The 213,863-nt window shown below is 47.3% G+C and overlaps 16 protein-coding genes and 1 long non-coding RNA gene across 34 annotated transcripts; 11 read left to right on the top strand and 6 right to left on the bottom strand.

The window, feature by feature from the left end:
* Nucleotides 1-4,337: 4,337 nt before the first annotated feature.
* Nucleotides 4,338-6,814, bottom strand: lmo4a (LIM domain only 4a). 2 transcript variants are annotated; one of them, XM_052051991.1, is made up of 5 exons: nt 6,601-6,814; nt 6,020-6,257; nt 5,652-5,748; nt 5,330-5,488; nt 4,338-4,664 (listed from the first exon to the last, which is right to left on the bottom strand). In XM_052051991.1, exons 2-5 carry the CDS (start codon nt 6,250-6,252, stop codon nt 4,656-4,658), a joined length of 498 nt encoding a protein of 165 aa, XP_051907951.1. In that variant the 5' UTR covers nt 6,253-6,257; nt 6,601-6,814; the 3' UTR covers nt 4,338-4,655. The 2 variants fall into 2 exon arrangements, with proteins under 2 accessions (XP_051907951.1, XP_051907950.1); XM_052051990.1 differs by having other exon boundaries at nt 6,604-6,813.
* A 1,184-nt stretch (nt 6,815-7,998) lies between these two features.
* On the top strand, nt 7,999-15,872 carry lrsam1 (leucine rich repeat and sterile alpha motif containing 1). The gene is made up of 25 exons (XM_052051989.1): nt 7,999-8,310; nt 9,020-9,229; nt 9,352-9,408; nt 9,501-9,545; nt 9,647-9,724; nt 9,994-10,062; nt 10,152-10,236; nt 10,309-10,430; nt 10,520-10,610; nt 10,676-10,785; nt 10,904-10,933; nt 11,230-11,352; nt 11,474-11,613; nt 11,707-11,751; nt 11,905-11,975; nt 12,060-12,159; nt 12,260-12,347; nt 12,461-12,535; nt 13,034-13,114; nt 13,397-13,492; nt 14,015-14,113; nt 14,200-14,331; nt 14,476-14,542; nt 14,736-14,935; nt 15,038-15,872. The coding sequence occupies exons 2-25, from the start codon at nt 9,158-9,160 to the stop codon at nt 15,158-15,160; spliced, it is 2,199 nt and encodes a 732-aa protein (XP_051907949.1). The 5' UTR covers nt 7,999-8,310; nt 9,020-9,157; the 3' UTR covers nt 15,161-15,872.
* Nucleotides 15,873-16,120: 248 nt separating this feature from the next.
* On the top strand, nt 16,121-20,160 carry ndor1 (NADPH dependent diflavin oxidoreductase 1). Its single transcript, XM_052051322.1, has 15 exons — nt 16,121-16,257; nt 16,797-16,936; nt 17,163-17,240; nt 17,386-17,483; nt 17,577-17,675; nt 17,744-17,845; nt 17,944-18,147; nt 18,248-18,375; nt 18,457-18,668; nt 18,765-18,872; nt 18,993-19,107; nt 19,212-19,355; nt 19,444-19,562; nt 19,658-19,752; nt 19,822-20,160. The coding sequence occupies exons 2-15, from the start codon at nt 16,802-16,804 to the stop codon at nt 19,964-19,966; spliced, it is 1,782 nt and encodes a 593-aa protein (XP_051907282.1). The 5' UTR covers nt 16,121-16,257; nt 16,797-16,801; the 3' UTR covers nt 19,967-20,160.
* A 61-nt stretch (nt 20,161-20,221) lies between these two features.
* On the bottom strand, nt 20,222-30,798 carry ntmt1 (N-terminal Xaa-Pro-Lys N-methyltransferase 1). 2 transcript variants are annotated; one of them, XM_052051335.1, is made up of 4 exons: nt 30,691-30,798; nt 22,220-22,376; nt 20,716-20,968; nt 20,222-20,617 (listed from the first exon to the last, which is right to left on the bottom strand). In XM_052051335.1, exons 2-4 carry the CDS (start codon nt 22,373-22,375, stop codon nt 20,361-20,363), a joined length of 666 nt encoding a protein of 221 aa, XP_051907295.1. In that variant the 5' UTR covers nt 22,376; nt 30,691-30,798; the 3' UTR covers nt 20,222-20,360. The 2 variants fall into 2 exon arrangements, with proteins under 2 accessions (XP_051907295.1, XP_051907293.1); XM_052051333.1 differs by lacking the exon at nt 30,691-30,798 and adding an exon at nt 22,977-23,167.
* A 1,557-nt stretch (nt 30,799-32,355) lies between these two features.
* On the top strand, nt 32,356-34,705 carry ier5l (immediate early response 5-like). The gene has a single exon (XM_052051327.1). The coding sequence runs from the start codon at nt 32,580-32,582 to the stop codon at nt 33,435-33,437; it is 858 nt and encodes a 285-aa protein (XP_051907287.1). The 5' UTR covers nt 32,356-32,579; the 3' UTR covers nt 33,438-34,705.
* Nucleotides 34,706-38,869: 4,164 nt separating this feature from the next.
* On the bottom strand, nt 38,870-50,463 carry ptpa (protein phosphatase 2 phosphatase activator). Its single transcript, XM_052051325.1, has 10 exons — nt 50,351-50,463; nt 49,486-49,589; nt 48,944-49,030; nt 48,619-48,744; nt 48,425-48,542; nt 47,612-47,711; nt 46,728-46,852; nt 46,361-46,461; nt 43,265-43,372; nt 38,870-39,929 (listed from the first exon to the last, which is right to left on the bottom strand). Exons 1-10 carry the CDS (start codon nt 50,373-50,375, stop codon nt 39,855-39,857), a joined length of 969 nt encoding a protein of 322 aa, XP_051907285.1. The 5' UTR covers nt 50,376-50,463; the 3' UTR covers nt 38,870-39,854.
* A 115-nt stretch (nt 50,464-50,578) lies between these two features.
* On the top strand, nt 50,579-58,367 carry crata (carnitine O-acetyltransferase a). Of its 2 annotated transcripts, none has more exons than XM_052051320.1 (14): nt 50,579-50,939; nt 52,045-52,341; nt 52,521-52,639; nt 52,843-52,896; nt 53,176-53,341; nt 53,791-53,965; nt 54,128-54,306; nt 54,428-54,528; nt 55,400-55,519; nt 55,598-55,720; nt 56,524-56,659; nt 57,296-57,358; nt 57,529-57,666; nt 57,857-58,367. In XM_052051320.1, the coding sequence occupies exons 1-14, from the start codon at nt 50,916-50,918 to the stop codon at nt 58,070-58,072; spliced, it is 1,911 nt and encodes a 636-aa protein (XP_051907280.1). In that variant the 5' UTR covers nt 50,579-50,915; the 3' UTR covers nt 58,073-58,367. The 2 variants fall into 2 exon arrangements, with proteins under 2 accessions (XP_051907280.1, XP_051907281.1); XM_052051321.1 differs by lacking the exon at nt 50,579-50,939 and adding an exon at nt 51,626-51,791.
* Nucleotides 58,368-59,646: 1,279 nt separating this feature from the next.
* On the top strand, nt 59,647-65,175 carry LOC127591328 (leukemia inhibitory factor receptor-like). The gene is made up of 18 exons (XM_052051336.1): nt 59,647-59,920; nt 59,990-60,141; nt 60,441-60,592; nt 60,674-60,827; nt 60,911-61,183; nt 61,287-61,413; nt 61,909-62,045; nt 62,152-62,297; nt 62,384-62,537; nt 62,605-62,666; nt 62,756-62,972; nt 63,119-63,301; nt 63,379-63,480; nt 63,575-63,736; nt 63,945-64,073; nt 64,176-64,269; nt 64,356-64,422; nt 64,586-65,175. The coding sequence occupies exons 2-18, from the start codon at nt 60,087-60,089 to the stop codon at nt 64,988-64,990; spliced, it is 2,619 nt and encodes an 872-aa protein (XP_051907296.1). The 5' UTR covers nt 59,647-59,920; nt 59,990-60,086; the 3' UTR covers nt 64,991-65,175.
* Nucleotides 65,176-66,141: 966 nt separating this feature from the next.
* Nucleotides 66,142-69,411, top strand: tdgf1 (teratocarcinoma-derived growth factor 1). Its single transcript, XM_052051332.1, has 6 exons — nt 66,142-66,513; nt 66,599-66,654; nt 67,050-67,238; nt 67,806-67,920; nt 68,218-68,327; nt 68,574-69,411. Exons 1-6 carry the CDS (start codon nt 66,356-66,358, stop codon nt 68,675-68,677), a joined length of 732 nt encoding a protein of 243 aa, XP_051907292.1. The 5' UTR covers nt 66,142-66,355; the 3' UTR covers nt 68,678-69,411.
* A 3,647-nt stretch (nt 69,412-73,058) lies between these two features.
* Nucleotides 73,059-77,756, top strand: LOC127591329 (uncharacterized). Its single transcript, XR_007959850.1, has 3 exons — nt 73,059-73,184; nt 75,141-75,313; nt 77,309-77,756. It is a non-coding gene; the product is annotated as an uncharacterized LOC127591329 (long non-coding RNA).
* A 4,441-nt stretch (nt 77,757-82,197) lies between these two features.
* Nucleotides 82,198-170,363, bottom strand: dcc (DCC netrin 1 receptor). Of its 9 annotated transcripts, none has more exons than XM_052051306.1 (30): nt 169,861-170,357; nt 135,512-135,862; nt 133,919-134,206; nt 131,990-132,140; nt 131,688-131,824; nt 126,956-127,110; nt 126,331-126,451; nt 119,938-120,223; nt 118,037-118,191; nt 117,585-117,733; nt 117,346-117,484; nt 114,126-114,175; nt 107,883-108,024; nt 106,426-106,536; nt 105,281-105,475; nt 103,537-103,632; nt 101,532-101,770; nt 100,809-100,947; nt 98,889-98,996; nt 97,854-98,048; nt 97,712-97,744; nt 96,995-97,060; nt 94,943-95,105; nt 94,611-94,834; nt 94,406-94,522; nt 91,745-91,894; nt 91,310-91,627; nt 88,486-88,634; nt 84,785-87,478; nt 82,198-84,420 (listed from the first exon to the last, which is right to left on the bottom strand). In XM_052051306.1, the coding sequence occupies exons 1-29, from the start codon at nt 170,030-170,032 to the stop codon at nt 87,389-87,391; spliced, it is 4,689 nt and encodes a 1,562-aa protein (XP_051907266.1). In that variant the 5' UTR covers nt 170,033-170,357; the 3' UTR covers nt 82,198-84,420; nt 84,785-87,388. The 9 variants fall into 9 exon arrangements, with proteins under 9 accessions (XP_051907266.1, XP_051907271.1, XP_051907274.1 ...); XM_052051311.1 differs by having other exon boundaries at nt 119,938-120,097; nt 169,861-170,354; XM_052051314.1 differs by lacking the exon at nt 169,861-170,357 and adding an exon at nt 161,915-162,556 and having other exon boundaries at nt 119,938-120,097.
* Nucleotides 170,364-170,589: 226 nt separating this feature from the next.
* mbd2 (methyl-CpG binding domain protein 2) lies at nt 170,590-180,309 on the bottom strand. The gene is made up of 7 exons (XM_052051331.1): nt 179,839-180,309; nt 178,126-178,285; nt 177,369-177,509; nt 176,630-176,720; nt 176,380-176,557; nt 174,533-174,676; nt 170,590-171,173 (listed from the first exon to the last, which is right to left on the bottom strand). Exons 1-6 carry the CDS (start codon nt 179,946-179,948, stop codon nt 174,559-174,561), a joined length of 798 nt encoding a protein of 265 aa, XP_051907291.1. The 5' UTR covers nt 179,949-180,309; the 3' UTR covers nt 170,590-171,173; nt 174,533-174,558.
* Nucleotides 179,615-189,222, top strand: c18h18orf54 (chromosome 18 C18orf54 homolog). Its single transcript, XM_052051324.1, has 16 exons — nt 179,615-179,633; nt 182,311-182,446; nt 182,595-182,745; nt 182,918-183,085; nt 183,193-183,304; nt 183,385-183,448; nt 183,539-183,725; nt 183,966-184,051; nt 184,201-184,309; nt 184,385-184,477; nt 184,560-184,617; nt 184,715-184,772; nt 184,941-185,093; nt 185,308-185,360; nt 185,980-186,340; nt 189,212-189,222. Exons 2-15 carry the CDS (start codon nt 182,312-182,314, stop codon nt 186,146-186,148), a joined length of 1,596 nt encoding a protein of 531 aa, XP_051907284.1. The 5' UTR covers nt 179,615-179,633; nt 182,311; the 3' UTR covers nt 186,149-186,340; nt 189,212-189,222.
* On the bottom strand, nt 186,357-189,708 carry LOC127591320 (sperm-associated antigen 16 protein-like). Its single transcript, XM_052051323.1, has 3 exons — nt 188,304-189,708; nt 187,923-188,027; nt 186,357-187,155 (listed from the first exon to the last, which is right to left on the bottom strand). The coding sequence occupies exons 1-3, from the start codon at nt 189,231-189,233 to the stop codon at nt 186,508-186,510; spliced, it is 1,683 nt and encodes a 560-aa protein (XP_051907283.1). The 5' UTR covers nt 189,234-189,708; the 3' UTR covers nt 186,357-186,507.
* Nucleotides 189,709-190,517: 809 nt separating this feature from the next.
* Nucleotides 190,518-196,975, top strand: wdr91 (WD repeat domain 91). Of its 5 annotated transcripts, none has more exons than XM_052051318.1 (17): nt 190,518-190,681; nt 190,958-191,137; nt 191,221-191,428; nt 191,605-191,687; nt 191,807-191,916; nt 193,218-193,392; nt 193,519-193,695; nt 193,814-194,013; nt 194,109-194,163; nt 194,256-194,351; nt 194,501-194,595; nt 194,697-194,850; nt 195,242-195,350; nt 195,691-195,803; nt 195,921-196,028; nt 196,315-196,404; nt 196,615-196,975. In XM_052051318.1, the coding sequence occupies exons 1-17, from the start codon at nt 190,559-190,561 to the stop codon at nt 196,777-196,779; spliced, it is 2,241 nt and encodes a 746-aa protein (XP_051907278.1). In that variant the 5' UTR covers nt 190,518-190,558; the 3' UTR covers nt 196,780-196,975. The 5 variants fall into 5 exon arrangements, with proteins under 5 accessions (XP_051907278.1, XP_051907277.1, XP_051907276.1 ...); XM_052051317.1 differs by having other exon boundaries at nt 193,787-194,013; XM_052051316.1 differs by having other exon boundaries at nt 193,218-193,437.
* Nucleotides 196,976-197,222: 247 nt separating this feature from the next.
* LOC127591324 (uncharacterized protein DDB_G0283697-like) lies at nt 197,223-198,692 on the top strand. 3 transcript variants are annotated; one of them, XM_052051328.1, is made up of 2 exons: nt 197,223-198,180; nt 198,500-198,692. In XM_052051328.1, the coding sequence occupies exons 1-2, from the start codon at nt 197,531-197,533 to the stop codon at nt 198,663-198,665; spliced, it is 816 nt and encodes a 271-aa protein (XP_051907288.1). In that variant the 5' UTR covers nt 197,223-197,530; the 3' UTR covers nt 198,666-198,692. The 3 variants fall into 3 exon arrangements, with proteins under 3 accessions (XP_051907288.1, XP_051907290.1, XP_051907289.1); XM_052051330.1 differs by having other exon boundaries at nt 197,224-198,130; nt 198,506-198,692; XM_052051329.1 differs by having other exon boundaries at nt 197,225-198,130.
* Nucleotides 198,693-200,268: 1,576 nt separating this feature from the next.
* thap1 (THAP domain containing, apoptosis associated protein 1) lies at nt 200,269-202,901 on the top strand. Its single transcript, XM_052050214.1, has 3 exons — nt 200,269-200,469; nt 201,291-201,492; nt 201,944-202,901. Exons 1-3 carry the CDS (start codon nt 200,399-200,401, stop codon nt 202,340-202,342), a joined length of 672 nt encoding a protein of 223 aa, XP_051906174.1. The 5' UTR covers nt 200,269-200,398; the 3' UTR covers nt 202,343-202,901.
* The last annotated feature ends 10,962 nt before the right edge of the window (nt 202,902-213,863 follow it).

Here is a 213,863-nt window from a genome sequence, read left to right as displayed (position 1 = left end):
TATTATTTTATGAAGAGGAGATGATTTTCAACTCAACATCATCAGATTCATCAATGGTATTTTTCCCCCCGTTTCAAATCCAGATACAGTGACTTTGATGGCAGTTATGGAAATCAGCGTGAGTCTAAAATTCCCAATTCCCCTTCCATTTTATCCCCCCACCTTGTCTGTCTCCTGGAGTCATGCCGAGCGTCAGAGAGATGACTGATGAAATCATCCGAGAGGGAGTTAGCAGTGGGACCACTCCGGCTAATGTTTTGTTTTGGTATTAACATGCGCGAGGCGTTTGAACTCCCACTGACTTGGATGCGGAAACATTTGCAAGAAGGTTCATCAATCAAAGGGCACGCACCCAGGGGCTGTCAAAATCCCGGGGAGTTCTTCTCTTCTTACATTGCTCAAAGGCAGACAGGCATTATGAAGAACCGATGCTAGACTTTAGACCAGTGGTCACCAACATGGTGCCCGCGGGCACCAGGTAGCCCGTGAAGACCACTTGAGTAGCCCGCCAGTGCCTGGACATTGTGATTTGCTAGTAGAAATTATGATTTAAAAATGCAAACATTGGCAGTACTGTGAGACATTTCGAAACACGATCAAAGTCTGACAATTTAAATCATCAAGTATTAAAAATAACACATCCTCATATTATTGAAGGTATTTTGGACAAATATGTTATTTCAGACGTGTATCAATTTGGTAGCCCTTCACACAATCGGTACACATGAAGTTGCTCTCACCCTCAAAAATGTTGGTGACACCTGCTTTAGACTTTAAATGTTGCATGTATCCATATGTGAGAAGAGGCATAAAGTAATACTGTGTGTGTACGTGTATACATGTATATATATATATGGATGTTAAATAAAAGGGTCGGATTCAAGTTTGGCGAGATGAAAGTCATGACAATTTATTAATAACGAACGTGAAATATTTTCAGAACAGAAGCAATAATAAGGAGAACAGGTTTTTGGTCATGCTACTAATTTACCAGCAGAGGGCAGCACGGAGTCATCTCGAATACTCTTACAATACAATTTTATTTCTATTCTGATCGCGAGGCAATATTTGGTGGACAAAATGTCACTAGCGATGACACAGAAATGAATATGGGCGCGGAACAATTAAGGGAACTGCTTCAGCGCCACCACACAGCAATAAGAGAAAAATGAATGGAGTCACTGTATCGTTTTAAAATGCGTTTGCAACCTCTTGACTTTTTACAAAAGTCAATTTTTTACATCGCATTAAGACACGAATGTTTGAATGACACTCGGACGTCAATAAAATGTAGAACTCGCAGTTCTATCGTGCTTGTTTACAATTTCAAAACATTTGTGACCTTTTTTTCCTGGCTGCGTGGTTTGTGTTCAGAGCGACCGTTTCACTCTTTCTGCTCCTGTACTACCGCATTGTCGCAGCTTTATTGGGAAACGTTGGATTCGAAACACCTTTTCATGTCTTATTTTATGTGGCTCCCCGAGTGACATGACCCAGGAGAGGTGGCCTCGGTAAATTTAAAAAAAAAAAGAGCAATTTCACCGGGCCTTTGAAATGCTTAACTGTAATGTCGGTCCAGAGCTCTTTCAGACAGAAAGGAGAGGAAAATGTCAGCGCAGATTTCTATCAGCCAAGCTAGTTAAAAGTGCCCTCGCGGTGGCCAGCCGGGTTGTGCCGACGGGACAACTGCCCTTTTATTCCCGGCGTTTTCAGCTTTGAGCCGGGATTTAGACAGCTTTGGGTCAAAACGGTGAACTGACGAAAGACGGCAAAATCGATCGGTCATCGCGCACTGCGCGACGTTGACTCCAGACAATCGTCGTTTCAAAGAAAGAAAGCAAAAGGTGGACCAAGTAGGAGCAATTGACCCACTGAGACATTGTGAAAGCTTCGAATACGACTGCTAATGACGTCGGCCATCTTCCAGAAAGCGGGAAAGACTCGATGAACATACGCATGGATCCGAACGCTAATTGAAAAGGGTCATTTGGCGCTTTGGTGAAAACAATCAATGCCTTTTCTGTTTCGCAGTGGCAGTTTCGCAATTCACTCGGAGTCTGGATGCACAGGAGCGAACATGACTGCCGCCGGGACGGAGTCTCATCGTCTCCGGTCAAGGTAAGGAACGACGGCAGACTTGCAGCAAGCTGCTTTTCCCAAAAATAAAAAGAAAATAAAATCAAGTCAAGTCGACAGTATTTCTCGAGCACTTTCAAACAGTCACGGCTGCATACAAAGTGCTGTACATGGAGCGATTTAACATACACAAAAAAAACAGTAAGACGAATCGGTAATAAAGGCGGTAGAAAGCACCGAGCAGTAAAATCAAGAACAAATCTAAGTCATGCTGAGTCGAACGCCAAAGAATACAATTTAATAAATTTATTTAATAAAATAATAATCAAATGTATTCAATTTAAAGAAACCCCTCAGAAAATGGGAGCCCACATGAAAATGGTGGCAATGACGACAGACGGGCGGACTGAGGAGACGCAAAGAGAATATGGCTGAAATTTCACACCCCGATGATCGGCAAAGACGCGGTTAGAAATGGAAGGCGCTTCCCACGCCGCAGACTCATCTGGCCAACCTTCTGTTTGCTCTTCAAATGCTTCAATAGCTTTTAATGCTCGCAAGCAATTTGCCAGAGATGACAATGGCGTCGGGTGAAACCAAGCGGCATTCTCTCCCGCATGCGATGAAAACGCTTAATTACTTAACAGATGGTTGCTTTATCCTTTGCGAATGTGAATCGAGTCTCTTCCGGATCATCCGCGGTTGCTCGTTTTATTCCGAAATGGATCCTTCGTCCTCGGGTCCGGTTCCAAGCCGAAGGTTAAACGAGAAGCGATTTGTTGCTTCGTCAAAACAACATTGGAGACACACGCGGAGCAATATTTTGAATTCCCGGTTTGCCGCTGCCTTCAAAGCGTGTCCCTGACACACTTCTGAAATCTCCGAATGCCTTTTAAAGCTTTGCGACCAAAAGGTTGGATGGCAAACGAAGGCGGGGACCTAATTCATTTACAGATAGAATTAGATGGATGGAGCCCTCGCCGATATTAAAGCGGGGAGGCCCTCGAATGTTGCCAGCACAACAGGACTTTTTAATTACAACTCGGCCCCCCCCCCCCCCACTTGCTGATGTCTGGGGAACCAGTTAATTAAAATGCTCATTATTTTACTTTTAATGAGTTCCCCTCTCTTTTTGTTTCCCTGCACCATATGGCAGTGATCCGTAGTCAAATCAACTTAATTAGCTTAATTAAGTTGATCAGTTTAATTATTCCAAGTAGTCGGATTGGATGAAATATCTACCGCACCTTCTCAACCAGCAAAGTCCCGCTTTCTTAAGGACTCATATTAACTGATTGTTATCTCACGCCGCCCAGATAACGTACGCCGGTTTGGGACGGAGCGTGTTTCAGAAGGCGGGGCTTCACCTTGAACCGGTCGCCGGTCGGTCGCCGGGCGCACGCGGAGACGAGCGAGCGTTCATGGCGGCACTGTAGAGGGAATTGGATCCCGCGCTGCTCGCGCACGAGTCGGCCCAGGGCGCCGCCGTCAGCGACCCCAATTTAACTATGTGGAGAAAAATAATGACCGCCGCCGAGGTTTGACATCTCGTTTATTTTCTTCATGTCAACAACAGTACAATACAAGATAGGCCAGAATAAAAATACAATGTCACAAAGTGTCAAGTATGCGCTTCACTCGTTAGGTACAAGAGTTTCCATCCATCCATTTCTTTATCCTCACGAGGGTCGCGGAAGATGCCGGAGCCCATCCCGGCTGTTTTCGGGCTACCGGGCGGGGTGCACCCTGAACCGCTTGCCAGCCGATCGCAGGTCACGCAAAGGCAAACGATCATTCGCACTCACAATCGCACCTTGGGACAATTTGGAGTGACCAATCAATCTGCCATGCGCGTTTTGGAAGATGGGGGGGGGGGGGGGGGTGGAGTGCTCAGAGAAAAGCCATCGCTCATAATTTGGCCGACCGTGAAAGCTGGTGGTCCCGTAAACAACCGGATTGGTTAAAATCTGAACAATCTCTCGGTTCATGGAACCAAAATCAACCCAAGCAACTTGACCAATCGTTCCGATGACTTTTTTTTTTTGTTTTTGTTTTTGTGAACCAATCTGCGGAAATCAACAAAGACGCGGAGGAAAGCGCCCAAAACAAGATACCAGTCGGACACACCTGCACGTCCATACAATATAGAACCCGAAAAAAAAAGACGACATAAAAAGCGTTGGAGCCTATTCTGTAAGTAGTATAACCACGGCGATAAGAAAAAACAAAACACCACCACTTTCCGCGCTAATTGTAGAATTGTGCCTTTTTACTGTTTAACAGGCAAACAACAGCGTTACCTGCAGGGTTAGTATCCACTGTTCGGGTAGGGCGGGCAAAGGACAGCCGGCCGGCTTGCTGCTGGAATCGGCGCCATGAAATGCCAAAGTCCGTTTCCTTCCTTTTTGCCGTGCCCGAGCTCCAGAACATTGTGACGCTTGGTCTGCTGTTTCAAAAGCGTCCTTGGTGTCAAATGAAGCAACAATCGGGCCTCGTCTCATCACGGAAAGAGTGACGAGCCGCTTTACAAAAAGGAGTTCAGAGAGAAGACGCTCGCTCGGGGTTTCCCGTCCGCTTTCTCAGCAGACCTGCCAATCGCGGAAAAAGACGCTCAGCACCTACTTGACACGGAGAAATACAAATTGCGATCACGCCGACGATTAATTACTTTGACGATTAATCGGTGAGCAAACATTTTATTTTCCATTTCCTTTATTTGTTGTCCAAAGGTCCCGGTACAAAAAACACAAATTGATTATTATTCATTATTGGTCTGTCACGTGTAAGGCGCAAAATTGATTGATTGACGCCAAAGCATTCTTCTCGTCGTCTTATTCATGAAAATAGGGTCAAGGTTTCCTTTTTTTTGTCCAGATAAGAAAAGAGCCAAAACTATGTAAGAGGTTTTCTTTTCACACACACAAAAAAAGAAGACCACTGTCTGAAAAAAAGGAAACCGATTGATCATTCAAATTGAGATCATCAGTCTGCTTTCATTGAAGACGACAGAAATCGGAGACGTATTGGGACCAAAATTCGGCTTGGGAATATTCGTCTCGGTGGAGTGGCGGCGCGCAGAGATGCGATGAAAGGCAAACGTCTGATTATCGATTGCCGTTTTGATCATTTTGAAATGATTTGAAATTAATCATTTTGAAATGATTAATCGATGCTCAAAAATAATGCCGTGCGATTAATTGCAATCCATGACATGAAACACGCTAATCAACACTGGCACAGAAATGCTTCTCACCTTCTGATCGGACATCACGCCATTCGCTTGCATCTGTGTCGGGCGCCCGCCGACGAGTCCGCCTCCTGGACGATCGTGTTCGCAGAAGATCGCTCCGTCGATGTAGTGAAAGCGATCGCCGGGGACCAGGCGGTTCCGACACGTTGCACAAATGAAACACTGACGCATAAAAGACATCCGCCATCAACTCAACCGTATTTATGGTGAGTACCGGCCGAGAGGCGAGGAGCAGCGGCATTTTGGACCAACTGGAGATGCTCAATGGAGGATTGGCGGACTCCAAAGTCAAGCGCATGACAAAATGTTACGTCATCAAAGTCACCTTCAGGTGGTACACGTTTCCTTGCGCCCGCATCACCAGCTCACTAGCAGGGATCACCTGTCCACATGCGCTGCAAGCGCCGCTGTGTCCAAACAGCCTACGGAAATGCAAACAAAGCAAACATCAAAAAAATGACATCGGCGTGTATGCGAGAGAAGATGAGAGTTGATGGAACAACAGAGCGCCCCGGAACAACGCCAGATGTGCGCCAGTCACCGGAGGCTCCAATTTTGCGGCTCAAACGCAGCCGTAAGAGTGATGTGCATAAATCGAAAACCAGAGAGTCTCTTTTATCGAAATGCAAGGCTGCAGTCTTTGAATTTCCAACAGTGCGCCCACGCTGAAAGTAAAGCGTGAGCCGCGCTCACCTGATGTAGTCGTTTTTGCAGAGGATCATCCCGCCTTTGCTGTAGCAGGTGCTGCTGTACTCGCCCAGCTGAGCGTGGCAGCAGGAGCACTTGAGGCAGCGCGTGTGCCAGTACTGCTCCATGGAGAAAAGCAGGAAGCGCTCTGCGATTCGACCTCCGCATCCCGCGCACGACCGACCTGACGAACCCCCCACGACGGCCACCGTGGGCACCTCCAGCCTGCTGTTCACCATGACAACTAGAGAGGGACACCAAAAAAAGGTGAGTGGTGGAATCTTCAAGAGTGGATTGTTATTCGCGCTTCACCTCGAATATTTAGTTCATCACACACTTGGGATGTTGCCATCAAGGTTTTCGATTACCGATTATCCGTGAGTGCGATCGACTGACACCGATATTTTAATTGGTCATTTTTCTTCAGCTGGAAAGCGTATTAAACATCATCCGCTCAAAACGGAAAGCAAATCCTTGACAATTAATTCAAGTTAAACCTTACAGATCATCACAGATGAAACCAGTTGTTTCAGTGGTTGAAAAAAAAAAAGCAAAACCAGGCAAGAGATCCAAGTTATTGAACTTACTACACCAGTAGCCCCAGGAAGATGCTGTGTGGGGGAAAAAAAAGATCAAATTGTCGAATTTGAAGTCCGAGAATTGCCGACGGTTTTCAGTCCATTCCCGACGAGAGCCATCAAAGACCCCGGCAACGGCTGCCTTGTGATCGGCAGCACGCAGGCCAGCTGACAGGCGGGGGACTTTCACTTTCTTGTTGTCTGTTGACAAGCTGCTCTTTGGCTAAAAAGGCGCGTGCTCGCCTTGTTAAAACACGTCATCGCTACCCGCCAGCCAACCGCGTGCAAGGGGCGTGGCTTTTGGACGCAAGCGAAATGAACTCGTATATTAGATAAGATAAGATATAGATTAGTTCAATCAGACTTTTTTTTAAAAACATAGTCTACACGAAAATATGTGTTTGTATTGTTTCCTTGTTGATCCACAACAATGCTGTGCTTATACATCGTAATATCAACGTTTTGGGAGTTTCCTCCAAAGAAAACTGTTATTTTACTCCAAAAAACAGTTAGTGTAGTGTACTGTATTCTTGAGCAAAAAATAAATCTTACCATTAGCTGTGATTTGCAACTTTGTTAACTGTGAGTAGAGTCATACTCGTACTATGATAAATACCTCCAAATGTCTATTGATGATAGCTGAGCCGCACTACTCCCCATTTTTTTTTGATGGTTTGGTAACAGCTGCAAAATAAATTGTGCGTTTTTCTAACATGTCGGTGCCAAAATTGTCCTCCACCCATGATAAGCATTCAGATGTAGCGGAAGGAAAAAAAACCCCAGCGGATTGTGTTGCAATCCAAGTAAAGGGAGACCTCCAGCGGACAAACTACGATGCGCGCAAAAGAGACAGATGTCTGCAGATATTAAAGTCTTGCCAAAAGTAAACAAATCAATCGGTGCTTGCGTTTGCAAGTAGGGTCGCGGGCGTGCTGGGGTCGATCTTAGCCGTCTTCGGGCAGGAGGCGGGTACACCTTGAACTGGTTGCCAGCCACTCGCAGTATAGAAATATAAAGCTTATTTTAATTTTTCTATACAGTTCAAAATTAGCCCATTTGGCGATTAAGCGGAGGGCAATAAAATCGGACACCTTAGTCACCAAGTCAACGATTTCAAACACGTCTGAAAGATGATCAAAATCGTCTGAGTCGTCTGCAATCAGTTTGGGAATTTTTAAATATTCCAACCGGGAATTGGTAGTGTAATATCTGTTTCTTGTATTCAGTGTGACGTCATATGGAGGGGTGGAGCCAGGTTGGGAGAATACTAAAAATGTATTTTTATTATTATTATTACTGGCTCCGGTAGTTAGTCTGAGTGATGAGCGTCCTGACGCGCTTATTTTTATCTGTTCGAAGTGTGCATAAAAACGACTGACCAGTAGTGGGCAGCAATATGGCGTTGTAAAGTATGATGTACCAAAATTCAAAACAAAGAAGTACAAGGTCCGTGTCCGTGTGTTTGGACACTAACATCTTTGTTGCGGTCAGGACCACGAGCGATTTACCAAAGGATTATTGATGACTTGTTATCCATAACTCAAATGGATATATTGGACCTTGGCAAGTAGGCGAGTGTTACCTTAGAACGTGTCAGTGATCGATCGACTTTGTCCGTTCCGTTGTTCAAATGATGGTTGATGCAAAGTGTTAGTAAGGACAACGATCTCTATTTAAATTCAAGAAACGTACACAAGGAAACGTGAGAACTTACTTAACGTGAGTATAAACATAACTTCCGTGTTTGTTGTTCGTAAACGTTTGGGGTTAGCAGCGTTTGCTAACGAACAATATCATAATAAGCCTTTATTTCCAGTGTGGCCGCTAAGTAACCGAGTCTATTGGAGAAAAAATATACTAGTTTTCACGCATTTGCTTTAAGGGTGACTAAGTTAGTGTAGTTTATTTGTTATTTATGTATGTCTAGCCCTTACGGGAATTTGCATTGCTAGCTTCGGAACTGACCCGCCCACTTCACATCGTCGATTGACGCCTGACCTTCAACTACGTGTCTCTTGGCTTGCCTCTTTCAAATAAATGTATCCAAAATGATTACATATCCATTTCAGTTCATGCGTTTTAAACCAAGTCTCTAGATAGTAGTCAAACATAGCGAACGCCTGATGCTGTTTGTTGAGGCTACAAGTGAATACGCGCTCCTCTCCAGTGTCGACACGCCCTTCTGTTGTCAAATTAGTGCAATAGGAATAATATTAGCCAAGGGAAAAGTGTTGAAAATAATATGTCTATAGTATTGCAGTAAATTGGAGTATGATGTCAAGATGCTAATTAATTTAAAGACAGGCAAAATGGTACTTATTTTTAATGATAAATTGGATTTGCTTGTCCTTATGTCAGGACGACTGGGGGTCAGCCATCTTTTTTGCTCTGCAGTACAGAACCTATGTACGTTGTCTCTTCATTTTAGAGTACGGGGGCGAGGGAGGTGTCTTGAGTGCTTCCAACTGGTCCATCAGCCGTTTCAAGTGAGTAGCTCTAATTGAAGTGGACTCGCTGAAGTGAAACCCGGAAGACCCGACTCACAGCAGTACAAGAAGGATACAGGATGCCTCTGTTCTTCAGAAAGAAGAAACCCAGCGATGACTCCCAGAAGAGACTTGAATATCAGCTGTGTCGGGTATAAAAAAAGTGCTAATGAGTGGATACTACAGTGTTTGTTATTTTGTACAGTGACAAAACGTCTTGCAATGAGGAATATTAAAGAAATGCATGCCAAACCAACTAACTTCTTTCCTCCAGTCAAAGGAAGCAGGTGCTGATGACATCCTGGACATCTCATCTTGCGAGCTTTTAGAGGTGAGAATGTTGTGTCCCGTTTCACTGTGAAAAATAATATTATTTCCAAAGTTTAGAAGTTCATAAGTTTGAACTGAATATTTTTTTCACAGGTCCCTTTGAGTGCCTTTTCGATTTGCAAATTTCTCCAGAAAAAGGTACGGGCATAATAAAAAGCTAAAAAAGAACGGAATACATGCAACTGTAGGCACGATGTCATATCATTTGAAGAGACATTTCTTGTCGGGATTTTCCACAGGTCCTCATCTTACACAGCAATGAGCTCAAGTCGTTGCTTCCCAAAGGAAGCGACATCGCCTCGTTTGCCACTCTGAAGGTAAAGTCACTGCGCTCTTCAAACTTCAAATCAGGCAGTCCGCCCATTTAAAGGGTGACGAGTAGGAAGTATGGTTAGTGCAATACTCTGCTGTTTGGTAACGCGGAATGTGGCACAATGATTAGAAAGTGGCTTCTTTATCAAAATAGAACCACGCTGACACGTTTAATTCAAACAAATGTCACAAAATGGGGCAATGAACGTCTCTATCCTCTTTGAAGCTTCCTGACCAAGCAAAAATATTTCTCCCCGTCTCTCATCTAATCAAGGTTTTGGATTTGCACGACAACAAGCTTAGTTCACTCCCACAAGACATTGGCAAGCTGACGTGTCTGCAGGTAGAGCCGCCTCGGAACCCTTGAAGATAACCGGCAGTTGAGAATGCGCGTCACTTCACCTCCTCTGTTGCCGTTTTTTGTTTTGTTAGATTTTGAACGTGGAGAAGAATCGTTTAAAGAGCCTGCCGGAATCCATCGAGGATCTAAAGTTCCTGCAGACTCTCAATTTGAAAGGTTGAATTCTTACGCCTGAGCGTCAGATTTAATGTTCATGTCCTTTGGAATTGACCCTTGGTATTTTTTTAGGCAACTGTCTCAGTGAGTTGCCATCGGGCATGAGCTCGCTATGCAGTTTACGCACTCTGGACGTGAGTGACAACCTCATCATCCAGATTCCCAAAACGTTTGCTTACCTGCGCACGCTCGAGGTACACGGTTCCCCTTTGGAACTCGGTTCAGACTGGCATTCCAAAACCGCTCTCAACTCTGTTGCGTGTGTCTTCACTTGCTGCGACAGAACCTCATAGTGGATGCGGCCACAATGACTTATCCTCCCGCGTCCGTATGTGCGGAAGGTACAGCGAGCATCCAACACTTCCTGTGCTCCGGTGAGGACGTATTTAAGTCATAATCACAAAAGATATCATTATTAGACATACGATTCCCCCCCCAGAGCTAGGAGAGGAGTACTGTCCTCCATCCCAGTATCTCCTGCCCGTGCTGGAAAATGAGAGCGGCAAACAAAGCTGCGACTGTGTGGATGCCTCGGATGCCGCCTGGCAGGTAGACGACTCCCCCCCCCCCCTCCGTTGCAGTCGATCGCACTCCATTTGTATTGTCACCTTTTCCAAGTACGTCCTGTTCAGTTGGCCGACGAAACGTTTCCTCCCTGTCGTTGCAGAATAAATTCAGTGACTACGAGAAGAGGAAGGTATGCGTCTTCAACTTCCAAAACCAGCTGTCCTTTAAGGTTTCGCGCTCGCCAAACTGAAATAAAGCCGCGGCTCGAATTGGAGATTCGCTTTCCGAGCAGAGCAGAGGCCGTACTGCCGTCATGTTGTCCTCAATGTTTGACCAACACTTTGGTTCTTCCGACATATTGTGGTTGCATCACTTTTCAGCACAGCAGCAATTTCAAATTGAAAAAAAAAAACCCTAAATGAAGCTCAAATGTTAAAAAAATAAAAACGTCGTCAAAAGCAAAATTGCCTGTCCTTTTTCTGTCAGATTCAGAAGCAGGAGGAAAAACTGGCCTTTGAGCGACACCGAGAGGAAAAACAAAACGAGCACACTCAGCTTCTGCTCATGAACACCTCCCGGAAAGTCAACATCCTCAACTCGGTTCGTCAGGTACGCCGTTCTCCATTTTTTTTTTTTTGGTTTCCTCGTAGGCGCAGTCATTGCTTGTTGTTATTATTATTCTGCTGACTTTTTTTTTTTCTCTCGCAAACCTTTTTGCACCGACGCGTAGGAGCAGGAGCGCCTGGAGCACGGCGTCAGCCAGCAGCGGCGGGCGCAGGAGTGCGAGAGGTTATTGTTGTTAGAAAAAGTGCGACACGCCGAAGACGACATCAGCAGCCGCATCAGCAACATGCTGTCGGACGACAACAGGTAGCACGCGAAGGCCAGCCCGTGGACGTGCTGCTCGCTCCATCAACCGCTTGGTTTTTTTTTTTTTTTTTTTTTTTTTTTGCACCCGTGCAGGCAGAAAAAGAGCGCCGAGTTTCTTCAAGCCATGGAGGAAGATCGGTGAGTGGAAGATCATCACTCACTTGGCAACAAAAAAGAAAAACAAAAACAATTTGGTCCAATTTTAGCATCGTCGAGCATTCGTTTTCCTCACGGCATGAATCAAGTGCGCCGTCTTTACGTTCATGAATCCTGCGACCGTTTTTCTGACAGCATCCGTTTGGAACAGCTGACTGCCATCACCCAGGAAGAAGCCAACTCTCTGAGGAAGCGAGAGGTGGCCGGTACGGACGCCCTTTGCTCAACGGCGCACTTGAAACTGTCGAAACGGAAGCCATTCTTCTTTCTTTCCTGCGTATGCTTTGTAGCGGCCATGCAGAAGATGCTGTCGGACAGCTGCGCCGTCGGCCTCCTGCAAGAGGCCAGCGACTATCGGAGAAGGAGCTTGGTGTCCCAGGCCTACCGAAGGTTTCCGATGCACACACTGACACGGAAAGAACAGCGCCCCCTGTTCTCTTTCACCGAAAGTCTGATGACGTTTGGTCTTTCCCACGTGTTGTGTAACCAGCATGGAGAATTTGGAGAAAAAGTTTGACAAGATGCTCTCCATCCAAGTTTTGGACAAATCTAAAGCCATTGCCCAAATTCTACAGGAGGTACAGTAATGTCCTCGCTCGCCCAAATCGCAGCTCTTTTGTCTTTTTATCATTCACTCGAGACGGATGAACGGGATTTGAACGCTCACCGCTTGCCTTTCAACCCCCCGCAGGAGGAGATGCAGAAAGCCGCCTTTCAAGCGCTGCAGTTGCAGAAAGATGCCGTGCACGGTTACATCCGCAACCAGGTCCGTTGGGACGAATGCAGGCGGGGTCAAAGCCGTCCTCGCTCTCTTTTCAGATGCCGAGTTGATGGGCGGGGCTTATCCAAACTGCTGAAGACATGTTTTGACTTTTAAAGTTATTCTTGATTCGGTCCGTTACATTGCACATGTGGCCAGACCGTCCATCCATCCATCCATTAAAAAAAAATTTTTTTTTAATCGGCTTCTCCTCATGAGGGTCGCGGGCGTGCCGGCGCCTCTCCCGGCCGCCTATGGGCACCCTGAACTGGTTGCCAGACAATCGCAGGGCACGCGGAGACGAACAAGCGGGCGGCAGCCGGAATCGAACCCTGCACCTCAAGTAGTCTCCACAAGATATTTAACATCTCCACCGCCTGCGGCTAAAAGCGCATTTCATGACGTCACCCAAGTTGTTCATCCTAACCTTTGCAGTCCGCAGCATGCCGCTTACACCCCCCCCTTCCCCCCGGCTAGTTTCATGTTGCTTTCTCACTGTTCCAGATCAAGCTTATTGAGGGCGAATTAATGCAGCTGACAAAACTCGAAGTTAAAAGACGCAATCTGGATGCCGAGAGCCTGCAGGTGGGTGTCCACCCCCCCCCACTCATTTTTCATTTGCCCGCACTCATCCACTCTTGGTTTTCTTTTCCACGACGATATACTTTGGTTGTAATGGCACGCTTTGCTACCTTGGTCCCAGCTCAACATAGCATGGATGAATCGAAGCCATCGTCATATCAGCGGCGGAGAAATGCGCGGCGTTGTTTTTGCTTCATATGGCTTCTTGTGCTGCCGCACCAGTTGTCGGGGTGGCCTCCCCAATAAATGAAAATCAATTCTTGTATTGTGTGCGCGCGCATACAGGAAGTGCTCGTGGACCAGCGCACGGCTCTCGGCGATTTGTTGCAGCAACTGCTGAAACAGAAGCACCAGAGAGAGCAAGAACTACTGCAAGTTCTGGTAAGCAAACTCGACTCGTTCTTATGACGCCGTCATTGCTCTGCTTTCTTCCCAACGACCGGCAGTACTACAGCGCGGTGAAAAAGTCTTTGCCCCCCCCCCCCTCCTGATTTCTGTTGTTTTAGGGGTTTTTTTTGTACATCTAGCACGCACAATAGTTTCAAATCATCAAACCAGAGACAGCCCACGGAAATACAAGATGCAGTTTTCAAATGACAGTTCAATTTATTAAGCCCCGCCCCCATTTTTTTTTTAATCCAAACCTCTGGCGTAAAAATGGCACAGCATTTGATAAGGCTGAAGGCTGGAAAAATCATGAAATATCTCCGTATTTATGTCACAAATCTCAGGAATGAGATTTACTTTTAATCCTTGATTTTTACGATTTTGTGAAAAAGACATTATTTGTAGTGTTTGCTTTTGTTGGCTCAGTTTGCGCTAATCTGAATTGGAGCCCCCCCCCCCCCAGTTCCTTGTGACTCAAGTGGTTTCATGAGAGCGCTGATCGCGTTTGGATTTCAGGCGGAAATGGAGCTGAAGTCGGAGTCCACCCAGCAGAACTACTGGATGATTCAGTACCAGAGACTGCTGGATGCCAAGCCCCTGTCGCTGCGCATGCAGGTACCGCGTCACACATCTCCACGCGTCGGATTTGCCCGAGCGTCTGCAAACATTTTTTTTTCTTTTCCCACGTGTGTCTATCGCAGGAAGCCGGCGTGGAAAAAGACTTAGTTCATCTCCTGTGCAAGCTGTCCGCACAGCATTACTTGCCCATCATGGCCCACCATCGTGTGACCGCAGAGGCCCTTCGCCACATGAACTCAGCTGACCTTAAGAAGGTCCGAAGGCAACCCCGTTTCCAAGTCATCCAGTCATCATTCATTATTTCAGTCATAATTCGTTTGCTTTGTATTCAAAGAGGAAAATCTCTCCGTGCGTTTGTGGTCTCTTGGCTCATCATTTCATATCTTGTGTTTTTGTAGGTTGGCATTGTTGAAGTTGGCATCCAAAAGGCTCTTCTGAACTGGGCTCGAGAACGCCAACCTGAAGGTAGAACACGCACGCGCACTCACACACACACGTTGACACCTACCGCACGTCGCGCGCGCAATCAAATTCATCTTGATGATCGTTAAAGGAGAAGATGCTCTTCAACACACTTCCGAATATAATTACACAACGCGCCGGTGATGCTGTTGCGGTACATTGGCCTTACTGCATTGACGTTTGCATTTTCTCGTAGGCGCCTGTAAGTCGGCGCAGCCGAGCGAAGAAATTCCCCCGGCAGAGCCGTCCTCTTCCTTTTTTCCATCGATTCCCAACACGTCCGGCAGCTCGACACCGAGCCCGCCGCTCACTCCCGGGACCCCAATCACGCCCTCGGCCCCGAGCCCAGTGGAGGGGCCGGGAGGCTCCGAGTGTGTGGTCTGCATGGAGACGGGGGTAAAAGCAAAAAATCTTTCTCGCGTACAAAAGCTGAATGAGCCTTCTTACTTGGTGCCAAATGACAAATGGTTTGGTTTTTACTCCCCCCCCCCCCCCCAGGCCCAAGTCATCTTTCTGCCCTGTGGCCACGTTTGCTGTTGTCAGGTTTGTAGCGACGCCCTGCAGAACTGCCCTCTGTGTCGTGGCGCCGTATCACAGCGCGTACGCCTTTACCGCAGTTAAAGGCGACCGCGACTTTTTTCGGGAAACGCGCATGACGACAACGCTGCTGCTGAGTTCACATGTAGGCGCGCTTTGAGTAGGTGTTAGAAAAATGCCGAGTCACTTTTCCCGTACTAACCAAAAACTCGATGCCGCATTATTATGCAAGACATTTGGACTATTTTCATTCGATGTCAAATTCATTTCAATGGACTTGTTTTGAGCTTTCTACGCAAGGGATAAGGTGCCGTTTTCTGAAAATAGATTCTTTGGGTCCAAACGATACCTTTTTATTTCTGTACGCCATCATGACATACCCAAAGCAACCAACTAGCAGGTAAAATTGATGTTGTCTACAGTACCCTATAGGGGGAAGGACTTACAGTAAGTCCTGCCGGCACGGCCCCCCGGCCTTATCCATATGTTTTGGACAACCTTCACTTTTATTATGATTGTATGTGATGCACTATATATGTGAACTAAGAAATCCTGTTTGCAGCCATCACTAACTCTTATATTCTCCAAGTGCTCTTACTGTGCACATATGTCAAAATATGATGTAATATAAAATATATGCCACTTTCTCTTACTCTCTTGTGTACTCACTGTATATATTGATATCGCTGTTGCTGTGAAACAATATTGACATAAGATAACCTTTATTTGTCCAAATATGGAAATGCATTTGAAAATTAATTGATGAGTATTATCACAAATAAAAGGTGAGAAGATGGCTTCTTGTTTTCTTATAAACTATTCAGGTGGGTGGAGTAATAACTTAAAGTTACGATATCCCACCAAGTGTGTGAAAATAAATGGTGGGGAAAGCGATCACCGATAAGACACATTAGCATCATCAAATTATGTATATATTTTTTTTACTGTGCTTCATGTTAAAAATTGCGGTGGGGCGCTGACAAAATGCAATTTTGTTTGATAATTCCGACACTTTTCATGAACATTGAACGTCGCGTCAGTTGACCGACCAACCACAGCGCGACTTGTTCTTTGCCGTAAAGTGTGCCGGTCATGTCAAGAATGATGAACTCTGAGCTTCTGTCCGAGACGGACTTTTCTTGACTTTTTAGCGATTCTCGTCATTGACGTTGTCGGGAACCGTAAGTGTCTGGCTTTTGGATGCTTTCAATTAATGTATAAGCTGGGAAGAAACACACACACGATGTCACATTATTTTGCTATCCTGCTAGTTGCTAACAAATGTCGTGAATTCACATAAGACTGCTCCGCACAGTTGAGTGACGTAAAAGTATGTTCCAATTACTGGTTTTATAATTTAGACAACTTTAGGTCGGTATTGAGAACGATCGACCTGACCATCACGCAGGGCCTGAGGTGGGTAGTGTAGCTAATATAATTATGCTAAAGAGTACGGTTTGTCGGGGTGGCAAACTCATTGATCTCGTTTTTATGGTTTCCTTCGGAGGGCCCTTATGAGTGAACACATGAAAATGCACAATGTCCATATATATTTACAAACTACACACGACATATTGATGGAGAAATCGGAAGTCAGTATAAGAAAACATGTTCAACTGTTACACAATTAGGGTTGCACAATATAATGAAACTATCGCATATACATATCGCAAAGACACGCAATAAATTTCATATGGAATTATCTGAATTTGACTTTCAGTCACAATGTCAGTCCCTGCGTTGCTCGTCCTGTACGGGAGCCAGACCGGGACTGCCCAGGACACAGCCCAGAGGATTGCGAGGCAGGCCGTCAGAAGGCGCCTGAGAGTGCATTTGTCAACACTAGATGACTACAACGTTGTAAGTTGTGTTTTATTTCGGTTACGACTTGTAGGACGGCGGCCAGCGGTACGCTTTACTCAGTTTGGGCTCTCTGTGTCACCTGAGACTTAAACTTGAAGTCGTGTCATTTTGAAGGCTTTGCTTTGACAACGAATGGCTCACAATTGCACACATTTACTCTCATTTTACACGTGCTGTCTAAATAATGTAAGGTGCAGTCTGAATTGCAGCTCTCTTCTAACAGGCCAACTTGATCTCAGAGTCACTGGTTGTTTTTGTCTGCTCAACCACTGGCCAAGGAGACCCGCCTGACAACATGAAGGTAATCCATCAAATCCAGTTTGTGAGAATTTGTTGGGATTGATATTCCCCACTTAGAAAAAGTTTGGGGTATTCCGCCACCGTGTGAAATTTGAGGACGAACTTCCAAAGTCCCTAACGGTGCCCATTTCCGTTTCTCTCCAAAGAGCTTCTGGAGGTTTCTCTTCAGAAAGTCTTTGCCGGCCGGATCTCTGCGCCGGCTGGAATGCGCCGTGCTGGGTCTGGGGGACTCGTCCTACCCAAAGTAAGTCTCGTTCACGATCCGAGCGCTCGTTCGGAATGACTCGTCAACATTGGCGATTACAACTTGCATTTTTTTTGTTTTGTTGGTTTGTAGGTTCAATTTTGTGGCCAAGAAGCTGCACAAGCGTCTGGCGCAGTTGGGCGCTACTCTGCTGCTGCCCGTCGGCCTCGCCGATGACCAACACGAGCTCGGGTAACGACGCTCGGATGCGCCGTTGCAGTCATTCGTATGCGATGTGTCAAAACGTGTTTCTCAAACAGGCCCGATGCAGTGACTGATGCGTGGCTCTCGTCATTTTGGGGAAAAGTGTTAGCGCTGTACCCAAGTCTTGCACAGATGATCCCGTTGAGGGAAGAGGAGCCGTGAGTACTCTCTTCTTTCGATGCACCCAATCCAATTTCCTTTCATTCTTTTTTTTTTTTCTAGCACACAGTCTGAATTTGGTCCGGTTTCTCTCCAGGCTTCCTCCGTCGTACACGTTTAACTTTCTGGATGATGTCAAAGAGAAGACAGACGAGCGTCTCGTCATCTCCGCGCAAGCTAGCGGCCTCTCCCACTCGCATCCCTTCGCCGCCAAACTGCTGGCCAACGAGAGAGTCACTCACCCCAAACATTTTCAAGATGTGAGGCTCATCGAGTTTGACATCGCGGGCTCCGACATCCAGTAAGGCTGACCTTGGCGTGACGTTTGAATTTGTCCGAGAGCTCCTCTTGATTGCATCAATTCAATTGATTCGACCTTTGCGGTCCATTGCTCGGTGTAGTTTTACTGCAGGCGACGTTGTTGTGATGCGTTCTTGCAATGCGGCTGAAGACGTTGAAGAATTCTGTCAACTGCTGCGATTGGACCCCGAGGCCACATTCTCGCTGACGGCGACGGATGGCTCTGCAGGTGTGTGTGTGTGTGTATTCAATGTATGCCAGCACACACAGTCTGTGTGTGTGTGTGTTTATTTTATTTTTTTGCGCTCAGTTCCGGCGAGGCTTCAAGAGCCGCGCACGTTGCGTTACCTGGTGGAGAGCTACCTGGACATTGCAGCCGTGCCTCGCCGCTCCTTCTTTGAGCTGCTCGCCACCTTCTCCAATGATGAGTTGGAGCGGGAAAAACTGGCCGAGTTCAGCTCGGTCCAAGGCCAGGAGGAGCTGCACGGCTACTGCAACCGGCCCCGCCGCACCGCACTGGAGGTGCTGACAAGAAGTTGCGTTATACGTTGAACTCTCTGGTCTTTTTTTTCAGCCCCCCGCCCCCCCAAAAAAACTGAATGTCCTTTTGTGCTTCAGGTCTTGGCAGACTTCCCCCGCACGACGGCGCAACTTAAGCTTGACTACCTGCTGGACCTTTTCCCCGCGATCCAGCCCCGTTCGTTTTCCATCGCTTCCTCTCTGCGGGTACGCTCAACCTGCTGCCTCTTCTCAAGAGATTCGAACATCCAAGGGGAGACCGGGGGGGGTGGTCTCTGTATTGTCCCAGCGCAGCGAGTGACTGGGATTTTCCCTTCTACCATGCAGGCGCACCCGCACAGGCTCCAGATTGTGGTGGCCGTGGTCAAATACAAAACCAAGATGTATAAACCGCGCCGTGGTCACTGCTCCACCTGGTTGGCCTCCCTTGACCCCGCAAAAGGTCCTCACATTTATCTCTTGATCTCAATCCGATCCGCAATTGCGTTGCTGCGTCAGTTCACGCAGTCCTCATGCTCCCCCCCACCCCCCCGCATCGTCTCGCAGATGTTTACGTGCCTCTCTGGGTAAAAAAGGGAACGCTGCGGTTTCCCGCGGACCCAAAGACCCCGGTCATCATGGTCGGACCGGGAACGGGAGTGGCCCCCTTTCGCTCCGCTTTACAGGAGCGGACCGCTGAGGGGAAAAACGGTGAGTACTTCCCCTTTTGCGGGGGGGGGGCTCGTGAGTGCGTTTCACTTGAGCGGTGACGTCATTGCGATGTTTTTACACGGCGCAGCCAACGTGCTGTTCTTCGGCTGTCGATCGGAGTCCAAAGACTTCTACTTCAGGTCCGAGTGGAAGGAGATGACCAAAGCCGGACAGTTGACCCTCTTCACCGCCTTCTCTCGTGATCAGGTCACACGCTCCCCCCCCCCCCCCCCCCCTCCACATTTGAACTTGATTCACAGCCGGCCGCTGTCGTGTGAAACCCGATTTGTTTATCAATACAGGAGGAAAAGGTTTATGTGCAGCAGCGCGTGCGAGAGAACGCCGCTCTCATTTGGGACCTGATCGCGAACGATGGCGCCTACTTCTACATCGCCGGGTGAGGTCTTCGGACTCGCCTTGTTCCACGCGTCCGTGAACGCTCCCTAACGGCGTTTTATCCGTACAGAAATGCCAAAGACATGCCCAACGGTGTGCGCGACGCATTGAAGGCGGGCTTCCGACAGCGGGGAGGCCTCACCCACGAGGATGCCGACACGATGCTGGCGGCCATGGAGAAGTCCGGCAGATTCCAGAGCGAGACCTGGTCCTGAGACCACAATGCTTTTTAATGTCGCTAACACCTTGCTAACGCGTGATATTCAAGCCATGACTGCTCCGAGGAAGTCAATTAGAAAAATGTTCTCATCTTTCCGATACAAGTCGTTGGTCAGTGAGAAAAAGTTTCGGACCCGCAGTCCTCTTGGAAAAGGGGGTCGCGATGGACCGCCGTCCGCTTCAAGTTAAAAAGGATCTGACTGGATTATTGAGCCTGGAACAAACGTGTTGAAAAAAAATAAATAAAGACCTGCAGCAAAGACGCGTTCGGACAAGATGAATCAAAGCTCAAAAGGTAGTAAAACAAGATCACATCGTTTCAGGGCGCGGACGAGAACCGTCTTCTTAAAAAAAAAAAAAAGTGTCGCTTTTCAAATATGGCAGCACTTCTTATCGGAGCGCCAGACTGTGGACTTGGTAGATCTCCTTTGGGAAGTTGCCTTGCTGCTCCTCGTAGATGACGCGTAGACCCGCCGTGCCCACCAGATTGCGGACAATTTGCAGGTCTCGACACACGCTGCTGTCCACGTCATCCGGGACCACGCCTTCGTAGGAAACGTTGTCCTTGATGACGATGAGGCCGTTGGGCCGCAAGGCTTTCTGACAGCGCCGCAGGAACTCCACCAGGTGGTGGTCGGTCAGGTGGCCTGCGGAGGAGCGTTGGAGTCCCGCCGTCATGAATTAAAAAGAAATCACCGCAATCTATCGCTACGATAATCGTAATAACGGTGTGGAGCAGAATCACCTATGACCCACTGGATCCAGATGACATCATAGCGTCCGCTCTCCGGTACAAAGTCCTGCAGGCCGCTACAGAAGTAGTTGCCCACCCTCTTGCCGTCCTCCCCCAGGTACGTCTTTGCTTTGTCCAGGAACTCCCGCGTCACGTCCACCAGGTCCACCGTCTTGAAGAGAGGCAGCAGCAGACGCTTGGAGATCCTGCCGATGCCTGCGCCGCAGTCCAGAGCGCAGCCGGCGCTCGTCTTGCCTTCTCCTTCCTGCAGCGGTGACGAGCAGCCGCGGGGGGGTCAAGAATGCATTGAGGGCGTGATGCAAGATTCAGCTTCAATCCGGTGTCTAGTAGTAGACTGGCATGTAATAAAAATAAAAATAGCAGCTGACTCGAGCCAGATGTGCTCACGGTGCATTTCTTAGTTGCATAGCTGTTGGATTTGCATATCTGTGCCTTTAAGATGGGGCGGGGCCACAGCTGACAGGTGACCATTCACCTGACGTATTAAAAAAAAGAAAAAAAATGGTTTCCCGGTTTGGTTCATTCAGAAATCACTCCCTCCGTCGCCCGCATCAGCCAACGGTAAGCTGCGCTTGTTATGTTCGCTTTCCTTTGTCTTTTGGATTCAATCATGCTTGTTTGCTTGCTTGCTTTGTTTGTCTGCTTTGCGTTTTGCCCGTGGCGATTTGTTTGTTGCTACTCCGCTTTACGTTAACTTTTTGTTCGCAATCGGCAGTGCAAACACTCGCTGGAGTGGCGTTTCAACAACGTGTGGCAAAAGTTTTAAAGTTAAGGCTTGCGATTGCAGTGGTGTCCACGTTTGGTTGTGTTTTGTTGGAGTGTTGCCGCACCACGGTTGTCCGGCTGCATTGGAAAGTTTGAAAAGCTCATTTTGCGTCACGGCTCCATTTGGTCGTGCCGGCGTTTTGCTTCCGGGTTTGACTGCTGGGATTTGTAGTCCTTTTTGTTCGGTTCCACGTGGATGCTTTCTAGGTGTGTTTAGACTCTGAATCTTGATGACATTGTAGATAATTGTGGTTATGACAATGATAATGCGTTGTGATAAAATCATGGTTGATAAAATTATTAAGATGAAGGAATTAACAGCTGTTGTGAAAGCGCTATACTGTTGAAAGAAAAATGTATTATTTTGTAACAAATTCACGTCTATTTTTTACATTATTTACATTGTGATGTGTGAAGATAGGCACTGTATTTTTTGTTGCACTCATGCTTACTTTTATTTATTACCTGCTGTGTGCTTTAGTAAATTAATCAGAGTACTGTACAAATTATATTTAACTTGATGATACTTTTTTTGCACTCTCATTGTTATTTTGTCAACAAAAATATATATATATATATTCCAATTTTAGTTTTCGTTATTTGGTGAACTATTATAACTTTAGTAAGACAGCAGTGCCTTTTTGAAAACAATCCGGACAAACTATTGTACGTAACTGCACTTGGGATGTCTTGTGTGTTGCAATGAGAATAGTTTCAAAAGAGTTTTTACTCCGAGGAACTTGCGAAGGAAAGCCTTGGATCCATTGATATCGATGCTGGATATCTTCCCGTAGCCTCCCAGCATGCCGTCCACTGTGGGCGGAACCTCCTTCCAGTAGCCCTCAGCATTAGAGTAGAACTTTGTCTCTCCCGCTGTGTCACCCATCCTTGCGAGAAGCACAACAAATAAGAAAATATAGGGGACGTAAAATTCCTACCAATCGGGCAATTTTTCCCAACACTGCGTTCAACTTTTCCCTCCGTGTCCTTTGAATATGTGCCTGTTATTTTCCATGAAAACGTGGAATTGTTTGTGTCATCTCCAATTTTATAACCGGCAATACTGCTAATAAATAGAAATACTCGGTTTTGTCTATTCAACCCCAAGCACACAAATTCATCGAAACCAAAATCGAGCGCGACTCAAAAGTGGAGATGGAACCTTTCACGGAGTATTTCTGTTTTCCACACACACGTGGTAAGAACGACACAACAACCACTGGATGTACATTAACTTTTAAAACGCAGGCGTTTGATCGAGTTAAATGTACAGTCTCAAAGCACATTTACTAGTCACAGACTGACTTGAATGAATGAATGAATGAATGAATGAATGAATGAATGAAAAATAGAACTTTACTGTACTTCCAAATTGCAGTGCCTAACTGTACCTTTGCTTTTAGCATCTAGCTCGCTAACCGAAAGCAAATTGCTTCAGTAGGGAAAAAAACACAGACAAAAAACACATGAACGGGATCAAGATTTACCTCGTTCTCTGTTAGCTCCACGGACCAGCTAGCCCTCGAACCCACATCAACCCGTACGGGGTCAGGTCTTGAGTTTTCTATTTGCAACCATCGCCGTGACGCTAGACGTCATTTCCTTATTTGGGTCCGACAGAAAAGGGGACGTCACGGGCGCCCTCTGTTGGCCGGATTTAGCAAAGCCTAAATTTGCCTTCACCCGTGTCCTTTACCAAAAATGAGTCTTGAGGTTTGACTTTGACTTTGTGTATGTGTGTGTGTGTGTGGGGGGGGGGGTCTTGCTCAAGGATACGTTGACAGTTCTTACAAAGCAAGTCGGCATCTCTTCAGAAAGTGCTCACAACCGCTTGTTCTTCCCAAATTAGTCCTCATATTTATACGTATGCAGTATTTCAAACTTGTATTCGCTCAATTTCCGGAACAACACGTCGTCGACTCATTTTACAAGTTTGTGGCCGTCCCAGGAGGTGAAAGGTCATTCTCACCTTCAACGACGCGTCGACGACCCCTCTCATATCCACTGGAGGGCAGTAAAGAGCCACATAAGATCGTGAAACGGACTCGTTGCTCTCGTTCACCTGCTCGAACGTAACCTTCAACTTGCTAAGTTGAAATCATAATTACCAAATAATACCAATACCAAAAGTATCGCCTGAAGTTAAATATTTAAAAGCGACTATTTTGGGGGAGCAACAGCATTAACACACCGGTCGACAGTAAAAGCGGAACAACACTTTCCAACATGGTGACCTAAGATGTCGTCATACATTTGATCAGAGTTGTTTATGCACAATTCTCAAGCACACAGTCGTCACCGTTTGGGGAAAATTATAACAAATGATTCGGATTCGGTTTTATTTCTATTTTGCCGTGTTTCCATGACAACTAACTCACCTCTATTGGCCGATGAGCCTGAGACGAGAGTTAAAAGCTACAAGAAATGATGGAGCGCATGGCGTGAGACGACATTTGTCTTAAAATGTTATAATTGGTCTTTTTGACTGTCTGTGTGATTTGCCACTCTCTAAATTGTTTCGAGGTCCCTAAAAACAATCAAGCAAACAAACAAACACAAAAAAAAGGGTGTGGAAGCGGGGAGGTTGGTGCAGTCAGGCTTCCTTCTAACCAGCCACACTACGAAGGCCTCCCAGCCCACTTCTGCAGAGGTACCATCAACCAAAACCTGAATCAGCATTTTGGTCGATTGAAGAATCTTTACACTGGCTTTCATGCCAAGAAGCCCGGCCAGTTGGCATGGCAACTGGACAGCACACACACACACACACACACACACACAGTAGTCTGCGAACTGTCAGCTAGCAGTCACCAGTGAGGGGCGCTCCAGAGCGGGAAGCCAATTCCAGGAAACAGAGCTCAGTTTGAGAATTTGGTGTTCCCGAGCTGCTGTTTCCTGAATTTCATACAGTGAACCCCCCTCTTACCCCCCCACTCCATCACGGGGGTTACCTTCCAGACCTTAGATTCAACCTAGGCAGGTCTTATAGCATTTACGGCACTTGTATTTTTGTCTCCAAGACGCGCTGAACAATGGCGGACCGTCAACGCCACTCATCTGTCGCCGGCTCAAAATAGTCAAGCGGCAGCGCGTCTGACAGGAGCCTTATGAGGACGCGAGAACGGTACACAATGTTCCCATAGTTGCCCAGAAACACTCTTCTCAAAGTAGTTCGGCTAACCGTTAGCATGTCCGGGGGGCTTGCGTAAAGCTCAAATTTGTCCCGACTATGTGTGCGCGCGTGCCGCTTTGGATCATCGACGCGCGCTCCGCAGTTTGGAGGCTTCAACCGGAAGGGAAAATGCCGGAAGAAATTAGCGGGCGCAGTGCAGTCCTCCGCACCACCGTGTGGCGCAAACGAACCAAAAACCGTCGCTTGCTTCGAGTCTAGTATACGTCCGTACGGTAGGCTCGGTCAAGAAGAAAATATTCTGATGCGTTTCTTGCATTGGCTGGAGCCAGGAGACGGCCGTGCGGGGGGGGGGGGGGGGGGGGGGGGGGGGCAGGTGCGGGGGCACGGCGGAACAAAAGGTTGAGACAGACATTTCAACTTTTGCCGTTCCGTCACAGTCTTATTGGAAAAGCGTCCACGGTGAGCCCGGCACTGAAATTAGATATTGATCCTTCCACCCACGCTCACCAGTTTTGAGACTCCACCCCCAGCACACCCCCCCTAACCCCCCCTTGTGGAGATTCCCTCGAGTTCATTTCGTCCTTCTTACTCGTCACTCCAGGGAAATCTTCCCTATCAGGACTCTTTTTTTTTTCTCCTTCGTGTTGCCTCATTTCCGGCTGGTAAAAAAAAAAAAAAAAATTCCACCTTCTGCTGTGTTAACCTTTGCTAGCCAAAGTTCATCTCGGCTTCAATGACGAGCGCCTTGTGATTGTTTGATCGGCGAAGTCTTTGCACGGATATTGAACAATTTGCGGCAGTTCGACAAGAAGAAAACAGCAACCGGGCTTCTCACCCCCGCATTTTTTCTTCTTCTTTTCCTCTCCTCCAATCTCCCCCTGCTCACCTTCACTCATCACCTCATCTATTTCTCCCGCTCTGTTGCCAGGCAACAGACAGGAAGGGCATCTCTTGCCGGCAAGAAAACCACAGGAAGGGCTCGCCAAAAAAAAAAAAGAAAAAAGAAAAAAGAAAAAAAAAACTCGTCTCCCAGATGTTCTGCCGCGAAAGATACTTCTGAAGGTCCTTCTGAAGCGGCGGCCCCTTTTTTTTTTTCTCAGTTTGTCATCCCCGCTTCAGCTTGATGAAGTTTCAGCTGCATTAACATGTAAAATTGCTCCAATATTCGAATGATCGCCAGAAACAATATTTCCGAGATGAACCAAATTCCTCCAAAAACCTCGGCAAGGCTCGCGGCGGCGTCAAATTTAGGATCCTCCGATTTTCGTGCATCGGCGCCGACCGCCAACCTCAAGCGGGAATTTTGTACCCAAGTCTACGAATTGAACAACAATCAACAATGACGAGCTACAAGATGTGTTGGCGAAAAAAGTTTGCCCCCCCCACCCCCCATCCTAGAGCCCGATGTTTCTCCCCCCCCCCCCTTGACTTTCAAACCGATCGTGCCGTGATCACGCCAAGTCAGTCGCCTCATAGTCGGCGCCTAAAAGACATTCGGCTTGACTTTAGCGGTTCGACGTGAGGCGCCGGCCGGTGGCGCGCTTTGAAAAGAATCTCGTGTGCTGTGCCGACGAACACCCGCAGACGCGTCACCCGAATTTGGGATTGTAAAGAATGTCCCCAAAAAATCAGTATGGGTTCCCAGCCGCCCGATGGAGCGGGTGCCACTTTGAAGTGTACCTCGTGTTTCATTCCGATATGCCAACCCGCATTTTGGTGAGTCGTGTGTGCGGGTGTGTGTGCGGGTGCGCTTCGATTGAGAGAATGTTTGCATGCGGCTTCTTCTTTCCGTCCCTTATGTGACTGCGGCTCCTTTGGATTCTTTTTCTTCCTCGTGGTAAAGCAGCAGCAGCAGCAGCAGCAACGTTTCCTTCTCCTCTGTGTCACCTCCACCCTCGCCGCCCCCCCCTCCCATCTCATGCCGTTTCCATCCTCCCTCCCCTTTGCTGTGTGTTTGCTGATGAAACGGGCAGCCTGCCAGTTTTTCCTATTTCTCGGCAGTAAAGTGGCTAGCCAACTTCCAAGGGATGGGGAGCGGGAGGGGTGGGGGCCGTAAGGAGGGGGGGGTTGCTTGCAAAAGGTTACATTTGCACAATGTGTGTGTGTGTGTGTGTGTGTGTGTGGAAAAAAAAGAGTAGGGGAGCAAAAGCAGAAAGGGAGGGAAAGCTGGTCTGGAACAGCGAAACGACTTCATCGTTCTGGGTTGAAGGGGGGGGGGGCACCGGCGAGGGGGGGGTATTCAGTATGCAAGAGTATCGAGTTGCATGCCATTACAATGATGTCTGTCCCTCTCCGTTTCTCTTTTTGTCTGCCTACTCTGGAATGTCGCGCCCCCCCCCCCCTTTAAAACACAAACACACACCCCCAAGCTCACCTTCCCTCCCCTTTCTCTTTCCTGCCCAGTGTAAAGGTCCTCTGACGACTGATAGCTTTGGGATGCGGGGAGCTTCAGCAGGCTGCTGGCTTCATATCGTGGGACGAGTGCATAGAATGACCCCCCCCCACCCAAAAAAAAAGCTCTTAGGACCACTTAAATGTGCACAGACGGCGCTTCTCGTACTTTCCATCCAGAAGAACGGAATCTGGCTGCTATGTGAAAATTGTCCCTCGGTGTGATTGGAAGCGCGAATGGCCGTTCATCTCCGCGTGCCCCCGCGATTGGTCGGCGACCAGTTCGGGCTGCCCCGCAACCCTCCCGATGAGAAGCGCATGAAAAAAAATGGATGTTTGGATGGCGACTGAACGACGGTGCTCCAAGTGGCTTGGGAGGTTATTTGGATTGGTTTGCTGTGTTCGCTGTTATCGGATGTCGCGCCACCCAAGAGTGGTGCTTTTCCTTTTCGCCCATCCCAACGCCCGCTTTAATTCAAAAGAAGCCACGCGACACGTCTCAGCCGTGCCTTCAAAACAACAGCCTCCTCTGCTGGATAATTAAATTGCTTCCCTCTGTTTCCCCGGCACTTGCGCACACACACACACACACACATAGAGACATGCCCCTCCCCCCCTGCACCCCCTCCTGCCTCTTTTCCTCTTTGCTGTGCTGCTTCTATAATTCAAATTCTGTCATGCTTGTTCCAGACGCCTGGCTCCAGCCTCGCTATCTCTCTCTCCTCTCTTGGAAAAAGAAAAAGAAGGAGGGGGGGGCGTCTCTTTGTGGGGCAAAGCTGACAGAACCGTGCACAAACATGCCAGTGTGAGCAGCAAATGTGGAAAAAAAGTTTTTTTTGTGTGTGTGTGGAGACACTGAACAAAGTATTTTGGAATGGGGCTGCTCCTCGGGAGGGTGGCGGGCGCGCTGGGGCCTCTCTCGGCCGTCTCGGGGCGCAGCCTGACTTGGTTGTCAGACGATCGCAGGGCGCACCGAGACCAACGACTTTTTGGGGGTGTTCACTTTACCTGCCGTGCGTGTTTGGGCAACGTGGGAGGAAAGCGGATGCCTTGCTTTTCATGGGCTATGAATTTTTTTTTCTCCTTTCTGTTTGCCATTTCTTCTCAATCTACTCGAGCGGTAGCGGTGCTGCAGCACCCCCTAGTGTTGAACTGTGACCCCAACCTACAAACGGCGGCTTCGGTTGATCAAAAGGACAGTCGAGCGAAAAGCTCGCCGAGGCTTCAGCGGCAAATAATTCAAATGCATTTTGTTTGTACAAAAAGCCAACAGAACCGTTCAAGAAACCCGTTTTTTTTGGGGGGGGGGAACCGTCGTTCCAACGGCGCTTCTCATTCGGAGACGAGAAGGCGAGCCAAAATTGGAGACAAAGCTGGAGGGCTGCGAGCAGAATGTTTGCCGGCTTTCTTTCCGTTGCATCGCGCGCCCCTCCCTCATTGCCTCCACCCGAGTTATCTGGAGACGTACAGAAAAAAAATGGAGGCAAAAGCGGGAGACACAAAAGCAGCGTTTGCTCTCTCCGTCGCCAGCTTACTAATCGGCGTCTTTGCTGTGCTCAATGCGTGCCTGTCGTCTGTTACTCAGCAGCATCGCCATGGCGACCGGGGTCTGAGTAATCATTTGTGCAATGACCCCTATTCTCCAGAGGGAGGATGGAGGGAGGGGGGGGGCGGGGGGTGGAATGAAAGCGGAGCCAGCCAAAGTACAGGAAGGGAGGGAGGGAGGCAGGGAGGGAAGGATTGCGGGCTTCTGCAGCAGGCCCGTCCATGCCGTTCAGGTTTGCCTGCTCTCTATACCTTCAAGTCTGGCAACCTTAATTGTGTACCAACCTTCGGCGGACCGGATTAAAAAGACCAACGGGCCGGATTTGGCCCGCGGGCCGTAGTTTGCTCACCTTTAATAACCTCGGCGCTGTGGTTTCGGTATTTGCCAAATCCTCTGCAACTGAAGGTGGAATTTGCCGTTTTCAAGCTGCTAGCAAAATCCCAACGTAGCCTCACTTTGTACTTTTATTTATTCCGGAAAACGACCCGCGCAAATATTTCTAGACGACCGCAATCTAAAGTTAGCAATTCCGACTTGTTTTACTCTCCCTATCCTTTCATCCACTCGCTGTTGGCGTCGACTCCGCGACCTCGCCGAATGTGCGTCCTTTAAATTTGCGTCATTAGTCTTGTGCTGCTGAAGGCAGCCGTGCAGTAAACGCCGGCGCCGCCATCAGACCGCGGCGCGAGTACGAGCCAGGCCGGTGGAAGGAGGATTCAAGTGCAGTAATTGGCTGTTGAGTCGTGGAATACTTGAAATTCTGAAATCAATGAGGGAGGAAGAAGAAGAAAAAAAGAGGCGCTCGTTGTGTGGCGATAGCGAACCAAAAACGGCAATTGGGCCTTCGTAATCAACCTGTGCTTTGCTGACACCTGCGAATGCCCCCCCCCCAACACTGAGACACATAAGAGAGATAAACATGCTTAGGGAGAGACAGAGGGCTGAAAATAAGAGCAGGGTGGGGGTGGGGGGGGGGGGGAGAGTGGTGAACAATTGAGCAGTGAGGCTGAAGCGATGAGGGGAGAACACAAATGGGCGAGGTGGGTGAGGGGGGAGAGGAGGGCGGCGCAGATGCAACACGGCAAGACTGAAAATAGAAAAAGAGCGTGGCTGTAGGAGGAGAAGGAAAACGTGGCCGGGCGAGAACAAAAACGATCGGCGCGCATATTTCAGTGACGGAAAATGGGACTCTGTGATATCGTACGCCGTTATCGGGCAAATGGGAAGCTCCTTCTGGCGTGCCGGCCTCCACCTCCTTAGGGCGGATGCGCTGTTCAACCGGGACTTTTCAACTCCTCTTTTATCTCATCGGTGCAGCGCTAATTGTAGTCCTTATATGTAGAGGACACGGAGCAGCCGGATCCTATTGCTAGGCGAGCTAACCAACTGGGGAGACGCTCTCTCTCCCGGGCTGAAGTCTGCTCGCGGCCGTGCTTGACGAAGTGAGAGAGAGAGAAACTGGCAGAAAACCAACGACGGAGGTGTTGGTGTCGAGATGGGCTTCGATGATCGCAGAGCGGAACGGTTGATTTCAAGCTCATTAGCTAGCTATCCAACTAATCGCACGGCTAGGAGCTGGCCCGCCGCCAAGCATTGACGTTGCCCCCGTCACATATCTCGGCTTCCGCGTTCAAGTGACAAACACGCTCAACAAAAGTAATGTGAAGAAGCACTCGGGTGCTACTTGTTCAAATTATTCAACAAGGTTCTCGTCTGGCCTTGTTTCTGGCCCCATAGCGCACACGACAGCTTCCTCGTCCCGCGTCGCGCCAGGGGAGGAACTTCTCTTGTCACAACAGCTTCATCTTCGGAAGTCTCGGCTGCCCGTCGGCTCTACGTTGAGTTGTGTACGTTTGGTTCCCATTATTTTCCGTTCACTACTTCCGCTTTTATTTTTTGGTGGATTTCAACTCGCTAAACAACGTTTCGAAGTGGCAACTCGGATTGGCTGGAGTCGCGCACATTTCTGATGGAGTCCGTTCGCTCGCGGCTCGCAGGTTACTTATTGGCCCTTGTTCGAGCCTCCATCTCGTGAGGGGAGATCGTCATGAAAAGTAAACGAAAAGCCAGTTCACCCGGCAAGTTACAAACTCATACCGCCCCCCCTCCAAAAAAAAACTGCAGTCCCAACCTGCATCAGATCTTCGTCGTGCAGTGACAACACGAGTGTCAGGTGGCTCGCAGTCAAAGTTGCTCATGGAGCTGGCACGCTTCATCCTGTCTGAAAATAAATGTTGGGGCGGGCTGCGCAGGGTATGAAGTCACTTTCTCCTCAAGGGGAGAATTTAGGAAGCGTCACAAAATACTAATCACACGCCAGGAAAACTAGAGCTGTACTGGCCTCTACAGGTTCAACGCGGGTTATTGCACTCATTTGGCAAAACATTTCAACCTATGATTGATCTGTAGAGGCCACTGCAATGCCGCTTGAGCGGATTGCCCCGTCGAGTGCGGCGTCTCTTCTGCGCTCCGATTTCGCGCCTTGACGCGTGTTTCTCATCGAGTGTGGTGATCAATGATTGCACCCCTGACGCCATTTTATCAGTCAAATCTGTTGAGTGACGTGGTAAGCAATTTGCATGGGTTAACTGGTAAGAATGGAAAGTCGCTTCGTTTTTCAATCTGGTCCTGAGAGTCAACGATATGACAAATGTGTTGTGTTTCAAAAGAATACAAACGATTAAAAAAAAAGAGGAATAAGAATGACAAGTTAGGGGAGTTATTAGGTCGCCGGTATGAGCGTCTGGCATGCGTGCGAGAGGGCCTTGTTTCTGTTCAGTCATGTGGGGTTATTGTGTAGCGATGACAATGGCGGTCATCGCACTGTAAAACAAAACCACAGATTAGAAGGATTCCAACAGGGTCTCTATTTTATAAGATCCACAATCGTCACCGATTCTGTAAAAGATGTCGACATTCATTATTCAAGAGATTTTCAGCCAATAAAATACACCTTGCGTTTAGATGATGACATGACGGCGCTAAACCCGATTGCCGGAATAAAAGTATTCGCCCTGAACGCGGCATCAAGCACCAAAAAGGCGAAATCTTGACTGGAGCTCTGCAGTACGGTCTCCCTTTGATGACGTGCTAAGTGAGCAACATAAACGGTGGATTGCTGCGGTGAACTAAACTGCTTAATAAGGGGCGGGGTGCAAATATCGTATTGAGCTGCACGAGGGAGCCAAAAGATGTTTCATTCTGCATGACTGTAGTTGCTATTTTGTCTTCGTGCCAGTTTGTGAGCAGAGGCCGGAGGGTGTCACGGGAAGTAAATAAAACACAGTTTGGAGTGATTTAAAAAAGAAATACTTTGACACAAATTCAAATAGTCTCCCAAGTGAATATGTGTACACATGAACGTAATTAATGACTGAAAATACGACGACCGAAGCCGTCCGAGTTTTTCGCTTGCGTCGATGTTTTCGAATTTTGCTCACCTCCACGTCGGTGGCAAGGTCGACTTGAAGCGTCGCTTTCGCTTAGCTTGACATTCACTTGCGTCGCGGTCGGATTTGACTGCAACATGTCGACCCGGAAGAGCCGGTTCATACGTTTCCAACGACGAGGAAGTGGGTCGCTTCTTGGAAGTTTCAGTTACGGGGCTGCTGAAATGAGGACATTCCTGTTCGACAGCCTGAGTGGAATTTGAATGGCACACAGGAACCGCCAGAAGCCGATTGGTCGGGAGCGACATAGTTCCAGCGTTGAGTCACGTCACTCAACAAATTCCCGGCCCCTGATTGGCTCGTCGAGCGGTAGGGGCGGGGAGGAAGCCTGCCTCTCGCTCTCTCTCTCTCTCTCTCTCTTTCTCTCCCCCTCTCCCTCTCCTTCGCGATATATTTATATATATCGTGTGGTTTCACAGCATCTGCAAATGATTGCTAAGCTTGCGCTCAGAGGAGGATCCTCGCTCCCGATGTTTCTTCACAGAGCTGACTCGAAGCGTTCTCCTCAGTCGAAAAGAACCTTCCCGAGATAGTTGGAAGTCGGAGTTGGCCGAAAGGAAAGCCGCCAAACATGATCAACACGGTGGAGCGCGACGTTGACGCGCAGAGCTTGATCTCCATTTCCCTCATGAAGATCCACAACTCCAGGACTCAGCGAGGCGGCATCAAGCTGCACAAAAACCTGCTGGTCTCCTACGTGCTGAGAAACGCCAGGCAGCTTTACATCAAGGAGAAATACGCCGAGATTTACCGGATGCAGCAGTACGAGGAGGTGATGGCGGTCTGCGACGAGATCCAGGAGCTCAACCCGCTGGACGCGGAGGACTCGGAGGACGCCGAGAACGAGGAACGGGCGCGGGCCGCGTGCTGCGGCGAGGAAGCCGCTCTCCCCGGCCGCCCGGCGAGCGCGCTCTCCGGCCGCGCCTCTCCGGCGGACGCCTGCAAGGAGCCCCCCGAGCCCTGCTACTACAGAAGCTGCTGCGCGGAGGTCTCCGACGCGTCCCGCTGCGAGCCGCTGCCCGCAAACGGCAACGCGCACTGCAACAAAACCACCGTGCTGGACTTGGACACGCATGTGGTGACCACGGTGGAAAACGGCTACCTCCACCAGGACTGCTGCTGCGACGCGCTCCAAGCGGCTCAGGGCGCGCAGCCCCCCGGCAAGAAACGAAAGGTTGACTTTGGATGCTGCTTGTGCGACGTGGACGAGCTGTCGGATTTTGCCCTCTCGCGCAAACGGCCCAAACGCGAGGAGTACGCCAACTGTAACCCGGACTACGCGGACACTTCCAACATCTCCAACCTGATCTCCATCTTCGGCTCGGGCTTTACGGGGCTGCTCAGCAGGCAGGCGGACTTGGAGCAGATCTGTAGCAAACAGGCGCTGGCCAGTCTGGGAGCGTGGACTCGAACCATCGTGGCGTTTTGAATTCAAAACTTTATTTAAGGCGCGGTGAATGGGGGGGGGGGGTGATCTTGGCTCAACCGCATCGCGTTCCCCGCGCGTCACCGATTGGGGGGGAAAATACTGCTATCGCTTATTTATTTGAGCACATTGAAAGGTCTCGAATGTGAGCCGGGGTGATGTGGTGGCGCAGGGTGGTTCTCCAAATGTTCTGTAGATGGAGACATTTGAAAAAGGACAACGTGACTGACATCGCCATGGCAAAAGTCACCTGAACCCTTCAACAGGTCAATCGGCAGGAAAGCGTCCGCGTAACGTAACGCGTCGGGCCGAGTGGCCTCGCTTGCGCGTACTTGTGAGTCGGTGGCCCGAGGATGTGCTTCTCGCGAGGCGTGACGCGCGCGCGGCCACAGAACACGTGCACCGCGCCGCGCGTTAGTCAACAGGAGGTGCACGGTTGTTGTCAAAGGGGGGGCCGGCTCCGAACGCGGAACCCTCCGAACGACGGCTACGAACGAGCGCAAGAGCCGCACACAGTGTGTTCAACATGAAGGGATGAAGATTGATACCTCATTTTCCTCATTAGTCCCTACTCAATGACGTCACTCGCGTTTTTTTTCCTGATCGGCAGCAATTGAACCCACTTTCCCCTACGGAAAAGGATTTTTTAAAAAAAGAAGAATTTTGCAGGAAAAGACACTGAGAAAATGTTTCTGAGTCATGTCACAATCGGCAGGCAGGCGTTCGTGAGCTTGATGGTGGATTGACTTTTGTTGCCTTAAAAAAAAACAAAAACAAACGCACACTCTTGCTAGCTATTGTCAAAAATAAAACGGCAAGTTTAAGGAAAGTGACCGAATGTCAACTGTTCTCTCTTTTCGCTCACACTTTTTTGTTGTTGTTGAAAGACATCAACACATCCAAATCCTGACAGCCAACAGTTTCACCAGGAGTTTGACGCGCATCTTCCGCCATTTGAAGCATCCAAGGTCAAATCTTCAAAAGGATTCCAAATTGTCCTGGTTTTGTGAGTTCTACTCTGTTTTTGTCAAGGAATAATGTTTGTCCTTTTGTTTTAAAAAAGGCAAAGCCATTATTTAGCCATACCCTGAAAATCCATGCGTTAGCTTTATGAGCACCATGTGTACCAAAATAAAGGAGAATATTCCGCCGTTCTCTGCATATTTTGTTGCTATTCTTGTATTTTTGTGCTTGAAAAATTGTATATTGCCGGGTCAAACTGTTGCAGAAAGTATTTGTAAAAAAAAAAGTATAATCTAATAATAAAAAATAAATCCATTGTGATTGTGAGGCCTGTTTTGTTACACATAGACATCAGCAGCGTCATAAAAATTCCGAAAATGATGACGATTGTTTTCAGGTTTATGACGTGTTGAAAGGGGCGAGTTAGTTTGCATGCTCTCGGATGGAAGGAGGAACTTTAAACTTCTTCAACTTTTTGAAACGTGCTCAAGCTGGTCAAGAAAGGATCGATATGCTCTTTGTATTGTCGACAACCCAAAAAAGATAAAAAACTGTTTCTTGAAACCTTCTCTTACAGAGAAAAAAATGACAGTATATAAACAAATGTATTTGTTTATATACTGTTGTATTTGTTTATAAGCTGTTTTTCTGACACCTTCCCTGCTCATTCTGCCCACCTTCATCTTTTTTAACGAATCTTGTAGCTCACGTCCAATGTCATTTTTAGGATATGTATATTTTTTTGTCATGTTGCAGGCCACTGACGGGCCACAAATGGCCCCCGGGCCATAATTTGGACACACCGGGCGCAGAGTCAATCATGAAAACAAGCTTCTTGTTACTGATTATGTACTAAAAAAAATGACATCATCTCAAACAAACGAATGTGTTAATATCACAAAAGTGGAAGGTGCCTTTGAGATTGTCCCATTGCCCCCCACCACCAAAGATTTTGATTTTTCATCGACCTCCGTTGGATTCTGGAGATGCCGCTAACATTGCTTAGTGGTCAACTTCCCGCAGTTTTCTTTTTTTTTTTTTTTTTTAAATGCAAACAACTAAAATGCAAACGTGTTCGTGTTAGCGTTGAACGAGCACGCGGTTGACCTCCGCTTTAGCGACGCGAGTCGGTCAGCAAGTTGTTTCCGTTCACATCAAGAAAAAGAAATTCACAATGTCACCGAAAACGTCGGAGGATTTCTTAAAGGCGCAGCAACCGCATCATGACGGGCTAAAAAGCGATTCCAGCCTCATGCGCAAAATGTTCAACAGGAACCGCGTAGATCGAATACGCGCCATCCAAATGAGTCCTTTCATGAACTAACTTTTCAACGGCAACAACTGAAAACATGTTCAAAAAAAAACCCAAAGTGGATATCATTGAAGCACTTATGACACAGCGTAGCTAGCAAAGCTAGCTGTGACCTTTAAAAAAAAGTCGTCCTCCGCAATGGATTACAAACACTTTGTTGATTTCTGCACACTTGGGTCACATGATGATCATCATAAAAGCTCGGAGCGGGGGGGGGGGGGGGTTGACACTCATAGATGGGAGATAGGAGCAAACACTGTGAACACAGTTGGGAAATGTTTTCTTCCTTAAAAAAAAGAAAAACAAAATGTCGCATTCACGTTTTAGTCAATGCGGAAGCTAATTGCCTGATTGTTGACTTTTCGTGCCTTCTACCCTGAAAGACTTTTTTGTTCATCACTCAACAACAACAACAGTTTTGCACGGCGTGTGGAAAGGACTCCCAAAACGTCTCTCGAAAAATGTTGGAGCCCTGTTATCTCTGCAGTGTGCCACTTGGTGGTGTTCTTTAAAATCAATGAATGCTGATCACGAGGGCTCCCGTATGCAGAGAGAGCAGGCACCTCTGGCGGGGGCCCTCCCTCCGATCCCCCCCACCCCCTCCTTCATCCGCCCCTCTTTCGACTCTCCTCCTCCTCCTCCTCCCTCCTCTTGGCCGGCTCCTTCCGCTTCTCAAACGGGAACGGCGCGCTCTACCGCAACGCATGGCGTCGCCCGCGATGGGCTTTTGGTTTAAATGGTAGCTTTTGGCAGGGGTGCCCAAACTACGGCCCGGCTGCAATTTGCGGCCCGTCGTCCATTTTTCAGTGGCCTGCAACATGACACAAAAAACCCCCCTAAAAAATTGACATGGGCCGCAAGCTTAGTTAAAGGTGACGGTGGGCAGAGAAGCCAGGGCGTACAGTAGAGCTTTTCTCTCTATTTGAAGATACAAATAAATGAGCGATGAACGAGACAAAACAAAACCATACAGAAGAGAAGTGCTCTTTTGACTGACTTTAGCGTGTTTCAAAAAGTTGAAGAATTTAAAAGTGGCGCTTTCGTCCTTCCATTTTTCTTTACGCGGCCCTCCAACGAAGACGGCAGCACACAATTGACTAGTTCATGCAGCCCAGATTGTTTATATTTACCTCATAATAGTGACTGCTGCAATATTTTGATTATAGATTATGCATTAGAAAACAAATCTGATCATAAAATCCAAGTGTGTGTGTGTGTGTGTGTATGTATTTATATATATATATATATATGTATATATATATCTCCTCTGATGACAAAAGGACAATACCAGGTGGCACAGTGTGTGTGTGTGTGTGTGTGTGTGTGTGTGTGTTGTGTGGAGCAGGAGGTCCTGGGAGGAGGGGGAAGGCAAGAGAACAGTGAGAGTCAGGAGGGGTGGTGTGGGGGTGGGGCACGGCAAGAGGAGACGAGGAGGGGGGCGGGACGCTTTGTTAGGATAAGGGGGTAGATGTGTTGGGGGTTGCAGAGACCACATGTGACAGCAGAAGGAGGGTGTGTGTGTGTATGTGTGTGTGTGTGTGTGTGGAGGGGGAAGTGGGGAAGCGGGAGGGGCTGCATGGAATAGGTGCACTAGGAGGGGGGAGTCAGACTGTGGCAGCAGAGATCGCCCAGGTCATCGGTCTGAGATGTGATGCACACCAGAGTCTGTCGAATCAAAAGAAAATTGCTCCATCCGAGAGTTGCGGTGTCTCGTGGAACATGTGCCGGAAGAGTATCAAATAAATAAATTAATCAAATAAACCCCCCCCCCCACACACACACAATCTAGCCATAATGCAACCGTCGGAAATAGTGATCAATAATGTGAATTTCCAGTTCCATAGGTGGTAGTAAAGAGAATTACTAGGAAGGGTGAAATCCAAATTGTCAAAAACAACAACCCATAAAACGTTGAGATATCGCAAGCATCGTTTAGTTACCAATCCCCCCCCCGCCCTGTTAAAATTGATGGAATTCGGATTCCTCAGGCCTCCGATTCCAAAATCACTTCTTGGTCAATGCATCTACTCATGAAAGAAATGATGATGTAGGCTCGCAACCCAAAAAGTTGGACCCCCGGCGGCCTCCAGCCCGTAGCGGCCAACCACTGGGGGCTGTTGCGGCGATGACAAACGGCACCTTGCAACACTTTGGGCAAAAGTGAAGGCCTGGAAGAGAGCTGCACTTTGCTAGCAGTTTGCGCTGCTCTTCTATTTCACGAGCCTCCTCCGCCTTCGTCGCCGTTTCAAGACCGGACACGTTGCGACGGGTAAACGCGGCTCCCCCATTCCCGACATTCTTCCCAACAAGACTCAGATATTCATTCCGGACACACCCCCCCCCCCCCCCCCCCGGAAATCACCCTGGCTTTCAAACAATTTGCGCTCGGTCACGGCGATTCCGTTGTTGGCCAAATCGGCGGTGTCCAAACCACGGCCCGGGGGCCATTTATGGCTCGCCATCCATTTTTTTTGTCTTCCAGACGGCGGCAAGATGGATGCGTCTTTCAGAAAGAGATATTACGTGCGTTCTTTTGAATTTTGGGGATGGGCAGCATCGATTTGAAGAGTTGAAAGCAAGCGAAAGCTTAATTTCTGCCTTTTGGAAGTTCAAGGGCTCGACTCAACAAATGGTCCACTGCTTTTTTTTTTTGAGTGTGCGTGTGTGTGTGTTACATCAATGATTCGTCTGTCAAACGTCTCCAATTGTCGAAAGAGGCAACGTTTCAAGATTTCAACATCCAGAAATCTGGACCAAGCGGTTGAACGTTTGAAAAGTCCTTCCGTCATGTTTGGGCGGCTTGGCGCTCACGGCCGTCTAACTTCCTCCATGCGTGGGGATTTCCACCTCCATCCTTTGCTTGAGAGGGCTCATTGTATGAAGAGGGGGAGGGAAAGAAAAAGAAAAAAAACAATCTTTTGCAGCGGAATTGTGGATTTGAATCGCAATATTTTGTGACGGAAGTCATTTACTTTAAAAACAACAAATTCTGGGCAGGAAGCAAAACCCAGAAATGGAATCGCCGCTTCTTGGTTTCCACCAGACGGCACTTGGCAATTTGACACACACAAAATCACGTTTCCTCCGAGCAAGTTATCATCCGAGACTATTTCTTCACAAATTCTCAATGAACTAAAAAAGCAAATGTCGAATGACGTGGGAAGGTGCAGCCAGCAACATTTATTACATCACCACAAGTGAATGCAAAAATAAACACACACACGGTGTTGCGCGTTCACTCTTGAAAGAAATTACAGAGACAAGATGGCGTCGTTTAAAAACGTTGGAATTTGGACAACAATCATCGTTTTTATCAAACCTGAGTACCCCCCCCCCTCAAAAAAAGCAGCCCATGTTTACGGCACAATAATTTACCCGTCATTAAATTAAATGAGAGATCAAAAAATGATTTCTTCATTGACTTTTTGTGCCTTATATGTTAAGACGAATGAGACAACAAAAAAAAAAATTACACCGGGAAAGATATGAAAACATTTGACTTTCAAATCAATACAGTGAGAATACCCCAAATCTGGCAAAAAAAAAAAAATCACATAACCGTATATTCAATCTCATGACTGAATGAGTATTTTTCTCAGTCACTACAGGATGCAAATCTGAAAGCACTCATAAAAAAACAAAAAAACCAGACAAATAACATTTCATTGCCCCTAAATCGGAGTCGGATCCAAAGTTGATGCAGGACGCAAATACAATGAGAGGAATAGAGAGATGATAAAGAAAACGACCACTCCACAAACGATGGACGGTTTTCAACCTGGTCGCGCCACCACGCAGAACGAACGCACGCACAAGCACATTGCTGCCGATTCCGACATTTGGGAGCGCGCCGGTCTAGGACCCGATTTGGAACCCGACGGCAATGAAAAAGTGCGTTTTTAATTTGACAAAGGTGCGTTGTGACATGCAGTGCGGAAGGTGCCGATCGATGCGGGTGAATGTCGTGGTTGTCTGCGTTGCGCGCACAACGCTCCAGTTGCTTTTCGCTGCCGGCTCCAACGAGCGCGCTTGTCCGGATCGGAGGTTTGTTACCGATCCACGACGAGATGTTGGAAGAAAGGGAAACGGTGGAGTGCTGGCAATTGCGGTCTTTTTCATTCGTTCCTTGAATGCGTGCGTCGGCGTCACGGCTGCGACGGCTGGATGGACAGCAGGCTCCCAAATTTGAAGTGCTGGATGACCGGGAACTTCTCCAGACACTGAGAATTGGTGCAGATAGGCAAAAGTTCAACATTAACACCAAAGAAAAACAAAATGTCTTTTATGGTCATTCTAAAGAGTGTCCTCAACAGCTCATTTTCCAGTTCTTTTGAAGGGTCTTTCCAAATTTCGCACCTTAGCTCTCGGAGCACCTGGACTGTGGCTCAGGTCCACGGACCAGACACTATTAGAGGGACCGAGAACCTAGACAGACGGAGCCTTTCCCATTGCCGCTCCCTCTCTTCGGAATGGATGTTCGGCCGGCCCATCTTGAAAACGCGTCTTAAAACTCCTTTTTAGTCGTTGGCTTTTGACTCGGCCTGAGATCGGAGATTTAGCCGGATGGTTTTTGTGCTTTCGACGGTCTTTGTTATTGCTTATTGAATTGTTCGTTGTTGTCCTCTGTTTTGGCAGCATTTTTGTGTTTGAAGGCAACAATAATTGTGGGGCTTTTCCAAAACATTTTGGGGACAGGTTTGGAAAAGTTGGCGCTCCTCCTCCTCCCCCCCCCCCTCCTCCAAAGACAGCCGTTGAGTAAGCATGGGATCAAAACAGCACAATTTGTTCCGTATTGTGTAAGCCGGGCCCGAGTTTGATAACACTTCAGACAACGGCGGCAGTGTGTTTTTATTTACGACCGGCAGAGACGCTTCACCTGCTTTTGGGGGAACAAGCAATTGGTCTTTCCCGACAAAGTGAGCAGGCCAAACCTCTGGCGAGGCATTCTGACTGCGGTTGCGCTCTTCCAAAATCCTGTCTGAGCACGCCCGCTACTAGAAGAACGCGTTTGGATAGGGCCTCTTCAATTTTGTCACTTCACTCACCCCGTAATTCCTTTTTTTTTTTTGGTTCATGTACGGTATGAGCAAAAAGAGCTTCTGTTTGTTGCAGAATGAATGACAAGCAAGTTTGTAGCACTCGTGTGGTTGTTGTTCAATTCACAAGATCTGAATCTCAAGATTATTTTGCCGCAATTATGATCTCATAAAACGGAGGAGATAAAATGAGTCCTTTTTTTCCACACAATTATGGGTCATCTGAAAATTACGTGATTGGATCAGGACAAAAGACACCATTAAAAAAAAAAAAAAGAAAAAGTTCCAAACTTTCCCCATCCAAATGTGTCAGTTTGTGCCTTTGGAAACATTGCCCCCCCCCCCCTTTTAGAGAGAAAAGGCGCAGGATCCTGCTTTTCCCCGGGCCAAGTACAACTCTGCCCCAAACCTTGTGTGGGGCCAGCAAGAGGGAGTGAGGAATGCGAGTCTGCTGATGGTTGCTCCAGGCTTGGAGGAAGGTCGGCAGAGAGGGAGGGAGGGAGGGAGGGGTGGATTTAATGAAGGCAATGGCGGTGGAGAAGGACGAGGGGGAGGGGGAGGGGGGGGAGGCAGACAGTTTGGCCCCTCAGCTCTTTGGGAAGACTCGCAGGCTGCACTGGAAAACACAGGATGTGGGCATGCAGGCGGGAGAAGGCTTGGACAACCCCCCACCCCCACCCCCCTCCACACACACACACACACACACCGACCCCATTCCCCACCCCCTACCACCCACACACATGCACACAATTCCATTCTCGCTGGTCCTCTGTTAACCCTTTCCTGCCTCTTCCCTCGCTTGCAGACGGTTCAAGTCTTGGGTTTCTCCGATGTCGTGATTTGCATAAAGTCACGAGAAAATAGCGCTTCCCCGACGGGACGCAATTAAATCGATACATGTTCCTCAATGGAATGTTCAACAAGAATTTAAAAAATACTGCTCGCAGCCCGAGGCGATGCAATATCCCCCGAATCGCACAATGCGAATTTACAGTAAAAAACGTGAATCCAAATTTTAATGATTTAATTTTAGTGATTCCCCCATCTGCAACCCCTTCTCAAGGTTTCTCATTTTTCCCCAGATGTTTTTTTTTTTTAAAATAGTTTTTTACTTGCCCTTCTGGGGCTTCAAGTCAGGGGCGGTCATGAATATTATTGTCAACTGTGGGCACGTGAAGCCCTTTGAGACCGTTTGGGATTAAATAAATCAACGTGACTTGACGTTACTACTAACTTGGAGACATTCCAGACAAAGAAGTCTCTCCCTCTGACAGCAAATCAATTAATCCCAATTAAGAGTCGTTGCTTTGACACCGCATAGCCGGATAATTAGCGCATTAAAGGCTCTAAGAGTAGTGTCGAGATGTACTCGCCCCGTTGACGGCAATCGCGGCTCGTGCCATTAAAATAATTACGTGCGTGGCGACGTCAGCGAGACGGCGACACAAAGGGACGTTGGCAGTGAGTCTTGGCTGTTAAACTTCACACTCTGCTCGCGACAGTCAGTCGTTGGCCTGTTGCTACGTCAGAAGCCGGCAAAATCCCGCTTCAAACCTCCTCGGTGCTGACACACAGAGGACAGAGAACCGGGAAGGCGCTTTGATTTTCATATTTATGGCCAAAGATGGGTCCACGTAGCCGAATTCCACCCACTTGACCGGTTCGGTTTATTTTGCGACATTGTGGTTGAGATCTGTAGATTCTGGTCAACGTTGGACTCCCACCACTGGGTGTAAAGTAAAGGGGGGAGGGGCCTAGGGGGGTGGAGCTAACTCCGTTAAGTATTAAAAGTAGTGTGACTTCGTAGTCGCAGGTCAAGGAAAGACCCAATAAGGATCTGTGCAGTGCTGACCAATCGACGGAGCGTGTCCAGCGCAATCCTCAATGGCAAACGGCAACAACCTGGGGGGGGCAGTACAGGCTGAATAGTCGGCAATAGAAAGCGGGTAAATTCCTTGTTAGGTGTATCTACTCAAAACATCTCCGGTATATATCCACGTGGCTGAAGAGTGTTGAAGCAGAAGGGTGGCTCCTTTAAGAAAGTGAGGCATGAATGCTGTGGGTAAAAGCAAGTGGGAGGGGGCTTGGGGGGGGGGGGGGCAGACACGAGAGCAGAGTGGAGCGGGGAGTAGACGGCTCGCAGAACAGCAAGTCAAAGTGAGCAGTGAATGTGAGCACAGGCCGGTCTGGAAAATCCGCCATTTGAAGTTAAAGTGACCTGGAAGTTGGTAGAAGTGCCTGTTCAGAGACGCAGGCGCATGTGCCAACTGGTCTTCCGTTGAGGTCATCTCAAGGAACCTAACTAGTGCTGTGAAATAGTATTTGACCGCTTCCAGTTTTGGGGAAAGCCGAGTTCCATTTCAGGTGCCAGAAACAAAGTCTGGGTCAGCCCTAGGCCATGTTTCCACCAGGTTGGGGGGGCGCTTCCATTCTGTTCTCACTGCTGTGACTCGGATCGGTAAATTCGCATAACTTCAGATGAAATTTCAATGACGCGCGATCGGATTCATTCAACTCACCTCTGCTTTGTACATTCTAATCAGACCTTGGTTGACTTTAGACCAGGAAGGGACAGCGCTGATGTTCCACAGCTGGTTGGAGTGCTCGGCAAAGGGACCCGTCTTCATCTAGAAAAGACGGAAGACAAAACATAAAATAGCGCGGGTATTTCCCATGATTCTTAGAGGCAGAAACAGGAAGTCGTCGTCGTGGTCCCTGTATGACAAAAACATACAGTATCGACGCCTGCTTGAGATTGGACGCGGATGAGAACGACAACCGAACATAACCGGCAGGAATTTGAATGAAAGACGACCAACTGAAAAGCCGACATCCATCCAAACATGCGATTGTTCCGCGACTGACGCTTTAGCCGTCCACGATTTCTTAAAAATTTGAATTGTTTAACAACTACGCTCGTACTGTATCCGCGTATGTACCTGTCATCTCTTCTTTGCGTGATTTGAAAGTTCAATTTGAGTCTTTGGACTGGCTAAAACGATTCACATTGTACTCGAAGATAAGCAACACGATAATATGCAATTTGTGATTTTTATTTAGAAATTAAGTAGGAAGCCTTCGAGCAGGATTGCAGGCTCAGCTCCGACAGTTACCAACAAAGGAACTCGACTTTCCAGCACAGACAAGTACAGACTAGCCGCTTACATCTACAGTATGTGTACTTCAGTTGGAGGCCCTCGACGATGACGTCACACGCACATACGCTTTATATGTGAACCTAGTAATCGTCCCACTAAACTGCAGCTTTTTAAAATAGCCCAAGAGGCTGGGTTCCGGGAGCACTTCAAAAAAACCAACGAGAAAGGTAACTTCAGTCCAAATGGAAATCTCAATGAACATTCAGAAGTCCATTTTTTGAATAAAGTTCGATGCTGTTTTCCCCAAATATACCCCCCCACCCCCCAGAGCAAAGGAACCCAAACCCAGACCCTGGGGCATCAATCTAACAGCCCCCTCCTTTTTCCATTCCACCCCCACCGCTCCAGAGACTTTCCATGGCCTCGCATGAGAACACAAGGGGGGAGGGGCATGGAAGAGGGAGGAAAGGGGTTGGGGGGGAGGAGACGGCCCATATTCCCTGGAGGAAGGAGTGATTCACAGCAGCATGTGGGGAAGGAAGTGACTCATGTTTAGGCTGATGCATGCACGCACACATAAAAATCCTTATGTGTGTGATTTTAAATTGGAATTTGCGTCGAGTTGAAGTGCCCGTGTGTGTGAAAAGCGGGAACGTCCGCTAGACATGCGCAGTTTGTATGCTAACAGTCAACAAAATGTAATGCAAATTTTCAATGGGAGACGGGTCTGGACTGCAGGCAGGCCTGTTGAGAACTGTACTCGCACTCTTTTAATACGAAGCCACGCTGTTAGCACCCGCAGAAATGTGGTTTGCCATGATGTCTGTGCTCATCCCAGTACAGAATATTCCAAATATAGCACGACAACAAGACACGCAACCAAGGTCAAAAACTATTTTGAAGTAGATTTTCCGGGCAATTTGGTCGCGCTCTCCAAATCTGTCTGCGATGTACGGAGGTAAGCGTACAGAGTAGCGTGCGCAGACTCCTTTGACAACCGCGAGGAGGGCGGAAGAGGTCAAACGGGGAAAGGAGGAGATCGAGGGAAGGAGGCAGCGTGTCTGAGTGGGAAGGAGGAAAAGGATGTCGCATGCTCTAGCAATGCCCCTCCCCTTGACTTCCCTCCCCTCCTTTTTCCTCCCCAAAACAAAAACAAAGCGTACAGTTCCTGCTCTGGCACATGACCAACAGACTCCATCTGCTTTTCCCGGAATAAATCCCCGTCTTCCTTTTTCCTGAAGACCCTATTCAGCTATTGCCCTGCGATCCATTTGCAACAGCTCTCGGCTCCAGATTATCCACTTAAATTGTTATTCTCAAAGACACAATAAGTCAATTGGGTGAATGAAAACAAAGCAGATACACGTCAACAAAGCTAAGTGAGCCACACAATCGGCGCTAAATAATCAGAGCCTCCATGCGCTACGATCGCCATTTAAAAGACAGTGGGCCTTACTCACCAAAAGTGCTTGAGAAAAATTAAAAAAGGCCCCCGGCTAGGTTTGCAGTGACGCATTTGCGGGGCCAAGCAGATTGGATTTGATACCCGCTAATGTCAGTCAAGCGAGCAATTTCGATGTACGGTGTTTGTCATTGGCTTTCTGTTGAAGGTGTTGAGGAAATTAGTTGAGGGTTCTTCCAAGTTTTTGTGATGGCAAACAGCCGTCTATCTCATAGAGTAGATCCAGCTCTGCGCTTGACTGCGGCCGAATCCCATCAAACAGCTTCTTGAGGCTCATTCGTGTGATGCCTTCATCAATCGGCACAAAGTGCGAGAAACTATTTTTGCCTTGAAAATGGAATTATCTTGCTTCACTTGTGTTTTGAAAATCAATGGTGTTTTTCTTTTAATCATGTATTTGTATCTTCAAGTATAGATAATCCTCACTCTGCCCACCTCACCTTTTTTGACTCATCTCCCATGTCAAATGTCATTTTTTGTTTGTTTGTTTTTTTAGTCATGTCACGGGCCGCTGAAAAATGGATGACGGCCCACAAATGGGCCCAGTGGGCGACTGGTTAGCTCATCGGCCTCACAGTGCAGAGATGCAAGGTTCCATTCCGGCTCTGGCCTTCCTCTGTGGAATTTGCATGTTCTCCCCCGTGCCTGAGTGGGTTTTCACCGGGTACATTCCAAAAACATGCGTGACAGGTTAGTGGAACATTCTAAATTGTCCCTAGGTGTGAGTGTGAGCGTGGATGGTTTTCGATCGGCTGGCAACCGGTTCAGGGTGTAGCCCACCCTCTGCCCGAAGTCAGCTGAAATCGGCTTGTGAGGATAAGCGGATCAGAAAATGGGTGGGTGGATGGATGGGTAGTCCACAAATGGCCCCCGGGCTGTATTTTGGGCACCACAGATTCAAAGAATTTAAAATCCTTTTTTTTTGTTAACATTAGTTTTAAGCCAGTTTTAACATGACCAATGCGTATTTGATGTTGCATTCCTGCAACTAAATCCTGCTTTGCAATCATTGTTGTTTTTTTGGGGGTCAAATGTCAAGAGTTTCATTGTCCCACCTCGTTAATGAACTTGATGCACTCCAGAAACATGTAGTCTTGCTGATGTTCGTTGACCACCCTCTCATCAACAAAGTGCCGGGGTTCGAGGGTTGGGTGATCTATGGGAGACAGTGCTGCAATTGTATATCTTGGCCATCAGGTGTCGCTAGTTAACTTGTCATGTTCTCTTTTCAACGCTCTCACACTGGTGGAGGTCAGGCGGGAGAGCAACAATGCACTTAAGAAAGCACAAGCATTGCAACCAGCACTTGTTGGTATGTTCATTAGATACACACAAAAAAAAACAAACGATTGTTTGTTGATGCTGGGAAAATGCAATATGAACCTTTTTTTTTTGTAAATTCTTATTTGAAAATCTTCGTACCAACAAACTGTGAGCTACCCCATATGAAAGGTAGGAACTGGAAGTCATCAAGGCCCCAGACACCTTGGCTTCCAGCTGGTTCCATTCTGTAGGTCCTCTGAAGTTTCCGCATCACTAAGAGATACCTAAAAAAAAAAGTATTTAAACTGGTCATGATTTGATGTAACTCAACTCGAGTGTATTTCTAGAGCACAACCACCACTGTATACAAAGTGCTGTACGTGGGGGCAAAAATATGTACTACAACAACAAACAATGAGTTTTGAGATGGGTTTGAAAGACAGGCAGCGAGTGAGCTTGCAGAACGTTCAGTGGTAAGTCGTTCAAAAGAGAGGGTCCGGCAACCCGTCTGAGCCTCCACTTAGTTCTCGGTACCTCTAATAGTGTCTGGTCCGCAGACCCAAGGCACCGGGCAGGTGCGGAGGAGCTCAGAGAGGTAAGGTGGGGCAAGGCCATTTCAAGATTTGAAAACAAATAATAGAAGAACTCTTAAAATGTATCGGGCGGCCAGTGAAGAGGCGAGCAGCAGCATTTTGGACCAACTGGAGATGCTGAATGGAGAATCGGCTGACTCCAAAGTAAAGCGTATTACAGTAATCCAGCCGAGACGTGACGAGGGCAAGAAAGACCGTTTCAAAGTGCTCCCGAGAAAGGAGAGGCTTGACTGTAGCCAGCTGCCTCAGATGAAAGACGGCAGATTTAACAGAAGCACCAATTTACAGTGATAAGTGATGGACTGGGAGATATGAAAGGCAGTAACAAAAAAGCTGTGGAATGCCATGGTTTTGACGAAAACAGAATTGGAAGTCATGGATTTGTTTTATTTTCTGTTGAATGGGAAGAACAAACCCAATAACACCGTGTCCACAGTAGCAACTACTTACTTGTTAAAAACTTTGAAAACAATAGCGAGCTGGTCATCCGCTTTAAGAGCGCCAACCTTACAGAGGCAGCAAAGGAATGTAGCAAACGCAGCTTCATGACCTGAAAAGAAAAACATGACATGTGAAATGTGCAATTGAACTCTGTGAGACAAATGAGAAATGGGGCGCTTAAAGAACTTGATAATGCAGGGATGATAGTTATTTTTTCGATAAATTAAACTCGTCAGTAATTACCAATGCAGTATGTCACTTCTTTATTTATGTACAGTAAATTTGTTTAATGGTCGGTTCACAAATGAAGGCACTTGTATGGAATCCCCTTGGTGAACAATGAAAAATCAGTTTAACCAACAACATTGGAAAGTTGAATTCAATTTGTTCACGTTTTGAGTGTCTTTTTTTTTTTAATAATGTGCCTCCAACTATTCAGGCTTTCTACACATGAACTCCCCCACTGACTGGTATTTTTTCGGGAGGAATCTATCCTGTTACTTGCCTTTCCATTTTTGTGTGGTTTTTTTTTTTTTGCTATTTCTGAAAGACCCAAAAGTGCCACAAGATGGCACTAAAGATTTTTCTGAAAGAAACGTGGTACTTTGGCGCTATCTTGTGGCCAAGGAAATATGTTCACATGAACAGAGGAGCTTCATTCGGACATGCCAAAGGCCTTTCTAATAGAAAAGTGGCATATGTAGAGAATTAGGAAGCTTGAGCTTCAGGATCGTCACATACCAGCATAGTTTCTGCAAATCAGTGCCTTTTGTTTTTGCACAATAAAAAAAAAATAAAAACTAAACAAAACAATAATAAGACCTGTTCCGTAGTCAATCCGGGTCGAGTTCCCTACAGACTCTTTCAGGTAGACGGCTATCTCTGGAGCTGCGGCTTGCTTGTCAGCGGGTAGCACAGCTGACACCAAGACTTCTGCTTCCTGCCAACAACAACGTTGCTACATATAACAAGCCGCGCAATGTGGGGCAGTGTTTTGTGTATGTGTGCTAACTAACCTTGTCTAATTGAGCAAACCAGGTTCTGAAGGCTTTATTACCAAAACGGGATGGCTGGTCAACAGGAGGGGTCTCATTTATCCATCGCTCCAGAGTCCCCAAAAGATCCAGTAACTTCTCCACCGTCTGTCATACAAAAGGACAACAATCGGAATCAGACACGAGACCACCAATCAACACCACCACCACTTCTTCGTTACTCATTCATTTTGGATGTTAGTCTTGTAAAACATGAAGAATGCATTCAATCCAGAATCCCCAAAACAGAATATGCTATGAGACGTCAGAAAACCATTTCACTCGTTTAAAAAAAAAACCATCATACCTCAGACACTTTATAATTACAGGTTAGCTTCTTTCCCTTCACACTTTCATTAAGAGACAGAATGAATCCCATGTAGTCAGCGTAAGCCTGTGATAAGGAAAAAAACTTGCAGTCAGGCAAATGTCTGCAACAGATGACAATCGTTCACGCTGACCAACTCAGCAAGCATTTTCAATGTGTTTCTCCGGATCACTGATTGAGAGGTTTTTAAGTCAGTTTTCTGTTTGTGATTATATTGACTTCTTTTATTTTCTACTTCTACGTGTACTTAGTTCGTTTATGTATACAATGGACTGTTATTGTTATACAAATTGTGCTGGGACAGATCACCCTGGAAAAGAGACCTCGGTCTCAACGTATTGTCATTTTCTCGCTGACGAAAGGTTTTGATTAATTGAATTATATCAAGGAAATGACCTGCATCGGTTGTGAGAATGTGCACTTGGCTTGTGAAATGTTTGTAAAAGGCAACGTTGAATAATTCCAAGCTCTACCGTTATGCATTTGGACGTGCCGATTCGACTGACAGGGCGTTCATTCACCTGAGACCGCTTCCACTTGCCCATGTCGGGCACCATGCTAATTTCTTTCTTGGGGACCATGAAGGGCGTTGTGACCTCAAGTGGTTCATTCTCAGAAATGGCTCCTACAAAAGATGAAGTCACATGAAAATGTGCAGAAATTTAAAGTTGTCTGCTAGCAAAATAACATGAGCACAATAGATATTTTAAAAAAAACATCTACTGTGAATATACTCAATATTGTTGCTAGTTCTTTTATGCCACGCGGTTCAGATGATGGATGGGTGGGTGATGGATGGATGGATGGATGGATGGATGTGGGACAAGGATCCATGATGGTGATCATGCTGTATCTGATAACAATTTTGATTGCGGCAAGCACGTCAGCCTCACTGAGCTTCAGGGTTTGAAATCGGTACAGTACTGACATTCTTATGCGGAGAATGCATGTTCTCCCAGTGTAAGTTAACAATGACTATTTTTCAGACACTCAAAAGCAGGCATCGCAGCATAATTAAAGACTCTTATTTATGATTAAAAGTATTGAACTGTATAAATACAAGTCAAAGGTGATTACTCAGTAAAACTGACAGACTCGGGGTTTATGGCAGATTGTAGCTAGTAACTAAACGAAAAAAATCTATGTTTGGTATTAATGACTGACATAAACGTTTATTTAAACGTGTATAACGAGGGAAATAAAGCTTTTTTTGATGGACTCCCCAAGACTTGCGGTTGTGATAATTATACAATGACTAGACGGTTACATGTTGATGTGCAATGTGAACGTGCGGCATACATTCAAATCTTCCTAAATTCGAGATTCATGAGCAGAAGCAAAACAAAATTCATAGATGCTGACAACAAACATCCAACTGAGTTTTACCGGACTGCTGGTCTGATTCCGCCATTTTGAAGCTGTCAGTCTTCTTCGTGGATTACAGAGGTAGAAAACACTGGAACTGTGGCTCACTACCGCCACCGTTGTTGGCTAATTATACAAAACATTTCGAAAATGCGATTTAATATAAGTGGCTTACATATACATACTCATGCTAATTTTAAATTTATTGTCGTGTTATTCATAAAATTATAAACTCGTGAAATAAGTAACAGTTGTACTATATTTGCTTCCCCGACCAATGCATAACGGAAGTGCTTGGAAAGTGCAATTTACATGACTTTTGTACTTGGATCCTTTTTTAAAAATTAGTTTTTGCCTGAATTCTCAATGGTCACAATATCCGCATTAAAAACATTTACGACTTCCGAGTCGTATTCTGCATGCGGCTCGGCACCCGCACCGTGCAGCTGCGGTGGCGTGTTTAAGTTTGCCGTCTATTGATGGGTCCAACGTAAAGATAATCAGAATTGACTGAATCGAATCTTTCTGATGGACTTCGGGCAGTGACCTTTGATGATTTGTGAAGTGGGCGTTTCCAAGATTCAGAATGTGGGGCATTTGCAGCAGAATGGTAAGAAATTGACCTTGATAGTTGAGCTCTATCACGTTGTACATTTTCCAATAACCGGTTGATCGTTTGTGTCACGAACAACATAATGTCTGACATTCGACTGATGTGTTTGGTCTCAGTTGGTGGCAGTTCACAGCAACATTTGCGCAGACTCGCTGTTTGTACGTTGGCTAGCACGCACGCTAACTGGGTAAAAGGTTATTTGTGGCTTTATTTGTTTGCAATTTGAAACTTCAGCCTAGCTAGCATACAAATTGAAACAATAAATGGCAACACTTTCCTCGTGTTTTGGGGTCTCTTAGGAGCGTTTTGTGTATACTATCTCGGCGAGATATGCAAACACAAGATTTAAAACGCTATCAAACGGTACCGAATACACCAAGGAGTGTGAAATCTGTGTTACATCATTAAAAGTAACAGAAGCTTTTATCCTCATTTTGTCTGGCGGTACAACGCTGTTTGTTTTCCAGAACAGTCGGCGCTTGTAGTTCAGTCCTTAGAATTGTCAAAACAGTTTAAAGAGGTTAATATTTATATCCGACCAAGGGGACAAAACGTTGCGTTCTTTTTATTTGTGTAATACGGCAACACGTCTTTTCGTCACCGTTCTTTGATTATAAGTGCAGCTTTTGCCCTGTACAGGTGAAAATACTACAGTAAAGTACTGTACTTCAAAGAAATCAGATTGACCCAAAAGCAATCATTGCACTTGTCGTTATTAACTTGCAAAATTAGTAATAAAACATTATGGGCGTATCTGTGGTGCCCCATTATTTGTTGACCGTACTAAAAAATATATATAAAATAAGGCATCTTAGATCTTTGTTTATTCGACTATTTGGATGGGGAAAGGTGAGTTTTGCAGTGGAATACGTTCAGATTTTTTTTAAGTCATTCGTACCAGCTGACATTTGGCAAGAAGACACAACCAATACTAAGATACCCCCCCCCCCCCCCAGGCAGTCACAGGGCAACTCCAGACAGGCATCCATTCACACTCATATTCACACTGATGGGTAATTTGGTGTAAAGAGGGAAGAAACCATCGTACCCAAAGGAATTGTATCAGAATTTAAATGTTAAATGGTAGTCTTTCATCTTCCAGGTCAAGGCGGGCGTTGCGAAACCCGGTGGCTTGGTCAAACCTTGCCACTTGGTGAAGCCAGTTTCAGCAACCCGGATCGCTGGGAGATACTTGACCCACCAGAAGGGGTTGCCGACTTTGCCCGTTCCCCCTCTGCAGCAGACCTTTGAGCGCTACATCACAGCTCTGGAGCCCATCGTGGAGGTGGACGAGTTGATGCACACAAAGGAACTTGTGAATGACTTTCAGAAACCTGGGGGTGTTGGTGAAAAACTGCAGCGAGGCCTGGAGAGGAGAGCGCAAAATGCAGAGAATTGGGTGAGCTTGTGGCAAAATCAATAAATAGAAAATCGACCAGCTTTTGGACAGTACTTGTTGCCATAACATTGATTTTTGTCCCATTAGTTGTACAAAATTATTGAGATAGTTCATGATTTTTTTTAGAATGGGATATACCTGGTGCATAGAATTTCAGGTGGTTCACTGTGTCTTTGTAGTTGTCAGAATGGTGGGTGCAGGTCGCTTACCTTGACTACCGTTTGCCGGTGGTGATCCATTCGAGTCCCGGCTTGGTTTTACCTCGAATGAACTTCAGTGATAAGCAGGGACAAATCAGGTGATCACACGATGCATCCAGCATTGAAAGAGACTCATTCTATCCGTTGTTTTATGAGAGAACTACCTCGTGTCCGCTTAATCTATTCACATCGCTATGTTATGAAGTATTGAATCTTTTCTCCCCACCCCTATGGCACGTGGCCACTGAATAAAAGTCGAGATCTACACTATAATTGATAATTCGTCACTTTCGGTCTACAGGTTTGCTGCCAAACTGATTTCAGGTGTTTTGGAATTCAAGACAATGATTGACAAGTAAGCACACGTGTTGAAGTATCTTTTGTTTTAAGACCGACCACATTTTTGTCGAATAGAATCAATTGTAGAATTAGGACGTGCCCCGTCTTAATTTTAGGATAAAATGCAATACATCTTATATTTCTATAGCGCTTTCACAAGAGCTGCTGTTGTCACAAAGCGCTCTATGAAACATTCAAGATAAAATAACTCATACGGCAGTACGCATAACTTGAACACCCAGAGATGAATGCCGTGTCCCTGGTGGAATCAACATGAGCTGTTGTACTACTGCAGCGAGACCATCCCGGTGGAGTACCTGGGAGGGAAGCCGCTGTGTATGAATCAGTACTATGAAGTGCTCTCGTCCTGCCGCATCCCTGGTCTGAAGAGGGACGCTGTGGTGAATCACGCAAAAAGCTCCAGGCCCCCGAAACATATCACCGTTGTCCACAATTTTCAGGTGAGGAGCACAAATACGATTCACTCTCATCTGACTTTGGTCTACCTGACAGAATGGGCTCTCGACTAATATTGGTGACGTTTGACACACCACCAAGATGATATCTTGCTAAACCGACATGAAACCAGCTGTGGGGTTTTTTTTCTACAATGTTTGGAAAATGTGTCAGTTTGAGTCAAAGCTAAAATCAAATCCATTATTCATTTGAATATTTGTTTCTGTTCCAATTAAGTCTGCCGGTGGCCGAATCATGCCCGCTTCAAATTCAACTGCACTAATAAACTAACCACCCGAGGGCGCTGCAACTGCATAAATGAAAGACAATTTGGCGCTTTGAGGTGCCGCTTTTAATATAGTGATAGGATGACGATATGGCGGCCATTTTAATAGAGCGACATTGCCGTTACCTTCATAACTTTTTCTTTTCTTTGTCTCATTTGGAATTTTAGTTCTTCAAGCTGGATGTTTACAACAGTGATGGAACACCGCTGACCACCGAACAGCTCGGTGTTCAGCTGGAGCGGATCTGCGATGCCTCCATAACGCCCAACGCGGAGCCCGTGGGCATCCTCACCACCCAACATCGTGACACCTGGGGCAAGACTTACGCTGACCTCATCAAGGGTAAAATGTCAAACGTGTGGGGTACATTCTGCTTACTCGAGCGGTCTTTAACTGTTCAATACCGATCACGAGCATTGAACATAAAACGATTAAAGTCAACCGCATCGTGTCAAGTCTTCCCCCCGGATTCCTTTTGACGTCATCATTTATTTGTTCATTTAGACCGGACCAACAAAGAGTCGGTGCTGGCTATTCAAAGGAGTATCTTCACGCTGTGTTTGGATGGGCCGATGCCTCGAGTGCCGGAGGACGCTTATCGCAGCTGCGCGGCAGTGCAGATGTTGCACGGAGGCGGCAGTTTGTGGAACAGCGCCAACCGCTGGTTTGACAAAACACTGCAGGTGACGTGCCAACTCTCAAGCTGGGCCTCCATTTGAGAAAAGCTTCCTGGAAGGAAGTTTGTTTAGCATCATGCGCTCGGAAATGATTGTTTGTTGTCAAGAAATACATTCTTTGTTTCAGTTCATTGTCGGGGAAGACGGGACATGCGGGGCCAACTATGAGCATGCGCCGGCAGAGGGCCCTCCCATTGTCGCTCTGATTGACCATGTTGTGGAATACACGTAAGTATCGGAAGTTGTCCATCATGACATCGGTATTGTATTTTTATTGAACTTGAGCCATAATTTTGAGGGCTTGTTTTGCAAAAAAAGCAGCCGCAAATTCAGCAAGTGTGATTTTAGAGCCAATGAGCAGCTAGTCACAAAGTCTCCTTTGATAATCAAGTCGGCATTTCCTCGCGTCTGGGTCAAAATTTTAAACGCACGACGGACAGGAAATTCCTATTTCCATGCTTTTGGGGCAAGTAAACTCAAAGAAAACGTCTTTTATGCAATGACCTGTTGCTGAACGTTCGCTGGCTGCCCATCCTTCAAACACTTGTTGAAACAATCTTTTATTCTTTGGTTTTGGACTCGGCGTGAGACTTAATTTTAAGGTGACTGTTTTTGTGCTTTCTATTTTATGAATTCATTGTTTGTGATATGAATTGTTTTTATTCCATGTACATCGCGTTGAAAAGAGCGGCGGTTGTTTTAAAGGGCTGTAGAAATACTCTTTTGAGTTTAGAGCTGAGGATAATATTCAACAGTATAATATGCAGTACTCTGCATATGATTCAAATGTCATTGGACGCTGACGGCGCCCCCCCCCCCCCCCCGTATTTTTTCCCGGTGAAAGTCATCAGCACTGCCGAAAGCACGAAACCCTCTTTCAAATTCTACCGTCCTTACCACTTGGACACCAATTGCCAACAACGTATGCCATCCGTTCAAGTGATTGAACACGCAATTTATTGCCCGCCTTTTCGGATCTCAGTCGAAGATTGCAGTGCTGATGGACAATTTGTGGCGTCAACGCGTAAACTTGGAGCCCGCTTATCTGAGATGGCGGTGAATCGGGGGCCCTATGATTTGTATCCCGTGTGAAAAACAGGAGGAAGCCAGAGATGGTTCACTCTCCTACTGTGCCTTTGGCTATGCCCCGAAAGCTCCACTTCAACATCACCCCCGAGATCAAGAAGGATATCGAAGAGGCCAAACAGAAAATGAATGAGTGAGCGCCGCCTTTTGCACTTTAGGATCAATCATGAGAGTCACTTTAAGTAATCACGTGGCATTGCTTTCCCCGCAGACTGGCTAATGACCTGGATATGAGGGTTATCGTGTTCTCTCACTTTGGAAAAAACATTGCAAAAGCCCACAAAATGAGCCCCGACGCATTCATACAGGTGGCACTGCAACTGGCTTACTACAGGTGAGCTGCTTGAAAACCTCGACCGCTGGGATTTGAAGACGTTGAGTCACAGGTCCAAGAGTGTGTGTTTTTTTTTTTTTTTGTATCATATAAAAATGCATATTGTTTTGTTTTGGCAATTTCTTTGTTACCCCCAGATTATTGTGTTGCTTTGTATTCATTCATTCATTCATTCATCTTCCGAGCCGCTTGATCCTCACTAGGGTCGCGGGGGGTGCTGGAGCCTATCCCAGCCGTCTTCGGGCAGTAGGCGGGGGACACCCTGAATCAGTTGCCAGCCAATCGCAGGGCACACAGAAACGAAAAACCATTCGCACTCACACTCACACCTAGGGACAATTTAGAGCGTCCAATCAGCCTGCCACGCATGTTTTTGGAATGTGGGAGGAAACCGGAGTACCCGGAGAAAACCCACGCAGGCCCGGGGAGAACATGCAAAAACTCCACACAGGGAGGCCGGAGCTTGAAATCGAACCCGGTACCTCTGCACTGTGAAGCCCACGTGCTAACCACTGGGCTACCGGGCCGCCCGTGTTGCTTTGTAGCCCTTAAAAAATATTTTCAAAGCGGTTAGGAAGATGAATGAATGAATTTTTTTTTTTAACCCGATCTTTTCTCCCCTCCAATTCCGATCACGTGATTGGGCCCATTTTCCGACGATGCGATCAGGATCAAGACATCCCTCTCTGGCCAATGAAGCACTAATCCAAAACTTGCCGTATGGCTGATGATGACTGAAGTCACATCATATCATCTATGATCTGTTTTCATTGACCACCGGTTCCGTTTTTCTCTCTCTGCAGAATGTATCAGCATTGTTGCGCCACCTATGAAAGCGCCTCCCTGCGCATGTTTCGACTCGGTCGCACCGATACGATCAGATCAGCCTCGAGTGCCTCTGCTGCTTTTGTGAAGTCCTTCGATGATCCAAACAAGCAGGTGCGCTGACCTTTTACTTTGAAACCCGATGTGTTCCGAGCACTCCTCCGGGAGCCGTCACTTGATTCCGGCCGGAGGAGTTTGTGTGTCCAAGTGTCGCTAAGAGACAAATTGTCATGGGCTTTATGGCCCTCGTAGGCTCACCCGGCGGGTAAAAAGAAGTCTTGTGAGTGACCAGCGATGACTCAAATGCCCGCTTAGGAAACTGAAGAACGTCCACAGCTCACCTGTTGTCCGGGTTTGGTCATGCGTCATGCGCCAGCTGAGGCCTTCGACAATGTGATGTCATTTTCAGTCAACGGCAAATCAAAATGGCAGCCCCCTGAGATTTTTTTTTTCTCAGCAATCTTACTGTATTTTTCTGACAATAAATCACACTCATAACTCAGCTGCAACTTAAAATGAAATCCCCAAAATCCCCATTCCTTCACCATATTGACTTTTAGAGTGGCTTTTATGTATTTTAAAATGGATTGATCTATTTTTACCAACCACATCTTCCCCTCCTAGTCCCAGTTGGCTCTGCTGGGTTTTCCAAATCTTTTTTTTTGGGAGGGGGGGGTCTGTGTGCAAAATTGAATGACGTATTGAGGCGTTCTCTTGTTGAACAGTGAGTGATCTTTCTCGTTGCTGCAGAACACCGAGAAGGTGGACCTCTTGGAGAAAGCCGTCGTAGCACACCGGTCATATACCAACCTGGTGAGTGATTGGGTTGCCTTCTCGGGTTCCCGTCGAAAAGGATTTATTTTCCGCATTTATGAATTGGTTTGCTGGTGTTGAATTGGCACGCAACGTTGCTGCAATACGGAATTTTGGGCGCGCCCAACCTATTTTGATCGAAAATGTTCAACTTTTGTCTGCCTTGTCAGGCAATCAGCGGTCAAGCCATTGACCGACATCTACTTGGGCTGAAGATGCAGGCTGCCGAAGAAAAGATCTCCATTCCCGATGTCTTCAAAGATCCCTCCTATGCCAAAGCCTTACACTACCGTTTATCTACAAGTCAGGTCTGGCGTCTGAACTTTTTTGTTTTCGTTTGAGGGCCGCATAGAGAAAAAAAAATGACACCCCTGATATAAAGTATTGTGTTGGATCGCTTTCATTTGTGGCTAGCGAAGCGCCTATAGGAGGGGTGTCCTGAGCTTTGCATATATGGGCTTCAAAAACCTTTTGGTTCTTTTTTTTTCCCCCCAAAAGGTGCCGTCCAAGACCGACTGCGTCATGTGTTTTGGCCCCGTCGTACCGAACGGCTATGGCGTCTGCTACAATCCCATGAACGACCACATCAACTTTGCCATATCGTCTTTCAATGGGTGCCAAGAAACGAACGCGGCCGATTTGGCTCGCGCTATGGAGCGCGCGCTCGTCGACATGAGGACACTGCTGGAACAAACTCCCAGAGCCAAACTGTGATGCTCGCTCTCGATCGCAAATCAGGTTTAATTGGTGAGCGCCAGGGAACAAAAAATTTGAAGGAGGCGGCCTCGTTTCACAGGTGATAAAAGTCCACACTTTTTAGAGATGATTTTTTTGCACATCGTGAATCTTGTCCAATGATCGCTACTGTTAAAAAAAAAAATCCTAATTGAACACGAATAAGTAACGTACTTGTAGTTTGTCTGTGAACAGACGCTTGAAGCACAGTCAACCATAAAAGTCAAATTGGTGACGTTTAAAATGCCTGAAAATATCGCATGTCACAGAAACGCTTAGATAAATTATGGGCTAGTGGTCAAATATTATGATTTTTTCCCCTTATCCCGACTTAAAAATATTTAATTTTGCGACTTGCCAGTTTTAAAAGACTCACTTATGCCTTCACTGAAGTCGTCACTTGACACGGTCCGTGCAACATTCATATTTACTTTGAATGGCCAGTTATCTTGATTTATTTTTTTTTGGGTGACACGGCAGGATGTATTTTTGTGTGTTTAATGAAATTGTGTAAACGACACGTCATGTCATATGATCAAGAGTTGACCATTACTGTATGATCATTTGCAACATTTTATTATAAAGGAACATGCTCAGATGTGTTGGTAGTGCAGATACAGTGCCCTGCAAAAGTATTGGAACAGCAAGGTCGCCGCCAGGCTTCCCGTTGTGTCTCCCCCTGTTGGTCATTGTTTTGCCTTTGTTCCTCTGGAACCGGTTGTTAACTGGGCAACTCGATTTCTTTTATTTGTTTGTCAACATACTTGGCCAATAATTTTGATTCTTTTCTTTGCACACGCTTTTCAAGTTTGCAATTATGTTTTGTCATTGTGCAAGTCAAGAATTAAAGAAGTGCAAAACTGAACCGCATGGAAATGCGACCTCCCGTTCTTGGAGGTCGGATGCAAACGATGAGAGGAAGGAAACTTTCTCTTTAACCGACAGGCTGTACTTCACAGAAAGTGAAATACCCTTGAGAAGATTAAACAATAGCTTTCCGTTATGATTAAAAAGAAGAAAAAATGGACATCGGGGTCACGGTGCTTTGGAAAATATCCAAAGAAGGCCCACGCAACATGCAAAGCACAACAGGAAGGCCGGTGTCAAAATCAAAATTCCAAACTCTGAGTGGGTCACATGCGCAAACCACAACTTCAAAATAATGAGAGGAATCTATGTGGAGGTGGTGGGGGCTGTGTGTGTTCAGGAGAAGCAAAACAATTTCTTTCCATCCGTAGCGAGATTCAAACCATCGCATGACACTTGTCTCAACGACTGATTGGAAGAGACTCATATTCCACCAACCGTTTTTAGACTAATAGGGCTGCATAGAACATATTGTTGTAAAGAATTAGGGCGGGGGATGTGTGGGGGGGTTGGCTTCCCCTTTCAATCTTCAGTGCCTTGCTCGGAGGGACCGCGACAGTATGAAAACTAGCATCTCCCCAACCACAATTTCCTCCTACCCCAAATCCCTTGAACTCCTCCTGTAGAAAATATTCCCCCCCTCCCCCCTCCCTGAGGCCCACTCCACTGCAAACGGAGTTCTTTCATTTCCGAGCATTGAGAGTTCACGTCTTTATCTGACCACTATGACTAATGGTTACGAGAAGGCAGCCTCTCCGTTTCCTGCATTCCTAAGGCCGTGGATTTCACAATCATTACAACAAGGTTAGCCAGCAAATGGACTCCAGCGTGTCCACCGCAGGCTGGCTTCGGACCGAGCGGTGCTACAGGGACAAACTGGATTCAGAAAAAAAAAATATATACACAGGATATTTTTTGCCCTTATGATTTATTCTCATTCTTCTGGAACCGTTTTCTCAGGTGAGAGCGTTTGATTGACTTCATCTTTAATGATAATGAGTGACACTAACCAAAAATGGATTTCCACAGCTAAGCAGCTTCGGGGAAAAGACAAATAATTGCACTGACTCTGTGGAGATGTACTGAAACTTTCCTCCGCGGATCTTGGCCACATCGTCTCGGCATCATGATCGCGTGGCTTTTACTTGTCTCACTGTCCCGCAGCAGCGCGCAAGACGCCGGTGAGCAACCCCAACTTGTCTTTTCGATGAGAAACCACGACATGCTTTTAACAGGCTCCGTTGCGTGGCTTCGATTTCACATTTTATCGTGATAGCATCAAACAAATGTTGTCAAGCGTAAATACAGAGAAATGTAAAGTTTTTTTTTTTTTTGGACTGGCAGTATCCTCCCAGGAGGTTCGGGGAGGGGCGGGTCAAGAAACATGACCTCTTTTCATACGCGGAAACATTCCGGACACCCGTCGTTAAATTAAACCTGCGATTTGAATGGACGTGATCATCCGTTGATATCCCGTTAGGTGTTTTCCCCTGCGGACCGCGGAATGTAACCGTTAGCGCTTCCGACCAGCTCATCCTGTTAACATGGGAGGATGACCCATCGTGTACGTCACGGCGCCATACGCTGACGTATGAGCTGGAGGTGCTCATCGCTGACCAGCCGGCACATCATGTAAGTTTGCCGTCATCGTATCTACTACAGAGAAGTGGAAACGTGAACATTTGCGTCCTTGCGGTTTTCCGTTTATTTTAGGAGGAAGTGGCTGTGAGTCCAGACCAGATGGGATCTCCTCATTCCTGGAGCTGGTCACCCCATTTAGCACTGGAGTGTGCTCCCTTCACACTGAAGCTGAGGTCTCGATCCCATGGCCGGACAAGTCCGTGGCAACTGGAGCGGATCGGTCCCGGTTCGTAATGCTTCCGCTTCTCGTGGGCGCAGGGTCGGTGGACGTGGGATGTTCACGGTCGTTCTTGCGTTGTCTAACGGCAGGCCACGCTCACTCCCTTTCGCCGGAGGTTTATCCACGAGACAAAGTGTTTCGAGTGGGCACGCAAGCCACCTTCTGCTGCGTTTTACCGACGGGCCAAGCTTTGATAACGCTGAATGTCAGCGGAGACAGCAGCAGCAACTGGGTCAGGCGCAAGATCGGCAATCGTACGCATTCCCTGACGGTCGACCTGGTCAAAGGGTCGGTGGAAAGCGGCGCCAATGTGATTTGCGAAACGCAAACGGAGCACAACGGCGCTTGTGCTTACATCGGATGTAAGTGCCTCCTTCAAATTGGGATGTGGATGAATGAGGGGGGGCTGAGAATTGCGTCGGCGGCGAATCCTTTGATTTTTCACATCTCTTAATGATTGACCAGACCCACCCGCCGATCACGATCTCACCTGTGAAACTCGGGATTTCCAATCGGTTGAGTGCCTGTGGACCGTGGGCCGAAACACACACTTGGCTCTCAAGAGTCCAACGACCTATCGACTACTCGGAAGGTATTGAAAACCCATTTTTTCCTCTGTGAAAGGTCGCACCCGAGCAAGTCGTTCAGTTGAAGAGGGGCCATATGCACTTTTTCCGATCGATCGCAATGGACCAATTGGGACACCCCCTGATCTAGAGTATAGTCGTAAAGTATAACCGCTGATGCTGCTGCAGTGGACGGCCGACATCTTGATTCCGCAGAAGGGCTCAAATGGTGCTGACGGTGTGTCATCGTCAGCGGTCAGATTGTCCTTTTCAACTTCCGCATTTTTAAGTTTGCAACATTTTCCCCCCCCCCCCATTCAACATTTAACTGAAAGTAAAAGTCGTCAAAATGAGTTGGTTTGTTGTTTGAATTATTCTTGCTCTGTGCACACGGCCGTGGTTGTGCTTTCTCTGTCAATGGAGTTGAGTTGAAGAAGGAATGAAACAAAATGTGAATCAATGTACTTGACACGCATCCGATTAAAAAAAAATAAATCCTCTTGGCGTTTTGTGTTTTCCAGTACGTGCGCCAAGGGGTCCGCTGGGAGATGCTCTCATAAAGTGCGAGTGGATTTTGAAGAGAGGGATTGGATTTTAACGGCACAAAACCAACTTGGTACAGTCAATCTCACGGATAGAGCAGACCTTATGAGAAGAGGTACAAAAAAGTACTTAAAAAGTCTAAAGAATAATAAATGATCGTGGAAAGGGGTCTGCATTAGATCATCCTCAAATTCATCAAGTTCTTATTGGTGTCATTCCAGTGCACATGTTTGCCCCCCAAGAAGTTAAGGTCTCATCAGTGAACGCCCGTAGTGTCAGATTAGAGTGGAATTGGGCGATACAAATGTATGACGAGCTCAACGTACGATGCCAACTAAAGATTAGTGATAATCAAACATCCGCGGTGGTAAGTTTACAAAGCAAGCGTCAGAAAGGCATCGATTGATCACAACCACCAAATAAAACCTTTATTTGTCCTGACTGTGATCGTAGCGGGAATGCCTTGGAGTGGCTCTTCGTTTCGCAGTCTTGGATGACTTGATTCCCAACTGGCCGTACGAGGTGACGATGCGATGTGGAACAGCTCAACATTTCTGGAAGTGGAGCGAGTGGAGCTCAAGTGTCGAGTTCCTCACAATGGGCGATGGTTGGTATTGCATCAAACAAGCGCTTGCTGATTGTGCCCAAGTTGATTGCGCCTAAATGTCCCACAGTTCCCGACGCGCTCGATGTATGGATGCAGGGAAACGACAGCCAAACCATAATCACTTGGAAAGTAAGTGCGCGCGTGCGTGTTAGCTTGTGCGCGTGCGCGCGGGGGCTTCTGCTCTGCTTCACAGAATGGCTAATAATCACTTTTGGTAGGTACTACCAGCTAACCAAAGCCACGGCAACATCATCGATTATGAAGTTACTTGGGAAGCGACCTCTGAGAGACGCAACAAATCCAGAGTGTTGCACCCAAAGCGCAGTTTAGCGCTCAGTCTGGATGCCACGCGAGAACATGTGGTCAGTGTCACCGCCAGGAATAAATATGGAAACTCTTCCCCTTCGACGATCACCATCCCCGTCCTCAATAGAGGTGTGCCACGAATTATAAATCATTGTAAATACTCTGTCCATCTTGCTAGCTAGCGATCCATCCAGCTTGCTAGCTAGCTAGCTCTTTAGCTACCCCATTGTGGTTGGTCTCTGTAACTAATGTAACTAACTAATGTTGTCTGACAGGAAGTGGTCGAGTTAAATCTTCAAAGACCCAAGGCAGTCACGGTGGTTTCAACCTGTCTTGGTCCGCCGCCAGTCCGATGGCTAGCTGTGGCTATATTGTGGACTGGTGCCCAAGCAGAGGGCCGTGCACAATCGACTGGTTGAGGGTCCCGCCTAGTCAAACTAACGTCTGTATATTTTCAAGTAAGTTCAGGTTCCCGCAGATATCTTCAGTTGCATTGACGGAATGACATACCGCCGCGCGTTAACGTCTCCACCAGAAAATTTCCGCGAAGGCGTCAGATACATGCTGTCGATCTACGGCTGCACACGCGGAGCTCCCGTGTTGCTTGAGAGACGAGAAGGATATGTCAAGGAAAAAAGTAAGACCTGCCCGTGGCATCTGTGAACGATGTAAGGGTTAGCAAATGTTGACTTTGTTTGTGAAGGGTTTCCCCGATTCCTCTGCTTTTCCAGTCATACCAGACGGTCTTTTTAGAACACTGAATTGGAAACAGAGGGATATGGATGTTGAGGTATCATGGGATCCTGTCGCCCTACAAGAGCAGTCTGCTTTCATCCAAGGCTACATCTTATACTACGGGCAAAACAACAGCAGCGTCATGAATATCAGCACCGGTAATGCGGAACTCAATTGTGTTTCCGAGACGGACGCAGCAAACTCAAATGCGCAAACGTACGTGATCAATATGAAAACGTTTCCTAAAATGGACAGCAGGCGGAGCCGTGTTACTCGGCACTGCGGAAGGCTGTCCGCATTTGGCCGGCGTTCCGATCAAGCCCTGCTTCCAAGTGTGAATGTAGAATGTCAAACTCTCTCTTTCAGACGATCCTCGAGACACCAGCTTGACAGCCAGAAATCTCCAAATCAACTCGTACACATTCACGGTGAAGGCAAATACAACCGTCGGACAATGCGGCGCGACGTCCATCACCGTCACCCTGAATTCACTGAGTATGTCGCCGGCTAGAAACTAGCTTAGAAGCGCACGGAAAATATTGATGAAAAGAACCCATCGATCTGAACACTCCTCCCCGGTTCCTCATCTTCCACCAGCTGATAACTTGATCAAGGCCGTCGGCATCACCATCGCGACTATTTTTGTCCTCCTCTGCTTGATTGTTATCCTTTGCTACAGAAACTGGGAATGGTGAGGAGCACGGCACGGTTTCGCATCATGTGACACTCATCTCGCGCCTTCAAATATCGCTTGTCTTCCATTGTTACCTTTTGTAGTATCAAACTGAAGGTCTGTCCTCCGATCCCGATGCCGGTATTGAAGGACAAGTGGATGACATCACTGGTAAGCATTCTTTTACGGGGCTAACAAATGTCAAATAACCTGATTGGGCGATGGGGAACCAAACCAGTATAGTCGTGGACATTGACAAACGTCTCAGGAAAGTGTTTCACATTGATTCACACGAATTTCACAAGGACACTTTGTCACCCCCCTGCCCCCCCAGACTAAAAAAAGTTGCCGTCCTGTTTTTGTGGAAATGAGTCATCACACCGAGGCAGAATTGATGGCGATTCCCGAGCTGCACTGCAAATCCGAAGCCCCGGCTTTGGATTGCTCTTACCGGGCAAACGGATGCTTCGGCGAACCAGTTGAAAACCTCAGCGCACGGTGCGCCGCTGCTCCGTGTCTCTTACCACTACTCCCCCCACCCCCAACACCACCACCACCATTGTCTTCATCGCTCCCGAAGGATGGACGTCTCAACCCTTCATACAACCTGAGCTCGACGGACTCCTTAGTGGAAGGCTCCCATGGCTATCAGCCTCAGAAGCAAAAGGGACAGCTGGAAGAAGCTTCAGATACTCCATTGCCTTGTGTCTTCACTTACATTCCGTTGCCTTCCGAATAGTTTCCGCGCACTCCTTTTCGTGGTAGCAATGACGACGTACTGTTCAGTATGGAAATAGTCACGACACTCACTAGCACTTTAGTAGTTTACAGACCGGCTCAAGCACTTTACCGCATCCAGTGTTTCGCTGAAATCGCATGTCACGTTACTTAACAAACTCCTGTTACATTAAAAGTCCATGTCGATTATTTTGTTTGTTTGTTTTTTTTTATTTCTACCAGAGAAAGAAAAAAAAAAGTTACGCGCACCCCCTTGACTCGCATAAGTCACACAACTGTACGCACAGCGGCGACCCCGCCGGCCCCACGGTGCGTTTCTTTTTGTCTTCACGTCCCCTCTCGCGTTTCATTTCTTGCTCTCCTGGCTTAGCTTTTGGGATGGAGATTTCCGGGAGGTTTCAGATGAGCTTTGCCTTCATGCTGCCGGCGCTCCTGCTGTGCTTTAGCATGAGATCAGACTACATTGTGATGCCGCGCAGATTACAAAACACCCATTTCCACCTCTTGATTGTCCTCCCCCTCAATGGTCACTTAGGCTGTGGGGGGGTTGGTGTAGTCGAAGAAAGAATCAAAAGAAGGACATAAGCGTTATATTCGGATGATCATCATTTGGAAAAACGTGATCAAGCACCAGTGCGGCGTTCACAAACAACCACAATGTGGCAACTTTCAAATCTAAACTTGAAATATTTGTCCCTGTTCTCCTTTTAAGAAGGTCGAGACACTTAAAAAAAAAGATTTCTATGCTGCAGAATGGGTTTCCTGGTGGTGGGCATCCTACTTAACGTGTGAATAGCCGAATGGGCGAGTAAGGCTATTTCCATATGTATAACGGGGGAGGGGGGGGGGCAGTCAAAATTTCAAGCTTTTGACAAAAAACACCAAGTGAACTTTGGTAAGAAATATATGAAAGATACATTTGAATCGAAATGACGTCGATTGCTTGTCACTTGGATGGTAACCCGAATCGTGCGTCTTCGTATTGTTTTACGCGCAATGTCGGTGGGGGGGGGGGGGCTGATGAAAGTGGAAAACGGATCCAGGTCACTTTCGGTCCCGCACTTTGACGAGTTTCTCGCGGTGTTGTTGTTGTTGATTGGGCCGAAGCAGCGAGAGAGAGCGAGACGGGCGGTGGGCGTGACTTCCGGGCGAGGGGGCGGGGGGGGGGGACACTCCACCTGGATGAGAGTCACCTGCGGTGAGCCTCACACTCTCGGAAGACGCCTCGCCGAGAGGAGCCTCAGGGGGGAGGACTTCATTTCGTTTTTTTTTTCCTCATTCCGCCCCGCCGGAGGCGATTTTCATTCCAACCCAAATCCAGGATTCGATCAAAGACGATTGCATTTGTCTCTCGAGCGGACGGCAAATGCAACATGATGCTCCTTTCTGCTGTGCTGAATCGTGTCTTGTAGTATTTTATTCCCAGCCGAGCCAGAGCGAGATAGCGCGAGGATTTGATTTTTTTTTTTTCCATTCCCCACGCATTTTTTTTTCTACTCAAAGTACAACGATGCTTCTCAGCAGGTGAGTCTGAAATAAGTTGTTGCGAGTGTTGGTCATTAATTATTCCGTTATTTGTATTTTTTTAATTGTTTGTTTTTTTTTTTAGGATTTTGTTTTTCGCTCTGATCTGTCTCGGTTCTTCTGCTGCTTTCCGTAATTCAGGTGAGTGTTATAATTCGGCACCATGTCTGTGGCATTATTATTATTTTTTTTTTGTCTTCAATTCGCCGTCCAGTATTTATTTTGTAGTGACCACCAGCTCGCCACACAACTTGTGGAATCGTCTTTTGGTGTGTGTGTGTGGTTGGCCTTGTGCTTTACTCGGCAATGGTACTTTTCCATCGCGTCACGGCTTCAAATACAGACCTTGTTATTTTAACTCGTATTATTGTTATAATTTTTGGCTATGCTTACGAAATCTTGCAAGAGTTGTCAACGAACGCGCTCAATAATTGGCAAAAGGATTAGGACCCACAAAGAAAAGGTTAAGGATAAGTAAGAGGTTAGTAAAATAATAATAATTCTGGTTGACATGCTTTTTTCCCCCCTTTTTTTAGGTTGTATGGGAGAGGAGTGCCACAAAGGCCCGACTCCTCCATTCCCTCTGTTGCCCCCCGCTGAGGTCAAATCCCAGGAGCCCTCTCAAGACTTCCTTGATCAATTTGCCCAAGGTAACTCGCCAAACAACGGGGACCGTAAACACCGCGATGCCAACGCCGTCATGCCCTTCGTCGGCCTCACCAACAGTAAGTTTGTCCAATTAGTCGCCGTGTGCACAGACGCCGGCGGCGGCCCCCGCCCGTTGGCAACATTTGTCACACGGGCTCGACTTCTCGTGACCCGCGCTTTTCTGTTGCCGTGTTAATCGATTAAAAACTGGCAATTATTTTTTTCCCCCCCAACTTTTAAATCAACATTGTGAAATAAAGATATTGCATAAGACTTTTTACACAGTTCAAAGCAGGCGTGTGTCCACCCGCAATATAGGCTGACACACAGTCACGGGAGTTTTAGTGTATTTTTGTTATTTTCAGATGTTTGTTCAGACTCTTTGTGTTTGTCTGCTGACGTAAAACAGATGCACCCCAAGAATGTGTGTGTGTGTGTGTATGTGTGTGGTTAATGGATTACGTCACACACACACACACAGAGGGCCCAATCTCAGATCTGGGACCCCCCCCCCCAAAAAAAAACTCAGAAAACACAAAATAAACTCAGATTTCCCTAAATCTTGGTTCTTTTGATGGTTTTGTGAAACGACGTCCAAGAAAAATCCTGCCGAAGTGTAGTTTTACTTTCATTTTGTTTTCTAGGTGCCGAGCAGAGTCGAAGCTGCTGTAAGAATGGAGGAACCTGCATTCTGGGCAGTTTCTGTGCTTGTCCTCCTTTCTTTACTGGTCGCAGCTGCGAGTACAACCAGCGCATCAGGTAATGTAAAAAAAAGGAAAAAAAACACCCACACTCAGCCGAATTACTGCTCTCAACACATTTTCCATTCACCTTCTAATGAGGCCGACACCCTTGCAGAGATACTTGAGGCCACATGTCACTTTCACATAATTGGGTCACACCGAAATACGCTGTATCATATTTTGAAAAGTCCATTTTTTTTCACATTCATTTTTTTTCACATTCATAGAAAAGCCAGAGGATGGTCAAAATGCTTCTTGCGTGTAATTGAAATCATGCTATCAATGATGCCTCGTCTCCTCTTTTGGTCTTCAGGCGCTGTGGTCCGGTTCCACATGGCGAATGGGTGCGCAAGGGCTGCTCATACTGTCGTTGCGGGTACGGTTTGCTGCACTGCTTTCCCCGCGTCTTCCACAAAGACTGCGGTATGGACGCCACACATTAGTATTAGTATTATCATTATTATTATGATTATTTGGGCCGCAGCGTGTCAGGCGGACATTGTTGTTTTCTCAACTGACGCTAGCTCACGCTAGTTCCGGGCCAGTGCCCAAGCTAGCGCTAGTTCTTTTTTTTTTTTTTTTTTTTCCACCGCTAAAGTTAGTCGTATCACACTGCAGTTGATTATTGCTTAATGTACGTTTCAAATTGCGTGTTTGTGTCGTTTCCAGATGACTCCGAGGAGGTGCAGTGGTACCATTCGTCTGCTGTCGGGGTACTTGAGTACAGCCGCGTGCTGAGTCTGACGCCGCTTCTACTGCGTCTCCTCTTATGATGGGAGACGGATCGATCGATACGATGGATGTCCGCATCAAATCTGTTTTTAAAAATATTTATTTGATTCAAAGTGTCATTCACAGAAGAATGAAAAGCAGCTCTGGAAAACTGGAAGCCAGACGTTGTTCCTGATGAGTGAACTCTTTCAAACTGCCTGATGAGTAGCCATAAAGTTCGGCGACCGCTATGTTTTATGGCCCGCCGAGCTGCCGGATGACGCTGACGGACATTTTGGGCAGGCAAGGCCGGGCGATTAATATTAGGAAGTGCTTCTCAATCACGGGCTTTCTAAATTTCATTTGTGAACGGAAATGAACACGCAATGTTTTATTCCCGGACAATTTTTTTTTTGGGGCGGGGGGGGGATGTCATTGCCAGCCCAAAAAAAATACCCATTCACTAACACAAAGTAGTGTAAGAACTACTTACTGGTAGTTATGACTTTTTTTGTTTTGTTTACACACTTAATAGTATTTCAAAGAGTAAGCATTTGGCAAATTCCGAGCTCTTTCCCCATGCAGGCGTCCCTTCCTCCTCCTCTTATCTAATTTTCAGTGACAAGTCTCTTATCTCCAGTTTGGTGATGGCGCTTGAATTGAATCTCTGTTGCCTTCTTATCTTAAACACGCGCATCAGTTGTTGCTCTGCTTGTTGGCACGCTCGGTCTTATCTTTACTTCAATAATGACGAATAAATGCAAAAGGTCACACGTGTGGCCCACAATCGTGTGAATTACAGATGCAGCCTTTATTTTGGCGGGACACTCTGGACAGGTTGCCAGCCAATCGGAAGGGCAAAGGGCGACAGATGCGCATTCACACCGAGGCAAAATTGAGGGTCTTTAATTAACTACCATGTTTGGGGGGGGGGCGAGGGCGGGCGGGGGTTTGGAGTACCAGGAGACAGCCCACACAAGCACAGGGAGAACACTTAAAACAAGACGAGTCCAATCCGGAATCTCAGAACTGAGGAGCCAAATGACAAATGGCGTCCGTGACACCCAGTGGGGTGTCCAAGCTACGGCTTGCCATCCATTTGTCAGCGGCCCATGAACTGACCCCCAAAAAAAAAACCCCAACAAAAAAATGACATTTGACTTGGGCCACAAAGTTCCTTAAAAAAGGTGAAAGTGGGCAGAGAGGGTGGAGCACTTTTCAGTTGTTTTGAACGTCATAAATCTCCCGCTAATATGAGTGTAATCCTCCTTTTGTTAAGCACCCTTTCGGGGCGAGCGAGCCCAGCGTCACCAAGAATGAAGTGGTGACTTAAACCCACAGATCCTATTAAGAACTCCCGACAAGGTTTTCATCATTCATGCTTCAGCGAAAATCTCCATTGAAAGCTTCTCACCAGGGTTGGATTTCCTAAGATGGGGGGAAAAAGCAAGAATTCCGCGAGCAACGTGACATTTCTGGAAGCTCCCCAATCTCTTTGGTGGCGGAATGTCCTAATGGTCTTCTGATTGGTTTGGGGGCGGGATTGGAGATTATTTGATAAACTTCACGTAGCATTGGAGGGAGTGGTTGCGATGTTATGAACAGCAATGCATCTTTAAAAACATTTTTTTTGAGTGATCTGAAGGATTAATGAAAGAAGGGGCCGGGGTACTTTGGCAAGGCGCTGTATCTTTACCAAAAAAAAATCTATCTGGAGGGTAAAAACCAGAGGCTATGAAATGAATGTCTCAAAGCCTTCACAGACATGAATGAGATTAATGCAACATTAGGCAGTTTGGAAGGGGGCGGGGCCGACAACAAAAGATGTATAAATGACAGGCGTGGCAGCGAATGACAAGTGAGAGACAATGACAGAGAAGGTGGGGGAGGAGTTAAAAGACAGGAATAGAGAGGCTGACGGTGGGAGGAAAAAAAAAGAACAGAAAAGGATGAGGGAAGAAGATGAATCGCAAGAATAGTGAGAAGTGAGACACGGCAGCGCGCGGAGGAAGGAAGACTCCCAATTCCTTGGAAAGTAGCAGTAAGTCATTCAACCAGTCGGTCGAAGATCGCAAAGAAATCGACTCAAAACAAAGCGGGCGTAAATTCATCTTGCGTTGACAGGCTGCCGCCCAAAGATGAACGTGGCTCGCATCCACGACAAACAGAACCTGACGTTCTTCTGGGAGCGGAGGATCGACCGGCACATGCGACAGATGGTCGAGGAGGAAAGCCGCAGGAAGAGCAGCGCCCTGACAAGGTCGGCACCCAACCACACACGTCGAAAAGGCTTTTTGGCGTTTGACGATCGGCACCAATTTGGTCAGGATGGATCGTGAGAAAGAAGCCAATATTTGTTAGTGTAAATTGAGGGGTTCGTTGTTTTTAGTTGATAGCTCTACTTTACGACCGGCAAAAGGAGAGATGGAATCCTTTAAATGCAACATTATTTTTAAAAAAGGGGGTGCTTGAAGACGTCCGCACACTCGTAACTCAAATCACATCCGGCTTCTCTTACTTCAACAGCCAATCAGAAACTATCAACATAAAAAAAACATGGCGACGCAATTATTAAACCACAGAATAACATTTAGGGATTCTAAACGTGAAATAATATGATGCTCAAAACATAAAATGATAATGATGAATAACATAACATAAGTTTACGCTTGAATAACAAACAGAAATATTGGAAGCAGCTCTCATTTGTCACGCAGCTTCATCCGAAATATAGGACGCAACTCAAATAATTGACGGCTTTATGGTCACTCTTTAAAATGGTGCCGGGACGGAAAGAAGCAGCTGGCGAGTGTTCCGGCGCTATTCCAATATTTCTTTGGCGAGGTGATCTTTTCTTTTATAAGCTTTGTACGTTGTGTTCGTTGTAGCAAGAGCCAACTTTCATTCCAAATCGTCCCGCTGATGTTTACAGCTCGCCTGTCTGTCAACACGGAGTAGCCTGGGAATGTTGATTAGGGCCGCCTGGCCATCCATTTCAATCCCCCAGATCAGTGGGAATATCCGAGGATAGAGGAGTAGAATGATTCACATCAAGTGAGATGTGACGGTGAGCGATGACAGATTTTCACTGACATCGCAACGCGGGTCGAGACACCGCCACCGTACTGATGTGTGCCCTTTTTTTATGATTTTAATTATGCCTGGCAGCAGTCACCTCAGCTCAAGTTGCATTAGATGCCTGCCCCATTAATCCCGGCCCAAAGCCGAGATGGACGGTACCGGGGGAAATGCTGGCTTTAGTCTTGCCGCCGTTCCTCTCCTCAAGTCCGAACCCGAGCGAGCGGCGATTGCTCGCGATTGTTCGGCGATTGCTTGCGATTGTTCGGCGATTGCTTGTGCGCGCGGACCGAATGTTGGGACCAGTTTGCACCACGTTTAAGTGAGTAAATTTGCTCACGGGTCCGTCTCTCCCCAAATGGGCTCAGGCCCGGTACCGGTGGTTGTGGGGGGGGGGGGGGGGGGCTAAGTTCCGATCGCAGGTTAAGTGTTAGCCAGCCGTATTGATCGTGTCCTACTGGCAACGATTGTGGCGTGGGCGTGTACAACAGGCCTCTCTTCCGCTCTCTCCAGGCTGAGGATGCAGTGGTTAGTCAAGTTGGATCAGAGGAACGAGCATCAACGAGGATTTTTGGAGGAGAGGATCAAGCGATCTCAGAATGCCCGGCAGCGGCTCGCAGAACTTCATTCTGCTTCACCGTGACCGCAACGCACGAAAGAGAAAACATCCAATGTGCTCCAATGAATCCATCCAATGAATCTCTCTTCGCCGTTTAATGTCTTGGGAAGTGCAAATTGTTTGTCACGGCCGGACTTTGCACATTTGTAGTGTTGCAAACCATGTTGATGCTAACGATGAAATCAAACTTCCAAGAGTTTGTACCATGCTTTTAATCCTATATTTTGTTCACATGTTATAGTCATAACTGTATGACGTTCGACTTATAACTGTACGGGACAAATGAAGTAACAATCAGCAAAGCTGCGATCCCGCTTTGCTCGGCATTTCATGAGAGATTGTATCAGTAGTAGTACAAGTACATACAGAAATCATTGTTTATGTACTCATTTTTGGATGCAAATGTCAGCTGCATGCTGATGACAAAACGTGCATGGAAATAAATGTAAATACAACGATGAAGAAAAATCGAGTGGATTTTAAAGTCATCAAGTAGCATGGATCATTTTATCGTGAGTGACCGACCCCACCACCCCCAAAATATATTTTGAATGCCGTACATGAAATCATCACCGGCAGTTTACAAACCTCCACTGGAGGTCAGCATTGCATTAAATTGGTCTTTGATTGCCACATGAACGTTGCACGAGTCTGCTCAAAACTGCTCAAAGAATTTATTTTTTTAAGAAGGTGGAAGAGTCACCTATTTTTCCACGACATAATGTTTGAAATCATAATGATCAAATCCGCACGCACCCAACCCTGTTACCACTTTTTTTTAGCATAGTAGAAGAAGAGGAAAGCAACGAATCTCGTGACACGCCGAACTTGACCTCATCTGACAGCGTTCCAAAAGAATGGATAGAGCAAAGGTATGTCCTGTTTTCAATTTGTCACATTTTAAACCAACACTTGCATATAATACAGTAGTTAGCCTTGATTGAACGGTTTACTGTTATGCATATGATCAGGATCAAACAATTCTTTTCACATTTTTTCTTCTTAAAAGCCAGCTTGCTACTCCTGAGAGAAAGCCAACATACTTCCGGGTTTGCACTCCTGTGACAGGCAGTGCTGTTACTGTGATAACTGTGACGGGTATTGTAAATATGGGCCAAAGACAGTTAGCATCACTGCTACTTGCAAACGTGACTGCTCAAAGACGCCAGGCTTGTTGCCGCGTTTATCCGGTGGCTGCCGGCTCGTCATTAGCGACTAAACTGCTCATGTTTCGGTTTTTCACGCTTCCCACTTGATCACCTGGATGCTACTTGTTGGAATGATTCAACCGGTTTCTTGTCTGTTTTTGACGTCATGGCACACACACGACATTTCCGACGCTAGGGGGGAACTCTCTTGTCCAAAACGCTTCGTCTTCGGAAATCTCGGCTGCCCAGCACTTCCGCGTTTCGCTGCACATTTGCTCAATTTGGTAGCGTTACTTTTTGCGAATTCTGTTGACTTCAACTTGCAAAGCACTCTGCCAACGTGTTGTGTGACTTAGGCCGTTAATTTTAGAAGGTGACGAAATATTGAAGTAGTCCAATGCCATTTCAACATCATGGCATCATGTCAACCTTTGGGCCCCCTCAGGGGAGATTCCTTAAGTAGTATGCAAGATTGCTCATCTCATTGTCCCCAGCCCACCTCATTCGAAACGGGGGTCGGTTACAGCAAGGGTATCATACTGGTTTGCTGACGTCATGGTATTTTAATGTACGTCTAAAATTAGAGGGCTGACATTAATACATCCAGAAAGCTCAAATAAAGGCATCGCTTGATGCCATGCTGTATATAAATTCTGCCGTGAGCAAATCCGGCCAGGTATTTACAACATATCTTATTCCACTGCTTCCAGTTATAGTCACCGTGTACATGCGATGTTAAGTGCTCCCGTTGACTTTTAATACTTTGACACAGTGTGGCTATCTTGTTTTCATGAGCTGCCAGCAAATTGTGCCAAACCGTTTCCCGGTCACTTGCTGATGAGTTGCCTTCATACCATCGAATTATTGCACTTGAAGGACATGGCTTTTACATTTTCTGGGTCCAAAAGAGCATCGAAATACATGATCGCATTGAAAGACTCAACCTGAGTACTCTCGCTATGGCAAATTCAAACGCTGACTAGAATTGCAGGACTCCCACAACGACTGCAAAATCGGTACAATTCTGCCCAATTTAAAAATGGCAGATGTCAGTTAGGTCTGCTCTCATTATGCCGTTTCCATGGCAACTTGCTCTTCCACACAACAGAAACGGGGAAATTGGCCAGGAACACAATAGACATTGTTCGCCTCTACACACACACACACGCACACACGCTTAAGGAAATGATTCTGAAAACATTTGCCCTTTTGCTTATTTTGCTAAACTTTCTGGGATTTTACAATTCAATCAATTTTCACAGAGAAGCAGCAAATTTCGCAGCCTACGCAAAGTTGACAATGACAATTACCCAGACACTGGGCTCTCTAAACAAAGAAATATGTTGTTTATTTTATTACAGCACTGATTGAATGCATTCTGAGAGCTTAAGCCAAGGGGACGTCCAGCACAGAAGCAAAATGATGCAAGAGAGAGGGAGAGAGAGGTTTGGTGGCGACTGCAAAAGATCTTTTTAGTATTTCCTTGTTTTAACTACGTGCTAGCGAGCAGCAACGCACATTTCAACCCGCTAGGGGTCAAATGTCAGCAAGTCATTTCTGTGGTTAATTACGTGCAATGTTCCTTCCCCATAATTTAGTTTGCCGTTGAAAGCCTTTGCCACAACCTTTCATGAAACTGAAGTGCAATGCGGGTTATTTACTTATTTTTTTTCTCTCCAGGCTTTCACTTCGTCCAACACGCCGACGACTTTGCGGTTCACGAAGTTCCCTCTGGATCGGGTCATTCGCACAAAGCCACGACCTCCCCTCACCCGGACCCACGTGATCAGCTCGCATCAGCGTCGGACCTCCTTTTTGCTTTTGTGGCAGAATGGGAACATCCCCGCAGCAAGGTAAAGTGCTGTTACAGCAGACCAAAATAATACACCCAAAAAACAATAATAAAAATGAGAACAATCATTAAATATGATATAAATATTTATATTGTGTGTATATAATAAAATATTATAAAAATATATTATATAAATAATATTAAGAAAAAATCAGTACACCTTGTGAGTCTTTGAAGAGAAGAAGGAAATAAACAAATAAATAAATACATAAAAAAAATTGAATGAAAATAAATGAGTGGTCGCTCATGAGTTCAAATCTGCTAGCGGTCCCGTTTTGGTGAGAGCTTTTCGTGTTTCGTTAATGACCCTCGTAAGGAGAAGCGGACCAGATGATGGATGGAGAGCAAAACAAAAGGACAAATTCTTTAAAAGTCTTCCATGTGCAATCTGGGAGGAGTTTGGATGCTAAAAAGTCGAATGCTAACTTTCCTTTGCTCGATGCTAAGCTACAATTTGGGACAAAACTTGCCATTGGGGTGAAAAAAAAAAGAAAAAAAAAAAAGGTCAGTCCAGAGATTGCGAGTTGACTCAAGACCTCTGCGCCGCCATCCTGAGGTTGCGCTCTGGGCTCGACCCTATCTGCCCCCCCCCCCCCCCGCCTCCATCTTCAGTTCTGGGCTGCAGACACACGAGGTCTGATCCATCTGCCGTCTCGCGCCAACGCCGGCGGTGCCTCTTGATTTAATCATGAGCGGGATGCCTCAGTGCCTCTTTATGTTTGCGTTCACCTGTGTGTAATAGCCCGCCAGTTGACTCGCTGCATTTTGATGAGCTCTGATTATTCATTCGCGGCATTTAGATGCAATTTTGAAATCGGGGGGATTTAAAAAAAAATAATTTCAGGCTATTTTCATGCATGTGCACGGCCCTACAGGAATAGAACCTTACGACTCGTGTAGATTTGGCACAGCACGCAATCCGTGGGAGGAAGCTCTGAATTGATCTTTCGAATTTTCATCTTTTAACAAGTTTATGATGCAAGCATCTCTTATCCGAGCCGGTTGTCCTCACGAGGGTTTGCGGGCGTGCCGGAGCCGACGCCGGCTGTCTTCCGGCAGGAGGCGGTTGCCAGCCAATCGCAGGGCGCGCGTAGACGAACGACCGTTGGCGCAATATCGAGCTGCCGTGCGTGTTTTTGGGGAATGTGGGAGGAAAGCGAAATACCCGGAGAAAACCCGAAAGAGCTTGCACAGAAGGCACTTGTCTCAATCGCTCCGTGACTCAAAAAAACGATCGGGGACCACTCATCTAAAGAATAAAGTCGATTGCTAGATTACAGGCCGGCCCGGTAGTCCAGTGGTTAGCACGTCGGCTTCACAGTGCAGAGGTACCGGGTTCGATTCCAGCTGCGGCCTCCCTGTGTGGAGTTTGCATGTTCTCCCCGGGCCTGCGTGGGTTTTCTCCGGGTGCTCCGGTTTCCTCCCACATTCCAAAAACATGCGTGGCAGGCTGATTGAACACTCTAAATTGTCCCTAGGTGTGAGTGTGAGTGCGAATGGGTGTTCGTCTCTGTGTGCCCTGCGATTGGCTGGCAACCGATCCAGGGTGTCCCCCGCCTACTGCCCGGAGACGGCTGGGATAGGCTCCAGCACCCCCCGCGACCCTAGTGAGGATCAAGCGGCTCGGAAGATGAATGAATGAATGAATGCTAGATTACACGAGCAGTCCGAGCTCCACGTCCATCGTATTGAACGCGGAATGAAAGCATCCAGCAGGTGCTGTTGTTGTCCCGCCGCGGCCCGAATCTCTCTGCAATAAACAGGAAGTGAATCTGACAGCTCCGCCTTCGCCAGCTGACAGCCAATTAGCTCCCGTTTGCACAATGAAATGAAAGCGACTCTATTCCCGGACTTCCAATTGATGCGCCATGCCAAAATGTTGCCCGCCTTACCATCATTGGACTCTTTTTTTTTTTATATTTCTGAGTAGACTTACCGGAATGAGAAGCAGCGAAACATGATCAAACTTATTAATCAAGTCCGTCTGTCTAATCAGGAAAATGATGAGAACGGAAGTCCAAAGATGTGGCCGAAAAGTGAGGAGAAAAGCCAGATGGAGACGGTGCGCGACGAAGAACTGACGAGGAGCTGTGGAAACTCACATCATTTGCCTGTCAGAATTAATTAGGGCTAAAATGGTGAGCTGCGCACACACACACACACACACACACACACACACATTAATTTGAGAATCTCATTTCAGATCTGATTAATTACTTTCTCACGCTTGACGAAGGAAATCAGCAGCAAAAGTGAGGGGATTAACACGCGTGCGCGCGCTCGCAAGACGCGAAAGCAATTATTCATTCAGTTTGGGATCATTTCTTAAGCGGCCACCAGCCGCGACCTTTGACCCTGCTCACGGTGCCAAAGGCGCTTCGTTCTTTTTCGCGTCGCTGTCTTTGTATTTTAAAACCCACTTTTGACTCCGCTGCGGGAAGGGCCCATGTCGCATCTTGTTGGACTCACAACCCCCCCCCCCCCCCCACCCACAAGCTAGCTTTTGGAAAACACAGTTTGCCAAGACGCGGTCATGGCGCTCACAGAGTTCCTTGCACCATCTGCTTTGGACGCGGCGTTTGTACATCCAGTGCTGGCCCGCTCGCGCACTTGGGCTTGAATCTCATTGCGAGCGAGTGTGTGCTTGTTCTTCCCCGTTTTGGGAAACGCGCCCGGTCCTGCTTAGCGCTATCGCTCGGCGTTGCTCTTCTTTTTTTTTTTCTCCTTTCCTTTAAGAGCAAAATAATCAAATGGAAGCCTGAAATGAATCAAAGCGGGGATTTTCTTTTTGTCTGCCCGGAACACGCTCTTGGCGGTCTGACAAGAACAAACGAAGACGGGCTCAGAGAAACGTGCAAATCAATGACACCATTTGAAAGATGAAAGTCGCGAGAGTCCTCTGGATGCAGGACTTGTCGTGAGCGGCCGGATTGGAAATTGTAAACGCGAGCAAACGGCAGCGATGACGGCGGCCAAATATTCCCGCGTGGCTGCACCGCACGCAGCAAACGACAAAAGGCTTTTGTCAACTTTTACGTTCAGAATCTGTTTTTGAAAAAGGAATATGTTCATTCACCCTTCTCAAGTGAAAAATAAAATTCCCATCCCTGTCAAAATGAAAGGAATCATGATCAAATGTTGATCTTGTCTCGAGTTTTCCCAAAAGTCCCAAAATATCTCACTTTATCGAGAAAAGCGCCAAAATGCGGAAGAAGCGGCGGCGGAAGAATACGTTGTTGAGAGAAATATGGGTATACAATTAAGATATCGAGGGCGGCCCGGTAGTCCAGTGGTTAGCACGTGGGCTTCACAGTGCAGAGGTACCGGGTTCGATTCCAGCTCCGGCCTCCCTGTGTGGAGTTTGCATGTTCTCCCCGGGCTTGCGTGGGTTTTCTCCGGGTGCTCCGGTTTCCTCCCACATTCCAAAAACATGCGTGGCAGGCTGATTGGACGCTCTAAATTGTCCCTCAGTGTGAGTGTGAGCGTGGATGGTTGTTCGTCTCTGTGTGCCCTGCGATTGGCTGGCAACCGATTCAGGGTGTCCCCCGCCTACTGCCCGGAGACGGCTGGGATAGGCTCCAGCACCCCCCGCGACCTTAGTGAGGATCAAGCGGTTAGGAATTAAGATATCAAATGGGGAATTATTAAATACATCGAAAATGAAAGACACACACACACAAAAAAAGCCGAAAAAGTCATCTGCAGTGACCTCTCGTTTTTTTTGCAGTCAAATGGAATCCCAAAGGTGTGAGTCAGTCCCAGACGCCTTTGTCCGGCGAAGGTCAGCGTGACGCCGCTTCATCCTAGGCAAGAAAAACATCAACTTGAGAGTAACGTTTGTCTCGTGGAATGATTTGTCAGGTTTGTTCGAAGGAGCTTCCGTGCCGACGTGTCCTCCTCCTCCTCCTCCTCCTCTCGTCGCTCCCAACAGGAAGACGACCGACTCTTGGCCATCAGAGAATGCGAAGGAGCAAAGCCGAATCCATTTTCATGGTGTTTGGCGAGCGGCCAGCATGAAAATGGATTCCGAAAAGCGCACGCGTGCCACCTCGTGACCTCGGCAAACGACGAAGGCTTGCTTCAATGTCTGAATTGCAGTTTCTAAAATCTGCCGTCGGATTAAGACGTGACAGAAAATATGGTCGGGCGCAGCATAAACTCAAAAGAATTGCAGCGGCAATATTCCATCCCTGATGGGGGTGGGGGGGGGTCTTGGGTGGGAAAAGAAAAACAAAATAAAAACGCCCTCTTATGCACTTTAGGGAAACACAAAGAGGCTTAAAACTAGCGGGTGAAAATAGAAAAGACACAAACAGACCCTGCGGAGATTAAGAAGAATATAACGACGTACAAAAGAGAAATGAAAAGCGCACGGGCAGAATGCAAAAAAAAAAAAAAAAAAGCACGCAAAGATGATTGGGAGCATCCCTGCAAGACGGATCAACATCGGTGACAATTTGTGACTCCCAAACTAAATGGATGGAGAAAAATCACGAAAGCAAAAACGATCGTATTTCAATTCAAAGAGTTTTGCTGCAATACAAATTTTTCTCCTGTCCAACATGACGCTTGAATGAAAAAAAAAAAATGTCACTCCGCTTTACAGAGTTTGTTCTTATCCCCCCCCCCACCCCCCACCTCACAACTTGTCCCCGACACCTTTATTTGTGGCCATGTGAAGGGATGAATTTGCTTTCTTGCGGCACGTGAAATGAGCAATGAAAGCCGTTTGTATGGAGCAGCCTTCTTTTAATTCTCAAGAGAAATAAAGAAACAAATGAGCAGCGTGCATTTTTTTTTGCACTCTCCTCACCTATTTTCACACATGAAGAGTAATTAACCCCTCACGGTGGCCCCCCCCCCCCCGCGGCACAGCAACTGTGGGCATACGGACCAGTGACTTCAGCACGACTGGGTCAGTCTCCAGCCCGAAGCGGCCCCCCCCGCCGGGAACGCGCGTCCGGAGTGGATGAAGACTCTTTGAAGAGACACCACATTTTCCGCAGTTTGGATGACACACAGGAAGGCCGGAGCCGGAATCGAACGTTGCACCTGTGCACTGTGACACAGACACACAAACCATTCGACGACCAGGCAGGTCATGAACACACTACATTGTCCCTATGTAAGACCATGTCAGGCTTTTTTGATTAAAAAAGACGACCATCTATAGGAAGGCGTTTTTAACTGAAAACCCCCCTACCATGTATAGTAAGGCGTTTTTTGCCCGAAAAAAACGACCATGTATAGTAAGGCATTTTTTGACCAAAAAAAACGACCATGTATAGTAAGGCTTTTTTAGCCGAAAAAAACGGCCATGTATAGTAAGGCGTTTTTAGCCGACAAAAACGACCATGTATAGTAAGGCGTTTTTAGCCCCAAAAAAACTACCATGTATAGTAAGGCGTTTTTTGCCGAACAAAACAACCATGTATAGTAAGGCGTTTTGAGCCGAAAAAACGACCATGTATAGTAAGGCGTTTTTAGCCGAAAAAAACGACCATGTATAGTAAGGCGTTTTTTTTGCGGAATAAAACGACAGAAAAAAACGACCATGTATAGTAAGGCGTTTTTAGCCGAAAAAACCGACCATGTAAAGTAAGGCGTTTTTAGCCGAAAAAACAACCATGTATAGTAAGGCGTTTTTAGCCAAAAAAACGACCATGTATAGTAAGGCGTTTTTAGCCCGAAAAAAACGACCATGTATAGTAAGGCATTTTTTGACCAAAAAAAACGACCATGTATAGTAAGGCGTTTTTAGCCCGAAAAAAACGACCATGTATAGTAAGGCATTTTTTGACCAAAAAAAACGACCATGTATAGTAAGGCGTTTTTTGCCGAACAAAACAACCATGTATAGTAAGGCGTTTTGAGCCGAAAAAACGACCATGTATAGTAAGGTTTTAGTTTACTAAAAACGCTTAGCCTTACTATACATGGACGTTTTTGTCGGCTAAAAACGCCTTACTCTACATGGTCGTTTTTTTTGGCTTAAAACGCCTTACTATACATGGCCGTTTTTTTCGGCTAAAAACGCCTTACTATACATGGTTGTTTTGTTCGGCAAAAAACGCCATACTGTACATGGTCGTTTTTTTTCGGCTAAAAACGCCTTACTATACATGGACGTTTTTTTCGGGTCAAAAACGCCTTACTATACATGGTGGTTTTTTTCGGCTAAAAATGCCTTACTATACTTGGTCGTTTTTTTTCGGCAAAAAACGCCTTACTATACATGGTCTTTTTTTGGGGCTAAAAACGCCTTACTATACATGGTTGTTTTGTTCGGCAAAAAACGCCATACTATACATGGTCGTTTTTTTTCGGCTAAAAACGCCTTACTATACATGGACGTTTTTTTCGGGTCAAAAACGCCTTACTATACATGGTGGTTTTTTTCGGCTAAAAATGCCTTACTATACATGGTCGTTTTTTTTCGGCAAAAAACGCCTTACTATACATGGACGTTTTTTTCGGGTCAAAAACGCCTTACTATTCATGGTGGTTTTTTTCGGCTAAAAATGCCTTACTATAGATGGTCGTTTTTTTTCGGCAAAAAACGCCTTACTATACATGGTCTTTTTTTGGGGCTAAAAACGCCTTACTATACATGGTTGTTTTTTTCGGCAAAAAACGCCTTACTATACATGGTCTTTTTTTGGGGCTAAAAACGCCTTACTATACATGGTTGTTTTTTTCGGCAAAAAACGCCTTACTTTACATGGTCGTTTTTTCCGGCTAAAAAGCGCCTTACTTTACATGGTCGTTTTTTTCGGCTAAAAACGCCTTACTATACATGGTTGTTTTTTTCGGTGTTCACACCTTCCGCTTCCATCGTACCGCCACGACTTGACAATTCACGTACATGGGACGGATAAATCTGCATTGCTGTCGTATCAAAACTTTTATTGAACAAAAATGCCACATTGAAATCACATTTCTATAAAAAGGACCATGGGTCAGTTCTACAGTGCGTTACAAAACCCGCCGTCTCATACAAGATTGTGGATAGATATCTCCCTCCATTTGATCGGAAACACATCACCATCTCGTCTCTGGTTCAGATGGAGAAAAACACAAAAACGTTGCGGCTACAAAACTAAAGCGGCTCGAATGACTCTAGGATGGAACTTTGAAAAGGATGGCGTCAAAGTATTGACCCCAAGCTGCCCATCTGACAGCTTCTCCGTTGATGTTCGGTAATGGAAGAAAGTCATTGTCTGTGCGGGCCGGAGATAAGCGCAGTTTTAATTTGGCCCTTTGGCTCGAGTGGAGTCCAATTCTCCTTTTCGTTTTCTCTTTCTATTCAGACACAATTACTTTCTTCTTGTTCATCACCGCACCCACGCCGGCGCAGACCACAATCAGACCACCTTCATATCGTCTACCGACTCTGTCAGTGTTTATTTTATTTTTTTTCCTTTGTAACTTCTCTCATTTGTAACAACCGACATCTTCTCCTGAACGCTCATCCGAGCACATCCGCGTGGCGTTTCTGAGTTTTGACAAAGGCAAGTTTGAGGTCGTTACTGACAGATGTCGTACTTTTCTGCGCTGGCTGGAAACCAAAAAAAAAGAACAAAGTTGCCTTCTGCGTGTCATGAAAATAAAGTTTATGAAAATAAAATTGTTTCTTGGATTACTGTTGCAGTTGGCAAGGTCAGGAACAGAGGACATCGTGCTCACATTGGGGAGTGGGCGGGTGGTGGGGGTGTACAAGCATACCAAATAAAGCAAACAAATAAACCAAAAAAATCTCTGCGGGCGACTTGTGTTTCTTCAACTAGCTTTCCCTCCACGCAAAATATTCAATGAGGTATTCAATGTGAGCAACAAAACATCACTTATGTCGTCACACCGGTCACGCGATCTTATGATCATACCGGTACTTTATTATGCTGACGATTACTACGATAAAGGATAACTGCATAGGTGAGAAGCTCAAAGTTTCGACGCAAGCAAACATCAAACGGTGGTGACCGTGTGTCCTCGGCAAGGACCACTTTGGCGGCGAACCATTTCAGCTTCCTGTTGGGAAGAAACGGGGACGCCTTTGAAGGCCGCAAGCCAACACAAAATGGACAAAAAACACCAAAGTGCAATTTTTTTCTTTTCTTTGTCTCCCCTCTTTACTAAAAACAAAACGCACATTTGCAGAAATGTCACATGGTTATAAATAAACATCTTCGGGATCGTGAAGTCCATGATACAAATAAGAATAATACTGTATATTAAATCTGAGTATAAAAAGTTACTGCTACTGGCGTGGAGGTATGCACAGTAAAAAAAAAAAAAAAAAAAAAAAAAATCAGCAGTGGCCTGCAATGTACTTCTGCTGCAGCAACGTGTTGCTCTACAGTCAAACACACAAACGGGACACAACCCCCCCCACCCTCCACCCTCACCCACCAAAATAAAAGCAGTCAATGTTAATATTTTTGACTGATAAAGGGAAGCCTCGATATCATGAAACAGACAGGAAGGGGAATGTCAGCATCACATCAAAATGTTCCTTTCTCCCCCCCCCCCCCCCAAAAATAACGACAGAATCTTATCATTGAGAGCGACGTCTTCTGGGCCTTTTTTTTTTTTTTTTTCCCCCCAACGATTCTGTTTTATGTCGACCATCAAGACGACGACCGAAGGCTTTTCCTCATCCGTTAAAACTTCAAAAATTTTGACTGGGGCTTTCGGTAATGAGAGAGTTTCTCTCCCCCCCCCCCCATGTGGATTCTTTACGTTCCTTTCAATGAAAAGCATCCGACGGAGACTTGACAGTCATTCAATGTGCCGCTTTTCTACTGATGTCAGAATATAGCCGACGGTATTTTTTTTCCTTCTATGCTTCAAAGCTAAGAGATGATTCTCTTGGATTTGCCTCAAAAGCCATAAAGTTTGCAGCTGAAACTTCGATTAAAAAAAAAAAAACGTAGCTGTAGGTGTGTTTTCGCAGAGCGGACACACAACGGTTGACGTATGAATAGAAAAGGAAGCGGCGGCGCCTTCGTATCTTGAATGTTAAGTGTGAGCATTGGACATTTTCACACTACAGGGGGAGGGAAAAAAAATCCCTAACACATCCTTGCGTCTTACAGGCCTTTTCTAAACCTTCTTTCATTCATTCATTCATTCATTCATCTTCTGTACCGCTTGATCCTCACTAGGGTCGCGGGGGGTGCTGGAGCCTATCCCGGCCGTCTTCGGGCAGTAGGCCGGGGACACCCTGAACTGGTTGCCAGCCAATCGCAGGGCACACAGAGACGAACAACCATCCACGCTCACACTCACACCTAGGGACAATTTAGAGTGTTCAATCAGCCTGCCAGGAAACCGGAGCACCCGGAGAAAACCCACGCAGGCCCGGGGAGAACATGCAAACTCCACACAGGGAAGCCGGAGCTGGAATCGAACCCGGTACCTCTGCACTGTGAAGCCCACGTGCTAACCACTGGACTACCGGGCCGCCCTAAACCTTCTTTCATGTTTGACTATTTTCCCGCTCTGCCGTTAGAGTGACGGAGGAGGAGGATGACACTTGGGGGGTGGGACTGGGGGGGGGGGGGTTGTAAGCGCTTAGCTCAGAGTGGATTCATTTCCCAGAGCAGGTTGATGAGTTTGATCCCCACGCCGGCCGCACGCCTGCCCTCTGTCACCTTTCATCCCCGCATCCATTCTGCAGAGATGTTACCTTTCTAGCCCCCCCAACCCCCCACCCCCTCCCGGGACTCTTCCCACCGCCACCGTTACGGCTCGGTGAGCGTGAGCTTGAATCATAATGTTTGCAACGTCTTTCTAATGAATTCGCCGCCCGGTTCCTCCGTGCCCCCACTCGCAACATGCAAGCCACCTCGGAATATCAATGCGGCTCCCGCGCCTGAGCGCGCTCGCTCGCTCGCTCTCCCCCCTCCCCCGCAGGTTTCGCCTTTTTTCATCGCGCCCAGATAAAGGTCCGTCAATTACAATATGGAGAACAGGGCCACGCAGTCAAATACGGCGCCGACTGACGGCTTGCTTTCTTCACCTCACTTGATTAATGAACGTCTCATCATTTTCAACAAAAACAAGCTTTTGTCTTTTGTTTTTGTTTTTCCGCACACAAAAAAATCGCCTTCATTCCCTTTTTTCGGGTCGCTTCATCGCACGGCCGAGCTCCAAACAAATGTGCTCCTCAAAGATTATTTGATGTTTTGAAAAACGGCAGAATTTTTTGAGGTGGCTGCCAAAAACTGTCTGCCGCCGCCTTTCCCCGCGGAACGTCGCAAAATGCTTCTCGTCGGTGGCAACGGCGAACAAAAAAAATTATAAAAACGAGGCTCTGCTAATGACCCGTCGAATTGGACACGTTTCCCTTCTGCCGTCCAAACAAAGTAGTTGAAAGGCCGCAAAATACGGCAGATTTGAATAGCGAGGTTCGTTACAACTGCTCGCACCCCCCCCAACCCCCACCCCAAAAAAAATGGCACCGACCGATCCCGAACCGGTTGCTAGCCACTCACAGGGCACACAGACACCAACTAGCATCCGCGCTCACACTCACACCGACGGACAATTTCGAGTGCTCAATCGGCCTGCCGTGCATGTTTTTGTTTTTTGGAACGTGGGCAAGCAGGCGCGGGGAGGGGGCGGGGGGGACCACGCAAAGTCCACGCAGGAAAGCCGGAATCGAAGCTCGCACCGCTCCACCGCGAAGCGCGCGTGCTAAGCGGTCGCCCGGCGCGCTGTTGGCAATTTGTCAAACTAAATAGAAAGAGTGAAAAATAGCGTTGCGAAATATGTTTGCGTTTTTTTTTTCTTTCGGATTTGATATAAAAAGCAGGCCCCCCCCACTGAGACGGACGCAAACTGAAGTTGTGACCGCGTGGGCACGCGACACTGAAGACGGTTGACAAATGTTTGTTTATAGGAACTCATGAAGAAGACCTACCCCCCCCCCCCCCACCCCGTCCCCCCCGCCACCCACGGACATGAATACTGGTTGTGAAAAATAAGTTTAAAAAAATAGGCAATCATCAGATTCTCCCCATTGTTTGGAATAAACCTTCGCAGCAACATTCGACTGACAGACTCGCGGTGGTCCAAAGTGAGACCGCCAGCAAGCGTGGCGCCTTTTCTTCCGCCCTGACGATCGGAACGCGTTTCGCCCACGGCCAGTACAAAACTGTCAGTGAAAACGTCGGCCTTGAATTTGCAAAGAAGGCTGTTGTGAGCTTCCCTTTTTTTTTTTTTTTTTTTGGGGCAACAACACTTTTTCCGTCAAGCCCCTTTGCAGAGTTTGTCTGGTCTCGCGGGACCAAAGGCGCCGGTCAAGCCAGGCGGTCGATGCCGAGTCCACAGATGACTCGGCACAAACAAAACCAAAGAGTTTTCTGTTCAGCCACAGCTCCGCTATTTAAGGAAACGACAACAACAATAACAACAACAAAAAAAAGGGGGTCCGCATTTGGAAGGATGAAAGCTTGACGGACGGAAAAAGGGCCCCCCAAAATGTCAGAGGCCTTGCGGCTGGAAAAGTCGAGGCCGAAAGAAATGCGGAAAGGTTGAAGAATTTGACACCGGCTGTTCCGGGCGGCAAAGCGTGTTCACGTTGCCTCGATGCGCTTGTGTGAAGGTGGAGTTCAAATGGTGGGGGAGGCAGGGAGGGGTGGGGGGGGGGCGCTCCCAAGGGCTGTCATGAAAAGGAATTGAGGTACAGTCACAGTAACCGAGTTGCGCAGGAGAAGAACGAGGAGCTAATAAATACCGCAAAGCGGAAAGATGCTCCAAATGTCTTCCTTTTCTGTGATATAGCCCCCCCCCAAACTCCCCCGCCCTCTGGTTCATCGAGTCAAGGAGGTGGGTTCTTAGTTTTGTTAGTTTGAGGTTGAAAAGTCCCACCGAGGAAGCCGCTCCGTCGCGGTCTTGTTCCTGCACTCGATGATGTCGGACGGGGTCAAATCCAGTTGAAAGGGAAGGTCACGGTCCCCGGCGGCAGCGTCAAACTCCAGACGCCACTGCCGGCGACATCAAAGCTTGAAGAAGCGTTCCTGACGAGGTGGGGTGGGGTGGGGGGGGGGCGAGGGCTTCCAAAATGGAGGCTTTAGAAGGCCGAGCCGGTAATGGCATTGAGCTGCTTCATCAGGCCTTCTAAGCTGGCCATCTGCTCCGAAAGGTCGTCCTGCTCGTACACCTGAAAAACGGAGCAGAAGAAAACAACACAAAACAAAAACAAACAAAAACAAAAAACAAAAAAAACGCCACGTGACTGTTGGCCTGACAAGCGTAATACGCGGACGGCGCTAAAAGAACAAGTTCGCTCCGATTTTGTGTTGAAACGATGATGAATAAATACGATCCTTTGATGATTTCAAAACCTATTCAAGTCTTCTTTGTCTACTTCCAATGAAGAGAGAGAGAGAAAGAAAAAAAAAAGAAAAAAGCAGCTATTAAGAGCAAAGTTCTTTTTTTTTGATTGCCGCTATTGACCCGGAGCTCGTCATCGACTGGAGCAAAACGTGCGTTCGTTTTGTCCCTGATTGCCAGCTGACCTGGATTCACTGCCCGTTAGCTAAACGTAAAGAAATATTTGTCAGCCGCTAAATACTGTGTAAGATCTTCATGAGTGAGGGGGGGGGGGCAAATGACGAGAGACTTCAGAAGATTCCACCGAGTCCTTATATTGGTTGTCCGTGTCGAGAATTGCTGCATTTTTTTAGCCTCCCCTTATGGAAGGAGGAGTTACAGAAAGTGAAGAAAAAGCACTGCTGACCTTTGACCCCCCCATCCCACAAGCCGATTCCTTTTTTCGACACCTCTCACTTTTTCTTCTACGTCACTCTTGTCTGTCCTTCTCCAAGAGCCCCTCCTGTTGTCAAGGCGACCGCCCTTCTTTTTCCCTTCATCCTCTCATCCGCCTCCCCCTTCCCTTGTTTCTGGACTTTTCCGTCTTTTTCATGGACTGTCCTCTCCTTTTTTTTTGTCGTCATGGCAACCCCACTTGTCCTGTTCTATTATCATTGAGTAGACATGAATATTTAAAACGTTTTGACATCCGGCACCCCTTCATTTCATCTCGTGATTTTCTCTTTACTTTCTGCTTTCCTCCCCCCCACCCCCAACCCCCCTACAAACGCTCTCTCTCTCCCATGTTGTGGGCCAGTCGTCAACATTTGCAGGCCAGCTTTGGTCTGGACTTACGTTGGCAGCCGAATCCTCCGCGGGTTTGCTTCCTCCTTCCTCCGGTATGTCGGGCGCCGTCGGAACCGAGACGGGAAGCAGAGGCGATCGAGCCTTTCCCGCCTGACCCAGAGAAGCCGTCTTCACCTGCGGCTTCGGAAGGCTTCCGGCTGCGGAAAAAAAGCAAAAACACCAAAAACCGAATTATTCTAATATCATATTAGATGAGGTTGCTGCGCGATTGAATGAAAGTTCTCGGTTCAGTTCAAAACAATTGCACCTCGATGCAGCAGTCTTTTGATCGGGCCGGAAAACGTTGCCGGGCGGCATCTCGCCGAGCCGTATCGGGGGAACAATCTGTGAACGCGTCGTCGGGGTCAGTTTGACGTGATGACACGCGATCGACGATCGATTGCTCTAAATGACGATTGTTCATATGCGACTAAGTGGACCGTCAAACAAGAAACGCAAGTCTGAGCCCCGCAGTCATTTGTCTGACCGACTAATCATCGACCAAATCATCCGGGAGCACAAATGGATTTGACAAGAGGGGGGGGTTGTGTGTGTGTGGAGGCTGGGGGGGGGGGATTCCAACAGGACAAACAAATAGACAGACAGACCGAAAACCAGACCCTTCAGTGCCCAGAATTGGTTTGATAAAACGACTAATCAATACATGGCTTATTCCTATTTTCCGATATTGTGCGAGCCTCAAAATGACACTTGTGCACCTCAGCTCTACAAAATAAAACACTTGCTGGCTCACCCACAATGCACTGCAGCATTATGCCCCCCCCCCCCCCCCCCCCCATAAAAGACAGTTTTACGGTGTCTAGCCGAGTCCCAGGGGATTTGTCAGTGAAAGGTGGAGGCGGGTGTAGATGGGCGGCTCGTCGATCGGCGGATATATTTACCAAACACGTCAGAGTGAAGGTGTGAAATGACTGCCGGGGAGGGGGGGGGGGGTCACATGGATGCCGTCTGTCTGTTTGTCTGAGCCGAGGTGAAAGATTGAGAGATATAAAGCACCCGCCGCGAGTCCAAGATGGAGGGGGAGCTCTTATCGATTCCCGAGGATGCTTTGAAGTCAATACGGTAAAAGACGAAAGGTAGCGTCAAGAAGAAGTGCGGCGCCGTCTCTGGAGGCCGCAGTCGACTCCCGACGGCTCACGGGGGAGTTTGGGATTTCCTCGTTTTCGGCGTCGTTTGTTGCGCCCGTTTGCTACGGCCCCTCGAACACGTTGCCCGTCACTCGCAGAGGAGCTCCGCTTAACTCTTTTCAATTTAGACCATGTAGAGTTTCTTTTTTTTTTTTTTTTTTTTTCCGCCTCCTCATCAAAATCGAATTAAAAGCACACCCGCCGTCTTTTGGTGTCAGTGAACCAATCTGCCAGCAAAATATCCCAACAGCCTGTTCTCCATTAAATGCGAATCTTTTTTTGCCGTTTGACAACAGCGCGCATGTTCATGTCATGTCGCTTTGCGCCAGGGTTCAAACAAATCCCCGTTGTACCGCGTCAGACGATGTTATGAATTTGTGCCGACTAGCAGAAGCGGAAATGAGATACGGCGGCAAAGCATGTCCACGGCTCTTGTCGGATGACCCGGAAGATGGGCGAAGAACAAAATTTAAAAGGAAGCCGTTTGCCTGTCAGGAAATTTTTAGATGCATATTTATGGAGTCGGCGGCAGCGAAACGAGATTGATTTCCATCACGCATGGTTAGAAAGAATTTTTGAAAACATAAAAATGTTATCTTTGCAATTTGAATGAGAGAGAAAAAGATTTTTTTTTTAAACGTCGTGTAAAGCATTTGGTCACCGTTGTGACGAGGCCTAACGGATTTCGAGAAAATCCGAAAGAAATTCAAAATTTAGTTTCGGATTTTAAAAATGTCTTGAAAACGGAAGCTACGGTACGACTGTTCCACCATCAAGTCCCCGCCCGCCCCCCCACCTCGACGCTCCCCTACACACGCAGACCCTTCTTAGCTCATATGCATCGAAAGCCCCAAATGAAGCGCAGGCGATGACGCCATTTTGCTTTTACTTCAAATCCCCTTGAGAACGTTTGCGTCCACTTGGACCGACTTTGTGCGTCGGAAGAGGCCGCCTCATGCGTCAGCATTATGTTTACCTTAAAAAGAAAATGGACGGCTGTGCTTCTCATAGTCCCACCTCGCCACAAGAGTCCAATTAAAAGAAAAAAAACAAACACAACCTCCCCCCCAACCCCCAATCACCAAAAAAATAAAGAAATCTGCTTGCACCGAGGGAATCATTCACCCCAGGATAAACATAAACAAGACTAAAAACAAACGCGCCGGCTTGATGCAGCATTATTCTGCCTTGTTAGGAGACTTTGTGTGGGCTCACGTGTGTGTGTAGGTGGGGGGGGGGTGTAGGTATTGTGGGGCGCCCGGGAGGATTGTGGGCTGATGGAGGCCTTTGATGGTCGCTCTTAGGGTTTTTCGATGAGCCGAGTAGCGCCGCGGGCTTGCTTTTTTTTTTTTTTTTTTCCTCGGAGCCGAAAATCAATGTTAATCTGAGGCCACGTAAACACAACTGTAATGGAAGCGCGCGCCCCCCCCACGCACGGCCGCTCGTCGCCACCGACGCAATCCGCAAGCGTATTGCGGCCGGGGCCTTCGCACAAGTAAGCGCGCCGTCCGCTCATTTGGGGCTCACGGGAGAAGAAACAACGGCGGCCATTTATTTTAGTGCAGTTTCATCGGCAAATCACCAGGGGGCGCTTCTTCTCGTTGTTCGTACGATTGCCAACAGCGTAGCGAGTTCCCACGCTTCTTTTAGGTCGTCAAGCCGTACTAAAGCAATACGAAACTTACTGGACTGCGGCAGCATGGAGGTGTACACCTTGGGGTCGATGGTGCTCATCGGGGGGGGCAGCAGTGGATTGGTGAAGCTTCTCAGCGGGTGACTCGGTCGCACACACGCGGTGGGGATCGTCCGACCGGCGCCCGCCTGCGATTCCTCCGAGGCGACGGCGGGAGTGGCGGCGGGGGCCCCGGGAACCGGGCCCATGCCCGCAACGTGTTCGCCGGCGCTCGCGGAGGAGGAGCCGGCTAGGAGGGGGGTCGGCTGCGGGGGCGGGGGCAGGGACTGCGGCTGCAGAAGAGGATTGCTGGAAGCGTCGGTGGATATGACTGACCAAGGCCACGCGGACCGACGGCGGGGAGGAAAGAACACGGGATACGTGTGATGCATTGTGCTCTGCGATCCGCCCCCCCCCCCTCTCCCCCCAGGTGTTTTTGCGGTTCTACCTTGCGTGTATCCTCTGTCCACAGTCAGGCTGGGGAAAGGCATGGCTCTTAAACTGAATTTGCTGTGGCTGAAGCTGCACGAAGGCGAAGGAAGTAGACCGGGATACTGAGAGGAGTCCAGAGATGGCACCGGAATGGCGCTGACCACCGCTGGGGGGGGGGAAAAAAAAAAGGACGGCGGTCGGTACGAACATCACATCAAGTCAAGTGATGATCAAGTCGGCAAGAAACGGAACGTCAAGAGAAAACTGAAATGTTGACGTCTCAAAAAGCTTCTTTAAAAAGTGCACCGAGGTTGGCCGGCCTCCGGGTCTGATTCCACTCGATTCTGATCAATACGTGCGTTGATTGGAAACGATTGATGATTTGAAAGCGGCGAGGCTGTGATCGGGCGGCACCTTTGCGCGCACGCGTTTGGAGTATTGCGCGGCTCCACTCGTGATCACTTGAAGCAAAGCAGAGTTTGATTACAGCGGCGACATGACCACACGTTATTGACCGAGATTATTGATCGCTTTGTGGCAGTAGGGCAGGTGCGGGTTGGGTTTATGGTCTCATTTCGCCTCCGTTAAGCGCCACGTCGATCCATTGCGATGCCCGTCGCTCAAGTATGAAGATCAAGTTTGTGATCAATCATCCGTCCCAATACGACCCATCGTAGGCAATCAATGCCAAACTGCTTCCGAGCCCGAAAACCGAAAGCCAGCCACACACGCACTCACAACTCCCACTTATCAAATGAACGAGGAAAGAGAGCAAAGTCTTCTTTGGACAGAAGTTTGGTTTTGAGAAAAAGACGCAACGACGGAATGGAGGGCGGCTCAGCGCGCGGGAAGCCCGAAGCCTTTCCCGCGTCTGTCCGGGTGACCCACATATCACGGGCGCACTTATACGAAGAGTCATCGCGGCACGTCACGTTGCAAAAAACAAAGCGAGTCACCCACTGAGTCACACGTTGCGCAACGTGTGGCTCCAACCTGATTGCTGAGCTAACCCGATTGCGTTTCGGAAAACCGCGGCGAGCCAAACAAGAGCAGACTTGCAACTGAAGACGCGTCCGTTCGTCCGTCCGTGCGCTTCCGAAGGTTGGCACGCGCAAAAAGCCGCACCTTGACGCCTAAATTTGAGAAGAAAGGAGCGTTGGCGCGGAGTGCCGATGCGGATTTGGAGCTGGGAGTCGCGGCTTGGAGTTTGAAGCGGATTATGTGGGACAGGAGAAGTGAACTAATCTCTTTTCGTCAATGGACGCTACAGCTTCGTGTTTGCTTTCAAAACTTTGCTTGTAGCAGACGTGTGCACATTTTTCAGCATGACGTCTCTGATCCACTGGTGAAAGGACACTTTTATCCTCTCCTCTTTCATCTAGAACTGCTTCAGACAACAAAGTGTATGCAGAAAAGTGGTGAAGATTGCACGACTGTCTCTGTCCTATGTGTTGTCTTGTGTTATTTTTGTTATTTTGACTTCAAAATGGCGCCGCGAGAGTGGCTGCCTTTCCAGCAGCTCCTATTTTTTTGTTGTTCTACTTCGTCCTTTCATAACTTTGCTGCTGTGAATCTGGAATTTCTCCATTGCGAGACTAATAAAGGTTTTCTTAATCTTAATCTAACTCGTCTTTTGCCGGAGATGGAGATCATCCAAAGCCCGCCGGCGGCAGAGCTTTGTTGCCAATCATCTCCGGCCGCAGTCCCTCTTGTCAAAAAAATAATGAATGAGAAAATCAGCGAGGACTCGGCGAATCAATCAATCACAAAACTAAAATGGATTCCTTGTCCCCCCTTAAACGAGAGGCAAAGATGCCCTTTCCGGAGTGCCAATGTGGATTTCCGTCGCTTCTGCGGATGAAGATGAGACCCCTGGTCTGAGCTACCTTGCCAGGGCGCCAAGTCACAACAAATAAGCCAAGAAAGGCAGCGATGACGCGCAACTGCGGGCGGTGATTCAGAATATGCGTCCCGAGTGGCCCCGAGAGTTCACGTCAACGGGATGAGCGTGAGCGCTCGCGACTGCAACATCCTCGCAAAAGGCAAAACATTTCACGTCACCATTCACGAATTTCAAAGTGCTGCTCGACTTCATGTTTGGGCTTCTCAGTATGAATCAAGCGGCCCGGTAGACCAGTGGTTAGCACGTCGGCTTCACAGTGCAGAGGTGTACCGGGTTCGATTCCAGCTCCGGCCTCCCTGTGTGGAGTTTGCATGTTCTCCCCGGGCCTGCGTGGGTTTTCTCCGGGTGCTCCGGTTTCCTCCCACGTTCCAAAAACATGCGTGGCAGGATGATTGAACACTCTAAATTGTCCCTAGGTGTGAGTGCGAATGGTTGTTTGTTTCTGTGTGCCCTGCGATTGGCTGGCAACCGATTCGGGGTGTCCCCCGCCTACTGCACGAAGACGGCTGGGATGGGCTCCAGCACCCCCCGCGACCCTGGTGAGGATCAAGCGTTACGGAAGATGAATGAATGAATGAATGTATTGTATTGTATTCCCTTTAGTGTAGCTCCATCTAGTGGATGCCGAACGCAACCGCAGCCACTATTGCAGCTTCTATTCTACGTGCGCCTTGTAATGCGGCGCGCCAAATATATGAAAACCGTTTGCGCCATAACATGTTATTTGATTTTGGTAAGAAAAAACAAAAAACAAATCTGCAATCGATTCCATACGTGTGTTGCTTGGTTGGGAATCCATCGGAATCATCATTTTGCCTCGCGTTCCCCTCCTGGCAGCCAAGGATCTTTCCAGAGTGGAAATACAACTTGACGCTTCATCACCGTCTGCTCCTGTAATGTGAAAAAAAAAAAAGCTGGCTGGGTCCACGTTTTCCTCAAATGGAGATGCCGAAGAAGCGCAAAATATGACGTCATGGACCTGAGTGGCTACTCTTGCTGCCCATCTGGCACTCCGATTGGCTGCGGGCAACCTGGGGAAGGTCCTGGCAAGACCGGATGGGAGAATCCTGCCCGGACGGGGACACGCTGGCCGCTTTCTCCATGTTCTTCATCTCCATCTCCTCGTGATGGATCCAGAGGTCGGGAGGTCTCAGATCCTTCTGGCTGCCCTTGCGCTTACTGGCGCTGTGGCTTGCTCTTTTTCTGGGGAAGAAAGAAAAAACCCAACCAGATCAAACAACCTGGAACAGGAACAGAATCAGAATTCGAGGACGACTCGTTTGCCCTCGACGGACGCTCGCCGCGTCTTACTTGCGCTGTTGGGCGGAGGAGCGTCGCGTGCAGATGAGGGCCACGATCACCGCCACCACCACCGTCACGGCTCCCACCGAAACCACGATGATGACCAAAAGGTTGCCGTGATTTTGCGGCGTGGCGCTGCCGTGCGGTGGATGCATTTGACCGACGGGGGAGTCTGAAAAAGAAGAAGTCCAGATTGACGCGAGACACACACCGTCGACGATTCACGTCGTGGCGTTGCTCTCGTGGCGATGACAAAAGCAAAAAAATCCATCTATCCATATATATTATGCACAGTGACCTTTGTGACCTTTGACTTGACCTTTGAGCAAATACCAAAGAAACTAGGAGATGAAAAGCATGCGGGCATTTTAGAGAGTGTCAGCAAAAAGAAAGCGTGAACGGGGTCAAAAAGTGAACAAAAAAGAGAAAAACGCGAGTTTCTTTCGGTGTTCTTCGGGTATTTGCTATTCGGGTTGCAGATGATGCGTTGAATGAAAAGAAGAAATGCATCCTCTCGGTCTCGTCAGTAAAGAAAAATCGGCAGACAAGTAGATCCAGTTCGGGTCACGCCGTCCTTCGTTTGCTGCCGTGGGGGCCTTTCCGACAAGCTCACATTATTAGAAGGCAACAGGTGCCTTCACGGTGACCGTCACGTCGCTTTTGAGCCGACGGAAACAGTCAGAGATAAACGTCCCGGCGGGTAGTTTCTCAGCCAGAGGAAGCCGAGCCATGTGAAGACAAAGACGTGTTTCCAGATGAAATATGGACAACCTGAGGAAGCAGCCTTTGCCCTCGGGGACGTGGCATCCCGGCAGGCGTAGGGGGGGGTCGGGTCACAGAGGATGGATCTATCATCGCCTCTGGCAGGAACACCACCGACGGATGCACACAAAACATTTGGCTCCGCACACACAGAGCAGTTTTTTCTCCAAAAGCCTGCAGGGATGCTCTTAAAATAATAGCAGCTACAGACGGTGACCCCTGACCTCCATCGACTGGCTTGTTTTCAAGCCAGACCATAAAAAACACAGGGCTCAAAATCCCTTTTTTTTTTTTTTTTTTTGTCTTCGAGAAGCAGTTTTGCCATTCACTGACTTCATTTGAGGAGCAACTTTCTAATTCTGAGGGGCAATTTTTATAGCCCGTTAATTTAGGATTTTATGAAACAATCAAAACATGACAAGCGAGCCGACTGGAGAGCTGCGGCTAAGAAATATATTTCTGTTTTTGTTCTTCATGTGGCGGCCCGGTAGGCCAGTGGTTAGCACGTGGGCTTCACAGTGCAGAGGTACCGGGTTCGATTCCGGCTCCAGCCTCCCTGTGTGGAGTTTGCATGTTCTCCCCGGGCCTGCGTGGGTTTTCTCCGGGTGCTCCGGGTTTCCTCCCGGATGTCAGATTTTTACCTTTTGCGCAGCACTTTGTGTGCAGCTGTGCTTGTTTTTGAAGTGATTGAAAATAAAGTTCAGGTGAGTTTGAACATTTTTTTTTTCCAAAATCCAGTGAGTAGTGATTCACTTGTTTAAAAAAATTAAAAATAAAAAAACAGCCGCTGTCAGGCAGACAAAAAAATTCTACAGTCCGTTTAGGATGGCATCATCATAATGTGCGAAAAGGCGCATTCCCAAGAAAATGGGAAAATAAGAACTATTATTATAATTAAAAAAGGACTATCATAAAATGGTCCGTGTAGAGATCAAATAGAAGATTGGATATTATGCCGTGATTTATAGCACGGCACGTGATGCTGCGAGTTCATTACGGTGATGAATTGTTGCTTCCGCACTCCGAGGAAATTTGCAATGAGAACATAAACATTCCAAAGGTAAATGCGCACAGTTCAAGCTGATTAATGAGATGTGATTTTTTTTTGTTTTTGTTTTTTTGTTTTTCCAACCCACCAGACTACCGCAGCAAATAGAAAATTATGCAAAGGGATTATAAATTGCTGCCTTCTTGCTGGTCTTGCTCATAATAATGCGGCTCTGCTCAGGTTCCAATTTTTTTTTCTGAACAGATTTCCAGCTCAGTCCAGTCACGTTCCTTGTGTTGCTATTTTCTTACCATTGATGCTGCTCCTGTCAACGAGGTTGCTATCAGATGGCCAGTAGGCGTGGTCTCCTCCTCGACCTGGAAAACAAAACACAAAAGTCTCAAATGCATTGATTTAGTTTTAGATTTTTTTCAAAGTGAGACATTTGGGGCGCCATCCAAACTGGGGGCGTTTTTATTTTGGTGTCGGGGGCGAGCGGAGTTTGCAGCATGCCTTTATGGCTCAGGTTTAGCCAATTTCATAAAATGTTGCTTAATCTGTACAATCTGCCAATTCCAAATCACGTCGCAGAACATTCCGCACGAGTACACGCGGCGTTCGTTGTCTGTTGCGTCTGCGAAGCGACTCTCGTGGGAATCTAAAAGAAGCTCCCTCATTAGCGACCTATTTGCTTTTCAGTTTTTATCGGGACTGATGACGACGAGAACCCGAGAGCAGAGCTTCTATAAAGATTGAGCTCATTTCAGCTCCCTTCCATCGTCTGCCATAAATAATGACAACAAGTTCTCCGTCGACGCCCTTTTATTCCTCCGCGTTTGATGAGAAAAGCATTTTTCCAACGCGGGTTCTGTCTGCAACTTTCTGTGTACGCTATTTATGTCGCTTTCATTCCCTCAAAGGACTCATCTTCTTATCTTATCTCCTCTTTGCGCCTTATTAGTTTTCTTGACAATTTTTTTTCCCGCAGTCGTAATCCTTCGGAAGTCATTTTCCCAAATCGAGCTTACCTTGATCATTGGCCATCTTGTCTGGATGCTCCACTGAAAAACAAACAAAGCGCATTTTCCCAAAATCATTCTACTGTGTCATTTGTTTCCTTTCTTGAATATGAACCCTTTTTTTAAAATTTATTTTTTAATTCCGACATACCTTTGGCTGTCCTAAAGTGAACGGCTTCGGACAACGGACCGACTCCTTTGGCGTTCTTAGCTTGTATCCGGAAGTAATAGACGGTGTCCAGGTTGAGATCAACCACCTGATGAGTCAGCCGGTCGCCGCTAATCGTTTCCATGACCCAGTCGTCTATCGGCATGTTTTTGTCCAAGGTGTAATAGAGGATATAACCTGCCCCGGGGGGGGGGGGGGGGGGGGGGCATTTTAGAGGCAAAAAAAAAAAGGTTTCTTCCACTTTGTGCTACATGGCTGATTTATGAAGACCTCACAATGATGCTCAAGTGACTGAAAAATGGTCACTTGACTACAGTTTTTGCATGTGGTGAGAAAGAGGGCTGTTGGCCACACCCAAAAACTGGAAAACTCCTCAATTATTTGCATGAAACACCTTACACAGAAAGCGAATGGAAAAAACAAAACTAGATAACACAAAAAAAAACAACTTAGAATTGCTTTGTTGACTGACTTTAGTGGATTTCAAAAATTTGAAGAATTTTCAAGCGGCCCCTTTGTCCTTCCATTTTCCTATAGGTGGCGCTCAAACGAAAAAGTTTGGACACCACCGCGTGAGAGTGTGACATTTTGTCAACCATTTAGTATACATCATTTAAAATGACACTCAAAATCGATATTGCAGTGACATGTACCGTATTCTTCAAAGGATTGAAATTGCATACACCGTATACAATTTGCGGCATAATGCATTTAAAAAATATATATATATAATCTACCTGTGGTGTGTCAACGGTCATCGTAATGTTCTCTCACACTGCTGCAATTTCCAGGGACAACGTTTGATTCTTCCAATGGAATATTGCAGCAGGGCTCGTTAAAACAGACGCGATTGTCCGGAAGGAAACGCGTGCGTGCAAAGAGCCAACGGCGCACTTTGCACACTCTAATGCCGTTGATGTGATGGATTTGGCATATCTTCCCATCCAAAAATCATAAATCATCACCCCCTCCCGGTCGACACGCGTAACTATTTGTAATGTCATCTTCAACGCTCACCTGTGATCCGCCCGTTGGCCTCCATGGGGGGTTGCCAGCTGATTAAAATGGCCCGGGGTCGTCCCTCCCGACCGATCACCGTCAAGTCTTTGGGAGCCGAGCTCGGAGCTGTCGAGAAAGCAGGAGCCGATTAGGAAATCCAGCAAGTAGAAAGCATGTTTCACGATCATCATTTCCACGCTTTGGTTGAAATCGCATTCGAACGCGCCGACTCCGATGGACGCGGTATTTTACGATCCGCGTGATCGTATCAACGATTGTATAGCATATCACTCTGCAACAAGTATTTTGTTTATACGCGCCAATAAATAATTGATAGCGGAATGTGCCGCGCTCACGACTGAAAGTGCGCAGCGCCAGGACTAAAAAGGTGTCACTCTTCATGGTAGAATAGCGCGTTGTCAGAATTCATGAAAAATGAATCGCGCAAATGGTCAAAACATGCTCATTAGGCTTTTTTGCATATGCTAGCCAGCAGACTGGCAAAGATGGCACCGCGCGCGCAAATGAGGTTAATAACCCGATCGCGCCGCACCCAACGCCGCTCGCATTAGCGTGTCAGCGGCTACGCAGCATGAAGGTGGCAGAGCCAGGCGTGTGTTCACGCTTGCATATTCATATTTTATGAAATGGAATGAGGGGCAAATGAAATTTCATCTTAATAATGGATAGTCAAGCATGTCCTCTGCTCACACAAAGGAAAAAAAAAAAAGACTAAATGTTTCGTCCTTTCCGGTGTTGAAAGTTCATCTCGCGTCGTGCCGAAGCAAATATGTGAACAAAGCTTCCAACAATTTGGGGGGGGCAATGGACTGCAAAGCTACGACACGCCTATTTCCCCATTGTGGGACGAATAAAGGATATCTTATCTTATCTTAAAATGTCATGTCGGTGCAATTCCAGTTTGAAGTCTTTGGTCCATGCGCAAACGCCTCGCTGCCGCACTCGCCGGTGCTTCTCGCAATTTGGTGACTAAACATTAGACTAGCTATAAGGAGGTCCCATCGTAAAAAAAAAAAAAAAAAAAAAAAGATATCATGCAAGCGACTCGCTTGTGGCGACCTCCGTTTTTGATGAGCCGAATGTCACTTCCTTTATTGTCCCGTATACGTGGCCAAGGTAGCCGCGAACAGCGCTGACAGATTAATAGGGGGCCCGCGTTTTATGGCATCGTCAATGAAATGTGGGAGCGAGGCCCTTTTAGAAAATGAGACGCTCGCTTTGCAGGAAGGTATAAACAAAGTCATCAGCGGCACAACTTTGGCAAGTATTCGCAGCAATGACTTTTTTTTTTTCTTTCTTTTAATAATCACGGCAGAGGACCACAGTCCATTTTATCGCAGACTATTAAACAATGATGAACAGATGAAATGAGATGCAAAAAAAAAAAAAAAAAAAAGCCGTATTTCCCATTTTGTTGCAAAGATGCGACCGGTGCGTGTGACCGGTGCGTCGGACGGCTGCGGAGCGAGTGCGCCGCGTCCATCTGCTCCTTGTGAATGTCAATGTATTCCAGCACTGCCCAAGGGAAATGGCAGGCTAATGGCGTTCACGCTTAATTGGGTGACAAATCCAACAAACATGATTGTAAACACCCTGAAAGGGATACCTTGACATTTCGATTGCACTCACTTCTGTCTTTCGTTGTTGTCGACAATCGTTGTGTTGTTGCTGCAGGGGCCGGGCGCTACGTGTAACACTAAACTCGTGCTTTTTGCTAAGCATGATTAAAACTAATCACTTTTCGGGGCGGGGGGGGGGGGGGGGGGGGTGCTGGGGGGCAAATTGAGAATTAAAAGGACCTCAATGCTTCTCCCCAACACCCACAATGGCCTCGGCCGTTTCAAATTTTAGCCTCGCCCTGAAGTGGACGCATTGAGCTCTTCAAGCGCCGCGTGTTGGTGTTTGTGTGTGGCGTACCCGCTTCATAGGTGGTGGCGTGCGCCGTCATACTCCAGGTACTGGACTTCCAACCTTTGGTCACCATCACGGCAAACTCGTACATGGTGTTTGCTTTGAGGCCGGTGACGGTATGGCTGAGGGCGGTGGTGTCTGCAGACTGAACATGGCAACAAACATCCGTCAGCGATGGCATTCTTACAACGCAGAGGAAGGAAGGCGACGTCGCCTAAATTGCTCCCGTCTAATATTCAGAGTGGTCAAAAAGTGTCTTTAAAAAAAAAAAATCCAGGAAATAGCGAAGCCATTACACAAAACACAATCGACAGAAGGGCCACCTAGCGTAGCCGCGCCGATGCCGCCCGTTCCGTGACGTGCTAGCAAGTGAGGAGAATACAAACGCTTTGTTTGGTGGGGGAGCCCGCCAGGCGCTCCCCCCGCCTGACAAATGTTTGCCGTCCGTTGCTCATCAATTACAGAATGCGGGCAAACTCTACACAAAGCATATGGACAAGGAAGCTAGCTGCCTTTGCGGCGCGCGGGAGCCCGCAGCTAGCTTGGCAGAAAAATGGCAAATATGGAGGAGAATGTTCCATAGATCACACGAGGAGTTTTCTGTCCTGCCAAGTCTAGTGCCATCACACGTCTGTTTTCATTACCAAGAACGCAAGACTGCAAAAAAAAATAAATTAAAATAAAAATAGCACAAGGGAGAATTCCCGCATTCTAAGCGTCTGCGTTTACCTTGTACTTGCCGCTGGTGGAGTAGCTGGTCTTCCACTTGACGGAGTAGTAGCGGACCTCGGAGGACTTCTGGTTCTTGGTCATGGAATTGTCGGCCCAGGAAACGCGAACCGAGTCCGAGGAAAGAGCCACGGCTTGGACCCCAACGGGGGGGATCATGGGTGTGCTGGTGTCTGGCATGGGAGTGGGGTATTTATCAAAGAGATGGAAAAGGTCATCTTCAGATGGGTCGAGGGGGTCTGATGTGGGGGGGGGGGGGGGGGACGGTTGAAGCGCATTGAGGACGTATGCGGTGCGATTAATGTGGGGACGATGAGAAGACGCGATTATGTGGGCGTGACATGCGGCAGGTAGGGATGTTCGTTAAAGGTGTCGGGGAATAAAAAGGGATGAAAGATGTGGATGGATGAGAGGGGGGAGAGAGAGGAGAGAAAACAAGATTGGAGAGAGTAAGACATCAAGAAGCCCGTTGGAGAGAATAATTGCTGCCATCAGCAAGAACTGAAGACCTTCTTCCCAAGACACCTTCTAAAGATAACCGACTAATCAGAAACTGGAGTGCTGCTTTATCCCCCCCCCCCCCCCCCCCAAAAAAATCGAAGCTAATGTTCTCCATGCCCGCTCGTGCGGTGGCAAACAACGGCGGCAGCACATTCATTCATTCATCTTCCGAGCCGCTTGATCCTCACTAGGGTCGCGGGGGGTGCTGGAGCCTATCCCAGCTGTCTTCGGGCAGTAGGCGGGGGACACCCTGAATCGCTTGCCAGCCAATCGCAGGGCACACAGAAACGAACAACCATTCGCACACACACTCACACCTAGGGACAATTTTGAGTGTTCAATCAGCCTGCCACGCATGTTTTTGGAATGTGGGAGGAAACCAGAGCACCCGGAGAAAACCCACGCAGGCCCGGGGAGAACATAGAACTACACACAGGGAGGCCGGAGCCGGAATTGAACCCGACGTGCTAACCACTGGACTACTAAACTTCTGATTCGGCATTTCTTTTCTTTGACAAACTTTTGAAATGGAGCCTTTTGAAAAGAAAGTTGAAAGCCAAACACTTTTTCACCAGGTGATTATATATCTTAGTCATGATCACGTCGAAAAGTTTCGAGGGCACGACATTGTTGACACAACACTACACTGGGAATATTCTGGGTCAAGCCCCATCTGCGCCAACGACACCCACATCTGTTTGGACGCGCGTCTTGGGAGCTCCGACGAGGCCTAGCATCCGCCGCGCTTGCTCATAACGAAAAGGTCCGTGCAACAGCGCGCTGGGATTTGGAAGTGAAAGCTTTTTGACGCTACGCTAAAGGACAGAATATTTTTTTCATTCGAGGTGAAGATGAGGGTTCATTCTGCGGTCAGCGCCACTGTCGCATACACAATGAACGGGGCCGAGGCCGGCGCGCCGCGCGCCCTGCTAGCCGCTAGCCCCGCTAGCCACTCTCGCGCGGCAACGACGATGGCACAAAGAGTTTACGTCAACACAAAGCATGGCGGGTGGCCTCTAATCCTCCCATCAAGCCAAGTGTGGCGCTGCTGAGGTGATTGGGAGAGCCATTTCAGTTTCAGGCAGCTTTTTGAATAGAGAAGTACGAGATTGATTAAAAATGGGCGGAGCTTTTTATGTTTCATGCAGCCCTGCGTTAGTTCAGAGACAGGGAAGACAAAAAAGAAGAAAATAAAGTCGAAGTCGCAGGTGAAGTCAAAGTGAAGAACGTGAAAAGCGGCACGATGCCCGTGTCACCATCCTAAGCGGTCGTTTGTTGTCAGTCAAAAGTTGTGATCGGATTCTTGGAATGTTACAATGTGAGAGAAAAAAAAATACGAAGAACGTGTATTTGACCTTTGTCATCATGTCACTGAAGTTGCCGTGACCTTGTCATTTCTCCTCCCACAAATACGTCGCTTAGATTCAGTTTCATAGTTTAGAGTCAGATTGGCGAAAATTATTCGAATCATACGCCACGGAAAGAACGATTGGAAATGTCCTACCTGTCAGAGAGCGAGTGACGGCGCTCTCATACAGAGGAACTCCTTCTCCGGCGTTATTGAAGGCCTTCAGGGAAATCACGTAGTGTGAGCTCGGCTCTGTCAGACAGAAACAAGCCACAGAGAGAGAGCTCTTAGGTGACATGAGCTCATTATGCACTGTTGGACACAACACGTATATTACGCTACGTGTACAGCAAACCCGTGGCGGGTGACGCCTTTGCGGCGGTGAGAAACGCGCACTGAAAATCCACTCATATCAGCAATTTGCCCCAAAAATGTGATTTTTTTTCTTTTAAAGTGCTTGGCCACGTGGCAGCCAATCAGGCTTCAGAAATTGCTTCTTTTTATGCACACACTTAACCACATTCACTTTGAAACGTGACATTTTTGGATGGATGCTGCAGCCCAGCGTCGACGTCTCCCTTTTGCTCAAATCCAGCTGAGAGATGTCAGCAGAAGCGATTGCCACGCGTCGCCCCGCTCATGGAGAGACCATGCTGCGTGTTCCCCGTTAAGCGTCCAACACTTGCATCAGTTCAACAAACACCCCCCCCCCGCGTGCATGAATGACTACCATGAATTATAAATGCCACGTGCATACTGTATGCAGACTCCCTCCGCCCCGGCGCGTGCGGTACGACTCTTTCATTACTGTTCCATTAGAGACCCGAGATGGTGAATTTGCATCTGCGTGAAAGCCGTCGCACAATTTGTTAACGTCTTTTTGGCACGCAAATTGCTCGCTGCGCGTGGAGGAAGACATTATTTCCACCTTAAGCAGCTCTCTTATTAAATTCCTCTAAATTATGGATTAGAATTAAATACCTTATTTCATCATCACAATTCATTTTACAACTACGTCAATATTGGCATTCCTTGCCACGCGCGGGTTGATTTATGGAACGCGGAAACACATTTGTTGATGCAGTATTTGCTGTTAATAAGTAGGCGGCTGTCGCCGATGTGCGCAATCATTGAATAAATCGACGGTTTCTTTATGCAACGATAGAAAAGGAGAAAAGGATTTTGACTGCAAAGGTAAAAAAAAGCCCCCCCAACAAATTGTAATTACACGCACGCGGATAAATGGCAACCCAAGATGTCACTTGGACCCCAAGGAAGAATTAAAAAAAAAAAATTCAAGGTACCGCTAATCAAAGCGAAATGCTTCAACAGGTTAAGTCTTCTGGAACCTGGCAGGCAAATGCTGCCAAAAAAAAAACCCGGAAGAAGTATGAACAAACGACTACCACCTATGTATTAATTTCTTTTAAAACAACGTATACGTTTAGAAATCCTTTCGCTAATGCACTCAACGTTGCGTTCTATTCATCTCAGTCTTTTTCATCACGGCATCAGTGGCGCTTCTTGAGTCACGGAAGCTTTTAGCAAAGCTTTAGCTAACAAAAGCCAGCAAGGCCTGCAAGAGTAATAAATATTATTTCTGTAGTGGGTCGCTGGAAGGTTGTGTATTCCTAAAAATGAAAAAAAAAGAAAAAAAAAAGGACTTGAGGAAATAGAGTTGCTGTACCATAAAGACGACTAATAATAGAGATATCGCGATGGGGCGAGTTGATGGTGTTTAGAGAACTGAAGCAATCGGAGGGGGCCACAAAGAGACGAGTTTGAGTGACTTGAATGACTTTCCTGGCGAGAGGATGCGTTCAGGCCTTTTCACACAACGCACCGTTTTTTTCTGCGTAATCTTTGTTTGGGGGCGTGTCACCCTCCTCCCCCTTCTTACCCAAGTTTTCAATGGAGTAGTATCTCTGCTTGCTGTCCACTCGAACCGTTTCGGCGTAGGGACTTCCTACGCCGTAGCCAATGATGTAACCACGGACCAGAATGCTGGGACTGAGGGGGGGAGTCCATGACATGATGATGCTGTTGGGAAGGGGCCTGACATGCAAAGAGCTGGGCTGGTCCGGAACCTGGCTCTCTGTTCAAAAATAAAAACACAAGAACAGACTGTATTGTCATCAGAAAGGGCAAATGTTTTTGGTTCCTGAGTGTTCATTGCGTGTCTGCTCCCCCCCCCCCCCTGCTCAACATATTCTTGTTAGCCTCGCCCTGCTCATTCCGTCCTTCCTGACGTTATTAATGACCAGCTCAATGTGTATCTCATTAGTGTCTTTAGCCTGATTATATTTAACTCCCCTTCACCTATTTAGTGAGGGGTTTCTTTCGTTTTTCTTTGAGCAGTTAGTCGATTGTCAGGTGTGTCGGGCATTGATTACGTATACCACAGAAGTGACCTTGAAGAAATATGTGCGATTTGTCGCTGTGCTAAAATCCAGCCTCTGGCTGCTACTGCTAGCAGATGCTAACGCGGTTAGCCGAGTATTAAGCACTTTGTGTTCAAAGTCTCCATCACGTTAGCATTTCTTTTAGGGGAAGAAGCTCCCTTTCTTCATTGAGTAATAATCCATCGAAAGTAGATCAATGGTTCCGCCCAACACCATGCTAACACAGCTAACCTTGTTGGTTCTTTTGATTCAATTGAAATAAGAACAAAACGGATGCTTCGGCCTAAATAAACAAGAGGCGCAACAGCAGCATTCCACCACCCAAAAGCTATTTTGTTTACATGCGGTGTCTGATGCTTTTCCTTTTTTGAAGAAAGATCTTTGTGCATCATTTATAAAAGTCATCAATTATGTAGAATTGGATTGTATTGCTTCTGTCCTTTTCATTCATCCCCCTCCACTCTAAAAGTGAAGCTTCCATCTATTCACGTGTCCTGCCCTTTGAACGCGTTAAATATTTATGAGTATAGTGCCGGTATTTACATGTTGTTTCACAGATCACTGAACTCGCACAAAAACAAAGACACACCACACACACACACACACGTTGAGAAATGCACGTATGCATATATTGGTATCTCACCGTCCAAATCATTCTCGGGTGTCTCCGCTGTATACCACTCACTGGCTGGACCTGTTCCGTTGGTGGTCATGGCTGCGACCTGGAAACTGTACTGACTGCCCTTATCAAGGCCTGGAGGGAGATGAAAATGAAATCATACAAACCGCGTACATTAGATTCATTTTCTGTGCATTTAATTTGAACGACAGACAATGCAAGACCTTGTTTATTCACATGTTTTTTTTTCTTCTTTTCCTGTCAGAGGTCAAACATTCATTCATTCATTCATTCATTCATCTTCCAAGCCGCTTGATCCTCACTAGGGTCGCGGGGGTTGCTGGAGCCTATCCCAGCTGTCTCCGGGCAGTAGGCGGGGGACACCCTGAATCGGTTGCCAGCCAATCGCAGGGCACACACAAACGAACAACCATTCGCACTCACACTCACACCTAGGGACAATTTAGAGTGTTCAATCAGCCTACCACGCATGTTTTTGGAATGTGGGAGGAAACCGGAGCACCCGGAGAAAAGCCACGCAGGCCCGGGGAGAACATGCAAACTCCACACAGGGAGGCCGGAGCTGGAATCGAACCCGGTACCTCTGCACTGTGAAGCCGACGTGCTAACCACTGGACTACCGGGCCGCTGAGGTCAAACAGTATTGGATAAAAAAAAGGGGTACTTAGAGCGGATCCCTGATGCGATCCCATCTTAAACTCCTCTGTCACAACTACAGTACATCTCACCACTGTTCTGCTGTAACCCATGAGTGATTTTCTCGAGATCTAAAAAGGCACGACGTGGCTCCCCAACCTTGGTCGCGCTCGCCATTTTCAGTGCGCGATTTGAAGACTTTGTCAGAAGTGGGAAACACCTTTCCTCGATTGAAAAATCATTAAGTCAATCTCATTTGTATCGGTCTCATTCTCTCCTGTTATTGACTGAGACGAGAAGAACCTTCGTTGCATGTGAATGAACTGTGCATAGATTGAAGATGAATACAATTTCTGTGAATAAAGATTGAATCAAACGTTCTTGGTGTGATTACTGGTGATGATCACGAGACAAAGCGCTCGCGGGCGCACTGAGGCCGCCAACCTGACACTGGGAAATGATCCAGATAAAGAAGACAATCTCCGTAGGAAATAATGAAAAGGAAGCTCCTTTGCATTTAATTCATTTCAGCTACATTGTAAAAATAGCTGCTGGCAGTATGAAAAACACACACAGACACACACAGTTGTATACATCTGTATGTGTAAAATATGCAAATGATTTGAAAAAGCCTCAGGCTGATCATGGTTTTGTAATAAGCAGTCCCTCAGGATTCATCATTGTTTTAGAATCCCACTCGAAAGCTTAAACTGCTCATCAGACCTGCCAAACATGAAATGATTGTTTTTGGGAGAAAACTCTCGCTAGCGTAAAGCCGGCGGAAGCTTTATTTACAAACGCAGACCACATGGTTGGAGTCTCACCTGTGCAAAGGTACCACAGGTTGTTGGGTTCAATGGCTTCCTGGTCCCCGCGGCGACCGGTCTTCCTATACTTGATCTTGTAAGCGCTGATGATGCCGTTGTGAGCGCCGCGCGGAGGCGGCTGCCATGACACTTTTATGCTCTGGAAAAAAAATAAAAATCGCAAGAAACAACCCATGAAACGATGGCGGGCAGCCGTGTTCCCAAACGATTGGATGGCAGACACCCGTAAAGCAAAAATCCATTTCAACTTTCCATTGATGCGGCAAAGAGTGGGCAAAGTATAAATGGCGACGAAATACATCCGATCGAAGGCAGCAGTAATCATCAGAGTTTCATCCATCCATCCATCCATCCATCTTCTACCGCTTATCCGGGGCCGGGTCGCGGGGGCAACAGCTTTAGCAGGGAAGCCCAGACTTCCCTCTCCCTAGCTACTTCTTCCAGCTCTCCCCGGGGGATCCCGAGGCGTTCCCAGGCCAGCTGGGTGACATAGTCTCTCCAGCGTGTCCTGGGTCTTCCTCGGGGTCTCCTCCCGGTGGGACATGCCCGGAACACCTCACCGGGGAGGCGTTCAGGAGGCATCCGAATCAGATGCCCAAGCCACCTCATCTGGCTCCTCTCAAGTTTCACTTGCCATGATTTGTGTGTTTATCTCTCGAGTCTGTGGACATTTTCTCTTTGTTTAGTCGTAGGTGGGGTGAATGCTAATTGCTTCATTTGCATGTTAACCACACACCTCGACCTACCCGGACAAATACACACATGCGCACGCACACACAACAGCTGTTTGCCAAGGCCCAAGTGTGCAATGCTGTGAGACAGCTGCTATCAGCCATGGCACACTCATTGGCTTCTGCACACTAATGAATGAAGACTAATGGATTACAAAATGTATTCATCAAAAAGATGATTCATCCTTTACTCTGTTGCTTGTTGACGCACGCTGCTCCTCTTTATGCCAGTTTCTTTATAAGGTCACCTTTCCCATTTTCTTTCCCATTTTCTTAGAGCTAGGCGGCTTCTACTTGGTGGAAGTGTGCGTAAAGCCCCCAATCATCAACACACGTCGGAGGAATCTCCAAACTCGATTCAGGAAGGTCAATTTCGATCGACTTCCTGTATATTCAAGTGTCACGGCGCCAGGCCGTTTTGTTTGGAATGAACAAGTTAAAACAATTTGTGAACTGTTGCTATCGCGGAGGCCCCTAGCCAATGTTGCGCTAGGTTCTGGACAGGTTCTAGGATGTTGATGGGTCTGCTCAAGACCTTGGCAGAACATCACCGCCTCCCTCGGGCATCTTCACTGCGTTGGTTCGATAAAAGTTCAAGGTCATTTGAACCGCCATCGACATTTCGTCATCATCACTCTTGCAAACTTGACGAGAAGAAAATGTAGCCGCCATGACGGCAGCATGTTAAAATCCAAGAGAAGACGCCATCTGCCGTCACACGCGCCGGAAGTTAAACACTTTGCCGCTATTTGGGATCAGAGCAAAATGAAACGGGCAGCCAAGTACAAAATGCAGCAATCCTTCCGAATTCTGTTGCTAAGATGCACCGACACGCGTTTCACCTTCCAGTCTTGAATTGTAGTCCAGTTTTGATGCCGTGGACCACATCTTGAGCGCGCATTTATGCGGGTGGCGTCCGTTTCTCCCCAGCAGTCCAAGCAGCAGTTTAAAAATTCAGCCGCCGTGCTCGTGACGGGGGCCACCGAGGAATTCGTTAACATTTAGCGCGCACCTGTTCCATGTGCTTGTCCTCACCCTGCTAATTGATTACAGCAGAACTGATGATTATGGAGGGGGGGGGGAGCAGTTGAGACGAGAGGATGTTGTTTGCCAAATATCTCCATATTGGGTCTTTTCCTCGCCTGCCCCCCCCCCCCCTCCACACCCCCCACCCGCCCTCAGGCCTGCCATCACTGGTGTGCTTCATTAACTAATTAGTCACTTTGACAGCACACAGTTGGTTGGGTGGTCTCCATGGAAACAATACGGGAGTTAAATACACGTTGGAACAAATCCGACAGAGGGACACGGCGGCAAACCATCCATGAAGGAGAATGGAGAGCCTCTTTATTTAGAGACCAGCGAGAACATACCACAATGCGCCATCGGCAAACAAACGCAATATTCTAAAATAAAATAGAAAAAAAATTGCATATACCGAAGACGCCCCCTTTCACAATCTCTTTCTGCGGTCACTTTTCAACTTTAAGCAACAGCGAGATGCCAAAACGCTAGCATTAAAGGAACCCAAGCTAAGTCCCGTCGCAAAGTTAGTCTTGACGCAGATGTTTTATTACCTTACTTGCAAAATCCCTCCACAATACACAACAGGAACCTTTGAAAAAATATTTCCAACACCTCTGCAGTCTCAAGCTGTACATTGAGCTGGAAAAAAAAATCCAAATCCCAAAGCACAGACTTTGTCTCCCGATTCGCATATAAATGATCCAGTCCTTTAATCTCTCCCCGTGGCTATCTGACCTATTTCGTCTCAATTATACCCTACTCATTAAAGATAAAGATGACTTGAAATGAAGAGCATTTACCGCCCGCCCCCCCCCACCCCCCACCCCTATTTTAGTTGCTCGCGACTCCCAATAGCAAGCGTCAACATGAAAACCCCGCCATATGTTAACGACTTTGTTTTGGTCGCTTCTCGTCTCTCCCGCTGATAAACGAGACGGGGGACTGGATTAAATAACGACACATTTTAATGGGAAAACAAAAAGCCCGAAATCGACCTCCCTCGCTCAGACGGACTCGATTTACAGAGCGCCTCCCATGCATAAAAAACGCCTGACCGCAAGGACGCCAGAATAGACACGCACGCTTACTCATCATTGCGATTTTTTTTTTTTTTTTTGTCGTTGCTCTTTTTGCACTTGTCGTTAGATGCCAAACTGCATTGGGTCAGGTCGGTTATGTGGACTCTTTGCGATGACATGTCATGTTGAACACAAGCAAACCTGCTCCAGAAAAAAAAAAAAATGGGTGCTTGATTTGAAGGGAATACCTCCATTCTGAAAACAACCAAACTTTAAACAGGAAGTGGAATTAATTCGCTTTGGGTTTCAGTATGCAGACTGGCACTGAGAATGCTATACAAAACACAAACAACCAACTGTGTGCCTTATGAGCACACTTTCACACTCACACACACACACACACACACACACACACACAGAGTCAGGTGAATAAACACTCAGAATTCAATCTGGTGATTGTTTGTTCACGGCCTCCGGGCAAAAGCTGCAATCGCACCAAGTGTGTGTGTATGTGTGTGAGTGTGTGTGTGTGTGTGTGTGTCTGCGTGGGCGTGTAAAATAGCAACGAAAAGTGGTCCCCACAAAACACATAAACCGGTCTGTGTGTGTGTGCGTGTTTGTGTGTTTGTGTGTGTGTGTCTGCGTGGGCGTGCGCGCCTCCGGACAGCAAATGGATGGTGATCGCATGCTCGGCGGACATTTTGCAGCGCCATTGTGCATTCATGAGGTTAGCCGTAAAGATGCATGTTTTATGAGTTTTTTTTCAAAGATCTACTTTGGTGAGGATGATGCAACAAGGCCATTATTTTCATAAAACCAAGGCGACGTCTTGACGCAGAAGAGAGCACGCGCGCACTTGAATAACAAATACATACGCTTTACGTCGTCCACCGTTTCCCGTGCGTTGTCATTAACATTACATCCAACTTATTGGGTTGTTTTACTGACCCGATAAGATATCCTTTATTTGTCCCACACTGGGGGAAATTTACAGTCTACAGCAGCAAAATTGTGGGTAGAAAGCAGAAAAAACCACAAACAAATATGGATTAGGTCGCAGTGTTATTTACAATTGTTTTTCCACATCATTTCATAAATTTTTAAGCATTTGTATTCAGCGTAATCCCATACATGTTGATGAAGTGCGGGAGGAATCCACGGTCGCGCTGGCCAGCGCGCTGCCCTGCGTGTTCGACATTCAACCGCTCCACCGAGCATGACAAGCGCTTAATCATTCTTGGGCAAGGCATCACAGCCTATTAATAATTGCTCGCGCCGTGCCACCTATTACAACGTACCTCGAGGGACATCACGAATCCGTACGTTATCACGGTCGTTTCCAATAAAATGGCCGCCAACGACGGGGTAGAATACCGTTGGAACGGTTAGAGATGTAAAAGCATGAACACGTCATACGTGTAGATGAGAAAACATTTATTCGTATTGGCCATTATCCCGTTATAGCATTTAAAAAAAAATAAAAATCTTATTCATCAAAGAAGAACGATCGCTGGAGATTTGCGGACCGTTGTTTGGGAGAGGCCCGCCCGTCGTGAAAAGGGAACGTAAAAGTCATTTCAGCGGAATGATTTGCGGTTGCATTAGTTACGACTTGAATGGGTCCGAGTTTCTCCGAGAGTCGACGGCGAAGCGATTATTCCCATTTCGCTTGGGTCATAAAAGTTGAAGTGAAGCGATCCGTTCACGGCGTAACGGATGTTTCCACAATCCCGTCCCTGATCCCGACCATCCAAAAGTCCGGCGAAATAAAAACGTCTGAACTCCCAACAGAATTCAAAGGAAAGGCCCGCCGAGGGTCGTATTCACCCAAGCATGCCACGACAGCAACGCTCCGCCGAGCAAGCGGAGAGGGAATTTCTAGAAATGCCAGATTTGAAATTGATTTCCCAAAAGCTGCTTTGATCGGGCCGCCGCCTCCTAAACGGCAGGGGGGATTCAAACTTTGCTAACAACTGACCGAGCCTGCTGGATAAGTCCAAGAGTCCGACCATCTTTGCTGCATTTTTCGTTCATCTCGATCTATTTGTCCAGAGCTCAAGTGCCACTTACGAATTCGTCCGAAGCTACGCTGCGAATCTACTCCGACGTGCTCCAAAAGGGGTTGTGCACTCGCAAGCACTTCGAAGCATCTCATTACTTTGGATGCGCCCGACGTTTGTTCTGTCAACACGATGGCGACATCTGCTCAGCCTCCAGACAAACACAGACACAATTCGGTGCACGTCGTGTGCATGTACGTTATTAAGGCAGGGGGGGGGGGGGGGCAGGTGCGCAAATCCCCCTTTTCATTTGGCTTCCTATTTCGAAATCGGCCCTCATGCATGAGCGGAGATGCTTGCGACTCAAATGCAGCCGGGCCAGCTGGGACACTCTGGACTGAAAGAAGAGGCGGCCATGACCGTTCCAGGAAAGCACCGGCGCTCCGAATAGGATTTATGGAAACACAATCAGGAAAAAAAAAAAAAAAAAAAAAAAAGGTCTTAGACGTGAGAAGAATGAATAACATCAAGAAATCCATCAAAACAAATGAGAAAACATGTTACGCAGCGATAGTGGACAAGAAGCTACGGTTTGAACGATTAGGACTTAAATCAAACAATCGTCTGGTTTCCGGTGATCTCTACTGGGAAAGAAAAGCCGACTCCCTCTTTCTCGACATCCAACCGGAGCTGCGACATCACGCATCCATCAAGGCTTTGGAGCAGGGAAATATCAATCACATGCAGGAACGTAAGCAGACGGAAAGTAAATGAGGTCAGCTCTCCGCAGACCGTCTCAACCTCCCGTTCGTGGACGTGAATTATGAGCCGGCCACGTTATATTTGGAATCATTTTTCGGACTCGCCGATGCTGCCGTGCACAGATGAAATAGAACGCTGTTCCCCCCCCCACCCCAAAAAAAAAGAAGAGTCTAAAAGGCACAAACGCTCAAGAATTACAATCAGGCTCTTGAGGGTTCCGGGGTACTATTTCCTCCGGAAGAACATTTTCAAGATTTCATATTTGAAAGCCTCCGTTTGCTGCATTTGCAGAGCGCGGTGGAAAACGAAGCCGCTTCACAAGAGGGAAACACTTGACTGATGGCAATGTCACCCGCGTACACGTCAGAATGGAAATAATCAATCACAGAGTCATCGTTTGCCTTGTTTACATCAAACTCCATTAAAAGTTCATGTGGGCTCAAAGTCGCGTACCAAATTGCGTCGGACATATGGGGAAGAATTATAATTGTGACGCGTGGAAGAACGCACAAATGATCGGGTTTAGCACACAAAATATTTCCGTGACCCATTTGTTATGAATTCCCACGTCAGAGGTACACAAACTTTAATTTTTATGGCTCGTGTGCATGTCGACGTTGAAGAATCAAAGGGAAAGAACACATACTAGCAACATCCTTAAAAAACAACACTTTTTGAAATCGAAATGTTCGGAAATCTTACCCTGGAAAGCACAACCTCTAAGGTGATGTTCTGGGGAGGAGCGCCGGGAACTGCATAGGAAAGAAAAAAAACAAAAACAAAAATACATGCGGTGTTAACCTCCTCATTAAAAATAAGGATGATAATAATAATAATAATATTATTAATTATTAATATTAATAATATTAATATTATTAATTATAATACTAATTTATTAATTATTAATATTATTAATTGTTGATATTAATAATATTAATATAATAATAATAATATAATATTAATGAGCGGCCCAGTAGTCCAGTGGTTAGCACTTGGGCTTCACAGTGCGGAGGTACCGGGTTCGATTCCAGCTCCGGCCTCCCTGTGTGGAGTTTGCATGTTCTCCCCGGGCCTGCGTGGGTTTTCTCCGGGTGCTCCGGTTTCCTCCCTCATTGCAAAAACATGCGTGGCAGGCTGATTGAACACTCGAAATTGTCCCTAGGTGTGAGTGTGAGCGTGGTTGGTTGCTCGTCTATGTGTGTCCTGCGATTGGCTGGCAACCGATTCAGATTTTGTCCCCCGCCTACTGCCCGAAGACAGCTGGGATAGGCTCCAGCACCCCCCGCGACCCCAGTGAGGATCAAGCGGTTCGGAAGATGAATGAATGAATATGAATGATAAAAATAATATTGGAGTCCCCAAAAAGTTCCGACCACATCTGTGAAGGCGCATTCTTCACGGCGGTGATCCGTAGCCAAGCCTCGGAGGAGTGCCGCTTTACAAGTGTGCACTCGCGCGGTGCAAGCTGACATCCATTTCACCACGAGCGAGATCTTTTACCAAATGTCAAATCGTACTCGCCGACCATTTTATCGCTTTATTTATTTCACTCGGAGCCCCGTTCAAAAGCCTCAACGCTGACGCTGGTCCAAAACTCTCGCGTGACGTCATGCGTTTGTATCGCAAATTCAACACGGAGCAAATCGAATCTCTTCAAAAAGGCAAAAGGGCGGCAATGCGAGGAGCTCTCGCATCCGGCGTGGCGACGCGCCGCGACCCGCATACCAGTCGGGTTGAAGGCTCCGAGCGAGTCCGGCAGCTAGCACAGTAAGATGAAACACCTTTAAGCGGGATAGCGGCTCGCTACTTCGGCTAATGGCTCCATCGGCCCCGTCGCAATGTGGCCGGCCTCTAATGTCAAAGGCTGCAAGTCGGAGTCCAATTAGGAGTCCACTGCGGCGCGGCGCGGCGAGGCGAGGCGCTGCGCGGCAACACTGCCGCTGTGACTAGAATGGCGATGAGTGGGTGCGGAGCGATGCTGAGCCATGTTTACTTCCTGGACGCCGCCGACGCAACCGAGATTAGAATGAGTCATTGATTTTGGCCATTTTTATAAATTCCTCGAAAATGAGATTGCCTACGTGAAAGGATTTTCTTCGAAGTAGAACTTCCTTATATGGATGTTTTTCCCCGCACTTGCGTGAGTCTTGGGCGGCCCGGTAGTCCAGTGGTTAGCACGTTGGCTTCACAGTGCAGAGGTACCGGGTTCGATTCCAGCTCCGGCCTCCCTGTGTGGAGTGTTCTCCCCGGGCCTGCGTGGGTTTTCTCCGGGTGCTCCGGTTTCCTCCCACATTCCAAAAACATGCGTGGCAGGCTGATTGAACACTCTAAATTGTCCCTAGGTGTGAGTGCGAATGGTTGTTCGTCTCTGTGTGCCCTGCGATTGGCTGGCAACCGATTCAGGGTGTCCCCCGCCTACTGCCCGGAGACGGCTGGGATAGGCTCCGGCACCCCCCGCGACCCTAGTCAGGATCAAGCGGTTAGGAAGATGAATGAATGAATGAATGCGTGAGTCTTCTCTGGATCCGAGGCGCGTGCGCTACATGTTAGCGAGCAGGCAATTTGGGGATCTTCATAAAAAGATGGCGATCTTAGTCTCTCTCCGAAAGCGCTTTATGTAGGTCTCTCCGCCTGCCCCCGCGACCTCTTCATAAGCAGATGAAGACGGACGAACGCTTTGAACGAACGCCGTCGTACCACCTAGCCGATTCACCGTCCGCAGCTTTATCTATTGATTCAGCCGCTCATGGCGTGCGCTTGAGCGTGAGGGGAAAGTCATCGGGCCACGAGTCGCGGTTATCGCACAGCCGCAGATGGGGAGATGCACAATACAAGCGCCGCCCGCCCGCCCGCCCGCCCGCGTATCGGCGCTCGCTTAGTGTCAGATCATTTGTGTCGCGCCGCTGCGGCTGGACAGATGACTCCATTATCGTTCACCGGCTACGCGTGCGAGGTTATTTACGACGACGTTACCTTACGGGCCACCACTTAGGTCTACAGATTTATATCCGGGTAAATATTCTCCTCAGAGCAATTACAAAAGAGCGAAGCACAATATCATTTGACTTGAATTTACGGCAAAACGTAAGCGCCTTACGCCATGCGATTTTATTTGAGTTCATTGCCAACCAAGGACAAAAACAACGATAAAGTATTTTACGGACAGCGCCCCCAGTGGTGATCCAGTGGTTAGCGCGTCAACCTCACAGTGCAGAGGTCGCTCCCGGCTGCGGCCTTCCTGTGTGGACTTTGCGTGTTCTCGCGTGGGTTCTCGGAAAATGGATGGATGGATATTTTACGGACAATTAGGCGCACCGTATTATTAGAAACAAATTCCCATGAGCGGTCGATTGAAAAAATAAATACTGCAAATCTGGCGTAAGGCGCGCAGGCTTAAATGGCAGATTATTTTTGTCAAGCATTGTAAAACAGTTTATTCTATCGGCACCGTATTTTTATTTGATAAGTTTGGCGCCATTGAAATAGTCAAAAGATGACGGACTTCAAATCCCAGTTGGCAAAAAATAACGCCAGGACGTATTATTTGCATATAAAGAGGAGACGAGAAGTGTGCACGCGTGCGTTTGTGTGTGAACTTGATGAGAGTGTCACACTGAGAAACGATTAATTAAAAATGGCGGGTCCCCGGTGAAACGACTGACAGCAGAAGAGCGCAAGATTCAAGTTGGCGCACCCGCGAACGCACGCGCACCCGGCAAATAAGCCGTCAACCGCGAGGCTTCATCTGAAGATGCCTCCAACCGATAGCCGAAGCTCAACGCGGCTTGAGAGCTTTCAATGGCAGAAATTCTCAGACTTGAAATCCAACACGGGTTGCTTCGTTCAAAGATTTTAATGAGAAATGCAGTCAATCGACAAGAATAGATGAAAAAAAAAAGAATCCAATAAAAAAAAGACTCACCATCGGATTGGGTGGTGACGACGATATCCTCTGAGGGAGTGCCACCTCCAAAGCGGTTGACGGCCAAAACGGAAACGGTGTACTGTGTGAATTTATTGAGTCCCTCCATCTTGTAGTTCAATCCGTTGACATCGACGCTCTGAACACAACGCATACGAGGAATTCGATTTGGCCTTTTTTTGGGGTTGTGGGGGGGGTTTGGGGGGGGAAGCGATTTCACAAGGTAGAAGCGTGCTGACCTGCTCCTTGCTTGAGAGGCTCTCTGTCCAGAGAACTCTGTATCCCAAGATTGGTCCATTTGGAGCACCGGGGGGGTCCCAATTTACCTGGATGGAGGTTGGTGACAGAGCTTGGGCCCGTAGTGAGTCTATCCTACTGGGGACCTGGACTGTAGAAACAAAACACAGCGAAGAGGGACGCAGCTTTGATTTGATATACAGCACACGTTACGTTTGCGCCGGTGTGGGTGTGGCGCATTCAGACAAGCTTGTTGCAAAACATAAAAAAAACGCTTCAAGAAGAATTTGGAATCCATTCGAATGCTGTGGAATCTCGATTTAGCCCCCCCCCCCCTCCCTATACACAATTACCAAAGAGCCCGTCTAGAGTTGTGATTGACAAGTCCAAATGTCGGGAGTCTGCGTATTACATCTGTACAGCATTTATCGGATCGAGAGTTCAATGAACTTACGGTCTGGTTTGGTGGTGATCCTCAAGGGGGCGGAGCTTTCTCCCGGTCCAACCTCATTGTAAGCGATGACTCGGAAGCTATAACTCGCCTCCGGCTTCAGGTTGGAAACCATCAGCTCCAACGACTCGGGCTCCGAAACGTTGACCGACCTCTCCCTGGGGCACAACGCAAAGATCGAAATCGAGATTCAAATTCGTTCATATGGAAGCAAGTGAGGAGACACTAGGAAGCCAAAATTCTTCTTTGAATGGCAGATTCTTCTCTGCCCGCCGCTTTCCTACAGCTGGCAACAATGCGCCGAGTGTTCCGAGGATCAACGTGAAAAAAAAATGGCGCCGGCAGCAACCAACTCGGTGACGTGCTCTCCTTCGAGACTCGCCAAATACTGTGTGAAGATCAACCAAAAGACATAAAAGGCGTCGTTTTGCTCATGACCGGCCGCGACTCGGCGCTGCGTCGTTGCACGGACACCGCGAATCGTTTCATGGGGGGGAACTCAAAGGCTTAACGAAGCTTCAAAGCCTGCATGTGAAAGCATTGAGTCGCGCGCAAAGTTCGTGCGGCCGTGCTTAAATCGCCGACCGGCAACTCGAAAGCGGGAAGGCGTAACCGCCGATGCTAAAACTTTGATTACCTTTTCATTTGCCGTCCGCATTTTCTTAGCGGCCAATTAATCGAAGCCGTTAAGTTCTCCTCCGGCGCCAGCCTCTCTTTATGGCTCTTTGTGAACACACACGGCCTTGAAATGGGCCCCCGGGGTGAAATCATCTGAGCGCAGTATTGATAGCGCCGCCCTTGGCAAATTAAGACAACGGATTTACTTTCGTCTAGGGCAACATAAGCATGATGTCGTCGCGCTCTTTACATCACGGGCAAAGTATAATGGCGCGAGAGCGACCATTCTGTGCCCGGACCGGATGGACGCAGCTTCGGAGGATTCGACGTCCTTTTTCATTCCATTTACCGGGGGGTGAAAATGGAAAATTTGCAAGCCCAAATGGCTTGATGTCAGTCAGAGGTTACTCACGACGGGGCCCGCCGAGCAATTTGTTCATTCTGATGGTTAAGGGCTCGCGAGTTGTTCGGCGCCAAAATCATCCCGTCGTGCCTTAATGGAGTCGCAGGCATGCTAGCAAAAGCCAAATCAAATCAAAACTGTGGGAAGTTGGCCAAATGTTCAATTAAATGCGTGTTTTTTTTTAAATTCATATGTAAACAATCAAACGAGTGTTCATTTCATCACATTGAATGATGAAATACATATTGGCCAGCCTCTTCGTGACCCGAGATAGCGCCAGCGCTAATATTAGCCCCGGAATTTTTATTTGTATTTTTAAATATTGGGAACAATCAGCATTCATTCATTCATTCATTCATTCATTCATTCATCTTCCGAGCCGCTTGATCCTCACTAGGGTCGCGGGGGGTGCTGGAGCCCATCCCAGCCGTTTCCGGGCAGTAGGCGGGGGACACCCTGAATCGGTTGCCAGCCAATCGCAGGGCACACAGAGACGAACAACCATCCACGCTCACAATCACACCTAGGGACAATTTAGAGCGTCCAATCAGCCTGCCACGCATGTTTTTGGAATGTGGGAGGAAACCGGAGCACCCGGAGAAAACCCACGCAGGCCTGGGGGAGAACATGCAAACTCCACACAGGGAGGCCGGAGCTGGAATCGAACCCGGTACCTCTGCACTGTGAAGCCGACGTGCTAACCACTGGACTACCGGGCAGCATTCAAGCGGTACCAAATTGGCAGTCAGCGGTTTCCGTAACGCGTAATACGGACAATCCGCATCATCCGCCAGCTCTCCTAACACAGATTTGTGAATATTTTCGAGAAATGGGCCTTTTGGGAGAAGCGCCGAAAAACGGAATCAACTCAAGTTGGGTTTACCTTTCAATGCCATCTTGGGAGTAATAAACACCGTAAGTCTGTATAGATCCTCCCGTGTCCTGCGGGGGCCGCCAGCTGAGTCGGACAAATCGGCTGGACACTAGGACAGGGACCAGGTCGCGGGGGGCGGAGGGGAGGGCGACGCCTGGGCTGGGGGACACTGGTGGGGGATCAGAGGAGGAGGAGTAAGTCAAAGGGGTGCCGGAAGGAGCGGGCGGAGCAGGAGGCGGGCGGGGAGGAGGAGGAGGAGGTGTGTGGACGGGTCGAGACTGAGCGGGGGTGGCTTCTGTCAACGGTTGGTCCAGGGTTGAGTGTGGGGGGGGGGGGGGGGGACGAGATGCGGAGGGAGGGAGAGGACCACAGAGGGAAATGGAGGAGAGGAGGTGGCGAGGCAAAAAGCAAAAGGACAAAAAAATGGATGAGAGGAACAAATCAGGAACATAAAAGACAAGAAGGAAGAAAAAGGAGGAAGAAGAAGAATGGTAAAGAAGATCCCAGACAAGAAAAAATTGATTCTTGCATATACACACACAAACACACACACACACAGGAGCTAATTCAAAGATATTCAACATTTTCAAGTCAAAATACACAGAAAACAAATTCATCCGAGAAGATTTGTCACTTAATGGGGGGGGGGGGGGCAGCTCATTTCCTATCAATGCCTCAAAAAAAATAAACTCAAATAGGCAAAAAATGGCGCGACAAAAATCAAGGGGCTGGGGGTTTTCATTGGCTGTCTTAAACATCCAAAATCCTTTTCAATGCATTCGATATCACCCACGTCTGACGATGAGGCGCTCGCATTTAGCATGCGCGCATGCTGCGAAATGAATGCAACAAAGTGCACACACACACACACACGCACACACACGCACAAGTGACAACAATGAGCAGCATCTTTTGATGCGTGGCTTGCAATTCCCTTCGGTTCTACATTACGGCCGCAAGATATTAGACAACATTAAAACAACGTGATATGCTTGTTGAATGTAGCGATATCAATATGACTGCGAAATGACATTTGTACTCATTTTTAATTATAGACATCTCTCTCTCTCTCTCTCTTTTAAAATGGTGATGTTGTTTTTTTTCCCCCACATGTGCCCTTTGATACGCCGTTTCATATTCAAAGCCAAGTGGGATAGTCTCCAACTTTCCTGTGACCCCCAATGAGAATAAGCGGTATAAAAAAAATAGATGGGTAATTATTTGGGGGTGGGGGGAGGGGGGGCGCAAACCAAATGAAGCATTTCAAGATAAACCTGACATGAAACATCCCAGGGACTGCGAATCTCTTTGGAATTTCTCTTTCATTAACTGATTGAAATCCAATTGGCTCCCCGGGATCAAAGTACGTGTTGCTTAATTGCATCGGTGCCGTGACACCTCGAAGCGCACGCGCGAGGATGAGGCGACCCACACGGTAAAAAAAAAAAAAAAGCAAATGTAAGAAAATGTCATGAAAGTCGATGAAGGTGGTGAAGGTGATTGGGCGTCGGTCAAAAAAGAACAATTTCGTTTCCATAACACAACAACAACAAAAAAGGGACATGAAAGCTCCATGAGAAGAGATGGCGGTGTGTGTGAGGGCCAGGGGAGGAGGGGGGGGGATTTTTTTTTCCTGCTCGCCAGAAAGCAAAAGGGGGCTCTGAGTAGCGTCTCGGCCAGGAATGGATGAGTCAGCCAAATAACAGTCAACAGAAGAAGAGCGGGAGAAAAGTCTCAATGAAGGTTAAGGCAACACCGCCGTCTGTCTGTCTGAATCCAAATCAGATGCACTCAACGTGCACGCGCAAAAAATAAACGTGTGTTTTGCCATCAATATGTTGCTTTGCTACAAAAGCTACTCTGCATTTATATTGTTTCGGCTGCCCCCGCGTTCTTTTGGGAACTCTTGTTTCCACTGCCAAAAAGTGAGACTTTGTTTCCATTTATTTGTCATTTAAGAAAAAAAAAACAGAATCAACGCAACGGACTGATGCAACTTTAAAAAGAACGGAAAAATATATATACATAAAGAACGAAATGCGACAATGAAAATTGTATTCCTCAGCCGGCAAACAATTGATCTCATTTTGAAAATGGTCTGCAAACGAGCAAAATCTGGCGTAGGACGCTAGTCACTGAATATTATCCAAGATGGCTTCCTCATCCGGCTGCGCAGCTGTCGTCTGTTTATGCAGAAGCGGCCGCCGTGCTCGTCGGCTCTCCAACTTCACCCTGCTTCCAAATTCATACTTCTCTTTTTCTCCTCCCGCACTCAATTTCAGGGCTCATTTCAGCCAGCTGCCGTTAAAAGCGCGCTCACTACACACTCTGACACACAAACGCGCAAACCGACATTCTGGTTAAATTCCGCAAGCGTTTTTTTTTTTTTTTGCCGGGTGGTCGTTGGTCTGTCTGCTGGTTTTTCTTTTTTCTAGTTTACGTTCTTCTTTTTTAATTTGGAATGAGTGATTTTAGTAACTCTAGTCATTTAAAACATTTTTCATTTTTTCAATTGGAATGATTTTTTTTTTCAAGCCCCGCCCCCAACCATCCAAATAATGAAGAAAAACAAACCAAAGAAATGCAGCCGTCATTGTTTTTTAAAAAAAAAATACACCTTATGTCACCCCCACTAAAGAAAAAAAATGCAGTTTGTGCTTGTCTGGAGGAGGCCATGTATCCAGCATGCCCCCCCCCCCTTTCTAATTTCGCTAGAATTGCACAGCATTTCCCTGTAACATTGCAACAATATGAATCATATCGACAAAATGTTGGTCTTTGTGCAGGATGATGTCGTTCTTTATGAAGGCAAGACTATTTGGTGCCAATCCAAATTAGGAGCGTTTCGTTTTGGCAAAGGTTTGCGCTGCCCCCCCCCACCCCCCTGAGTGCCAATCCAGCAAAATACTCTTTCCTCATCTAAAAAAAAACGCCAATCGTTGAAATGTCCTCCATCTGCACTACATTAAAGATGATGTCCCAGGTTTCCGTGATGTCGCTATGACAACCGAGAACACAATGTGAGCTTATTATGGGCTGTGGAATCCTGGCAGAGTTGCTCCCTTAACGTTCACACGAATCAAAAAGTGATTGCCAATATCTCCTCGCCGCTCGTTCGCCCGCGTTGACTCCATATTCGCACACGGCTGGCGTTAGCTCATCATGAACAATTAGGAGCCGGCTGCCCGAGTCAAGTAGCCGTGACACCCTCTTAAATGCCGTGCGCCGGTCAACGTGTGTAGGGGGGGAAGAAATTCCGGAAGGAACCGCGTGAAATGTTGCCGGACGCTAACCGATATGTTTATTTGTTTGGCTGTCGGCAAGCTACGTCGCGATTCATGGAGGTGGAACCGTGCCATTGACTGCAGCAGGGGTGTCTAAACGTTTTTGTTTGGGGTGGGGGGGGGGGGGCGAAGAAAAAACGGAAGAGGCCGCGTTGAAATCCGTCTACTTTTTGGCGCACGCTAAAGTCAAGAAAGCAATTATGTATTATTTGTACTGCCGAGTTCATTTCATCGGCTGTGAAAGGTGCGGAGGCAAATAGTTGAGGACACCATTGTCGTTTTTTTTTTTTTTTTTTTTCAGCACATTTCTAAGAGTGGGGGGCTCAGCGTGAAGGACGCGAGTCAGTCAATAACTTTGTCATGCATACACAAACACTCAACATGCGGTCTTCCTTCCCGTGATGAGTGATGGAAGGGAATGAACGGGCAGGTGTTTCATCACAAAGGAGATCAATGTTGCAAGTGACACACACACACACACAGCACGGTGACAACACGCTGGTGGAGGCAGTAAGGTACAAACTCCCCCCCCCCCAACCTCTACCTGATTGATTTTCAAGTACGCACACACACACACACCATACAAATGACCTTCTATTTTCGACAATCGATAAAAGCAAAGGTGAATATTTCCCTTCGTCCACACACTCCCATTTTGGGGTCCCCCCCCCCTGCAGTACACCAACGATCGGAACGTAACGCTCCAGCGAAGCGGCCTGGTCCGATAAGAAACAAAAAATGGCGATTCCGTTGATAGAAGGAGAGGTCGGTTGATGAGGGAAGGATGAGTCACCGCGGGATTGAAAAACTCGGGTGTCCAAACGACAACACAAACAATCTTTGGTCATCAATTGTTCAGCAGAATTTTGGAATTTCATGACGTTTGTCGTATGCGGGTGCTTTGAAGCCCTTTTGCGGGTGTCGCCGAGTGACCGCCGCTTCGGGCGGATCGAAAAGACACTGGGCGGGCCATGCGGGCGGCGCCACATTTTAAGGCGGGCTTCTTGTAGTCTTTGCAAATAGTTGGACTTTCACTGCAGTCCTATTTGGACAGCGCACGCACACACACACACATGCACACACGCACACACACACACACACACACACACGCACACACACCAAGTCAGGGAATCAAGAAGTCTTCATTCTGGCAATGTCAGGCAAACACTTCATATGTATCACTACTTACACGCACTAAAATGAAGACCAGAGGGTCTATTGTCACCATGGTAACAGACAGAGGGCCCACGCCCCCCCCCCATATATGCCATCCCCTTGCAGAGTACACACACAAACACACACACACACACTCCTGTTGCAGATTGGAATGTGTACGTGCATGGACTGCGTGTCCGTGCATTTAGGGTGACAGAGTAAAAGCATTTCTCTGTGTGTGAGAGATAAAGTGTGTGTGTGTGTGTGTGTGTGTGTGTGTGCGTGCGCGCGGCGGGTTTACTCAGGTCAGCTACTAACAGTGGAATACAAATCTGTCATGGCTGACACACTTTCTCATCTTGCTCTCCAACTCGGGCTGCCCTTCGCTTGACCCCCCCCCCCCCTGTCCCCCCCTGTTTCTGTCTCTCATTCATTTCTCCTTTTCACTCTTCCCTCCCTTTCTCGCTCTTTGCATCCATCCCCTCGCCTCTCGTCGTTTTCCAAAAGCCACGCGTTTGAGTCCAGCCATCGGGGTTTTCATTTTCTATGCGCTGCCCCGGCTGGGCGGCCCGGTAGTCCAGTGGTTAGCACGTGGGCTTCACAGTGCAGAGGTACCGGGTTCGATTCCAGCTCCGGCCTCCCTGTGTGGAGTTTGCATGTTCTCCCCGGGCCTGCGTGGGTTTTCTCCGGGTGCTCCGGTTTCCCCCCCACATTCCAAAAATATGCGTGGCAGGCTGATTGAACACTCTAAATTGTCCCTAGGTGTGAGTGTGAGCGCGGTTGGTTGTTTGTCTCTGTGTGCCCTGCGATTGGCTGGCAACCGATTCAGGGTGTCCCCCGCCTACTGCCCGGAGACAGCTGGGATAGGCTCCAGCACCCCGAGTGAGGATCAAGTGGTTCGGAGGATGAATGAAAAAAAGGATGAATGCCCCGGCTGGCTACTGTTACAAAGTTAGCGTAGCTAGCCCGACGCCGCGTTTGAAATCATTTCATTGATGTTTGTAGTCACGGCATAACGGCCGAAGAAAGAATATGCCAGCGGTGGCACGTCGGAGGATGCGAAGTCAATAAACTGCGGCCGTTTGCATGCATGCACCTGTCGGTCTGTCGGTCGGTCTGTCGGTCGGTCTCGAGAGCCACTCAAAGGATCAAGTGACCTGCGGTTGTCAAGGGTAACAAGGTGCAATGCCGACATTCACACAAAGACACAGAAACACGCTGATTTCTCACGGGAACCTTGATTGGGGGCGCTGGGCGGACTGCTGGGAGGTGCCGTTCCCGTGGCGATAAGAACCAAGCCACAACGACATCCATCTGACCCTCCTCGTGTTTCCCTGCGTGTGTGTGTGTGTGTGTGTGTACGCTTATATATTGCCATCTGTGTCACTGGCTCAGGGGGTAGAGGGGGGGGGACAGCAAAACACTGGAGAGTTATGAGATGAAGAAAGGAAGAAAGAATGAAAGAATACACGGGATAGAAATATACAAATAGATGACTATTTAAGGTGAAATATTACTTTGGTCGCAGATTCGTAAAAGTTCATTTTAAGAGACTTTCGGCAGCTGGATTTGACAGCTCCATCCGATGGGACGATTGAAAATGAGGCTGATATGAGTTGATTTATGAATACAAAAGAAAACATGTTTAGCCCCACGAGGCGTTCGTCTTTTTCGTAAATAGGTGATAAAATAACGGACTAAATAAATCATCAAACATAAAAGGCGCAAGCAGGCCGACGCACGCTAGCGAAGAAAGCCGCAATCCAAATGGATTTGGACACATTGATGAAGAAACGGTTTGGAGCCGGCAATGGGAGGTGACTCATGGTTGAGGCGTGTCAAAACGCAGCTCTGGTCGTGGGATGCGCACGCGCACACACACACACACACACACATTCCTGTAAGACTGTATTTGTGGGGTCCGGGTAACACGTACACACACACACACACACACACTTCCTACCTGGCTCTCGGAGCAGCAGTTGAGCCATGGCCTGCGAGCTGCCGGCAATGTTCTCTGCCACGCACTGATAAAATCCTTCATCCGACTTGACCAAACCGAGAATCTGCAGGTTGCTGCCATCCTAAATCGCAAAAAAAAAAAAAAAAAAAAAAACAGACAACAATGTCATGAGCCCAGGGAGCTTGTGAACAATTAGCGGGCGATGATGGCGTCAATGTGTGTGATGTGGAATTACCAAGTATGAGTAAATATATATATATATATACTGTAAATATCTTTTTTTCCAGATTTAAATGATAGGTGACTACTTCCTTGCATCCTTCCTTCTTGAGGTAGCTGCTGCTGCCTTCAAGTGCTCCTACAACGCTACCAAAAAAGAAAAAAACAAACCGGAGTACGTGGCCATTTTTCAGGATCATTAAGGTGATGTCTTCATAAATCAGCTCTGGAGCACAAAGTGGAACAAACTATTTTGGCCTCAAAATCTTTATTCGCTTCAGTGTTTTGAAGAGAAATGCTGTTACTCTTTTAATCGTAAAAAAATAGAAAAATTCTGCAGTATATGTGTTTTTGCTTTTGTTTTTGTTTTTGTTTTGCTTTTTTCTCTGCGCTACTTTGGGCTCACCACGATTTGGAAATAGTCACTGGGGATAACCTCCTCCCCGTTCTTCATCCAGCGTATGGTCGGCGGCGGGTTTCCCGTCACGGCGCACTCCAACTCGATGTCAGTGGATTCCGAGGCGTACGTGTTGGTCGGATAGTTGAGGAATTGGGGCGGAACTGCCGAAGGAAACAAACAAATAAGTAACGGGAGAATAGCCAAACCCCCGAATAGCCTTCTGCTTACTTTTGTAGCACGTCATCACCACTATGCATGTCAGTCTGTGTCTCATGTGACCACCTTTTTTTTTTTTTTTAATTCACCTCAGGATTACGCATGAGCTAATCTGAAGAAAAAAACAAAAATCAAATAAAAATCACCTAGAAAACGAGTTGGGGCTGGATTGGGCGTTTTTATGATGGAAGAGAGAACATGAAATAATGCGTCAACCTTCCCAGGAGCGGCCGGCCGAGAATGATTACCCCCCCCCCCCCCCCCAAGGGCACAGCGAGCATTTGTACAAGTTGTCACAAAAGAACTCGAGCCGACAGCTCAACGACCGCACGGCTCTCCCGTCGAAGGTCGGCGTTCACGACTCAACAGTGAAGAAGAGATTGGGCGGGAATGACAATCGTGGCGGCGTTCCGAGGCCAATGACAAAAATAATCAAAAGGTTTGGCTTACTTTTGCAAAAATTAAAAAAAAAAATCGCAGATTCCCAAGACTTCTTGTCCAAATATTCCACCCACGGTGACTTTTGCTCTTTCGCAGAAAATCCCGAAAGGAAAATCGTCTGTCCTGCGTTTGCGACCTTGCGCCAAAGTGCACCCCCGCTTCTGCAGGAGGGCGGCGATCCAAAACACACCAGCAATTCCTTTTCTGAACAGCTTGAAAATAAAAATGAACGTTTGGGCAGCGGCCTCGCACGTTAAACCCCCGTTGTACTGTCGCGTCGTGACCTTAAAAAGAGCCTTTATGCTCCAGCGCCCTGTTGAATTTTCCAAAACTATCAAGAAATGTCAAGTGGAACTCGAGTTAGAAATAAGACGAAACGTGTGCGTTTGCCATCAATTCGTCATTATCTAGGGGGCGTCACTTTAGAAGTGTCGCGATGCTCTAATTAAGGGAGAACGATTTCCTTTCACCACAGAGCTGTCGCGGCGACACCGCCGACGACACACCCGGACGCAGCAACCACAGATCAAAGGACAAGTGTCCCTTCAGAAAAGACGCGGGGGTGTACAGTAATTGTACATTTCACAAAAACATTCACTCAACCAGTGTTCATTTTGACAGCACATTGAATTTCGTTTTAGCTAGCGTCGTTTTAGCTCGCGCCGTCGCTAGTTCCGTGCCAGTGCCCAGATGAGCGGCGGTTCTTCCTTTTTTTCCCACCACCGAAATTAGCTCTGGCTCTCGCTCTGGTGCTTGAGAGCGGCGCTTAAAGCTGGCCCCAATTATTGCTTAGGCCAGAAGAGCGATTGGCGGATGCGCCCAGCTAGCATGCGATGTGAAATTCGCAGCCGGCCTTTTGATCATCTACAATGATGAGGAAAGAAGAGACGGCCTTTGCTGATTGCGTGTCGCCGACTCTCAGATGCGACGTACAAGTGCTATCGATGCTATGCTAAGTTTGCTAGCAGAGGCTTACAGCGCATTATTAAGATTATTCATTCATTCATCTTCCGAACCGCTTGATCCTCACTAGGGTCGCGGGGGGTGCCGGAGCCTATCCCAGCTGTCTCCGGGCAGTAGGCGGGGCACACCGGTTGCCAGCCAATCGCAAGGCACACAGAGACGAACAACCATTCGCACTCACACTCACACCTAGGGACAATTTAGAGTGTTCAATCAGTCTGCCATGCATATTTTGGAATGTGGGAGGAAACCGGAGCACCCGGAGAAAACCCACGCAGGCCCGGGGAGAACATGCAAACTCCACACAGGGAGGCCGGAGCTGGAATCGAACCCGCTACCTCTGCACTGTGAAGCCGACGTGCTAACCACTGGACTACCGGGCCGCCTATTAAGATTATTATTATTATTATTATTAATAGCGCAGAGGTCGGCAGTGACATTTGGACGCTTGCGATTCTTTTGTGATTTCCTGCCATATCAATAAATGACTTTACAAGTTTCAAAGGAAACTTGAAGTGAAGACTTTGCTTTCAATTTGGAACTTTAACAAGCGGCGTACCACAGGTTGAACATTGATCAGCTGGTCACCGGAGAAGCCGTGTCGGCTTTCTTAGCGACAACGTGCAAGACATGAATACTGTATGTTTGTGCATCCTGAGGGAAACAGCTGAGAGGGGAGCCATTCACATGCTAATGAGACGCAGCAGCAACCAGCTGACCTCCAACACACACACACACACACACGAACACACAATCCAGTCCGGCTCGTCCGGACAATGGCGACATGTGCCGTCACCTGGATACCTTCTGCTCCGGGTGAACAAAAAGGAGCGCTTGTGATTTGCGCGCACGCATGACATCTGAGCATCAATGACGCCGCCTCTTTGTGCGCCAACTTCCACTCGGCATTCAAATGGAAATCAGCGCCGTCATTTATTTCAACGAGCATCCGCACGTGTGCGTCTATCTTTACGCGGAATGATAAAATCCCACCGAGAATCGAGCAGAGGACACTCAGGGCGCTATTCGGCGGAACTCTTCCTTCTCTCCCCGTGAACGTCAACTCGTTAGCAGCCTCTTTAAATGCCGCGCTAACCCGCACCTTAGCCATCAATTGCCGGCCCTTTCGCAGCGTCGGTGATATAAGCTCCGAGGCCCGTGGCGTCTGACGGCCCGGTTTAATTTCGTTCCCGCTGAGAGACACGCGACTGGGATGGGACACCCGAGGCCGCTCTTAACCGTCGGTCTCAGTCGGAGCCGTCTGGCGGGAGCGACGGCTTCGGCAAAAGTCGCCGCAGACAAATGACTGGAAGGGAGCTGACAGATGGGACGCCGGTAAGAGACACGGAGCCAAACTGGGCTGGGGGAGTTCAACAAGTAGTCGGCGAGAGCGAACGAAAGATAAAGGAACCTGAGCCCCCCCCCGCCTGTCTATCAGCAAAAGGGCGACTTTGCACTGGACTGAAAAAAAAAAATCATGTAATATGAAGCCGTCACATTTTATTTGGTTTCAGAATCGCAACGGCCCTCTGAAGATAAACCAAAACGACGATGTGGCCCTCAACACCAACCCCCCCCTTGCAGTAGAGTGAGACATACGGGACCACTTTGAAGGTGCAACAATGTTTTTCCACTCCAATTGCGGAAACTACAACGCCACAACAATCTCAAATCTAAAGGCACCGTTCAAATCTGTCCGACATCTACGCGCAGAAAAAAAAAACGATATCTCGACCAAATATGGGAGGCCAAGAAGACAGAAGGCAGCAAAAGGAACGACAATCCAAGCATTCATTCTTCCAAACATCCGGAAAGTCTGCCACTCCAACAGATGGTAAATGTGAACAGATGTCTGGAAGTAGATGAGCACGCGTTTGCTCGCTTTCGGACAAGCTGGGCAAGATATTTTCTCCGCCATTTCACGTTCAGTCTGCCGAGTCCATTCGGAGCACTTTTTGGGCTCTTTGGGATGCTAGCGCTAACCAAAGTGATTTGTAAATCAGGCCGAGCCGTACTGAAAAGTCCAATCGAGTTCTGTTCTTCCTCTGGAAGGTGATTGCGTCAGGTTGATTTAATGAAAAAAAAAAAAAAAAAAAAAAAATCAGGCTGCTGTGTTGTGAAAGGCCGCCGAGGCTGAAACGAGGCGGCGATTTTAAGGTACCAAAGGAGAAAAGAAAACAGGGCGATCCTTGTTTGCGCCAAACGTTATTCTCAATGCAACATCTGTGAGACGCAGCCAAAGAAATTGCTACGGTCTGCCCAGACGGCGTGGAAGAAACCAGGAACAAAAAAAAAACAAATCAAAAAAAACAAAAAAGTGTCAAATTGTGCCAAATACGGCTGATTCTCACCAACGGTAGAACGGATGAGAAACGCAAATATAAGGCAGAAGTGGTTTTGTCCACCTGCTGGTTGGCCTGGCACATTTTTTTTTTTTTTGGGCAGGCAAAAAAAATCCTCCCTTCTGATTTACCAACGAGGGAAATGCACCCCCCCCCCCCACCCCCACCCCTCCTCCTTCCCTGCAGGAGCTCTGTGAAGCTGCCCAACCACGCCCCCTTTTTGCTTTCATGTCTTCTCATCTGTGCCACAGTTTCTGGGTAGGGGTGGCGGGCCGCCAAGCAGCGCAGCAGGAGACCTTGGCAACTTTTTATATTTTTATGTATAAATATGACCACAACGTGATTCAATTCACAAGGAAAACCGTTCCACATTGAAATTTCCGAGGGCAGATTCGTAAACAATCTGCGGAGCGAGTGGCTCATCCTTGTCAAAAGACCGCCTAGAAGGTGAGGGAGGAGATATCGACGCAACATACGCGACGTGTCGGATTTTAGGACGGCGAGAAACGGGGGCGGCGGCATGAGTAATAGCACCCCGCCGTTGTTCCGTTTGCCCTTTTTTCTGGGTTCATTAGCTTTCTAAAAGGAAGTAGCTAATGAGCCGGGTGGCTCCGGTTATTCGAGGACGTAACGTGCCATCCGTTATATCCCTTCTGGTCTTATGGTGCTCGCCGCCTCGCGGAGTGAGCATCAAATAGCGTCAGCGAGCTACGGCTCACCGTCGCTCTTGAAAGAAGAAGAAGAAGAAGAAGAAGAAGAAGAAGTTGGTTTCTCACCCAGCACGCTGAGTTCTGCGCTGGCAGTGATGTTGTGGTTCTTGTTGGCAGCAGTGCAGGAAAAACTGCCAGAGTCGTCATCGGTGACGCTCCGGATGATCAGATTGCTGCCAGCCAACAGAGAATACTTCTTATTCCTACGGGGGGGGGGGGGACCAGAGGTTTTCTATCATTTTGAATCACGGGATACCTGCTCCCCCCGGGACTAAAACCGTGGGCAGAGTTTTGACTTTCCAGATGCGGATTGGAAACCTCTGCCACATATCGGTCGGGCTCGAGTGGGGTTCGAACGCAAGACGTACCAGGTCTGGATGACTTCTTCGCCTCTCCGCCACTGAATGCTGGGAGTCGGGTATCCGGAGGCGGAACATTCCAGCACGGCATCGGTTCCCAGCAGCGCGGTCACTCTCAAAGGCCGCTGGAGAAAGCGCAGGTTGCGGTTGACGCCGGGCTCTGCGTGAAACAGAGGGAGAAAGATCAAGCTTGGATGATAGGTTGCCCCTTGTACACGGCTTCAACTCTCTGCGGAGTTTTTGCACGTTGTCCTTGAGCTTCAATCAGAAGCTTCGCCCCCCCCCCAAAAAAAAACGTGCTTCTTGGCTTCATCGAATGTGCAAACGGGGGAGCTCGGAAGCAAGTAAAACCAAACAGCGAGAAATCACAACCTCGTCGCTAAAAATGAATGCGTCAGCAGTATTTCATGCCAATTTAACAACTTATAACAACCATAAAGCCCATCAAGCTCGGCAAAGGACAAAATGTAATCATTAGATTTGACTCTTTTTTTGGGGGGTGGAGGGGGGCGTTGAAATCAGTCACGCTTTGTCATTGTGTGAAAGGCAAGAGACAATGCATGAAAATGAACACAGTTACTGTATATGAAGGAATAGAACATTTATTCATTCATTCATTCATTCATCTTCCTAACCGCTTGATCCTGACTCGGGTCGCGGGGGGGGGGGGGGGGGGTGCTGGAGCCTATCCCAGCTGTCTGCGGGCAGTAGGCGGGGGGACACCCTGAATCAGTTGCCAGCCAATGGCAGGGCACACAGAAACGAACAACCGTTCAATCAGCCTGCCACGCATGTTTTTGGAATGTGGGAGGAAACCGGAGCACCCGGAGAAAACCCACGCAGGCTCGGGGAGAACATGCAAACTCCACACAGGGAGGCCGGAGCTGGAATCGAACCCGGTACCTCTGCACTGTGAAGCCCACGTGCTAACCACTGGACTACCGGGCCGCGGAATAGAACACCAATAATTAAATTTTTTTAAAAAAACATAACCCCCCCCATCACAAGTTGCAGTGCATTGGCGAAGGGAAGACGAATGAAAATATCGGAAGATCACATAAAGAAAGACATTGTATTCAACGTTCCATCTCGCAACCGTTTTTCATTATGGAGTGTAACTCGCCCCATCGGGGGGGCGTCCAAAGTCTCCAAAGTCGTTTTTCGTGTCAATTTTCGACAGCTTCTCCAGCCCCCCTCCACTCCGGCCCGCCCGTCCGTCTCTTATCCCGCAGCTGAGAGATGCGCGCCGGTATTGTCATCGACGCCGGGCGTTTCCAGCTTTCTGCATTGTTTTGGTTTGACAACGAGAGCTCACCTAACGCGCACTCGTCGTCTTTCTCCACAAGCGCAAATTCTAGCAGGCCGCCAGGCATCTCTCTCCCACGCGGCTTACTTGTCACTTTCAATTTATTATCTCGCCGAATTATCTCACCGCGTTGGGTCTTGTGCCCGCTGACATCTTAAGCTGAATAAGGTGAACGAACGCCCAGGCAAGAACCAAGCGCGACAGACGGTATTTGTGTCCACATTTCGGATTTTCCTTTGGATTCATCAAACCTTTGGCAGGAGACGTTTGTGATTGTTTACCTTGCTTCATTGCTTTCACAAAAAAACAAAAAAACGGTTTAAAAATTGAACATTTTGACCCTGGATCGGATTTATACAATTTATTTATTTTTTTTTTTAATGAGGAAAAAATAATCCGATGTGTGTTATGTTTGACTTTGGAGTCGTTTTTTTTTTTTAATGAGGAAAAAAAAAAAATCATCCGAGGTGTGTTATGTTGTTATGTTTGACTTTGGAGTTTTTTTTTCTTAATCCTTTTTTAATCGGCAGCTTGAAAAGCACGCGGCTAATCCCGCGAACGCGCATTCCGGCGAGGTGTCGATCAACGCGTTTGCCGCGCATCAACGGAAAGGGGGTGCGGGGGGGGGTCACCTGGGAGCACCCTTAGCTCGGCGTCCGTCCCCGTCCTCGTGCTGCCGGGGTTGTCGGCCAGACAGCGATACGTGGCCGAGTCCGGCGGCTGGACGCGGCTGACCTGCAGCGAACCGGACGGCAGCACCGCCAGGCGAGACGAGGGCTCAAAGGTCGCCGGCAGATCGTCTCGGTTTTTCTGCCAGCGGATGACGGGCGTCGGTTCCCCCGAGACCTCGCAACGCAGGAGCGCGGTGTCGCCCAGATACGAGGAGACCGACTCGGTGGGGACCGCCACTCTTAGCGGACCTGGAGACAAGAATGAAGAAGTCATGCGTAGTTCTGCGCCATTAGCTCCGCGTAAATATTTATCGATTCATTTATGGCTGCGGTCCCCAACTAGCGGTCCGCGGACCAGTACTGGGCCGCACAGAGACAGACCAAGATCTTTTTTTTTTTTGTCTTACTTGCTCCTGACTCATGGCGTCTTTGGAACAACATGTCAACAAGTCGCTGTTTGCTCCGCAAGTGCCATCTGATGCCAGAGATGTCGAGCGCCGTCATCGCCTCTCTCCTTCCTCGAGCTAATTTGGCGCTCTCGTGCGCCGCGTGGGTGCGGCGCGCTTGACGGTCGCGGATACGCATATCAAAGCATCACCGTATAAATAAAGATATGGTTGCTTGTTGAATTTTTCAATGTTTCCATTGCTCAACTCATGAACAAATCAGAAGTTTGGTTTTTCAACTGATGTGATCTTAGGCAAGCAAAACAGCGTCGCAATAAAAACGAGCCCAAGTTTGTGACTTTTTTATTTTAACGCTTGGCTTATATGAAGCGCCGTTAATTAAGGCCGGTCTCGATCAGTACGGTCATAAATAATGTAAATAATAAATAATATAAATATTATTATAATAATAATAATGTATAAAAATATAATAATAATAAAAATAATGTAAATAATAAATAGTGAATAATAAATAATATAATAATAATAATAATGTATAAAAATCTAATAATATAATAATAATAATAATAATAATAATAATAATAATAATAATAATGTAAATAATAAATAATGCTCATAAATACTGTCAAAAAATGAAAGCGTTAGCGTCCAAATGTTAGCGCGTCGTCCGTGGTGCGCGCCGGCTACTGTGAAAATGAAGCAACGGGCGAGGTTTTGCCTTTTCCGAGTCTGACGTCATGGAAAAGGAAAAAGGATATTCGCGGCACGTAACCGCGAAAAAGCTTCAATCCATTTTGCACGAGTAAACTGCAACGCCTAACGCGGACGCGTCTGCTTTAATCTCCAGCGTTCACACCCACCTGCCGAGCGTTGGGCTTCGCTAATTAATGTTGCGCTTGTATCTGTTTGCATACGCGCAGACGCTAATTGAATTTTTCTAAGCCTCCTCTCCTCATTAGCATTTTGCCCTGCAATGTATTACGAGGCCCCGACTCTTGCTTCCGTCAGCTTTTTTTTTGTCTTCTTCCAATTTGACCAAAATATTTTTTTTTCCTGCCCGGCGATACAGAAGGAATTGGCTTGCTGAAAATATTTTCAGTCCATCTGATCATGCATCCCCCCCCCCCCCAAAAGTGCGCCGTCTTACCAGCCACGGTGACTCTGGCGGTCCGGCTGACGATACTTCCGAGGCCCTCGAGGGTGGACAGGCACTGGTATTCGCCCTCATCGGGGCGGTGGTGCCGCGAGTGCAGGATATTGTGAACCAGTAAGGATCCGTTGGCCAGCTCCTGCCGCCGTTCGTCCACCAGGGCGCCCAGCAGCACGCCGTCTTTCCTCCACGTGACGGTCGGGGTTCCCGACGCCACGTCCGAGCGGGCCTGGCAGTCGAGCCGGAGCACGCCGCCTCGCACCGTCACCGTGTCTTGTGGCTCCTTGGTGAACGTGAAGTCCGCGAAACCTCTCGGGCTCATCGAGGAGGAAGAAGAGGCATCGGATGCTGCGGCCAAGGGAGAAGAACGCACGACACGTATAAGGCGTCACCAATCGGAAAACACGCTAAAGTGCCGGAGACGCGCAGAAATCCGGAGCGTGTCGCTAAAACAAGCGTTGTTTATCGAAAGGACACGTGTGTCTTCCCTAACGGCCTTCCCGTCAACGCGTTTTATCAAAATACACCGGGCGCTCGTTCCGTAGCGCATTAATGTTTCGCTAAACTACCCTGAAAAAAAAGGGTGTTGTTTACAGCCAGGAAGCCAATTTGTCTCCCTGAGGGCGCCTTATTTTCGATCACGCCGCCATTGGAACGGGAGCGGAACATAAAGAGATTGTTAGACAACAAAGGTAGTAAAAGACAAAGGGAAAAAAACTACGGCTGCCGTGATGGTTTATAGATTTTGCAATAAAAGCCTGCAGGTGAATTGCAAGCGCCGTTTCATTGCTTCTAAATCGGAGTCTTCTACGCTGCTTCGAAGGGCAAACGTGAGCCCAAATCGGAGCGTTTCACTTTTGAGTCCGTTACAATCGGGCGTGTCTCTGCAATCACTAACTCGGAAACTCGGAAAAATTTGTGTATCGCAATTTGAAAAACTCACCTACTCGCATATCACCGCCTAATATTATTATCCATCCATCCATCCATTTTCTGAACCGCTTGATCCTCACTAGGGTCGCGGGGGGGGGTGCTGGAGCCCATCCCAGCCGTCTTCGGGCAGTAGGCAGGGGACACCCTGAATCGGTTGCCAGCCAATCGCAGGGCACACACAGAAACGAACAACCATTCGCACTCACAATCACACCGAGGGACAATTTAGAGAGTCCAATCAGCCTGCCACGCATGTTTTTGGAATGTGGGAGGAAACCGGAGCACCCGGAGAAAACCCACGCAGGCCCGGGGAGAACATGCAAACTCCAAACAGGAAGGCCGGAGCTGGAATCGAACCCGCTACCTCTGCACTGTGAAGCCGACGTGCTATCCACTGGACTACCGGGCCGCCCCTAATATTACTATTATTATTATTAATTGAAATTGGACTGGCATATGGACAAAAAAAAAAAAACAATCGGAATCCAACTGCGGTGTGAACGTAGCTTTATGTGGTGCAGGATGACAGCCCGCCACTATCAACCCGTTTGTTTTCATGTTGGTATATTTAATGCCATCTTGAAAAAAAAAAAGGCTCAGATGGCAGCGAGCGGCTGCGACTGCACCGCTTCTTGCGTTTGATGTTGGCGCCACGAAAAAACAGCCTTTCATCCTGATCAGAGAGGCAGTTTGAATGGTCAAAGGGCGCCCGCGGGGCTTCCCGGGAAGCGTTCGCAGGTTCCGTATAAGAAGTCGCACGATGGAACGGCCTCGTATTTAAAAAAGGAGCAAACAACACAAGTGGAAAAGGAACAACGCGTCTCTGCATCACGTGCCTGCTTATTAATTCCATATTCATGTGTGACTTGTTGAAGGCTCAAACATCACCAAATTAACAAATGCCGAGTAAATAAATAGAAGCCACGTCTGAAAAATTGTTGCTCGCCTTACCGAGTTTAAGCTTGAAATCGGATCGTAATCAAGTGGTATTCATTCACCGTCATCGTAAAGTGACTCTCGGGGTCAATTAGACGCAGTCGACTCGAGAGCGACACTTATTATTACCTTATTCCGGATTGCTCCTTTTTTTGGGGGGGGGGGGGGGGTAGTTTGCTGCGTTTTATTTTGCATTTGTTATATAGCAGAAGAGCACCGTTGGAAATCAATGAAAAAGAAATCTGTGACTAAAGCGTTGAATCACTCTATCCTGTAATTATCTTTTGTTGTCGCTACCCGCTGCTTTAAAAACTGGCAATTTGAAGGCAATGAAAAAACGCACATAGTTGGCTCAACCGGTCTGTGAAAAAGAGGTTGACCCCCCGCCCCCCCCCCCCCCCCACTGGCACAAAACAACCACAAAAAAAGTTTCCCAAATTGAGATAACAAGTCGAAAGAACATTTGGTTTCAATTTCCCGACTATTATAGTAAAGCAATCAAGCCAACAGATTTATTTTTCAAGTCTTATCCTTTTTCGTCTTCATCGACTGCCGCATGTCGCGCGTCCCTCAACCGTCGTCTGCCGCGCCCCCCCCTACCCCCCCACACTTTCTTTTCTGCCCCTCATTTATGTCTCTCTCTATCCTTTGCTTCATGGTTTCCTTCTTATTGATTCTCTTTCAGCAGTCCCCCTACTCTCGCTCAATCGGTAAATCACGATCTCGACAGCTCTATCTCTACTCACTCCCATCGCTCTCTCTCAAACACACACACACACACACACACACACGGAGACACTAACACACACTTCATCAGTGTGTCCTTGTCCTAGTTGTCCTGCAGTTTGATGTTATCACTCGCCGTCTGCTTGCCATCTCTCTTCTCATCTCACTGCCTGGAAATCTTTTGGTGTCCATATTTCATTTACACAGTGATCAGCGCCACAGCTTCTTAAAAAAAAAAAAAAAAAAAAAAAAGATATATAGATAGATTTAACTGGTCCATAATTGACTTCCGAAGTTGCTATGCGAGTGTGCGCGCATGCTAATATGGCCGCCATTGGTTGATTGAAGAATCTCATTTATCCTATTTGCTGCCGAGTCCTTGATGCTAGCGATTTACATGCTAGCTCTCGCCGCGGATTCCGTCAACAAATCGTGAGGAGCGAAGGCCGGGTGACGAAATGAGATCCTTTTCTCGCCGGCGAGATTCTCGGCGTCCATTTTTCGTATCTCACTTTCTTCAATATTCGTTTTTAATGAAAGGAAAATGATTTCTGATGTAGAACATGGCAAACTAAATCATACAGCCAGTGACTAATATTAAATGCACAATTAGAAGAGAAAAAACACAACTCAAATTAAATAAATAGGTTTTGTTTTTGGTTTGTTTGTTTTTTAATAGTCCTGACACGACAAAAAGGCGGGACTCGGAAATTTCATGGCGGTGATAGCTAGGTTGAAGGACACGGAGCCACCCGGGAGTTTGAACGGAGAGATGCGAGTGGAGGACAGCCATGCGGGCGAGAGCCAAACAAACAGCAACTCTCCCAGTGACTGACATGGCAGGGTAGAGCCTGAAAGAAGAGTGCATTAAGACTCTGGGGGGGGGGAACTGCCAAGTATTTGCGTGTGTGCGCGTGTGTGTGTGCTTAAACGCTGTGCCAAGTGAAGCATGCAAGCCACTGTAAAAATAAAGAAATAAATGGATTCGAGAAAAAAATAAATCAAAGGAGGAAACTGGAAAGGGAACTTGAGCTGAAGGAAGTAGGGAAGCGGGAAATGCGAGTTTAATAGCGCCAAAAAAAAAAAAAAAGCCCATTTAGATCACATACAGTATTGGAGCACCCGGCCACTGTGACTCCCAATTTTTCTTTGGAATCACATGAAGATGCATTTTTACAAGGCCGAGCGATATTGCAAGTGCAAAGAATCCACTGCGACATTTGCCATCATGGTCAAAATTCTGTGAGTTGATCATTCGGCAGAAATGTCTCAAAATCCTGTCAAACGTGTGACAAAAATGACTGGATTTCGACTCCACTGTGTCGTCATTTTTTTTTTTCAAGGCCTACAGAAAATCAGAGTTCTGTCGCCATCTTGCTGTTATCCCGTCGCCCATCGCAAGGCCTCATTCATGAAAAGCCAAATTACGACTCTGCCGTCAGACATGTTTCCCAACCAGGGTCCCATCTGCACTGAGCTCACACACCAGCTGGACAGCACTGATGTGTGTGTGTGTGTGTGCGCGTGTGTGTGTGTGTGCGTTCAGCATTTTCGCATTAAGCCTTCATTAACAAGTCTCACCTGTCAGCCACCCTCTGTGTCTCATTGAACTCTAATTCCCATAATCCCTTCTGTAATCTCACATCTGAGCTTCCCGAACCCTGCCACGCACACACAAACACGTACACATTTGATATTTACACAACTAGTCTTAATTCTCTTCTTCATTTTTTTTCGAGTTTTCGTTTGTTTCGAGTGTGTGTGTGTGTGTGCAGATGATTAATTGATTTTCATTTTGGACAGACAAACCGGCAGACACTTGATTCATACATGATGATCCCCCCCCCCCCCCCTCATCAGAACTACTCTGCATTCAGGAGACATGCATTTATTTTTTCCACAAATGAAATCAATTAACTAAATTAATTAACTAATTAATTACGTATTAACTAAATTAATAGCGTAACATTTGTGGCAGGCCTTTGGTCAAAAGACCAGAAAAATGATCGTATACATGCCGCCCTCTTTAACTAGTGGCAAGACAAGAGAGAGTTTTTGAGGGAGGGGGCACTCCTGTCTCAGGCTCGCGCAGGACGTGCCACACCGCAAGTACTGCTTTGCTGTTTTTTGAGCCCCACGTTTGAATTAAGATTTAAAAAAAAGGAAAGTAAGCCAAGTTTGCTTTCTCGACAATCCTGCGGTCCACCGAGGCAAACGTGGCGCATATAATCGAGGTAACGCCACAAGCGGGGAAGCAGACCGAGGCGGCTTTTGCGTGGCCGACCGCCAAGTACGCGGAGCCGGCTGCTCCGCGGTGCCGCGAGGCCGCCGTCTACCCATTAGAGGTGCTTAATGAGACCGCGTGGGCTTGTCGAACGGGAGGGATTCACGACAAACTGGAGGGAAGCTGTGAACGGCAATAACGGACTTGGCACAAGAGGCCTGTTTTGTTTTGTTTTGGGGGTGGGGTGTTCGGGGCCGACTCCATATCTAAAGTGCCTTGACCAAACGTCTGTTGTTCTCGTTCACTCTGCAAATCAAATGAATTGAACCGTTGAATACCGTTTTGCATTTGGACACGATCGTGAAGACATTTGCACATTTCCAGACATCGGCAGCTAACTAGAAGTCAAGTTGCCAGAATAAAGCAATTCTTTCATTCTCCGTCCAAGAAAAAAAAAAAAAAGTATTTCAAGGATGGAAATAGAAAGTTGAACAGAATAGAAATAGATGGGAGGAGACGATTCTTTCTTTTTTTTTAATCCACTAATTCGCCTCGTTTTTTTCTTTCATCTTCTCATTTCTGTTTGGATCATCTTTTTAAGATCAACGCTGCTCTGTTAAAAAAAAAATATCTGATGAACTCTTCCTCTTAGCGTGATCTCCAGCGGCACGGGGAGAACTTTTCAGTGGCGGTTGCCATGGAGTTGATACGGCAAGCATGGAGCCGCTCCGGGCGAACGCCTCAAATGGCTTCCAGCGCTCTGAAAACAACTCGATCTGGAAAACATTTCCAGAGGTGCAAGGTGAAAATATGTGCAGCTGTTCGAAGCCACGGATGGGGCATGCGCAAGCAAAAGGCTTGTTCACCGACATCATCGACATGGAGAAGCAGAGAGCTTTCGACGGCAAGTCCTAAAGCCGCAGCCTCCGACGGATTTACAAGGAGATTGCCGGAATCTGAACCGACGAGGGAGGAAAAGCCCCCACAGTCCGCACTTCCGACTAACTCTGAAAAGCCCTTCGGGTGCAAACAAATGCAACGTCAGAACCTGGATGAAAATGTCAGCCGTTGGCCTTTCATTTTAGAGGCTTGCTCCTAAAATATGAAAGTTCAAGGTGAGAACTGTCAAAACAACGACGGGCGTTGACGTTCTGAGAATGGTGAGGGCCACCCGAGCTCGATATCCTAACCCGGCGGTTCGACATTTCTTCCTAACCTTGCAACGTGCGCGTTTCTTAATTTGCATGCGTTTAAGTGTTTGCATGCGTATCGATTTCCGCTCATCTATGATTCTGCATGCGTTGACCTCTTGGCGTATAATAAAGCGCATGTAGAACGGCAAGAGTTGACCCGACTTCTACGCGCATACAAACAAGTACACACGCGCGCGCGGCCGGATGCTAATACGACTCGCCGTCTGTCTCTCGTGCATAAATCATTTATGGAAATGAGTCACTCCGAGCTTGTAAGGACAACGCTTGGCGCGGTGGGCGCATGTAAACCGCAGATGCCGCGCGAGCTGGGGGAAGGCTCCCAACGTTGCCGTGCGTTTGCTAACGTCGACGAGATCTCGCAAAGTACTTCACGCTCAGCGCCGGCCGCTCGTTTAATCAATTCCATTTCTTTATATTTACAAATATAAAAATATAATATATATATATATATATATATAAAATATTAAATATAAAAATATTGGTCTGCTGTGCCAATGACTACTAACGTCATTCTCTCCAGCAGGGGTCGCCGCGAGCGCCGGCCTAGGCCCGTTTGGGCTCCGGCATGTTTTTCCATCTCTGACTGTTGCAAAACACCCGATTCAAATGATCGGCTCATCAGCAAGCTCCGCAGAAGCCCGATATCGATCCCGTCCATTTGAATTAGGTGTGCTGCAACAAGGAGAGATGGAAAACACGCAAGATGGCGGCCCTCCGGGAACGCAGTTTGACATCTACTTTTCCATTAAACTCCCAGGGCGTGTTTTGGGATACTTGCCCCCCCCCCCCCAAAAAAAAAAAAGTCCGCTGGGGTGAGCAGTGCGTCAGGAACAAATTCATTGTTCCTTCTCCAGCTTTGAAGCCGCGTTTCTTTAGAATCGTCGCACCTGACCCGGCAGTGTGAGGCGGGAAGACAGTTTTTGTATGTGTGTGTGTGACAATGGCAGGATGGGGGGTGCAAGTGCCGACGGATGAGCATTTTTATCGACTGACACCTTATCATAGTTTCTGTCACATCTTGACAAGGGCTGCCAGACAGTATTGAATGGTCAGTGAGCTGTGTATGTGTGTGTGTGAGACACACACACACACACACACACACACAGATACTTTTTTACAGCAACAACACTGCCCGACCAATGGATACTGTCTAAAATCCTGAAAATCTCTTTGTGGGCACTTTCTACAATCAAATATCAAAAAGTAAACAAAATGCACACTCAGGTCAAAGGTGGCCAACACGTCCATCCTGGTCGACCGGAAGCCGAAAAAGGATTTACAAAATCAAATTTTTAAAAAAATGGTGTAGCAGGCACATGAATAGCCCTAAATGTGCACAAAGGCCTGATTAAGTACCGCGCGTACACACGGCTTTTATCTTCAGGGAGAAATGAGTCCAGAAGTAGTCAAGGGCAGGACATTCGCAGCATGTCTGAGGCCTTTCAACCGCACCAGCGATGCAACTTGCGGTGTTTTGAGAGAAGGGCAAAGCCACCGCCAGGAAAGAGACAGAAGGACATCTTGTCAAACCATGCGGATGCTTTGACCTCCGTTTAGCACGGCTAGCCGCATTTCTTCATGTTGATTCTAGTCAACGTCTTCGCGTCTCCTCAGCGGCAGGCGTCCGCTTCTCTAAAAAGGTGAGCTCGCGAGTGTTTGGCTGCGATTTGCTGATGTGGACGAGTCATCCGACACGAAATGAGCGCTTTTGTCGTTTCTGACAGATGCCGGAGCCTCATCAACGCGCGGTCACGTCTGTTGCTTTGAGGACAATGCAACACATTCGCCACACGCATTATACCGCCATGGCTCAGAATGTGTGTGTGTGTGTGTGCGTGTGTGTGTGTGTGTGAGGCGCATGTGCGTCTGACATCCGTGACCAATCAAGACAGAAGCCACAGGCTTTCCAACTGCCGTCTCCTGAGACCAAGCAGTGGACAGCCAATATGTCAAACACGCACACGCACACACACACACACACACACACACACACTAACGTTGTAAGGCTGACAGATTGGTAGTTTATGGGTGTTAACAGACAGAAGGAACCTCTTTCTTCACTATCATCCGTCATTGCCTTCAAACCAACCTCCTCTGCACATACACACACACACACACACACACACACAAAGGAGACCTAGAGAGTGTGTATGTGTGTTTTTTATTAAGGCAGGAAACAAACAGGGAATCGTGTCATTCAGCAGTGGGTCCTCACCAGACAAAACAGAGTCAGCGTGTGTAAAAAGAAGGAAAGGAAATGAAAGGGGTGCAATTAAAGATCAGAGGTCAATGGCACGTTGACCCCGGTTGAACGCTGAGGCCCTCGCCCTGAAAACTGCGTTTTTATCTGATGGCAGTTAAGACTTTGCCTCCGCTTCCCGAACGGTTCATAACGACGTCGTGCCGAGGCCGTGCGCGAGCCCCTTTTCAAAAACGTGCGTGTTGGCTCACTCGTTTATGCGCAACTCTAATAAAGACAAAGCGGATAGAAAATGAATCACTCAACTTTCCGCACGCAAACACGACACCAACAAAAACCCACAAATCAAGAACAAAAACCCACAACAAGTACCAAGAGGCTTTCGTGGTTCTTATGTAGTGTAAATTTCACCAGCGGTAAGTGCATTTGTATCTGTTCGGGGGGGTGGGGGGGGGGGGTTGGACGCCGTCAATCACAATCGCTGAAGCATGGCAAAATGGAGGAGGGGTGCAGCCGTTGGGAATGATGAGATCGCCTCCCTCTCGCTTTCCTCTCCTCATTCTGCTCTCCATCTTTCCTCTGCCGTGCAGATTGCTAACGGTTCTTAACCTCACTCGTCTTTTGCTCAAGGTGCCCGCTGACCCCCCCCCCTAAAAAAAAAAAAGACTGTGCAGGAGGATACACTGAAACAACACATCCCAGATGTCAATGACTGACCGATTCCGATGGGAAATCTTTGGTCATTGCGTTGCGAATCGAGCATCATCATTTACGATTGATGGAAACCAAAGTGTCAAAAGTGCCCTCCACACTCCAGGACCCCTCCACACCCCACGAGGCCCGAGCCGCATCATGCATCAGAAGGAACACCGGGACCCACTGCATCACGATGGTCCTTCAATGGGTCCTCGGGATCTCATCCGGTACCTCACGGCACCCACGGAAGCTCCGAGCGGCACATAGATGGCTGTCCAGCACTCCAAAGTTCTCCGCAGGCTACCGATGACCCACCGCGGAACTTTTTCCGCGGCGTCGCCAGACTCAATGGCATCTTTCACATCCGCTCAGTGTAAATCTGTTCGCATCCATGAAGGGCGCAGCACGGCGCCAATGGCGACTCAGCTAGCGTCCGGTGGTCTCTGGCAAATGGACATCGGGCCGCGCGGCGTCGGGCTTTCGGTGGCCTGTTGGAGGTCATTATGCAGGGCTTAGACAATACACCTCCCGTTTCTCCGTGCACGTTCAGAGGAGGGGGCTATCTTGCTGGCTCCTGCTGCTGCTTCTCTTGTTGTTATTGTTGTCCTCTCCCTTGGCTCCCCTCCACGTCTTCTTTGGCCCAGTTCCGCATCTTGCTTCGTTTTTGCATTGGACTCTTAAAATAATAAAAATGAGTTTGAAAGCTGGGCAGAAAGGGGGCGTGTCCGAAAATGCCGAAATGACTAACTCCATTTTTATTTTAAAATGAGAACTAACTAGAATGACAGTGAAATCCTGGATGTTCTACGTGAGCTTTCGGGGTTCGTTGGAAGTCAACTTGTCAAACTGCACTTCACCTTGAGCGGGAAAATGAATATTGCCCCACGCGGTTGCAACTATGCACATTCATACACTCACACACACACACCCTGCAGCATTTATTCAAGGGTCAAACACCATCAGTGGTCATGGCTCTGCAAAGGGATTAGAGCGTAGCCAGAGAAAAAGCCGAAAGCAATGCGAGAGCTCTGCACACGCACACACACACACACACACAAATATGCAGCGGTATACACAACGGCATAATCTGGATATGAATCTCTTGGGTTTGATCTGTGCAAGAAAAGGCTTCAAGCTGTACTCAAGCTCTCTTTTTACCGACCGCTCGGCTGTATTTGGGTGTTTTTTTTTGGTGGTGCAAGACAACAATTAGACATCTGCAAAAAAAAAGTCCCCGGGATGCTCACGCCCTCAAGGGGCCACTGTGATGATGATGATGATGATGACGATGATGGTAACAACAGTCAACAGCATGATGCATTTTTTTTTTACCTGATAAGTCATTAAAATCAAACGTATCAGTTGACTCAAATCTTTGGGACGACACCGATGATGACCGTCAAATTGACGCAATTTGACATTTCAATCCTGCATCGTCCACATACGTGTGCCAGTGCTTGACTGGATTTGTTCCGTGTCTTAATGTGAGCCAGACATGGAAATGAGCGGCATGCACGCGTGTGTGTGTGAGAGCTAGAATGTGTATTTGCATTGTATTTAGGTCAGAAGCTGACAGAAAATCTGTGTTTTCTGCTCCTGCAAAGTGAAGCCGCGCTTGTTTGTCAGCCCACCAAGACGTGGGCTCATTAAGCCAATTAGTGAGAGTAAAACAGAGGTGACCCGCGTGGCGTCAGGGCCCAGGGGCTGAACAGATGGGACCGGTTACACCGCCAACCTGTCAGCGCTCAACTCGCGGTCAATGAGTCAGCACTTCTCACACACACAAGCAAAACTGTCACCTATTATGAGGTATTGATACTGACCGGCATACGCTATGTATTGTAATAACAATGTTATATACTTGTTCAAAGTATTTTTTTTAATACTTTAATGCAGGGGTGCTCCACTTTTTCAGCGTGGGAGTTACTTATAAAACGACCGAGTCAAAATGATCTACTCGCGACAGGAACGCCAAGCATCTCGTTATTTTCCAATGTCTTGAAGATTCTTTGTACGTACAATGACATGACTCACCCGGAACGGCGCTTCAGTGGCAGCTTTTGAACTTTGTTGAGTGAAAAAAAAAAAACGACTGCTCTCCAGACAACGGGGATTTTAGTTCCTCCGCCTTTTATTCTCTTTCTCAGGAGGGAAGTCTGTGTCATATTTTTCATGCATAGTTCAAAGATGACGCTCCAAATTAAAAAAACAGGTCCCGGGAACCAAACAAAAAAAAATCAACAGGTTGACAAACCTTTTGTTTTGTTACGTGTCGCTAATCATGTAGTGGTTCATTCGCCTGGCATCTATGCAGCCAGTGTGAGTGTGACTAGTTGGCTTTCCCTGTACTTGACCTTTGGTTTTTACTAGCAACCCGTCCGTGGATGTAAACTGCCATTCTTTGTACTCAACTGGGATAGATTATGTCCGGCTCCCGGCGCCCCCTAAACGTGATAAATGATACACTAAAATTGAAAAGAAATAAAAGGTTGCCGCCTACTGCCCGAAGACAGCTGGGATAGGCTCCAGCACACCCGTGACCCTCTTGAGGAGAAGCGGATTAGAAAATGGATGGATGGATGCTAGCTAGCTAACTTGAATACATCCATAAAATGGGTTGAAAAGCTTGAGACACGGTCACTGGGAAAATAATGTAAAGCTAGCATGAGAATAGTCATGTTCGAACTGAAAAACAGAAACCTACTCTTGATATATTTTTTTTCAAATTACAAAATGGATGGATGGATGCTAGCTAGCTAACTTGAATACATCCATAAAATGGGTTGAAAAGCTTGAGACACGGTCACTGGGAAAATAATGTAAAGCTAGCATGAGAATAGTCATGTTCGAACTGAAAAACAGAAACCTACTCTTGATATATTTTTTTCAAATTACAAAATGGATGGATGGATGGATGGATGGACACATGAAACGGCGTCGTGTAACTATATTTCGTTTCACGTACAGAAAACAACATGTCATGAAACTACAGTACACCAGGTAAAAAATGGGAGTCATGAAACTCACAGCACCGCTAGTTGCTAGCTAGCATGGCCTCATCTTGAACAATTTACGTCTTCCAGCTGTGAAATTGCTCTCATTATCCAATCACTTAACCTTTTATGTCAAGACACACTTACAGACCACTTATACTAGCTAAAATTAGCCGTAGCAAACTTGATAATACGCCAACGGTACCGTATTGTGAATGTATTGAAAATATATATGTATTTAATCGATGTTTTGTTTATTTTGTCATCACTAGCATATTTGGCGTAGGAACACCTGGAAGTAATTGAACGTAAACGAGTTCGATTAGTTTTATATTCCGTTGCTTCGCTAATGTTACTGGCTAAAGCACAAACGTTTGCACTTGAGCTTTCTTTTGTTCGGGCTTGGAGAGTGACGCAACACATGAAAACGGCGTCGTGTAACTATATTCCGTTTCACGTACAGAAAACGACATGTCATGAAACTCACAGCACCGCTAGTTGCTAGCTAGCATGGCCTCAACTTGAGCAATTTACGTCTTCCAGCTGTGAAATTGCCGTCATTATCCAATCACTTAACTTTTTATGTCAAGACACACTTACAGACCACTTATGCTAGCTAAAATTAGCCGTAGCAAACTTGATAATACTTTGCGTTTTCTTTTGTTCTGTGTTCTCTTGCCACAAACACACAATAAGTCTGATAGCAACCTTGGTAGCCACCATTCATTTCACACAGACTGGTTCAAAGGAAGAGACGAGAGTCTCGCAGAGACAGAATGCGGGAGAAAAAAAGATGTTGAAAAAGGAAAATACGAGAGTCTCTTCATTCCAGTTTAGTCTTGACCCACCCACCCTCATCTCTCCCTCTCTCTCTGGTGCAATATTCAGTGATATATGGCCGCCATCACCGAAAATAATGACTCGTCTGCCTGTAATCTTTCATTTCACAGCAAAGCTGGGAGGGGGATAGTCGAATACAAGTACTAGATTTTGGTCTCTTGTTAGCAAAAGAAAAAAAAATGGCGCAAAGAGAGGTGAAAGGGGAAGTAGAAGAGGAGCAAATGAGAAGTAACGGTGGAAACGGTTGAAAAGAGCTCAGCAGCCCTATTTCATGACTGGACACGCCGATTTGAGTGCAAATTTCCCAAAAAGCGATCACTCGTCAATCCAATGAGAGAGCAGCCAAAGTGATGAGAAGAGAGCATTACTTGGAGTGGGATGGAAAGGTCGGCCTCCAGAGTGGCCTTCTATTTGCGTGATGTGTGTGTGTGTGTGTATTTAATTAAACAGAGTGATATAGGATGCCACAAATCAACGCGATTTGTCTTGAGAAACACACACCGACTCAAACTTGCTTGGTTCAACTCTGCATTGCCAAATAGACGTGCGAAACCCACATGAGAAACTTGAGTGATATTTTTGTTGTTGTTGTTGTTGAATGAGTTCCGCACCACCCCGTGCATTTTTTGTGTGCTTGTTCCACCAAAACAATAACTTCCCCTCCTAGCCCCACGACTCTCATCGCTGGCTTTCATACATCATCCTGAAGGAGAATGTTCCATCTCGGTTGCTCCGACCACAACTGAACAGAGTTTAAGGAGCTCTCGCAGGTCTCGTTAACATGGTCGCCCTCATTAAAGATCCGTCTTTCTGTTCAGGTCTCTAACGAGCTGTTGCCTGACCTTGAGTTGTTGTTGGGTTTTTTTTTTTTTTTTTGGCTAACAAGCCAGCTCAAAGCATCCTGTCAACATATGGAGGGGCCGTCCAGGCATCTTGGAACAGGACGGAAACTCCACAGGACAAGCTGGAGTGACTCCAGATGGAAGCGACTCGATGTAATTAAAGCACATTAACGGTTTGGTGGTCCCAACTGTGAAATATCCCCACGTGCGCTTCTTTGACAAATATTAAAAAAAAAAAAAAAACTTAGCTTGCGTTGTGCTCAACGGAGAAGCTAAGAAGACGATGGCGCGTGAAGTACTTTCAAAAGGGCATGATGAAACTACGCGGGCCTTAAAGTCGGCCGCATTTTTGTGCGCTCGGTTTCGTTCTTCCCTCCGGTCGTCTCAGTCAACATTTCTCGCTTACACAGAACAAACACTTTGGGCTCCGGTTGCTTGGCAGAAGCTGCGGCGCTTTGCGTAATTCCGTCAGATCCGCGCAAAACGGTGCCAACAGAACGGAGCCTCCCGAGATGAGACAACAGCTCCGGTCCAACCTTGACACATCAAGGCATATGTGCACGTGCCACAGTAAAGCGGATGCGTATACGAAACTTTGTACACGAGAGGCCTCAAATAAACGTGTTCGAAACGAGCTAGAAATGAAATTCTATCCAACTGTTGAATGTTGTGGTCGACTACGTCGTTTCGTATAAGAGTGACCTGAGCGCCTTTGCACTGAGCACTCAAGTAATAAAATTCAAAATAATTCTTTTTGACACCCGAGCACCTCCACTACCATCAAACGTCACACACGCCATTAACCCAAGCAACAGAAAAGTGAATTAATCAGCCAGTCGGTCCGTTAATGATCATCTTGTAAGTGTCAAAATGATGGCGGACGTTGGCGGCAATTGACTTCACTTCACATCTTTATGACTGACACTTCAAACATTTCAGCCGCAGGTGTAGAAAGAAAGTCGACAATCGTCTTTTTGCACCGCCGTGGTCCAATAATAGCGATGCTATCGGAGGAAGCGCCGTCTCCCCGTGTCTCGGAAGGACGCGTGACGTCACGGTGAAAAGGTCGACGGACTTGACTTATCACGTTGAAGCAATATCCAGTGAAATCTAAAAGGTGTGCGCATTCCTCGTGCGCCGTGCTCACTCATCTTTGTGTATTTACGTGGCACTCGCTTTCCCCGAGATCAATGCGTCTTGTCAGGCGGCAGTTGATAGATTATCGATTGCAATCAGGCCGTCTTCTGTGTGTGCAGACGCAGTCTAATTCCTCCGTCAATCTGCCCGCATTCTCCTTTTTTTTTTGCCTCGCACTCCTAACACATAAAATACTGTGATATCGTGAATGTCGTAAAACATTGAATTGATGGTTCTGTTTGTTTTGCGTCAGAGACAACTGACTACCTGCTCTGTTAGTTCCTCGTCAGTTTAAAGGACATAACCGCGATGACGCGTTTGCTAGGCTACATTAAAAAATCCCCCACGAGTCTCTTTGGGCCTCGAGAAGAAGTGTTTCATGGGTGGGCCTGTTGCTAGGGGTTCCTTCACCTCTGAGCCCTTTCATTCTCTGTCTCGCTGAACCCATTAGAGTCAATCTGCGATATCTGTTACCATCTCATCAACAACTCCCCGCATTTGCATAAACACGCATAATTAAGTGCAAGCAGCCAAGAGGCATGGCTGTGATTACAGATCAAGAGTTTATTTGTGTAGCCATAGCTTGATCCAATCAGAGTAGAGTTGACAAATTGTGGTTTGAGGTCATAAAAAAACAGGCATGCACGGGTCCGCTCTCGTTCCAACACATCCATTGTAACGATGAATGAAGATTGATAATCTGGTGAGAGGGGGCGAGTGAAATAGATCAAAACTTGACGGTCTTTTTAATGTATGTGTGTGTGTGTGTAAAATATCAACGAAAAGTGGTCCCCACAAAACACATAAACCGGTCTGTGTGTGTGTGTGTATGTGTGTGTGTTTAATATCAACGCTGATCACGGTCGACTGGTACTTTCCATTGAACTGCTTTATTTTGGTTCCTTCCCTCTGCCACTTTCACTCGGCGTGCCAAATAAGAAGCGAAACCAGCAGCCAGAACGCAACTGCGGCCATGCGACTGTTGAGCGGCTGAAATGTATCCAGGAACACACGCGGTGCAACGGGGGGCTGTCGCGGTAGTAAGCATCTGAGTTAATGAAACGGTGCCTCAACTGTGATCAAAGAAAATGCAGGACACGCCGGACCGAACATTGATTGAAGAAATCCCTAATGGTCTTTATCTTTCATTTTGTTTTGTTAGTTTGACGCTACTGACAGTAGGTTGCACTTATTTACCAACCGTTAGGAAGTAAACAAACAATCATTTGAAGAGCAGTGAAAGTAAATATGCAAGATGCAAATATGTAAGATTAGACTCCTTAACGTTGTCATGGGCAGGCATTAATTTGTTGGTCTTATCGCGGGCCGCTGACAAATGGATGGCGGGCCGTAAAGTACCCCGGGCCATAGTTTGGACACCGACTGTTCTACAGCGTTGTAGCCACGACCTTTGATATGTACGCACCTTAAAAGGAGAATGAGTTTACGAGCGCATACAGTTGACTTGGTGTGTCCCACGGCCGGGTCGGCTACCGATGTAGCGTACTTTACCGTATTTTGTTAGCGTTGTTCAATAAAGCGAATGAAAGTGCACTTGCAGCTTTTTCCTAATCAACCGCCATGGATTACAATGCGTTCTAACTAGCAGCGCTAGGCTATATCCAATTAGCTAACAATGTTTCCCAGCCCATACATATGCAATGATTGAACTTATTTAACAGCTGTACTTTGAAATGGGACATTACACTTAAGCTACTTTCATTAAGCGTCAAATGATCCCAAACTTGAGACGGTCTCTGCCATTTTACATGCTTTCGTCCCCGGTTTGCGCTGATTGCAGTCGGCAGTGACATCACCGATGGAAAATTCATCACATCAAAAATCCTGCGGTCTAGTGAATAATCCATGCTAGAAGTACTATTTTAAAAAAAAATCCACTGAACCTGCAAAAAGTGAACCACCGGTTCGTGAGGGATGACAACTCATGGACTAGTCAGTCCAGGAGTAAAGATTAACAATAATCCCCAAAAGCGTTTGGAATCTACAAATTGAATAAATCACAAAACGACCTTGATTTTCTTGATGTTGCCTCTCCTCTTTTCTGTTGCTTTTAAATGTTCAATTCTATTGGCCCGTCGTGTACCCGTTTGTATGTGTGCGTGTGCGTGTGTGTGTGCGTGCATCAAGAGACGTCCTGACTTTCGTGTCGCACATTAGCATCAGCAATGACAACGGAATCGGCATTAACATGTGCACAAATATTACCCCCCCCCCGCCGGCTTCTCAAGTGTCCTTCAGGAGCAAATCTCCTCCTCCTGTTTAATGCAGCGACTGTGAATTTGATCAACTTGATTTGCATAGCCAACAAAAGTGTTTGCGACCACAGCGTGACCCATTCGCCGTAACGCCGAGTTTTATTTTTCCAATTGCCGTAGCTCTTGGGGGGGGACACAACAATAATAGAAGTGCTTTGGTGAAATTAATCGTGTGTTGTAACCCGTTACACCCGCATTAAATGCGCTACTACTCGCTATATGCAACCCGCTGTAAAGCCGTTGGTCAAACCCGAGAAAAAATTTAATCGCTCCGCAAAAATTCAAATTCAATGTCCACAACAAAGGCAATGTGTGGATTCTTTGTTCAAAGTTTCATTTCTTCTGCCAGTCAACGTCCAACCTTTCCAAAGCGCAGGTTGCAGATGGCCACGAGACCCTCCAGAGGATTTAAGGGCTTGGCACACTTACTGCGCCGAGTAACCTGCTGGGCTTTGTGAGGATCGAACCCCCAACCCCCTGCTGCTCTCCTTGGAGTTCCACCAACCCTCAACAAACACCGTACAACCATTGGTGTGCGGAGAAATGCGGATTTTTGCATCAAAAAATACACAAAGTAGCCATAGCTGGAAAATATAGCACGCCGTAGTCTGCTGTACATGATTGTCAGATATCGTGAAGGCAAACGTGGAACATATGTCAAGTGCAGATGGTTAGAGAATCTCCAAAGGGATCAAGGGTCAGACTGTGCAGTCTGATGAGAGTCTGCTATCCTGCCGGGTTTTTTAAATCGAGTACCCCCCCCCCCCCCTCCCAACTCCCATTTCCAATCCCTAAAGTACAATTCACTGCTTCATCCCATATTCCTGAAAATACATGAAAACACACACACACACTGGACGCATCTCACGCACTAACAAACTTATTCTGCACACACACACGCTGGCCAGAGGCTTACGCGCACGTGTGCGCACGCTTATTCATATGAAAATTGCCTAATTAAATTATGATTTACACGAGATTAAAATGTTACGGAGGTTTATGAGCAGTTTTAGAAAGCTGCCATCCCGCCCCCTATTGTAATACACGCGCGCACACACACACTAATCCCACCATCCGCACACCCTCATGCGCGCACGGGCAAACAAAGTGAAGTCAGCAGTTAATCCTTGGCACGCGCGCGCGTGCACGCACACACACACTCAACAGGCAGCGGTGTTACGGAAGGCGGGGCAGCGTGTATAAAATAAAAAAAAAAAAACGAACAGATGTTTCTGGTGCAGTTACCTCCCACGTTTGCATATCGTGTGTGTGTGTGTGTGTGTGTGTGTGTGTGTAATCTTGGAAAAGACGCATTGAAAATGAGAGTTTCCTCTTTTGTGTTCAAATAGTGAGCAAAGCTCCATAGTCGGGATTCAAAGCCTTCTGAAATTTTTGGTTTCCGTCAAACAATTTTGTCCGCACGTGGCTGGATGTAAATAAACAGACGACGGCACATAGAAACGGGACAATATTTTAGAGCGATGACACAACGCAATTAGCCCTCCCGTCGTGAAAAACTTGATTCGCTGCGAAGACGCGGCCATGCTAGCATCGATTGTAGTTGGGAGTCTTTTTGAGGGGGGGGTGGACAGCGCGTGTCGCGTGTTAGCCGTTTGGCATTTGTGAATTGACACGGCTCATTACTGGAGCGCGCGGTGTCATTTGAAGGGGAGCTTTGGAAGCATTTCAAATTCTATTGAAGGTGATGGAGATCATGGGGGAGGGGGGGGGGGGGGACTAAGTAGTCTTCTTCCCTCCTACCAAATGACTTTTGTGAAAATAAAGCTCGTGTTTGAGTCCCTGGAATAATCAGCGCGGCGGCGGTCCTCTTTTGTGGCGAGAAGCCCCATCTGCTAAGCTGGCGCTGACCTCCTCCTCGGCTTTTTCTTCTTGTCCCGCAACATCTGCCACGACCCCCTGACTGCGTGTGACTAACAGCACTGTATGAAGTCAGCGCGTGCGCGCGAGCGTGGGCCAGATGGGATCATGGGTGTTGAGTGTCATGGAGATGAGGGCGAGCGTTTTTAACGCACACACAGACACAAACTGCGGCTTGTGTCATTTTATCCTTCAGATTTGATCACATTTCACTTCGCAAGGCTCCTTATACAGAAGATAAAACATTTCGTTTGTCGGAATTCAGACGTTTCCTTCCCTCGTCAATGACAATGGCTTGCCCGCACAAAATCTCGTCGCCCGCAAAGCCGCGTTGCGAGGATACTTCGACTCAAGTTTTGCGCAGACGAGTGTACCACCTGAGCGACGCTGCCCGAACCACTTCTGCGCCTCGTCCCGTCTGCGAATCCCAATTTGGGGGTGAAAAGCACATTCCCAGTTGAGGCCACCTGAAAGTTCGCTCCGAGTCGCCAATCGGAGCTCCAATTAAAAGCAAAGCAACAACAACAACAAGGCGGCTTCCATGGGGAGGAAGGCGGTTGCCGTTGGCAACTGCCGAGAAACAACCTTCAAAACTCGATTCGGATCAAAAGAACGAGACTAACAGCCTCAAGTCTCACAGACATCCCTAAGAGCTCGCAGTACTCATTAAACCCCCCCCAAAAACTTCCAGCCTTGCTCGGAAGAAGAGCAAGAAGCGCGCTGGAGTTTTGTGCACGTCCGAGGTTCGTTGCCGAGTTGTTTAAAATGTTTGGTAGCCATCATCATACGTCTGTGATGTTCGCTAATCCTCAGCATCTGCGGTTCAGGTCCGAGAGGGGCGCACTTCTGCCCGCGCCGCATCCCGACTAACAGATAACGATTTTCGGCGTGTTTCAGTATGAAAAAGTTTGGACCCCCCCCTCACCCTCCACCCCCCGCCCTCCCCTGCCAATCTACATCCTCGCATCCCGTCTGTACAAAAAGAAGACAACCCCCAAACGACTCGCATGGCGATCCAAGCGACGCCGCCGTCAGCGGAAATAATCCAAAATCGCCGCGTCATCCTGCAACCGCGGCATCCCCCCCCCCCCCCTCCCCCCTCCCGTCGCCGATGCCGTTTGATGTCGACGCTCCAGGCGGCAAATTAACATCATGACCGGACGACGCTCCGCGCAGGAAACATGCCGATGCGGCTGCCGGCATCCCCTCCGCTGCGGCCGCGTGATTAAGCCGTTGTGACATTTCTCTGAAGTTTGCTTTCCGTGAAACAAACGGAGACATGAAAGTTTTCCGGGTCGCTGAGCATGTTCCTCTTTTTTAAACACGGTGACCGGTTCTCCGAGGGGTCGCGCTGCCAGTGACGTGCGCCGGATCGTGATGAGGAGTGACGGGATCGTGCTGATTGACGCGGTGATGTCACGACAGAGATGAAAATTCGCCCGTCATTCCATTTTAATCAGAGATCAGATCGATTTGAAAAGATCTCTCGGAAGAGAAACGCCAAGGCAAAATCCGACTTTACTGTATTGACTGGAGGCTGTCGGATTGGCGACGCTTTTTAATTTTTTTTTATTTTGATGGAGCTGAGGAGTTGCTGGTGTTTACAGCTTCCAAAATTGCCTTTTTACAAACGTGCTTGGTTGTTGTTCTTGTTCAAGAAGTTGGCAACAACACTTTTTTTTTTCTTCCGTGAGGTCGCTAGTCGGTCGGATTTCTATTCGTGCGGTGATTAGCGGTAATTCTGTGTTATTTTACAATGCACCTAATTTACTTTAAGAGGATAATACTGTTTTGTTTTTTTTAACTCATTCATTCATTCATTCATCTTCCGAGCCACTTGATCCTCACTAGGGTCGCGGGGGTGCTGGAGCCTATCCCAGCTGTCTTCGGGCAGTAGGCGGGGGGCACCCTGAATCGGTTGCCAGCCAATCGCACTTTAGAGTGTTCAATTAGCCTGCCATGCATGTTTTTGGAATGTGGGAGGAAACCGGAGCACCCGGAGAAAACCCACGCAGGCCCGGGGAGAACATGCAAACTCCACACAGGGAGGCCAGAGCTGGAATCGAACCCGGTACCTCTGCACTGTGAAGCCAACGTGCTAACCACTGGACTACCGGGCTGCCCTTAACTCATTCAGTAGCAGTCAATTCTGGACCAAGTCTGAAAAGACGTTTAAAAACGTCTTTGGGAGTGAAGGAGTTAACAACGGGCACCGCGGTTAGCACGACGGCCTCGCAACGCGGGAGATGTCGGCGTCGCTTGCGGCTCCGGTGACGACATGTGTTCGCCATTAAGAATGGCCGAAAAGGAAGTCAACCCAGTGGGGGCCTCACAATGGGGGGGGGTGAGAGAAACAACACACGCATGTGTATTGAGATTAATCACTACTCTCAAGTTCATTTTTTTTTTTTTTTTTGTGGGGATGCGTTCGATCACCCAAAAGTAAATCATCCGAACGCGGGTTGCACGGCGGGGAAGGTTTTCATCCGACAAGAGATAAGTGTGTAAGATGATGTGTGCGTGAAACACCAAGAAAGAGGGGAGCCTGCGCGCGTGCTGCGTGCGCGACGCATCGCTAATCTTTATAAGTGGCTATAAATCCAAACTGCGGGGCTGGGCGCTCATGGTGGGTGGGGGGGGTCAGGGGGGGGGCGGTCTTGGGTGGGGGGGTGGACGGTGAAACCCATGCTATCTAGCATGACGCCACCGCTTGCAAAATGAATATTTATGAGGCAAAAGCGCTTGCGGTCGTCGAGATTCATTTCATCGGGTAGCAGCGCAGCACAAGAAGTCAAAAGGTCTCAAGGGGCTTGGACGCTTTTCTGGATTTCAGCCAACCTACGGTGGCCTAGGGGGTCATTCCGCGACCTCGCAGATGGATCGCGCTGTCATCGGCTCACTTTTGTTTGAGTGATCAAGCCCGGATGGCCATTTTCTTTTCTCGATTTTTCCTTGGACTTGAGATACAAGTGCTGTACGGTTGCACTTAACTCGACCCGACACACTTTTCCGGAGACAATTGGGGCGCATGAAGTGAGCAATTGTTTTGTTGACACTCATGAAACAGCAAACGGAAAACATCCTCATTTGCGTGTTCTTGTAAAGCAAAAAAAATGTCAGCCAAGCACCAGATTTGTACTTCCTACTCCCTCCCTCCGCCGAAACCCCAAAATACATGTTTTCTTTGTTTGGGTGCAGAAAACAAAAATCACTTCAGCCAGGGGGGAATAATTCCTATAAAAGCCTGTCGAGCTACTAATGAGAAGGAATTAAAGGTGTGCTGTGGCGCTTCTCCGGCAGGCAATGCAGCTTTTCCGCCATGAATAATGGATGAGTGTCGGAGCCGAGTCGCTGATGTTAAATATAGACAGCTGAGAGCGCAAAGCGCAAATGAAACGGTAATGCTACGCAAAATTCGTTTTGGATGTAAATTACACCCCCCCCTCCCATTCATTGACCCAAAAGAATAATAAAGAGACTAGATGAAGTTCATTTGAAGATATCCAGTCTATACATTTGGAACTGGGCGCAAACGCAAGGCCATCCCAATTATTGGGCGCCCCCGTCCACATTTGGGCGAAAATTGAAGTGCGCCTTACGCTCGTGAAAATACGCTCGGATGTAAAAGCAAAGATGAGAGGAGCAAACACTCCTTCTACCTGCTGGCTTTCTGCGGAGGGGAGAGTCAAAATGTCATAAAGTTGAAAACGCTTCTCAGATGAGTTGAACGCCGCAAAAGTTGGGACTATTTTAAAATCGACGACATTGCTCCCCAAAGTTGAAACAATTGTCATCGGCGTGTCACCCCCGCCAGCGCACCTCCGTACCTGAATGGCACCCCCCCATCCCACCCCCCCGCGAGGTGATCTCTGCTGCATCGTTTGTCAGGAGACCTCATTTCAGCCAGAATCAAAGAATTTAACTCGGCGCCTGTGTGTCGTCTCTCCCTTTGGCTCTTCTGCGACATTTTTCTTCTACTTTATTTTGTTCTGAAAACTTGGCAAGGAGAAGAAGAAAAAAAAAAGGAGTGCGGGAACAGAAGACGTGTTCCAATTTCCATGGACTTGATAGCACTCCGTGTCTCAGGCGGAATTGGGAAGGGAGCAGCTTTTGGCTGGCGGAAAATGGAACGTGTGGTGAGGAGCACACGTTGGTCCTGATGTTTCACCGAGTAAATAAACTAACACGGATTCATAATAAGTCGTGAAATGCAATTCGTGGGAAAAGTCTCCTTTCACCGATTGCCTCAAACTGATGCATACAAATACAAGGAAAGTCCTTTTGGGAGATTGTCTCTTGGTTGTAGCAATAATTCTTATTTCCCCCCCCCCCCCTCATTTTAAAATGTTTGTAAGCATTTGTGGGATGAACAGCAGAGCGGACTACCATAAATATATATTCATTCATTCATTCATCTTCCTAACCGCTTGATCCTAACTAGGGTCGCGGGAGGTGCTGGAGCCTATCCCAGCTGTCTCCGGGCAGTAGGCGGGGGGCACCCTGAATCGGTTGCCAGCCAATCGCACTTTAGAGTGTTCAATTAGCCTGCCACGCATGTTTTTGGAATGTGGGAGGAAACCGGAGCACCCGGAGAAAACCCACGCAGGCCCGGGGAGAACATGCAAACTCCACACAGGGAGGCCGGAGCTGGAATCGAACCCGGTACCTCTGCACTGTGAAGCCCACGTGCTAACCACTGGACTACCGGGCCGCCCCATAAATATATAGATTGATATAAATGATATACATGTTGATAATCAAAGAACCACGTTCACTGTAAATGAAAGCAATGTCAAACAAAGCATATAATTAGTCTGACTTTACTTTTTTTTTTGTTCTCTTGCATTTAGTTGATCACTGACTAATGACGAAGCTGTGCGGCGCTCATAATCGCACTCAAATTAAAATCGTACGCTGGTAAATGACTTTGTGTCCACCAGTAGAGTGAAGGACTGAATTAAACTCAGCTGAGCATCAGCTAGCATGTCATTTCGGCTTTAGCATACGATTCATCTCTCTCCCTCTCGTCTGGTGCCGATTACATCGCCGCTCTTTTTCATTTGGCCCAGCAATCAACCTCCCGGGCCCTCGGTGGCCCCCGCACGTCATTTGTTAAAGCGGCCCGCTCGGCGGCAGCTCTCGCGGTGTGTGTGTGTGGAAAGACTCCAAAGTGTCTCCGCTTCTCTCGGCGCATGGACGGATAAGCTGGGAGGGTGGGCGAGGCATTGGCATCTCTTAAGTTTGCGAAGGCTGCCGCGTAGCCGACGGCTCATCGTTGACATGATGAAGGCGCGGGACGTTCCGCTTGAAGATCGGTCCTGATCCGATTGCACTTTGGCTGCGTCGCAGTTTGATGATGTTTTCACAGCGGCGTTTGTGGTTTTCCGACTCCGGCGATCACCCTTGATGAAGCATTATTGTATGCTCCGGAAGAGCTGATGGTACATGCAGGCTCTTTGCTCCGCAGAGTACGCAGTGCCCTCGTCAAGTTTAACGAAGAATCGGGAAGGCTCAGCTCACTGGGAGAAGGAGGGATGGTGATCGGAGATGATCAGATTTGTTGGGTTTCTGCTCGACGCGCCGCTACGGTAGCAAACTGCTCCGCGCAGAGCTGCCAACCTAGAAAAAGTCACATCCTGAACAAGCACCGGTCCTAAAAATCAAACTCAGCGCAACATCCTCCGTATTGGAGTGATGATCAGAAATCAGCAGCTCAAAACAAGATAAATCGTCTCCAAAAAGTCGACAGAGCCACTCAAATCCGGGTTCACAACGGATCCAAAAACTGAAACCTGGACAGGTCCCCGAATGCCGGAAGGCGCGCCCATTGCTCCGTATCGCGCAACCGGAGGATGGGCGACGCTCCCGGTTCACCCCACCGATCTCAGTCCGTATCGCCGGGCGGCATTTGAGTATTTTGAAAGCAGAAAGGTGCCAAGTGAACGCCGCTGGCTGGTTTGCCATGATCATCCCCCCCCCCCCCCCCCCCCGCCCCGGTTTCAGACGACCGAATGCACTCGGATAATTTGCGAGAGAGGATGCATTGACAGGATAGCAACATAAACAAAGCGTTGTGACGCGATGACGTCTGCTGCAGCCTATAAATCCTGCCCCCCCCCACCCCACCCCGACTGCATTTCAACACGTCTCTGGTGCGCGGCGGCGCGTGTAAGGACATATTGTGAATGAGGGAGAATCGGCGTGTACCGATGTCCAGCTCATACGCGTCGGTGCGGTCAGACTAGAATATGCAGCAGAGGATTTCACCGTCGAGCCGCAGAAGGAACATCACCGCCAGGTACACACACACACACACACGCACACAAGTGCAGCGATAAGCTCTGCGTGTGTGTGTGTGTGTGTGTACACCCTCCAACCACCAATTAACTTATTTAAAGTGCTTGCGCATAATTAATTGACAGCAGAAGACTCTCAACGCGACACTCTCATCCATTTGTCGACTACCCGATGTGAATAAGAACAAGCGTGGAATGATTGATGAGTTTAGTCTGCAGAATCAACACGAATGGAGATGAGATGACAAATCCATTTACATGTTAATGTCATTCTTTAAGACTAATAAATCCTGTGATGCGTTATGCCGGCGAAAGGCAGTCGGCGTACTCGGGGTATTCATATTCAGCCCTAGAAAACGGATGGCACGACATTGACAACAGCAACGTGGACCGAGTAGACAAGAAGGGCCTCGGGTTGGAGACCCCTCACCAGCTTGATGGCGTCGGTGGCGAGAAAGGAGGAACTTTTGCTTCCAACGACAGATTTTTTTTTTCCTTTTTAGTTTAAAATGACTTTCCAAAAGGTAGAATCTAGCACAGGTAGCTCGGATTTTAGTGCCATTCGTGATTTAAAAACTCAGAACTTGCATCATTCTCATTCAAATCCAAAACCGAGCCCGTTCTCAACAAAACTCGGCACTCGAAGCCCGTTTGGGGCAGGGGGTGTCATGGCAGCTGGGGGGGGTGAATCGCAGGGAAGAAGGAGATCTGCAAAGACCTGCTGAAAACAGACGCTTCGTTCACACATTTGGCCTGGACAATTTTAAAGAATCGTCAAGATTCTTTCAAAACAAAATAATTCTGGCGAAAACTGTGAGTAGGCTAAGGGAGTCAAAACACGAATCCTGACTAAAACTCTGGTCACATGCACTTGAATGTGGTTAGAACCCAATGAAGGGGCTAAAAATAGTCTCAAATTGGATGACGCTGCACCTTCTGCAGAATCCAATCAAAGCCTGGCTCATGGTCACGATCCGTAAAGGTCCACTCGAATGCGAAACACTTCATTCGGAATCCGGGCCGGACTAAAAGAGTGAACCCAAAAAGCGGGTGCCGGCTCCACTCATCATCGGAACATTGCCAGTGCCGAGAATCGTTTGCTTTGGAGCATTCACTGTCTCGTGCATATCTTTATTTCTTCCGCACCCAGCCCCCGTGCCCCCACAAACCCCCCCTCCCTCTCCCAACACCAGCGCCAGCGCCACTCACCGTGTGCAGAGTTGTGAGCGGCTAATAGACAGCAGAGCAACAGCAGGTTGAGTCCCCTGGTCTTCCTCAGCATCTCGCAAACATCTCCGTAACATCCAAACAAAAGCACTTCCATGGTGTCCTGAGCCAGTCCGTCTGAGCCCCGGTGAACAGCAGGGACACCCCAACCTCAAATTCCGCAATCTCCAAAATCCTCCGCGGGATCTAATTGCCACTCAAACATAGAAACGTGCCAAAGGGGAAGCACGGGACGTTGAGTTGGGCGGGTGGGGGGTGGCCAGAGCGAAAGAGAGGACGAAAAGAACCCCTCGTCTCCTCCGAAACGAACCCACAACCGGTCGGGCTGGGCTCCCCGAAATCCAAATAAGCAATCCCGGAGCAGATGTGCAGCTCGCGAATTTCCTCTCGATGGTAAGAAAGCGATAAGTTCCGGCAAACTATGACGGCCGAGTCTCCATGCCTCCTCCTTCCTGCGCGAGGCGGCGGGCTCCCCACTTGAGTCGCGGTGGAAAAAAGGGGTGCAAATCCACGGTGCCTACCCGGAGGTCTGCTCCGTCTGCCGGGTAGGACGGATGGAGAACGCGTCAAGTGGAGGGAGGGTGTCCGACACCCGCTCTCTCTCTCGCTCTCTCTCTCTGATTGCAAAAGAGGAGGGCGTTGAGGGGGGGGGGGGGCGGAGGCGGGGTATAGAGAGACCTAGAACCAACACGCAGCCATTGATCCACCGTGGGTGGAGGTAAAGCCTGGAGTTGAAGCAGAGAGGCAACCCGGCGGGAGCGAAGCAGCTGGAAGCCCGAGCCGAGAAGGTAAAAAAAAAGAGATTAGCTGAACTCTCCTGCCCTCTCTGGTCACAGCGGGAATTGAAAACACTTTTCAGCCATGCGCATGGGACCGCACGTCACGTGACGAAAAATCCCCAAATTTTTGCAACGTGATTTTGTTCCCACGTTGACAGTACAACATTAAAAAAAAAAGAAATTTCCCAAACACCCTCAAATCGTAAATATTTTTAAAATGTCTTTTTTTTTAATGTCGACTGTGGTTCATACGCGTCAAATTTAACACCGCAACAAAGCGCATAAAACAAGACTTTTCACCTGTCCTCACAAAACAGGTACCTTGACATTTGGCACCAACGGTTTGAAACGCGCGAGAACGCCCCGGGGCAGCAAATCCATCAACTCGCACAAAGGGATGCGCGATGCCACAAACACCTCGGCAAATCGTCGCTCCTGTCACACATAGTTTGGCCTTTCACCGCGAGGATAACCACTTGCGGCGACGCGTGTGCGTGTGTGTGCGTGTGTGTCCGTCTTGTTGTGTGTGGAAACTGGAAGAGGACGTTGACCTCTCCAATCTCGACGCAGAGATGGTAAAAGGCACTCTGGTGGCTTCAATAAGGTCGCATGACTTCGCCATGGTGAGCCGCTGGGAAAATGGACGGCGGGCCGTAGTTTGTAGTTTGGATCCAGACGACCACAATTCAACAAAAAACTCCCCCATTTTAGGTTTGGTGGCGCGCCATGAGCTTTTTGTCATGTAAAATGGCCGCCTTCGACCAATAAACATTGCGAAAGCAGCGTGTCGGATGATGTTCGGGCCATAAGATCGAGACCATGTCGGCATGTTTGCGCCTCGCCCTTTTATCTAACGTTGCCCGTGTTGCAGAATTTTTTTATCCGGGGGAGACAATGCCTTTTGGCACAAAGGATTTTCATCGTCAGACGGAAGAAAGACGGCCCCGAGGACTTGTAAACCACAATGCGCGTCAACATTTTGCTTTGTTTGACTCTGGCGTCTGCTGCCCGGTCAGCGTTCCAAATGAGAAACGGTCCTGGACTGTCTTACCTGGATCAATAAAGAAATCCAAAGCATTTCAGAAAGAAAAATAGCTGAAAGCTTGGGGGAATACAATGTGTAGAAAAAAAAAAAGCAATCGTTCCATTCGATTTCATTTTAGCGTCAATTCCTCTCTACTCTATATACTGTTTTGTGTATGCGTGCGCGCGCGTATTAAAAATAAAGATGAAGATCGACTCAGATATGCCGGCGTTGCCATGACAGAGAACGCTTCAGTTCAATCCACGTCATGCACGTTTTTCATCTCGGAACGGATATTAATGTCTGAGGGGAAATTAAACAGGTGCGCCGTGTGCGTGTCTGCGCTTTGTGTTGGATTCGAGCGAGCTTCTGCGGCGGCATCGTTTTGTAAGGGGAAAGACCGGGTCCTGCCCTACCCAACATGAAACAGACGACGGCAGCGAATTGGTGCGCCTCTTTTATGAAGCGCGCCGGTGGATCTGGCCGTTGTTTTATTTGGTCGAGCGCTGATGACCCTCGCAAATGCCCACTGGGGGCTGTGTTGACGCACTGCGAAGGCGGGGAGGGGAGCCGCCGGCCTCGCTCTTAGATTTCAGAAGCTCAAAGCTACAGAGGTTTCTGGGTAAAAAAAAAAAAAAAATTGGCTTACATGAGCTGGATGAGCACATTGTTACAGAGGAAAATCCCCGTTTACAAAAACCCGAAAATTTCAGCGTGAACACGATTGACTGGAAAAAAAGGTTTCAACTCACGATTGTGAACACAAGCGCTGTGACTTTACGCATATTCCATGATGTCATCTCACGTGGCCTTTCGCGCCTCTTTTAAATGGCCGTTTTTTTTTTTTGTTTTCTGCCGCTTAGCTACGCTATGAAAATAATTCATGAGACAGAAGCAAATTGACGCCGCGGGGCAAACAAGGGGATCAAAGACCTCTCATGAATAAGAGAAGAAAAAAAAAAACAATGGCGTCGCGCCATCGCGAGGAACGGAACCGTCATGTCCCCCCCCATTTGAAAATATGCAAACAATGAAAAACCGCATCAAATACAACATCAAACAAGAGCATCCATCAAGAGGCATCGCAGATCAAACGCACGGCGGGAGTTCCTGATTTTCAGTCTGGCCGCCATTAACGCGAGACAATGTTAACAGGCTCCTCGCCTTGCCCCCCACCCCCCCTCCTCCTCCTCAGTATTCCGGTGGCAGCGGCAGAGAGCGCTGCCAGCCTCCATCGATCAGACGTTTAGCTGAATGTTCTCATCGAACAGCCGGCTGCTGCGGACCGGACGCACGTGGCCGGACTGAGAAGCAGCGGGGGGGGGGCTCACGCCGACACGCCGACAAGAAAAGGAAGAAGCCGCGAAGGGAAATCAAGGGAGGCGTCGCCTCGGAGGCTGGACCCCAAAATTGCTGAGCAAACGCAACATTGTTACAATATAATCATGAATTAGCCCCCTTTGAGCGTACACGTGACGCGCATGGCCGCCGTTTCAAGACGTTAGCTTCATCTGCTATCCTAACACCTTGAGACGGTTTTGTTTTGCTTTGATTGGTTGGTGCGGTAAACATTCCCCCCCCCCTCCCCAACGCGAGTTTAAAACATCACCTCACTAGATGTGATATTACGTGATGTCACTCACTCCGAAGAAGCGCCTGATTGTCTTGATGCCTCGAGCATCAACGTCGGAGACATATTTCCGTTCGTCCCCGGTTGCTTTCGGAGTTCCGTCGGGCATAATCAGCAACGTGCACATCAAGTTGCAATATAGCGGCCGTGCAGACGCGGCGACCGATCGACTGTTAGGTGGAGCGCATTAATCAGCGGGGGGACAGTCAGGCAGGGCGGAGTGATGGAGAGCAAGCTAATAGACAAGCTCCCTTCAGCGCGTGTGCTTTGGCGCCGGCGCGTGTGACCCTGGGGTCAAATCTATAATGGAAGATCCTCTCCTCCATCTCACTGCTTTGCCCTTTTCCTCCGCTACCGATCCGATACGCCGCCCTCTTCTTTCCTGTGCACGTCACATATGGTGCTGGGGAGGGAGAGAAAATCAAGCGGGGGGTTTCGCTTACAACATTTATCGCTATTTATCGCAGGTGAGAATTTTAGGAAAAGCACCGTGGCAGTTGACGCGTTTGATTGGCTCACGCAGGCCAGACGGAATGATGTGGCGGGCCAGATTTGGCCCTCACGCTTTGAGTTTGACACCGGTGGCAAGTACAATTGGAAAGGTCACGCTAATTTTTTTTTCAAAAAAAAAATTGTCCATTCTGAGCAATTCTCAACGTGACGCTTTTTTCCATTTGCTTTGCTTTCAACCAAAGGAAACGAAATAACGAACAGGCTTTTAGCTTCACACCCGAATTACCGAAAGCCTTGGTTTGCGCCGATCTGGTTCCTAGACGTCATTGGTGCGAAAGCTCTAACCTGCGAGTGCGATGTCAAATTAATGTGATGGAACTCTCTCTCTCGAGAGAGAGAGTCGCAGCTTTTGAAGCCGTCGGAAGCGGAGATCCAATTAGTCTCCCTCCGCCGGCGTTACGCTGGACTCTTTACTCATAGCCGAGCGCTCGCCACCATCCCTCTCGCAATGGAACAAACAAAATGATCTCCGGATTAATTAGCGAAACCCTTCATGACCTCACGTGTGGGGGTGAGGGGGGGAAGCATCCGCACAACATGCAGATGATGACATAACCCATCGCGTACCTCCCAAATCACCTTTCAGGAGACCCTAAAAATTAAAAAAACGCCACGAAATGGACCAAATGTTGACATGGGAGGTTTTGGGCCTAATCCAGCGATCGATACCAGAACTTTTAAGTGTCAAGAGTCTCGGATTTGGTATTGATGTATTTTGTGAAATGACCAAATGTGGAAGACATACTTGCTCTCCTCCGCCTTTTGAGCGCACGTTTTGCGATGGAGGCTCTCTCACGTCGTCATGCCGCCAGCGTCGCATGTACATCTGTCCTCGGCTGCGAATCATCCAGCGAGCGTCAGGTGGGAGAGGTCCTTTTGCTCTCTCTCGCCACCATTCAATCCAGGCGAGATTTATGGTCACGGCCAATAGGCAATTTTGGACCCTTTTGTCGGGGTGGGGGGGGGGGGCTGCTTTTTAATAAATCTGCCCGGGTGCACATTCACACACCAGAAACTCCAAGTCCCAGAATGCGCGAGGATGTGGCGGCTGGCATGTTGTCATCTCTTGCCCCCGCCCACAGCAATGGTCTTTAAAAAGGGCGCAAAATCGACAGACTACGACTATATATTGAATATATGGCGTATAAAAGGAAAAAAAATATATACATGAGTCGTCGTCGCAGTCAAGGCCAAAGTTAGAGCAGCCGCCTCGAAGGGGACATATGATGGAAAATTGGCTTTTTAATGGCTTGGACACAACGAGCTGGCTCTTCACGGTGCCTGCTCGACTGTTAAATTAAACAACCAAGTCAATCTTCGGCGATCTGCCTATTTCTAAACCCGCCTTCTCCGAGCGAGCTGTGCCGCCCCCCGCTCCTGCACGATGCTTATTTGCCCCAAATCAACCCTGCGCAATTTCTCCTCCCGTGACACGACGGGTCAGGCTGGACCAAGAGCCAAAAAGCACTTTCAAGTCAGGAGCGAAGCCGCTAGCCCAACTCCAGGCTCGGAGTTACGCGAGTTTCCGCAAAGGCGGCTAAATCAACCATCTGCGGGTGCAACCGTTAGCAAGCCACACCCGTCATTTTTCTAAACGGAGTCTCCTCGAGGCGATCCGCCCAACTCGCGGGTGCGCCCGATTGCGGCACCGTCGGCGTGGAAAGGTGGTAATGTATGCCGCCGTGGTTAATCGATGCGCCGATGGTTAAATAAGGTGACATTGGGAAAAGTGACGAGTCATTGCCGGTGCGGGAATTTCAACGACTGGCGAGTGTTATTGATCGCTCACACATAACAAGAGTCAAAGAAATGACCTAAACCGCCGATCACCAAGCAGACAGAAAGACATCACGACAGATGGCAATCGCGAGGCAAACTAAGCAAATTGGTATCCCTGCTAACGGGCCCTAAAATGTGTCCAATTTTGGAATTGCAATCACGCCTGCTTAAATTCTCAGATCACTGCTGTTCCATTGCAAAGCAACAAATGATAGTGTGATACTGTTGTTGATCTCGCAAGTAAAAGGAGTCTGAAATCCTCCCCGGAGTGTAAACGGCGCTGTCATTGGGAGTCATCTGTCTTCCACACATGGTCGGTCATCCGTTTTGTCTGAGTGTGTGCACGCGTGTGTGTGTGTGTGTGTGTCTTGAATTGTGGATGAGCTCCACAATAGAATGACTCTGCAAAGTGTAGTCATTTACACTCCAGGTTGCCGGTAAATTGACGCCTCAGTGGCGGTACGCTCGGAATATTTCCCATATGACAGGCAAGCGTGGGCGAAGACGACTGCTAAGACATCGACTTGCAATGAGATCATTACAGGCTATCGATACAGACGAACCGCCATTCGTTGAAATTCAGGCAAAATGAGGAGGTTTCAATTAATTTCCCCAAAAATGTTTTGGGAACGCAAGGGGAGGCCGGAGAAGCCTGAGCTACACGTACGATGAGCTCATGCAAAGACCGCCCAGAATGACGCAGACGAGATTCAAATCTTGAACCTCGGAACTATACGAACGTTGTGCTTAGCCATTGCGTGGTCCTTCGATACATTTTTTGCACTGTTGGAATCAACGTACGGTAAGTTTCTGGCATTTAAATTTTTTTTTTACAGTTTAATGTATCACCCCCTCCCAAGATCCTCCTTGGCACAAAAATGCAAATGCCAAATTGAATGTGGGCTAAAAGCGACGCTTTGATGGTCAAACGGAGCAGCTTAAGCAGTCGCACCCGAGGTTCACGCCACGTATTCTGGGGTCAGGTTGTCCATTACAGTGTCAAAAGTTCTGCAAGTGGCCTGCTGACCCTGAAGATTCTGCTGCTTCAGAGATACCGGCCTTGAAATTAACAACTCGCCCGTGTCTCTTCCATCTCCTTCACCCGACCGCCTCCTCGTCTTATCCACACGTTTGCGTATCGCATTTGTTTCTATTCCAAGTGCTGAAGGAGCGATGGGGTTGTCCTTCCATGTCACTGCGGGTGGGCGGGGTGAGCCGGGGTGGCAGATGAATTTCACAGCCTGGTGGTAAAAGCTGTTTTTGAGCGTCATGGTTCCAGACTTTATTGTCCTGTAGCATCTTCCAGAGGGAAAGTGAGCGTCTGGTACGGGAGTGGTCCCTTCATAATTCCACAGGAGTCTGTCTGTGTAAATATCACGGGAGCAGGTGGGGGTGTCGATCCAATCACCCACTCTGTTGCTCTCACTACCCACTGTAGGTGTCTCCTGTCTTTCACAGTTGGCTACAGATGGGCTGTAATTGCTTTGAAAAAAAACCAAATCAATCCCCCCCCCCCTTCATTTTGGACTTTGGACCGATCACCCCTCGCGATCGACGTATTGGGAAACGCCGCCCTTCATGGATGAAGCTTGGATGCCTGTTCCAATATTAGATTTTAGTTTAGATAGATATTAGATTGTCTCTCGTGGGAAATTGAGACCACCCAGCTGGTTGCTGGGTGGTCTCGATTTCTGGAATGACTTAATCTATCAATCAATCAATTCTACAGGGTTGTCAGAATTACGTTACAGGTCCCAAACACTTGGAATCCTGGAAAACAAAAAGATTTTGACCGTGCCTAAATGCCACTCTCTTTCGATCCCAAATTTTGTCTCTAAATTTAAACAAATGTATAAATCACTGAGAAATAAAATATTTTATCATAATTATTTCTGCAGCAAATAAATGAACAAACATGTACAATTCACAAAGTACTTCAAGACATTCACAACTTGGTATTATGACACATTTTGTATCTATTAATATCACACTTTTGAAAAATAATCTTATTTGGGAGCCTCTGGCGCAGTCAGCAGTGCTACCAACGGTCTCCAATCAGGTGCCGTGAGCAACGAGCAGTTAATTAGGCGTCATTGAGCTCAGTTCGCAAAAATATACCGACTCTAAATCGATCCCATTCACGTTAAAACGTGTTTAATTAGTTAAACAGTGCGGTTGAAGTACTTTTCTAAACATGACTAACCTGAAAAAAGAGGTAAGGTGCAGGAGGGCTGAAGACACGAACCAATGTCTTTCGATCCCGAGTTTCCTGGCAAGGGAGGGGGAAGTGAACTCACTTTCCTCACTTTACTAGGAACCCGGGCGCAACAAAAACTCCAGAACATCGGTTCCGCTCTTGATATATCTGCCAACATTTCTCAAAATGATTTTGAAAAATTGACATTCGCTCATAAAATCAATTCTGGGTTCAAAATGCTCCTATCAACAACATATTTGCGTGTCACATTAACAATAAAATAATCCCGGAATCTGTCAACATACCAATAGGTAGACTGCTATCCCCCAGCACTGCCAAGTTTCAATCATGATTAATCAAGATGGTGCTGTAGTTGGCAGCCATCTGCGAGAGCTCTTCGAGAATTGCACTTTTATTGTTATTGTTGTTTTTAGTTGGTGCCATTTGACTGTTGATTACAGATATCGCAGACCCGCTCACGACCAGAAAAAGAAAATTACTCAAAGTTGTATCTGGGCAAAAAAAATCTGAAGTGAGGTTGCCTTGGCTTCAGAATAAAATATTGCATTTATGGCTTGTTTTTGGGGAGATTCCGAACAGCCGCTCCATTCCAGACCGCATCCGGTCCGTATCGGGACCGTTTCAACCCGATGAATCGGTTTTGTCGCATGTCAGCAACCGTCTCCGGTGCCCCCCACCCCAAAATCAAGTGAATGCATCAACGGACAAAAAGCATTTGCGAATATAATCATTTATTTCCGCCAGTCCGAAAAATGTACAAGACTGTTCTCTCAAGATATAAAATTTGCATTAAATAAGTTTTTTTTTTCATATTCATGGAAATTCATTATTGAATGAAAAACCCTGATTTGATCTGAACACAATTCGGACATCACAAATCATCAGAGAGCACAGGAAGAGTTAGGCAGTTAGCAAAGGCCGTCCAGCAGTTTGCAACCTGATTTCATCTGAGGGTGATGCTCATTCGAAAACAAAAACAACTTCAAAAGTCTAAAACGGACACACAATAAGAGCTTATTTAAAAGTTCACGGAACGTTTTGATCATTGATGACTTCAGAGGCTTGCTCTTTTTTTCCCTATTTCAGCAGAGCACTCTGTTGCTACAATTGTTGCTTTTACTGGTGTTGCGGCACCCTTTGTTTTCCCGTGAATCGGAAGCTTCCCTAACGTTAGAGCCGGTGTGACGTCACCCAGGGGGAAAGACTTGTCTGAAGAGGAACGTTACAACCATTTGGTTGGTTTGTTGTTTCGGTCCAGATGAAGAAGATGGTAAACCTGAGGCTGGTGAACGGAGGAACTGCAGACAAAGGCACAAAATGCAATTATCGTCAGTGCGTGCAGTATAATCAACCGAGAGTTCAAATTAAAGCCACACACACACACCAAAAAAAGGAGCCTTCATCACACACTTTTATATTTTCATGAATAGTAGAAAACATCATTTGGAGGTTAATTGGAAAAAAATAAAATCATCATAGTGGTATGGATCCATCCATAATTGAATCCCGTCGCATCCATTGTAATGTGATTTCCGATCATTGTAACTCGTATGAACCTATTACCTTCAAGTCGTGTAAACCAAGCAGAGGGAGCCCCCAACAGTTGAAATTCAAATGACCCTCAATGCATTATTTCGCAGGTTTTCAAGAACAACACACTTGTACCATTCCAGGCAGCGGCGGAGTCGAATGAGTCAGCCTACTTTACACGTTTACACTCCAGAAACATCAATCGATGCGTGGGTGTGACAACTAAACATCTTTTTCTGCTGTGCTCCATTAAAATTAAAAGGTAAACTCGAGAGGAAACTTGTTTGTGCCCCAGAAAGTAACTCTTTCCTCTACTTTTAACGCTCCACTCGAAACCCAAATGACTTAAAACGCATTTCGTGAAAACACTCTGTACAGACAGTCAGGGGACGTATTCTGGAACAATAAAGCGACGCTTCTCAGGGGGGCAGGGCGGTGGGTGGTGGTGGTGGGGAGTCAAATGAATGTGGAGTGCCTTCGCGCTAACCATTAGCTTCCCCATTAACCCGCCGACACCTCCTCGCCGCGAGTGCATTAACGCTGGTTGGGCTGTAATTACCGCTGCTCGTCTCTGGGCTCTCTTAAGAAATATAAAAAGTGTGAAGTCCGTTTGGTGCCACGTCAAACAATCTCTCTCCCATGAAAGCTGCGTCGCGGTTCCGCTGCAACGCTCCATTGTTTTTCTTTGGTAGCTTGCCATTGTCTCCGCAGCGTAATATTTCCTCGGCCCCGTGTTTCAATCATTTCAAATTCAAGAGCGAGAACACCCCGCAGAGTCTTAATGACTTCCTAATAATTACCAAAGCCCGATAATCTGCCGCTCCATCGAGGCAATTCAGATGACTGACAGCAGACATGCACTCGGCGGTTATCGGTCTTTATGAAAGGCTTTTGGAAGGGAGATAATTCTGCTCGACGGCCACTAATTACTAAGCTGAGAAATGCTGCGGGAGTCTGAATCAGCTGCTTTTGGAAAGAACAGGATGCGCAGTGAGTAATCTCCCTCTCGCACAAACGCAGCGAGCGTGAATAGTTGACACTGTTTTCCGATCAAAAGAGGCTCCCCGTCTTTTCCAAGTCAGCAGCGGGCATCTTAGTCTCCATCAGATAAAAAGCCAGCCTGCGCATTTAAAAGAAAATCCAGGCCTTTAGTGCAAATGTCCTCACCCCCCCCCCTTTTTTTTTCCCCGGAGACAAAAGAAAAGATTGATTCGCGTTATTGTCGCTCGCATACGATTCAATGGGAAACCCGTAAGCCAACGGTAAGAGCATGCTAATGGGCGTACCGAATATTTATTTGGACAATTTCTAAACTGAAGCGAGAGACGCCGAAATGAGACGGGAGAATTGGACACGTCGTTTCCTTTCAAACTCGGCTTGTAGCCAACGTGAGGTGTTCTCACGCACGCCGCGAGATTACGATTTCTGTGGCTCGGCCGTGGACATCGGCGATTCCGGTGGCGGCACGCTGGTCAATTTTGCTCCTCTCATCTACTCGCGGCTTCGACACGTGTGCAACAAGAGGGGAAGAAAAAAGTCTGCACTTCCTGTTTGTTAAGTGCCAAGGTCAAGGGAGCTCGTGTACAAAGACTATTTTATTTCATTGATAGGGGCTTATGTACAAAACTCTGCGACGGCGACGATTGGTGTTAAAATGCAATATTAATCAAGCATAGTTGTACTTTTGTTGATATTAAAAAGCACAAAAAAAAGCGCTCACCCAATTGGCTGCTGTTCCTGCTGATGTCTTAATTAGGGATGCAAACTCTTTCTGCGGTGATTAAAACAATGACACGGAGCTTTTTTTTCTCGTTATTGTTGTTAATGCGGCATCTGCGCGGTGCTGGGATGCCATTTGCCACCAACCGGGTCCCTCTCTCCAAGACACAGCGCATCATAATCAATCACGAGAAATGATAAGAACCAGCGGAACCTTCAAAGCAACATAAATACCGTGAGAGAGCGGCAAGCAACGAGCGGACTTTTTCGCAACGGGATCCCAGCCGTGTGTGATTACAGCCAAGATTTAAAACTCTTGTTACACAACCCAGGAGAGAGCCATTTAGCTGGCCACTGCCCACTGTGGTCCAGCTATAAAAAGCCATTAGTAATCACTCCTCGACTCTCAGCGGCTCTTTTACCCCAATCGAATTCCAACCAGCCAATCTGCATAAATCTGCATTAATCGACTATTTCCCCTCCGCAGAAAACAAATGTGCTTTAAAAACTCCTCCTTATCTGTCGGCTTTTAGAGTAAACAGCACACACGCACACGCACACTCCATTTAACAACACACACCGCTTCTGTCTACAGCCAATGGATCACACCAGATGTGCCACAAGGGCTTTTAATTCAATCTATTAAGGGGGAAACCGAGTTGCATATGTTTGCACACCCTCACGCTAAATACTGTTTGTGCTGCACCACTGGTTGAGAGTACATCTCTCAGAGTTTCCGTGTCAGTCTCGGTGTGAGGAGTGTTGAGCAGGAGTTTTCTGATGGAGGTTTGTTCCACTACCCTGCGCGGCTTCTGCCGCTATTGATTCATGACAAGGTTTGTGGCGGTTTTTGATGCCATGGCGACTGCCGAGATACGTTGACAAATAGTCGTGTTCCCTTTCTATTTCACTTGACATTTGCAAAGGCGGTACGCAGCCAGCGCCTTGTCAAGACGATCTCCTTCCCTACGAAAAGTGTTGCCACAGAAACAAACGGCGATCTTAAAAAGATCCTCCTTCGTTGCCGTCGTGTGATCTATTTGCCATTTTTGATTCACCATTTTTTTTAACCTATTCATTTAAACCAACAGTGCCAATTAGAAGAGTGCCCCCAAAAATTACAACTGGTTCATGAAGCAAATTTGAAGCTTCATTTCCCCATGACGGAAGATCCCCCTTTTTTGTAATCAACCATCTTGTGAAACATTACAGAAGATTAGGTGCCATTTTGTGGGCAAAAGGGGGGTTGACAAAGCAAAGACAGCACGGATCGGCACTTGATTGAAAGGTTGTATTTCTTTTTCATTTCGGCTCTATATTAGTTTGGGGAAAAAATGAATTTACTCGAAGTGAAAGAAAACACCGTCACCAGGGGTGCCAACAATTATGGAGGCCGCTGTGTGGTTACCTGTCTCGGACTTTCTTCTTTGACTTTTAAGTCGCCTTCCCTTCTGCCGTGTCTTTGCTGTTTTCCGCAGCTTGTGCCAAAGTGTTTGCCATCAGTGCCTCTTCCAGACTCCGCCTTGCTTGCTGCACCTTCAGTTCCTGCTCCCTACAATTTCAACAGAAATACAGATCACACATGTTGATTCTTTTTTTTTTCCATTTCAGGTAACCAGCAAATACGATAAATTGAAAATTATTATTAAAAGGAGCTTTTTTTTAAATACACAAATGTGACCTTTGACCCCATCTTTGTGATAAACATTTTTTTTTACTAACCAACAGAATTATACCTGGAAGTTTGGTTGGTTGTGATTTGTGCCCAGCAAAATCAATGTTCTATTTCACATCCTGCATGTCAGTGTTTTCCAGTCTCCTAGGTCAGCCTTGGAGGGCAACGTCAATCAGCTGGATTTACACTGTCGGCACAGCAGAAGTGGAAGGGACATGGGCTTGCATCTCCTTGCTTACCTTCAACGTCTGCACGCTGCTTTTCATCATTGCTTGTTTGGTTTTTGTAATTCATCTTGTATCCGCTTGCCGCACTTTTCGTTTGTTCCGTCATTGTTGGATGCAGTACTTCTCTGATTTCTGCATTTATTAATCATGGCGGGCAGTTTTAATGTAAATGTATTTCACGCAATCCACTGTTTTAATGGCTCTAAAAGATCCATTTCAAGTTTTCTAGAATTGTAACTAAGGCTGGGCCAAAAATATCCTGGGGCTGCGAAAGGTTGAAAAAAGAAATGGAGCTGAAACTTAACCATCCCTTGGACTATTTGGTCTAAACAATTTGAAGGAGTATCTGTCCAACGGGCAGAGTAAGAAGAGCAGGGCAGGAAGAGAGAAAAGGAATGAGAGCGATTTAGGATGACGAGCACATTCAGAGGGAGGCAGAGGGAGAGAATTGGAAATTAATGGAGGAAAGAGATAAGAAAAAGGGGGAGCACGGGAGGCATAAATGCTGGAGGGAGTGAGGAGATATCACAGGAGGCTGAGGGAGGAGGGGATGAAAATAGGAAAAGAAAAAATAAAGACAAACAAAATAGTGTCTGCAACGATGACATCAATGGTGGAGAAAACAAGAGGTTTCGGAAACAAAATAAGCCAATGAAAGAAAATGCCGGGGCGGGGGGTGGGCGAAATAAAGTGAGATTAGGAAAATGGAAGGACAGAAATCAGAATACATCCAACGGCCAGGAAGAGCTTGAGGGAAGAAAAGGAGTGAAAGCCAGAGAGGAGCGCAGACAGACGTATTCTAATGAGTCTGCTCTAATGGTTTGAGCCGACTGTGGGTTGGCTCTGCTCTGCTGCTCCATTGGACTGTCAGATCCCCCACTTGGGGACGGTGTCGGTTCGAGTGCGTCTCCACAGTGCCCCCTGTCGTCACTCACGCATATTTGAAGACCGCCTGAATGAACCTTCCAATATGCAGCTCATCCCCCATCCGTGTTTTGCCCGCAAAACATGCTGCATCACTTGTTTCGCGGATGTGCGTCGTTCTTCCAATATAGATTTTTTGGGGGGGGTCACGGATTTCGAATGCATCATTATGCATGAGCTAAATTTCATTCAAACTGCATTGAGCTGAAAAAAACAATGGATGAAATCAAACGTGTGTACCGCACATAAAGTCCTTCTTTGGAGGAAAATGTGTGTGTCTGCAGCAGGTGTCTTGTGCATGTCTTCCAACTGATAGGGGCATTCTGTCCCGCCCCCCCCCCTCCCTCCCGCCCTTATTATATTTAATCCACGTGAAAATCCTCCTAAGCAGTAATAGAAACATTCCCCGAGTAAGATTGAGCCTCTTACCGGATTTGTTCATCGGTCACGGTGAAGGCCTTGCACAGCGGCTGGGACGTGTTGAGCCAGATTGCCGGGTTCTTCTCGGCCGCGGCGGACGTCTGCCCCGTGATGGGAGCGTAGCTCATGTGAAGAGCACTCGCGATGGCCGACAGCAGAGTCTCGTCACTCGAGTTCAGGCCGACACCTGCAGGGGTGGAAAGTTGCCAGGTCAGCGTCTAAAATCACAGGACCGGGGGGTTGTGTTTTGTCAACTGACTCTGTAGGACTTTTGGTAGGTCCATCGTTCGTAGAACTTCCTCGGAGACATCCGATGATCGCAAACCTTTCAACCTTCTCTCCCAAAAGAGCTGCAAAGACACAGTGGCAGAGAGAGAAAAATGAACACAAAAAACGTGCTCGGAAGTAGGGAAATTGCAATACGTTTATTTAATAATAATAATAATAATACATTTTTGTATTACTTTGTACATTTTTTTACATATTTGACAGTAACCTTTGCACGGGAATGACAAACAAATTGGGGTAGCATCTAGCGCAAATAAGCATTTACAATGCAGCAGCGGAGGAGAAACTTGGCACAATATACGACATTTCAGTGTACTCAAAGTGAATTGTTTTTCATTTTTTTTAAATAAGTAAACAAAAAAAGGTATCAATATCTGATATGATATGAAATACTTTTTCCGACTTAACTATCGTGATTCTACTTTTGGGCACAAGTACATCCTGAGATGTCATTTTTGGCAGACCATCACATCCGGCGCCACTTGTCACTGTTATAACTCCGATATAACACGTTTTTTTTTTCCGCCTTGAGGTCAATTGTCAAAGAGGGCAAAAACACAGATGGGTTTATACTGAAGTTTTTAATGGAGATAAAAAGGAAGCGTCAAATTCAGAATTTAGCATTTCAGACAAAGATATTTCACACAGATAAGCTTCAACAGATAAAAGTAGACAACATGCGGAGTAAGAGAGAGAGTGAGCGTTTTTACCTGTCGGGGCTGCTCAGTCGCTCTCTGCAGGTCTGTCTTTACCTTGTTTCCCGGGTGACTTGTAACCTTGGTAACAGGCTGTTTAAAGATGGATGCCGTCTGTCTGATGGGCAGAGTCGTGTTCAGGTCAGGCTTACCTCCCTACAGAGAAGGAGGCCGTGTTGAGGCGTCAGTGGATGTTTCTTTCCTTGCACATTCCTTATTATTCTGAAAACAGTTTGGTTTTGCCACGCGCAGGAAATTAATCAAATTATTTCTGGAAAAAAAAAAGTATGTTTGAATACAACTACAGCATAACCAATAGAGTGGTTTTAAAGTTGGGCGGGGCCTTTTTTCCTGTGTCATTGTCCATTTCGTGAGAGAACATATCCAAACAATATGACATGGTGAGAATATGTTTGTATGTTTTTCTAAATTCCCTTATCGTGCTCGTTTTGTTCTCGTTTGTTCCGCGCAAGCCAGCAGCGTACGTGTTTAGAAGCATGTCAGCACACATGCCTGACATTAGAGCTTGAACTGGAACAAAAGCGACAGGAAATCCGCCTTTCCGATTGGCTGTCCTTTAACCTTGTAAAACCGCGTGTGCCAGTAATGACATCACAAGTGGACGTGGAACTTTTGGGATCAAATACCGTCACAGAAGAATGTTTGGCGATGTCTTGGTTTGGTTGCGCACGAATGCGATGCTAATCTGATAATCTGGTGACACGCAGCTACTCCTTGGTGCACCCGCATCAAGGAGCTCAAGGCGCGTTACCTTCGCCAGGCTGAGTTGGTCGTGTCGGAGTCTCTGTTTGCTCTTCTGCAGTTTGCCAGGCATCATTTTCCCCGTCCGGAAGTCGAAACATGCCAAGTCCACTTTGTTTCCAAGGTAACGCGACAGCTGAGGTTTACTCCGGAACTTTTTCCCTGTTGGACTTAATGCACGGAGACAAATGGAGAGTGTCAGAAAGACGCACTTGCCTCAATCTGGTCAACTGTTCAAATGGAATCGTTGGCAGACATTTCTTGATTATTCGCCAACAGGGTGATTCACTCCCCGCAAAAGTTAAAATCGCAATTTCTCAGAAGCGAGTCGGAATTGGCGATTTCGACTCACATTTGGATTTGCAGAGGCATGTAAGCAGAATTGCCACAAACCAAACAGAGCGCATTGCCAATGAATTCTTGCGAGCAATGAGAAATTTGATCGGGAGCGTTACTGATGCTTCAGGAAAAGGCTGTGTCATTAATAGACGAAAGGCCCTTCAAGCCTTTTTCTGCTCGTTTTCTATAAAAGGCACCGGCACCATAATGCGGAACAAACTCACATTGCCAAAATTCCGCCTTTGGAAGAAGAACCCCGGAAGGACGCGCATGTAAAGGCCAAATGCCGAAATGGCTGACCAGACAAAGACCGTTTCAAGCATGGCCCTGACTTTTGGGATGGCATTAAAGGCTGCGTTTTTTTTTTTTTTTTAAAGAATCCATCTCTTTTAACTCATCAACATGGGTTAAAATCTCATGTCGTCACATCATTTCCATGGCCTACATTTGTTTCTCAATCAACAATTGTGACACCATGTGAAGAAAACATCGTCCGACTCCATGAGCTGTGGTTAAGTTTCACTCCTCTTCCAGTAAGTCAACCTGCTGACGGGTTTCCTGACTGGAACTGATGAGTCATATTTCAAACCAAACTGAAAGTAAAGCCGAGACACATCTCACGATGTACTTCAGCTTGCAGACTGAGGAAGTGACGGAGCACAGATGTTTGTGACACGGAGCTCGGTCTGAGCAACAGGAAGTGACCGCAGGCGTTGTTTGCAGCTATTTTCCTTGTACTTGATTGACTTTGCCCATGACATTGGCCTTGTTTGATAAAAGTCATTTTTTGACCTCCACTTTTAGAAAGCTGATTATAAAACGTCCAATTCTAAGTGCCTTTACTTGACCCCAAAAAAAAGTTGTTCAGCTGTTTTTGCTATTTACTTGCAGCCGGTCAGCGGCGACTGAGGAATTTCACACCACTAAATATGTAATAGTGCTGTTTAAAATAAGACCTCGCTGAACAGTCGCAGTACATATTCTGTTTTAGAGTCTCTAGCTGTAGCCACTTCTATGGGAGGGTCAGAAATGAGGGCACCATGTCAGCAGCAGGGAGTGTTCCACTTAGTCGGGGTATGACGCTTTAACCGGTCAAGTACATTCGTTATGACAGTTTACTGATGTAGTCATTCAAAATCATAAAACTATACGTACTCGACACGGGTTGATCCAGAAAAGGTGAGGGGGTATATTTCAATAGTTACACGACTCGTCATCATCGGCTGGTACTGTTGAGAACTTCTAAAAGGCTTATTCGAAACTAATCGTGATGTTGACTGAGTTTACTCCACAGTAGTCATTGAGCCGTAAGGGCAGACGATCCGGTTCCGACACTTTGTCCGTGGCTGACCACTGACCAAGAGTTGAGGCGGGACAGTAGTACCTGTAGTAATAGACGTCGCTTTTCCCGGCGCTCAAACCGGACTTCCTGATCACTTCTTCCTTCTTCCAGCCGGGTGGCAGAGCCGGACAGTCCGACCTCCTCTTTTCCATCAGCACACACTTATATCGATCCCAGGATTCAGATCCGTTCAAGTCAACCGGTCTCTCAGTGGCCCTGCAGTCCAACTGTGGAGGCAGAACGGCCAACCCGGAGGCGCAGGCGCCTACGTCACAGATGTTACGTTATTGCCGGCTCGCCCTGCCTCCACCCTGACTACTTGTTTTGGGTTAGGTGAAAGAAAAGTGGCCCGCGTGGACTGCTGCTGCCAAAGAAACGGGCTTCTCTCTTGAATATGCTTCAGTTTACCCCCCACCCCACTAAAGAATAAGTCACGGCCCGGTGAGGTCCGAGCTGGGCTAACGGCGGGCTGTGAGACCGTGACGTCTATCTCGCTCGATCGCCCCCTCGGAGATCTTCTATTAAGACAGACTAATCACTCGGGACTCCATTTGATCTACTACCAATAGTGAACAAAACAAGCGGCAGAACAACCGCGCGAGTTGATTGGATGATTCGTATGGTGGGGCCTGTGGCGTTAATGCAAAATCACATTTCGTGAGGCTGTTAGTAATACGGAAACTTTCACAACCCTGGACTTTGTATGCGCATATCCGGGCCAAAAATAACGTATTACTTTATAAAGACAAATAGTGATTCTCATCACCAAATTTTAGACTGGTCTATAAGTAATCATGGAATTAAAATACATACTTTAATATGGGGGTCCATGTCGCAGAGTCCAGTGGTGCCTGGACAAGGAGACAGAGTGAGTACACTTTTCACTTTTTCTACATCTCTGCTTTAAACCCGTGACATCATGGGAGAGGTTAAAGGAGCCTCCAGCGGCCATGAACCTTGACAGGACTGCCCCATCAGCCTTCTGCATGGTCGTTGAGAAATGCTGTCAAATATCAATCTATTCATCCATTTCTAATCATTTTATCCTAAAAACTGGTTCCCAGCCAATCGCAGGGCACACGTAGACGAACACCCATTGGCACACACAATCACACCTGACATGCAAACTTCACACAGGAAGGCCGGAGCCGGAATTGAAACCTGCACCTCTGCACTGTGAGGCGGACATGCTAACCAGTGAGAATAAGTGTATTGGAAAATGAATGGATGGATTCAAGATACAGAAGAAAAAAAACAAAACATATTTCCACTTAAGAATGGTCAACTGTAGCCTTCAATATTTGTTTTAAGACAATCCGCCCTTTTAACCTCTTGTAGGCCCGAGTTAGGTCTGATACGTTCCCGACACAAAGTCTGTACTTTATGAAGTAGTCAAATCAGAACTTAGATTTTTACATAGGTCTTTACATAAGCATGAGTGTGAATATTTTGGAAGTTTTTACATCTTACCACTTGGCTGCGAACTTTTGATCATAAAACAAGCATATATTTTATGCATATCCATATCATTCATTTTATATGTAGGTCATGGTAAAATGTGTAAAATACAATTGCATTTCTATTTCTCCCTCAGCTTTTATTTTCCTGCCTCAACGTCACAAAAGTATTTTTTAATCGTTATTATTTTTAAGAAGAGCCAGGGGCACATAAAATACACTTCTTGTTATTAGACTTTGAACCCGCACAGTACTGCTTCGTTAATTGGTTTTGGGGGACAAATTCTTAATGGTTAATTGGTTTTGAGAGACGAAATCTGGATTTTTTTTAACGTCAGAAAATTGCACATGTGCTTGAAAGGATGAATGACGTCACGGACACAGCAAGCAACGCATTCCGCTCAAATCTAACCAATCGATGAGGCAAAGGGGTGGGGAAAAAACAGACTGACGGGAACTGCTGAGCCAATAGGAGACGTCACTGTACTTCATCAACCGTCTTCATTGGTTGAAAGTGCTCCCGGCGCCTCCCCCCAGCAGCGAGAGGAGAAGTAAGATTTTTTTCCCCCTTTCTGTTACTAATGTGAAAAAAAGTGAAAGGAGACCGTATACAGTTGAGGGTAAGTTTTCATGTCACCCGATGTAATGTAACGTTTAATTGGGCGTAATACTTTATTACATGAACATGCTGCGCGAGTTTTGCCTGTCCTTCGGCGTTACCTAAGCGATAATTAGCAAAACAACTCTGCGGGCATATGACCAGAAGTAGAATAAACACTTATCCAATCGATAAAACAAAGTAAACCGCTATACACTGGACTGCCGAGACAGTACAAGTAAATTTCACGATTTCAAATGCAGTATTCAACACGTTGTCCATTCAAACGGTTTGCCCACGTACCCGTCCCGCATTCTCCGCACAAAATTTGAATCCATTGTCGTCACCACAGTTTACGAAATTTTACACAGCTCGTCGTGTGCATTTTTCCAATAAGTTTTTGGTTTAGTCACTTATAAATCATAACCTTGGAGATTGTTGTTGCTTTTTTTTTCCCAGCATGGACTCCACCAGCCCTTTAAGTGACATCGTCTCTCCAGAGTCGACGGTGACAACACTGCTGTCAAGTTCTGGCCACTTCAGGAGCAGCCTAACGTCTCCCGGGTTCAACACAACCTTCAGATACAGAAATAAGGTCGATTCCGCCTCTTCAGTTATATCATAGTCAAACGTGATTTTTATTTATTTATTTAAAAATCGACTTTCATAAAACCAGATGTATACAGCACGCTAATATGAGCTGAATAGACTTTGAGTAACTTTTCAACTTGCGATTTCCAAAGGAATACGAGTCAGCCTCTGCAGCGTTGGATGCCTACATCGCAGACTTTGACAGAAGACGAAACGTCGAGTCACCGGGAAGTCTGGTCCTGCCACAGAGTCCGTTGTCCACCCCGAGAAGAGCGCCAATGAGCGCACGCAGAAACAAATGCGGTACGTCCAAACATACCTGACTAGACCTTCCTTTGTGCACTGTGACATTTATTCTGGATTGGAAAAGGGCCATCTTCAAACTGCTACCGCAAATTTGGAAGGTTAAAACCGCCCAAACTACGTTCCGCGGGCCACATTGGGATGGATTTTTGTTTTGTGTTTCGACTTGTAGTTCTCCGGGAAGCTTTAACCGACAGAGAGGTGGATTTCCTGACCCTCCCCGTCAGTTCCCTCCGTCACCGCGACAACCGCGATAGACTTTCGATGACCACCGACGAACTGCTGTCCATCCCCCGCGATGGTTCCATGCCTGTCACCCACACAACTGCCTTCATCCAAGGTTTTGCAATGTGATGCATGCGGGAAACATTTGAACCGCATCAGCGCGATTGTATTTAGCAATCTAACCTAAAGTGCGGTCCTCTCCTTGTTTGTTTGCCGCTGCAGGTCGCTCGTCTCAATCTGCGGCCTCTCAAAGCCGTGGCTCGTCCAAACCGGGGTACGGAGCAGGGGATAACGTATCCCAGCCACATTTAAGAAGCAATTGCCGCAGCTGCAGGTTGGAGCTGTCGTCCTTCTTATTTCATCATCCGTGTGTCGTTTGGGATTTTGATGGATATGCATCACCCCCCACCCCAGGTGGAACGTAGAACCCGAAATCTCCACTTTGAAACAGGACGTCCCCTTTGTCAGATGCTTAACAGTAATTGCCCTTCACTATTTTTTTTCTCCTGGAGTCTTGCTACACTACTTGAGGTGCATATTCTAACTTGAGCGTGTCTTCTTCTGTGAGTGTGCCCACAGGGCGGCGAGGGCAGAGCAGGAATCGCTGTCGTCGTCGCCCCATTTACAACGCGGGGATAATGAGAACAAGGCAGAGCTGGGCCGCTCTGGGATCAGCAGCGTGCCTGCCTGGATCCAAGATTGTGACCTTGTCGGGCCACTAAACCTATCAGAGGTCTACTTTTCTGACAAGCTTGGTGGAGTATCATTCATTCTGTTAATTTCAAAACGTTATTTTTTGGGGTGGAGAGGGGGGGGTTCATGACAAGGAAAAACCTTTCTTATTAATAAGAGCTTTTCAGTTACTTTTAAGATCTGAGACATTTCTATACAGTGCCCATCATTCCCTCACTATTGTGCAAACCCAAAGTCTTGCCATGTTGGGTTTTTTTGGGGTGGGGTGAAGGTTTTGTCTTTTTTTTTCTTTTTTCTTAAAGGTGGCGTACCTCCAGTAGCATCAATAAGCACTGCACCCTCTTGGTTTGCAAACACAAAGGATGAAGCTGGCAGGACACCTGATCAGGTATAAGATCAAAATGCCTTTTCTTGATTGATTGCTTTGTGTTTGATTCGTTTAAAAAAAAAAAAAAACGAATCATGGATAAAGCTTTGACTTAAAAAATGGAATGATCAGTGATTTTCTTTGTTTATTGTTTGTAAAAAAAAAATCAGGGTGACACCCAGCAGTGTCTAAAAGATCTAAGGATCCAGTTTGCCGAAGAGATATCTTTGATGGCTTCAGAGAGAAAAAGCTCCGACTTCTCAGAATCTCTTGTGAGAGGTAAATCGTCGAAAATGATATGTTGATATGTTGCGCCATCTGTGCCGACTCCTCTTTCTGTGCTCCTTATGTCAGACCACCGGCTCGAGTCACTGATCCACAAAGCGGATGAAGTGCTGAACTCGCTTTCCCGCAGTTTTGCAAGAAGAGAAAGTCTTGCCGATTCAGGTATTCATCATCTCGGTATTTGGTAGGGGTGCCCAACCGTCTTTGACTCATTTTCATATGCATGTTTCCTTTGCTCACACAGAATTGAATAGTGAAGAAATGAAGCTCTGTTCAACTTCACGAGGTCCTCCTGCCCCTACGTAAGAATGCCGACATTCACACTTTTGCTTTGATTTGCTTTCATTGATGAATAATCAATACCGTCCTGCGTCTCTAATGCTTTTATTGATGGCGCAGAGAATCGGAGGGAGCGGCAGAGGTCATCGAGGGGGCTCTGCCAGAGGAAAGCGAGCAGGTAGGGCTGACCTGTGATTCTGGAAAACCCTCGCAGCGCTCATCCTTGAGTGGTTTGAAAGTAACACACTGTCAATTTGCATTTCTTTGGGCTCACATCTCGCCACACGACGGTTGATGTTGTACTGCAAAGGATTGTCTCCGCATATCTCGTCTCCTTTTGACTCAGGACTTTAGTCGTGACGGTAGCAGCGTCTGCAAGCAACCCGGCCCATTGGAGGCTCTGAAACAGATGATGTTTCGACTGCAGGCCGTGGAGGCGGAGCTTCACCGACAACAGCATTTACCCATCGCGCAGCCTTGCGGGAAAGACACTCAAAGGGTACGCTTTTTTGTTGACCCTCCCCATAAAGCTCAAAATTCCTCCGTTTGCGGCCAGCTTGATGAAGCGCACTTTTGTTGACTTTTGAAACCTCAAAACGAAGCCGAGCTTGGTTGGACCGCATTAACATGAAGAGTGTCAAGAATGTGATTCCCTAATGGGACGCTCGGCAGGCTTCTTTTCTCTTCCGCTCTATTCCATATTTGATTTGCAGAGGCCCAAAAGTGAAGCGGAACCAGATTTATCTGCTGCGCCGTCACTACAAAGGTAACGTAACTGACTTGTGTCGATCATCAATCTCCCACATTGAGTCATTAAACATCCCTACAATGACAAATGACAGATATGGATCGGCAAGAGTGAGTCACGGTTCCAGACTACTCTGGGCCAACTGAAAAATGACCGAAGTGTTCGCTGGCGAGACGCTCTCGACATTCTTGAGTGAATGTGTGACATGTTCTCGCTCGTCCGATGATTGTGGCCAAAGATTTGTCGTATGATTCTAATGGAACCATTTTCATTTCCCTCACACTGCGCAGCCAAAGCGTGCTAAATATCTTGGCGATTTAGCAACCGCTGAGCATGACCTTTTAGCCTTGCGCACCGCTGCGACCTCATCCAGACAAGTTATCAAATATTTTCCTTTCGGTATGAGCCCCGCAGTGCTGCAAATTCATGTCGAACTCCCCGAGCGAAACGCAAAATGTTAACTCATTCAGTACCAGCCAAGTCTGAAAAGACGTTTAGAAACGTCTTTGGGAGTGAATGAGTTAATTGTGCCTTTGACCTAAAATGCTTGAGCCCATACATGTTGTATGTAACTGATTTTTTAAAAAAAATGCGGTATTATAAAGCCCATTAATTGAAAAACAGTTTGCATCCGCAGGGCCCTTCATCACCTCAATCGCCTGAAGCTGCTGTTGGAGGAACCGAGAGAAAAACATGAGGAAGAGGAGGATATAGACGAAGGACAGTACTCTTCTTCATCTGCGGGATTCCCGTTCAATATGGAAACTGTGACAGACGGAGACGTTTCGAGTCAGTGTCACCGGTAGCGCAGCCCTTCCCCACGTAAACATGAGCAGCGTCGTTGCTAATAACGAGCCGCAGCAATCGCTAGTCATCTTTCCATCAGTCCCATTTGCAAGTAGCAATGATGCTAACGCCGTATGAAGGATCATCAGTTTAAAATGATTCTTTTTTACATTATAATGCGGGATTATGTTTCCGGGTTGCTCCGTTTCTTCGTGTTCTGTCATTTGATTCTACATTTTGTTGCGCAGCAGAATAACGCTGTTTGAAATGAATGAATGTTCATAAAATGGTGAATCACTCTACAATTGTCTTTGTTGTGCCTTAAAACAAAACATTTTAAAGCAATGAAAAAAAACTTGACGCTGATCCCCTCGACTGTCTACATCCATACGTTAATGAGCCCATTACTGCCTGCAGACAGGACCATTTTTCCCGTGGGGTCAAAGGTGACGCTCTGCACGCTGTCCCTTTGTCCGGACAGGCTGCTGACTTTGCAGGAATCCACATCCACCAGTCTGACCAAACTATCGCTGCTTGCGATTGCCAGCATCTTCCTCGATGGATTGAACGCCACCTGATTGGCACTGAGGGGCCCGGCGTCTATCGTGCGAAGGGGCGAGGCGGGCCTCCGGATGTCCCACAGGTTGACGATGCCGCGGGTGTCGCAGGACGCCACCACTTCCTCGGCAAAGCCCAAAGTGGCGTGATTGCAGGGATGCTGGTGTCCGACGAAGGATGCGGTGCACACACCGAGTCTGATGTCCCACAGGGCGAGAGTTTTATCTGCCGAACAAGTGAGGAGAGTGTTGGAGAAGGACTGGAAGCAGACGCTGTTGACGGAAGCGGTGTGGCGACGCATGGTCAGCCGGCAGCGCTGGCTATTCAGGTCCCACAGTTTGGTGGTTTTATCCGAGGAGCAGGACGCCAGGAAGTGACCGCATGAGTGGAAGGAGCACCCCCAGGTGGGTTGGCTATGACCGGAGAATGTCAACACACAACGTCCGCAAAACAAATCCCAGAACTTTACCTGAAGAAAAAAAAAAAAAAGCAATGTAAAGGTCAAACGTTAAAGACGAAATAAGCACAGAAGGCTTCGGCCTGATCAAGAAAGAGCAAACGGGTGAGTTTGTCAGTGAATATGGGAGCGCAGCTTCTCTCTATATATATATACTGTATATCTAAAGTGGGCGGCCCGGTAGTCTAGTGGTTAGCACGTGGGCTTCACAGTGCAGAGGTACCGGGTTCGATTCCAGCTCCGGCCTCCCTGTGTGGAGTTTGCATGTTCTCCCCGGGCCTGCGTGGGTTTTCTCCGGGTGCTCCGGTTTCCTCCCACATTCCAAAAATATGCATGGCAGGCTGATTGGACGCTCTAAATTGTCCCTAGGTGTGAGTGTGAGCGTGGATGGTTGTTCGTCTCTGTGTGCCCTGCGATTGGCTGGCAACCGATTCAGGGTGTCCCCCGCCTACTGCCCGTAGACAGCTGGGATAGGCTCCAGCACCCCCCGCGACCCTAGTGAGGATCAAGCGGTACCTCAGTCAGGTGCGCCTGCCTGTGGGAACAACTTTGGTAATTACTCATTTATAACACAATAGAGACAATTTAGCCGCTACAAGTTTCTACAATCTTGAGGCACGAACGCTGTCTAGAACTAAGAGAAGATGAATGAATGAATGAATGTATATCTAAATGTCAGTGAAAACCTGGTGGTGCCAACTAACTGAAACGTCAATCCAGGATAAAGAACATTCTCGTGAGCGTCTCGTTGCCACGGCGACGAGTAACCGTGAACTGACTGTGGTGTCTCCACTGGTTGTTGCCAGTTTCGTTCCTTCTGGGTGAAAACTGCAGCTGGACAGCCAATCGGAGTGACCTTCACCCGTCAGGACCATCTGGCCCACCTGATGACACAAATAGTACGACAGCAAGTGAGCGTGTGCCAAACCGTTTGATTCAATTATGATCGGATCACATGTAAAATGTCACTTTACGCTGATTATGTTGACAATATTTCTGACTGTCTTCTGTAGAACACATAGAAGACCTGTCCATCATTATCTTGAACGGCTACTAATACCGTAATTTAATGTTAGTCATTATCAGTGACACTATGGCGGTCAAATATTAAGGGGCGGGGAATAGATCCATGCTGTGCGCAGAGGCGTACGCCTTCCTACCTTCTCCCTGCTGGCTGGCAGTGCCCACAGCCTCCAACTGCAGTCATCACTGGCGCTGGCGAGGATTTTTTTCCCGGGAAGTTGGCTGATGCAGCTTATGGGAAGCGCGTGGGCTTTGATGGAATAGAACAGCTTGAATGAATTCAGGCTTTTCTGTTCTCCGGGATTTCCCTGAGCGCGCTGAAGCTTCAGCGGCCTGCTGCAGACAGGAACCTCCGTGTCCTTTGGGTGTCTGGGGAGGCTTGGCAGTTGGGTTGCGCTCTTCTTGGTGCGTCTCTCCATCTTGGGTCGGGTTTTGTCCAGAAGCAGACCGGCATTCTGGTTGTTCTGTATCCGTTCACTTTCCAAACCGAGAAGCATCTTCTGTCTCAGGGCTGCCTCGTATTTGTCATCCAGCTGCCTCAGCGCCGGCTCATAGGCCGCCAGGCGTTTCTTCAGCCGCTTGATGTCCTCCATCAGACGGATTTTGTCAGCCACGAGTTTCTGGCAGTGCAGCCGGTGAAGATCTCGGTCCCTCTGGAGCCTCACGAGGCTGTCCCCTGCAGACAGCACCTCCTCTTTGAATCGGTTCGTCTCTGTGTAGACCTTCTGCAGTTCGGACTGAAGGAGTTGTTTGTGCGTGAGGGCATCGGGGATGACGAGAGCGCCCGGTGGTGGGGGAGCTGTCAACAAGGGCTCTGTCAGGAGTTTCTGAGCTGAGCTGTACCACTCGACCTCAAAACAGTCCAGAGTCCGGCTCAGGCCAATTCTCTGCAGGAAGTTCCTGATAAAGTCGTCGACTGCCTCTGGGATGTTGGTGTGTTCTTCCTTGAAGGTTCCAAAAAGAGGAGCGGAAGTGGAGGCAACAGACGTCTTTGTCGCCTCCATAAAGTTCACCTCTGAAATGCTCTGCTTGCCCCTGACTGGAGAAAGCTCACTGGTCCCCTCCATTTCCCTTCCTTTGGCCTTTGCCGACGTTCTTGTTGTGTGGTTGCTAAAGTAACTGTACACTCAGCAACTGATTGGAAGGAGCGCCAGTATATTCTGCAAATACCGAAGTGCGCCTTTGTTACAATAGCATCGTTTAACTTATTGAATATTCCTTATCACAATATATTTTTTATTCGTGACTAGAAATAAGGTATAATAAACGCAGATTTTTTTTATTCTCCCGACGATACAACTTGGTGACGTATAGAGCGCGTGTTACTGACGTCACCCCACGGTGTATCTTGCACCCATTTCACATTGACGTTCGCGAAGGTTGAAACGCTAATTTTAGAGAAGAGAATAAATAAATACATGAATTTGGGCTATAATTTGAACCAAAAAAATGTGTCAAAATAATTACATTTAAAGCGTAATCGCCAACGGCGCCATTTTCCCTTATTTATGTAGCTACCAGTAACTGTATAAGTTGTAGATGCGACACGTTTTTATTGTATTTGTTGAACATATTTTTGAGTAAGCTGAAATGTTTTGATACATTTACCACCAGGGGGCAACGTTGGCTAAAATGCTAGTATGGACGTCACGAGGAAATGTCACATGACTGTCGGGAGACAAAAACAGGAAGCGTTTGCTCCGTGGACGCGATAAATGTCCGGAGTATATAATTTCACAATATGTGAAACAAAGCTGCGAGGTATACAGGAACGTAATTGCACTTAACTCTTGTTCATTCCGGTTTCACGTTTTTCACCATTTGTTTGCACGGTGGCGTACGTTGCTCCCGTCAAGAGGAACGCCTGAAGTCTTCCTTGCGCTGGAAAGGTATTACAGTAGTTAAAACGTGCACACAATTCGGCTACACGTAACGCTCTTGAGTTGTGACGTGTTTGTCGATGTTCACCATCACGTCATGACTATGTCAAATTGTCCATTGATGTCGGAAAGTTACCCAACTGTAGATAGGTACATAAATAGTGTGCTAACAAACCATGCTAATGGCTCGTTGTGACGACCCTGACAGAGAAAAGCCGAAAGCCACGTCATGCTAACCCGCAGTTGTGGACATTTTAAAATTGTATTAAGGATATTCAATAATGAAACAAACTGGACGGCTTCAGTTTCACACAGTGATGTCATAGTGGAAGACGAATTATAGCTATACAAAATATTTATGCAGTAATGTACAATACTATAACAATATGTTGTGTGTGTGCCTGCACGCACAGTTTATGTTTAAATGTTTCTGGAATTTATGTGTGACGTTTGTCACTTTGACTTCCCTTCTTCACTCCTTCGTTGTACTTGATCTAGGGTGGCAGATCATCATGGGTTCCGCGGTGCAGAGAACAGATGAACATGTGCGGGAATATCTGCTCTATCGTGGCTTCACCAACACTCTGAAAAACTTGGACAGTGAAATAAAAGCTGACAAGGACAAAGGGTTCAGGGTATGACTTTGTCCTCTGAATACAACTCTGCGTGGGCATTTCATGTTGTGACGAATCACAATATGCAGTCGTAGACTCGGAATTATGATTATTGATCAATGTTTTTTTTTTTTAATCAGAGATACAAGTAAACCTTTCTAGAATCTTTTTTCTCGCTGATTCTGAATCTGGCCTCATTTGTTCTCGAGCATATCGGGTTTTCCTAATATTTGTGGTACTCAAGGAAGAGTGATACTTGGGGTGTGCTTCTAAGTGTACAAAATGCTTTCCTTTCAGGTGGACAAGATCATTGATCAGCTGCTGCAGTTCATCCACGGCTTTGACCTGTCTGGCCTGAAAGACTACTGGCTCTACTTGGACCGCCGCCTTTTCTGCAGACTGGAGGATGTTTACCGATCCACTGTCAACAAACTAAGAGCTAGCCTGTACAGATACTACGTTATCAACACCATCCAGGTAAGGCCAATGCAAAAAAAATCTGTTTTGACGGCATTCTGAGGTCTTGGAGTAACGGTTTCTCTCATCTTATCGCCGGCCAGAGAGGAAACCTGGAGAAGACTCAGGAGTTTTTCCAGAAGCAGGCTATCGAGCTGCAGGGTCAAGCCGAGTGGCGAGACTGGTTCATCTTGCCGTTTATTCCTGCACCTGAACAGAACCCGGCGTTTGCTCCGTATTTCTCCCGCCAGTGGTCCGACACCTTCCTGGTTTCCCTGCACAACTTCCTTTCGGTGCTCTTCCAGTGTATGCATATCCTTCCGTCAAAACCGGACCTTTTAGAGGAAACAAATTGCTGGCTAAAAGCTAGCTAGCGTATCGCGCGCGGTCAACTCAATTCAATTTCGAGAGCTCTTCACAAAACTACCACCACTGTACACAAAGTGCTGTACAGATATGCAATTCATAACTCCTTAACCGGGATTCACCCCAACCAGTGTTGCTGAGTTTTGATGCTGAAGTCCAGAAGACAACAAGCCTCACTGAGGAGAATGAGCAGCTTCGTCAGCAGGTGAGTGTGTGACCACAACTGAATGCGCCTCGGGGCCTCTCCATCTCAAAAAAGTAATATTGGCCATGTCGTCCACGTTTGAAGAATTCTTGTTGTTCGTCTCGCCTCATCTTGTCCAGGTCTTTGCCTTGCAAACGGAGAGTCGAGACCAGAAGGCCGGAGACGAGGCGGTCCATCACAAGCTGCCGTTGTATGTTCAGAACATGGACCGGCTGGGAGATACTGAGCTGTGAGGCACTCGCGTCACTTTTCTCGCGTATGACTCCAAAACCGGCTGCCATTTTTTTTTCCAACTTTCGCCTTCTCGACACGCTGCCAAAAAATGTTTTAACTCCTAACAAACAAAAGCGACTGCTAATGAGCATGCATTTCAGTTTTCAATGATTAGGTGACTTGCTTTTAAATTTGTTGGAAGTACTCAAAGGGAAAAATGGCAGCCGTCTTTAGCATGAATGCTAATCGTCAATCAAACCCGCAATTCAAATGTGAGTGGATTGAACAAACGCCTGCTTCTGAGTCACTTTATGATATTTTATGAGGAGTTTGTTTGATAATATTTTAGATGCGTGATGTTGTTAAATGTATTTATTTGAAGTGATTGATTTGTGAGCGCGCCGTAGTGCAAGTCGCAAGTCATCAGCCGTACCAAATCTGCATTCACACTTTTTCGCCACAGAAAAAAAACGTTGAGTGAAGTTTGTCTTTTTTTTTTTTTTCTGATCGTTTACTTCAGGAAAACTTCCGAAATGTTTTAATCAACTAAGTTATTTACTAAGTTCATTGACCAATCCAAATCACATGCTGTTTACACTTTGCTGTGATGCGGTTGATGTTGCCAAATAAACAGTTCATTTAATGAATTATTGTTTTTTTTTTTTTTTTTTTTGTGAGGCCGGGGGGTTCAGTCAATTCGTTTAAAAAAAAACATCATAATGGATCACTAAAGTGACTGATAGATTTTAGTTTTTTTTTTTTTTTTTTAATACAAAGTAGTAATATCCACTGGCGGCTTTTTTTTTTTTTTTTTTTTAAAGACAAGGCACAATGGAAAAAAGGAGTCCATGTTTGCAGTGCTCCCTGCTCTCAGGGAAGCACCCCCCCAAAAAAAAATAATAATCATTGGAGTTAATTCACTTCAAAGAGGCGGCACGATTACGCAACTCTGCAAACAGCCAATCATGCCGTGCCCTGTTTGGACGTCCCCTCAAAGAAGAGAAGAGGAGAGGAGAGGAGCTCATTACCAGTGACAGTGGCAGTATTAGCGCTTGTTGAAACCGTGACTTTTTAAAACCGCGGTCAATGTCCAACCGCCTCATCGGCCCATACCCGAGTCACAATGGGCCAAATTAACAGAATTTTCAGATCACAAAGCAACATTAAAGAATAGAAAGCGCCTATTCTTAAGCCACACAAGCAAACTTCAGGTAAACCAATTAGCTCCCCTTAGAAGTCTGAAGGATTCATCCCTTGGATCTTTTTTTTTTTTTTTTTTCCACCACCCAAAATGGTGACCTATTCTTCTGCTCTCAGCGACTTAGTGTCAAGCCAGCGGGCTGTCAGTGTTGTCACCACACCATCCAGGAACTTCTTCTCAACATTCCTACCGCAAGGTCGCCGCACCCCTGGAGGGAAAGCGCAACAGGGAACTTCGGTATCCTCGCCGAGCCAGGCGGCCGTCGGCAGAAAGGACCAACCGACGAGTCAGGTGACAATGTCAAATACTTTGGAGGCCGTTGGCGCCATTTTACAGGTGCGGGATTTGAGTCCTTGGATGTCATCGTGTTTTTTTTCATCATTTTCTCGACCTTTTCCGTACCACCTTCTTTTCCAGTCTTCAAAGGCCAAGGATGCGGTCCAAGTCAAAGAAGCGAAAGCCGCCTGCAGTCAAGTAGCAACCGGTGAAAGTTCTCAATCCCAACCCGCCAACCAGCCAACGCATTTACGACACAAGAAAATTCAAGTTCACGAGAAGGAGCGGAAGGAGCTTTTCTCAAAAGCGTCGCCGCAGGTACCTGACGGTTGAACGGGCAAGTTTCGAATGCTCACAAAAAAAAATCCGACTTGAATGATGTAATGGGTTCCGCACGTGGTCGTCGCAGACCAACCATTTGAATGTTTCTCTTCAGTTCCAAGAGAAAAAGGGGGAGGTGGCGGAGGCGGAGCCTCCAAACGAGACCTCAGTCGAAGCTCCCGACTCTTCCCCTTCGTACGGCAGGAGCGGAGGAGGGGGCGCAGAAGAAGGCGTGGGGCTCGCCGCAGAACAGCCATTTATCAAACTCAGCCAGGAGGAATATGGAGAACATCATTCCTCCATCATGCATTGCAGGTCGACATTCGGCGAAACGCTCGCTCGCTTTTCCCAAAGGAATTTGCCGGCCGACTTTGATAACTTTCCCTTTCAAAACTCTCGTTTCGTTTTAGGGTCGATTGCTCCGGTCGCAGAGTGGCCAGTTTAGACGTGGACGGTGTCATTAAGGTAAATCTCAGTCGGCCATCTTCGTATCAAGTAACGGTCGCGCCTTAGCGAACTCACGGTCACGCCGGCGGCTTTTTTGCGTCCCGCTTCAGGTGTGGTCCTTCAATCCGATCATGCAGACCAAAGCAACCATCATGTCCAAGTCTCCTCTGCTGTCCCTCGAGTGGGCCACCAAGCCCGACCGATTGGTAGGAAAAGACCGTTGACAGAAACACTGCAAATAATCCCGGCTGGCAACATTTCAAAATGGCAAATAATCGGAATCGTCTCGCGGCTTATACGAGAGCGACGTCATCCAGCGAAATCAATTCATTGCCATTTGTGTGTGCGTGTTGAGCTGTTACTCGGCAGCGGCGTTGGCACGGTCCGCCTGTACGATACGGAAGCCAAGAAGAATCTGTATGAGATGAACATTGATGAAACGCATCCGCGGTAAGCCCCTCCCACTTTTTTCATTTCCGGATGCCCAGTCAAATACTGTACAGTGTTGTCTCTGCCATGCCAGTGAACACATTTGTCCCCCCCCCCTCCAGCATCTTGTCATTGGCCTGCAGCCCCAGCGGTTCGTCCTTTGTCTGTTCAGCTGCGGCCGTCCACAGAAGCGGACCGGCCGAGCCTGCTCATCGTCTCCCCACGCAGCTGTCCGGGCAGTTGTTGCTTTGGGACACCAAGACGGTCAAACAGCAGGTACGGCTTCAAAGCAATGAAGGAAGAGAAGAGCGACTTGCAACCGTAACGGCTCCGTCACGCGTCGTCCCATCATCGCTTCGTCTTCGTCGTACACTGTGGCATGATTATTTGACAGGGTCATCCCATACGAGAATGATCATCTGTCATGTAGCATGTAGCATGTAGCATGTAGCATGCAGCAGAATGCTGCATTCTAATATGAAGCATGCAATCCCAGGAGCAGACAACCCCCCCGTGTTGGGATTGACCTTTTGGTCTCATTCGTGGTTACATCTGCACATTTCTTAGCATACATCCAGCCAACCATTTTCTAATCCGCTTGACCTCACGAGGGTCGCGGGTGTTGCCCGAGCCTCCAAATCAGTGACTTGTCTCTTTGGCTGCTTAGCTCCAGTTCTCTTTGGAACCCGAACCGGTCGCCATTAACTGCACGGCCTTCAACCACAATGGAAATTTGTTGGTCACCGGTGCCGCAGACGGAGTCATCAGACTCTTCGGTTGGTATTTTTATATACTCTATATACTCTCATATATAGTGCAACCTCAGAAATAAGACCACCTATGTTACTGCTCAAGGCGGTCTTATTTTCGGGGTGGTCTGATTTCTGAAGTGGCATGCAGTAATGATAATGCAGAAGTAATGTGGCTCACATGCAACAATATACTGTAGCGTCATGTACACACAATGAGTAATAAATGATTAGCACTGCAAATGTAATTATCTATTAGTCTCTCTGATTCTTACCGAAAAAGCTGAGCAATTTGTGTAGAACAAGACAGCTCAATTTGCCCCGTGGGCATCTAAGAGTCGAGAATTTGCTCACTTTCTTTCCGCAGACATGCAGCAGTACGAGAGCGCCATGAGTTGGAGGGCACACGACGGCGAGGTTTACAGTGTGGAATTCAGCTACGACGAAAACACCGTCTTTAGCGTCGGAGAAGATGGCAAGGTGCGCCTGTTGTAAAAACTCGCCTCGTTCGCCACCCGAAATCTGCATCCGGTTTCTTCGTGACGTCTACTTTGAAATGCGAGTGTCTTGAAATCGTTTGACGTTTTGTTTCTTCAGTTCATCCAGTGGAACATCCACCGGTGTGGCGTCAAGCAGTCGGAGCAGGTTTTACCTCAAGATGCCACTGGGCCCTTCGTCCTCTCCGGGTACAGCGGATATAAGCAGGTACGTATACGGGAAGGGATCCAAAAAGCCCGTCCGCTTTAGTGCACTTTGTCGCGAGTCGTGACTTTCGTGCATGGGCTGTAATTTATGCAAGGTTTTTAGTCATCCACTTGAGTGCTTTGAAAAACAGCTTCAAGCACAAACAGAAACGAGAAGCTTCAAGGAAGACATTGTGAAGAACCGTGCGCCTTGGGGGCCTCTCCATCTCAAATTCCCAACCCCAGTATGTCCCTGTGGGGAACATAAATAAATATCCATAATTTCCTTTTTTTTGTTTTGTTTTCAGGTCCAGGTTCCCCGAGGTCGCCTCTTCACCTTTGATTCAGAAGGACAACATTTGCTGACCTGTTCGAGCTCTGGCGGGATCATTTACAAAGTAAAGACCTCTACTTTCATGCACTGGCAATATTTTGCATCGTGTTTTTCATTTTCTTATGACTGTATTTTCGCAACCGTAACGGTTGTGAAAATCCGGCAGTTGTTTTCCTTTACGTTTCTATGAAGATTGGAACTGAGCATGGAAAACTGATGTTCAACAAGTGTTTCCCGGTTCTCTTTCGCGTGTGTGCCCCTCCCCCTCGTCCAGCTGACGAATGGAGATCCTGCGCTGGAGAGTTTGCTGTCCCTGGGTGGGCACAAAGCACCGGTGGTGACCGTCGACTGGTGGTCGGCGTTGGACTGCGGTACCTGCCTCACGGCCTCGATGGACGGAAAGATAAAACTGAGCACGCTCCTTGCACAGAAGTCCTGACTGCAAACTTGAGTGTTGACCATTTGCGTGGGTGGGGGGGGGGGCGGGCTTGGTTATACAACGTAACAGTATAAGGAATTGACTTCAAGGATTATTCATTTCCTGACAGAGATGTCAGCAGTTCCATGATGTGATGCAAACCTGTTCAACATTCATGTCAATGCAATATTAAAGGCCTCGTGGAGATTTGAGAAGACGACACTTGTCCAAGTGTATTTTTCACTTTCACGCAGAAACGCACTACTTCCTGATTTTGAAATCTCGAATTTGTTTTTCCACATACGACCCATTCAATTGACGGCTCCCGTGTTGCGATGTGACAATCTTCCGCCTGGGGCGCTGTAACAACCGTCTATATTGTGCAGCGAAGAAGTAGTGTGATCACAACAATAACAGTGCTAGCAGCAAGGGAATGTGACGATGTGACAATCTTCCGCCTGGGGCGCTGTAACAACCGTCTATATTGTGCAGCGAAGAAGTAGTGTGATCACAACAATAACAGTGCTAGCAGCAAGGGAATGTGACGCGCTCAGACTTAATCCAGCTGTAAATCATACCGACTGACAGCTGCTCTTTGCAAGTAACGCGATACACATTATTGTGCAGCTTTACGAATTCAGATGCAGTGTAGCTTCTCGGCGCGGCTCTACGCTTCTCTATCGACGCGCGGGTGATCGGTTAGCCTGTTCGAACTCTTTCGTACTCGCCTTTTTTTGTTTAATGTGTCTGGTTTCCGTTCCCGAGCGCAAACATGGAGAGCCTGTACAAGCGCAAAATGTTCGCTTCGATGCGCAAAACCAAGACGGGCCTGTCCAAGAAGAGGCAGATCGGTCTGCCGGCCTCCATCCTGGACGACAGTGACGAGGGCTCCTTCTCCTCGTCCTCGTCGTCCGGATCCCAGTCCGACTTCCATAGCTCCCCGGAGGAGGACAGCGACCAGGAGGAGTGGCAAAGGAGTGACTCCGGAGCCACATCCAGCGACGCCAGCCGCTCCGTGACCCGCCGAAAGCGCTCTTTCCTGGGAGGCGACGACGAAACCTCCTCGTCTTCGAGCACTGCGAAGGAGCGGGACGATGACGATGAAGACGACGACGATGACGATGACGACGACGACGACGGTGACGGGGGAAAGAAGGAGCTTACGAGTCAGCCGAAGAGAATGGTGCAGCCCAGGAAGAGGTGCAGGGTTCAGCGACAGGATGATTCGGATTCGGACCGTGCAGACGAGAAGCGGAGAGAGGAGGAGGAGAAGGCGAAGAGGAGACAGAGACACAACAAGCTGCTGGCACTGTCGCGCAGGATGAAGGCCCGCGTTCCGAGCCGGAGGAGGAGGAGGAGCCGCGTCAAACAGGTATCGCACCTGTGGAACGTCTTTACGCGCGTTGACATTTGCGCTGCCAAGTTACGCCAAACCCGTCTTGCTCTTTGTCACTTTGATCCAATGGAAAGCCGTTTGAGCAATCATTCGACCCTGTCCAATTTTGGAGAAAATGTAAGACTTTTACGTGTGCATTTTGGTCACTAGTAGTGGGGAAAAAGATGACTGTTAAGACAGTCGTTCCACAAATGCCTCCGCTTTGTTCTACAGTTGTAGTGTGCTAAATGGTCATACGAGAGACGACAAAGTCCCCTAAGACGAATCCCGAGGACGTCGACTAAATGCTCAAATGGCTTTCCGTATTACGACAGCAGCAAACAAACCTGGTGCTATTCTTTTCAGCACGAGGACGAATCAAAAGAAGCGGACGATGGGGCTCATGGGGATAAAGATGGAGGAAATAATGGCGAGGCCCAGGCTTCAGGTGGAGATGGAGAAGAGAAGGGAGGAGACGAGGAGGAGAAAGAGGAGCAGAAGGAGGAGAAAGAGCAAGAAGAAGAGGCGGTGAAGGAATAGCTTCACCCGTGCAGCAATGTGGAAATCTTGCAGTCTTATTTTCAATTTGAAGTGGAACTCTGTACAGTGTTTTGTCTTTTCCTGCAGCACTTGTAAACAGGAACGGGAATGATCTGCTGCTCTTGAGACTGGCGTTGATCAGAATCGCCGGAAAGGCGCACGGAGATTTGGGAGAACGGTCGCATCCGTAACACCGCTGATCCTGGAATAGCAGTGGATCCTGAAACGGGGGCTGCAAGAGCATGGCTCTGTGTGTGCGTGTGCGCGTGTGTGAGTGCGAATGTGGCGAACCTGACACTTGACTCCATTACTTGGACATGTTCCTTGAATCTGTGTGTTTAAAAAAAAAAAAGACAAGGCCCGCAATGTACTTTTTTCGCAGGCATATGAATCATGAATTTACATTTGGCTCTGTAGCTTTTTTTGCAGAGTCCTCCAAGGGCATCCTTTGTCAACATTTCATCGGTTTGAATCAATCTGAACAAACTATTTTTTTGTTTTTATATATATATATTTTTTTTGGGGGGGGGGGGACAATAATCGTTATTTGACACCAAATGCTTTGGTTAGTGAGCGCGACATATCGTCACTTGTCACGGATGCTTAAAGTAGTTGTACTTGAGCAGAAAAATCAATTAGTAAAAATGATCTGGTCAAAATTTGAAAAAAAGTACTTTGGCTTTTTGAATTTTTTGTTTTGAACATTAATTTTACAGAGCGGTTAGTGGGTACATTTTGATTCAGTGTTGCTACTATTCTTCCCTCCCACCATTTGAGCTCATGTATATGTATGCTTAAAGCAAAGAATCAATACTTTATATTATAAGAAATGCTTTTTTTTCTCTTTTTACATTCGTGACATTTTGGGTTGAGATTGCTTGACTTTATTTTACCCACTGTGCATTTAAATCAAGTTTTGATGAATCCGCGCAATTGAGAATACATAACGGTGTGAGATAAACTGGACTAAATGTTTTTGTTTCATCAACGTTTTTCAGTCCGACTTTTTTGAGGCCTTGAGTGTTTTATTCATTGTCACATGTACTATCAGTGCAGTGTATATGTTTTCTGAGTGTTTTTGGTGGCTTCTGTATAAAACTTTGAAAACCAGCCTGCTTTAGAAAAAAAAAATCAGCTTCATGATTAATACAATTTTTGGTTGATGACCAAAACTGTGTTTGTAGTATTCTCACACACTACCATAAAGTATCGTGTTAAGTATTTCAAAGGAAAATGTGACTGCATGTTTCTTGTCAAGTCCACTCATTTCTTTATTGACCAAGCAATACATATATATTATTTATACAGCACTTTAAACAGCGAGGACTCACAAGCTAGTTGAAATACAGGCATGCATTTCCAAAATACAGAATCACAACCTTTTACACTTCGTACAATGAAATCAAATTAACAACAATCTAGTCTTAATGGATACGCTGTCTAAAAGAGAGCGAAAAGAAAGAGAGAGCGAGAGACTGGGCAGGAATGTACCTGTATGCTCCTAAATTTAAAGGCAATTCATTGGATATCAGAAATCACGTACTAGCCAATCGACTCCCGAAATCTTTTCACGTGACGATACGTAATCACGTTCGTTCTGGCCGCCATCATTGTTAGTGGCACTGAAGCTCGCGCGGGGGGGAATAAAAGCTGGCACTGCGGCGCGTGTTTGTGAATCGTGGACACGCAGTCCGAGTGTCACTGAGAGTTGCCGAGACAGCAGCTATGGTTCAGACTTGCTCGGCTTACGGCTGTAAAAACCGTTATCACAAAGATAAAGACATCTCCTTCCACAAGTGAGTTCACTTTAAATGTGCGTTGAGCATTAGCATTAGCTGTTCAGACATGATTGTGGGGGAGCCTAGGTTGTGAACTATAAACTGTATATCATGACAGGGCAGCTTTTCCTCACAGTACACGCGTCCTTCTATTTCAACGTCACGGACGTTTTTCTCCCACGTGGCTCCAGACAAGTAAATGTCGTTCTTGTAACTGGCCTGTATTTTGTTGTTCGACTTCATACATCCACTGAATCACGGTTGCAATTGAATGCAATGCTCTTTAAAAACTCGCGTTCTAAAAAAAAACATGACGTCATTGTCTTCATGGTAAATGGATGGTAAAGATAGAACAGAGCTATAGATGAACACGGTTGCATTCTTGGTTAATCATTTTCGCACCAGCCAAGTGAAATCCCCGACAGCACACCCGATGATCTGTCACTGTACACAATGGTTGAGAATCGGTCCACTGTGGAGTTTGTTTACAGTCCTTCAGAAACGTGTCGGATCGAATCAGTACGGATAGACTTTCGTGGAGACGCGATGTCTTAAGTTGTTGGTAGTAAATATTTATTTCACCTCAGTGAGTCATGCAATGTCAAAACAGAACACGAGCAATTGCAAATAGCGTTTTTACTCGCATGTCTGGCAGGCAAAATATTAGAAACGCCTTTTAACATATTGCTGTGACGGTCTGCCACAACTTAAATCGCATTAATGCCTCTCTGGATGTGTCAAACTAAACTAGGTATGAAAACATTTTGTAAAGAAAAAAAAACTAGTCCAAAATTGAATTGTATCTCATTCAGCTGTGCTCCTTGTCATTGTTCGATCAGGTTTCCCCTTGCCCGCCCGGACATCTGTGGTAAATGGGTGACAGCAATGAGGAGGAACAATTTCAAGCCAACCAAGTACAGCAATATCTGTTCACAGCACTTCACGAAAGAGTGCTTCAAGAGAGAGTGCAACAACCGGGTGTTGAAGGAGAACGCCGTGCCTTCGCTTTTTGACTTCAACCCCGACATCAAGGTGAAGCAGGTCAGAAAAATTCCGTCTGCTTCTCTCTATCGAGCTCTCTGTCTTTCTAAAAAAAAATAATAATAATAAAGAAAGACTGTGTGTGAAATCGGGATGTGTTAAAAAAGCAACACATTAATTTAGAGGTACCGAGAAATGCAAAAATAAAATAAATAAATAAAAACAAATGTGTATATATATATATGTATATATATATATATATATATATATACATTTTATACAATGCAACATTGCAACGCAGCCGGAAACAGCGGAAAAAAACAGTCAGTGGGGAAACATTCTGGTAGTTTTCACAGGAAGCTAATGCGAAACTCCCAGAAAAATAGTGACTGTGTCGCGTGACCAAACTCGGAAAACAGGCGCCCGTGAGAGGTCGTGACCGAAGTCCAGCAGGTCCTGCTGATAGATGATACCGGCAAAAATCCAGAATCTTTTTTCTTCTATCTGACAGTCAGAATGTCTGGAGGATCCCTTCCCCTCCGAGATCCACTTTCCCCTCTCCTTTCCCCTGACCTCCGCCCCCGTCATGGAGGAGGCGGAGTCCGAGCCGGTAAGGAGTCCACCGGATATCCCCGGTGACACGGTGATGGTGTCCTGCGACCATAATTACACAGCGGAAGACTCTGCGCGGCAGAAGAAGCGCATCCAGCAGTTGGAGGAGCAGCTGGAGCTCCTGAGGAAGAAGCTGAAAACGACACAGCAGAAGTGCCGGCGTCAGGAGAGACAGCTCAAAAGCCTGAGGGTCTCTTGTAAGACCGGCAGGACGGCGCGCGACGCGCCGACCGCGTTCAGCGAGGGCTACGTCATTTTACCAAAACACATCTACCACACGCTCAAAGGCATCGAGTAACGGGATGAAGGCCACAAGACTAAACTGTCCTGTTGATCTTGAACAGTTGGTGGCGCTGTTGAATAAAGCAGCGAGGCGGCGGAACCGACGTGGAACATCAAACGGAGCGGGTCGGCGTCGCACCACGATTCGGTTTTTCCAAACGTGTTCCAGAGTGACCACTTATGTCACCGTGGCATTGCTTGGCAACCGGCAGTTTTGCACATTCGGAAAAGCTTGGCAATTAGTTAACGTCCGTTGTGATCTGCTTTTTGTAAAACCTGTTAACAAATGCCATGTCGCGTGTTAATTAGAGGGACATTTTGGAGCACCGGACAGAGTCAGCCCCCCCCCCCCCCCCCCCGACTTTCCTCTCATCACGCCATTTTTTGTACTCATCATATCTGTGAGAAGCTTCCAATTGCACACTTGAGTGCCCGCTGATGTGATGAGCTTTTACCCTGAAGATTGTGGTTTGGATTTTGGTGCTACCTTTACTTAATTTGTTTTGGGGGATTTTGTATTTCTACAAAAGAAGAAAAACCACGTAATCAAAAATAAAATGGAAAAAGAAAACCGTTTTTCTGACCAAATGTCATTCATTCCATTCAGCCGTGAATGGTCAACCACCCTCCTTCATTATTTTCAAAGATGACTTGTTTACGTCTTTATCTCACTGGTACCGAACCTTGGGGCTCCCGATGTGGATTAAAAAAAAAAAAAGACTGGCAAATATGTTTGAACGTACTTGCGAGTATGTTCAAATGTACCTGGAGGCTAAATGCTACAAATGTAGCATGCTTCCTTGAAACCGTACCAGGAGGTCTTGACTGGCGCATGCGCGTGGCGTTGAAATAACGTTGAAACAATGTTTACGTAATTAATTTACAAAATTGAAATGATTGAAAATTGAAATTCGTGACAACACACGAAGAGGCGTTTGTAGTCCGTCGGGTACTTTTTAATTGATTTCAATGTATTTTTTGTTTAAACCAAAACAAAAGTAGCTTCAGTTGCAATGCCACAACTGGACAGCAGGTAGCGTTGCAGACTAGGTGAGGAAATTCAGCCTCGCCACCGATCTTTGGCTTACGAGACGTTAACGTGCAGCAAAAACGCAAAGGCACTAAGAGTACACGAATTTCGCAGCAATCGGGATGTGCGGCCTTAAATGACAAAGTGGATTTGGAAAAAAAGGAGCTTTTATTTCTGGTTATCTTAGAAGACGTTTAGCGTCTCATCCAACCGGGGAGGCTGATGAGAGATGTCATCTACGATATCATTTCTCTGATGCGTTTATATGTTGCTGTCATGACATCCAGAGCCTCAAGTGAGACGTTCCGCTCTGGTGTTTTTTTTTTTTTTCAGTTGAGCTACAGGTTAGATGGCAGACTTCACCTCCTCTTTGACCTCCCCTCGGGCGAACTGACCTTTCATGGGAGAAATCTAATCCAGGTGAACTAGTCTAGTCAAAACACAATGCGTTGAGTCGCCTCCCCTCCCCTTTCCCCACTCCGACGGTGTAGCATCAAGGTTATCGGGGTCGGAGCTGCAGGCCGGCTGCTCAGATGAGACGGCACCTGGTAGACGCCACGCTCCCGGCGTCTCGGCTCTCGCTCGCCCCTGAAAACAATGGCGGAGTAAAAAAAAAAAAAATTAAAAAGTGATTGCCAGCCAATCGCACAGCACACAGAGATGAACAAGCATCCATCAATCTGCCCTGCATGTTTTTTTTTGGAATGTGGGAGGAAACTAGAATGCCGATAGTCAACGATTGTGTTCACGCCTCGTACGGGAAACGAAGAAATACTTATTTGTATTGTGCAAATAATATCGCTTTTTTTCTTCAAACAAGCCACTTAACATCCCTAAGTAGTGCATTTAAAGAGGAAACGTTCAGACATTAGGCAGCGTATCCCCTCTTGTATCGCATCTTTTTCTTCTATTCAGATTGCGCTGATGCAAATCGGATGCCGATGAATCTGTTCATCCTCTGACCCAGATAGAAACCGCGCACAGCTTCACTTTTCATTTTCTTCACTTTGGACTCCCAGTATTCTGCCTGCAGCGCCAAGAGCCAACGCTTGCTCCTAAGTGGAGGTTAGCAAACAAATGACGACGTATATAAATAAAAACGCAGCCATTATCTCAAATGTGCCCGCCGGCTTTTATCAGATCTATAACGCCGTCTGATCTCGCTGCCAATAATCGGCTACTTCCACAGAAACGGCAGCAAAATGCCTCGGGAAAGTGAGGGTGGGGTGGGGGGAAGGAGGATGGGGAGCACACTTGCGCTTGTTGGTTCAAACCTCAGGCAGAAAAAAAACGAGTTCAGAGGGCGAAGAGGCACGAAGGGTTACTGCCGAGGTGCCGCTGAGCAGTGCACGTGCACGCAGTACTCATGCACTCATTTGTGCATCCTCTCCAAAAAAAAAGGAGCTTATTTTTTCCCCGTATCATTTTCTTTTAGAATTTCTCATGCTTTTCTATTTAATTCATCATAATTCATCTGTATGCATAATGCAGTCCTTGCAAACAACCCAATTCCCGGTAGGGCAAGACCGCGTATTATTATTTTGAGAATAGTGAATGTGTCACGAGTTGTTGAATTAAGTTCTTGAGACGCATCATTCATGTGGACTAAATGGCGATTCATGTGGAAAGTGCTCATTTTCTCCAACTACTCATTTGTGCTCGCCAATTATTACTCGTTGCACACGAAATCGTTACAGTGTGCACATGAAGTAGCCCCGATCCATTATTGGACGAGAGGGTAAACAAATCGAGCACACCTTCACTGACTCGCGTCTCACCCACCTCATCGGTGCCTTCAAACCCCACAATTTATTGCATCTGACGTTTTTATTCGATACCAACATCAAGTAGAGACAAAAAAAACATTTCGTATCCGTCCACAATCCCTCTCTGAGCGTTGCAGTTGCTGAACAATCAAATGGATTCCGGCATCCAATTCGTACCTGCGCCGGTCAAGCTAGCTGGCTCTCAATAGCCTCTTCAAAATGTCTCACGGCGATTGTGATTCCAACGCCAACGCTTTTTGTGATGTCTAAAATCAAATTCAATCACGTCGTCCCCGTTCATATTGCAGGATAGCTTACCTCCGATCTTTCAACTTTGAAAGAAGACACGTTTGATTTATTTGTACGAGTGAACCGTAGGAAGACGGGGCGACTTTGTCAGCCATGTATGAAAAGTACCTGCGAGAGTTTAGCTTTGTGTGAAAAATACCTTTTGGGGAGTTTTTTTTTGTTTTGTTTTGTCTTTAAAATGCATCCTTAGGTTCGGGACGTTCAGGAAAAGTCTGAAAGGGTATATAAGAATTGAGCTCACAGCGTTCCTATGTCTGGAATTCGTACAAAGCTTGAGAATTTTTTTTTTCTCTTGAGAAATCTCTCAAACTCAGCCGGAATGAACACTAAACGCCATTACATGCGGACACACCGGATGACTTTTGAGTTTTTGGTGAGCTCTGTCAACAAATTTCTGACTGTTGACATCACCCTGACGCAGGCAGGGTGGAGGCCATGTGACATCACTCCTCTGGGGTTAAAGAGCGTCACCGTGGCACGCCGTAACCATAACAACCTGGTTTTTCTGCATTTACACAGCTGAGGTGTGTGTTGTCGGTTTGAGTCACGTCTGACACTTTAATTCCTTCCTTTCCTGTCCCGAAAGTTTGTGAGAAAAGCAGGCGGCCAGGACTTTTGACATGCGCTCGCCGAGGATCGTGTTTACCGAGCACCCAAAGGATGCAAGTGCTGCTTCATTAACCGAATAACATGAATTGATTCATAGTGACTTCAAGGTACGAGATGCTTGATTAATATGCAAAGAACACAGAAATCGGGAAGGTGGGGGGGGGGGGGGGGGTTCGAAATCTGTGAAAAAAAGCTTTGCAGCTAAAGTGTCTGTCGCATGTAACATAAAAAAAGAAAACCCCCAACAACTCCCTGTTCAACAATTTAACTTGTTGAACAAGCCACCAAACAAACAGCGTGCATCCCAAATGTAGGTTTGTTAAAATATGATCTCCCCGCGGACCTAAGTTGTCGATTAAAATATTCACTTCCTTTCGAGGCAAGTGTGTTGACTTTTGCTCCTGTTAATTCAACACGATGCGACCGTCCTGTTTGGACTTCCTGTTTGTGATTCAATATTTGAATAGTTGTTTGTGTGTTCTTACTTCCTGTTTGTCAATCATCCAATCAGCTGTCAGCGTACCTTTTTTTGTGAACAATACCCAGCTGCGTGTGCGTGAGCCTCTGCTCACCTGCCACCAAAATGCAATTCATGTGGAACCACAAGTCGAGTCATTTTTGCAATCCTTGGACAGAAATGGCGACCCCCCACCCCAAAAAAAAAAGTCAAGTCCAACATAGGGGACGTATTCCCCCCTGCTCTGTTTGTCTCTTAACATCAGGATTCATGTAAATTTGTACCTAGCAAATTCATGAATTATTCATGTGCTTGTGTGTGCGCGCGTACGTGTGCGTACGCCTCGTGGCTAATAATAATCTGAAAGTACTGACAGTGGAACAAATCAACGCTGGGAGTATGTCGCCGTCGCACACGCGCACGGATGTCAGTCAGTCTGTCGTTTTGGATTTGTCACGTTGAGTTGAGAGGAAAAAAAAATACAAAGATTGGCAAATAAAAGCCATGAAATTTGGTTTTATTTATTTCCGGCCAGGTACGATTGTCGTCGACGTGGTGCTAGCACCGGGGCGATTCTCAAGCCAGCATAATAATCCATCCTGCTAAAGATTAAAACAATAGGCAGCAGCGTCAAGTCTGGCTTTGCACTTTGGCCTCACAGTCCAGAGTTTGAAATCTCGGCTCAGGCCTATCCTGATTCTTCTTCTTCTTCTTCTATTTGTCTTATCATGACGACGACAAGAAGAAGCAGAGGCCCAACATTTGTCCTCTTTCTGTGCGCTCCGCTCGGGTTCACTTGACTTCCTTAATTTGTCTCCATCAATTTGAGCAGCCAGTAGTTTGGGGCATTTAGCCCCCATGATTTTTTTTTTTTTTTTTTTTTTTTTTTTGCTAAATACCATTTTCTGCCCAGACTGAGTAATTTCTGCCCAGCAGCCCAAGCGGACATATGATGACATTTGATCTCACTTGTCTCAGTCTTATGAAATGACATAATAGGGGGGGTGGGGGGGGGGGCGGAGCTCTAAAAAATGAAATACAAATGCAGAAGTCATTCTATTGGACTGTATATCAACCAAAGCCATACCGTCTACGACATTGTCATTCTATCGTGCATTGGGGCGGCGGGGGGGGGGGGGTTGAACCGTGAAAGTGAACTGAACTGAGAGAACAATATTAAAAGTTGAAAAGATTCTGATGATAAAACATGTCAGACATGATTCCAAAATGAGCTGCGGCCGCGACTGGATAAAATGAGTTCAGGGCTCTATGAATGGGCCACTACACACACACACACACACACACACACACACACACACACACACACACACACACACACACACTCCCGCACACAGTCATGCACGGCTAGCCTCATCCCCAACATGACTCTGATCAGATGTGATCAGTTTCCGCTCAGCTTGCTCTCGCGCAGCGTGAACGCAAAGAGGCAGCAGCATAAATTTCCCCGTCGTGCCTTTCTCTGTAATTTCATGCAACAGAGCAGCTGCGGGGATGGGGGTGGTGATGGGGGTGGAGGGGTCTTTCTTCCGCCGTGGCGTGGCCGCGCTCCCAATATCCGACCCATGCCGGCAGTCCGAGCCGAGCAGGTCGCATGACGAGTCCTTTTTCCAAAATGAAGCTTCAGCCGAGCCAAAGTGACATCAGTGAACTGCTCGAATAAATAAACGGCCCCCTCGAAGGGTGACGTCTACGCTCCGGTTGTGCCGCATAAGTATGGCCTCCGTGGGTTTCTGGGGCGGGGGTGGGGGGGGGGGTGTCGTTTCTTTCCAATATCTCCGTCGTTTGTCTTTGGGGTTGTCTCACTTACTGGACAAACCTGAAAGAAAGGAAGCGCGGCAAAAAACGCGTTCCTGTTTTTGCTAACTTGGCTAATGATTAGGGACAAAAATGATGGCGACGCGCAATTCACCCCACCCAGAGTGACGACATGTCTGGTGAAGAACATTTGGTTTTATTTTTGTCATTGGTGCCGTCAGTGTTTGGTCCAACCCAAAGTGTTTTTCGTCGGTGAATTGCACATGAAACAAACCGTGAATGATCGCGACGGGCGATTGGGACGATCCCGGTCGTCGGGTGTCCCCGCCCCGGCCCCCGGAAAGTATTTGCGGCGCTTTGACACGTTTAACTTTCTTGCGTGGCCTCCTCCCCAAGACGACGCGGCTGGTGTTTGGCAGCGCTGTTTGGATTTAGTTAGCGTCTCCAGATTGATCGCAGCGGTTTGTATTTAACCTACTTAGGCAGGGAGTGAACGAGCTAAGCTGAGCCCCCCTGCAGGATTTAACATTTGCAACTGTCAGGACGAATTAACCGGCACTAATACCGCTTTCATCCCTCGCTGGGTTCCTTCACTGGGGTGACTCACGGCTCAGTAACGCCGAACAGGAGGATGTTGGAGCCTTTCTGAGAGGGATTCTTTCAAACATCCACGCTGATTTCGCTCTGATCCGCTCCCCGGTGCCTTCGGGAAGAAAACAAATCGGCAGGGGTGCGCTTTGTCAGACAATAACTCAGGAAAAACCAATCGATCCTGAGGCTCGACCGCTTGATATTACCGCATTTGATCATTTTTAAAGACAATTTTGACAAGCCCGCAATCTCCGCGTGGATGCTTTGGATGAAATCAGATTCATGAATGGATTCTTACGGGTTCAAAGTCATGCAATAATTCTTTTTTTGGGGGGGGGCGGTGTATCGTTTCCCGACTTCCGCACAAGGAAAACAGTACTTGCCCCTTGAGGTTAATAATTGGTCGGGCCACTCTCAACAATTAAAATCAAACATTTGTTTTTTCCTTAACTCATTCATTCATTCATCTTCCGAGCCGCTTGATCCTCACTGGGGTCGCGGGGGGTGCTGGAGCCCATCCCAGCTGTCTTTGGGCAGTAGGGGGGGGACACCCTGAACCGGTTGCCAGCCAATCGCAGGGCACACAGAAACGAACAACCGTTCAATCAGCCTGCCACGCATGTTTTTGTAATGTGGGAGGAAACCGGAGCACCCGGAGAAAACCCACGCAGACCCGGGGAGAACATGTAAACTCCACACAGGGAGGCCGGAGCTGGAATCGAACCCGGTACCTCTGCACTGTGAAGCCGACGTGCTAACCACCGGACTACCGGGCCGCTTAACTCATTCAGTAGCAGCCAATTCTGGACCAAGTCTGAAAAGACGTTCAAAAACGTCTTTGGGAGTGAATGAGTTCATCACCGACGATGAATCTTTCACATCACGTTGGCAACCTCCGGTGAGGAGAAAGCGCTTCAGATGATAAATGGAGGGAAGACGGAACTCCAAAGTGGACTGCGACAAAAAATGAATTTGACACATTCGGGTTGACATTTGGTTGCAGAATACAGAAAAAAAAAATCCATCCATTCGGTTCAATGAAACACTTGTCTTGTTTGGATTGAACTTCTTGTTTGCAGAAAATTAGCAGCTTGAGCATTGATGGGGAATTGTTTTGTTGAGTTTTTTTTCCATGGCAGCTTTGACTGATCAGATTCATGTGGAACAAAAAGAGCTTCTCTAATTTAAATCACAACAAAGCTGCGCATATCTTTGGACCTCCATGTTTAATATTTATGAAACCTCACCGAAAAAGCCCTCAAGGAATGTGAACCGTTTGGTCAACTTGAATTAGAATCAGATTGAAATGGCGTCATGTTGGTGATTATTCCGTCTTGTATCGTACTGTGCAAAAGCGTCCCAGAGGAACGCCAAAAAAAACTACCGTTTCGTCCTTAAGATAGTATACAATTCAAATAAATACAAGCCTCTCTTTTTTCCTCCAAAGCCATGAAAAAAAAAAGAGGCTCCCAAAAACACCTCCATGAATTATAGATGAGCGTGACAAGGATTAATTATAGCGCGGTTAAACCTGTAGTTAATATGCTGCACTCAGACCGACACTAATGCTCATGACAGACTTACAGAAACCTTGGAGACGCACACGGGAGAGTCTCAAAATAGTTGCCGTTTAAAAAAAAAAAAAAATTTATCAGCCATGTTAAGTCAATCGTCAATGCAACGTTTGGGCTTCCGATCACTTTCACCGCATTTTAACCAATTCAACAGGGCCATTGTGACAGCGAAAACAAATTGAGGTCAAGCAAATTGACGTGATTTGCTTTCGCGGGTCACATAAAAGGAGGTGGCGGGCCAAATGTGGCCCCCGGGCCTTGAGTTTGACACCTGTGATGTACGGTAGTCATGTGGGTAAGCATATCATTCAAAAACAAGCAATCACATCAACAGAGAGTAGATCCCCCCCCCCAAAAAAAAATCGCAGATGTAAAACCAGGTTATTTTTTGTTGTTCTTTTTCGACGACTCATCCATGAAGAAAGTTTTTTTTTTTTTTTGCTCTCTGTGCAAATGGGGGCAGTGTTTTCGAAAGTTTCCTTGGGCTTGGAGCCACAGGAAACTCATTGATGGAGAAAAGCTACGCTTGGTCCAAGAACATCCCGTCACGGCGTATGGCCGGCCACTTTAAATAACACGCTGTAATTTTAAAATAAATAAATACATCAATAAAAGGTCCCTACAATCGGAATATTGAGTCGCTGACCTCCGCCTAATGTGATGTCATACGCGTCGCCGTCTATAAGTTCCCTGGAAGGGAGGTTGATTCTTCCCTGCGGCGTGAGCTTACTGGCACCTCTCCATCAGAGGGAAAAAGGCCAAAACCCGTTCGCCCGCTGAAATATGGCACTCATCTGAACCTGATGATTTATGCGATGGAACGGCCGGCCCTTTTTTAGACGCTTGCTTGTCGGGCTGACTGTCGGGGAATAACAAATACGCCTTTGAATGTAAACATAATCGTTTTGTGAGTTATGATCTGACACGCGGCATTAGCATAACGATGCTAACGCGTTAGCATCGTTGCTATTTGCAAATTTGACGGATCGGAAGATGACGCCATTGATTGCCGTTTTCATCCGGTCGGTGGCTGCCGACGAGTAGTTAGCCCCAAAAGTGCCGTAAATGGAGGGGTTCGTTATTTTTTGGAATGGACGGCTCGACTTTGCCAAACGGAAAACGGTCGTCTGCCTTCTCGGCAACCGAATCGCTTCCTTCTTTCCCGGACTTCAACAGCCAATCAGAAACTGCGGACATCAAAAGTCGTCTAAGCAATTATTAAACAACTGATATCATTTAGCTCCTCTTAACATGAAATAATTCAAATGGTTCCTACTGCGTCGTACGTCTTAGTTGGCGGCCATTTTATTGGAAATGGTTACGACAAACCGCTGTGATGCGCAGACTCGTTATGTCCCTCGAGGAACGTCGCCGCGAGGTATTGATGCTATTGTTGAATATTATCGATGGAATGTGACGTGGTTGTTCTAATTCAAGTCCCATACTAAGTCAAGGTGATTTGTGTGGACCAGAGATAAATATTTCAGTTTGCTCCTAGCTTAGCGCAGTAAAACACACATTTTCCCGTCCGTTTTTGTCGTCTGCAGGTGAGATTCTCCGAGGCGGCGGCTTGAAATAAAACGTCACTTTATATCTCATTATTTTTTTTTTTCAAAGGATTCGAGGACAGAGGCAATTACGTTTGCCCGAGGGTGAAGTTTGCTCGCATTCTCCAACATGGACGCCCGGCGTTTTTGAAAGCGGCGTGTCTGCTTCGTGCAGGTGCCCGGAGGTCAGAGCTAAAACAAGATTTGGACCACAACTCAGTCTAATCCGGCCTGACGTCCCGGCGGACAAATATGCTTCCCAGACAAAAGAACGAGCTTCTGTTGTTGGTTTGGGGAAGAAAGAACTAAAGTGAATGCCTGCAGGATGTGATTCATATCGGCAGAGGGAGGAAGGCGAAGCTGACTATGTGGAGGAGTTGGGGCAACGGCGATGTTGCAGCCCAGTCAACTCGTCGCCTCCTCCTTGCTCTCCAGATGAAGAGATGACATTCGAAAACCAACACGTCTATTGGTCACTGGTGGGGTTTAAAAAAAAAAGTGAGGGGGGGGGGGTTCTGCCCAAAACAAACACAGGCGCGCTCAGATCAGATCCCAGGTCTTAGCATGATAGCATATTCCATGTGGCGTTCCGTCAGAGGCCTTCAAAGCCTTCTCTGCAGGCCCAAGCGCTGATCTCAAACGCAAGCGATATTTGCAGCTTGAATGAAGTGGAAATCATTTATTTCCAACAGTCATTTGTCTTCATTTCCTTGCTCTTTTCCCCCCCTGCCCCCCCAATCCGATTTCATCTTTAATGTGTTGCCATGCGCACATTATTTCCTTCCAACATCTTCAGGACCTCGAGTGTCGGCGCCCACTGCTGAAAGCGGCGTTCTTCTTTGAGCCCGAAACCCCCGTAATGAGTGAATTGATCCGTCCTCTCATCGGTTCGCCGACTATCGCTCCGAGTTGGTTCGGCTGCAGCCATGATTATTTCAAGTGTTGACAAAAATTGATTGTGAAGTCATACGTTGTCCTGAAGAGGTTTGGACTTCTTGAGGTGATGTATTGGAAAATTACGGAGCACCAGACATGACATTATGGGGGGGGGGGTGTTTGTGAACACACTGTAACTATTATGTACGCACGAGGTAGTTGTTTCTTTGAACTACGATGGGGGGCCCCAAACGTAAGTTTGTTCACGATTGGGCTTCATAGGACTTGAATGCGGGTCCCTGCTGGACCCTCGCAAAATTACAATCATCCAATCAGAAGAAGAAAAAACACTGAGTCAGAGTCTCACTTTCCTGACATTTGAATCAGGTACACACACACACACACACACACACACACAGTCGGAGTGCTTGGCAGTTTCTGATGACTCAGTACGTGTGTGGGCGGAGCATCTGAGTCACTCTTCAACAACTACCACGCCAGTATTACATTCCTCCATCCCTGAACACCTTCATCACTGCTTCTGACCGTCAAGCCCTTTCAGCTTCAATCATGTTTTTGGTTTTTTTTTTCACTTTGGGACGGTGTTGTTTTCAAGCAAAACTGCAGCGCTGTCCACGTCATCTATTGATTATGATTGAGCGGTGAGGAAAATATCATGTTAGCACCACAGTTAGCATAATGTAAATCTGTTTCTTTCACCCAAATATTGGATGGCATTAAATGGGGCCATGCGGAAATAAAAATACATTTTGGTTGAGGGACTAATTATTTCATCTTGTGAAGATTATTCAGCTGTGTTTCATATCATTTTTGTTTTCTGCTTCGCCATAGCAACATGGCGCCCAAACACAGCTGAAAACAGTTTATTCCGTGTGCGCGCATAGCACGGGTATGCTTGTGCAATATGTCGTCTGTCTTATAGTAAGCCAATAACCTCCACGAGCGAGGCATCCAAAATCGAAGATAAAAAGTCAACCGGGT

The sequence above is a fragment of the Hippocampus zosterae genome, chromosome 18 (genome assembly GCF_025434085.1).
Source record: "Hippocampus zosterae strain Florida chromosome 18, ASM2543408v3, whole genome shotgun sequence".
In the NCBI taxonomy this organism is placed as follows: domain Eukaryota; kingdom Metazoa; phylum Chordata; class Actinopteri; order Syngnathiformes; family Syngnathidae; genus Hippocampus; species Hippocampus zosterae.
The sequence above is the reverse complement of the archived record's forward strand: the minus strand, read 5'-3'. Positions and strand labels throughout refer to the sequence as shown.

Excerpts from the sequence above, each read along its gene's own strand:
- lmo4a (XM_052051991.1), bottom strand. The coding sequence starts at position 6,252 with ATGGTGAACAGCAGGCTGGAGGTGCCCACGGTGGCCGTCGTGGGGGGT. Across the intron at positions 5,749-6,019 it reads TGCAAAAACGACTACATCAG|GCTGTTTGGACACAGCGGCG; the intron begins GTGAGCGCGGCT and ends GCATTTCCGTAG. Across the intron at positions 5,489-5,651 it reads GAAACGTGTACCACCTGAAG|TGTTTCATTTGTGCAACGTG; the intron begins GTGACTTTGATG and ends TTTATGCGTCAG.
- lrsam1 (XM_052051989.1), top strand. The coding sequence starts at position 9,158 with ATGCCTCTGTTCTTCAGAAAGAAGAAACCCAGCGATGACTCCCAGAAG. Across the intron at positions 10,611-10,675 it reads CCAACACTTCCTGTGCTCCG|AGCTAGGAGAGGAGTACTGT; the intron begins GTGAGGACGTAT and ends TTCCCCCCCCAG. Across the intron at positions 13,115-13,396 it reads TGGATGCCGAGAGCCTGCAG|GAAGTGCTCGTGGACCAGCG; the intron begins GTGGGTGTCCAC and ends GCGCGCATACAG.
- ndor1 (XM_052051322.1), top strand. The coding sequence starts at position 16,802 with ATGTCAGTCCCTGCGTTGCTCGTCCTGTACGGGAGCCAGACCGGGACT. Across the intron at positions 17,676-17,743 it reads GATGACCAACACGAGCTCGG|GCCCGATGCAGTGACTGATG; the intron begins GTAACGACGCTC and ends TTTCTCAAACAG. Across the intron at positions 19,356-19,443 it reads GACCGCTGAGGGGAAAAACG|CCAACGTGCTGTTCTTCGGC; the intron begins GTGAGTACTTCC and ends TACACGGCGCAG.
- ntmt1 (XM_052051335.1), bottom strand. The coding sequence starts at position 22,375 with ATGGGTGACACAGCGGGAGAGACAAAGTTCTACTCTAATGCTGAGGGC. Across the intron at positions 20,969-22,219 it reads TCCTTCGCAAGTTCCTCGGA|GAAGGAGAAGGCAAGACGAG; the intron begins GTAAAAACTCTT and ends TCACCGCTGCAG. Across the intron at positions 20,618-20,715 it reads CTGGATCCAGTGGGTCATAG|GCCACCTGACCGACCACCAC; the intron begins GTGATTCTGCTC and ends GCTCCTCCGCAG.
- ier5l (XM_052051327.1), top strand. The coding sequence starts at position 32,580 with ATGATCAACACGGTGGAGCGCGACGTTGACGCGCAGAGCTTGATCTCC.
- ptpa (XM_052051325.1), bottom strand. The coding sequence starts at position 50,375 with ATGGCGGAATCAGACCAGCAGTCCG. Across the intron at positions 48,543-48,618 it reads GGTTTGCTCAATTAGACAAG|GAAGCAGAAGTCTTGGTGTC; the intron begins GTTAGTTAGCAC and ends TGTTGTTGGCAG. Across the intron at positions 46,462-46,727 it reads GGGTAGCTCACAGTTTGTTG|ATCACCCAACCCTCGAACCC; the intron begins GTACGAAGATTT and ends TGTCTCCCATAG.
- crata (XM_052051321.1), top strand. The coding sequence starts at position 51,687 with ATGGGCGTATCTGTGGTGCCCCATTATTTGTTGACCGTACTAAAAAAT. Across the intron at positions 52,342-52,520 it reads CGCAAAATGCAGAGAATTGG|TTGTCAGAATGGTGGGTGCA; the intron begins GTGAGCTTGTGG and ends GTGTCTTTGTAG. Across the intron at positions 55,721-56,523 it reads CTGCAACTGGCTTACTACAG|AATGTATCAGCATTGTTGCG; the intron begins GTGAGCTGCTTG and ends CTCTCTCTGCAG.
- LOC127591328 (XM_052051336.1), top strand. The coding sequence starts at position 60,087 with ATGATCGCGTGGCTTTTACTTGTCTCACTGTCCCGCAGCAGCGCGCAA. Across the intron at positions 62,973-63,118 it reads CATCCCCGTCCTCAATAGAG|GAAGTGGTCGAGTTAAATCT; the intron begins GTGTGCCACGAA and ends GTTGTCTGACAG. Across the intron at positions 64,270-64,355 it reads TGCTACAGAAACTGGGAATG|TATCAAACTGAAGGTCTGTC; the intron begins GTGAGGAGCACG and ends TACCTTTTGTAG.
- tdgf1 (XM_052051332.1), top strand. The coding sequence starts at position 66,356 with ATGCAACATGATGCTCCTTTCTGCTGTGCTGAATCGTGTCTTGTAGTA. Across the intron at positions 67,239-67,805 it reads CTTCGTCGGCCTCACCAACA|GTGCCGAGCAGAGTCGAAGC; the intron begins GTAAGTTTGTCC and ends TTTGTTTTCTAG. Across the intron at positions 68,328-68,573 it reads CGTCTTCCACAAAGACTGCG|ATGACTCCGAGGAGGTGCAG; the intron begins GTATGGACGCCA and ends TGTCGTTTCCAG.
- dcc (XM_052051305.1), bottom strand. The coding sequence starts at position 170,032 with ATGTTGGCAGATATATCAAGAGCGGAACCGATGTTCTGGAGTTTTTGT. Across the intron at positions 108,025-114,125 it reads TAGAGGTTGTGCTTTCCAGG|AGCATAAAAGTGTCATGGCA; the intron begins GTAAGATTTCCG and ends TTTTTTTTCCAG. Across the intron at positions 101,771-103,536 it reads CGTCACTCGCTCTCTGACAG|ACCCCCTCGACCCATCTGAA; the intron begins GTAGGACATTTC and ends CCCCCACATCAG.
- mbd2 (XM_052051331.1), bottom strand. The coding sequence starts at position 179,948 with ATGGAAAAGAGGAGGTCGGACTGTCCGGCTCTGCCACCCGGCTGGAAG. Across the intron at positions 177,510-178,125 it reads ACCAACTCAGCCTGGCGAAG|GGAGGTAAGCCTGACCTGAA; the intron begins GTAACGCGCCTT and ends CCTTCTCTGTAG. Across the intron at positions 176,558-176,629 it reads CCTACCAAAAGTCCTACAGA|GTGTCGGCCTGAACTCGAGT; the intron begins GTCAGTTGACAA and ends CCACCCCTGCAG.
- c18h18orf54 (XM_052051324.1), top strand. The coding sequence starts at position 182,312 with ATGGACTCCACCAGCCCTTTAAGTGACATCGTCTCTCCAGAGTCGACG. Across the intron at positions 182,746-182,917 it reads CGCACGCAGAAACAAATGCG|TTCTCCGGGAAGCTTTAACC; the intron begins GTACGTCCAAAC and ends TTCGACTTGTAG. Across the intron at positions 184,618-184,714 it reads CGAGGTCCTCCTGCCCCTAC|AGAATCGGAGGGAGCGGCAG; the intron begins GTAAGAATGCCG and ends TTGATGGCGCAG.
- LOC127591320 (XM_052051323.1), bottom strand. The coding sequence starts at position 189,233 with ATGGAGGGGACCAGTGAGCTTTCTCCAGTCAGGGGCAAGCAGAGCATT. Across the intron at positions 188,028-188,303 it reads TGCCAGCCAGCAGGGAGAAG|GTGGGCCAGATGGTCCTGAC; the intron begins GTAGGAAGGCGT and ends TTGTGTCATCAG. Across the intron at positions 187,156-187,922 it reads CAACCAGTGGAGACACCACA|GTAAAGTTCTGGGATTTGTT; the intron begins GTCAGTTCACGG and ends TTTTTTCTTCAG.
- wdr91 (XM_052051315.1), top strand. The coding sequence starts at position 190,559 with ATGGGTTCCGCGGTGCAGAGAACAGATGAACATGTGCGGGAATATCTG. Across the intron at positions 190,682-190,957 it reads ACAAGGACAAAGGGTTCAGG|GTGGACAAGATCATTGATCA; the intron begins GTATGACTTTGT and ends CTTTCCTTTCAG. Across the intron at positions 194,596-194,696 it reads ATTGATGAAACGCATCCGCG|CATCTTGTCATTGGCCTGCA; the intron begins GTAAGCCCCTCC and ends CCCCCCCTCCAG.
- LOC127591324 (XM_052051328.1), top strand. The coding sequence starts at position 197,531 with ATGGAGAGCCTGTACAAGCGCAAAATGTTCGCTTCGATGCGCAAAACC. Across the intron at positions 198,181-198,499 it reads GTTGACATTTGCGCTGCCAA|CACGAGGACGAATCAAAAGA; the intron begins GTTACGCCAAAC and ends TATTCTTTTCAG.
- thap1 (XM_052050214.1), top strand. The coding sequence starts at position 200,399 with ATGGTTCAGACTTGCTCGGCTTACGGCTGTAAAAACCGTTATCACAAA. Across the intron at positions 200,470-201,290 it reads AAAGACATCTCCTTCCACAA|GTTTCCCCTTGCCCGCCCGG; the intron begins GTGAGTTCACTT and ends TTGTTCGATCAG. Across the intron at positions 201,493-201,943 it reads CCGACATCAAGGTGAAGCAG|TCAGAATGTCTGGAGGATCC; the intron begins GTCAGAAAAATT and ends TCTATCTGACAG.